Genomic DNA, 288358 nt, shown 5'->3' with positions numbered 1-288358 from the left:
TTAAGTATGCTACTGTGAATATCCTTCTGAATAGAAAACATTCTTTTTAAAAAAAAATTATTTGGCTGAGCCAGGTCTTAGTTGCAGCACATGTGCTCTTTAGTTGCAGCATGGGGGATCTAGTTCCCTGACCGGAACTGAACCCCAGGCCCCCTGCATTTGGAGTGTGGAGTCTTAGGCACTGGACTACCAGGGAAGTCCCTAGAAAATAGTCTCAATTTTGAATTTTACATTATTTATTTAGGCTTTCTTCTCAGAAGAGAAATCAGATTTAAAGATCTTTTATAAAAAGGCCCCCACCATCAGAAATCTACCAACACTGACTAGTACTGTACATATGTACATATGTACTGTATATATGTACTGTACATATGTACATATGTACTGTACATACTGTTAAGCATGGCAGAATAATCATTTATTTTTTCTTCTACTCAAGGCTTCCTTAAAGGGGCAGTAAAAGAATAAAATATATATTAAAACCCACAAGGTCAAAGAAAATGGGAATGAAAACATGAGATCTGGACAAGAGGAAGTTGTGAGTCCAGGAGTTGACTGGGAGAATAAAGTGAAAATATGCACACTCATTCCTGGGGGTTGAGGCAGTCAGATAAACACACCTCCTTGGCAGGAGACAGGAGAAATATTTCCTTGAATGATTTAAGATCAGGAGAAAAAACCACCAAACAATAATATTTGGAGTTCCCAGCATTCAGACAGAAAGTTGGAGAAGAGAATGAATAGAAAATATTTTTTAAAATATTAAAAATTCCTAATGAAAATATTAAGAATCATATGGGACACTGATAAGAAACAATATATATATATAATGGAAATTTACTTTTAACATATGTGAAATGAGAGATATTGACTAAGAATTATCAAAATCCAACAAGAGATATCAAGCCATTGAGCCAATAAACTCTAGACTTAGCATGATAAATACAAAGAAAATCACCTCTGGGACATTATAGCAAAACTAATGAAAACCGAAGACAAAGAGGGAAATCTTAAAAGCATTTACAGGGGAAAAAATGACTTTCCAAAGAATAACAATAAGAGTATCCCCACTAGTTCCAGGGCATTTTCACCAATTAAAAAGAAACCCTCAGTCATTCCCCATTCTCTCTTTTCCTTGTCCCCAGGAAACTACTAATGTAATTTCTATTTCTATGGCTTTGCCTATTTTGGACATTTCATATAAATGAAATTATGCAATATGTGGCTTTTTGTGCTTGACTTCTTTCACTTAGCATATTTTTCAGGCTCACCCATGTTGTAACATGTACTTCATTCTTTTTATGGTCGAATACTATTCCATTATACAGATACAATACAATAAAAAATTCATTAAGCAGTAGATGGACATTTGAGTGGTTTTCAACTTTTTGGAAAATAAATGCATGGGCTTATTTCTGGACTCTCAATTCTGTTTCACTCATTTATATGCCTGTCTATAAACCATTACCACACAGTTCTTTATTTTTCTTGAAAACAGTTATCTATCCTCGATATTTGAGTCTTGCTGGAAACTTCAGGGTTACAAACTGTTGTTTGTCTGGGTTTGTCAGGGTTACAAACTGTGTTGTCTGTTGTTTACTGATCTAACCTGAGATTCTATAATAATGCTTACGATATGGTAGCATAGCTCAATAAATACATGATAAAGTTGAATTTGGACTTAGTCTTCTGTTTGAAATAATTCTAAACAGAATTTTAGAAAACCTCTCAGAGGTTTTCTAAATATCCAGTTTTATTTCTTTCAATTATTCTTCGGCTAATTTTATTACTTAAAATTTTTTATTTTTGTTCTTTTCTTTATACATAATTTATTTATGTATGGCTGTGCTGGATCTTCACTGCTGCTTGGGCTTTTGTCTAGTTGCGCTGAGCGGTGGCTACTCTCTGTTGCAGCGCATGGGCTTCCCATTACAGTGGCTTCTGCTGTGCGGAGCACAGGCGCTAGGGCACACAGGCTTGGCAGTTACGGGGCATGGATGGGCTCAGCAGCTGTGGCTCCTGGGCTGTAGAGCCCAGGCTCAGCAGTTGTGGCGGTGGGGTTAGTTGCTCTGCAGCATGTGGGATCTTCCCAGACCAGGGATTGAACCTGTATCTTCTGCTTTGACAAGTGTATTCTTTACCACTGAGCCAACAGGGAAGCCCTACATTTGTTCTTAGTTCATCATTTTTCAATTTATTTTTCCCCAAATTTCTACCTAATTTTCCTAAGATAATTTATTCAATCATTCCTCACCTTTATATTGATTTGTACACAGGGCTGCAAAGAGTTGGACATGACTGAAGTGACTTAGCCCATATACATCACACATCATATGTGAGTAAATCCTCTTCTACAGGAAGGGCTTCCCTCATAGTTCAGTTGGTGAAGAATCCACCTGCAATTCGGGAGACCCTGGTTAGATTCCTAGGTTGGTAAGATTCCCTGGAGAAGGGATAGACTACCTACTCCATTATTCTTGGGCTTCCCTTGTGGCTCAACTGGGAAAGAATCCGCCTGCAATGCGGGAGACCTGGGTTCGATCCCTGGGTTGGGAAGATCCCCTGGAGAAGAGAAAGGCTACCCACTCCAGTATTGTGGCCTGGAGAATTCGAGGGACTGTATAGCCCATGGGGTTGCAAAGAGTCGGACACAACTGAGCAACTTTCACTTCACTTTTTCCTGGAGAAAGAAATGGTAGCCCACTCCAGTATCCTTGCCTACAGAATCCCATGGACAGAGGAGCCTGGCAGGCTACAGTCAATGGGGTCGCAAGAGTAGGACAGAACTTAGTGACTAAACCACTACCATAGAAGGGAGGCAAGGAGAAACTAACTATAAAGGAGATTCAGAATTTGAATTCAGATATTCTTATTTTTTGGACTCTATCATTCTGCTTTCTAGACTACTTTGTCCTTTGGGACTATATTATTGATTTTAAACTGGTACCATATATAGCTTTATATATGGTAAAATTAGACTTCTCTTTTAATTATTACTTCCCTCCCATAATTTTGTGACTATCTTTTACTGTTATTAAAAATAAATAATATTAAAAATCATTTCAACAATTAACAAAACAATAATAACATATCTCACTGATTGTAACTGTTAATTATAACTAACCTATATATTAACTTGGGATGAACTGAATCAGAAAAAATGTTTGTACACCTGGAACTAGCATGAAATTGTAAGAAGTCAACTATACTTCAATTTTAAAAATGTTTGTTTTCCTATATATAAATATTGCCTTTATATTTATTTAAGTCTTTCAATGAAGTTTTCTAAATTTCTTCTTGATATTAATACATTTTGTGACAAGCTACTTATTAGTATTTTTTAAAATAGGTTTTATAAAAGAAATTTTTTTAATATTTTCTAGTTTGTTATCTCTAGTAGATGTTATTTATCAAATGAGAAAATAATTCTCTTAGAAGTATTTACAAATATTTATCAAATAATATTTACTTTGCCTATTTAAAATATAGCTTTAAGTATGTGTCTTATTTAAAATATTTTAAGAGCCTCTGTATTTATGTACACAGTAAGTGTGGGAATTTTTCCCCCATCATGATTCCACATACACATTGGTAAATCAAGACCAACAGAAGTTTTGTTATTCATACTAACAATTTGATCAAAACATTTATTAAAATGCACTGAGTGCCTTATAATTTAATAAGAAGGAAAAGATGTCATTGCTTAGAATCTTAAACAGCCTGTTAAAATCTGATTATTTAAAAATTAAAAAAGAATATTGCAGAAAAGCTACTATGGCAACACAGTAAAGGAAATACTGGCTTCTAGAGAGGTTTTTAGCAAAACATGCTAATTCTATTTCATTTCATGAATAAAAATCATTATTGGAGATATAATTTACAATATCTGTTGTCTGATGAACACATACATATTGTACAGAAGGACACAGGGACATGTTTTATGCCATTCATGGCTGAAATGTGCATTTCTGTAATCCTGTTCTATTAGTTTGCTACTCTATGTACAGAGTCACATAAACCTAAACAAGTGTTTACAATACTAATATTAATTGTAAAAACCACTTTCTGGTAGAATTAAAATATGTACATGTTAAAATTAAAGCATTTTAACTAAGCTCAAGCTAACTCCTCAAAACAGGTAAGGCAAGGTCAAGCACTGGCCCCGACTATAATTTAAAAAAAAAAAAAAGTTGATCATACTATGCATTAGAAAAGTTAACTAGCAAAGCTACAGTAATCAGAACAGTACAGCACAGGGACAAAAACAGACACACAGAGCAATGTGACAGGACAGAAAGCCCAGGTGGAAACCCCACAGACTTACAGATAACCGACAACAAAGGAGGCAAGAATATACAGTGGGAAAAAACCAGTTTCTTCAGTCAGCTGTGCTGGGAAAACTGGACAGCTACATGGAAAAGAATGAGATTAGAACATTCTCTAACATCATATAGAAAAATAAAGTTAAAATGGATTAAGGACCTAAATGTAAGACAGGATATTAGAAAACTCCTAGAGAAAAACATAGGCAGAACACTCTTTGACATAAATTGCAGCAATATTTCTTTCGATCTGTCTCCTAGAGTAATGAAAATAAAAGCAAAAAGACACAAATGAGAGCTAAATAAATGTAAAAGCTTTTGCACAGCAAAAGAAACCATAAGCAAAACAAAAGACAACTTACGGACTGGGAGAAATTATTTGCAAACAATGAAACTTACAAGGGAGTAATTTCCAAAATATACAAGCAGCTCACAGAGCTCAGTTTCAGCAACAAACAAACAAATAACCCAATCAAAAAACGGGCAGAATACCTAAATAGACATTTTTCCTAAGAGAAAATTCAGATTGTCAACAAGCACATGAAAAGATGTTCAACATCTCTAAACATTAGGGAAATGGAAGTCAAAACCACAATGAGGGACTTCCCTGGTGGTCAAGTGGTTAAGAATTTGCCTGCCAATGCAGGGGACACTGGTTCTATCTCTGGCCTGGGAAGATTCCATATTCCGCAGAGCAACTAAGCCTGTGCATCACAGGCTCTGAGCTCTAGAGCCCATGCTTCCCAAAAAGAGAACCCACCACAATAAGAAGCCCATGCATCATAACTAAGAGTAGCCCCTATTCACTGCAACTAGAGAAAGCCTGCATGCAGCAATGAAGACCCAGTGCAGTTGAAAATAAATAAATAAGAAAAATTAAAAATACCCCACAATGCAGTATCACCTCACATCTGGCAGAATGGCCATCCATCATCAAAAAGTCTACAAATAATATGCTGGAGAGGGTCTGGACAAAAGGGAACGCTTCTATATAATTAATGGGATTGTACATTGGTGCAGCCACTAGGGAGAACAGTATGGAGGTTTCTTTAAAAAACTATAAGCAGATTTACCATATGGACCAGCAATCCCATTCCTGGCATAGATCCAAAAAAGATGAAAACTCTAATTTGAAAAGATACAAGCAACCCAGTGTTCAATAGTGGCACTATTTACAATTGTGAAGACATGGAAGCAACCTATAAATGTCCATCTACAGATGAAAGGATAAAGAAGATATGGCAAACATCACCCTCCCCAACACACAATGGAATACCATGCACCCATAAAAATAATGAAATAATGCCATTTGCTGCAACATGGATGGACTTACAGATTGTCATACTAAGTGAAGTAAGTCAGAGAAAGGCAAACAAATGATATCACTTATATGTGGAATCTAAAAAAGTGATACAAATGAACTTATTTACCAAACAGAAACAGACTCATAGACATAGAAACCAAACTTATGGTTATGAAAGTGGTGGGGAGAGGGGTAAACTAGAAGCTTGGAATGGACAGATATACATTACTACCTATAAAATAGATTTTAAAAAAGGACCTACTGTATAGCACATGGAACTATATTCAATACCTTGTAATAACTTATAATGAAAAAGAATAAATATATGTATATTTGAATAACTTTGCTGTGTACCTGAATTAATACAACATTGTAAATTAACTATTGTAGTTTTTGTTGTTGTTGTTTAGTCACTAAGCCATGTCCAACTCTTTTACAACCCCTGAGACTCATAAACTAGCCTCCTCTGTCCATGGGATTTCCCAGGCAAAAATACTGGAATGGGTTGCTATTTCCTTCTCCAGGGGGATCTTCCTGACCCAGGGATTGAACCTTCATCTCCTGCATCAGCAGGTGAATTCTTTACCACTCAGCCACCAGGGAGGCCCCCAGATCAACTACACTTCAAGTAAAAAGAAAATGTCATTACTGAGATGCTGATAAACAAAGGTGAATCCTAAGCTGCATTCACATGTGTATACTTCATTTCTTCATGTGTTTATTCTTCAGATATTGTGAAAGTCATAGTAATGATTGGTAGGATGCTAATCAAACTCATTTTCTCTTATGTTGAGGCTACAGATAAACTATGTTTTCCAGCATCCCTTGTATGTGTCTGGGAACTGATTTCTGGCCAGTGGAATGTGCTAGAGTGAACTACACCACTCCCGTGGTGACCTGTGAAATCTCGTGCATAGGGGAGTTCTCATGGCAGCCTATTCTCAGGTAAGGATTCCAAGGATCTAGGATGTGGTATACATAAAAGACTCATCTGGGATCTGAGATCAGATTGACTGAGAAAGCAGGGCTTCCCCGACTGATCTATAATTGACTCTGACATAGGGAGATATAAACTCTTGATTTTCTTAAGTCACTGAGTGTTTTGGGATTGTCTATTACAGCAGTTAGCCTTCCCTGACTAATGCTAATGCCACTCCTATACTGTGCCAGCCCCTATTCTGGGTACTAGGGATATAATAGCAAATAAACAAGAGAGACAAGGTTCCTGCTCTCACAGCATATGTCATATATAGAAGGGAGGCAGGCATAAGCAGTGATCATTTGCACTCATATGGCACTTTATGGTTTACAAAATGATTTCACAGGTACAAATTCATTTGATTTTCTTAACAACATTGTACAGATGAGGAGACAAAAGCTGAAAGATCTGAAGTGAGTTGCACAAGACAAAGGGTTTGGAACTAGACACATGGATCAGTTTTCTGACTCCCAAGCCGTTGTTTACACCATGATGCTTCTGAGCTATAAAAACATGACAGAGCAAGCAAAGTGTTAGTCCTTGTCATAAACTTCTGTTATTCCATTTCAATTAAAAGATATATTATGCAGAAGCAGAAGAATCTTTGTGGCAGCACTGCAGGAGAGGCAGCGGAGGGATGTGACTGGGGAGGGGTAACTGAGGACCTCAACTGTATTGGCCAGTATTTCAATTCTTAAGAAGCTTGGTGGTTGCTGTTGTCTAGTTGCTAAGTCATGTCTGACTGTTTTGCAATCTCTTCTCAATCTGGCCCTCTACCCTTTGAGGTGGACTTGTATGGTCCACTGTAGATGACAGGCTCCTTATTGTTGTAGTTTTAGAGGACTGAAGGGAAGGAAGAGAATGAGGTCCTAGATTCCTGACTTTGGGGTGGCTTTGGGCTGGGTATGTCTCTTAACCAAAAGTCGTAACTCCAGCTAGGAGGCCTTCTCCTCCCAGCTCACTCTGGATTTTGGCATTTGCATTTATTGCGTCGAGTACTGGAAATATCCAGTAAGTTAGCATGCAGGAATCTGCTGAATCCTGAACATCAGCTTCCATACTGTGGGCCCATAAAGGGGAGCAGACAGAAACAAAAAACTAAACTTTGGTGAATGTTAATAAACTTCTCAGTTTTGGCTACAAATATTTCTTCAGCAGACACAAAGCATTCTTTAGCATCCATCAATAAAAATGCTACTCTGGAAAGAGAAAACTCAATTGATCCATTTTACACTGCATCTGAATACCAAAACTCTGGCTTTGATTTTCTAGGACAGTTGCAACTTACTGCCCTGTCCTCTTACTCCTTCAGATTGAGAAACGTAAATATTTTCCCATTGTTAACTCTCAGTTATTGTACCATTTCTTTTGGTTTTCTAAGGCCCTGCCCAATCCTTAGTATATAGTCCTTTTTTTTTTTTTTTTTTGCCACAGTATGAGACATGTAGAACTTCCCTGAACAGGGATAGAACCTGTGCCCCCTGCAGTGGAAGCATGGAGACCTAACCACTGCACCACCAGGAAGTCCCTAGTCCTTTTGTCAAATTCTTTTCTTTCCTCAAATCACCCAGCTTGAGAGTATCATCTGCTTCTTTCTGGGTTATGATAAAACCAGTGTTCTCCCTTCCACCCCCAACTCTCTTTCAATCACCACACACACATACCTTTTTTCTCTTTTGAACATTTGAGATAATTCATAGTTACATTACATAAACTTAAGGAGGAAAAACACTGACTAAGCACTTATAATACATCAAGAATTGTGATAAGGTTAAGGGTTGGGAATAGAAAAAAAATAAGATATAAATCCTCTTGTCACAAGGAAGTTACAGACTAGTAGGAGAGGCAGGTGAAAGACTAAAGGTAATGGATACAGTGGTTAACAGCATGGGATTTGTAGTCAGACAGACTTGAACTCAAGGCCAGGCTCAGTCACCTACTGTTTATGTGAACTTGGGCAAAAAATGGGATTAGTACTAGGAACTGGACTTTCAAATCCCAAAGAAGGGCAATGCCAAAGAATGTTCAAACTACCACACAATTGAGCTCATTTCACATGCTAGAAAGGTAATGCTCAAAATCCTTTAAGCTAGGCTTCAATAGTACATGAACTAAGAATTTCCAGATGTACAAGCTGGATTTAGAAAAGGCAAAGGAACCAGAGATAAAATTGCCAACATTCATTGGATCATAGAAAAAGCAAGGGAATTCCAGCAAAATAATCTATTTCTGCTTCACTGACTAAGGTAAAGCCTTTGACTGTGTGGATCGCAATTCTTAAAGAGATGGGAATACCAGGTCTGTATCCTGAGAAACCTGCATGCAGGTCAAGAAGAAACAGTTACAACCAGATATGGAACAACAGACTGGTTCAAAACTGGGAAAGAAGAATGTCAAGCCTGTATATTGTCACCCTGCTGATTTAATTTATATGCAGAGTACATCATGTGAAATGATGAGCTGGATGAAGCACAAGCTAGAATCAAGACTGGCGGGAGAAACATTAATAACTTCAGATATGCAGATGACACCATCCCAATGGCAGGAAGTGAAGAGGAACTAAAGAGCCTCTTGATAAAGGTGAAAGAGGAGAATGAAAAAGCTGGCTTAAAACTTCATATTCCAAAAACTAATATTATGGCATCCGGTCCCATTACTTCATGGCATACAGATGGGGAAAAAATGGAAACCATGACAGACTTTATTTTCTTGGGCTTCAAAATCACTGCAGATGGTGACTGCAGCCATGAAATTAAAAGACACTTGCTCCTTGTAAGAAAAGCTATGACAAACTTAGCTTATTAAAAAGCAGAGACATTACTTTGCAGACAAAGGTCTGTATGGTCAAAGCTATGGTTTTTCCAGTAGTCATGTAAGAGTTGGACCATAAAGAAGGCTGAGTGCTGAAGAATTGATGCTTTTGAACTGTGGTGCTGGAGAAGACTCTTGAGAGTCCCTTGGACTGCAAGATCAAAACAGTCCATCCTAAAGGAAATCAACCCTGACTATTTTTGGAAGGACTGATGCTGAAGCTAAAGCTCCAATACTTTGGCCACCTGATGTGAAAGAGCCAACTCATTGGAAAAGACCCAGATGCTGAGAAAGATTGAGGGCAAGAGGAGAAGGGGGTGACAGAGAAGAAAACGGTTGGATGGCATCACTGACTCAATGGACATGAGTTTGAGCAAACTCTGGGAAATGGTGAAGGACAGAGAAGCCTGGTGTGCTACAGCCCACGGGGTGGCAGAGTGGCGCATGACCGAGCGACTGAACAACAACTAGGACCTACCTCACAGAGTCCTTGTGAGGATCAAAAGTAACTGCATTAGCATCTCACTTCTACTTACGTAGTAGTACTGACATACATATGACCATATCTTATCATATAGTATGTTCTTAATAAATGTTACCTGAAATTATTAATTGCAATAGTAACACCTTGTATCTGGTTGAGAGGTAGCACTATGGAAGGCACTGGTGAAGTAGAGCTGCACGTGTTTAACGCTCAGCCGGGTCCTCCTCTTTCCTATCCCATGGACTCTGGCCGGCCAGGTTCCTCTGTCCATGGGATTCCCCAGGCAAGAATACTAGAGGGGATTGCCATTCCCTTCCCCAGGGGATCTTCCTGACCCAGGAATCAAACCTGGGTCTCCTGTATTACAGGCAGATTCTTTACCATCTGAGCCACCAGGAAAGCCCATAGAATACTGGAGTGGGTTGACTTGCTCTCCTCCTGCGGATATTTTGGACCCAGGGATTGAACCTGTGTCTCTTACATCTACCTGCATTGGCAGGCAGGTTCTTTACCACCGGCGCCACCTGGGAAGCCCCAGAGCTGCAGGAAGTAAAAGTGAAAATATCAGTTGCTCAGTCATGTCCAACTCTTTTCAACCCCATGGACTGTAGCCTGCTAGGCTTCTCAGTCCCTAGGATTCTCCAGGCCAGAATACTGAGTAGGTAGCCATTCCCTTCTCTAGGGGATCTTTCCAACCTAGGGATCTAACCTGGGTCTCCTGCATTGCAGGCAGATTCTTTTTTTTTTTTTTAATTTATTTATATGTGCAGGCAGATTCTTTACTGTCTGAGCCACAGGGAAGTCAGAGTTGCAAGGGTCAACACAAATTTAATGGGTGAAGTGATACATGAATTGGATCTCGAAGAAATAGTAATTTCACCAAGAGATCAAATAGGGATCAAATACAACCAATTTCTATCATAGCAAAAACATTTTTTTTTTTCTTTTGGTCCAAGATACAATCCAGTTTCAAGTGTTGTATTTAATTGCTATATCTCTTTAGATCTGGAATAGTTCCTCAAATCTTTCCCTATTGGGACACTGGGATTTTGAAGAGTATAGGCTAACTATATTATAGACTGTCTTCTGTTTAGATTTGTCTGATGTTTCCTCATGATTAGAGTCAAGTATGCATTTTTGGCAGGGACACCACAAAAGATATACTGTGCTCTCGGTGTTTCATATTAGGAGATGCACAAAGTTGATTTGTCCTATTACTGGTGATTTTAACTTTGATAACATAGTTAGGAAAACATCTGCAAGGTTTCTCAGCTGTGAAGTTCCTATTTTGCCTTTTTAAATGGTATATATGTTGTAGGGAGTTACACTGAGGTTATGTAACTATTCTGTTCCTTAACAAATTTTCTCCCAATCATTTCAGCACTTGCCTGAGTAAAGTATTACTATGCGTGCACCTGTGCTAAGTCATTTTAGTCGTGTCCAACTCTTTGTGAGCCCACCAGGCTCCTCTGTCCTTGGGATTCTCCAGGCAAGAATACTGCAGTGGGTTGCTCTGCTCTCCTCCAGGGGATCTTTCTGACCCAGGTATCGAACCAGTGTCTCCTGCTTGTCGGCGGATTCTTTACCGTTGAGCCACTGGGAAGCCCAAGTATTACTATGAAAGTGAAAGTCCCTCAGTTGTGTTGGACTCTTTGGATTCCACAGACTATACAGTCCATGGAATTCTCCAGGCCAGAATACGGGAGTGGGGAGCCTTTCCCTTCTCCAGGGGATCTTCCCAACCCAGGGGTCGAATCCAGGTCTCCCTTATTGCAGGCGGATTCTTTACCAGCTGAGCCACAAGGGAAGCCCAAGTATTAGTATAATGGTCCACCAAAAGGTAATTTTCTAACAACTTCATTTCTTCCACAGTTATTATCTGACATTGTTATAAAGAAGTGCTTACCTTTGCTTCTCATTTGTGTGTTTTTATCAGTATGGGTTCATGGATGAACACTTTTTTAAAATGGCTTATAATCTGATACTATCATTATTTATTCTAATGCTCAGATTATCTCCAGTTTGGCCAGTGGGAGCTCCTTCAAATTGCCTACAATGTGCTTTTTATACTCTCCATCATTTTTGAGCTTTACTTTATATTTTGGTACAATGGGACTTTACAGACTTATCTTGTACTTCCCCTGCTCCTGTAATGCGCCAGTTCTCCAAGAAGCTCTGATTCCTTTTAGTGCGGAATAGTTTCAGAAACCAAGATCTGGAAATTAGGTGTGTTCATTGCTACTAGGTCCTCTTGGTGGGCTAAGTGTTATCCAAACATATACACATACAACTGTATTATTTATCTAAAGTTTGAGTTCACACTGATACTTCTATTTCCAGTATAATCCTACATGATTCATTCTAGCCTTCAGCCTTCCCATATTTTAAACTTTCTGCTTAGACAGTGAAAATGTGGCTCTCAATATCCTTAGTTACTTATTCTCTCATTTTCCTTTTACGTACCAAGCTCCTGATCCTTGATTATCTCCTTTGCTTTGGCCTGGTGTTCCCACAGATCCCCTTAGCTCTGACTGTTTCACTGGCCCCAATTCTTTGAGCTCTGGTTACCTCTTGGATCTTGGCTCCAGCTCCACAGGCCCCATATTAGCGAAGGATGTTAAGCACGGGAAAGACATGATCAGATTTGTCTCTTAGAACAATCAGTTTGATGGCAGGGATTAGATTCAATGGAATTAGAGGTCGTTAAGAGGCTACCGTAAAGTATAGGCTTAAAATGGCCTAAATTAAAAATGCAGCCAAAGAATAGAGAGAATACAGAAAACAAATATTTAGAAGATAAAACCTATAGGACTGAGTAATTGATTTGATGTTGGAGCATGGGGAAGAAGAGAGAGCCCAATTTCGTTTTTGGCTGCGCCACATGGCTTGCAAAATCTCAGTTCTCCAACCAAGGACTGAACTCAGGCCATGGCAGTCAAAGTGCTGAATCCTAAACACTGGACCACGAGCGAAGTCCTGAGAGAGTCTAATTTTTAACTCTGGAGATAACAGTAGAAAGGATGTCACTAAACAAAATAGTGAATTCAGGAAGAAAAGGGGGTGACAAAAGTGCCCAACAGAGGATAGTTGTTTCTTTTTGATCATATTGAATATAAACTGTCTGTGGACACTTGAAGCAGAGTAGCTAGTTGGAGATGGCTTCAGGCATGTGCTTAGACATTACCTGAAAAATGCTTTTCTGTGTGTAAAAGTTCAGAGAAACAAATCCCTCTAGGGCCAAAGGACTCTGAGAAACACCAAATTCTTATCTGAGATTCTGAAGTCCATTCTTTTGGCTATAAGTAGGCTACCTGAACTTTGCCCACAGGAATTAAAACAGAAATTGATGTCCAATAGGGACTTTGAGTTAAAAGTATCAGAAGGAAGAAAAGAATAAAGTAGACTATGTCTGGCATAATTTCATAAAAATCGGTTTTGTTACTTTTTCACAATTAAACAAAAGCATAAAATTGATTGTCTTAAGAACAGCCAGAATGGTGGTCAAGGAAGTTCATGTCACTCAATAGCTTGTCTTATGGGGGTGAAGGGGACCAAAGAGAAATTTATAGCAAGGCTAACTAATAGTGATGATAACTATAACTTATCTGTCTCTTAAGCACTTAAAAAGTTGATCCAAATTAATTATGACAGAACTCTAAAAAGTAGGTACTTTAATTTGCATTTTTCTGATATGCAGAGTAAATCATGAGAAACGCTAGGCTGGAGGAAGCACAAGTTGGAATCAAGATTGCCTGGAGAAATATCAATAACCTCAGATATGCAGATGACACCACCCTTATGGCAGAAAGTGAAGAAGAACTAAGGAGCCTCTTGATGAAAGTGAAAGAGGAGAGTTTAAAATTTGGCTTAAAACTCAAAATTTGGAAAACTAAGATCATGGCATCTGATCCCATCATTTCATGGCAAATAGATGGGGAAACACAGTGAGAGACTTTATTTTTAGGGCTCCAAAATCACTGCAGATAGTGACTGCAGCCATGAAATTAAAAGATGCTTGGTTCTTGGATGAAAAGCTATGACCAACCTAGGTAGCATATTAAAAAGCAGAGACATTACTTTGCTGACAAAGGCCCATCTAGTCAAAGCCATGGTTTTTCCAGTAGTCATGTATGGATGGGAGAGCTGGACTACAAAGAAAGCTGAGTGCAGAAGAATTGATGCTTCTGAACTGTGGTGTTAGAGAAGACTCTTGAGAGTCCCTTGAACTGCAAGGAGATTCAACCAGTTCATCCTAAAGGAAATCAGTCCTGGGTGTTCATTGGAAGGACTGATGCTGAAGCTGAAACTCCAATACTTTGGCCAGCTAATGCGAAGAACTGAGTCATTTGAAAAGACCCTGAGGCTGGAAAGATTGAATGTGGGAGGAGAAGGGGACGACAGAGGATGAGATGGTTGGATGGCGTCACCGACTCGATGGACATGAGTTTGAGTATGCTCCGGGAACTGGTGACGGACAGGAAAACCTGGCATGCTGCAGTCCATGGGGTCACAAAGAGCTGGACATGACTGAGCGACTGAACTGAACAGTGCCTATCTTAATGCAACGTCTGTGCTCTTTACTGGCCTACCGTACGGCTTTCATAAAGATCAAGGAAGCGGCAGCCTCCAGAGGAGATGGCCAACAGGAGTTTCCAGCCTCCCGGTGCCTGAGAAGAACCCTGAGGGTCTTTTTAACTAGAATTTTCAGAAATTCCTATTCCTCTATCTGATTCGCTCAATCCTGCACACAACCCATCAGAAGCCAGCAAACTGGAATTCCTCCAGAGTAGATGCACAAAGATGACAAGGGATCTAAACATATAATAAAATACAAGGGAATACGGTAAGAACTTACAAACCATAAGCACGATAGCACAAATACACAAAGAGTTATCATATAGAAAAGGAATGGGACTTCCGGTTTTCTATAAATCTAAGAATAATCCATGGCATAGTGCTATGTGAAAACGCGGAACAAAATATTCCATCAATAACAGCAAATGTGTAAACATTTAATACACATGTGGAAAAGGATTGAAGGTAACTAGGATAGATGAAACACTGATGAGTTTAGGTGATGGTGTCCTGGCCAATTCGTGTCTTGACTTTTTTTTAGCATTGTTCTTGAAAAAAGAAATTTTAACAAATAAAAGCAAACATATAAAAATAGAAATAAAAAAGGTATAATCAGAGAAAAATGTTCAGCCTTACTATAATCTGATAACAAATAGATTTATCTATTTATTCCAACGAAAAACATTAAAAATAGATAATACCTAGCACTAGTAAGGTCTTCGGAAATAAGATCTCTAATATAGTTCTGACCAGAGTGTAAATTTTATACACTTTCTGAGGAAAAAACTAGCAAACTATGTAAAAAAGAATAAACAGCAGTGATGATCCTTTAATGCAACAATTCTACTTTTAAGAATATATCCTAAATAAATAAGGACTTATGTGAAGTTAGAACTAAAAAGACACAGAACCTTTGTTTATAATCTGTAATTAAAAATAATCTAAATGTCTGTTATTAGTGAATTTGGCTCAGTAAATTATATAACAGAATATCATACAGACATCAAAATTATGTGGAGAAAGTACACATACATATTTATAAAATATACATGTATATGCATTATGTGTAAGTTGCTCAGTCATGTCTGACTCTCTGCGATCCCACAGATTATACAGTCCATGGAATTCTCCAGGCCAGAATACTGGAGTGGGTAGCCTTTCTCTTCTCCAGGGCATCTTCCCAACCCAGGGTTCCAACCCAGGTCTCTCACATTGCAGGTGGATTCTTTACCAGCTGAGCCACAAGGGAAGCTCAATATGCATTATATATATATATATATTTTTACTGCACCACACAGCATATGGGATCTTAGCTCACCAAGTAGAGATCAAACTTGTGCCCCCCTGCAGTGGAAGTGCAGAGTCCTAACCACTGGACCATAAGGGAATTTCCTTGGAAAAAGTATATTTGATGGCAATATAGTTCACAACTTGAACAAAACAGGTAACTAAATACTCTGCATAGTATGATCCAGTTTTTGTTTAAAAATACTCTATATACATGTGCTATATGTGCATATTGTTTTTACTGTTGTTTAGTCCCTGATTTGTGTCTGCCTCTTTTCGACCCCATGGACCCCACCAGGCTCCTCTGTCCATGGGATTTCCCAGGCAAGAATACTGGAGTGGGTTGCCATTTCCTTCTCCAGTGGATCTTTCTGACCCAGGGATTGAACCCACATCTCCTATATTGGCAGGTGGATTCTTTACCTCTGAGACACCAAGAAAGCCTATATGTGCATATACATGTACATCTATGTATATACATATATTTGGTGCTTGATTTCTTTTTATGTATATATAACATTTTACAATTTATTATTTGATTTTATTAACTATTTATATGTACTTACATAACAAAGCTATTAAAAATAAGTATGTGCTTTTCTCATCTATCAAATTTGGAAAGATTTTTAAAAATATTAATTAGGTAACAAAAAGTTCTCAGCACTTAGTTTGCAATGGAGCAGGATCCTTTGGGGCCTTCCATGTGGGCCTTTCCCTAAATCCTCTACTTCAGCTCCTCTCTGAAATACCCAGATAATAGTATTTAATGCACACTGCCTGAATTGTTTTACAGATGTGAAAACCCTTCACAGAATGGAAGATGTTACTTGATAACCCTGAGCACAGAGCCCCAGGCCTTCTGTCACCTAGGGCTACAGTTTAGCTCACTTTCAGCGAATCAGAAAATTGTAAACCAGCTGACTGCACACCTTGCAACTCCCTCCATCCTTCACTGGGCTTTAAAAAAATGTGCTGCCAAAACCCTTCAGGGATCCAGGGATGGGGCGGGGCGGGCGGTGCGGCTTACAGCAAGGAGTCATCCATCTCCTTTCATAGTCCTACAACAAACCTTTCTCTGCTCCAGACGCCAATGTTTTGGTTTCTTCGCCCTCACTGTGCAGTTGGGCACGCGGACTGGCACTACCAAGTTGATGATCAGTAAATATAGTCCCTCTCTCCTCGCTCGTGACAGAACCATACTCAAGAACAAATTAGAAAATGGCAGACCTGGGGCATAGCCGAAGAGACTTAGGTTTGCATTAGATGACCTCTAAAGCTTCTTTCAATTGTGACATTTCATGATCAACTCAATCCTCCCCTATTTACCTCTTAAACAATCAACTGGTATAATACAAAAAACTGTACTGAATACTCAGGAGTTGTGTCACTATCACTAGCCCGTACTTTGCCAATGGAGGGAGGAGTGGTGTGAAAAATAAGAGGGCGCGAGGGAAAGCTGACACAAAACCTAGCACACTTCTTCATTAACAGTTCCCAGGCTTCCTTTCTTTGTGAATGAGCGGCGGTCCTTAGGCCTCAAAGCAGACACTATCTGCGCGAATCAGAACTTTAAAATGGAGTTACTTTCCTTTTCCAAGGAGCTGCCGGGTGGACCAACACAGAGGAGTGGAGCGTCCTTTCCAACGGCCTGAGCGTATGGCAGACGTTCAAGACCCTGGGATCCAGTCAGTAGGCGACAACTGGGGATTTCTCGTTAGGCACCGAGAGGGCCTTTCCTAGTCGGCCGAACCTGGCCTTCTCTGGGCGCCGGCTCGCGGCAGGTAGAAGCGCGACCGCGCGGAGGGGCCGAGGCGCAGGCCAAGAACCCTTGCGGCTACCACGTGCGCACTAGCGGCCGAGAGGCTGGGGGCCTCGGGTGGGGGGCGGGGCCAAGGCCACGGGGCGGGGCCAGCTGCGCGCGCGGGGCGGGGGCGGGGCGCGCAACGTGCTCTGGGCAGGCCCCGCGCTCCTCCTCCTCCTCCGGCGCCCAGGCCCGGAGGTCCGAGCTCCTCCCCCGGCGCGGCCTCGCTCCCCTCCCCTACCCTCCCTCTGCCCAACCGTTCCTCCCTCCCTCCTCCCCTTCTTCCTCGGTGAGGCGCTCCTCCAGTGGCCAGGCAGCATGGCGGCGGTGGAGACGCGTGTGTGCGAGACGGACGGTTGCAGCAGCGAGGCCAAGCTCCAGTGCCCAACCTGCATCAAGCTGGGCATCCAGGGCTCGTACTTCTGCTCGCAGGTAGACTCCCGCTTCCCCCGCGGCCCCGCCGCCGCCTCCCTCCCCTCTCCGCTTTGCCCTCGCGGCCGGTCGGGACACGCTCCTCCTCTTCCCCGGGCGGGCTCGCCGGCCGCTCTTCCTCCTCCGCCTAGTCTGCCGCGCCGCCGGCCCCTCTCGCCTCCGGGGGATCTGGGGCCCCTCCGGCCGCTTGGGACGCCCGCGGGGGTGGGGGCGCTGGCTCGCTGCCTTGCGGGCTGGGGGCGGAAGCGGACTTGCCCCCGGTCTCCCGACCGCCCTAGGGCGCCGCGTTTGGGAGCCAGTTCTCAACGCGCATCTTCCGAGCGGGCGGGGGCCGCCAGGTGTGCGGGCTTCGCGGGACAGGTGGGATCGCTGGGGAAGGGGGCAGCCCTGGCCGGGCGAGTCGCCGCAGCTGCAGCTCCCGGCGGGGCTCTGGTCTTGGTCGGTGGGGGCTGCGGGGCCGGGTAGTCACTCCTACGGGATTGGGGGTCGGAAGAGACCCGCTGGGCTTGGAGAAGGGTTACCTGGGACGGTGGGGGCGCCGAGAGGGGCAGGGCTAGCTCCAGCCCCACCCACCCCTGTCCCTAGGTCTTACTGCCGCACGTTGACACTTAAGCAACTTTGGAGTTGCGGATGGAAAGGGATCTGTGTAATTCATTCTTTTCCTTTGGCACTCAGAATTATTGATTTACAAAACCGTAAGATAACAATATGAGTCACCTCAGATTAACTGAACTTCCCACTGAGCGAAAAAGACAGTTCCATTAAGGATTATGCTTTAAGGCCGTATTTTAACAAGTTTTGTGCAGTGGAGCAAAGCCAGCATTGAATGGTGTCCGGACTGAAACGTCTGCTGGTGTTTGTTTACTGAAGAGCCCTAGTGTTCCGGCTGCATTTAGACGCCCGGAGTTGTGGCCTGGCGGCATTTGTACGGCTTTTGGTTACAATCCAGTTTTGTTGGAGAGAGGCACGGGAGTGTTCCAGTACGAAGTTGGTAGTGTCCTGCGGGGAGGAGAGCATGCACAAAGAGTCTAAAGGTACCGACCGGGCCCTGTCCTTGCCATTGACTGTGAGATCTTGAGCTAGTCAAGTTTATCTTTCTGAGCTCCAGTCCCACCACTGTACAGAGGGGAAGATGAAGTTTTTACTCATGTATTTAACGAGGTTGTTCTGAGACCCAAATTATCCAATTAATGTGAAATCTTAATAAAACAAAGGCAGTTTTTTTTAAGTCTGGCAGTAGAGCGTAGCACATATATATGTATGTATATATACACAAATGAATAGAAGGAAAACATACATGAGCAATAAACACAAATAATATAACTTTCAAATATAAAATGTGTAAACATAAAGCTGTATGTGAAATGAAGATGAAAATAAAATTCCAGAGGTCCAACACTTGTAAGATAAGCCGTTGTAAAAGATCCTGGCAATGTTGTACAGGTCTTGTTTTCAGATAGGATATGATCCTTGACCTTGTTAGTATCATTTGGAAAAGTTACACTTGGAGAAGTGTTGCTCTTTCTAAAAATAGCACTGGGACTTCTCAACATGCTGAACCTGGTCGGAGTCCTTTTGTTTCTTTAAAATAATTTTCAGATTCTGTGATTTGTTGAGGCCTGTGTGGGACCTGGACTTAAAAAGAAAATCCAGTGGTTTGTTTTTGAAAATCATATACTCTCTGAATAGAACAATGTGGTGGATTACGTTTTGCTTAAATTTAGTTGTCGTTTTGTAATGTTAAATGAAATAATATGTACAGACACTTGTTGAGATTCTGAAAAGATGCTGTGAAACTATAGTCATCAAGGATAGGTGATACTCTCCTAGGCATGTATTATTTAGTAGAAAGGACATTGGCTCATTGGGGTTTTTGGGAACATGCCAACACATTTGTGAAAACACGCAGGGTATATTTAGTACGGTAGGTATTTCATGTTGGATTCTGCAGGTATATTTCTTGTTCCATTGTTATGCCTGTAGTTGAATGTATTTTGATGCTTGAAACTATCTCTCTTCATTCCTGTTGCTTCCTCCTTTAGTCAGTTTTTAAAATTTCTCATCAGTTTCTCTTAGTTCATTTCTCTACTGTAGTTTCCCACCTTGTAAGTAAACACTCACACACACACACACACAAATCAAAGGAGCAAAACCTTTCATGCAAAAGTTATTTTTCCCCTAGCATAGCAGTCTGACTGTGCTTCTCCCCAACCTATAACAAATAGAATTACCATTGCTTACAGGATTCTAGCCCCATAGTCAGGGCACCTCTTATGAGTCCAGCTTTATTCTCTTGGTTTAACCAGAGTCTGTATTTATACTTGTTCCTTTACACAGAATATCACCTGTCTTCTGAAATCACAGATGTTCTTTCAGTCCCATCTTGAGACCTTGTTCAATCACTAAGCCAATTTCCACATTTATTATGAAACTGGGGCTTCTCCTTGCCACTTCTCTGATCATCTTCACTAGCAGTGGTCTGTCTTTTCTCTTCTCCTTGCTTCTGTGGTCCCCAGGCTGATTGTCTGATCAGCTTGTCTTTGGGAATAAGCTGTGAACAAAACTACAAGAGAACAGAAGTAAGCCTTTTCCAGTTATCCTGTCACACCACCTTATTTCCTCTATAACATTTTATGCAGTCTGATCATTTGATTTTTGTTTATCTTTCAATCAGAAGGTGAGCATCATGAATAAACTCTCACTGCCCTCTCCTCATTTCTCAACACAATGCTCTGTATGTAATAGGTGGTCAATAAATGCTTGAGTCAAAAGGCAGAATAAAGAGGTGCATTCATGCATGCTCAGTTGTGTCCAATTCTGGGACCTCATAGACTGCAACCCCCCAGGCTCCTCTGTCCATGGAATTTTCCAGGCAAGAATACTGGAGAAGGTTGCCATTTCCTCCCCTGGGGGATCTTCCCAGCCCAGGGATGGAACCCTCATCTCAGGTATCGGCAGGCAGATTCTTTAACACTGAGCCACTAGGGAAGCCAGAATAGAGAGGTAAACTGCCACAACTGAATCACAGTTCTGTTACTAGCTGTCTGCTTTAGGCAGGTAACCTTTGTTGTGTGTTATAACCTTTCATTTTTTGACATGAATTATATTATTTTTGTTTGTGCTGAGTCTTTGTTGCTGCGCAACAGCTTTCTGTAGTTATGGCAAGTGGGCATCTCACTGCAGTGGCTTCTCTAGCTTCAGAGCACTGGGTTTAGGGCACTCAGGCGTTGGTGGTTGCAGCCTGCGGGCTCAGTAGTTGCGGCTCTCGGGCTCTAGAGCACAGACTCAGTAGTTGTGCACTGGGCTGAGCTGCTCTGTGGCTTGTGGAATCTTCTGGACCGTGGATCGAGCCCATTTCTCGTGCACTGGCAGGTGGGTTCTCATCCGCTGTACCACCAGGGAGGTCGTGTTACACCCTTTTAAAATGGGGCTTTGAATAGTACCAACCTCAGGGTTTGTATGTATTAATGAAACACTTAGCGTAGCAATACATTTAATCAGTGTTAGCTCTTTTTATCATTATACTGTATTCATGCTTAAGAAGATAGAAATATTTTTACTTAAGATGCTTAATTTTAAGACAAATTTTGGTCTTTTAATGAGTAAAACCTATTTCATTTGAAATCGAGCTTTACAGGAGTTTATGATGTTTGATGGTATTTCTTTATAGCTGTATCCGTCTTATTCGGTAGTAGTTGGCTAGGTTTAAAGCTTAGTAGTTTACTCATAGTCCCAAAGAGTTTGTAAGAGTTTTTTGAGGATGGAGGCTGTGCTGTATTCATTTTTGTGTTTCCCGTAAGTACTTTGTACACAGTAAGCACTCAGTGCTTTAAATGAAAGAAAAAAGGTCATTAGGCCTGAGAAGGAAAGGCAAAGAGTAGTCAAGCCGTTAGTGAACACCCCAGGGCAGATACTATCTTGACTGTAGTTAAAGGATCCGCAGAGAAGGACCTGAGTGATTTGCAGCCCTTCATAATGCCTTAGAACTTAAAGGGAAGAGGCCTGGGTTTGGAGTCTTACCTGAGTTTTCTGCGACCATGTCCTTGAGTAGGTTGTGTCCTGTTTTATAAGAGAGGGCTAATGATGCCCTCCTTATAGTTGAGGTGAAGGTGAATAAGAGCGTGCAAAGTGCCTCAACACTGTTCAGTAAATAGTGTTGTTGCACCTGCCTTATGTCTACTACCATTGTAGCTAGCCATAAGGAAGGTTTACAGTGTTTGAGGAGGAGCCTTATTTGTTATGAACATTTTGAACAAATTCTTGGAATTGGTTCTTTCAAAGAAGTAGTGGCCATGTAAAGTGACTGCCTGGGTCTTCAGTAAGAAAATGAGTGGGTGGGCATCTCGGATGTTGGAGTCGAAAAGTGAGGAAAGAATTGCACTTCCAATATGTAGGTCTTTGAAATGTAACCCTGTCCTCTAAAACACTTTCTCCTTTGATAAAGTTCCTGACATTTCTAGGGATTTTCTTAAAATTCTTTACATTACCTCACCCTGTTTCTAGATATTGTGGTAGGATAGCAATATCTAGTTGTGATTTTTTTTTTCTTAAATATAAAAATAACTTTTATTGTAGAAAAATTAGAAAATACAGGTGAAGGGTTGCTTGGTGATAATTTCTGTAAGTCTATTGATGGGTCAAACATTTATGTATTCCTACATACACTTATATGCATATACTTTTATCAAAATGGCTCAATCATATATATAATCTTAGGGAATTTGCTTTCTTTTATGTCTTAAGTAATATATTTGGAATGTGTGTAATGGCTCCATTTACATTATCGTTTGTAATGGCTGAATAATATTTTATGTGATAGATGTACTGTTCTGTATTTACTCATTTATGGTTGAATTTGCTTTCTTTTTAATTTTTTAGCTGCTGTTTAATTGCTTTTCGATAAACGTTCTTGTGAAATTTTAAATCATTTTGATTACTTGAGAGTATAGAGGAATGGTGGGGCTGGTATATAAACCAAGGACTGAACCCATCTTGAGGTGCTGGTAGTTCTCACAGTGTAATTAGTGGATTATTACTAGTTTGAGAACCTCCTGGTGGTGGATGGAGATCTCCTTTTATTGACATGCTTGTATTATAAATGCTTATGTTGGAGTTTTGGCATGAATTATACTTTTATTGTAGAACTTGTAAAAAGCAAACATCCTTTGGTTGGTAGATAATCAAAAGTTTAACCAATCTTTAACTCTGAGTTACTGTTTTAGAGATTGAAGGGCTATTGGAAGTAGATATGAGCTTATACTGTTCATATAGTTTGTGACAAAAGTGTTAGTCACTTCTTTCTTTCTTCTTTTTTCTTGGTGAGTCTTTTTCAGGTTTGGCATACTTGCACAATTTTTAGTTTGGTCTTAGTTAATTTGGTGGGAATGACAGACACATAAGCCTATGGCTAAACACATACCCAGCTCTAGACAGGAGGGAGGATCAGTAGCGTGGTGGCTTCTGTATAAATAAGTTGTCTCTGGTATTAGTAGGAAATCCATTTAGTAGATGTATCATGGGCAGGAATATGCTATAGAGCAACCGTTGAGATTCTCTCCATGTTAAAGTTCTAATGAAATAAAATATAGATATAACCATCCTCTCTGCTTGATCCTGAACTTTTCTTGACTCAGTTTTAACCTGAAGCATGTGTTTATTCATGCTTTGGCAGCTCAACAATTATAAATCTTTTTTTTTCCTTTGATTGGTATCAGCCTTGGGTCTGACTTTGAATAAAGAACAGTTTAACACACCCTGTTAGCTAGGCCCGCCTTTCTCAGTGTGTGTATTTAGCTGCAATAGTTCAATGTGGGAGAGGGACCTCTGAAACTTCCTCTCAACTATTCATTGCAAATGATTTTTCGTTTTGTGCACTGTTCACAGTAGCTAAGTTGTGGAAACAACCTCTATATATATCCATGGATAGATGAATGGGTAAACAAAATGTGGCATAAACGTATAATGGAATACTAGGCTGAAACTCCAGTACTTTGGCCACCTCATGAGAAGAGTTGACTCGTTGGAAAAGACCCTGATGTTGGGAACGATTGGGGGCAGGAGGAGAAGGGGACGACAGAGGATGAGATGGTGGGATGGCATCACCGACTCGATGGACATGGGTTTGGGTGGACTCTGGGAGTTGGTGGTGGACAGGGAGGCCTGGCGTGCTGCGATTCATGGGGTCGGGAAGAGTTGGACATGACTGAGCGACTGAGCTGAACTGAGGCAGTTTTAACAAAAAAGGGAAATTTGCAGTATGTCACAACATGAATGAGAGAAATCAGCCAATCATTGAAAGTGATTCCACTTAACATGAGGTACCTGAAATTGTTAAATTCCTAGGCTCAAAGAGTGGATTGGGTGAAGTGGAAAATGGGAAGTTAGTAATCACCAGGCATTTAAGTTCAGTCCTGCAGATGGATAAACTCTAGAGATCTGTTCTTTACCATTGTACGTACAACAGTGTGAATTATATTGACGCTTAAAATTATTAAGAGGATAGGTCTCACGTTAAGGTGTTCTATTTAAAAAAAAAGTTCTGTTTTTTTTTTCCCCAGTAACCTGTCTGTTTTATAGCCAGGTTCAGTGGGGACTTCTTTGTGATACCCCAGAGCTCTGTGGTGTCTGTTGGAAGGCATTCCTAAAATCACTGTCATGGGGTCTGCTGCTGTGGCCTTTGTCTAGGTCATAGGCTCAGGCCTCAAAAGAGTGGGTAGGGTATAAGTGAGATTTTATGACTTTAGCAATTTTCTTATCATAAAGTGGCAGGCAACAGAGATGTCTCCATCTCTGTTGAGAACTTGTATTAATTGATCCTGCCTTGATAAAAGGTACAAAAGGGCAGCCCTTTGCATCAGATTCTGAAGGTTGCCCTGCCTTATCAGTCAAGCCACGAGCTCAAATCATTCAGTAAAATAGGTAAATTGTAAGTGACATTAGGTTTTAGATGTGACATGACTCCCTGCACACACCCCCCCCCCCCCACTGGGCATTTATTGTCTTACTGATTATTTCATTAACTGGTACTAGTGATGGGCTTAACTATTTGAATACTGATAACCTTGCATAGTTCACTACTAAAATGTATAGGAAAATATAAATGGAGGTATTACGTGATTTAGTATTGCTTTTGAATTGAGGTTTTTAAGTACCTTAAAGTCAGGATCTGTACTTTTTTAAAAAAACTCATGTTTTTATTAGATGTTGAATAGAATAAAAAACTAACAGTAAGTCAACCATAGTATCTAGAGAAACATGGTACAGTAAATGCCGCTGTACTTAACCACCTGAATTATTAAAAAGAATATATTAATGAAGCAAGTAAAACCAGAAAGCACCTATGTGTCTCTCACCCTAGAGGTACTCTCTGTTCTGAGTTGCCTTTATCATTCATTTGCTTTTCCATGTATTTGATTCCTTAGATAATGCATTGTTTAGTTTTGATGTTTTTGAAGGTTTTATAGATCACTGCACATATTCTTCTGCAACTTGCTTTCTTTATATTCTGTTCTTGAGATTCACCCTTGTTGCATGTCGCTCTAGTTCTTTCATTATCATTGCTGTATAGTATTTGTGAATTAATGTATCAGTTTATTCATTCCTTTGTTGATGGAAATTTGGGTTGTTCTAGGTTTTTACTATTATAAACAGTACTACTGTAAACATTCTTGTACCTAGCTCCTGATGCCTATGTGCAAGAGTTTCTCTTGGGTGTACAACCAGGAGAAAAGTTCTTGGGTCATGGGATATGTATGCGTTCAGCTCTGTTTTGACTGAGCCAGATTTTTTTCCAGTGTGATTGTGCTTATTCTCCCATCAGGAGAAACTTTATATTGTTCCATGTCCTCGCTAGGACTTGACATTAATAGACATTTTGGCTTTTGCCTGTTGTGTTACTTATGAATAACAACGTTTGTTGGGTTATTTTTGCATTTGCAAACCTGCTAAAATTTACTGTCCTCAAGAGGCTTATGGTTACTTGTATGGACAGGAAGTACTTAAAAAAAAAAGTTAAATGACCTGGAGTGCTAAGTGAAAGTTACAGACAAGGAATTTTTTTCTTTTAATTATTTTATAACATTATTGAGTCTTCCTAGCTTTTTATTGTGATGATTTTCAAACATAGAAAAGTTGAAAGAAGAGTCTTGTAACTAATTGCAGTATACCGTCACCTACATATTTTGCTCTAATTGCTTTATTTATGAGTTCTTATGTGTATTACATTTGTATATGTATTGGTTGAAAAATTTTAAGTCACAGACAACATGACACCATACCTATTACATGGTTACATGTAAACATCTTCAGCATGTATCTTCTAATGACTGGGATATTCTTTCTTACTTATTAGTACAGTACCATGATTACATGTAAGAATATTGCCAAGAATTCCCTAATATCTTCTAATAGTCAGTCCTATTTGAATTGATCAGTTATCTCCTAAACATCTTCAGTAGTTGTGGTTTTGGTTAATTTTTGGAACCAAGATCCTTTCAAAGCTCATAAGTAGCATGTGATTGTTACATTTCTTAGTCTTAGTATAGAACAGTCCTTTCATCTTTATTTTCTTGATCCTGGCTTTTTGAAGAGACTAGTCAGTTGTCTTGCAGAGTGCACATGTTCTTGGTTATCTGATTATTTCTTCGTAGTGTCTTTAGGTTGTTCTTTTATCCCCTGTCTGTTCTGTCAGGATTCACTTGACAGGACTTGTGAGTGATTCTGTGTACTTCATATTCTATCACATCAGGAGGCGCTCCTAAATGTGATCACTTGATTAGGACGTGCTGCCAGCTCACTGTACATTTTTCACTTTGTAATTAACTACCTACCGTAGCACCTTTGAAGGATAGTGGATTCTATATCCTTTTGACCTTCCTCCAGTAGTCTCTGATTGTTCCCTAGCTTTCTGACCCAAGACAAATAAGGTTTACTTTGTAGTTTCCCTGTCCCAGATCTGGAATCCAGCCTGTCTCCAAGGAGCCCTTGTTTCTGGTAGGAATGTCTTTAGAAATCTAGTTCTGCCTGCTCAGTATGCTCCATACTGAGCCACTGGCTGGAGTCCCTGCCTGGAGAAGAAAGGTACTGACATCTTCAAGGAAGTTTGCTGATGGCTCTGGAGGACACAAATAAAACTGCTAATGGGCAGTTTTTCAAAGCAGCATAGTAGAAAGGTGAAAAATGGTATAGGGAAGGTCCTAGAAGGCCTCCTGAAGGAGGGGTTAAGAAATGGATTTGGGCACACTGGAAAAAATAAATAAAAAGGTAAGTAAAAAGGTGTCTGTTAGTGAGGAGGAGAGGACATTCTCTCCAGGGGAAGGGTGTTTATGGAAGCAGGAGCAAGCTGAGGCGTGTGTGTTACAGCAAGTAACCACAGCCTTGCAGTGGTGAAGAGTCTGAGTGCAGAAATATAAGGAAATAAAGTGATTGTTAGCAGGGCCAGAGACTTTGTGTTCCACTGAGGATATTTTTTTAAAATGTAAATACCTCCATTTGTTTTTTTGTTAAAAAAAGCAGTGCATGGCCTTTGCATAAATTTAAAACAGAAGTGTTTAAAGTGAAAGCTGTGTCATGATCGTATCCTAAGAGTATGTTACAGTTTGGTTTATTATATTATCAGACTTTTATATGTTTATTACATAGAGGTTAAGAGCATGGAAACTGTCTCAAGAGAGCCTGCATTTAAAACCTGGCTTTGCCATTATCTGTGGGTTTTTAATTTTTCTGTGCTTCAGTTTTCTCATTTGTTAAATGGGCAATAATAGAATTTACCCTGTAGAGTTGTGAGGATTAATGGTTGGTGCATGTAGTACTGCCTAAATCAGTGCTTGGCATATGGTCAGCATTCATGTGTTACTTGTTGTTTTTATGTTTTTCGAACAAAACCAGAATCATTGTTCTACAGCTTTGTAACTTAACTTTTTAAAAAATGAATTTCTTTTTTCTACAAGTAAAGAACACAGAGAGACATTACCATCCTAACTATTTTTACGAGTACTTTTCAGTGGTGTTTATTATATTTGCATTGTTGTAGAACATATCTCAAGAACTTCTTTAATCTTGCAGAACTGAAACAGCTCATTAAACAGCTCTCTTGCTTGCTCCACTCAGCCCTGATAACCACTGTTCTGCCTAACTTGTGGGCAACAGCATGAGTATTTTAAAAGAAACATTTTCCAGGTGATTCGAGGACCTATTCAGGACTGAGAACCATACTACCCCATATCAGCTCCTAAAACTTGGTAGACATCTCTTGGTGTTAAAGAAAAAGTGGGGTAAAAACTTAACCTTTCTAGTTTCAGTAGGTAGTCTATAGCCAGTGCTTCGGTGCAGTGAAACAGGTGGAAAGCAGGGTAGTGAGACAAGGCGCTGTCAGAGGAGTGCGGATGTGCCCTGTTGTCAGGCATGGGCTGGGATGGGTGTGGTGTGGACACGTTATGAAGGTAGCATTTGTAACAGACTGAAGGGACAGGTTAAAACTTGTGAGGACAAGGTGTAAATGTGAGTGTCAGGAACAGATAGACGAGGTCGTGCAAGGGAAAGGAAAGTGCAGTCTTCTCTGGGGGAACTCTCACCCTGGTTTAGTGAGGTTGTTGGTATATTTTTCAGAGATAAGGAAGGAAAGGTCGCTCAGGTAAGAGTCAGAGGTTGATTCTTCATGGTGTGGAGAATAAGTCCCTCAAGGGTTTTGAGTGGCCCTAGCCTGGTAAAGAAATGGGAGAAGAAGGAGATTGTGGTCTAAGGAAGGAATACTGTTCAGTCTTCAAGAGTTACTAGGAGGTGCAGAATGTACCTGATGCTGTCAGGGGTTTTGAAGACTCTGCCCTTGTTACTTGATGGCCTCAGCAAGTAAGAGGATGGCGGGTGTCTTGAGAGGTATTTATTATGAACACTTTGGTTCCTTCATTTCCTCAAATATTCATATATTTTGAAATACAAGTCTTTAGCTAGGTAAGCTGTTTTGTGAGACAGTTCTTCCGTTTATTTAATGAGAATAATCCTATTAGTCCTCCTATTAAAAAGGTGGGATTTGATGTAGGTCTCACAAACCAAGTACAAAACACTCTGAAATCCTCTGAGGAAAATACAGGGCTATTTATTTGAATGGCTGCTTTTCAGTGAATGTGATGAACTTCAGCATGTTTATTAATAGTTGATGATAGCTACATTGAAATTTTAATTGGGAGAGAAATGGGCATGGTATGGCATTGATCCAACGCACTGTAAAGTTCTTTAGAACACCAGGTAGTCTGAAAAAATGTAAAACATGTTTTGCTTTTTTAGGAATAAGTTGATAATCTTGTTGAAAGTTTTTTTTTTTTTTTCCCCTGAAATAGAATCAAGGGGGGTTATTTCTAAATCTTGGCAGTTTTTCCATAGCTATGACTTTGCAGAGTAGATATGAAAAGAAAATAGTTTACCATGAATACTTAAGGTGTACCAAAACTTAACCGTTGGTCTTTGCATATCATCTTGGGCTTTTTACTTTGCCCAGTATGAAGTGACAATCAAGAAGAAGCATTTTGAAATATGGTTCCTTTAAAAAACTTATATTGATTTTAGTTTGTTCACAGTTTACTAGAGGATCGAATTAAGAGAGATCACCATGAAATAGATGATTAATTGAATTGTAGAGGCAGTAAATGCTAAAGGGTTTAGAAGATATGTCATTTCTCACTGGGGGACAGGAGGAGTTTTACAGAAAACCTTGTATTTAAAATCACTTGTTGTTATCTTCTGAACTCTTGAAGGAAAGTATGGTTTGAATGAAGGGGAGGAGGGCATCTGATTATTGAAGCTTAATTGCTTTGAAAGATACGATATGTATGAAGCTGGGCATAGGTTAGTGGTACCACCTCCCTGCTCCTGTCCCAGTCAGAGCCCCTCTTTTTTCTGTTTAAATACTAAAGAGTTCTAGATTTCTTTTTACAAGAGTTCTGTGATCAGTAGGGGTAAAAAGAAAAACTTGGCACCTACTCTGATATACTCCAGATGGCATGCATTTGCAATTAAAATAAAAAATTCTTTGTTTATTTAAAATTCAAGATTTGATGATTGAATTTTTGGATGTTGTCATGTTGTAAATAACATTACCTTCTGAGTGGAGAAACTTGGAACAGTCAACAAATAATGGTGAATGTGTAGATGTGCCCACTGTAAAAGGTGAGTCACAGAGAACGACAGCGTTAGGAAGGATGTGAGATTGATGTGAAAAGAAAGAATAACGTGACTGTTTGCTGATGCCTGCCTGACAAGCCTTGTTCACCATAAGTTGACATCCCCCAGGAAGAGGTTAAAGAGGTGAGCTGTGTATTTTGGCCACTGGGGGGATACCCAGTTGTGGAGCAAAGAGTAGGCTGTCCAGTTGGTCACACTGTGAGCAGAAAGTATAAACACATTGCCTTAATGCTGTATTAATTGGTTTAAATCTACTTTAAGTGACAAAATGCCTTAACTCAGAAAACAACTTGTCTTTTAGATAGAATCTTCCTGCAGCTGGAAAACGGCATTCAACTTAAAATACTGGCTGTAGAAAAGGAACCTAAATATATGTGCACTGGACATCTTAGAGATCATGCCAGTTATTATGTTCAATATGGCTTTGATTCTTGAAAAGACATGCATGTGGCTTAGAGTCAAATATTCTAATACTGGGTATCTCTTAACCTGGCATTAGTTTTTCCAGTTTTATTGAGAAATAATCGACAGAACATTGAATAAGTTTAAGGTATTGTTGTATAGTCACTAAGTCATGTCCGACTCCTCGTGACCCCATGGACTGTAACCCGCCAGGCTCCTCTGTCCATGGAATTCTTACTAGAGTGGGTTGCCGTATCTTTCTCCAAGGGATCTTCCCAACCCAGGGATTGAATCCAGGCCTTCTGCATTGGCAGGTGGATTCTTTTTACTACTGAGCCACTGAGGGAGCCTATTAGGTATACAACATAATAATTAGATAATATATACTTTGTGAAACAGTTACCACCATAAGTTCAGTTATTATTCATCACCTCACAGTTTCAGTTTTTTTCCCTTGTGATGAGAACGTTTTAGACAACTTTCAAATATACAATATTGTTAACTACACTCATCATGTTGTACATTATATCCCCAGAATTTGGTTTTCTTTCCACCACTTTAAACTGATTATTTTGGCATTCAATTCCGTATCTCTAAAAAGCATGGTTGTATTTCTCTGTCTTGATCATTTGGTTTTAGGCCTTGTCACTAGCTTTCCTGGAATGAAGGAGAGGGTTTGGCAGTTACACTCCGCACCTGTCATGTGGCTGTCTTCTGATTTGTAAAGTGGTTTTGAGTCACGTAGTCTGCTTGTCCCTTAGTAGTTGTGTGACCTTGGGCAGGTCATTTAGTGTGGCTTAACTTTCTCATCAGTAAAATGGGTACTGTATAAGTAGTGTCTGCTTCATAGGACTGTCAGGACTTCACATATGTCAAGTAGTTGGAATAGTGACTAGCCCATAGTAGGTGCTATGTAAGTGTGATGTATTATTGTTACAGTAGAATTACTTTTCCTTCCTTGTACAGCTCCATTCACTTAGCTTTCTGTGTAGTAAGTGCCCTACATACGAACCCTTGAAAGTTGCAAACTTTCAAAGATGTGAAGGTGTGTTTGCATGTCCAGTTGTGTTTAAATTCACGTGTCTGGTGTACATTGTCACGTGCACCCTCTACGCGAGGCTGTGCTTTTGTCTGCTGTGAAGTACTGTTGCCGTGCAACACGAGGAGGTTACTGATGAAGACCTGGTGGAATCGGAGGCCCAGGGGAAGGACCAAGAGAGACAGGAGGAAGAAGTAACCGAAGAACCAGAGAGATTCACAACAAGGGAAATGGCAAGGGGATTTGGTTTATCTCAGGAGGCGCTGTTAGTTTTTGAGGCATAGGACCCAAACGAAGAAGGGTATGTGAAGGTTGCAGAGTGCCATCCAGTGCTACGGATTATCTGAGAAAAAAAAAGAGCTACTGCCTAGCCATTGCTGGATTTTGGTTTTAAGAGAGTAGATAGAATTGAAAACATCAGGGAATCAGAACCTGTGCCGTCCACGTCAAGCATGCGTGAAATTGCGGCTTCCCTGTGTGCTGTTGCGGACGATCCTGCAGCTCTGCCGTCTCCCAGCGCCTCTCCCTCCTCCAGTCCGTGACTCTGGCGGCCCGTTTACTCGGGGCCAGCCCCTGTATGTCAGCTGTTGTACTGTACTACTGTACTTTTCAAAATACTGTGCTGTAAGATTAAAAGTGATTTTTTATTTTTTGTGTTTGTTTTTTATGTATTATTTGTGTGAAAAGTATTATAATCCTATTACAGTACAGTACTGTATAGCCGATTGTGTTAGTGGGGTACTTAGGCTAACTATTGGACTTACAAACATGCTCTTGGAATGGAACTTGTTTGTAAATAGGGGACTTGCTGTAATCTGTACACGTTTTGTAGATAATCTTTAGCAAGCTGAGGAAATTCTCTTCCAGTTTACTGAGAGTTTTTATTATAAGTGGTTGTTGATTTTTGTTTCCAACTATATTGTGGATTTTTGTTTCATCTTTGCACTTAACGTTACTTTCTCCTTTATGTACATAATTTTGAAGCTCTATTGATACATACAATTTAAACTGTTATATCATCTCAGTTATTTGGCCTTTAAAAAAAATCATCATGTAATTTTCCTCTTTATCCTTAGTAGTTTTCTGTTTTTGTCATACTGGTCCTGAGGCTCTGTATTTTTTTTTTTTTAATCTTTTCTGTGTTCAAATGGGATAGTTTCTTTTGGTCTTCCAAGTTGACTGAATTTTTCTTTTGTCATCTGCTACTGGATGCTGCTGCTGTGCTTAATCAGTCGGATCTGATTCTTTCTTTGTAACCCCTTGGGCTGTAGCCAGCCAGGCTCCTCTATCCATGGAATTCTTCAGGCAAGAATACTGGAGTGGGTAGCCTTTCCCTGCTCCAGGGTATCTTCCCAACTCGGAACCCAGGTCTCCCGCATTGCAGGCAGATTCTTCATCAGCTGAGCCACTAGGGAAGCCTGTGCTACTGAATATATCCAGTTAATTTTTTATTTTGGCTATTGTATTTTTCGGTTTTAAAATTTCCATTTGGTGTTTCTGTATATCTTCGCGAATATTTTCTTTTTTTTCCCATTGATATAAGAGTGTTTTTTGGTTGATTGTTGGAACGTTTTAATAATAGCTGCTTTAAATTCTGTCAGTTAATGCCAGCATTGGTGTCAGCTTAGCACTGGTGTCTGTTGACTCACTTCCCTTATAAATTGAGATTGTCTTGGTTCTTTATATGCTGGATAATTTTAGATTGTATCCTGTGGAAAGTTTTGCATATTATGAAATCTTAAGTCTTGTTTAAATCTTGTGGAGAATGTTGATATTTTAAGTTTTAGCTTCCCTGGTGGCTCAGACGGTAAAGCGTCTGTCTCCAATGCTGGAGGCCTGGGTTCGATCCCTGGGTCTGGAAGATCCCCTGGAGAAGGAAATGGCAACCCACTCCAGGATTCTTGCCTGGAAAATTCCATGGACAGAGGAGCCTGGTAGGCTGCAGTCCATGGGGCCACAAAGAGTTGGACATGACTGAGCGACTTTACTTACTTACTTACTTAACTAACCTGGTTAGATTCAGCCTGCAAGTCCTAGCCTGCCTCTGTGGTTCCAGTGTCGGTTCAGTTTTCACAGCCTTTGCAGCGCCATTCACGTCTGTCCTGAGACCTGAGCGACGGTCTCTGTTAGTGCTCTTCTCACACACATCAGTAGTTTGCATTACGAACAACTTGATGGGGTCACTTTAGGGAGCGCCTTCCTTGGGAATTCTCGGTTTTGGTCCTCTGGCCGGAACAGTGGGGTTTTAGGTACCTCCCTTTGCTGTATGTCGTGACTGTGCCTTTGTCTGGGCCAAATGACAAGGAGGTCACAGACCGAAGAAAGTAAAGGGGTTTGGCCCCATCCTGTCCGGACTGCAGCTTTACTGATTAGAGAAGAGATATCTCCTGCTCAGCGCTTTGGCTCCTACACGCTCATGTTGTGGGTTGCCTCAGGATCACTTGGGGTTTGGGGTGTGAGAGGACAGGGACGAGAAGAGAAGGTGGACTGTACTCTGAGCACTTGGGCTCCCTTTTCTGTTCCTTGAGCCAGAACTGGAGGGCTTCTGGACCACTTCGTGTGCCCTGGTGCTCACCTCCGTGTTGCTCCTGGTGCTTTTGGTGGGGGAGGATGGTAAACTCGTCGCCAGCTCGGTGGTTCCTCAGATGGCCGTGCCACATGTTCTGATTGGGCTCCGGAGCTCCACGAAGCCCGTGAGTCTGACTTCTGTCTCCTTTGCAGTGTGGCCACTGGCTTCTCTGCTCAGAGCTTTTCTGTGGCCATGCCGCCTGGCTAGCAGGATCTTAGTTCCCTGGCCAGGAATGGAACCTGCCCCATGGCGGTGAAAGCACTGAGTCCTAACCCCTGGACCACCAGGGAGTTCCCAAGCTCAGTGTTTTTTAAATTAAAAAAACCCAAACCTGCCTTCCTATTTGCTTTTGTGTCTGCACGGCCTATGACCCTGCCAAAGGTTAGTCACAGGTTGTGCTCACACCCCTTGAACTGGCAGGCTGTTTGTTGTTCTCAGTGTTCTTTGCTGTTTTGGCCGGAAAGTCTGTGCAAACTCGAGGCTGTTCCCACGCTTGGATCCCCCTCCGTGATGCGCAGGTTCCCTGAACAGTGATGCTGGGCTGTGCCTGGTCGCTCAGTTGTTTCTGACTCTTTGCGACCCCAGGGACTGTAGCCCGTCAGGCTCCTCCTGGGATTCTCCAGGCAAGAATACTGGAGTGGGTTGCCATGCCCTCCTCCAGGGAATCTCCCCAACCCAGGGTCAAACCCAGGTCTCCTGCATTGTGGGCGGATTCCTTACCGACTGAGCCATGAGGGAAGCCGGGACGGTGATGCTCATTAGCTACAAAGCCCACAGTCATCGCTAGCTGCCTAATGGCCATAAGTTTTCATCAGCTAAGAATTCAGGGCAGGGTTGATGCACACATTGAAGGTATATAGGTGTACCATCTTTTCAAATTCCAAATTTAAATTGCTTTTAAAAATAATAAAATGGATAATAATTAGAATCGAACACTTGTTATTGACCACACATTTTTACACAGTTTTCCCTACATTACAGTTGAGGAAAGTGGGACTTAAGAGATATTAAGGTTTTTTTCCCCTGTATATTGTACTGCTTATAAGTGATCAAGCCAGGGTACAGGGCTGACCTCAAAAGCCCATGATTTTTGCCATTGCCTGAAACTTAGTATAGAAAAGCATGTGAGTTTTAAGTTGTTCCTACTTACAAGCCCTTTATGAAGTATGTATTATCCTTAGTAATAAGTAGGTGGTGAATTTTTGGTAACATTTTAAATGCTGCTTTTACCTCTCCTCTCTGATGTTCTTTCCCCCTCCCTTTCTTGATTTAAATTGGTATGTAAACTTCTGTGTTCTCTAAATTGAATCAGTTGGGACAGAGATGTTATTTTATTTAAGGAAATATGCGTCAGCTTCTGTGAGGGTAAAAAAAGATGCTGGGTGAGGCAAAAGTATTTTGTTCACATAACCTATTTAGAAAAGCTTTATAAATAGGTTGTATCAGGTTGACAATTATATAAAGGAAGATCTTATTTTGTAATTTTGATATGCATAAATTTAGTTAACTTCAGATTAGTTAAAACCAGTCTCCCAACCACATGGGTAATGACATGAAGTACATGAGACTTTACCGCTAGCTATTCATTCCTCAGATGACTTCGGAAATCACAGCCCTGCATCTTGATTAGTGAGCGACCGGCCCCTCTACTTTTTTCAAAGCCTGTCAGTGATTGGTCCCTGGGTGTCTGTTGCTTGGTTCTCTTGTAGACAGCAGAGCCTGTAGCTGCCTAGCTTTCTTGTTCTCCAGTGATAAACTTATATGACACTTTACAAAAGTGATTCATTGAAAGAAGGGATTGGCTAAGAAGAAAATGCAGCAAAGAAACACTTAGGTGTTAGTGGTGGATGTGAAACCTAAGTGGAACATAAATGGAATTGTAGAAGAAATAGCTGACTGTGGGGATGTTGACACTGCCCACCATTCTAGAGACTCTAGACAAGCAGTCAGAGGAACTCAGAAACAGGCTGGTTGTTACAAATGAGGAAAATGGTTGTGATGAAAAGAATCACTAGTGTCTTAGGGGCAGGGACATCAACAAGAGCTTTACGTTAAAGGAACTCTCAGAGGTATTCAAAGTGCAAAGGATAAAGTGTGGAAACGGTTGCAAACCTAGAAAGTGTACCAAGCACGAGAAAGATGCTCACTCCATCTGCTGAGTTACTCAGTGAGAAGGCGGCACACAGGTTCAGATTAGTCCTGATCAGGCTTTTTTCCCCAACATTTTAACTTATTTATTTTTGATTGAAAGATAATGCTTTACAGTATCGTGTTGGTTTCTGCTGTACATCTGATAAGTTTTTGAATAAAAAAGTAAAATACTCTAATTTTCAACATATCTAATGTTTTAAATTACAATATACTGAACAAATTTTCCAGGTTCCTATATATTTATAACCTAGAGTAAGAGAGTTTTTAATGTGTTGGCAAAAAGTTTTAAATGTCATGGAACAATTTAAATTTTTGCTGTTGATTTTGAAGATTGCTTTTTATGGTTACAGATTGTACAGTGGTTTTTAATGGTTCTACACTACTATGCATAGCAAGGATTGCCTGTATTAAAAGCCCGTGTTTTGGAGTTCTTCAGAACCATTCTGTGTACTAACGGAGTTTTAATTTTGGATTTGTTGATGGAGATCAGGGATGCATAACCAAGTTATCATCAGGTTGTTCCTTTGTTTAAAATCCTTTAATGGCTTTTGTTATCATTAGGGACTCTTCAACATGATCTGACCCCTGCCTCTATCTTTAGTTCTTGTGTTCTACCTCTTCTCATAGCACTGTGTATTTTACTTTTTAGCCCTTAGGACTTAAGAAAGTGAAAGTGTTAGTTGCTCAGTTGTGTCTGACTCTCTGTGACCCCATGGACTGTAGCCCACCAGGCTCCTCTGTCCATGGAATTGTCCAGACAAGAATACTGGAGTGGGTTGCCATTTCCTCCAGGAGATCTTCTGGACCCAAGGATCAAACCTGGGTTTCCTGTGTTGCAGACAGATTCTTTACCATCTGCGCCACCACGGAAGCCCATAGGCTTCCTTAGGATTAAACTATGTATTTAATTGTGTAATTAGCCATGTAATATTTGTCTCAAATGGACCTATATTGTTTACTACCGAGTGCCCAGCACCTATGTACATATAAACATATGCATACACATCCATTCATTCATATCAGTATACAGTGCATGTTATACCCGCAGGGCACTCTGTACATTATATGTATAGATATATGCATAGATATATTTCTTCCTGTGGAGGAGAATGGTTACTTTCCCAAGATTCTCAAAGGATTCAGTGGTCTGAAAAAGTGAAGTATTGCACTATAGGAATTGATACAGTGAAATGAATACTCAGCCTAGATGGTATCATTAAACATTAAAGATGTTCACTTTCTAGTCTCAAACTGCATTTGAATATTTGGACATATAAGATATTATATATAGCCCTGAACAAGCATTTAAAATTACTGCATTGTCTGTAGAACATAAAATTCATTTTGAAAATGGTTATCTGTGTTGGGATATACTAACATAGTAGTGATATATGATGAACTGGGAATCAAACTACTATATCATGAAGGAATCTGCAAATTTTTCCTTATTTTTTTTTTCCTCCTAGTGTATGATTGCTCCATTGGTTCAGGGTTCTTTTCAAATACTTCAAAATAATTTGATAACATAAAATTGAAATAGAACTATGACTGAAATGTTTCCAATTAAGGAAAGTGACGCTGATTTTCATGTTTGTTCTTTTTAGGAATGTTTTAAAGGAAGTTGGGCAACTCACAAGTTACTGCATAAGAAAGCAAGTAAGTAAAGTTACACATCTCTATACTGTTTTTCTTAGAAGTGACTTCTTGCAGAAGACAAGAATTCTTCCAGCTCTCTTACGTGTGTATTTGAGTGTTCTGGCAGTATAATCCCAGAAGCTAGAATTAGGACAGTTTTGTGCTTTGTGATATTCAATCCTGTAAGTAAAATATGACTGAGTAATACCTTTGTTAATCTTGTATTGCATATGTACCGTGAAAACACAAGATGCTTGCTATGATAGTTGGATTGGCTTGCGCAGCACCAGAGAGTGTCCTGACCTTGGCGTCTGGTGCCCTCCCTCTCCTGTACTTGAAGCATTTGCATGTTGCAGGCAGGGGCAAGGGAGCTCCATTTAATCAGATTGCTTTTGTTTTTGTCTAGTGTCAATTTCAATTGCTTTGTCTAACTCAGAATTGTATCACTTTGTTCTTTTGGTGTTTTAATGTTATTACTTGTAGCCTGATGTTTAATTTTCTTTTTTGAAGTTCCTCTGTGAAACACCACAAAGTGAAACTATTGGCTGCTTTTTTAGCTATTGCTGTCCTGCTTTGGCTACTGGTCCTATAAATTTAAGCCTTTAGGGTGGCTAGCTCAAGACAAGTCATCACAGTTACTTGGGAAATTGACAGGGACTTTTTGTTCTTTATAGCATTGCCATCCTGATGGATGAAGGACTGGCAGACAGTATATGGTTCTTGGTATAAGGTTTCTTTTTCAACTTAACTGATTTTGGTATTTTTAGTTCATCTACTTTGTATTTTTAAGGAATTTGCTGATTTAGTGAAGTTTGTTGGATTATTTTATATTTATATACCTTCCAAATCTTATTGAAATCAATTTAACCACCATTTGAAGGAAAAGGAAATAAAAATTTAAAAAGACATTCTGTGGTTATATAAAGTGAAGTCTGTATTTAGTGGAAGTGCTAAGGCTATTGTGGGAGGAAAAATGGTTAGAGATGAGGAAAAGTGATTGTGAGTAAATGAGTTTAAAAAAACATAAATGACAGGATTTGTTACCTCAAATTAAAGGATAGAAATAAGTTTAAATATGCCACTTTATTTTTTTGCCACTTTATTTTATTTACTCATACTTTAAATACTGTGCATCAGATGTGTTAGGTAATTTTAGAGCTCTTTGAGCCAATTATTAACATTTTATTACCCAGGAACTTCTGGAGGAAGGCATGCCAGCCCACTCCAGTATTCTTGCCTTGAGTATCCCATGGACAGAGAAGCCTGGTGGGCTGCAGTCCAAGGGGTCACAAAGAGTCAGACGTGAGTGAGCAACTTAGCATGCACGCAGACACCCAGGAACTTAAAGCATAGGGAACTGAAGGATTGAGGTGAAAGAGTATGCTACTAAAAGAACTTGATTTGAGTCTCTTCCCCAAGTGTTTGCCAGCTCGTTGAATTGTGCCTGTTTCTTCAGTATGGGGTTTCTGAAGGTAGAACTATTTCATTATGACTTATACTGCAAGACAGCTAAACAGTTGGTGTTCCTAGTAATTTTTACTGTATTGGACTGAAACTACTTGTGTTTTACGTATATCTCTGGAGTTTAGTATGATGCCATGTTGCAGATTGTGCCCTCTTGGATCTGATGGACTTAGGTTCACTGGGTGAGCCTAATATTCTTGATGCCTTTGGGTGGTGTTGGGTAGAGTCAGCCCTCAGGTCCTGTGTTTTTCATGCCCTAATAACCATAGTGGGTGACAGTCTTAGAGGTGGGGATGGTATGGGGAAAGATGGGTCTCCAGAGCTAAGATGAGTAATGAGAAAGGGAATAGGGGAAAAAAGAAATAAGAGATAGGGTTGGGCTGGGAAGCAACCAGGGTGTCTTAAAAGATAGCTCTGGTGGCTCAGAGGTTAAAGTGTCTGCCTGCAATGTGGGAGACCTGGGTTCGATCCCTGGGTCGGGAAGATCCCCTGGAGAAAGAAATGGCAACCCACTCCAGTACTGTTGCCTGGAGAATGCCGTGGACGGAGGAGCCTGGTAGTCTACACGGGGTCGCAAAGAGTCGGACACAACTGAGCGACTTCACTTTCACTTAGTCCGAGAAGTGATAGTGAGACAACATAACAAGTAGTTCTGTGTACTGATCTCTAATCGAAGATAACTGATTTCGTATTTATGTTCATGTGGGATATTGGTCTGTAATTTGTTTTTATATCTTTGACTGGATCTGGCATTAGAGTAATCCTGGACTCATAAAATGGGAAATGTCTCCTCCCTTTCTTTTTTCTGGAAGAGGTTGTGTAGTAGTGGTATTATTTCTTCTGAAAATGTTTGCTAGAGTTTGCTAATGAAATAGTTTGGACTTGGAGGAATTTTCTTGGTTGCAGAAGTTAATGAGGCCTCAGGAAACTTCCAAGTGTGAGTTAAAGAGCAACATTTATTTTTCATGTGTCCTAGGGAAGAAGACCACTTGGCTGTAACATCTTGAAAACCCTGCAATGCTGATGCTTGGGTGCATTTTTCCTATGCATACCTACTGCCAGAGTTTACGTAGTATTAGCATTTGCCTTTAGTCTGATCTGTGTAAGTTTTAGCACTTCACATCTCAATACTGTATTAGTCTACACTTTTACACTTAACACTAACACACTCAGTTTCTTTGTCGCCGTGTCGACGCGTTTGACAAGCGTCTTTTGAATAGCCAAAAATATGACATAAAAACCCACTTTAAAAAAGAGAACCTCTATGGGAATTCTCTGACGGTCCAGCTGGACACAGTGCTTTCGCTGCCGTGGCTGGGGTTCAGTCCCTGGCTGGAGAACCAAGATCCCCACAGGCCATGTGGCGCAGCCAGAACAAACCAGCCACCTCTAAATAATACTTTTTCTTCTCCTCTTCTGCCCTCCCAAGCTAGTGTGCTTGAGTTTTGGATTGTACAGGGAAGAGATAATATTTCAGAACTGGTTGCACCAAGCTTTGTGAGCACGGATTACTAAGCCTCACCTCCAAACTACCGAAATCATGGGTTCATTGTGAGGGTTAAATGGGCAGTAATTAGTAAGCGCTCTACAGTCGTTTATTGGGAGAACTGAGTCAGGATTGTGGTCAGAAAATTCTGCCCCAGGCAGAGCTTAGATACGGGCAGCTTTTTGTGGAAGCTGACTGGAGGAGGCCACGTGTTTTAGAGAAAGAAGAATGTGACGTGTAATACTTGAGATCTGACCTTGTACATATTGGGTGCTCTCTGACACCACCTGCAGCTTACCTGGCCCTGTTGCACGGTGATGTTCGAAAGACAGCTTACAGTGTTTGTTTCTGCTGTCCTATGCTTTCACGGTCTTTGTGAAAAGAGCAGTTAGTGTGCAATCTTGTTACCAACCCCCAGTCCAATTCCTGTTTATTGGATTTCTGTTATGTGTCTAGGACTTAGGGGCTTAGATCAAATTGATCCTTAAATAGTTTAAGTAAAATTTATTTTGGAAGAGTGACTTTCCCTAAGTAAATTATACCTAGAGATTAGAAAAGAACTTGCCATATTTTATTCTTGTGTAGCTAGCTTTTGGGTTATAATGCTTGTTTGAGGTCTGCTTTGAATTCTCTTGAAAATTGATTGCGGACAGTTCAGAATTCAGATCAGTAGGGAGCTTTGAAAGGTTTTTACAGCCATCCTTTTCCCTGCACTCTCCCTTGGAGTATGTTAAAGCAAAAAGCCTGCATCTTGATTGCTATTCTGTGCTATGTTTCTGGTGAAAATTATTCTTGAGTTTCATAATTCAGACAGAAGCACTTGGTGCTATTACAGCTAAAGTAGGTTATCAGTTGGCCTGTGTTTTAAACTATTTTCTGTAATGTTTGGGGGCTTCCCTGGTGGCTCAGACGGTAAAGTGTCTGTCTGCAATGCAGGAGACTTGGGTTCGATCCCTGGGTCAGGAAGACCCTCTGGAGAATGAAATGGCAACCCACTCTAGTACTCTTGCCTGGAAAATTCCATGGTTAGAGCCTGGGTGGGCTACAGTCCTTGGGGTCGCAAAGAGTCGGATGCGACTGAACGACTTCACTTTCACTTCACTGTAATGTTTGACCCCAGTGGCAATGAATAGAGTCCATTTTTGTCCTGGAATGAAAAACAGCTTTCCTATTGACATTAGCATTCACAGAGGCTTTCTTGAACTTCATAGGGGAGAAAAATACCTAAAATTTGGTAGCGTAGTAGAGTTTTTCTTTCTCTTTTCTTACTCTTTTCTATTCTTTTACTTCATAAGTACTATTATAATTATATTTTCTTCCAAAATAGTGTGAATGGATTGGTTGTATTTTTGCATTCTTGTCAATTGCACGTCAAGGGTCTTTCACTCCCAAGTTGACCACGTGCTTTGTGGAGAGAATACTGTACTAGAAAGCAGCATTTCCACATTTCTCTGCCCATGTGAACCAAACTTCCCCCATTCCCTCATCTGTAAAATGAGAAAGTGAGACTGGATTATCTTTCTCTGTTGTTGATAACTTTAGTCACCATGCTGTACATTATATCCCCAGGACTTATTTATCACATGACTGGATTTTTGTACCTTTTGACCACCTTTACTCATTTCACCATTCCTCTTTAGCTTAAAGTGATATCTATTCTCCCATTTTGTATTTTAAATAGATCACTTAAAGGGGAGTTTTTTCTCTAAAATCATTTGAAGCCTGACTTTTAAAACCTGTGATAGTGTAACAGTAATCAGGAAAAGATTGGTATGCATTGAGAAGTGTATAGGCTGTTACTTGGTGTGGGAGGGGTTTGAATTCCTGCTGTTTAAAGTCTCATGTTAGTAGTTCTATTTTAGTTTGTAGATAGAGCAATGTGCTCAGATACCACTGAGGGTATGTTCTGTGTGAAAAAGATTTAAAGTGCATTTCACATAATGCAGCATTATATATTATTAACTAACCTGGTAGTGGGGTCTTTGGTTCTTATGTTTCTAATGAATTTTCAGTTACTTTTGATTGATTATTCCCTCCCCCTATCTTTGCCTTTTCCTACTCCCTTCTGTTACCTCCTTCCTGAAAAAAAACAAACTATACTCATAAAATTTTCAAAGCAACTTAAAATGTTTACTTGACAGTCTGTCATCAGCTAAGTGAGAAGTTTTTTTTTAAACTTTAAATTTGCTTGGGAATTATTTAGAATCTGTTCTTTTAGTAAAAACGTGGAACCCATTCATAATGTCTGCCCTCAGCTGGGAAGTTTTGCCTAGGCTCACATCTTATATTTAAAAAAACAGGCTTCCTATAAATTGACATTGTAGAGAGAATGCATTTAGCATTTATTTGAGAAAAGGAGTTTGACCATGTGCTGTTCCTATTCAGCATTGTGTAAAAACTGACGGTATGTTTAGTTGGGGCTTTTTCTCCCAAGACACTTAGATCTTTCAGGAGTCAGAGGGTTGTGGATAGAGCAAGAACATAGTATTTTGGGGATTCAGGTTAAGGTGGAAGTTTGCTTGATTTTGTGCCTGGGCTCTTTGGCTTGGCTTTCAAGTATGTGATTGTTAAAAGTCTGCTGCTGCTTAGTAGCTTGAGCACTGAGGCATTTCTTTCTGTCATTCATCCATCCATATCCTAGAAGATGAAAAGGCCAAGCGAGAAGTGTCTTCCTGGACTGTAGAAGGGGATATCAACACTGATCCATGGGCAGGTTATCGATATACTGGAAAACTCAGACCCCATTATCCACTGGTGAGTAAATAAGGTAATAAAAATTTAATATTTTTTTAAACCAGTCTTCATAATTTTCAGTTTCCTAAAAATGGTTCTTATGATTTGTATTCCGATTATGAATCATGTGATCAGGATTAAGGTTACATTCTAACTTTTTAGCTTTTATGGTATGTTGTTTACAAGTTAGTAGGAGTAATTGCCAGTCATGGATGAAGCAGAAGAAATTTTAGATTAAGGATCAAGACTACTTTAATTTTTAAAAAAGAATGAGGTAGAATAGATATTTTTAGGCCAGCATAATGGGAGTATATATTACTACTTTTCTAAAATTTTTTACTGTGATATATTTCTACTTTAATTTAGATAAGACTTCTCTGCCACTCTTGCTCCTTCCTATGTTCTTGGCAGACTGACTTCAGAATCTTACCCTCGGAATTGAATGAAGTTGGAATTTGTCATTCTCAAATATTTAAATTCTTTTTACTGTTGTCTTTTTATTAAAGAAGTACATCTTTAATTTTTAAAATTTGGAAAAATATAAGAAAGTCTCTTTAATTGTAGTTTCCAGAGATAATGACCAGGAACATAATGGTGTACATTTAGTTCGAGACATCATTTCATTATCATTCTCGTTCACCAGTTTGTTTGGAGCAACACAGGCGCCTTCCTTGTCTGCGTGTAATCTCAGGTCTTCAGTGCCCTCCGTCACTCTATTACTTACGTATTCTGGGAAAGGGCATGACAATAGCACCAGGAAAGTGAAGCTCAATCTTCACGAAGCAGATATGTTGTGATATTTAAGATGTCATGTAAAGCTTTTTTTTTTTTTTTTCACTTAAATGAGATGAATGAACTTTTTTATTTGGTATTTATTTCCCCACTTTTATTTGCATTGTTAGTAGATTTTAATAATGAAAGTTACTTTCACATTTGAATCGGATCCAGCTAACCTCTTTGTTGTTTTTAGATGCCAACAAGGCCAGTGCCAAGTTATATTCAAAGACCAGATTATGCTGATCACCCTTTAGGTAAATTCTGCTATGCTATTTCTTCACATTTTCAGTTTATGCGCTTGATGACTACTACGAAGGAAAAGAGTACCTTTTTAGTAGAAAATTTTCATTGCTGCATTTCTGTTATTTTTTTTTTTTTCAAGATAAACTAGAATATTTGAATTAAAAATTCTTTCCTCACTCTAGAAATCTAATCAATTCTGAAGACATTGTTTATATAGCTGTTAAAGGCTACATCCAACATAATACTGTATTTTGTGTTGTTATATCAAATTCTAGCTTTTAAAAAAAGTTATTTTAACATTTCTCCTGCCTTAATTACATAATACCTGTTTAGATAAAAACAGATGGTTCAGGCCCTGAGTGCATGCCTAACTGAAGACTGTTCTGTAGCAGTAATAGAAATAGCAGTAATGGGATGACAGTAAGAGTGATGGTGCCGCTGATGACTCTGCGATTGACACTTATTGCTTCATGACTGTGTGTCAAGCACTGTGTCAACTTCCTTACGTGTATTACTCCAGTTTACACTTTCAGCACTCCCGAGGTGGGTTCTGTGGTCTATAGTGAGACACAGAGAAGATAGGTAATTTGCAGCATGGTGGTGGTTTAGTTGAGAAGTCATGTCCATCTCTTGCAACCCCATGGACTGTAGCCTACCAGGCTCCTCTCTCCATGGAACTTCTCCAGGCGAGAATACTGGAGTGGGTTGCCATTTCCTACTCCAGGGGATCTTCCCTCCCCAGGGATTGAACCCCAGTCTCTTGCATTGTAGGCAGATTCTTAACACTGAGTTGCCAGGGATGCCCAATTTACAGCATAGGTTCTGTGAAATTGCTGAGTTTGCATGTCAAAAATGGTTGAATATCAGCATTTTCATGTGGTTTAATCTACTAAAGTAAGCTACTGTTGCTTTTCTTCACTAAGGAAAAAAGGAACTGTATTAAGTTCTTTTGAATCTAATTTGAAAATGTAAGTAAACTCCATTGTTTCAGGTAAATTGAAGGGAAAGAGTCTGAGTGATAGAATACTGTTGAGGATGTATAGTTTTATTACAGTGTATTTAATATTCTAGAGTATAGTTTTAAATTGTATCTTTAAAAAGTACACAGATAGGGACTTCTCTGGTGGTCCAGTGGCTGAGACTCCGCGCTCCCAGTGTAGGGTGACAGGGTTCAATCCCTGGTCAGGGAACTAGATCCCACATGCTGCAACTAAAGATCCTGCATGCTCCCCCCGCCCCCCCCCCCCCCCCCCCCCAAAATACAGCAACAAGTACATAGATAAGGTAAATTCTGGTAGGATAAAATGTTATGAAGGGAAAAGTGAGTACGTTTCCTCAGAAGTAATCACTGTTAATGATTTCTTGCAGAACTTTTCAGCAGTCTTTGTTGTGCATACACACGTTAGCACCCTCTCCATCCAATTATACAAAAAACGAACAAGCATACACCTTTCATCTTGTATTACTGTATTTTATGTTGTAAATATTCCATATAAGTTCACATAAAGCCATTTCTTTTTAATGAGTGAAGTATTCCACTGTGTGTACATGTTATAATTTATTAAACCAGACTCCGATTAATTTATTTCTAGGTTTTTTCCAATTTATTTCTAGATTATTTCCAGGTTTTTATTTCTGCCAGTTTGACCACAGGAGCTGTTCTTGTAATTGAATCTTTGTGCACATGTCGAGAGTATTTCTATAATCGAATTGTCTGAAGTAAAACAGCTAGATCACAGGATACGTGCATTTAAAAAATTTTGAGAGATAATTACAAATCTCAGAGATTCTTCAGTTAAAAACATGTGAGAGTCTCTTTTCTTCTGTCTTCTTCAGCTTAGTATGTTACCAAGTTTTATGATCTGTGCTGATCTGAAAGATGAAAAATGATACTTTACAATTATTTTAATTTGCATTTTTAAGTTATGAGTAAGGTTGAGCATCTCTTTACTTTTATTATTTTTTATTTATTTAATTTATTTATTGGGCTATGCCAGGTCTTAGTTGCAGCATGTGGGATCTAGTTCCCTGACCAGGGATTGAACCAGGACCCCCTGTATTGGAAACTCAGAGTCTTAGCCACTGGACCAGAGGGAAGTCCCCATCTCTTTACTTTTAAAGATCATTTGTATTTTTCCTTTTGAACTGTCTATTCATATCCTTAGCCTTTTTTCCCCCTCTCAGATTACTTAGTTTTTTCCATACTGACTTACAAATGTTCTTTCTATATTGAGGAAAATAATCTCTTGATGTACTATAAAATGTTTTCTGCCAAGCAGATACTTACATTTTTGTTTTTGTTTATAATGCTATGTTTATTACAAACTTTCAACATTATTTTGTAGTGAAATTTGTCAGTGTATTCTTTTAAGGTGTTTATGGCTTTATGACCTAGAAAGACCTTTTTGGTTCAGAGATAATAAAAATATTTTCCTATGTTTTCTTCTACTGTTTCTGTGATTTTACTCTTTTTGTGTGTGTGAGATAAAATTTTGGGCCCATGTGAAACTTATTTATTATTAGGAGTGAAGTAGGGCTGCAATTTAATTTTTTCCCAGAAGAATATCTGGTTGTCACGTCACTGGTTGTTTTTAAAAATCAGTCTTTTTTGTACTGATTTAAAATGTAACCTATATCACTGTATTATATTTTCATATATCTTTGGGTCTATTTCTGGATTCTGTTCCGTTTCATTAACCCATTTGTCTAATCATATGCCAAACTCTTAATTATTATAGCTGTAGAGTGTTTTAATATTTGGTAGGCCTTGTTGCTCCCATCTTTCCTCTTTTTTAGAATTTTCCTGACATGTTTGTTTTTCCATGTGAAATTTAGGATCAGCTTGTCTGGTTTCTAAAAATGTCCTATTACCATTTTTTATGGGGATAGTATTAAATTTATAGGCTAACTTGGGAAGAATTGACACCTTTACCATATTGAGTCTTCCTATTCAAGAACAGGGTATGTTTTTCTATTTTATTTAAGTCTCCTTTATGTCTTTCAGTGGTATTTTAAAATTTTCTTCATTAGGTCTTTTAACATTAAGTTATTCCTGGATATTTTATCTTTTTAAGTTATTCTTGTGACTGTAGTGTTATCTGTATTTTTTGATTTGTTGTTTTCATAGCTCAGTTGGTAAAGAATCTGCCTGCAATGCAGGAGACCCCGGTTTGATTCCTGGGTTGGGAAGATCCGCTGGAGAAGGGATAGGCTACCCACTCCAGTATTCTTGGGCTTCCCTTGTGGCTCAGCTGGTAAAGAATCTGCCAGCGGTGGGGGAGACCTGGGTTGGATCCCTGGGTTGGGAAGATCCCCTGGAGAAAGGAACGGCTAGCCACTCCAGTGTTCTGGCCTGGAGAATTCCAGGGACTGTACAGTCCATGAGTCGCAAAGTCATTCATAGGTCGCATAGGACACGACTGAGCAACTTTCACTTTCACTTTGTATATGGCAAATTTATTAATTTTTATATATTATAATTTGCCAACTTGCTGAATTCTTATATCTAGTTATTTTCCAGGTATTCCCCTGTTCTAGGGATATATAATCATATCTGAAATTAATAAAGGTTTTGTCCTTTTCTAAGTTTATATGTATTATTTCTTTCTCCAGTTAAATACATCTGCAGTATTGTCAGAACAGTGCTAACAGTACTACTGCGGATAGTGGGCATTCCATGATGTTGGTTCTTGGCTTGAGATTTGTATTTATCATGTAAAGGTGGTAGCTGGCTGTGTTATCAGAGCTATCTTTTTAGATGATCATTTATTTTCCATTCTTTAATCTATGACTATGACGAGTTATATTGATAGTTAATGTTGAATTATCCCTGTCTTTCCAATATGAATTTCACTCAATTCATGATGTACTATGTGTTTTTTGGATTCTGCTAGATAATATTTTATCTGGGATTTTTATATCAGCATTTATAAAGAGTAGTTTATGGTTATAGTCTTTTTGTCAGATTTTGAAATTGTTATTATACTAGCTTAATGCTTTTCAGTATATGAATAAGCTGATTTTATTAGGGCAGTATTTTTCAAACTTTTTTTGATCGTGAACCAGAGTGAGAACTGTATTTTATAACATAATCTATATATATATGGGTGTGTATATAAATTAACAGCCAAACATTTCACAACAGCCTGTATATAGTCTATTTTCTATTCAGTTTATTTACTTTAAAAAAATGTAGAGTCATAGCCCTCTAATAGCCACTAAATGATCACAAGTTGCAGTTTGAAAAACACTGACTTAGGTTCCAGTTTTAAAAAATAAATGAGTGTAATTAATTCATCAGTTGTTGATATATGCTTGCTATATAAGGAGATGATCATGAAAACACATATATTAATTATATGGTGCTATTCAAATGTAAATCATTTATTGACCTTATTAACACACTGCCTGTCAAATAATAAATATGCCATCTTGACTGATTTCTAATAAATCTGAAAATTTGTTCTTTAGAGTTCTTCCTTCAGTTTGTTTAGCAAATTTCATGTTGAAAGTATTTTTTTCAGAAACCCTGACCTGGACCCTCCTATATTATGAAATACCATTGTGTGAAATAGACTTGACTATTATTTTATCATTGGGGAATAATTATGTTTTTATATACTACATCTTTTTGTTCATTTTGGTTTTACTTAGTGATTTTCTTTTCCAGGAATGTCTGAATCTGAGCAAGCTCTTAAAGGTACTTCTCAAATTAAGTTACTCTCATCTGAAGATATAGAAGGGATGCGGCTCGTATGTAGGGTAAGAATTTTCCCCTCCTCCTAGGATAGGACTTGTTTAAGTAGTTACAACACATGAAGTCAATGATTTGCTCATGTACAAAGGTGGCAAATGTTACACAGTAAGACTATGACTGGCCATACATATATATATATATTTTTTAATTTTTTTATTAAGGTATAGTTGATTTACAATGTTGTAAGTATTCATTTCTGCTGTACATCTAAGTGATTTAGTTATGTATACATTCTTTTTTATATTCTTTTCCATTATGTTTATTCCAGGATATTTAATATAGTTTCCTGTACTGTGCAGTAGGACCCTGTTCTCCATCCATTCTTTTTTTTTTCCTCCATCCATTCTTTATGTAATAGTTATTTGCTGTGGTTCTTTGATGAAAATCATTTATCTTATTGTTTTATTTCCCTCTCTTTCCTTCTCCATTGTAGAATTGTGAGAAGCCTCAAACTTCATCACTTGATTATTGTTTAGATTACTTAAGATGTACATTTTCACGTAGAAATCAGTCAGATGTACTAATTAAACTATTTGCTAGCTAGACCAATTTTATTTATATGTTTACACAGACATACATACACGTTTATTAATGGGTATTAGAAATATGTTAGAAATACATGTAAATGGTTATAAAATAAAAATTCAGGATTATAATTTTCAAGGTGAGATTCATTTTGTCAGTATCCCATAAAATCTAAGTTAGTACAGAGGGTACAGATTTCTAATGCTACTTCATTTCTTCTCGAATGTATGAAGTGTTTCTCTTTTACAGCTTGCTAGAGAAGTATTGGACATTGCCGCTGGGATGATTAAACCAGGTGTAACTACTGAAGAAATAGATCATGCTGTACACTTAGTAAGAATTTTACTTTTATGCTTTAAGAATTTTTTTTATACTGTTAGATGTCTCAGACTTGTAAATAAAGTAAACCTAAGTTCTGAATATCTACACTTGGCTAAAAACTTATTTGAAAGCAAATTTTTCACTTTGTTTCAAATATAAAAAGTATTCAACAGACATTATCCCATCTGTAAGTATCTGATATTGGGGTCTGAGGTAAGCCCGAAGTACCTTGTTTCCGAAACCTCACATTTCATAACATTTAGTTTAGCTTTTACAAGATGATTAATTTTGTTAGTGCTTTTAGGTAAATCATGCTACTGCGTGTGTCAAATATTCTGAAGTCAAAAAGAATATAACTTCTGAAACTAGTGGTAAAAAATGTTCCCAGTTTTTGTCTATTTACAATAACAAGGCTACAAAGAGACCAGACACATGTTTGTAGTCAATATAGTATAGGGATATTAAAAAAAATTTTTTTTTTATTTAGTTTCTTTGACTGTGCTGGGTCTTGGGTGCTGAGCACAGGCTTGCTCTGGCCCTGGCGAGCGGGAGGCTCCTCTGCCGCAGCGCACGGGCTCCCCGCCGCGGCGGCCTCCCTTGTGGCGCTCAGACTCGAGGCGTGCGGGCTCGGTGGTGGTGGTACCCCGCTTCACTCGTCTCATGGCGTGTGGGATCCTCCCGGAACAGTGATCGAACTCTTGTCCCCTGCTTTGGCAGGTAGATTCCTAACCACTAAACCACCAGGGAAGTCCCGGTATACTTTTTAAAAGAAAGATTGCTTATTCACCAAGGAGAGACCTTGAAGCCCTGTAGTAGATGAGTGCACACGTGATATGGTTAGGTTGTTCAGAAGAGCAGTAACTAGTTACTAAATCATGTGGGAGGCTAATTAACCCTGCTTTCCTAATCAAACAAATGCAAGTCATAAAACCTTCTAAATTAGGAAGTATTTTAAAGATATTTATGTCCATTACCTCTGTGAAGATGGTGAAACTGGTACTCTTCTACATGGTGATGGGATTTAAATCGGGACTATCCTTTTGGAAAGATATTTGATAATGTGTCTTGAGCTATAAAAATGTCTATAACTTTTTTTATTTGAAATTATAAATCCTAATTTTGGGGTATTCAATATGTTATAAAATATAGTTGACCCTTGAACAACATGGATTTGAGCTGCATGGGCCTTATATGTGAATTTTTTTCAGTAAATATATATATGTACTGTAAATATATTTTCTCTTATGATTTTTAAAATAATATTTTCTCTAGCTTTATTGTAAGAATGCAGTGTATAATACATATAACATACAAAGTATGTGTTAATTTCTGTTTTTGTTAAGCTCAGCCTTAGTGTATTAGTAAAATTTGGGGGGCAGTCAAGTTTTATGTGGATTTTGGACTAGGCAGGGAGGGGCTCATTGTGCCCACTCACTGCCCCCGCCCCCCACCCACCATGGCCCAGGGTTGTATGTGGTTATGCACCAGTAGCAGTTTGAATGCCTCCTATAGGCCAGGTACTGTTACATGCTTCTTTTACCAGCTCATCTCATCTCCCAACAACTCTGATGTAGGCACTACTGTCATCTCTATTTTACAGATTAGGAAACTAAGGCAGAGAGAGGTTAAGTTGCCCATGGTTATTCAGCTTGAAAGTACTGGAGCTGGCATTTTTAGCCAACGCAGTCTGTTCTGTGTGTTCTTAACTACTGTGTGTACTGCTGTGAGAATTATAGAAGCAGATTGTTAAAGGAAAAATGATAGGCATGTAGTTATTGGTTATAATATTTATAGTTGAATAAACTAAATTTTCAGTAATAGTAGAATTACCAATAAAATTATAGTGCATTTCACAAACTGTATTTTAGGCAGCTGTTAAAAATTACTAGTCTGAAGACTGCGGCAATATGGAAAGAGAAATTATGTATGCCGTGACTACCATTGGATCAAAACATCCAAGTAACATAAGGCTTGTTTATGGAGAACTAGATCGTTTTCTTAGTGATTGCTTTGTTGTTCCCGCATGAATGTTGTTCTGTATGAATGTCTCTGGAGATGCTTTGAAAGTGGAAGCATTAGTTGCTCTGTCAGGTCTGACTCTTTGTGACCCCCTGGGCTGCAGTACACCAGGAGTTCTAGTACACATGGAATTTGCCATCCATGGAATTTTCCAGGCAAGAATCCTGGAGTGGGTAGCTATTCCCCTTTCCATGGGATCTTCCTGAACCAGGAATTGAACCCTGGTCTCCCACATTGCAGGCAGAGTGGCAGATTCTTAATTATTACTAGTACTCATTTTTTTGTTCATAGGGATAGAGGCATTTATATAAGAAGTTAAAATTAACAGTGCACATTAATATTTACTTTAATGTATTTTCATAAGGAGTCAGTAATTCTAAAATAAATCTTCATATAATGACATTTGTATATGTTTGTAAATATTTGTCATGCGTGAATTGCTTTTGCAATTATCAGTAAACTGGTTTGCTGACTGTTAGAAGCCCTACTGTTTGATATTAAAGGTAGTATCTACTATTGTTTCTAAAATAAAATATTAAATAGGTTTTTCATTAGGAACATCTGTACAACAAATTTTTCCACATTTTTCAAATTTTAAAATCTGATTAATTGCGTGCATACTAGCTTTTTCCTTTGCACATTCCAAATTACCCTATTTTTAATTTATTATAGGCATGCATTGCAAGAAATTGCTATCCTTCACCCCTGAATTATTATAATTTCCCCAAGTCTTGTTGTACTTCAGTGAATGAAGTGATTTGCCATGGAATTCCAGACAGACGGCCCTTGCAAGAAGGTGATATTGTTAATGGTAAGAAATGTGTGACTTTTGTGGCTGTGAGCAAAGAAACAAGATTTTGGGAGTCTGATAGAGACTTGCATTTTGTTCACTTGTCTTTAACTTACTTTTTTTCATATTTAAAACTTAAATTTAAAATCTCTGGAAACCTATTTTGTGGTTTTCAGTTAAGTGCTTTTAAGATACTTCTAATATAATGTGTTTGTTACAAGTTCTTTAATGCAGAACTTTAATATGTGACTGGTAAATGGAGGTTGTCAATGAAATGTGGAACTAATAATTGATTCAAGTGGGATTGTTTTTCTTACTCCTTTTAGTCCACTATTACAGATAAAGAGAATTTATTAGTAATATATGAAGACCTTAAGAAAAAAGGCTCAAAATTCTGCAGAAGTACTGTCCTTGATGTTAAGAATTAAGAAGTTCAGAAAGTGGCTTTAGGGACCACTGTGTTAAGCTATTTTGGGAAACTGCGAGTGCAAAGAAAGAAGCTGCCAAGACAGTTCCGTCTGTAATTAAAAAATAAACTGATGAGTTAGGCTCCCCTCGATGATATTTTTAATATTGATGAACTTGGTTTCTTTAAGATACCTTCAAGAATCTATGTATCAAACAAGGGAGCATGAGCCCAAGTGTTAAAGGCTGCAGAGAATGGACCAGCTATGATGCTGGCTGTGAATGGTAGTGGAGACTTGACTGACAGTTTTTATCTGAATTGTTTTTGCTGCAGTTGGAGTATCAGTTTATAAAACTCCCTAGATTTTGAGAGGTCTGCCCAATGCTAATTTACATATAAGCTCTTTTTTTGCATGCATGCATATTATATGAGGTTTTTCAGGAATGTGTGTGTTGTGCTAGAGCCAGTACACCTGTACTGTGATATTATAACTTGATTGAAGATTTGTGGTTTAAAAATACTAATTCAATGTCCTCTCAAAGATACATTTATTTTAGTGTAGCTTAGTGGTGTAATGGTAACCTACATTTTTAAATATGAAGACAAAGAGAAGTATGAATAGTCACAAATAAGTGAGGCAAATGAGTTTTTGAAAAATAATTGTAGAACAGTGTAAATGTTTCTGTTTATTGATTGAATAGGATGAGGAAAAACTTGTTAAAGATAATGAGAGAAAGCAGTATTTTCTGTTTAATGTCACAGTGTGGCAGAGTCCTTCGTTTAATGTTATTAACTTGGGTTATTGATCTTGCTGGAATGTATCCTGGGGGATAGATTATTCTTTTGCCATAAACGAGCTAATCGCTTCTCTAAGAGCATTGAAGCCCACCATCGGGCTTGTGCTGCGTGACCACGGACCTGTCCTCTACAGTGAGTTTAGGTGTATTATAGACAAGAAATATCTATTGGGTGTTAAGTTATGTATTCATTGGTGTTGCTTAGAAGTTATCTTCTTCATTAACCTGCTTGATTCTGTCATGTCGGCAAAACTTGAATTTTGAGATAAAAATGAATGTGGTCTTTATGTTTGCACATTCTTTTGCAGTGGACATCACTCTTTATCGAAATGGTTATCATGGGGACCTGAATGAGACATTTTTTGTTGGAGACGTGGATGAGGGAGCTCGGAAACTGGTTCAGACCACGTATGAGTGCCTGATGCAAGCCATTGACGCAGGTGAGGCTCAGTGCTGGGCACCCGCTGAAGCTGCTGGGTAGCGTGGGCCTCGAGTGACCTGTCACTGCACCATGCATGCCTTGTCCCTTCCAGCTGTGCTTCTGCCCTACCCGACTTAGCTTTGGGTCTGGCAGCAGTAGGTTTAAAGGTGACTTGAGAATCCCTTGATGAAGATGGACTGGATTATTGCTTTGTCTCGTCTATGATTTATCCTCCTTTTCATTGGCTGATAAATGGGGAAGAATGTGTGGATAGTTCCAGACTGTAACTTTTCTCCTACTTTTTAATTCTTTCATAAGTGTTCTGTTCTCTTATTATAAAAAACTGTAAGACTGCATCAGATTATGAGAGAAAAATATGAGTGATTTTCCTTTATACTTGTCTCTCCTTTTTTTTTGTTTAATCTCTCTTTTCCAGAGGTGTCCATTTTAACATTTAGGTTTTTTTATCCACAGTACATTATTACACATAACTGTATGTATGTGTTGAGTTAGGTTAAATGGAATCATAATATTTGTAGTATTCTGTAATTTAGTACTTTTTCAACTAATAATATCTTAGAGATCTTTCCATATTAGAATATGTACATACCTGCATGCATAGATCTACCCATTCTTTAAATTGCTTTATATTTTATTCCACAGTATAAAAATGTCTACAACTATTCCCCTACTGGATTTTGGTGTTTTCCAGATGTCTTGCTATTATAGTGAATAATGTCTTTGGTGAGGTGTATTTCTGTGGGATTTTTCTCAGACTGTGTCTGTCTTTGTTCATACAAACAGTTCATCCATGGTTTTTAAAAATTTATGCACTATCTTGTGAGAAAAGAGAAAGAAAGGCTTGTTGCAAATGTAAACAGACTATTAGAAGGACAGTTTGAGGGCAAACAACTCTTCAGTTGAAATCCATAGCATTTCAGCATTATTGGTCAATGTATTATCCAGCTCTGCCCCCACTATTAAATAGATGTATCGTCTGCACTGTATAGGACAGGACAGGGTTCTTAGGCAAACAGAGGAGATGATGTAATTTTTACTAATTTAATAAAGTCAGAGGAATGAAAAATGAAAGCATGTGATTATATATCAGCATGTGAGATTTTCCTTTCCTTTTCATTCACTGTTGATTATACTTGAAAACTTTGATATTCACGGTGGTATTGTGAGATGAGAACTTTAGTATCTTATTTTGGAAGCTTTAGGTTTAAATAATTTTTAGAGTTTCTGTGTTCAATATTTATATCCCTTTTGCTTTTCTATGAGTTGATTGAAATAACCAGATAGCTGGAATGTTGTTTTACAAAGTCACAGGAATGAAACTTGCCAAGGAACCAAAATCTTTAGAACAATAGACAGCCAAGAGTAGAAGTTGGCTAATCTCTGGGAAGTGCTGTTAACTCCTGTGTATGGATCATTCCTGCCTGTTGTTTTCTGATAATTTGACTGCCCACCCTGGTTCAGAGCTCTGGAGAGTTGAACCAGCTGTGAAGTCAGCTTTCCAGAATAGGGCTCCTCGGCCTGCACGTCTGTGTGCTCTGAGTCTGCTGGTACGCCGTCGTGGGGGCCTGTCCTGTGTACCACAGGAGGCTCAGCAGCATGCCTGGTCTCTCCTCGCTGGAGGCCGGTTGCACCACCTCTCCAGGTTGTAACGGTCACAAAAACGTCTCCAGATTCTATGAAGTGCACCCCTGGGACCAGAATGGCCTCTGGCTTGAGAATTAGGGAGAAGTCTCCATTCTCACACTGCATCATTATTGTTGTACAGGTATTTCCTTTATTGTATGTGCAGCATGGGTTAAAATTTTGCTTTCCTCCCTGCTGACGGGCTGGTAAGAAGGCTTGGGTGGGAATGGAAGAAAATCATTATGCAAGTCAGCATGTTCCTCAGAAATCATTCATCTCCCCTGCCCCACCTCCCAATAAAAAAACAATCAAGCTGGTCCATATGGTTAAGAGCAAGTAAATGTTATGAAAATGATTCCTTAAGCCATTTGCCCAGAAATGTGATTGGCTGGAGAGGATATGGTGTGTCTGAACCTCAGGTTGGAAATGAACCGGCAGAGAAGGAGACTGTAGGGAGGGGGGACCCCCAGCACCATGGCTGGACCCCCCATGAGTCCAGCAGAGCCCAAATCCTGGGGTCCCAGTGCTAGGAGAGCTGTAGCAGCAATAAGAACCCCTTCTTCTGGTTTTTATTTAAACAGTGGTGAAAGTCATGAAAAGTAAACAGGGCAGGAAGTATATAGTGAGAAGTACCTTTCTACATCCTACTCCTAAGATTTTCTTGAGAGGCAAATGAACAATTTGAGAACCACTTATGTGGGGATAACGATGCCCAGGGGAAGCAATTCTTTGAAAAGTCGACGAGTCTGAAACTAAAGGGAAGTCAGTTTCCTTTATGAATGTTCCTTTTTCTCCTGATGCTCTTTATTCTCTTATCTCTCCTGCTCACTTTAATGGAAAGCCCACTGACCTTAGAGAAGGTGAGGAAGAGAAGTGTGTTTTCAGTCTCTTTGTTTGTTCAGAGAGCAGTGGTGCCTCTCCCGGCCGCTGACTCTGCACAGACCCTCCTCTTCTGCAGCAGAGGAGGAACCAGGTGCTGCTGGCTTGACTCTCAGCTTCACCGTTTCCCGGCAGTCTCGCCTCTCTGAGCTTCGGTTTCCTCATCTTGAAAGTCTTACGTGTAGGCGTGTAAAACCAGAATGGTTCCTGGCATAGACAGTGATTGCTTAGTAATTATCAGTTATTCTTTCTCTTTGCCACCAGTCTTCTCTTCTCCTTTCAGTAAAGCCTGGTGTTCGATACAGAGAATTGGGAAACATTATTCAGAAGCATGCACAAGCCAATGGATTTTCAGTTGTTCGAAGTTACTGTGGGCATGGAATCCACAAGCTTTTTCATACAGCCCCCAATGTACCCCACTACGCCAGTAAGTACTGTTCAAAGAGTTTGTATTGGCTAACTGTTTATTTAGCAGATCTTTTTTCCCAAACATTTAACAGGACCCACTGTTTTGCATCTATTAGAATAATCTATTAGCTGTTATAAATAGCTCCCCAAAATGTGTATACTCTGCACATATCTTGCTCTCAATAGTCCAAAGCCTGTGTGTTTGGTCACTGTTGGGGGTGGATGGAACAGTTATTCTTTGATGCAGGCTCTTGTCACTTTCAACACATAGCTTTCAGGTCACTTTGGGGGTTCCCTTTCTGATCTTACAGATATTGGGGAGGAGGGGAGAAGCATGGAAGGGTACGCTTGGGAAGTTTTAGTGGGCCAACATGGACTTGGCACAGATCACTTGCATTTACTTTTCATTGGCAGGAATTCAGTCATATGGCTACACTAACTGCAAGGGAGGTAGGGAAATGTGATCTAGCTGAGTACCCTGGAAGAAAAGGAAAATAGTAATTTTGGTGAACAGCCAACACTCCCTGCCACATGTATTCTGACTTCTTAGATGAAATTGATTCCGCTAAGTTTGATTTGAGTTCTTAATACATGTCAGATATTGTGTTCTTTGTTGGTATAAATAGAGGAGAATAGATAAAAGTATCCTTTCCTCAAATTGAGTGCTGTCTGATAGATTAACAAGGACGTGTTGGATGATTAGTCTTACAGAACCTTTTCTCTTGAAGAGATAAGACACACGGGAGTAAGTTTGTTATTTAGTACTGGGAATGAAAGCTGTCCACATTAGGTAACATAAGAAGGAATTTAATAAATATAGAGGAGCCACTGCTATGTAGAGACTTTCATATACCTTCTTGGGCTTAGGTTTGCTCATATATACAATATCAGGGAATGGTACCTACTCTAGAACTGTTACTAGAAATAAGGAAGATCTTGCTTGGAAAGCACTTAAAGTTAACTTTTAGAATGACGATGCTGATGATGGTGATGATTTATGTTATCTCGTTTGTGCATCACAACTCTATGAATAATTTCTTAGCTCTCTTTTTAAAAAGCGGAGTCTGTGCTTGGGGAACTGATTTACTTAAGTCCACACAAACTAGTGAATAAATGTCAGGAGTAGGATTGGTACCTGGGTTCTGTCTGCCTTTCGAGAATCAGTCTTTGCCTTGCTGCCTAGTAAGGATGTAAGCAGTTTGGCGCTGAGTCTTGGAGAAATAAAGAATGAGATTTTGGTTTGCCGGAGAAGATGCGGAAGAGCATTCCACATGGTGGGGAAGCATGAATAGGTGCTTCAGGTTGAGACAGACTGAACAGAGACAGGATAAGTTTGGGCTAAGAGTTACGTGTGAGCCAGAAATGGGCAGTGCCAGATGGAAGATGTCTGACTTCATTTTTAAGGAATTGCAGAACAATTTTTGGCAGAAGAATGGCAAGGTGAAGTTGCTGTTTTGAGAAGATAAATTTAGCAGTGGTGCATGGGATGTATTGCAAGTGTGAGCTAGCCAGGCTTGTCAGCCTAATGCACAGTTGTTTCCGTAAACCCAGGTGTGAGGTGGTAAAATCCAAGACATCAATAGTTGTGATGAGAAAGGGAAACGAGTGAGAAACCTCTGAACAGGAGAAGCTAGAGAAGTCACTTAAGCACAGCATTTGACATAAATCAATAAGGGTTTATTAGCAGACCACAGGGTCCTTTTTATTTCAGCTGGAATTGTGCGCAAAGTAAAAGCTAGCAATAGATAATAGGTAGCCGACTTTGTTCCTTCCTGCTAAGCCCTGTGGTCACCTATTGTGCGTTCCCTTTAACAGTGGAAGTAGCTATTCTGATGACAGTGCTGTGTGCCACACGTGTGCATGCCTGTGTTTTGCGTGTGGAAAAAGTGTGGGCAAGGGAGAATGAAAAAAGCACCCTTACTTGCAGAGTAACAGACTCAGGTTTAGGTATGGCCTGTATGAAGAGAGGCTTTACTTGCTTATTTGAATTTTGTTGGAACATAGTAGATCAGAGTGTTGTGCTAGTTTCCGGTGTGCAGCAGAGCGGCTCAGTTAATGTTGTTGTTTAGTCGCTCAGTCGTGTCTGACTCTCCTGTGACCCCGTGGACTGTAGCCCGCCAGGCTCCTCTGTCCATGGGATTTCCCAGGCAAGAATACTGGAGTGGGTTGCCATCTCCATCTCCAGGGGATCTTCCTGACCCAGGGATCAAACTGGCATCTCCTGCTTGGCAGGCGGATTCTTTACCATTGAGCCACCAAGAACACAGTAAAGTGAATCAGTTATACTTACATCCACTCATTTTTAAGATTCTTTCCCCATGTAGGTCATTGCAGGGTGTTGAGTAGAGTTCCCTATGCTGGGCAGTAGATTCTTACTAGTAATCTGTTTTATATGTAGTGGGTATATGTCATGAAGAGAGATTTTTTAAAGGAAATAAAATTAATGGGAGAAGGAGATACAGGTCAGTGATGATAGTGTCAGCACAGTATGGCTCCACTGGTAGACAAGATGTGCCTCTTGAATTTCATGTTAAGCTGCTTAATTAGAAATAAACAATTCTGAAAAAAGAAACAAGGACCCGTGTATTCTTCATTTCATCCACTTTGCTGTATTTATGAAAAGTCAAGTGTTAATCGGGTTAAAATAAAACATGTTGTGGTCTCTTTAGGGAAACATTAAAGGAAGCTACTGGAGTCTTTGTACAGCAGAGGCTTTTGAATGTAAATGATCCCTTCTTTAACTTGTAACTCCGTATTCCTAAGCAACTGAGTGTGAAACCAGGAAATTGTTGTGTCACTTCCCTGCACGTCCTGTATAAAAGAGGTCTTTGTTAAGATGAGTGCTTATGTGCTTCCTTATCATTGTGGTTTGGAAGTGAAGATGGTTCTGCCCTACCTGAGAATATATATCACGGTAGTTCTGTGAGGCAGATGGTAGAGCAGGTGCACACTTTTGTAGAAGTCCTCAGCAGTATTATCTGCTGTAGTGTAGACACTCAGATGATGTGTTTGTTGAGTGAGCTGTGTTGAGAAACTGAAACCATGAGTCAGAATGAGCTGGGAACTGTAACTTCCTGAAGAGTGAATCAGTGGCTGAAACAGGAGAACTTGGCTTCTCTTCATCAGCGCCGTCCAGTGGAATTATATATGGGGCACATAGGTAACACCAAGGACTTCTCTGGTAGCTGGGACGGGAAAGCATCTGTCGTGGTTACAGTCCAGGGGGTTGCAAAGAGTCAGACACGACTGAGCGACTTCATTTTCTTTTTTACGTCCATGTAATACTAAAACTTCTAGTTGTCATATTCAAAAGTAAGAAACAACTAGAGTTAATTTTATATTTTATTTAATCTATTACATTAAAAATATTATTAGCATTTCAACATTTAGTCAGTGTAAAACAATCATTGCAGTATAGTGCATGCTTTTTTTGTCTTTGAAATCAGCATATGTTTTACATGTACATTCTGACTTGCCACTTTCCAAGTGTTTAGCCTTATGCACCCAGGTGCTGGCTGTATCAGCCAGTACACTTCTCGATTCTTTTATCCATTTTTATTTCTGTGATACTGCACTGACTATTTTGATATCCCCAAGGGCATATGACCAAGTCTATATATGCAGTAAATTGCATGTCATTTGGAGGGAAAGTTCATGAAATTAGAGATAAAAAGTCAAAATTGTTTTTTGCCCCTCAGGTTTTTATAATAATTTAGAAACTCCTGATTTGGAATCTGTAGGTTGTTTATTTTGGCAACACCTAAGATAGTGGAAAGCAGCATGATTGCTGTTCACAAGGAAAGGTGTGCAGGGATGTAAACGTGAGGGTGAAGGTAGAACAAACCTAGGCAGAGCTGTTGAATAGAATCAGCCTGTTGAATAGACCCAGTGGACACGTTGGTCACCATCTGCAAGCTCAGCAATCTTATCAAGAAAGCCTGAAAGCCGATGCTCTCGCCACCTGGTGGTCAGGCAGGCAAAGTGCAGCCAGCCGTTTACTGATGCTCTTAGCAGCTCTTGATTTTTATTCTGAAAGTTAACTCGTTCTCCATTTTTGAGATTGTCTAAAAAGACCTGTACCTCTTTCAAATTTTTGGCCTATTTGGGGAGATGGCAAGTCTGGACACTAACAGTTGAGTTTCTCATGATGATCCTGAAGAATATGTTATTGGCAAACTTGGACAAAATAGGAGGGAGAAATGGAAATTTTGTTTCCAGTAAAAAAAGAAATAATCCTGCCAGCATTAAAAAAAAGTAGGTTAGTGTGCAGGGGTTTTTTTTTTTTCCCTTCCCAAGATAAGACAGTTTACAAAACTTAAAAAAAATGGTACAGTTGTTTCCATGGACTGTGCCCCTACCTCCACCCCCACATTCACACCCACTCCTGTCCCAACCAGGAGATTCGCAACTTCTGGCATAGTCTGAAATATCTTGTTCTCCTTTATACTGTCATACTTGGATAAGTGTGGAACTTTGTTGGTTACATTGCTTTTCTAATCCTGCTATAACATAAATGGAAGTACTTCTGCTTTCATAGAAGTACTAACTACATCTGAAATCCAGTCTAGGGCATCTCTGTATTTTCCTAGAGAAAACATAAGCAAAATGAAGTATGCCTAGGACAGTATCTGCCACAGAGTAGGTGGTTTTCAGAGCACCCCTGTTTGCTGAATGATCTACTTTAAGAAAGAGGAGTCAGGAGAGGAGAAATTCATTAATATAAGAATCACTCATGGGAATGTAAGTTGTGTACTTTTTCCAGGGAAGTGTTTAACAATATGCTGTAGGTTTTTTGCTGTGTTCTGAGATTTTTTTTTTCTTTAATTTCAGAAAATAAAGCAGTTGGAGTGATGAAGGCTGGTCATGTATTTACAATTGAGCCAATGATTTGTGAAGGTGAGGAAAAATGGATGCTGTAACAGTCTATAATTGAATTTTTATTTATGTTTGGTTACTCATGATCAGATTAGTAGCCTGCTCGGTTTTGCTTCATTTCCACTCCCTGTCCCCTCTTGAACTTGATTCAGTATCATGTAGAGAACTGAAAATTATAACTGTTGGCAAGAAAGCAGTACTTTCTCCATGGTAATTCGTCTGCTGTTAGTAGATGCTGAAGTACTTGAATCCTGGTCCCTTTTCATAAAGCTTCTGTCAAAGGGTGTATTGTAATAATTGGTTGCCTCCATCAATCAAAGCAGTGTGGAAATTGTTGCATGTCTTGGTGTGGGTGAGAAAGAGGGGCGAAAAGGAAATTAGAGCCATTTTTTTTTTTTTGAGGCAGATACAGTTATTTAATTCTCCACAACCTATGAGGTAGGTGCTGTCCCCATTATCCATGAGAACAAACTGATTTTTGAAGAGGTTAAGTGTTTAATAACTTGCCCAGAGTCACTTAGCTAGTTATGTAGCAGAATTTGTGGGACTCTAAAGTCATGCATGCGCTGTTCTGCCTCTTCGGGGTCTGGACTTTGGTCAGCAGGTGCCGTCATCACACAGCTGCTGTGGAGAAAGCCCAGCCCAGACATGCTTCGCGCTGGCAGTTTTATGTCCCTGCTGTTGTCGGCCGCTGTGGCAGGCACATGACAGCCATGATCGGGGTCTTGACTCGAGCCCTCACTGAAGCTGTCGGAGTAATAACCGGGGCCTCCTTCACCAGCTGTCTGTTGGGATTCGGGGATGCAGAGTGAGGCGGCAGTCGTTGAGCTCTTGCGTCCTGTCTCCTGTGTTAATGGGGTCCCCTCAGGATCCTTCCAGTCTTTTTTATAACCTAGTCTTCAGAGTGGTACCTCATGACTTCTACCAGATTTTCTTCCTTAGAAGTGAGTCACTAAACCCAGTCCACACTGAAGGGAAGCATTGGAGGTTGTTTTAGAGGCTGCCATCTTAACCTGATCCTTTGTTCCCTTTTCTGTAAAATGGAAGTTACAACTTTTATCTTTGATCTGAATGCCCAGGGCTATGGTAAGAATTAAGTGAGATGATTTGTATTAACACAAAGGTTACAAACACCTTTAAAGGTGTACAAACACCTTTAAAGGGCTCTACAAATGTAAGGTACTGTTTTTGTCACTCCCCAGAAGAACGGTGACCATGTATAAGCAACTGCAAGATAAGTAAGTATGATGGCAGAGAAAGGCAAGGACAGGGAGGGGAAAGTGTATTTTGGTTATGTACCTGTTTTCATGAATAGGCACTTGACTTCCCTGGTGGCTCGGGCGGTAAAGCGTCTGCCTACAATTCAGGAGACCTAGGTTCAATTCCTGGGTCGGGAAGATCTCCTGGAGAAGGCAATGGCAACCCACTCCAGTATTCTTGCCTGGAAAATCCCGTGGATGGAGGAACCTGGTAGGCTACAGTCCATGGGGTTGCAAAGGTTGGACATGACTGAGCAACTTCACTTCTTTACGTCAGAGTGGTGTTTCCTGGAGTAAGCAAGTGACACTGTGTTGAGCTGGTTCAGATAATCATCAAGTTATACCAGATATACTTCAGTGTAACTAAGCTAGGCTAAATCCCAGCTCCATAGTGGGAAGTGTCTAATTCAAAGAGGAATTTCCTCAGAATAGTAGTCAAATATATTTGACTTGACATTAGTAAAGAATCTGCTTCAGTAGATAACAGTAAAATTAAAGAAGTATTAATGTCTTAAATCCATTTGTGGAAAGATCATTCATTACATTGAAAACTATCTATTCATTCATCGTTAGATGGTTGACAGAGCATGAGTTAACTTTCTTTAACTGCCTCATATTTTCTTCTTAAACTGGGATTTAATGTTGCAGAAGTAGGTTACCTCACTACTTTATACTCTGGGATTTGTCTGAGGCAGTAAGATCTAATATTTGGTAAAGAGTATTCAAAATAAAGAATATTATTATTTTTTAACACCTAATTTGGAGACAGGAACATCTCTCTGCGCTAGTTTAGTAGTGTCTGGAATTGTAGAACCTTGTAATTCTGCTGCTGTCTTCCCTGCCCTACATCTCACGCCCATTTTCTCTTTTTCTCATTTTTCTTCATTGTCTCCCAGCTTCTTTCTGTCATTTCCTTTCTAACCCATTCTGCCTCATCATAATTTTTAAATTCTCTTGCCAAGAAACTCCTGTTTCTTTCTCTTTGCCCTCTTTCTGGTTACAGGGCTGTGGCCTACAATATAATCTATTCTCACCGTTTATGTGCCTGCCATTTAAAAGTTACAAGGAATTAAATGTTATAATAAAAGTATAAAAAGTTACCTTATTTCCTTCACAATATACGCTGGCTATGGTTTAGTCAGATGCCAAAGTTATATCAGGAGAGAGCTAAATTCTTTAATGTAGTCCTGGGATGAGTGGTAATCCGTATGTTTACAAAAAGGAAACTGAGTGCCTTTATTTTGGAAACAGCGTCTTCATTCAGTAGTTGAGAAGGATACAAAACGTGAAGTTGTCAAATTTAGACATTATTATTGCTTCATTGAACTGAAGACCAAAATGAAGTTGGAAAGGCTTTAGCTTAAACAGATGACGTGCACAGGAATCTTAATAATGAGTTGTAAAATTAGTTTTCTGAGCTATCCAGGGATAGAGGAGCACCGGCAAGTACAGTTCCCTAGAGTGTACTTCGAAAACGGACTGAGTGGTAGAATTAAGAGATGGTGTTTGTTCGTTTCAGGTGGATGGCAGGATGAAACCTGGCCGGATGGCTGGACGGCGGTGACGAGAGACGGGAAGCGATCAGCCCAGTTCGAGCACACTCTGCTGGTCACGGACACGGGCTGTGAGATCCTGACCCGGCGGCTTGATAGCGCACAGCCTCACTTCATGTCCCAGTTTTAATTTCTCCCGAGACGGCACATCTCACTTATACTTTCTGGCCGTACTCCACATTTTATTGAGAGTACAGAATGGAAGAGGAAATTTTTTTATTACTTGTTTTGTTTTGACTATCGATAAGGAAGGACTACAACATCTGACGTGTCCTCAAGAACTTGTCTTGGGTCTGAAAAGGCCAAGAAGAATAAAGGAAGCATTTCTCAACTCCCCCCACCGCCCCCGCCCCGCCCACAAATCTCTGCACCCCTGTTTTTCTTCCTTGTCCTTTGAGCACTTTTACTTAAACCTGCTTCTAGTTGCTTCTGTCACTGCCACCGCTGGGCCAGCACCGCCAGCTGCTTTCCAGGTGAGTGCTGGAGAGGAGAATCCTTGAGACTTCTGCAACATACGTTGCTCCCAATTTTTTTTTTTAATATTATGTATGTGTGGAAGTATATACGTATACATTTTAAATTCCGTGTATGTAATTACTAAATACTATGTGACCTGGGGTTTGTGCTCATTCTGCCCTGATGGGGTTCTGTGCTGTCATAAACGGACCCATCGTTTGCAGTGATTTAGTTCCCAGCTGGAAATTGGCTTCCCTCCTTCCCCTGCTAATTCTTTACGCTTATAATTGTGCATAAGAAAGCACTTGGTCAGTGAGACCCCAGTGTGGGCTCTGTGTGAGTGAATGTATGTGGCAAAATCCACTTTGGACAAACGTTATCAGGTTTTTAAAAGTCGAGTTTATGGCAGAAACAGCTGTGCTCCAAGCGGAAGCTGGCTGTTGCAGAGAATGACGTTTTTGTAATATGTTGCTATTTCAGACCTCTGTTTGGTAATTATGGGAGGAAAAATGCTCCCTTCCCCTCTCTGTCCTACTTCAAGGGCATACCTTGGAAAGATACTCAGAGAAGGCTGGAGGTTGCAATGTGGAAGTTGGGGAAGAGAGTTCTGAAGCCTCTCCAGCAGGGAGCAGAGTCTGGAAGTACTGACGTCTGGTACAGCTGGTGGTGGGGCGGAAGGACATCTCTGGAGGTTGGACAGTTCCCTTGGAGTAGGGATGCGCTGTCCTGGGTGTGCTGAAATCACACTTCTCTTTTACACAGTTGGGAACCTCAGTAGACATGACCTTCGTTGCCCAGCCTCTGTGCTCCTTTCAGTAGTTCAGTCCCAGGTGGGAGAGTATCCAGTGAAGACAGATCAAAGTCATTGTCACTGGAGAATACTCGATTCCTGGGTATCTGGAAACTGTATGCGAAGGTAATTTGATTCCACTGACATGTCACACTTGTAAGAGACATCTTTCCCAGAGTGCCTCGGACCTTTATTGCTTTAAAGGAATTACGATAATGTTTTCATTACTTTTTATTATTTTAATGATTTAGTAATGTGGCTGAATCTGGTATAGACTTTTGGGGGTATGTGTGTGAAGTTTTTTATCAAACTGTAATATTTGTGAATGGAATGCCTTGCAATATAAATGTTAATATAATGTGTAAAGGGAGATTAAAAAGTTTGAATGATTATTCTGCCACATGGTTGTTAACTTTGCCGCATTTTCTTTGGGATTTTAGAAAGAAGTGGTGGGAATGGGGTGGCTGATTTCACCATCTAAAATAAACACTTGACTATTTGAGTAAAAATACTTTTTAATGTTGAATGACTGTATAAAAATTCCACTCCTGTGTTTAGTTCAGCAGTCTACTAGTAGTATTTGAGATGTAACCATGTTTCTGAGAGTCATTTAAGACAAAGATTGCCACACAAGTAGGGCAGCATTTTCTGTACTGATCATAGAATTAGCGGTGTGGGCTTATTCAGTGTCTACTTTTAGAAAACAAGCTCAAGGAAAAAAATCTTGGTGGGATGGTTTTTTGTTGTTGTTAAAACACCACACTGGTGATGATGCTTTTCTCTGTTTGGGAGATGTAAAAACAGTATGGAGCTCTAGTCTAATTGTATGTGTCTAATTACAAATATTTATTAGGTTTAGATGAGAAAACACCTAGGGTAGTTTTATCATTCTGCCAACTTGTCAAAATGTCAGTGTGGTAACTTTTTATTTTTTGTATTAACTTTTAAAATATTTTTTTTTCCCCTGCCAGTCATTCAGCCCCCTTATAATTTAGAAGGGAAACATGTTTGCATTTTATCTTCCGTTTATGGCTTTTGGTGACAAAATGTGTAAAGGTGAATTAGAACCCACTCACCAACACTTTTGTATCACTTGTCACCCTCATGTCTAAATTGCTAGGAAGATGTTTAGGAGTTTGCCATCTTAGCTGACTTCTGTTTGTCCTGTCATCGCTCTGGCTTTTCACTGAGTTTGATTAAATTCGAGAGACGGATGCTGCACTTTGCTGAAGCCCCCAAATTGTGTCTGTAAGCTATTTCTGCCCCCTTCCCCCACCCCACGCTTTTTTAACTTCTAGCTTTTAATTTTGAAGGTTTTCGAATTTACAGGAAGCTGATAGTGCAGCGAAACACCCATATGCCCTTTCCTGTGTTCAGCAGTTGTTACTGTGCCTCGTCTCGATGTAATCAGCATTTTTCTTTTGAGAGGAATGGCATCGTACTTTATCTGCTGCTGTTGCAGCATCTCTTTTAAAACGTAAGGACGTTTCCTACACGGTCATTGTACAGTTGTCACACCCCAGGAACTGAATGTTCAGAGTTGTCCAAGGTATAGTACGCATTGACACCTGAGTCAGCTTTCTCTAAAGTGTTCTTTTTTTTAAATGCAGAGTGCAAACCCATGGCGTTCAGTTGTCATCTGTAGGTTTTTTTTTTTTTTTTTTTAAACTATAGAACAACCCTTTTCCACCTTTTTTTGATCTCTTATGTAGGCTCCCCCCCCACTCTGCCCACTTATTTTTGACTATCAGCGTTAGCTTATTGATTGTTTCCAAAAGTGTTGTCACTCCTCTGAATGTTCCATATTTGGCCAGTGGAAGCACCTTTAAGCTTATTTATGGGTCATTTTGCTCTACGCCTATCAGTCTTTGGGCATGTTCTTGCTTTTTGCCATATGTTCTAAGTTGGTCATATACTTTTCCTGCCCCAGACTGGGAACTGGCTACTTCTCCAAGGAGCCCTGGTTCTCTTCATGAGGAATGGTATTTGGAAATCAAGATCTGGGTGCTGCTGGGGTGTTAATTGCTCCTTGGCCCTTTCAGGGAACAGAGCCAGGCAATGCATTTTTTATAAATTCATGTTGATGTATGGCAAAAACCATCACAATATTGTAAAGTAATTATCCTCCAATTAAAAAATTAATTAAAAAATAAATCATGAATTCACTCTGTTACTTTGATTTCAAATTTAACACTAGTCTTCCTCACCCTTCCCTGTTTCATATTTGTATTTTCCTTCTCCCATGGTGAGAATTTTGGTTCTGAACAACACTAATATTTACTTATTTGCTTGACTCTACATGACATGTAAAATAATATCAGAATTACAACACCAAAATCACTACCCACAGTAAACCTAAGTGCAAAATTTGTGGTTGCTCCTATTCTTGGGACATATCTCACTAGGAGGGTACTGGTCTAAAAGTTACTTGAAGTAATTCGTTTTGATTCTGCTGTATTCTAAATTTCATAAATCACACGTGTGCTGCTTGTTGCTAAGTTGTGTCTAACTCTTTTGCAACCCCATGGACTGCAGCTCGCTAGGCTCCTCTGTCCATGGGCTTTCCCAGGCAAGATATTGGAGTGGGTAGCCATTTCCTTCTCCAGGGACTTTCCTCACCCAGGGATCGAACCTGCCATCTCCTGCTTGGCAGGCGTATTCTTTACCACTGCACCACCTGGGAAGCCCATAAGCCCATAAGCTATTTTTTAATAATAAATGCAGTGAATCTTGAGGGCAAAACATGCTATAGAGATGGAGGAGATATTTTAGTGGTCTCAGAGTTGGAAACACGAATTGATTGAGATAGTGTGATGCTATGATTTTGTCTACATCTGATGGTGTGTGTTCTCTAGCTACCAGAGGAGCAAAGTGTACCACTTGTAATGTGGATGTATAGCCCATTTTCTAATAGGCTGGGGGAAAAACATATGGATATGGTTTAAGGATATGGTTTTACAATACAGGCTGCATTATGCTGATATTCTAGAAGTTATTAACATGTTTTGCTTTATTTAGAAAAATGAACATCTAAAGAAAGGCAGCACAGGCTCCATGCATTGAAATTCTGTGGCCCCACTTAGTCTCAACTCAGAAGGGTAGGCAGCCTTCTCCTTACCTCTTTTTCCTTTTGGTGCCAAGTATTTAAAAAAAAAAAAGTTTGCATTTGGTTACCTTACAAAGGAGAGGCAGGAGTAAGGTGGCCTTGGCAACTTGCTTTTCATTCTGGGAACTTAAGTGAGCAACAGCAGAGCTGTCATACAGACAGCTCTGGTAATTCTGTGATTATATTAAACTATGTGTCAATATTGCCAAAGAATGTGCCAAAAGTCAGTTTACGTGGAGCACTCAAGAAGGGCTTCCAGGAAAGATTTTCACTTACCACTTATGTTAAGAGTTCAAAGTATTTTAAATAATTTTTCTTGTGCATGTCCAGCCTTTTTACTGTTGCAGAGCTTTTATAACTGTTTCTAACTCCTGGGTGCTTGGCCCTTTTACTAGTCCTCCAGCCTCCTCATCCCACTTCCAACAACAAACACATGGCGGTGTTTACTCCCACACACTTGTAGGCACATTTGCACTGTGGTGTCAGAAGATCCGGAGGAGGCAATGGCACCCCACTCCAGTACTCTTGCCTGGAAAATCCCATGGACGGAGGAGCCTGGTAGGCTGCAGTCCATGGGGTCGTGAAGAGTCAGACACGACTGAGCGACTTCACTTTCGCTTTTCACTTTCATGCATTGGGGAAGGAAATGGCAACCCACTCCATTGTTCTTGCCTGGAGAATCCCAGGGATGGGGGAGCCTGGTGGGCTGCCGCCTATGGGGTCACACAGAGTCGGACACGACTGAAACGACTTAGCAGCAGCGGTCAGAAGATCACAAGAGCAACAAGCAGGACACCAGGGCTGAGTTCTCGAATTTTTTAAACTATTTGCATGGCTAGGAAAAATTTCTGTCTCTAAGGAGGTATCCTATTTGTGCAATGACACAGAACTTAGCAACTGTTTCATTCTATATATAACCTGACTAAAGTCAAATTCACTTTATTTCAGTATTTGGGTCAGAGGTCAACAGAAAGAGTAGAATTTTTTCAAACGTACAGTACATCTGAGCCCTGGGTGGTTCTGAGGAAACAAAATAGACAAGGATAAGAACTGTTAATATTAAGATGTAGATTTGGAAAAAAGAGCAACAGGTATTTGAAAGCAAATTTCCACTGTTTCATCTAGATCTGATTCTTGGTCATCAGGACTATTTCAGCCCCTGTCTGGAGTCGGGGTAGTTTGGTGGTGAATCAGAACTCCTTTCCTGAAGGGAGCATGTGCCTCTTAGCTCATCTCAGTGAGTTCTGTTACAATGGCCGGCTTGGTAAAAACCTGTGTGCTTTAAAAGCCCATTCCCTGCCCACCCCTCCCCCTGCAAAGTAAAAAGCCCATCCCAGCCGCTTTGTTCTTATAAAGTTCCACCAAAAGAAATCTGTATAATGGAGGACTTTGTATGTACTGGTTGACTGTGCCAGTTCACTTCATAAATTGTTTCTTTAAAGATATGATTTTCTTGTTACAGTTCTATGCACTTCTTATTTGAGTAACTGTTTAAATATACTTAAATGTTTTCCAAATATGGCTTGTGGTGTATTTTTTCTAAAGGGTATTTGCTGACAAAGAATCTGACCTTGCATCTTAATTGAAACAAAATTGGTTGAGTAGGTCGTTTTTCCTGGGTCACACAGTATCTCTAGGGCCAAAGAACTGTCAGTTATTTGAAGGCTTTGATCATCAGCCTACTTGGGAAACTGGCAGCCAAGCAGAAGATGTTGTGAAGCATTCTGCACATGAAAATATGCTCCCTTTTCCCCAGGTCAACAAAACGTTTGAGAATCACCAGCTACATTTACTTTTGCTTTGAAATGAGAGAAATGGAAGTAGCATTATGTATAGCCATTTTTAACTTTTACACATTAACTGGCTCCACTGTTAGAAAATTTGGATATAATGCAACTTTGTCCCCTCACCTCAAAAACCTCATCATTCCACACATTCTACTTTATATTAGTCCCCTGTGCAGGTAATAAAGAACTTGTTCCAAGTCAGACATGCCTATATATTTTATGCCCTCTTTTTTACAGTGAACATGACTAGGTGGGTTAAATAGAAAGCAAAATAGCCCAACATGCTGAAAATGGAAAAGCTGGCAAGATTTGAAAAATGCCAAGTATGTGAAAATTTTCAATGAGAAACAAAAAGCTGTTAAAGGTTGGTAGTATTGTAAAATTTTAGATCCTTAAAAATATTTTTCACTTTCATAAAATACACAGTGGAGATGAGCCATTTGTGTTACACCTATATACCATTTATTCAATAAAGCAGTTTAAACATAACTTCAAAAAATTCCCAGTAATACTTCTAAGGTGGCAGAATTCTGTCCTGGTGAAGAGCCAGGACAGATCTGCTCACGTGCACAGTGAATGTTTTTTAGCCCTGTGTTGTCTATGTTCTTCCAAAAATTATTTGGTTCCACAATATACTTAACAGCCTAGGTGCCATCCAAGAGGATGTATTGAAAGGATCTTAAAAGAAATACTTTAAACCTATAGTCCCATGATCCAGGAATCTTCATGGTGATACTGGTTCCTTCAAAGAGGCAACTGTGCTTTCATTCAGGAAATGCTCATACCTGTTAAACTGAATTAGCTGGCTCAAGACTACGTACATGTCACTGTGACAGAAATGAAAAGTAACCTTCCTAATTGGCCAGCTGTTTTACTATCTTAAGATTGCTTTACCTTCTCATATTGGTGAACATAAAATGTCGCCATTCTCATTCATGTGTAACTCATGTATTACAGTGGAAGAATCTTTTAAAAGAATTAGTAGCGCTTCTCCATTATTACCCTCATATGTTCTTTGTTACTGCAATTGCTTAAGGCAGTAAAATATACTTTGTTCCTGGAAGGCTGAGCTAAAACAAACCAGATTAAAGTACGTATCTTACAGCTGGGGTAGGAGCTAGTTTTAATTTCCTCTTCTTCCAGTTTACACAGGACAATGGATTGGAGCCCTTTGGGCCCCTACTGAGTCTCTAGCCCTCTAGGTAAAATGAGAGAAGCTAGATTATACTGCCTTGTCCTTCAAATGCACCAAAGATCCAAAAAGAAGCCCTGACCATAACTGCCATTTTCTATTTTCATTTTGGGAGCAATTAAGCCACATCAATCAGAAGAATTAAAACAAGAAAAAGCACACGCTTTCAATTCAACCAAAGATGTGTATATCGATGTCCTGATATGAAAACAGTCTTAAGATATGTTATAATGTGGGGGAAAAAAAGAGGCACAGAACAGTGTTAATTAGTATTCATTTGTATAAATTTAAAGTATATGTATACATGTTATTTCATTCATAGAAACTTCTGGGAAGATACATAAACTTACCCGTGGTCACCAATTTTAGGGGAGAGAGGGAAATTTAACTTTTCTTTCTCATGTAATTTTCTCTACTATTTGAATGTTCTAACTCTTGCATGTGTTAATGGATTACCGGGATGTTAAGACTATGCACCATTTTTGTTTGCTTCTTTATTCTGCTCAGGGTAAAGAAGCCTAAATGCTACTTAACAACAGCACCAGGAAAACACTGATAGGTTTGACCGTACTAAAATAAAAATTTAAAAATACATTAAAAACATAAAACTTAGAAAGGATTGGCATCTACAATAAAGAAGTCTTAAAAATTAACTCAGAAAAAAATGAATTGATCCAATAGAAAAATGGGCAAAGGCTGTAAAGAGATAGCTTACAAAAAAGGAAATACAGGGGCTCTCACCTGAGATGGCCCACACCTTGTCTGGGGATGAGCTACTCTCTAGATAAACTCTTTTCTTATCTATCACTTTGTCTCTCAGTGTGTTCTTTCTGCAAAAAGACATCAAGCATCTGAACTTCACCTGAAACTCACAACGTTGTTAACCGGCTATACCACAATGCAAAATAAAAAAATGTTTAATCAGTTAAAAAAAGCAAAAAGAACCTGAGCTACATTAAGTCTTGAGACCTGGTGGGTGTGTGATCTCAACTAAATGACTGAAGTCAAGTCCCAGTCAGAGCTGCACAATTTCAGATATTTTTGCACAGCACAGGGAAATATAGCCATTAGTCTTGTAATAACTTTTAATGGAATATAATCTAAGGTAGTCAGAGAAAGACAAATACCTTCTCATGCTTGATGTATTTATTTCCTTCCAACCCCTTTCCTGGATTTTCCTTTCAGATGTGCCCTCTACAGAAACAGATCCATCCTCTACCTGGGTTTCTTCAGTTTGGCACCTCCACTCTTTATTCCCAAGCCTGGCAGGCAAGGAACAAGCAGAGAATCTTCAGGTTAGAGGGGAGGGGAGAAGAATGTTGTCAATACACTGAGATTTCTTTTTTCACTTTGACACACATAATCTTGTCTTTACCGAGACTTGATGAATAAAGGTACTGAAACCATTTACTTCAGATTGGGACTCGGACTCAACCAAAACCCTGCTTGGGACTCGAACAGGACTTGAACCTACATGTCTGGGACTCAAACCCAGTAAAAACCCACGGTACCTGGTTTCAGGACCTAATAAAGCTCAGAAGAAAAAAAAAAAAATGACCAGAAGAATGAAAGACTTCAGTAATTAAGGGAAATGCAAATTAAAGTAATTTCATACACAGGTGATTTATAAAAATTTCCAACCACTTTGAAGAGCAATTTGACAATTTCTAGTAAGGTTTAAAATGTTATCCTGTGATACGCATCCTACGTGACTGACACTGAGCACGATGTACAAGGATGTCCCACCAGTGTTGTTAGCAATACAGAAACAATTTGGGAAACAACTATATGCCATGAGTTGGGAGACAGATAAGTGATGGTCATTCACATAGCTGAATACTACTGCACAGTGCTAAATGAATGGGAGCATCACATACAGCAGGGATTAATCACACAGCAATGAGTGAAAAGGCTGCAGAGTCAGACAGCATCAGGTTTAAAGCGTGTGACAACACTGAAGACTGGAGTTTCCAGGTTGGTATAGTGAAAGGATGGCGACCCGGGTGACAGTGATCAACACCAGATTCTGGATGCTGACTATACCACAGGAGAGGAAAGGCAGTGTGGTCTGGAAGAGTAAAAATGTTAAGATTTGACAAAATAAGTGCTTCGGTTTGGATATTCAGTATGTAAGTGTTTTCCATATACTTGAAATAAATTCACAGAGTGATCAACAACAGAAAACTACCTACTTAAAAGTAGTTTCAGTGATGAATTCTAGTGCTCTCTATGGGCCAGATGCCATACTAGGAACTGGGAATCTAAGTTTGAACAATGCATGGTATCTGCCCTCAAGAAGATAATCTTCAACATCCCTGGTCGTCCAGTGGTTAAGAATCCACCTGCCAGTGCAGGGGACACAGGTTCTATCCCTGGTCCAGGAAGATTCCACATGCCTTGGGGCAACTAAGCCCGTACACTCTATACAGCCTACGTGTTGCAACTCCTGAGCCCACACACCCTCGAGCCTGTGCTCTGCAACAAGAGAAGCCACCACAATGAGATGTCCGTGCACCACCACTAGAGAGAGCTGGTGCAGTAATGAAGATCCAGTGCAGCCAAAAAAAGGTAATCTCACCGAAGCAGATTTTGGTTGACTGGAAAAATCTGTTCTTTAATAATGGGTCTGAGATCCTTAAAAGTTACAAGAAAGTTACCAATGACTGTGAAGACAGCGGCATACACTCACCACTGCCTTGCCTCCTTCATCTTTCCTTTAAAGAATGAAGATAACAGAGGAATCATGAGAATGAATTCAGCATAAAACAGCTGACAACTCCCACACATATACAGGCATTCCTTTTATTATGTTAGAAATATTCCTTAATGAGCTAGCAATCATTTACGTGAAGAAGAGACCAGAAAACAGATTTATGACAGTATTAGCCTTATCCTTGATTAGACATGTAGGAATTTACCCACAAAACATTATTGCTTAGAGTATGTTAGTGAAGATCTAAGAAGCTGTGAACTTGAAAGAGCTCCTTTCTGCTTGTGTGGCTGCTCCAATCACACCCCAAGACTTAGTTACAAGGATGGAAAAATTCTCCTCTTTTGAACTTAAAGCTTTACAACAGTTCGGATACTGTAAGAGAAGAAAACAATAAACAAAGGTTCAGAATCATTTAACACCACTAAAACTTTTTTTTTTTTTTTTAATATTTCTCCCTCCATAAGCCCCAAATCATTACCACAGTCTATACTACACAGCTAAAGAGAAAGCTTACCTCTTTCCTGCATGCATCAGATCAAAGGCTTCATTAATTTGGTCAAAAGGCAGACTGTGAGTCACAAACTCATCAACTTTTATCTTTTTGGACATATATTCAGACACCAACTTTGGGACACTTTCTACACTCTTCCATCCTAAAGGAAATCATACATTTATTCATTACTTTTTCCAACAAATCTCTATAGTATGCTTATTACTTAGTAGGTGACAAAGACATCTAAAAGAATGAATTTAAGAGGAAAAACTTAAAAACTTCAAAATCAGCCTAGAGAGGAGGAAGAATTTAATACACATCTTTAAGTTAAAAAAGCAGATGCCTTTTGAGCACTTTTTCTGTGTTAAGATTTACTAAAATCTCATTAAATCTTAATAGAGATTTTAAAACTATACAGGACAGAACTCTAGAAGTCTCAAAACACGCTTATTTAAGTCCACAAGAGTAAAATTTCTATAATCATGAAATTCAAGGAAGAAAAAAATTGATGTGATATAAGACTTTATTTCTATGCTTTGAATTTCAACAATAAGGATAACAACTCAGAATAAAAAAACTGTGAGCTGAAAAGCAAAGTAGAAGATCTTTATTTATATGTTAAGATTTTAAACAAAGCCAGATCCTCCAATTTTTCACTTGTATTAAAAGAAGCAGTAAATGTACAAATAAGCTTTCACATCTTTTAAAGTAGGGTTTCTTTGGACTATATTTCAAGCTTCCTTTGTGTGTGTGTGCTAAGTTGCTTCAGTTGTGTCCAACTCTGTGAACCCATGGACTGCTGCCTACCAGGCTCCTCTGTTCATGGGGTTCTCCAGGCAAGAATACTGGAGTGGGTTGCCATTTCCTTCTCCAGGGAATCCTTCTGACCCTTTTCCAAATCTCCCTCCTTACATCCTCGACAGATGACCTTTTCATTCCAAACTGATGCTTTCCACCCCTCCCGTCCCCCATTTAAACCTCCTGGTAACTGAGACAACTACAGCCAACGCTATCCCCTACATCAAAACTTCTATTTACATTGTGAGTCATGTGTTAGCAACACCCATGGGCCCCAAGGCTCCAGCTTATTTCCCAACAAGCATGTGCTTGGGTGAGGCTTCAGTTAGAAGTGACTTCCAATCCCCCTGGCTCAGTCTCCCAGACATTTTTAGAACGTTCTCAAATATAGCTCTGGACCCTCAGCGGATGCCCCTGAGCTGCATGTGTGGCTCTACAAGTCTGTTCTAACACACTCAGGTGGGGCATAATAGTGTCTAGGGCTTCGGAAAGGGTTTAGTCAGCTTGACATTTTCCTTGACAAACTGTGTAGTATAAAGAAGGAAAACTTTGGCCAAACCCCTCATTTTTCATACTTTCCCAATCTTCTGGCCTTGGAAAAAAAAAATGTGGCATGATATGAGGCAGGGGATAAGACACTTTGTTAGACACAGATTGTTTCATTTGAAAGTCATGCTATGTAATACTTTTTCCTTAGGAGAATGGTAAGGATATAAATATATTTTTAAAAATCTAATAAAAACTTAAGATTTACTTCATTCACAATAGTTGGGATATATAAACATGTTTTGATGTCTCTTCTCTTCCCTAGCTGAGCGACCCTAAGAAAGATAGAAACTGTTTCTTAGCACTCTCCTGGTAGTTGGCAACCCCAAGTAACCACATTCTCTGAGGATCACTCAAGGGAAAAATGATCAGTCTGGCAGCTTTTCCATTTTGTTATAAGGCTCTAACTTAATGTTTTACTCAGACTGGTTACTGCTGAAATCAGCACTGTTTAGAGAGAAGCATGATCACATCCAGGGATCACTGCACTCTCTGGGAAAATGAGTAAAAAAATGCCATTAACTTATATAAGTCTACCAGATGACACAAGGTGGCTGGCCTGGTTTATCCTGTATCCAGCTTCTGACCTAGTCCCAGCTATTTCATTAATGGAATATTAGTTTTTTTTTTTCAGTGTATAAAAAGTAGCCTTGTGTTTCAGAAGAAGCTGAGCACCTCCCCAGTCCCCAGGGTTAGTCCTCGTTGGGATTACAATTCTGCTGAAGAAAATAACAGAAGAAAATGTCCTCATCTATCAAATTACCTCCAAAGGCAGTGCCTTTCCACGTGCGGCCCGTGACTAGCTGGAATGGACGAGTGGCGATTTCTTCACCAGAGGCAGCTACTCCCACTACCACGCTGGTGCCCCAGCCTTTGTGGCAGGCCTCCAGCGCGGCTCTCTGCAGGCAAACCACAGAAGTCAGTGCATTTTGCTAAGAATATCTACTTCCCCAGAAACTTCTGGGGGACAGAGTAGTGGTACAGAGTTTCTTTAGAAAAATGGCAACAAAATGATCAAAGTGTTTATTAAGTCGTTTAATTTTATTGAACAATTTTAACAGGTACTTTTAAAAGAATTTGCTAACTTGGCTAAATATTAACACAAATTGAAAGAATTTAAAGCTTTTATTTGTTGTCGACTTTAAAAAGTTAAGTCTTAGCATGAAATTCTAAAGACCATAATAAAGGCAGCAGCAGAGAAGTGACAGTAATAATCCTGCTGAGTGTCTACTCTGTCAAGTACATGCCTACAATACCTATACCTGATTACTATCTGCATTTTACACTTGAGGAAACAGATTTAAAGAAGTTAACTAGTTGCTCAAGGTTACTGAGTTACTATGTAGATATATATCTAATTCCAAAACCCATGTTCTCTCTAACTGCATCATTTTGCCTTTTCATTTAATGAAATGCACTTTAAGATTTAGCATAGACTGAAAGGTAAAGAAACATTTTCCTTCATCTTTCCCTTGTATAGTTTAGTAGTTATTTTCCCCTTATTTCAGCAACCATTCTTATCCGAGAATTTAAGACTTCTCCTTTGCAAAAAAACTCAACTTTTTATCTTAATAGAGGAAATTACATTTAAAAAGGCAGTTATACACACACACAAGCACACGGAATGAAACCAGGCATACTCACCATGACTTTCACATTACCAATACACTCAAAGGAATAGTCGACTCCCCCATCAGTCATCTCAATGAGCACTTCCTGGATCGGTTTACTGAAGTCCTGGGGGTTAATACACTCAGAGGCCCCAAACTCCTTGGCTCTTGTGAATTTGTCCTTATTGATGTCCACACCAATGATCCGGGTTGCACCGGCCACCTTACAGCCCATGATAACTGCCAGTCCAACTCCTCCCAGGCCAAAGATAGCACACGTAGAGCCGGGCTCCACCTGACATTAAAGACAGCCTATAAGGTCCTCATTCACAAGAGTCAGCGAAATCATCAGGTTTCTTACAGGTTGGGCCAAGTTCACTATTTCAGCAAAGCTTTGCCGTATGAAGTGTGAAGGTGGAAGCTAAAACCCAGGCCAACACTTACCTTGGCAGCGTTCAAAGCAGCACCATAACCAGTTGAAACGCCACAACCCAGAAGGCATACTTTATCCAGAGGTGCTAAAGGATCAATTTTAGCAACAGAAATGTCAGCCACAACTGTGTATTCAGAAAACGTGCTGGTTCCCATGTAATGTAAAATTGTCTTTCCTTTACAAGTAAATCTGCTAGTGCCATCTGGCATTAATCCTTTTCCTTGAGTGACTCTAAAGAAAAAGAAATCAATGTTTTAAAATGATGACCAGTAAATAGAAGACTGTGCTAAGACCAAAACTCTTAATTTCTAATGTATTTATTAATCAATTTAGCACCTTTCACCAATGCCTGATTAGGAAAACTTTTAAAAGAATTATAATCTTACTAATCTTTTCCAACATTCAATATCCTTCCAGATTACCTGTCAAGAGTACTGAAATAATTTTAACAGGTACAACTTATGGATCACATGAAATGATTTTAAAAATTCCATCATGTGACCCTATATGCGAGACAGCAAAAGAGACACAGATAAGCGTGTGTCTTACACAGAGACACAGTAAAGAACAGTCTTTTGGACTCTGTGGGAGAAGGCGAGGGTGGGATGATTTGAGAGGGTAGCGTTGAAACGTGTATATTATCATATGTGAAGCGGATTGCCAGTCCAGGTTCCATGCATGAGACAGCGTGCTCAGGGCTGGTGCAATGGGATGACCCTAGGGGGTGGGATGGGGAGGAAGGTGGGAGGGGGTTTCTGAATGGGGAACACATGTGGCCTGTGGCTGACTCATGTCAATGTATGGCAAAAACCACTACAGTATTGTAAAGTAATTAACCTTCAACTAATAAAAATAAGTGGAAAAAAAAAAAAAAAGGCAGAGACATTACTTTGTCAACAAAGGTCCGTCTAGTCAAGGCTATGATTTTTCCAGTGGTCATGTATGGATGTGAGAGTTAGACTACAAAGAAAGCTGAGCACAGAAGAATTGATGCTTTTGAACTGTGGTGTTGGAGACTCTTGAGAGTCCCTTGAACTGCAAGGAGATCCAACCAGTCCATCCTAAAGGAGATCAGTCCTGGGTGTTCACTGGAAGGACTGATGTTGAAGCTGAAACTCCAATACTTTGGCCACCTGATGTGAAGAGCTGACTCACTGGAAAAGACCCTGATGCTGGGAAGGATTGAGGGCAGGAGGAGAAGGGGACGACAGAGGATAAGATGGTTGGATGGCATCACCAACTCAATGGACATGGGTTTGGGTGGACTCCGGGAGTTGGTGATGGACAGGGAGGCCTGGCGTGCTGTGGTTCATGGGGTCGCGAAGAGTTGGACACGACTGAGTGACTGAACTATATCAGCAGATAAAAGCAGATGTCCAAACTGGTTAATTCAGATTTCTTAGGAGGCCTATTTCAAAAGTGTAATAGTCTCCATGGATTCAAGTTATCTTCTCTCTTGCAACGGTTTCAAAATTATTTTTGATATTCTAAATGGTTGATGTAACATCTTGCTTAGGAATATGGGCCCTAAAGGCAGACACAGTCAATCAGTTCAGTCGCTCAGTCGTGTCCAACTCTTTGAGACCCCATGGACTGTAACACGCCAGGCCTCCCTGGCCATCAACAACTCCCGGAGATTACTCAAACTCATGTCCATTGAGTCGGTGATGCCATCCAACCATCTCATCCTCTGTCATCCCCTTCTTCTCCTGCTTTCAATCTTTCCCAGCATCAGGGTCTTTTCAAATGAGTCAGTTCTTCGCATCAGGTGGCCCAAATATTGGAGTTTCACCTTCAGCATCAGTCCTTCCAATGAATATTAGGACTGATTTCCTTTAGGATGGACTGGTTGGATCTTTTTGCAGTCCAAGGGACTCTCAACAGTCTTCTTCACCACCACAGTTCAAAACCATCAATTCTTCGGTGCTCACCTTTCTTCATAGTCCAACTCTCACATCCATACATCATTACTGGAAAAACCATAGCCTTGACTAGACGGACCTCTGTTGGCAAAGTAATGTCTCTGCTTCTTAATATGCTGTCTAGGTTGGTTATAACTTTTCTTTTAAGGAGCAAGCGTCTTTTAATTTCATGGCTGCAGTCACCATCTGCAGTGATTTTGGAGCCCAGCAAAATAAAGTCAGCCACTGTTTCCCCATCTATTTGCCATGAAGTAATGGGACCAGATGCCATGAGGTTAGTTTTCTGAATGTTGAGCTTTAAGCCAACTTTTTCACTCTCCTCTTTCACTTTCATCAAGAGGCTCTTTAGTTCTTCTTCACTTTCTGCCATAAGAATGGTGTCATCTGCATATCTGAGGTTATTGATATTTCTCCCGGCAATCTTGATTCCAGCTTGTGCTTCCTCCAGCCCAGCGTTTCTCATGATATACTCTGCATATAAGTTAAGTAAGCAGGGTGACAATATACAGCCTTGACGTACTCCTTTTCCTATTTGCAACCAGTCTGTTGTTCCATGGCCAGTTCTAACTGTTGCTTCTTGACCTGCATACAGATTTCTCAAGAGGCAGGTCAGGTGGTCTGGTATTCCCATCTCTTTCAGAATTGTCCACAGTTTGTTGTGATCCACACAGTCAAAGGCTTTGGCATAGTCAAAAAAGCAGAAGTAGATGTTTTTCTGGAACTCTCTTGCTTTTTTGATGATCTAGCAGATGTTGGCAATTTGATCTCTGGTTCCTCTGCCCTTTCTAAAACATCTGGAAGTTCATGGTTCAGAGACTGTTGAAGCCTGGCTTGGAGAATTTTGAATATTACTTTACTAGCATGTAAGATGACTGCAATTGTGTGGTAGTTTGAGCATTCTTTTGGATTGCCTTTCTTTGGGATTGGAATGAAAACTGACCTTTTCCAGTCCTGTGGCCACTGCTGAGTTTTCCAAATTTGCTGGCATATTGAGTGCAGCACTTTCACAGCATCATCTTTAGAATTTGAAACAGCTCAACTGGAATTCCATCATCTCCACTAGCTTTGTTCGTAGTGATGCTTCCCAAGGCCCACTTGACTTCACATTCCAGGATGTCTGGCTCTAGGTGAGTGATCACACCATCATGATTATCTGAGTTGTGAAGATCTGTTTTGTATAGTTCTTCTGTGTATTCTTGCCACCTCTTCTTAATGTCTTCTGCTTCTATTAGGTCCATACCATTTCTGTCCTTTACTGAGCCCATCTTTGCATGAAATGTTTCCTTGATATCTCTGATTTTCTTGAAGAGATCTCTAGTCTTTCCCATTCTATTGTTTTCTTGTATTTCTTTGCACTGATCACTGAGGAAGGCTTTGTTATTTCTCCTTGCTATTCCTTGGAACTCTGCATTCAAATAGTATATATATACCATATATATATATGGTATATATTTCTTTCCTTTTCTCCTTTGGTTTTCGCTTCTCTTCTATTCACAGCTATTTGTAAGGCCTCCTCAGACAACATTTTGCCTTTTTGCATTTCTTTTCCTTGGGGATGGTCTTGATCCCTGTCTCCTGTACAGTGTCACGAACCTATGTCTATAGTTTTTCAGGCACCCTATGAGATCTAATCCCTTGAATCTATTTCTCACTTGCCCTGTATAATCATAAAGGGATTTGATTTAGGTCATATCTGAATGGTCTAGTGGTTTTCTGTACTTTCTTCAATTTAAGCCTGAATTTGGCAATAAGGAGTTCATGGTCGGTGCCACAGTCAGCTCCCAATCTTGTTTTTGCTGACTGTTTCATGCTGTACTCCAAGGCCAAATTTGCCTGTTACTCCAGGTATTTCTTGATTCCCTACTTTTGCATCCCAGTCCCCTATAATGAAAAGGACATCTTTTTTTGGTGTTAGTTCTAGAGGGTCACACACATGTGTTCAAATCCCATGTGGCCCTTGTCAAGTGAATTAACTTCTATGCCTTCATTTTGTCATTAGAAAATCAGAGAAACCATCTTTCTTAGAAATTGCTAAAATCAAATGAGAGGTTATATAAGCATTAGCACTGTGCCTGGCACAGAGTGCTTAATATATGTTACTTTTAATAAAAATAAACACTAGAACTTGATGTACACTCTTGCATAAACCCTTTGGAATATATATGAATAAATAAAATATATATAGATGAAGAAAAAGTCAACTGCCTGTGGATTCAAGAACATTTCCTTTGAGAGAAACAGAAATACGACCAGAAACAAACATGTGACAAAGCTCTACACCAATAACCTTTATGTCTTTATGATAGCAAGTTAAATTTACTTTGTCAGAAACTGCTCTGCTCTCAGAAGAGGCTCATGAACAAAAGGTGATATGGATATATTCTAAGCTTTGAAAGAACTTGTCCTTCTAAAAGCTTGCAGCCACAAAAAAGCCTATAACCATTACTCTACTTGGTATTTCAGAAGTCTTTCAGATAGTGTTTGGAATTCCCTTTCATAATGATTATAGTTTTATTTTCTCGGTTCTAGTTTTATAACTGTGTTTATGTGATAAAATAAATGCAATTTTGTTTTCCAAAAAAAGAAACTAATTTTGTCAATGGCTTTAGAAAACAATGCAAAAACAAACAGATCTCCCAAATACTGCTGGGTGGGAGTATATCCCATGACTCAGCAACTTCAATCCTAGGGAAATACCCAAGAGAAAGTTGCATAAATGTCCATTAAGATATCCATCAAGAGACACAAATGGATGCTCCGAGTGGCACTAACCATAGCAGGGTCAAACTGGGGAGCAATGTAAATGTCCATGAACAGGAGAAAGGGTAAACAGAGACATTTGGAATGAAACAAAAGAGAATCAGAGGAATACAGCAGAGTGGCCACCTCAACAGACATTATGAATGAAAGAAACCAGGCAAAAGAGCACATACTGCATAATTCTGTCTATATGAAGTTTTACAGTGAAAAATAACAATAGTGGTTACCTTTGAGGGAGGGAGGTGTTGACTTGTAAGGGACATGAAGAACTTTGTGGGCAGCTGGAAGGGTTTTCTATCTTGATCTGAGTGAAGGTTATAACTATTAGGTGTGTATAGGCATAAAAATTCATGGAGCTGTACACTTAGTATTTGTACACTTTAATTACTTCATTATATGTATGTTCTACTTCAGTGACAAAAAAGGGGCAAAAGGGGAAAATAGATACAAGATCTTAAATGCCTCAAAGAAGTTCTTTAAATGTGTTACCTTGCTACAATAAAATAACCACCTTTTCTTTGTCAAAGGGTTATGTTATCTCTTGGAGTCTTCCCAAAACCTTATGAGCTAAGTTTTATTACTTTGGTTTCATGGACAATAAAATGGCTCATAAAAATGCCTTCATTCAATTTCATAGCCATGTCCCTCCTTACTACCTATTTTGGCAAATTTAGCCTAGTTTTATGGAAAGAGAATGGGTTCAAAAAATTGCTTTATCTCTCCTAACAGCTGATGATGCTGAGCACACCACTTAATTTCCAAGTCTAAATTTTCTCATCTATGAAAATACAGTGATACCAGTGATAATGACAGGTTGTCATAAAGACAGAATGAAATAATGCACGTAGAATGCTCTGTATAAATTGCCACATAATTACTTATCATGACTAATATTACCTCTTGTATTAAGAATAAAATAAAAAAATACTAACCTTATCTTCTGGCAAAGGTTTGTTTTAGGATTCAGACAAAATTTGCATTCTCCACACTGGGGGATGTAAAGTGGGATGACAGTATCACCTAGAAAACAAATGCAAGGACACTATCCTGAATTGGTAGCACCTGATTCTAAACAAATACCTCAGCCCCTACAAATTCCCATTCTTGTCAACTCACACAGCTTTGCAGGTGAACAACTTTAAGGCCTAAAACTTTACCTACATAACATCATTCAGACACTGCCCGACTGTGCAGGGGAAAAAAAAAAACAAGCTTCAAATTTTTATCTAAATGAAACTTTTAAAACAGTAAGTGGAGAACAAGGAGGTCATGTGCTTCATTAAACTGACCTGATGCATCTTCAAAAATATTTGCTTAATTGGGCAAAAACCATGTCAGATAAGTGGCAGTCTCATAATCAGAAAGGAAAAAGCTCTCAAATATTTGTGTTTTCCAGATGAGGAATAAAATCAATCTTGACAACTTAGGCAGTAACTTATTCACAAATAAACAATGTATAGTTTATTAGAAATATAATTTCCTATAAAAATAAGCCAAAACTGTAAAATAAGTGGTTCAAATACCCTCCTTACCTGCCTTCAGCTTAGTAACTCCTTCACCAACACTCTCCACAATTCCAGCACCTTCATGTCCCAAGATCACTGGATAATTCCCTTCAGGATCAGCCCCACTCAGTGTATAGGCATCAGTGTGGCAGACTGCAGTGGCAATAATCTAACAGGATATTAAATAGCGTCTAAGTGTATGCACATGCAATTCAGAGTGACACATAGGTCAAAGGAGAGACATTTTTACTTAACAGCATATTTTATTGATTAGAAGATACATTTCTTTCATATTTTAACCTAAAATCAGCACGTGCTTATCACCGATGGCATCTTAACAATTGGAATTGGCAGCATTTTCTTAGTGGTACATAAACATAATGGTACATTTATAGGCAATGAAACATAGTGTATCTATTCTCCTTTTCAATACATGTTAGCAGGAGAAGGTAAACCAGGGCATTTTATGGGTATGGTGCTTTCTGCGGGTGTGGAGAGGAACACCAGCTGTGTGCAAAAGCAGGTAGAGCCCATCTCACTACTGGCCTCCTCCTGACTGTTGGGGAATGAGGTTTCTAAAAAGACATATGCCAGCTTGCTTGGTCTGCGGCAAAACTCAAGAGCCTTTACTGGAACCAACTCCCTCTTTAGCAGCCACACAGAATTTCTGCTCAAATAAGCCCTTTATCCCAATTTTTCTGGCTTTCAAGTATCTCTTTTCTTTTCAAACTGCCAAAAGCACAGAAAGGAAAAGTCTTGAGAGTGTCCATTTTTCTGCTTCTCACATTTAAACCCGATTACAATGTAACATTCTTAGCTGTTTGTTAGCAGTTTGCCAGGGAAGACCAGTAGCCTTGTACAGTTCATATTAGCACATTCAGGATCAACTTTTTCTTTAGTAGCAAAATCACAATCAGGTTGATTTCTATAAAGATTTCAGATTCCTGGGCCTGGGTTAAAAGAATCTGAAAAAGTTATTTGGCCCTGGCTTCTAGACTTGTTAAATGTATCCCTGGAAGCATGAGAACTGGAGGTGGGATGGGGGAAGGATACTTCAATTCACAGCAAAAAATGGTTATTTTTTTCTAGAAGGTTCATTTTACTCAATGGTCATTACTTTAAAGCACTGATTTTACATCACAAGTACAGAGTAGAATGCCAGAGTATCCAGCTGGCTGCCTTGTGCAATATGCTTCTCTCCAGGGATAACTTCACTGTCTCTGACACAGCAGAGATTAAGAGGTGCTGGAATAATGAATCCCCTGAACCTTGGACTTGTCTGCAATGGTCAGCACATTTTAAAGCTCTCTAAGCAAGCCTGCTTCACTTGCTTGTTGATCCAGTCAGTTAGGAACCTGTTCCCAAATCTTATTTGAAGTTTCTTCCAATAATCCAAAGAATCTTAAAGAGTACATCTTAAGTTATGGGATCAGCAGAAAGGGAAACATCCTATAAAGTCACCCTAAACCCAGGCTACAGAAGATCAACTGCACTCATCCATTGATCCATGGAGGCTGTTCAGTGCAACACCAAAGCTAAAAAGAGGAGAGGAGCACTACAGAGGTGAGAGGGATGGACTGAAAGCTGGGATTCCAAGGCTGGATGACTCTCAGGCCCTCCTCCTTGACACTGTCCTTGGGGATTTCTCCTCTGAAGACCTCAGAGGACTCAGCTACCCAGAGACCTAATTGTAGGCCTTCTCTTCCAGTGCCTTAGATGTTTCATTACCTTAATTCGAACTTCATGAGCCTTTGGGGGTGCCACCTCTACCTCCTCAATAGAGAGAGGCTTCCCAGCCTCCCAGGCAACTGCAGCCTTGCACTTGATAACCTGCAATGGGAAAACAGAGCAAGATGTTTATCCTCCTGAACTAATCACAGCTACTTAATTCAGAAGATGATGAATGCTAATCTTAGAAAGTATATCACAGATTCACAATGACACAACTCCAAGTGATACTGAGAACTGCCTGGCATGTGTTTATACTTTATATAAATAGTACTCATTAAAAAACTTTCATTGAGATGATCACATGTGGAAGTTTCATTCGGGAATTCCCTGGTAGTCCAGTGGTTAGTTCAGCACTTTCACTGCTGGGGCCTGGGTTCCTGTTGGTGGGGGCGAGGGAGGGGAAAACTCAGATCCCTGCAAGCTGCATGGCCAAAAAAAGTTTCATTCATCAAATATTTAATGACCCTCTACAACGCATAAGCAGGAGAAGGTTAAAAATACGGTTCCAAGAGAATCTGATTCAGTAGTCTGGTATAGGGCCCAAGGGCGCTGAATGCTTAAGATGTGCCCTATGAAATTTTTTTGCTCAGGCTGGTGTAAGCAGCACTGGTTTACTGTAAAACTGCACAGTGGGAAGTGGTAAAAGGAAGAGAATCAGAATGGGGAATCTAAAAAAAAACCGCATCTATCCCTTTCAATTGTGCTCTGCAATGCAGTAGCCACCTGTCACATGTAGCTCTTGAGCACCTGAATGGCCAGTTTGAACTGAGATAAGCTGTACCTGTAAAATAATCCCAGGTTTTGAAGACTCATTATTTAAAAAATACTGATTACATGTTGAGATGGTATTTTGAATATACTGGGTTAAATTTTAATCCAACTTACTGCCATTTTAATGTGGCTAATAGAAAAATTCAAATTATATACATGACTCATATTGTATTTCTATAGTATAGTGCACTTTAGAGATTACAGTTGGTATACTTCTCCTTTACCAGAGAATCAAGTATAATGAGGAAGGTTTTGATTAGTTCACAGAATGATTATGAAACATGTTTATGGAATAAAGGTCGTGCTGAGTTTATAGTAGACTTGAAAGCCAATAATTACAAAATGTGTGACTTAAAGGGAGAGGCACAAAGTGCTATAGAATGCAAAATGTGGAGAAAGAGTGTAACAGTGTAACTTTGGTTGGTGGGTTTGGGGAAGTGTCACTTTTAACTGGGATGAAAGATGAGGAATAGTGACATAAAGATAAAGATAAAATATCTACATATAGAATGATTGTGAGCTGTGGATATGAAAATGAAGCCCCTGATACAGTCCTTGACAAGGTGCAGCTTTGCAGAAATAAGTTAGTAGCCATTAGTAGCAAGAGAACAAAGAGTGGAGGAAAAGAGCTGAACTATGCAGAAGAATGAGTGGCTTGCATAAACTTATGAGGCTGGAAAGAATCACTTTTAAAATTAAAATGTAGATATTAAATGCTGATAAAAATAAAAATTTATACGCTGCATTAGAAACTTTTTTCACCTCAATGTACCATAAATCCCAAACTCCAAAAGTAAAATTCAAAATACTAACAATGAAATCATATTCTAGAGATCTGAAGCAACAAGAATAAATAATTCATTCACAATCTAAGCTTTAAATCCCTCCTCCCCCCTTTTAAAGCATATCTGAAAGTTTAACGTTTTCCTTTCAATAACAATTCTAAACAAAACAAAGCCTCACTCTAAATCCGCAGGCGACTGCCCTGCTTCAACCTCTCAACTATCACAGGAAAAACAGCTGCCATCTAGTTAAATCTTAAAGATCGTTTGGACTTTATCATTTTTATTCAAGTTCAAATCTTTCAAGAACATTTATTAACTTTGTAAAGCATTAAAACAAACAGCGACGTTAGATTAATCCTGTTACTCGCATATTTCTGCCTTTACTGGCTAATGTGTATTTCAGGAACTTTTAATAGCCTGTTGCCAGGTTGCTTCTTTGTGTTCAGAGTTGCATGGCTGTCCTCTTATCCACCCTCAACCCTTGACACATGCCAGCAAGTTCTGACTACTGTGGCCAAAGGTTATGGCTGACTTCCATCCTCTTTTTGGCTATTATGGTTTTATATTTTGTAATTTTCCTCAAATGACCCTGTGATTACTTGTGAAGCTTAAAATGAAAGTTCCTTTTAAAGTGGAAATAAATTTGTGACAGAAATTTCAAATTATCAAACAGGTCATGAAAAAAATAACATAAGTCCATTTCCACATGCCCAGGGAAGATTGTCTATTCTAATTGGATCGTGTCCCCCTGTTATTGCCTAATTTGTAACCCCCTGTTCAATTTTCCCCAGAAAAAAAAAAAAAAAAAATAGCCTGTTGCACAGGGTGCAACCCCGGATCACTATCCTTAGAGTGACCACTAATCGCGACTAACCTGTAACTCTCAAGTTTTTTTTATCTAAAATGGGGTACTATCTTGCATAGGTGTTACAAAGGATTAAAGTAGGGTGTGTATAAAGCTCTGGTGCCCAGGTGCTCCAAAACGTTACGGAGCCTTCCAAAAGTACAGTCCTTGGAGGCAGAGTAATAGCTCAATTAGGAACCACTATGTTGAAACACAACCTAGGGGTCAGGAGCACGGGCTCCGGCTGCAGCTTTGCTACCTGTAAGTATAATCCACAGCAAGTGATGTACCTTTATGTACGCAAAGCGCGGGGGCTCTTAAACCACCTCCCAAACACCAGGATACCGATCCCACCCCGCCCCCACTCTTGGGTTCTCCCCACCCCCATCCCACTTCGGCTGCCCCCGAAGCAGCAGAACCCGCCCACGAAAGGAGCCGAAACAAAGTTTCCTGCCCCCCTCCCCGCTGAGCAGCTAGCTCTTCAAGGCCGCGTTTCGGCTCCACCAGCCAGAGTCAGGCTCCGGGCCAAGCCCCGCGCGCCCCCCACTCCCCTCAAGCCAGCGGCCAGATTCAGCTCCATGCTTTCCCTCCCTCCCTTCCTTCCTTGGACTCAGCCTGCGTAACAGGTGATTATACCTGGTTCGCCATTTCCTCAGGCTGCAGTCAGCGTGAAGCAGACGACTTGGAAACAGCCCTGCAGGGTCGCGGATGTGGGCGGGGCATGCGTCTGCCTGCGCCGGGGCGAGCGTGGAGGCGGGGGTTGCGGGGGCTGGAACGTGGCGGGTGGGGCTTGAGGCCTGGCAAGGCCGGAGCGCTAGTTGATACCAGGTGGTCTCGCGAGAAGTTGGGGTTTCCAGTAGGCTGGAAAGCGGCGGCGGACGCGCAGTGAGCAACGTAAAACAATCTGTAAAATATATCAGATGAGGGTTTCCCCGTGTAACTGTAGCCCAGGCAGCGTAGATAAAGCTTATAAAGGAGAGATGTAGACGGCGAGGAACCAGGAATTTCACTGGAAGTACGTGAGAAACCTTAAGAGGACTGCACCTTCTACACACCTTGAGGGCACGTCTTGAAAGGGCTCAAAATGAGTGAGATACAGCTCTGCAGGAGAGTCTCCATCAGCTGAGCTTTGAGAAGGATAAAGGGCACCCCCCAAACGGGGGCTTATTGGGAAAAGTCCCAGTGTCAACTTGGGGAAAAAAATAATAGCACAAAGGAAGACCTGTGAGTTGAGTTTCTTCAGTGCCTTACTGAGGACTGTGGCCTGGAGACAGCCTCTCAGATATCCCTGAAGAGCTATTCTGAAAAGGTGGGGGAAGTCTAGTATACGTGTGATTTTGGGGTGCGGAGTTGAAATCAAGTACATCTCCTGGAGGATTATTGCTAGTCCTGAGGAACAGATATATAAATGAGTTTTGTGTTTTTTCTAAATATGGGAGGATGTGAGAATCTAGGTTCTAAAAATGTTTCTCTTGAAATATTTCTAACTATCTAAGGGCCTGTTTCGCCTATTTTGCCAGAGCACAGAGTGCCTCTTGATCTTTTCCCGGAATTCCTCTCAGTGTGTACTGCGGGTCAGTGATTGCTGTGGCTAATAACGCAGGCCTTGTAGAACTGGATGGTGGGCAAAATTCTTCAGTTTACTCCAGGCTCCTCCTATTCCAGCTGCTGCTGAAGGGTGAGTAGGATTTATAGTGGTGGTTCATAGGACATGGAGAAGGGGCAGTGAAAAATCTCTGGGACATGGATGCAGTTGATGTGTTTTTAGATTGGAGCAGAGTATAGAGAGAGGGAGGATGGATTATTTCCTAGTTTACTTTTAAACTCTGTTAGGGATGCTGAATTTTATTAGAATGGCTTTATTGGACAGACCACTCTCTTCTCGCTGCTCTCTCTCTTTTTTTTAATGGCATTTTAATGGCTCCTTCTCAGTATGCACCTTAAGTGTTGGTGCTCTCACAATATGTCCAAAATGTTTCACGTCATCCACTTATCTTTACTGTGGCTTTAACTTTTATTTATATAGAGACAACTTCTAGATTGTGAATCAGGATGGCTTCTGGTAAACTCAAGACTTGAGAAGTTCCTCAAGTCAATGTTAAATACTGAACCACAGATTAAAGAAGCTCAGGGAACACCAGGGAGCCTAATGCCAAAAGACAAAACCAAACCAAACAAACAAAAATACACTTAGGCATAATATATTCAAACTACGGAAAATCAAAGGAAAAAAAATCTTGAAAGAAGCCAGAAGGAAAGAAAACATCTTATGAAAAGAGGAGCAAAGGAAAAATTACATCCAGTTTCCCCTCAGAAATCATCTAAGCAAAAATATAGTGGAATGAAACATATGTGTTGAGAAAAAAACCTTCCAATCTAAAATTCTGTGTTCTGTAACTTTATCCTTTAGAAGTGAATGAGAGATAAAGACTTTCTTATATAAACATTGATGAAATTTGTTACCAGAAGACATGCCTTGCAAGAAATGTTAAAAGAAATTCGTCAGAGAGAAGGAAAGTGAGTCAAGTCAGAAACTCATCCAAATAAAGAAGGGCAATAGGGAGTGAATAAGTGTTAGTAAAATAAAAACTTTTATTTTTCTTTATTGATTTAGCAGAGAATATAGCAGATAACAGTTTCATTCAAAATAAAAATATTCAAAACAGTATTATTAAAAATAATAGAAAAAATACTTCATGATTATAAGTATGTATAACTGAAATGGATGACCGCAATGACACAAGGGATTAGAGAGAGGATTATATTGTTTTTGTAAGGTGTTAGTACTGCCAGTGAGGCAGTATAGTGCTATTTGAAAGTGAACTTGGATTAACTGTAATAAATATATATTGCAAATTCTAGGGCAAACACTAATTTTTTTTTTAAAGTACAATTGATATACTAAGAAAGAAGGGAAAATGAAATCATGTATTGGGTTGACACCAAAAAGGAAGAGAAGGCAAAAATGGTAACAAAGAAGGGTGACCAATATTAATGGAAAACAGTAACAAATACAATAGATAGTAATCTCACTGTATCAATAATCATTTAAAATGTCCATGGTCTAAATGCACCAATTAAAAGATAGAAATTGTCATTGTGAATCTAAAAACAAGTATCAAATATATGTTGTATTTTAAAAGTCTGCTTTAGTTTTTTAAATAAAAAATTTCTTTTGGCCATGCTGCACAAAGTGTGGGATCTTAGTTCCCTGAACAAGAATTGAGCCTGGTCCCTCAGCAGTGAAAGCATGGAGTTGTAACCATTGGATTGCCAGTGAATTCCCCCAAAAACCCACTTTAAATAGAGAGGTACCTATAAATTAAAAGTAAAAGGATGGAGAAAGGTAAGCTAATACTACTGGAAATAAAGTTAGAATAGCTATATTAATTTCAGATGGCAGATTCAAAGCAATAAATATGGGGTATAAAGAGAGGTGTTGCATGATCAAGAGGTCAGTTGTCCAAGAAGGCATAATAATCCTTAATGTGTATGTATCTAACAACAGAGCTTCATAGTACATGAGGCAAAAACTGATAGAACTTTAAGGAGAAATATATAAATCCACTAGTACAGTTGGAGGCTTCAACATCCCTCTATCAGAAATGGATAGATCCAGCAGGTAGAAAATCAGGACATGGTTGAACTCAACAGCACCATCAATCACCTGGACATAATTGACATCAGTGGACTATTTCATTCAACAATAGCAGACAACATTTTCTTCTCACTATCACATGGAACATTCACTGAGATAAACTACCTTCTGGGCCATAAAACACATCTTAATAAGTTTAAAAGAATAAAAATCTTGCAAAGCATGTTCTCTGACCACAATGGGATTAAAAATAGCTAGAAAATCTACAAATACATGAGATTAAACCATACACTTCTAAATAACACGTGGGTCAAAGAAGAACTCTTAAGAGGAATTAAAAAATATTTTGAACTTAATGAAAATGAAAACACAACTTAAAATTTGTGGAATGTAGTGAAAGCAGTGCTTGTGGGAAAATTTGTGACATTGAATGCAGGTATTGGGAAAGAAGAAAGATCTAAAATTAATCATTTAACCTTCTATCTTAGGAAAGTAAAAAGATCACATTAAATCCAAAGTAAGCAGAAGAAAAGAAATAATAAAATTTAGAGTAGAGGGGAGTTCACTGGCAGTCCAGTGGTTAAAACTCAGCACTTTTCACTACTATGATTCCAGGTTCAATCCCTGGTTGGAGAACCAAGACCCTGCAAGCTGCATGGCACAGTCAAAACATTAAATTTATAAAAAGAATGAAAGGGAGGCACACGAATTACCAATTTCAGAAACAAAAAGGGACATCATGATCTCTATGGACATCCATAGGATAATAAATAATACTATGAATAACTCTATGCCCACAAATTTTGTAACCTAGATTAAATGGCCAATTCCTTGAAAGGCAATCTGTCCAAAACTCACACAAGAAGAAATAGAACATTTGGCTAGGCCTATATCTTAAAGAAATCAAATCAATAATTAATAACTTTCCCAAACAGCACCAGGCTCAGAGGGGTTCACTGGTGAATTCTACCAACTATTTAAGAAAGAAAGTATACCGGAGAGAGACACACGCAGAGGAAGATAGATACTTACTAATTCATTCTGTGAAGCTGACATTACCCTAATACCCAAACCAGGCATAGCCATTACAAGAAAAGAAAACTAGAGACCAATATCTCTCATGAACCTACATGTAAAAATCCTTAGCAAAATATTATCATACTGAATCCAGTAATTAATTTTAAAAAAAGCCTTAAATGGCACAATCAAGTGGGATTTATCTCTGGTATGCAGCTTTGTTCAACATTTGAAAATCAACTAATGTAATTCATTTCATTAACAGTTCAGTTCAGTCACTCAGTTGTGTCTGATTCTTTGCGACCCCATGAACCGCAGCACGCCAGGCCTCCCTGTCCATCACCAACTCCTGGAGTTTATCCAAACTCATGTCCATAGAGTTGGTGATGCCATCCAACCATCTCATCCTCTGTCGTCCCCTTCTCCTCTCGCCCTCACTATTTCCCAGCATCAGGGTCTTTTCAAATGAGTCAGCTCTTCGCATCAGGTGGCCAAAGTATTGGAGTTTCAGCTTCAGCATCAGTCCTCCCAATGAACACCCAGGACTGATCTCCTTCAGGATGGACTGGCTGGATCTCCTTGCAGTCCAAGGGACTCTCAAGAGTCTTCTCCGACACCACAGTTCAAAAGCATTAATTCTTCTGCGCTCAGCTTTCTTTATAGTCCAACTCTCACATACATACGTAACAAATAGAAAAACCATAGCCTTGACTAGATGGACCTTTGTTGACAAAGTAATGTCTCTGCTTCTTAATATGCTGTCTAGGTTGGGCATAACTTTTCTTCCAAGGAACAAGTGTCTTTTAATTTCATGGCTGCAGTCACCATCTGCAGTGATTTGGGAGCCCCCCAGAATAAAGTCTCTCACTGTTTCCCCATCTATTTGCCGTGAAGTGGTGGGACCAGATGCCATGATCTTAGTTTTCTGAATGTTGAGCTTTAAGCCAACTTTTTCACTCTCCTCTTGCACTTTCATCAAGAGGCTCTTCAGTTCTTCTTCACTTTCTGCCATAAGAGTGGTGTCATCTGCATATCTGAGGTTATTGATATTTCTCCCAGCAATCTTGATTCCAGCTTGTGCTTCTTCCAGCCCAGCATTTCTCATGATATACTCTGCATATAAGTTAAACAAGCAGGGTGACAGTATACAGTCTTGACTTACTCCTTTTCCTATCTGGAACCAGTCTGTTGTTCCATGTCCGGTTCTAACTGTTGCTTCTTGACCTGCATACAGATTTCTCAAGAGGCAGGTCAGGTGGTCTGGTATTCCCATCTCTTTCAGAATTTTCCACAGTTATTGTGATCCATAGTCATTAACAGGCTAAAGAAGAAAACTCCTGTGATCATATTAATAGATGCAGAAAAAGCATTTGACAAAATACAACACCCATTCATGATGACAACTCTAGGAGTAGAGGGGAACATTCTCAACTGGATAAAGAGTATCTACAGCAAATCTACAGCTAGCAACATACTTAATGATGAGAAAGTAGAAGCTTTCCTATTAAAATCAGGCACCAGGCAAGAATATCCTCTCTGACCACTCTTTCTCAATATTACACTGGAAATCCTCGTTAATGCAGTAAGACAAGACAGTAAAAGATATACTGATTGGCAAAGAAGAAATAAAGTTTTCTTTGTTCACAGATGATATGACTTTAAAGAAAATCTGTTGTTGTTGTTCAGTCACTAAGTTGTATCTGACTCTTCATGAACTCATTTGTAAGAATTCTCAAAAAACTTGTGGAACTAATTAATGACTATAGCAAAGTTGAAGGATACAGGTGGTACACAAGAGTCAATTGCTTTCCTATATACCAGACTTTCCTATATGCCAGCAATGAACAAGTGGAATTGGAAATTAAAAACAATACAATTTACATTAGTATGGGGAAAATGAAATACTTGGGTTTAAGTTTAGTAAGGTATGTATAAAACCTGTGAAGAAAAACTGCAAAAATCTGAAGAAAGAAGCAAGAATGAAATAAATGGAGAGATATTCCATGATCACAGATAGGAAGACTTGATACTGTCAAGATGCCATTTCTCCCTCTCTTGATTTATAGATTCAACAAACACAATTCCAACAAAAATCTCAGCAAGTTATTATTTTTTTAAATTAATTTTAATTGGAGGTTAATTACTTTACAACATAGTGGTGGTTTTGCCATACATTGACATGAATCAGCCATGGGTATATATGTGTCCCCCTGTCCCAAAACCCACTCCCACTTCCCTCCCCATCCCATCCCTCTGGGTTGTCCCAGTGCACTAGCTTTGAGTGACCTGTGTCATGCATCAAACTTGGACTGGTGATCTGTTTCACATATGGTAATATACATGTTTCAGTGCTATTCTCTCAAGTCACTCCACCCTCACCTTCTCCCTCAGAGTCCAGAAGTCTGTTCTTTACATCCGTGTCTCTTTTCCTGTCTTGCATATAGGGTTGTTGTTACCATCTTTCTAAATTCCATATATGTGCGTTAATATTCTGTTTTGGTGTTTTTCTTTCTGACTTCACTCTGTATAATAGGCTCCAGTTTCATCCACCTCATTAGAACTCACTCAAATGTGTTCTTATAGCTGAATAATATTTCATTGTATATATGTACCGCAACTTTCTTATCCATTTGTCTCCTGATGGACATCTAGGTTGCTTCCATGTTCTAGCTATTGTAAACTGCTGTAATGAACATTGAGGTACACCTGTCTCTCTCAGTTCTGGTTTCCTCCGTGTGTATGCCCAGCAGTGGGTCTTATGGCAGTTCTATTTCCAGTTTTTTAAGGAATCTCCACACTGTTTTCTATAGTGGCTGTACTAGTTTGCATTACCACCAACAGTGTAAGAGGGTTCCCTTTTCTCCACACCCTCTCCAGCTTTTATTGTTTGTAGACTTTTTGGTAGCAGCCATTCTGAACCCGCGTACCTTGTTGTGGTTTTTCTTTGCATTTCTCTGATAATGAGTGATGCTGAGCATCTTTTCATGTGTTTGTTAGCCATTTGTATGTCTTCTTTGGAGAAATGTCCGTTTAGTTCTTTGGCCCATTTTTTGATTGGGTCATTTATTTTTCTGGTATTGAGCTGCATGAGCTGCTTGTATATTTTGGAGATTAATTCTTTGTCAGTTGTTTCATTTGCTATTATTTTCTCCCACTCTAAAGGCTGTCTTTTCACCTTGCTTGTACTTTCCATCATTGTGCAAAAGGTTTTATGTTTAATTAAGTCCTATTTGTTTATTTTTGCTTTTATTTCCATTACTCTAGGAGGTGGGTCATAGAGGATCTTGCTGTGATTTGTGTCAGAGAGTGTTTTGCCTATGTTTTCCTCTAGGAATTGTATAGTTTCTGGTCTTACATTTAGATCTTTAAGCCATTTTGAGTTTATTTTGTGTATGGTGTTACAAAGTGACAGCAGTTATTTTTGTGCTGTTGACAGACTGACTCTGAAGTTTATATGAAGAGGCAAAAGACCCAGAATAGTCAACTCAATGTTGAAGAAAAAGAGGAAAGTTGGAGGACTGACACTACCCAACCTCAAGACCTACTATAAAGCTATAATAATCAAGACAGTGTGGTTATTGGCAAAAGAATAGACAAATAGATCAGTGGAACACAATAGAGAGCCCAGACACAGACCCACATAAATATAGTCAATGATGTTTGACAACATAACTAAGAAAATTCAATGGAGAAAATGTAGTCTTTTTGGTAAAATGTAGTCTTTTGGTAAAAAAGTGTTAGCTGTAACAACTGGCCATTCACATGCAAAAAAAAAAAAAAAAAATGAAACTAGATGCAAACTTCACAAAAAGTAAAACCCATAATGGATCATAGACCTGAATGTAAAATGCAAAACTGTAGAAGTCCTAGAAGATAACATAGGAGAAAATCTAGATGACCTTGGTTATTGTGATGACTTTTACAATACCAAAGGCATGATCCATAAAAAGAATAATTGATAAGCTGGACATCACTAAAAAAGAAAAAATTCTGCTCTGTGAAGTACATTGTCAAGAGAGTAGGACAAGCTACAGACAGAGATAATATTGGCAAGGCATATTGATAAAGAACCATTTCCCAAAATATACAAAGAACTCTTAATAAGAAAACTAAACTCAATTAAAAATTGGGCAAAAGATCTGAACAAATTGTTCGTTGAAGACACACCATATTGCAACTCAGCATATAAAAAGGTATTGAACATCATATGTCATTTGGGAATTGCAAATTAAAACAATAAGATACTACTGCTTACTTATTAGAATGGCCGAAATCCAAAACCACTGAATGCAACAGGAATTCTCATTCATTGTTGGCAGGAATGTGTAATGGTACAGCCACTTTGGAAGACAGTTTGTTGATTTCCTATAAAACTAAACATTTTCTTACTATACTCTCCAGCAGTCCTGTTCCTTGGTATTTACCAAAGGTTGAAAACTAATGCCCACAAAGATTTTATAGCAGCTTTACTCATAGTTGCCAAAACTTGGAAGCAACCAAGGTGTTCTTCAGCAGGTGAATGGATAAATTGTGGTTCATCTAGACAATGCAGTATTCAGTTCAGTTCAGTTGCTCAGTTATGTCCGACTCTTTGCAAACCCATGGACTGCAGCACGCCAGGCCTCCCTGTTCATCACCAACTCCTGGAGTTTACTCAAACTCATGTCCATTGACTTGGTGATGCCATCCAACCATCTCATCATCTGTCATCCCTTCTCCTCCCACCTTCATTCATTCCCAGAATCAGGGTCTTTTCCAATGATTCAGTTCTTCACACAGGTGGCCAAAGTATTGGAGTTTCAGCTTCAGCATTAGCCCTTCCAATGAGTATTCAGGACTGATCTCCTTTAGGATGGACTGGTTGGATCTCCTTGGAGTCCAAAGGACTCTCAAGAGTCTTTTCCAACACCACAGTTCAAAAGCATTAATTCTTCAGTGCTCACCTTTCTTCATAGTCCAATTCTCACATCCATACATGACTACTGGAAAAAACATAGCCTTGACTAGATGGACCTTTGTTGATAAAGTAATGTCTCTGCTTTTTAATATGCTGTCTAGGTTGGTCATAACTTTTCTTCCAAGGAACAAGTGTCTTTTAATTTCATGGCTGCAGTCACCATCTGCAGTGATTTTGGAGCCCCCTAAAAAAGTCTGTCACTGTTTCCACTGTTTCCCCATCTATTTGCCATGAAGTGATGGGACCAGATGCCATGATCTTAGTTTTCTGAATGTTGAGCTTTAAGCCAACTTTTTCACTCTCCTCTTGCACTTTCATCAAGAGGCTCTTTAGTTCTTCTTCACTTTCTACCATAAGGGTGGTGTCATCTGCATATCTGAGGTTATTGATATTTCTCCCAGCAATCTTGATTCTAGCTTGTGCTTCATCCAGCCCAGCGTTTCTCATGATGTACTCTGCATATAAGTTAAATAAGCAGGGTGACAATATACAGCCTTGACGTACTCCTTATCCTATTTGGAACCAGTCTGTTGTTCCATGGCCAGTTCTAACGGTTGCTTCTTGATCTGTGTACAGATTTCTGAAGAGGCAGGTCAGGTGGTCTGGTATTCCCATCTCTTTCAGAATTTTCCAGATTTTGTGGTGAGCCACACAGTCAAAGTCTTTGGCATTGTCAATAAAGCTGAATTAGATGTTTTCTGGAACTCTCTTGCTTTTTTGATGATCCAACAGATGTTGGCAATTTGATCTCTGGTTCCTCTGCCTTTTCTAAATCCAGCTTGGACATCTGGAAGTTCACAGTTCACGTATTGTTGAAGCCTGGCTTGGAGAATTTTGAGCATTACTTTACTAGTGTGTGAGATGAGTACAATTGTGTGATTGTTTGAGCATTCTTTGCCTTTCTTTAGGATTGGTATGAAAACTGACCTTTTCCAGTCCTGTGGCCACTGCTGAGTTTTCCAAATTTGCTGGCATATTGAGTGCAGCACTTTCACAGCATCATCTTTTAGGATTTGAAACAGCTCAGCTGGAATTCCATCACCTCCGCTAGCTTTGTTCATAGTGATGCTTCCTAAGGCCCACTTGACTTCACATTCCAGGATGTCTGGCTCTAGGTGAGTGATCAAACCACTGTGATTATCTGGGTCATGAAGATCTCTTTTGTACAGTTCTTCTGTGTATTCTTGCCACCTCTTATTAATATCTTCTGTTTCTGTTAGGTCCATATGATTTCTATCCTTTTTTGAGCTCTTCTTTGCATGAAATGTTCGCTTGATATCTCTAATTTTCTTAAAGAGATCTCTCGTCTTTCCCATTCTATTGTTTTCCTCTGTTTCTTTGCACTGATCACTGAGGAAGGCTTTCTTATCTCTCCCTGCTATTCTTTGAAACTCTGCATTCAATGGGTATATTCTAAAATTCTAAAAGTTCTAATGTTCTAAAAGGTCTTGTAGGTCTTCATAGAACCATTCAACTTCAGCTTCTTCCATGTTACTGGTCGGCACATAGACTTGGATTATCGTGATATTGAATGTCTTGCCTTGGAAACGAACAGAGATCATTCTGTTATTTTTGAGACTGCATCCAAGTACTGCATTTCAGACACTCTTGTTGACTACGATGGCTACTCCATTTCTTCTAAGGGATTTCTGCCCACAGTAGTAGATATAAAGGTCATCTGAGTTAAATTCACCCATTCCAGTCCATCTTAGTTCACTGATTCCTAAAATGTTGACGTTCACTCTTGCCATCTCCTGTTTAACTACTTTCAATTTGCCTTGATTCATGGACCTAACATTCCAGGTTTCTGTGCAATATTGCTCTTTACAGCATTGGGCCTTGCTTCTATCACCAATCACATCCACAACTGGGCGCTGTTTTTGCTTTGGCTCCATCCGTTTATTCTTTCTGGAGTTATTTCTCTACTGATCTCCAGTAGCATATTGGGCACCTACTGACCTGGGGAGTTCATCTTTCAGTGTCCTATCTTTTTGCCTTTTCATACTGTTCATGGGGTTCTCAAGGGAAGAAAACTGAAGTGGCTTGCCATTCCCTTCTCCTATGGACCACATTCTGTCAGACCTCTCCACCATGACCCGTCCGTCTTGGGTGCCCCACACAGCATGGCTCATAGTTTCATTGAGTTAGACAAGACTGTGGTCCATGTGATTAGATTGGTTAGTTTTCTGTGACTGTGGTTTTCAGTCTGTCTGCCCTCTAGAGAAGGATAAGAGGCTTTTGGATGCTTCCTGATGGTAGAGACTGACTGAGGGGGAAACTGGGTCTTGTTCTGATGGGTGAGGCCAAGCTCAGCAAATCTTTAATCCAATTTTCTGTTGATGGGTGGGGCTGTGTTCCCTCCCTGTTATTTACCTGGGGCCAAACTATGGTTGAGGTAATGAAGATAATGGTGACCTCCTTCAAAAGATTCCATGCCTGTACTGCTGCACTCAGTGCCCCCAACCCTGCAGCAGGCCACCACCATCCCACGCCTCCATTGGAGACTCCTGGACACTCACAGGCAAGTCTGGGTCTGTCTCTTGTGGGGTCATGCTCCTTTCTCCTGGGTCCTGGGGCACATAAGTTTCTGTTTATGCCTTCCAAGGGTCTATTTCCCAGTCCTGTGTAAATTCTGGCAGCTCTGTGTTGGGTTAATTGCGACCTCCTCTAAGAGGGCTTATGTCATACCCAAGTCTGCTGCACCCAGAGCCCCTGCCCCTGTGGCAGGCCACTGCTGACCTGTACCTCCACAGGAGACGCTCAAACACAGTTCTATCTCAATCTCTGTGGGCTCCCTGGGTCCTGGTGTGCACAAGGTTTGTTTGAGCCCTCTGAGCATCTCTGGCAGGAATGGGGTTTGATTTTAACCGTGAATTTGCCCCTTCTACCGTCTTGCTGTGTTCATTGGAAGGACTGATGCTGAAGCTGAAACTCCAGTGCTTTGGCCACCTCATGCGAAGAGTTGACTCATTGGAAAAGACCCTGATGCTGGGACGGATTGGGGGCAGGAGGCGAAGGGGACGACAGAGGATGAGATGGCTGGATGGCATCACCAACTCAATGGGCATGAGTTTGAGTAAACTCCGGGAGTTGGTGATCGACAGGGAGGCCTGGCGTGCTGCGAGTTATGGGGTCACAAAGAGTCGGACACGACTGAGCGACTGAACTGAACTGAACCGTCTTGCTGGGGCTTCTCCTTTACCCTTGTACATGGGGTATCACCTCATGGCCACTCCAGCGCCACGCAGCTACTGCTTGGTCCAGACAATGCAGTATTATTGAGCATTAATAAAGAATGAGCTATTAAACCCAGAAAAGTCATGAAAGAATCTTAGATGTGTATTATTAAGTGAAAGAAGACAATTTGAAGAGCCTACATAGTTACATACTGTATATAATATTCTGGTTAGTGGGGAGAGAGGGATGAATAGGTAGAACAGAGAGAGTTTTTGAGGCAATGAAACTATTCTGTATGATACTACACAGTGGGTATGTATCATTATACTTTTGTCAGAACCCATAGAGTGTACACCACCAGAGTGAACCTTAGCATAGAAGTGTAGACTTTGGGTGATAATGATATGTCAGTGTAGTTCATGTAGCAGAATACCAGTATTGTGGGGAATATTGAAAGTGGGAGAGGTTGTGTGTGTGGTAGGGAGCAAGAGGTATGTGGGAATGCTGTACTTTCTGCTCAGTTTTGCTGTGAACCCAAAACTGTTCTTAAAAAAAAAAAAGTGTATTAAAAAATAATAGGAGTCATAAGTAGATGTGTAAGTCACATCTACTTTCTCTGAGAAGGAAAACTTGATACAAGGTGAAATCAGAGGCCCTCAGTCTCGTTAGAGAATTTGCTAGGGTGGACTAAATTAGAAATAGCCTGACCAGGTAGGAGATAACAGGTGATATTTTCCAAATACAGATAACAAAATGGATGTAGCAGAAAAATACAGAAGTATTTGGGAACTTCACCATCCTGGTAGCATATGGAAGCAGGCTTCTTGTTAAATTCTTGACCTACTATGCTCTCCAGTTCATTTAGTAGAAGAGAGGAAACAGTGAGTGACACTGCTAACTTGTACTTAATTCTGACACTTAAGAAAATTATTCAGCTTATTTTAAAAGGAAGGGCTTATTAGATGAAAATGACCTGTCATTTTAGACTGTGACATGCAAGTAAGTGTTCACTAGACATGGTCAAACAACATTCAAAAAGTTGAAGCATATTTCATAGAGCTTATAAGAAAGAAAAGTACTGAATGAATTGAAGGAAGAGTTCATGAAGCCATAAATGTCTGCTACATTTTGAAGGGAACGTTTTTTGTTTTTCCAGCTTCAGTTGCCATTGCTTGGTACATATTCCATCACAGGGGTAGAGACAGCCCTTACTATAGCCCCTATGAATTGGAACAGGAAACTATCTGAACTGAAGGAAGCCACAGATGGGTTAAACATGAGGGAGCCAGAAATAGTTGGTAGTAAGTCTTTTAAATACTGAGGTCCAAAAGCAACCTACCAAACCCTTTCTCTTGGGAAAACACACATACACATAGCATACGTATGAGAAGATAGGCATCTATTAATAGTTTGCAAATCTGAAAATTGCGCAGTTTTTCCTGTTGGTTTTCAAGAAAAACATGTATCTCAGAGTTGGGAAGTCAGAGAATTCTTAGGGTGGCTCTCTGATCCCAAAGAAGTACCTTTTCTTTGTATTTTTTGTAGGAAATATATTGTAAGTTATTCATTGTTGTAAGTAGCATGAGCATATATTTTTCCTGACTAGAACTATAGAGACTATGGAAAACTTGACAAGCTGGAGAAGTACTGGCATACCTCATTTTATTGTGCTTCACTTTATTGCACTATACAGATATTGCATTTTTAAAAATTGAAGGTCTGTGGCAACCTTGTGTTGTCAGATGATAGTTATCACTTTTAAATGACAAAGTTAGCTATGTACATTTTTTAGCCATAATGCTATTGCACACCTAATAGGCTGCAGTATAGTGTAAACATAACTTTTGTATGCACTGGGAAACAAAAAGTTCATGTGACTGACTTTATTACTATATTCACTGTATACTGGTGGTCTGGAACCAAACCTGCCGTATCTCTGAGCTATGCCTGTACAAGGGATAGTTTCATGATTAAATATAACATGAAATTAAAATGAGACTTCTTCAGATTGTCTCAGTTTTGGCTAAGAACTTCCAAGGTTAGGCAATATAGGTGTCAAAATTACTCCCATATTTTAAGGCAGGGTCCTGGAGTAGCTTACGTATGACATGCTAAGAGACAGAAAATTTCTTCCATCAGCATTAGCTCATTTATTGTCTCTCAGCCATATAAGGAAGAGAAAAGAATTCATGTGAAAGGGCAAAAATGATTTGGAAGGAGAATTTCTTTGGAGTTGTCAGTGTGCTGTATATGCCTTTCGTACTTCCTGGTAAGAATGATGGAAACACTTAGCCCTCATCTGAAGTCAAGAGAAGAACAGTCAAAAAGCTTTAAATATTTTCTCTGGAACTTGGAAGACTCAAGGTCTGTTATCTGAAATAAATTAAAAAAAAATTGTGGCAAGAGGCTGGCTAGAACAGCCTGTCTGATGGCAGAATGAAATAGAGCAAAGTTTAGTGGCGAGAGGGATGCTAATGTGTTTCTATGGACCAAAGGTGGAGACTGCAAAGGGATACAGTTGTTGGTCATCTTCAAAGGAGTTTAACCAAAGAGATCCATCTGGAAAAGTAAGATGACCCTGGTGGAAGCCAAGGGCTGTCTTAATTGGTCAGTTGTAGAAAGAGTCATTCCTTTAAAGGAACTGCAGATAGGACATCCCTATTGGGTCAGAGGATTCTTTGTGAAATCCATAGAAATTCTCCACTCAAGAAGTAATTCAGATTCTAAAGGATGCTATACCCAAAGGACACTAGTGTTAGACATCAATTGCAACAGTTCTGGTTGTATAAAATGTAGTCTTTTCTTCCAAATGTCTCCTCTTTTCTAGGCTGGACAGTTGAAGGGACTTGAAATAGTAGCTAGTGTGCGATGAGAAGAGATGGAAGATGGAAGGGAGAAGAAGGAAGCCCCTCATTCCTTCCCTACTGCAGATTTAAATTCCTGTAGTAATAATGGCAGTCAAGCCAGTGGTGATGACCTCTGTCTAGGGTTGGGTTTGATGGTTTAGTCTGCAGCATCTTGAACCTGATATAAGGAAAATGGTGACCAGATCAGTTCTGCTGCATGGATTTGGACATAATGTCAAACCATAAATCTCTGAAAGTGTTTTCTAGTTTTCTTGATATTATTAGTTCTTTATATTAATAGTTTTCTGACCTAATATCCTTTTAATAAATTCCTTATCATTATAAATTAATCAGAATTGATTTATATGACTTGCAATGAAATCAGTCAATCTGTATCAGGAGTTTGCAAGAAAACAGACCATCAGGGAAGTGGGTCAATCTGGGGATGAAAAATCTGACCTAATGAGGCTGAAAGCAAATGAAAACCCAGTTGATTCTAAGGAGTAGATTAAGTATGCAAGGGTGGAACAGTTAATAAAAAATTAACTCTGATTTCTTGGATGTAAGTATTGAAGGCAAAGCCTTGGGGAATCACAAGATTTTTGCCATAGAAGAGTATTAAAATAGATGATCATTCAAAGCCTGTGGGCATAAATGATCTCTTCTGAAAGTTCTGGACAGTTTAATGAAAGAGAATGGTAAATTCTGCTACTCCGTGATGTTGAGTCTCTAGTTCAACTTCTCTGACATTCTCCTCTTTCTCTCAATGGTTGTGAGATGGCTACTGCAGCTCCAGCCTGTTGTGCCCTAACACAGTATCCAAAAGCAGGAAAGAAAGGATATTTTCTTTTTTGTTTTCCAATTGAAGTACAGTTGATTTGCAATGCTGTGTTAGTTTCTGGTATATAGCAAAGTGATTCAATTACTATATATATATATATATATATAATGTAGCTGTTGTTTAATTGCTCAGTCGTGTCCAACTCTTTGCGACCCCATGGACTGCAGCACACCAGGCTTCCCTGTCCTTCACCATCTTCCAGAGCTTGCTCAAACTCATGTCCATTGAGTCAGTGATGCCATCCAACCATATCATCCCCTGTCGTCCCCTTCTCCTGCCCTCAATCTTTTTCGGTGTCAGGGTCTTTTCAAATGAGTCAGCTCTTCACATCAGGTGGCCAAAGTATTGGAGCTTAAGCTTCAACATCAGTCCTTCCAAAGAATATTCAGGACTGATTTCCTTTAGGATTGACTAGTTTGATCTCCTTGCAGTCCAAGGGACTCTCAAGAGTCTTCTCCAACACCACGGTTCAAAAGTATCAGTTCTTCAGTGCTCAGCCTTCTTTATTGTCCAACTCTCACATCCATACATGACTACTGGAAAAACTCATAGCTTTAACTATACGAACCTTTGTCAGCAAAGAAATGTCTGCTTTTTAATACTCTGTCTAGTTTTGTCATAGCTTTTCTTCCAAGGAGCAAGCATCTTTTAATTTCATGGCTGTAGTCACCATCTGCATTGATTTTGGGGCCCAAGGAAAAAAAGGTCTGTCACTGTTTCTATTGTTTCCCCTTCTATTTTCCATAAAGTGATGGGACTGGATACCATGATCTTCATTTTTTTAGTGTTGAGTTTTAAGCCAGCTTTTTCACTCTCCTCTTTCATCTTCATCAAGAGGCTCTTCAGTTCCTCTTTGGTTTTCTGCCATTAAATTGGTGTCATCTGCATATCTGAGGTTATTGATATTTCTCCCGGCAATCTTGATTCCAGCTTGTGCTTCATCCAGCCCAGCGTTTCTCATGATGTACTCTGAATATAACTTAAATAAGCAGGGTGACAATGTACAGTCTTGATGTACTCCTTTCCCAGTTTGGAACCAGTCTGTTGTTCCGTGTCAAATTCTAACTATTGCTTCTTGACCTGCATACAGGTTTCTCAGGAGGCAGGTGAGGGGATCTGGTATTCCTATCTCTTTAAGAATTTTCCGTGGTTTGTTGTGATCCACACAGTCAAAGGCTTTAGCATAGTCAGTGAAACAGAAGTACGTGTTTTTCTGGAATTCTCTTGCTTTTTCTATGATCCAACAGATGTTGGCAATTTGATCTTCGGTTCCTCTGTCTTTCTAAATCCATCTTGAACATCTGGGAGTTCTCTGTTCATTTACTGTTGAAGCTTAGCTTGGAGAATTCTGAGCATTACTTTGCTAGCATGTGAAATGAGTGCAATTTTGCGGTAGTTTGAACATTCTTTGGCATTGCCTTTCTTTGGGACGTGTGTGTGTGGGTGTGTGTGCGTGCGCGCATGTGCGTGCGCACACTAAGTCGCCTCAGTCTTGTCCAACTCTTTGCAACTCTATGGACTGTAGCCCTCCAGGCTCCTCTCTCCATGGGGATTCTCCAGGCAGGAATATAAGAGCGGATTGCCATGCCCTCCTCCAGGGGATCTTCCCAACCCAGGAACTGAGCCCACGTCTCCTACATTTGCAGGAAGATTCTTTACTGCTAACACTACCCTGGAAGCCCCATATATATTATATACCAATATACCAATATATTTGCCAATGTGTACATATCCTTTTTCATTTTCTATTATAGTTTCTTACAGGATATTGAATATAACTCCCTGTGCTATACAGTAAGACCTTATTATCTATTTTATTTATTTATACAAAATTTTCTTTTATATTGGAGTATGGTTGATTAGCATTGTGTTAGTTTCAGGTATATAGCAAAGTGATTCAGTTATACAAGTATCTATTTCAAATTCTTTTCCCATTTTGGTTATTATGGAACATTGAGCAGAGATTCCTGTGCTATACGGTAGGACCTTGTTATTTATCTTTGTTATATAGTAGTGTGTATCTGCTAATTCCAAACTCCTACTTTATCTCTCTCCTACCCTCTTTCCTGTTTGGTAGCCATAAGTTTGTTTTCTATGTCTGAATGTATGTTTCATAAATAAGTTCATTTGTGCCATATTTTAGACTTCATATATAAGTGATATCAGATGGTATGTCTTTTTCTAACTTACTTCATTTAGTATGATAATTTCTAGTTGCATTCATGTTGCTGCAGATGACATTCTTTCATTCTTTTTTTTTTTGGCTGAGTAATATTCCATTGTGTATGTGTACTGCATTTAGGTTGTTTTTCTGTCTTGGCTATTGTGAATATTGCTGCTATTAACCTAAGGGTGCATGTATTGTTTTGAATTAATAGTTTTGTCAGGACATATGCCCAGGAGTGGAGTTGCTAGATCATATGGTGATTCTGATTTTCCTCTTCATGGATCACTGCCTTGTTGTGACGAAGGGGCTTGCATCACTCAATGCAGCCTTGAGCCATGCTGTGCAGGGCCACCCCAGACAGACAGGCCATAGTGAGGATGTCTGACACAGTGTGGGCCATTGGGGAAAGAAGTGGCATGCCACTCCAGTGTTCCTGCCTGGAGAACCCCATGGGCAGTATGAAAAATCAAAAAGTATGATACTGGAAGATGAGCCTCTCAGGTCAGAAGGCGTTTGGTATGCTACCAGGGAAGAGCTTCAGAAAGAATGAAATGACTGGGCCAAAGCAGAAATAGCTCTCGGTTGTGTATGTGTCTGGTGGTGAAAGTAAAGTCCAATGCTGTAAAGAACAGTATGCATAGGAACCTGGAATATTAGGTCCATGAACAAGGCAAATTGGAAGTGGTCAAGCAGGAGATTGCAAGATTGAACATCAACATCTTAGGAATCAGCGAACTAAAATGGACAAGAATGGGTGAGTTTAATTTGGATGACAATTACATCCACTACTGTGAGCAAGGATCCCTTAGAAGAAATGGGGTATCCCTCATAATCAACAAAAGAGTCTGAGATGCAGTATTTGGGTGCAGTGTCAAAAATGACAGAATGATGTTTGTTTGTTTCCAAGGTAAACCATTCAACATCATAGTACAACAATTTTTAGTTTTCTGAGGAACCCCCATACTGTTTTCCCCAGTGGCTGCACCAGCTTACATTCCCACCAACAGTGTAGGAGAGTTCTTTTGTCTCCACACATGCACTCTCTAGCATTTGTTATTTGTAGACTTAAAAAAAATTAATTATTTTAATTGGAGGCTAATTACTTTACAATATTGTGGTGGTTTTTGCCATACATTGACATGAATCAGCCATGGGTGTACATGTGTCCCCATCCTGAACCCCTGTCCCACCTCCCTCCCCATCCCATCCCACAGGGTTGTCCCAGTGCACCAGCTCTGAGTGCCCTGTTTCATGCATCGAACTTGGACTGGTCATCTAGTTCACATATGGTAATGTACATGTTGCAATGCTGTTCTCTCAAATCATCCCGCCCTTGCCTTCTCCCTCAGAGTCCAAAAGTCTGTTCTTTACATCTGTGTCTCTTTTGCTGTCTAGCATATAGGGTCATCATTACCATCTTTCTAAATTCCATATATATGCGTTCATATACTGTACAGGTGTTTTTTAATGATAGCCATTCTGAATGGTGTGAGGTGGTACCTTTTTGTAGTTTTGATTTGCATTTTCTAATAATTAGCAGTGTTGAGCATCTTTTCATGTGTCTATTGACCATCTGTATTTCTTCTTTGGAGAAATGTCTGTTTAGGTCATGAAGAATTTTATTTTTAAGGTCAGGTTCTGAAATTTTATTATAGTTTAAGCAGGCCTATAAAAAGAATTTTATTGATAGAAATGGAGAAAAGGATAAAAATGTTATTTAATAACAGTAAAATAATGAGGCTATTGTTTTCCTTCTTCTATTTTTATTTTTTGGCCACATTGTGTGGCCTGCAGGATCTTAATTCCCTGATCAGGGATAGAACTTGTGTCCTCCTGCAGTGGACGCATGAAGTCTTAACTACCACCAAGAAAGTCTCTCCTTTTTTATTATTAAATGCCTAATATACTTACAAATTCTTTCTAAAAAGACCTTGAAACTTCAGAGAAGAAAAATGGTCTATCCTTGGGTTTAAGTGATAGAATGAGTGCATTCTGGTTTAATAGCATTCCAGAGAGGAAATATTTAGGGCTTTTATTACACAGTTCAATATTTGTCAGCAATGGAGATGATTGACTAAAGAACATATAAATATAACCTGCATTTAATGGTATATTATTCAGAATAGGTGTTTCTCAGACTGCGTATGGAATATTGAGTTTAAGAATACTTAGCAATATGTTATTAGGAATAAAGAGGACATGGTGGTAAGGGAGAAAGAGGTGTGTCAGGCAGCTTCAGCTCGCAGAGGGACTGAATTTTGTGATGCTCTACAGAGAACAGAACCAGGGAGGCAAACTCTAGTTTTAGCCATAAGGAAAAATTTGACCCCTCTGCAAAGCATTTAAAGAATGTTAAAAATGGCCTTGCCTTCAAAATGCTGTGGTCCAGTGATAATTTTGAAGAATCAGATTAAATAATGCACATGAAAGTACTTTTAAAAATGTCAACTATGATATATGTGAAAGTTGCTATTGTCTCCCTGAATTCTTTTTCTCAAAGGAAGTGTGTGAAAGTGTTAGTTGCTCAGTCGTGTCTGACTCTGTGACTCTATGGACTGTAGCCTGCCAGGCTCCTCTGTCCACAGAATTCTCCAGGCAAGTACACTGGAGTGGGTTGCCATTTCCTACACCAGGGAATCTTACCAACCCAGGGACTGAATCCTGGTCTCCCACATTGCAGGCAGATTCTTTACCATCTAAGTCACCAGGGAAGCCCATTTTCTCAAAGAAAATAGATGGAAAAATATTAAAGAAACAAACACCAGAGGGCATTGTGGTAGCGTTTAGAAAACAATGACAGTCCAAGACGTTTGAAGACAGTTAATGTATCTTAAGAAATAATTTTTTTTCCTTCTAAGAAGTGATGGTATTGCTTTTATTCAGGTATTATTCACCCTGTTAACTGGCATTCTTAAAGATTTCTAATAATTACAGGTCACAATATCCTTAAAAAAACACACCTGTGTATCTTACTCTGTTAAAGAATGCAAACATTTATCTGGTGGATTTTTTGTTTCATATTTTTCTTCTGGAGGGGTTAAGTTCCATTTCAGTTTTGTTTCAGTGGCTTTGTGCCCTAGAAATACTATAACTTGTTTTGCCCCTAGTATTTAAAAAAGTAACATATTAGGGAATTTTCTGGTGGTTGGTTCAATGATTAGGACTTGGAGCTCTCACTGCTGGTTAGATCCCACAAGCCAAGAGGCACAGCCAAAAAAAAATCCGGTAACATTTTGGAGAGGGATGAATTGAGAGTTTGGGGCTAGCAGATGCAAACTATTATATGTAGAATGGATACACAACAAGGTCCTATTATATAGAACAGGTAAATATATTCAATATCCTATAATAAACCATAATGAAAAAGAAAAAAATTTAAAAGTAACATTTAAAAAGTAACAGATGACAATTAGAGCTGTCAAGAAAACCATACCGTTGACAGTAGTTTGCAGATTATTTTTTGTGTCTCTGAACTGCAGTTTTTAAATGGAAGTTTTCTGTATATTAGCAAATGAATTATTGTTGCATGATTTTTATTGTTTCTGGAGTATTCTGTAAAAACTCAGCGTTATTTCTTACTTTAAGAGAGAGCTATTTGGGTAACTTAGACATTAGATGTACATTTTGGAGAATTATACTATTTAAATTCACTAGGAATTTCTGGGAACCTGGATGAGAAAAAAGGCCTTTGCTGCTAAAGGAATGATAATGGTTAACTCTTAAACCCCATACATATCACCCTGAGTTTTCACTGATTTCATAAATATTCCCAGCAGCTTTGTTAAGAATAATGAGACTTTTTTTGTTTTTCAAATCAGAGAAGCAGTTGTGGAAAAATAGAAGACTGATAGAGGCAGGGATGGTGAGCAGGAGTATTTGGAGAGAGAGAGGGAAACTACTGCCTCACAGCTTAGTTAATTGTCATTAACCTAGTTATTAATTTTACTAATTAACTTTATTAGTTAATAGTTTTAACTAATTAATATTACTAATTAAAAATAATATTCATAATGGCTATTCTAAGTTATTAGGGTTAGATTTGCATTTCTTTACATAGGAAAAAAAGAGGGGTATAGAAATGTTTTGGAAAAATTTCATTCAAAATGTCTAATATGAACTATCCGGAGACTTGTTGAAGGAGGAAACAGACAAATTGGGCTCCATCTTGAAAGCAGGACTCCATCTTGGGACTGTGGACTTTGAGCTTTGTGCCCAGTATCTATGGAAACGACATATCAACTGGAAAACCAGACTGCCTGGGTAGAAGAGCCCAGGGCTCGTACCTAGACTCTCCATTGCCTAAAAAAATACCCTAATTATCTGTGTAACCAAATAGAATAATAAATTCTATTATGCTTATTGGGGTATGACCACAGGCCTATTGATAATTGTCCACTGTTAACTACCTAGGCTTAAGGCATCTGAACCATGGGTTAACTTTGATTGTATCTTTCTTTTCCTTTGTTCAGACTAGTTTCAGGGAATTTGGGGAGGTAGGTTTGGACGGGTACACTTAGGGTATATAAAGTTTTCACAAAAACTGGTCAGGGTCCTTGGCTAAGAGGAGACTCTGCCTTGGGCCCACCAGTGTAATAAACTGCACTCTGCTATCTGCATTGTCCTAAAACTTCTGAGTGAGTTTGTTTCCCGGAACTTGTGGCTACAACATTGTGAGGATAAATTTTGGTATCACACAACATGTATCCATTGAGCATTTCTAATAGAAGGGTAGATTCAAGGATTGTTCTACCTTTAAGGAGTTTACCAACATAGACTTGAAAATAACAATGGAAGAAGCTGTATGTGGTAAGATTTCATTAAAGATACTAAGAGCCAAAGGAGATCAGGGAATAAATACAGCTTTCGTGGCTTCCAAGATCTGAGAGGAGGTGGGTCTCAAGCTAAACCTAGGAAGGACTGAGGAAGCCAAGGAGAGGAGGGCAGGGCGTGATGAGCAAGAACAGAACTAGCGTAGGGAATGGCATGAGAAAGGCTAACCACACATGGGGTGCATCCTATCCCCCACAATGCCGACAAAGGGAGCCTTTATAGATGGATTAACTGGCTTCTATTTCTAATGAAAGAGAATTTAAATAGAAATATAAGTTTCTACTTTGAGATATTACTACCTTCCTCAGCCAAAACTTCAGAGAAGTTTATCTTCTCTCAGAGTTCAGTGTGGTAAACGTTAAAAAAAAACAAAACCCCAAACTGGTAGATTTCAGAAATTATGCTAAACTGAGAAATAGTCTTTGTTACTCTGATCTGAATTATCTATGTTATTCTTAAACTGTCCATTGTAAAATCTGTTAGTATAATAGTTTGAGAACTCTCATTTTGCTTTTCATATAAATCTTATTGTCTATTATGTCTTGCAACTATTAATAGCTTTATTTACATTTATATAAGTACATTGTTCTTTGTAATTTCTAGTTAAATATAGAAAATAGATTAATACAAATTATTAATAGATTATTTAGTACAAATTTAGTAAATAGATGTTCACATTGTACATTGTGATAGTTATGAAAGAAAAAAGGGGGACTTATTTAATAAAAATGGAAATTAGAGAGTATAAATATATTTTCTTTTAAAAAATCTTTACATATATGTATACACTCATTTATATAGTTTCTGATATCCCACTACTTGTGATTATAGTTCACAGTGGTGAAGTGGAGCTAAGAGAAATTAACAGGTATTAAAATTATTTAGCAACTAATTAAGGAAGAGTAGCTTGTTACTTATTGTAAATTGTGTTACATATATGATGTACGTTTTAATGATATATGTATCTTATTACAGTCTACATATACATAATGATTTTTTTCTGGTAAAAAGCTTTTTATTATGGAAAAACTTAAACATATACAACAGTAGAGAGAGCAGTATAATGAAACCCCATATATTTATCACCCCACCTAAAAAATTATAAACATATAGACAATCTAGTTTTATTTATGACCCCTTTATTCCCCACTTCCAGCTCTCCAGAACTAGTTTTAAACAATGCCCAAACATCATATGACTATTCATAAACATATCAACAATCATAGTTATTTAACATAGGAGATATTGATATATTTTATAGATGCAAATGCTATAATCTTTATAGCTATTTAATATTAGGTGTTAACTGCAAATATGTGTTTAAACTCATGGCTATCATTATTCATCATATCAGGAATGGATTAACCAGACAGATTCAGATTTAGTCAGCTAGTATTCCAAATTGTTCCTGGTGTTGTCAAAAGAGCAGGACTGTCCGAATGCTGTTAATAATAATAAAACAACAATCAGTATAATTTTCATGGTAAATTTCACCAAAACCTACAAATAATTTTTTTTGTTTGTTTCAAGATTCAGTTTAATATTTCTGTACAGATACCTACTTTGCAAAGCCTAATTTCTTTTATCTTGTCAACCACTTCCATTCATGACGTTATTAATATTTCATATGGTGTTAGTAAGCTGGGAGAAAATTGCGGATGCTCACTTAACTCCTGTTGCCCATTGGTGTTATAGAGAAGTAGAGCACTCCACTACAGTTGAGACTGTACTGTGATTTTCATCTTGGGCTAACTGTTCTTGGCTCTCCTGTAGCTTAGAGAAAATTGGGCATCAAGAAAGTGAGTGGTTGATGTGTTGGAATGTTGCTTTCAGAGAATTTAAAGACTTCTACTGTTTTAGAAATGTGGAAGCTTCTCCTGGACCTTACTGTTGGAGCTGTGAAATCCCTGGCATTAGCAGGTTGCCAGCATACATACTGTTTTCACCCAGGATCTGGAGCTACACTTTCTGATGGAAGAACTTCTGCGGCCTTTCTGCACCATAAGTCAGGGTCATTGCACCTTAAGAGGCCAACTGGGTGTTGTGTTCCCTCCACTTCCTTGCTACTATGCAGTTGGTATGGCAGGAGGGTCTAACCTCAATCGTACTTCCTGTTCCTGTATAGTCAGCGTCCCTGGGGAGACCCATCCTCTGCCTTCTCTTTTGCCACCTTTCTAGCTGTGTGGGCAGTCAGCTGGTTTTCTTGGTGAGCCAGGGGGAAGCAGGAGACCTCATTCAGGTGGTCTACCCCTCGGCCTCCATTTTACCGCTGATTATCAGGTCTACATGGTATAGTGTGGGAGTCTTGCCCAGGTATTGATAAAGTAGTGCAACATTTTCCGTTTGGCTGCTACTTAGTAGGCCTTGTGGATATATTCCATGACTCAGAAAAAGAGTGCTGGAGGAGCTATGAATGCCAGTAAGGCTCTAAAGTGAAAGTGAAAGTTGCTCAGTCATGTCCGACTCTTTGCAGCCCCATGGACTGTAGCCTTCCAGGCTCCTCTGTCCATGCAATTCTCCAGGCCACAATACTGGAGTGGATAACTGTTCTCTTCTCCAGGGGATCTTCCCAACCCAGGGATCAAAGGTCTTCCACATTGCAGGCAGATTCTTTACCGTCTGAGTCACTAGAGAAGCCCAGTAAGGCCCTAAGTCCTAATCCAACTCCTAATGTGATGAATACTACTTACAGGGTTATTGAGATTGTACAAGATATTGTGGGGCTTACACACTAAGTTACTCCATGTAGCTTAAAGAATAATGCTTATTTTTCCTTTTCTTTTTTTTTTTCTCTATAAAATCTTCACTTTGTAATAGCTAGGAAGTAAAGCAACTTTATATCTGTATGGATTAGTTTCAGGTTAGCTCCTAACCACTGTTAGGATCCCAGAAAAAGGCTGAGTGAAGTCAAGAGATTAGGAAAAGTGTGGACAGGGAGAGACCTTATGAAAAGGAAGGAAGGAGAGCCCAGGAAGAGCAGGGAGTGGGGAGGGACTCATGAGAAGGAGCAGAGTGCAGATAGTCATAAACAGAACTCAAGGATCGCTGGGGAGGTGGCTCAGACAGAGCCCACACATTCCACCCCTGTGCTTTTGTTATTCGCTGGACTTCTGCTCATGGATTTCTTTTGTAGAAAGAGCTCTGCAACTTTAAAATAGAGGTCTAAAAGCAAGGGCTATGACAGATAGTTATGGTCATTGTCAGTACCCCCAGATAATTAGAAACATTTGGAGAAAGAACTACCTCTACCTTAAAACACCACCTTGTGTGCGATGTTACAACTCCATTGTAGGCAGAGTCTACTGCCTCCTGGAAGAGCAGAGGCCTCTGCCAACCTGTAAAACTTGTCTGAACTTGATGTCTCTCTCATTGAACTTGCCGTTACTCTTGATACAGAAGATGTCTTATGTGGCCAATTCAGTATAGCTCATGGGTGTCCACGTCTCTGCCTTTGACGTAGTCTGATGTATTTCTTATAGGGTTCTGGATTCAGATCTTCATCCATAGGCTCCTTCTGTGAGTGTTTTAGGAGACAGCTGCATGTCCAACGTGAAGGCCTCAGGGTAGAAGTATATACACTTTCACCCACTTGATACTGAATGACATGCTTGGTAACTGAACTGTAGGGAACTCGGCCACCCAGGTGCTCAAGCTGCTCTGTGATCTTGGGAATTTCTTCTTGCCTCATTTCAGTCAGATAAGCACAGCTTGTGTAGACTTTTTACTTTTTCTCCATCAGCTGAGTTTTTGGAGGGAACTCAAATCTCTCATAGTCCTGATCATACCACTGCTTGTAGATATAGGTCTCCCTATCATCCTCTGCCATCAGGGCATCAGAATCCATGCCCCCACCAAGGCCTAGTTTTCTGACAGAACTTTCTAGACCTTTACTTTGCTGTGAATGTATGAAAAGCTACATGTCCTCACATTTGCCTACTAGGAACAGCTCCAAGAGGTCTGATGTGATGTCATCCAGGTACTGTCTGCATTGAGTGCACTTCAGAGGGTTGGTCTTGGAGGACACCACTGTTTTAGTTTGAGCTGTTTTTTCTTTTTCTCAGTTGGGTCTTTGGATGTAGTTTTGCATCTCTTCTCCTCTCTGCTGGCACTTTAATCTTGGACTTCCAGTTTCCAGAATTTTTTATCCTTATCTGTGTAATGAGAAACTTGTGATTTTACTCTTTCAGGTTATTTTTCTTCAGGTCTCTGGCAGCTAGAATCTTTGGGCTGTCTTCTGTGTTTCTTTCCATCTTTCTTATCTCCTTTATCCATTTCAGCCTGAACTTTTGGTTCTGTGTGGCTCCTCCCTAGATTTCTGTTTAGGTATTGGTTCTTTGCTTGACTTCTATATCTCTTCCTCTCTTTGTTCTTCCATTTCCAAGTGTGTTGTATGGATTTTACTCTTTCTGGTTCTTCTGCAGCAAGTGGTCTAGCAACTGGTTCTCTGGATGTGACTTTATGGTTTTTTTCCTCTTGGTTCTTTTCTTCTTCATTGATAAAATTGTCCAATTTTGATCTTTCAATTCCTTCCTCGGGTCTCCTTGCGGAACGAGATGTGATGGTGGTCTGCCCGGTAGTTTACCTTATAATCCTGGGTTGGCCTAAACTTTGTTTCTCATCAGACTGGCTTTTTCTAGGTATACAAAGTTTAGAAACAAGTTTGGGGGACTCGTTTTCCTTTGCTGTCCTCATTCTGCAGTCTTTACCACTTGTTTTCTAGACATCCATTCACTTCCCAACTGAAAGCCTGAACTCTGTTCTCCAAAGACAGATCTTTATATAAAAAGGATTTGATTTTAGCCAGGTAGCCCTCCACTGATAATTCTTCTTTATGTAATTTACATAGTCACATAACTGCTTCTTTATTTCTGTTTGCAGAAATCCATGCAAGAGATTCAGTTTCTTCTTCACACATTCCTTTTCTATTAAGCTATCTGAAAACACAGGGAGTCTGCTCTCAAACTGCAAAGAAAATCGTCTTCACCTCACTCAGCAGGGATGATTTCCTTTCTTTTTATTGAAGTTCCTTTTGATATGTTGCAGTGAACACATTTGCAAAGTAGGAAGTTCATGTAGTAGAGATATTTTCTCAGGTTTCTTCCCCAGGAAATATCCTGGGTCTTCACACTGTGGATCTATTTTCTTCTTTTGCAACATTTATTCTCTGCTTCATATTCCTGTCATTTAACTGTATGCTTTTCCCCTGCCTCTTTTGTGATATATTTTCTTTTTGTTGTCTTTTTGCATTTTCTCTATTTAATACTGTTCTTGGTGTTTTGTCCTTTGCTCCTGTTGACTAGTGCTGTGGTTATTTTAACCAAAATCATTGATCCTAGTCTTACTCCCCAGTTACTAGGGATCCTATAATTGGGACACTTTTATAAATCAGTTCTTAGGGTCTATGCCAAGAGAGCACAATGTAGCTGAAATTGTAGACTTGAATTACTTACAGGATACCCATGAAAAACCTAGAAAATGAGAGAGTTGGGACATCCTTGACATATTGGACATCTGCCCCCCATTGCTCACATTTTCATGGTTTTCATTTGAATCTGATAATGAAGGGCCTGGAGTGGGCCTTCTATGTCAATTGCAGACCACAATGATTCCAGATCCAGGGCAATAATGTACCAAAGGAACCTGACATTATAATCTAGAAATCACTCTCTCTCCAGAGTAGCCCCAACTGAGTTAAAAATTGTTTATGAAGGGGAAAATGTGTGTCAGTTTATACCATCACTCTATTTTGGAACAATGTATGGAAATCAACTCTGAATATTCATTGGAAGGACTGAAGCTGAAGCTCCAATACTTTGGCCATCTGATGTGAAGAGCTGACTCATTGGATAAGACCCTGATGCTGGGAAAGATTTAGGGCAGGAAGAGAAGTGGGTGACAGAGGATGAGATGGTTAGATGGCATCACTGACTCAGTGGACATAACTTTGAGCAAAGAGAGAGTGAGTTAGTGAAAGAGAGAGAAGGTAGTGAAAGACAGTGAAAGACTGTCTGGGAGATAGTGAAAGACAAGGGAAGCCTAGTGTGGTGCAGTCCATGGAGTCTCAAAGAACCAGACATGACTTAATATACTCCATGATATTATGGAGATAGAGTAGGAAGGTTTCTTTTTTCCAAATGGCCACTATTTAATCTTTTAAGGGTTTTGAGTACTTCTGATAATGTGGAAAGTGTCAGAAAAGACAAACTGATTAGTTTTCAACATCAAATGAAAATAGAATCTTTGTAAAGATTTTTCAGACTGCTCACTCATTTGGTAATTTACCTTTTTCCTCGGTACATTAGGTCAAATGCCTCATTGACTTTGTCAAAAGGTAGGGTATGGGATACCAATGCATCCAAATCCAATTTCTTATTCTTGTAGTCAGCAGCCAGCTTTGGAACAGAAGTGACACCTTTCCAACCTGTAATTGCCCAAAATGTCAAATAAACACATGGGTCTTGACGTGAAGGGATAGTTTAACCAGCGTTTGTCAAATGAGTGAAATTTTTAGGTCAGATATGGGTTATTTCAAATAGATTATCCCCCTGCCATCTTTAATTTTTTTTTTGGTATTTTTAATCTATTAAATTTTTTCTTCAAGAGTAAAATTCAAGATTATTTTCTATTTCTAGATAAGGAATTATTTGTTTGGTCTATTTTAATGTAAATTGGATTTCAATTTGCAAATTCCAGTTATCCTTCTATAAAAATTCTGTTTACTTTCAAGTAACCAATAGAATAAATAGCTTTCATGTAGTCTTCAGATATGTTCTAGGTACTCAATATTTAAAAAAATATTTTTTCTTTCAGCAACATTCATTTTGATAATTTGAGTACTACTAGGAGAAGGCAATGGCACCCCACTCCAGTACTCTTGCCTGGAAAATCCCATGGACGGAGGAACCTGGTAGGCTGCAGTCCATGAGGTCGCTAAGAGTTGGACACAACTGAGAGACTTCACTTTCACTTTTCACTTTCATGAGCTGGAGAAGGAAATGGCAACCCACTTTAGTGTTCTTGCCTGGAGAATCCCAGGGACGGGAGAGCCTGGTGGGCTGCTGTCTATGGGGTTGCACAGAGTCGGACACGACTGAAGTGACTTAGCAGCAGCATGAAGAAAAAAGAAAACAAAAACTGACCACCAAAGCTTGTTCCAGTTAGAGTACGGCCCATTAATAGCTCCACTGCAGAAACATTCAATCCATTGTCACCAACGTTTACTCCAATGATAGTGCATACTCCCCAGCCTACTGTTACACTGTCCAGGGCTGCTCTCTGGAAAGTCAAACAAAAAAAGATTAGCTGAGTAGGTAGAAAAGTAGAACATGAACTGCAATGTGAGTGTGGTCAATGCTTCAGGGAAAATTTACACAATTCTGCATTATGACCTTATGGTCATAATACATATTGAGACTTGAGTCACTTATGTTCTGTTTCAGATAGCACATCCAATAAAATTTTGAACATCATCAAAAATGATATTTAAGTAAATCTATGGCTGATTCATATCAATGTATGACAAAACCCACTGAAAAAATAAAAAAAAAAAAAAAAAAAAAAATGATATTTAAGTGTCTGGGTCCAGAGGGATTGGGTAGAGAGGGAGGTGGGAGGGGGGATCAGGATGGGGAATACATGTAAATTAAAAGAATAAATAAATAAAATGAATAATAAAAAATAAACTTATTTTGCTATAAATATAAAAAAATGGTATTTAAGTGAAACAAAACATATTTTACTCTGTTTAACACCACAGTTATGCTGAACCTATAGTGTATTTCATTGTATGTCAAGAAAAATACACATACATGAAGTTAAGGAAAGATGTATAGACGATATTGTAAACTCGAATCAACAAGTTTTTGACCATCTACAATGGAATATGCAAACATATTTGCAATTCCAGAGGCTTAGGATCCAAATTAAGTCATGAAGAGAGAGTGAATAAGTAAATATGAAGCATATACTATGAACTTAATAGATCTCAATGTAGAGATAAATTAAAAGAAATACTATTTAAAACAGAAGACAAAACAGTCAAACAGAAAATGACAGTGGCTGCTGCTCATTAAACATTTCATCTGCTTCCCTATAGTTTTTAGCTCTCCTGCAGTTATATAGAGTCACGTGACTAGTTCTGGGCTATAGGCCAGAGTGATGTGTGCCATTTCCCGGCCAAAATGGAAAAGCCAGTGAGCAACCTGCCAGCTATCCCTCTGCTCTAACAACCAAGAGAAACTCGTGTTGAGATTGTAAAGCCATAAATTAGAACTTCCTTCATTGCTAAGTCACCACATGGAAAACAGGGGCCCAGAGGATTTGCACTGATCTTTGCAGAAGAGAAGAAAAAATACCGTTATTTTAACCCACTGCAGGTTTGGAGTTAATATGAAATGCCAAGATTGAAAACATAAATAAGTTTAAGAAAAATATAAACTTGTGGATGGCCATTCCACATAGAAGCCGTGTGGTACAGTTGAACATTTTAAACTCTTTTGAGACTAATGTTATAGAAGAAGAGTATAATTTACCCCATATCCTTTGCCATGCATGCTCAGTCACTTCAGTCATGTCCAACTCTCTGCAACCCCATGGACCATGGCCCACCAGGCTCCTCTGTCCATGGGATTCTCCAGGCAAGAATACTGGAGTGGGTTGGCATTTCCTTCTCCAGTGATAAAGTGTGAAGTGAGTGAAGTGAAGTTGCTCAGTTGTGTCAGACTCTTTGCGACCCCATGGACTGTAGCCTACCAGGCTCCTCCATCTGTGGGATTTTCCAGGTAAGAGTATTGGAGTGGGTTGCCATTTTCTTCTCCTTTGCCATAGTACGTGGTCAACTTGATTCTCACTTGTCGAGGTGACTTTACAAAAGTTCCAATAGAAATACCGTTTTCATCACTGATCACTATATGAAAGAAGCAGTCTGAAGTACAGTATATTCTCTCCCTCTTCTCTTGCTGTTTCTGTCTGTCTTACTAGGGATGGAAAATGACTTAGAACTTGTAGAATGTGTTTTGAAATCTTTATTTGAATCTGTGTTTATTTATAGTTTTGAAAATTTCTAACATTTCTAAATAGCAACACTTTTACTTTCTACACTTCTTGTATGGCAGAAGCATTTTTGTTTAATGAATATTGTACAGAAGGACCCACAGAGAGAGGAAAACAACACTGGCACTGCTTGTTACCTTTAGGGAGCTACTTAGATTATTCCCATTTTGGGTTTGGCAGTGCCATGTGGCTTAGGGATCTTAGTTTGCCGGCCAGGGATTGAACCTGTGCCTTCTGCAGTGAAAGCATGGAGTCTTAACCACTGGACCGCCAAGGAACCCTCCTCTTTATTTTTAAATTTAATATCTTTCCTATTGCCTTTTTCTACATTTCTGAGCTTTTCTCCAAGCAGGGAATTGACCTCCATAAATATGACTTAGTTAAATAGGTATTATATGCAAATACACGGTTTTATTTAGTAGCCTCTGATAACTTTTGATGAGAATTATTTTTAATTCTCAAAATCTTATAAAACTGCCCATTATTGTAAATTTCTAATTGTTTTGTTGGGTTTCTTAGGCTGCTTTAGAGCATTAGAAGTCATCGGAATCAAGTTCATACCCATTACTGGAATCTCTTCCACAACCTAGAAATTTAGCTTTCCTTTCCCTTGGTGTAAGGGTAGGCAGTTCATTTTTTGTGGTTAAATAAACCCATCTTTTTAAATTTGGATTCTCTAGTGTGATTCTGTTCCATAATTTAAAATGCAGTTCTTGGTATAATAAATAAGATAATATTGGAACCTGAAAGATTTAGATCAGTGGTTCTCAGCTTGAGAAACTTATAAAAAATATTAGTACCTGGGTCCCCAGTGCATGAGAATATCCTAGGTATGGGTCTATTCATTGACACTGAAAAACAACTCCCCAGATACTTCTAAAGTATAACCAGTTTTGAGAATCTCTGTACTAGAAAAATAAGGTTAAATGGGCTGAATTTCAGTGTTTGTGAAGCATGTGAGCTGTGGGAAGTGGAGGAATGGATGTGGCACATTGCAGTCCTCAGGCTCCAAGGACAATTATAAAAGTAGGGCCTGAAGCGTTGGATGCGGAGGAGCAGTGCAGGACAAGGAACCCTCCCTGCATGAATTTCAGTAATAGCTAGCATTTATTGAGTCCTTCCCAGGTGGTGCAGTGGTAAAGAATCCATCTGCCGATGCAGAAGACACGGGTCGGGAAGATCTCCTAGAAGAGGAGATGGCAACCCACTCCAGTGTCCTTGCCTAGGAATCCCGTGGACAGAGGAGCCTGGTGGGCTACAGTCTGTGGAGTCACAAAGAGTCAGACAGAACTGAGCAACGAGCACATGCATGCATACGCTTATTACTGGCCAGATCCTCGCTTAAGCAGTCACGCTATTTGCAGTGAAACCATTCTGAGAGGAAAGGCCCAGGAAGGGCAGCCTGTTGCTCTCAGCAGCTCTTCCCAGTTTCCATTCTCTCCTGGGGAAGACATGTCAGGTGAGAACTGAGGAGAGGAATCAGCAAAGCCTGCTCCTGGGAGACTGAAGTACAGAACTGCATTCTTTACAGCCTCCCAGTGCCCAGTAGTGTCTGCCTCTCTGCGATCCCTGGTATTCAGATGGTAAAGAATCCGCCTGCAGTGTGGAAACCCAGGTTCCATCTCTGGGTTGGGAAGATCCCCTGGAGAAGGAAATGGCAACCCATTCCAGTATCCTTGCCTAGGAAATCTCATGGACAGAGGCGCCTGGTGGGCTACAGTCCATGGGGTCACAAAGAGTCGACACGACTGAGTGACTAGCATACACACACACTTTGCAGCCCTGTTGACTCTAGGCTAAGGCTACACACTCTGGAGGCTAACTAATCCCTTTGTTGGCTGTTGGCTCTTTATCCCATCTTTTGGAGCAGAACAGACAGGACTAGAGGTGTGGACCCTGCACTTAGAAGGGCCCTCCTTTCTTGTCCCAAGAGGAGAAGAAATCTGAATGAATCAAAATTGTAGTGTTTAGGAAAAATGGATTTAGATTTAATTTTGCAGCTTGTTGATTTTTTAATTGAAAATTTCACACATAATTTGGACCTAATTCTGCAGCCCATTTATTTAGATCTGATGGACACAACTGGCTTGTTTGCAGGGTGCTAACCTCTCCTGGCTGTACTTTTATGTGAGAGTGGATACCTTTGGCTGTTAGGAGGGACACCAGTCACCCTCTCTGTTCCCTCTTCTAGGACTGCCTTTCTTTTTCCCTCACTTCTCATAGGCACAATTCTTTTATAAAGTTTTAATTTCTAAGTTTTCTCTTAATGTTTTTTGCTGAATTTCATGTGAAAGAATAAACAAATGTTAATAACACATTAATATTAAGTAGTAATTAGCAATATAACAAATAAAAATTAATTATGTTATGTAACATATAATGGCATATAATTAATAAATATTGCTTATATAAACTTAACTTATATATACATAAGTATTATTATTAGATATAAACATATTTCAATGTTAATTATGTCAATAAGCAATGTTTATTATATCCTATTATAAAAAATACATACCATGATTTTAGCTCCTCCTACACACTCAAAGGCAAAATCCACACCTCCATTGGTCATTTCAACGATGACCTCTTGAATGGGTTTGTCTAGGTCTTTAGGATTGAGACAGTCAGTGGCTCCAAGGGCTTTCGCCTTTGTAAACTTCTCACTATTGATGTCAATAACTATGATTCGGGAAGCTCCTGATGCTTTACAACCCATTACAGCAGAGAGACCGACACCTCCTAGGCCAAAGATGGCACAGGTAGAACCAGGTGTGACCTGCAGGCAAGAACATTGTAAATTAACTTTTCAAGCAGCTGGTCCCATTTTTTGAAAAAGGGACAGAGTGAAGTGGGGACAGGAACAGAGATATAAAAGCCTGTCTGTTGTAAAGCCTAATGATATAGCTAAATGGGGGAAATTTGCCAATGTGAAAATGTATGAATCACTGGCTAGATTTGAAGAAACAGTTGAAGGCTATTAGAATTAGAATTACCAGCTCATATTTCTACAAACCCAAGAAAAAATCATTCTCTTGTCTTCCTTTTCCCTTTAGTGTTATGAGAACAAAAACTAAAGCCCACACATTTTAAAGGGCTTATTGGTTTCTTTTTAAAATAGATCTTCCTGGTGGCTCAGATGGTAAAGCATCTGCCTGCAATGTGGGAGACCTGGGTTCAATCCCTGGGTCAGGAAGATCTGGAGAAGGAAATGGCAACCCACTCCAGTATTCTTGCCTGGAAAATCCCATGGACAGAGGAGCCTGGAAGGCTACAGCCCATGGGATTGCAAAGAGTTAGATACAACTGAGCAACTTCACTTTAAATAGATCACAAGCCCCAGTGTTCACTGCAGCACTATTTACATATGGATATATGTATGACTGAATTATTTCGCTGTACACCTGAAATTAACACAACATTGTAAATCAACTATATTGCATTATAAAATAAAAGTTTAAATTTAAATAAGATATAGATCAAAAAAAGGTCACAAGTAATTTGACATCTGTATTTCTAATAGGTCTTTTTTGGTTTTTTGGTATTAATGTTGTGATTGGTTTTGAATGACCAATAATATGTCTCTAAATGTGAATTAACTTGATCATCCCAAACCATCACTTCATTCAAATGGAACAAAGAAGGTATGTCTTTGCGTGGCATTGAAGGGTTTTTATTATCTTGGTCTGATACCTTTCTACTTCTTCACCATAATAATCGCAGTACTACAACTACAGCCAAATGTTGCAGTTTTCTTTCCCCAGGTCTTAGTTCATGCTGTTCCCTCAGCTTGATGTGCTTTTCACCTTATTTCCTTTAATTAAAATATAACCTGTATGTCTAGGCCTAACTTGAATCACACTCTACCCTTGAAATGTTTCTTGATTCTACAATTAGAAATTAGTACCCACCTTTCTGCTTTTTCTATATCATATAATTTAAAATTAGTTTTGAATGATTTTGTGTGTGTGCATGTGGACTAAAATCTTTGAGGGCATATAATCTTTCATATTGCTATCAAGGAGTCTTCTGTATGTTTTAGCTTTAGTGAATGTTTGTTACATTAAATGCAACAGAAACATATGTGAAATGACAAGGAAAGCTGCTGTGGCTGGAATATGTTATTTTGTTGAGTGGTATAGTGGGAAAAATACTATACAGAGATATGTTCAATTAATATTTTCCAGTGGTGATAAGAAACTGTTAGAATTAAAAGCATAAACCCAAGAGAAAGAGAAAATGTGTCCAGGAAAAGTCCTTGATGTATTCTAATTTGAAAACAAAACCATTAAGGAAAGAGAGACTATTTTACTTTAGTTTATGTGTCATACTAGACATGCATACACTGGCTTTTGCCACTCAGGGAAAAAGAATATGTATATTTTGCAAATATTCAGAATATTTCCAAATATATTTCTCCAGAGACTGTTATAAAGCTCGCCAGTAAGTCTAATTGGAAGTAGACGTGCATTTTTCTCACTGAAGCAGTGTTGTACACAGTTGTGCATAGCTCACAACAGTGTATAAGCTGAATACACTGTACCAATTGTGTTATACAACTGGACACCTGTGTGTAAAAGTGTCTTTAATTGCAGTTCGAGGTGGGGGGTCATTATAAAGTATTGTTTGTTTTTTTGTTTGTGTTAGTTGCTTAGTCATGTCCGACTCTATTCAACCCCATCGACTGTAGCCCACTAGGCTTCTCTATCCATGGGATTCTCCAGGTAAGAATACTGGAGTGGATTGCCATGCCTTCCTCCCAGGGATCTTCCCGACCCAGGGCTTGAAGCCCAGTCTCCTGCATTGCAGGTGGACTCTTTACCATCTGAACCGCAAGGGAAGGTTATAAGGTATAACCCCATTTAAAAATAGAGCTTTAAATGGTGTATGATTATCGATATACAGACAAAATTCTTAGGACATTTTTATGCTTTCAAAGATCTCTATGAAATGTAATTAATTTGGCAATAAAGGATACAAACAGATTAAAAAGAACAAGGAGTTCTGGTGATGGTGGGGGAATGGTCCTTAATAATTAATCAGAGTTATTGCATCATTTTTCTTCTCAGAGGTATATTAAAAATTATTAAAGCTCTTGCCTTTTGTCTAGATTACTGACAATTCACTTCTTTTTACTTGTTCCTATCAAATTTATTTCTCTTTCTTGAGCATCTCATGAAGTGGATTAGCTGTTCTTCAACAGCAGGGAGGAGAGATTCTGGGAATTTAGGTAAGCTTTGACTAGATGATAGTGAAAGAGGAGAGTGAAAAAGTTGGCTTAAAGCTCAACATTCAGGAAACTAAGATCATGGCATCTGGTCCCACCACTTCATGGCAAATAGATGGGAAAACAGTGGAAACAGTGGCTGACTTTATTTTTCTGGGCTCCAAAATCACTGCAGATGGTGATTGCAGCCATGAAATTAAAAGACACTTACTCCTTGGAAGGAAAGCTATGGCCAACCTAGACAGCATATTAAAAAGCAGAGACATTACTTTGTCAATAAAGGTCCATCTAGTCAAGGCTATGGTTTTTCTAGTGGTCATGTATGGATGTGAGAGTTGGACTATAAAGAAAGCTGAGCACCAAAGAATTGCTGCTTTTGAACTGTGGTGTTGGAGAAGACTCCTGAGAGTCCCTTGGACTGCAAGGAGATCCAACCAGTCCATCCTAAAGGAGATCAGTCCTGGGTGTTCATTGGAAGGACTGATGCTGAAGCTGAAACTCCAATACTTTGGCCACCTGATGTGAAGAGCTGGCTCATTTTAAAAGACCCTGATGCTGGGAAAGATTGAGGGCGGGAGGAGAAGGGGACGACAGAGGATGTGATGGTGGGATGGCATCACTGACTCAATGCACATGGGTTTGGGTGGACTCTGGGAGCTGGTGATGGACAGGGAGGCCTGGTTCATGGGGTTGCAAAGAGTCGGACATGACTGAGCGACTGAACTGAACTGAACTGACTAGATTTAAAAGAAAATTATTGCTGAATCTCAAGTGTTAATATCCCTGAAGAAAGACTACAGTGATAGAAGGTGATAGTCAACTTGGAGTCCAGAAATGGGCAGGGTGAAAAGGTAGCTGTGGTGGTGGTGGTGGTGGTGATTGTAGCAAAGAGCTGTAATTCTTTCCTGTGTCTCCATGTTATCTAGAGGAAAATATGCCTTGACTGCTAGGGTCACATCAGCTCTTAACTCCACCCAACTAACAATACCCTTCCTGTAGGAGCCTTCAGATTATAGTTTGACTTCCCATATAGTCTTAAATTTTTGCTAATGAATAAATGAATGAATGAATTTTTGGAAGGAGATAATATACTGAGAGCCAAGAGTAGCATCCCTATCTGCTTGACTGATATAATTCTCAGTCATATCTTTTTATTTTGGCTACTAGATCAGCCTTTTATTTTGGTTAAGCTGACTTAATTTTCTTGACACTGAACAACTCTATGTAATCTTATAAAAAACAATAGTTGGATTGCAAAGCTGAGGACCAATCCTCACCAAGATGTTTTAGGGGTTACATATGAACCTGGCTTTATTCGTTCACTTGCTGAAAACTTTCCAAGCTCATGCTATGTGCCAGGCACAAGGCTAGGCTCCAGAGCCATCACAACTTGTCCTTATGGAGCAAATCATCTAATAGGAAGGAGAAAGAAGTGGGAAATTTCTCCATAGTGTGATGAGAAGGAAGAAAGGGTTAAATACAGATACTTTAGGGAAAACTGTGAGGGATGCCCGGTGCATGCCTGGGAGGATGGAGTAGGTTTCCAACAGGAAGTGACAAATAAATGGAGTCAGACAGTAGAAGTGGGGGAGCTTTCCAGGCAGTGTTGGTGGGAGCCAGGTGTGAAAAGTCTAGAGGCCACATTTAGAACCCAGAGACTGGGGGTCAGGCCCAGGGGAACAGTGAGCCATGAAAGGAAATGGAAAGAATGACTAGCATATTGAAGGAAAAGGGGAATGAAATCTCCAGATTTTGTTGTTTAGGAAGATCACTCGTTGAATTTTGCAGTTTAGAGATAAAGGATAAAGATTGATGTCGAGGAGGTTCAAATAAGAAGGTCACCAGTATTCTTGCCTGGGAAATCACACGGACAGAGGAGCCTTGTGGGCTACAATCCATGGGGTTGCAAAGAGTTGGATACAGTTTAGCAACTGAACACACAAAATCCCACAGAAGTGGTAGAGTGGGGTTTGAACCTACATGTGTCTGACTCTGGCAGCTCTATGCTTTCTCTCAGCCTCCCAAAGCTCAGAATGAGGCCCTTGAAATAGGCGAAGAGTGAGTGCTAGTGGACGGATGGAGAGAGGGTAACTAAGGACAGGAAGACAAGAAAGATGGATAGTGTGCTGGGATCTGCCCATGGGGGTGCACTTGGAGGTGAGGGGGTGGGTTCACTGATCTGGGGTGCTGCATGGGGACAGCGAGGGCAGCCTGGGGACCAGCTTCTCAGGTGGCACCAGAGGGAGGAGGAAGTGGGAGTGGATGGAAGGGGAGCCTTTGCTTGCAGGCAGGCAGTACAAATTAAAAAAAAAGGAAAAAAAAGGAAAAAAAAGGAGGTTGTTTGAAGCATCCAAGTGATAGTGACATCTCTCTAGTCTGTCAGTTGAAGAGCTTTGTAAAAGCTTCTAAATTCTAACATGGAATTTCAGGGACACATCTTGCCACCATCAGGGCTGCCATCTGAGACCCTCCCTTGAAGCCACAAAGGGGCAAAAGCGAGACGTAGAGATGAATTACTACATTTGAGAGAGAGGAATCTGCTGCATCAGGGAGAAACTAAGTGGCTATATGGGTGTAGTTTCTGTTTTCTCTTGACCGGGTCTGCTGTCTCAGGACAAGGGACAGATTTAGGGGACATGTTTAAGCAGACTGTACTTAAATCAGGGATAGTCAATAATCTAACATACTAGTAAAGGAAAGGAAATGAACATGAACTGGGTGCCAACTATATGCTAGCCTCTGGGCCAGATGTCTTACATATGTAATATGATTTAATTATCCCCACAACTATTTGTAGTAGATATTATAGTAGAGCGAGAGGAGTGGAGAGGTTAAATATCTTGCCTAGAATCACAAAGGTAATAAATGACAGAGCCAATATTTGAAGATAAATCTGGCTGCTTTATCATGCTGCCTCCCAGTAACATCTATTTTACACAGCCTGGTGATTAACCATTTTACCTTGGCATTGTTGATGACAGCTCCATAGCCAGTTGAAAATGCACATCCAAGCAGACAAACTCTCTCTAAATTGGCATCGTCATCTAGTTTGGCAAGGTTGACATCTGAGACCACAGTGTATTGACTGAAGGTACTGGTCCCCATGAAATGGTAAATTGGTCTTCCTTTGCAGGTAAACCTGCTAGTTCCATCTTCCATTAATTTTTGATCACCCAAAGGATTTTTAAAATGCCTAGGGAAAAAAAAGATACAAAGAAGGTAAAGTTGATGGACAACTGATTACTTTTTTCAGGAAAAAAGTACCTACCTGCTCCCTGACACAAGCACCTACCCTCCCCACTTTGGACTATTTTCAAGTTAATCTCAGACATCACTGTTTCATCTGTAAATATTTCAGTATATGTCTCTAAAAGATTCTTTTAATTCTACAGATTTCATTTGGTTGGTATGTCTCTTATGTCTCTTGATTTATAGGTTCTCACCCTACCCCTTGTTTGTTCCCCTACAGTTTTTTTGTTGAATAAATAGTTATTTGTCGTACAGAATTTTCTTCACTCTAGATTTTTCTGATAATGTTCCTGTAATCTGGTTTAACATATTTCTCCATCACTATATTTCCCCTAAACTAGTATTTTTGATCTAAATGCTTGATCTGATTCAAATTTTATGTTTTTGTAGGACTGTTGCTGAAATAGTGTTGTGTATTTTCACCTGGAGGCATGTAATAGCTATACTTTGTGACGCTGGAAAGAACTGACGGTCATTGTCAAAATCTGTTATTTTATTAGAGGTTTGCAAAAGGGTCTCTTCATTTTTTGAATATCTGCAACAACCCTGTGAAGTAGGTTTTATTATTGTCTCCTTTTTATAGATGAGTAAATTGAGGCACAGTATTGGCAGAAGAGCCTGGAGGGCTATGGTCCATTGAGTCACAAAGAGTCCAACATGGCAGTAGCGACTGAGCATGCATGCACGCACGCATAGATATGAGTAGTAAAATTTTTGCTTCTGAAATAACTAGTTTCAATTAGCATTAAAGATAAATATATCATTTCTATAGTCTAAGTAAAAAATAAGGCAGTTAAGAGTTTTGACTCCGGACCCAGACTGCCTAGGTTCAAAATCTAGCTTCAATCCGTGTGGCCTTGGAATAAATTACTATGACGCATTGCATTTCTCTCTCATCCTCTGTAGAAGTGAGAGGGTAACAGGCAGGTAAGGAACTAAAAAATCAATCTGGGATGCCATCAGGTCTACCCCCAGTACATCTACACCCCATCTCTGTGGTAGAACCGGGAGGGACAAGTATGGTGCCTGCGTCAGTAAGGGACAGACTAAGTCGAACCAGGGAAGGAAAGCTTCAGTGGAAAGTCTGTCTACACCCCCATCTAGAGCAGGGAGGGATGCCTCCAGTAGAAAGATAGCGCTGGTTGCTTTTTTTCTCTCTTACAGATGGGAGCTAACAATTCCAGCCTCACTCCTTTGAACTGTATCCTGAAAAACTGGGATAGATTTGATCCTTAGAGCTTAAAGACGATATGCCTGATCTTCCTATGCAATACTGCATGGCCACGGTATCCACTGGGGGAAGGTGAACCGTGGCCAGTTGGAGGGTCTCTTAATTATAATACTGTTTTACAACTAGACCAGTTCTGTAGAAAACAAGGGAAATGGGTAGAAGTAGCATACCAACAGACTGGTTCCAAATAGGAAAAGGAGTACGTCAAGGCTGTATATTGTCACCCTGCTTATTTAACTTATATGCAGAGTACATCATGAGAAACACTGGGCTGGAAGAAGCACAAGCTGGAATCAAGTTCACCGGGAAAAATATCAATAACTTCAGATATGCAGATGACACCACCCTTATGGCAGAAAGTGAAGAGGAACTAAAAAGCCTCTTGATGAAAGTGAAAGAGGAGAGTGAAAAAGTTGGCTTAAAGCTCAACATTCAGAAAACTCAGATCATGGCATCTGGTCCCATCACTTCATGGCAAACAGATGGGGAAACAGTGGAAGCAGTGGCTGACTTTATTTTTTGGGGCTCCAAAATCACTGCAGATGGTGATTGCAGCCATGAAATTGAGACACTTACTCCTTGGAAGGAAAGTTATGACCAACCTAGACAGCATATTAAAAAGCAGAGACATTACTTTGCCAACAAAGATCTGTCTAGTCAAGGCTATGGTTTTTCCAGTGGTCATGTATGGATGTGAGAGTTGGACTATAAAGAAAGCTGAGCACCAAAAAATTGATGCTTTTGAACTGTGGTGTTGGAGAAGACTATTGAGGGTCCCTTGGACTGCAAGGAGATCCAACCAGTCTATCCTAAAGGAGATCAGTCCTGGGTGTTCATTGGAAGGACTGATGCTGAAGCTGAAACTCCAATACTTTGGCCACCTGATGTGAAGAGCTGACTCATTGGAAAAGACCCTGATGCTGGGAGGGATTGGGGGCAGGAGGAGAAGGGGATGACAGAGGATGAGATGGCTGGATGGCATCACCAACTCGATGGACATGAGTTTGAGTAAACTCCAGGAGTTGGTGATGGACAGGGAGGCCTGGCGTGCTTCAATTCATGGGTTCGCAAAGAGTTGGACACGACTCTGAGCGACTCAACTGAACTGAACTGAACTGAGCATATGTGTTGACCTTTTTCTCTCTGCAAGACATGCCAGACTTATGTCCTAAGGGTGTAGATTGGGATATGAAACCTTCAGCTCCCTCCTGTCCTCCTACTTTGCCCCGTACCCGGGGCTCCAAACTGAAAGTCAGGGACACACCCCCACCCCCGCCCTGCCCCAGAAAGGTTGTCTCAGTCTCTGTAAAAACCCAAACTGAGATTCAAACTACCCAAGTAGAGGTCCAAATAACCCCTGTCTCATTATGACTTCAGACTACGCTGGTTTCAAAGAAACTCAGACAGTTGAAGTAAGAGAAGCTCAGACAGCTGTAAGGCAAGTGCAGAGAAAAAGAGAGTGAGCTGGGCAGTCAGGAAAGACAAAGGAAATATATTAGAGAGAAAAGAGAGGGTGACTGGCTCTTAAGGAGAACCAGTGTTCTCCCTTTCTGACGGAGTCCTTCTTGTACCCCACCAATGAAAAATTCTCTGAAGAGATGGTCACATAGCCAGAGACCTGGAATCTGGTGGTCTTGCAGCTTTGAGAAGATAAGTGCCAGTGAGATAACAGGATGCCATTTGGGCAATTTGGTCAGTCTCACAGATTACTGTGATTTTATTCTTCATTTGCAAGGTCGACATAATGAGCCATCTTATCAATTAGACCCCATGTGGGCCCTATCATTCCAGCCGTTTTGATTTAGGATAAGGGCCGAAGGTCAATCTTCTGTAACTTCTTCCTGAAGGACAGGGGTGTCCTGGGCGTAAGATAAGACATCGTGGGGGTAAGATAAGAAAAGGCTGGAATGCAGGTCAAGGGGATTTGTGTGGGGTCGAAGTTTTTGATAATCTGAGTGAGTTAGAAGCAGCTCGTGGATAGTTCAGTTGGTGAAGGCTTGTAAGCTGTCCTGCCGCTCTAAGAGTTACCCTGGGCTCTGTAGAGGTAATGGGAGTCGGGGCCTGGGGCCCTGGGCACCTTCAGTCTAAGGTGGCAAGTCTGAGGAGACTGGGCAAAGCTGGGTTGGAGGACTCCTGCTCGGAACCAGGAGGGGAATGTCCAGATCCCTGGAGGGGGATTTGGGCAGTCGACCTTCCAATGTCCCGTTATGCCACAGCTGGGACACGGACCTGGAGGGGGCCTTGGCTTTAGGCATGAGTGGGCCCAGCGACCTTCTTTGCTGCATTTGAAGCAGGGCCCAGGTGGCTTCCTTTCTCTGTTGGTTGATGGAGGCTTGGCGCCATGTAGGGCATGGGCTAAAAGGTGGCATTTGGCCTGATCTTGTTGGGCCTTCTCTAGCTTTGCCTATTCTTCCCGGTTATTGAAACTCTTAAAGGCTAAATTTAAAAGGTCTCATTGAGGGGCTTAAGGGCCTTCTGCCTTTTTTCATTTCTTTCGGATATCTGGGGATGACTGGGAGATAAAATGGGTATTAAGGACAATGGTGCCCTCTGCTGAAGTGGGGTCTAATTTTGTATATTATTGTAACACTTCTGTTAACCTGGCTAGAAATTGTGCTGGGTTTTCGTCTAGCCCTTGAGTTATTTCCTGGAGCTTATCAAGGTTGACGACTTTATGCCCTGCCTTTTGAAGGCCCACAGTGAGGCAAGCAACCATGTAATTACGGTCTGCTCACTCAGGTCTCCCTGCCTGATAATCCCAGTTGGGATCTTCTCAGGGGACAGCCGTGGCCCCTACGGGCTGGGTGTTGTCTGTCCTGTGTATCTCATCAGCATGCGCCTGAGAGTCTTGCCATATTCCTTCTCTTCTGGGAGAAGAGAGGAGGAAAGGATGATGTAAATATCATGCCAGGTTAAGTCATAAGATTGGATAAGATACTCGAATTCTTTTAGATAATTATCCGGGTATGAAGAGAAGGAGCCAAGATGCTTTTCAATCTGAGACAGATTGGTGAGGGAGAATGGGACATGAGCTCGAATAATGCCTTCTGCTCCAGCTACTTCCCCTAAAGGGAGGCGTGGGGCAGGGGAAGGAGCAGGGTCCTGCAGTGTTAAAGTTGTTCAGGACTGGCTACGGGGAGGGGATCTAGGGAGGTCTGGGTAAAGCTTTGGGACCCTCAGGGTAGAGGGTGGGGCTGAGATCTCAGAGCTTATTTCAGGCACAGGCTGGGTATGGGGGTTGGGAGCTGCCTTGAGAGGGAGGGAGAGAGGAGGGGATGTAAGGTGGAGGCTGTGGAACTGGATCTGGAGCAGCTGCAAGGGGACTGGGAGCGATAGAGGGTGGGCTGTGGTCGGACGGGTCAAAGGAAGAAGAAGAAAAGTCTGAACAGGAATTGGGAGACATTGTGTTAGGAGGATGTGGCCCAGAGTAGGCTAAGAGCATTTGAGAAGTAGAACAGGATTCACAGAAAGAGGGTCGAGAGTGGAGAGTGAAGAAAGCCTGAACATCGCAACGGATTTCTAACCACTTGTCATTGTGGCAGCAGATGTTATCGAGGTCCCATAGAGTATTATAATTGAGAGTTTTGTTTTCTGGCCATTGGGGCCTGTTATCAAGTCTGTATTGTGCCAGCCAGTGTTAGAATAGTAAATAAGCCTTTTTGGTCTTATCTCCCCTTGGAAGCCCAAGGCTTTTAGGTTTTGGAGAAGGCATCTTAGAGGAGTAGATTTTGAGGGCTGGGATTGAGAATTCCCCATTGTGCCTGAATAGGGAGGTTAGACAAAGGCAAGAGAAAGCGAGGAGAAAGGTCCAAGAGAAAAGGCCATTCTTAGTCCATTCTCAGGACTTTCTCAGAGAGTAATAATAGTCTGCTTTGAAATGGGCATCCCCTATTTCAAAGTCAGATGGGGCGCAAGGCCAAGGGCCGTGGGGATCCTCCTGTCTAGCGCTAGGACTTGGAAAAGAGGCGAGAGAGAGAGAGAGAGAGAGAGAGAGAGAGAGAGAGAGAGAGGGAAGATCGGAAGGAATGGGATTTCACTCACCCTTGTAACTGATGGATGAAATGTGGGCTGGTGTGTGGATGTCAGTCCAGCAAGGCAAGTGGAGAGTCCCATCCTGGAGCTCATCTCAGTTTCTTGGCAAGGTCCAAGGCGGGGGACCACCAGAGGTGGGCTTGTGAGAGGAGCCCACCCAGTTGTGGTGGATCTTCCCTCCCGGGTTTTCTGACAATGAGACCCCATGTGTGATAGGGCCCACATGGGCTCTCATTGATAAGATGGTTTGTTATGTCGACCTCGCAAACAAAGAATAAATCACGGTGATCTGTGAGACTGACCAAATTGCCCAAATGGCACCCTATTATCTCACTGGCGCCTAACTTCTCAAAGCTGTGAGACCACCAGATTCCAGACCTCCGGCTATGTGACCATCTCTTCAGAGAATTTTTCATTGGTGGGATATAAGAAGGACTCTGTCAGAAAGGGAGAACACTGGTTCTCCTTAAGAGCCAGTCACCTTCTCTTTTCCCTCTAATAATTTTCCTTTTTCTTTCCTGACTGCCTGGCTTGCTCTCTTTTTCTCTGCACTTGCCTTACAATGTGGGCCCTGTCAACAGCAAAATCTAAGGGTGACATATAGGATGAGGTGGAAGACAGGAGATAAAGAAAAGCAGGTTTCTCCAATCTATCCCTGGGATCATATGCGTAGAACAGGAAGAGAGACTGAGGAACAGCCACACAAGCTGTTGCCTCTTCATGAAGCACCCACTGGGAGAAATAATCAGTCTATGAGAGTTAATAAGCCCTTTTCTTATCAAGGAATACAAAGAATCAAGGAGGATCTAGGAGACTATTTAGAGCACCCAGAAAAATATATTAGAGCTTTTAAGGGTGTTACTTTGCTTTATGACCTTACTTGGAAGAATGTGATATATGTCTTGGGACAAACACTAACTCCCACCTCAAAAACTCGAGTTTTGGGGAAAGCGGTTGCTTATGGAGATGAATGGCTTGGTAACGAATCAGTAGGGAAGATGGAGGACAAGATAGCCGCCCTCCCCACTGAGAATCAGGCAGTCCCAACTATAGAATGAGATTGGGACTGTAACATAGCTAAAGGAAGATGGGATTGGAGTCATTTTGTCAGATGTGTTTTTGAAGGACTCAGGCAAACACGTGATAAGACTTTAAACTATGCCAAATTGGCAAACAGAAAACAGAACAGGAAGAGAAGGAAGCTCCTGATAAATTCCTAGATAGACTGAAGGAAGCCCTTTGCAGATTCACTGAGATTGATCCCAGAAATGAAGAGGGAAGAGTGATCTTAAAAGATAGATTTCTCACTCAATCGGCTCCAGATATCTGCTATAAGCTATTAAAACAGGCATATGGACCAAATCAGTCTTTAGATAATCTGTTACAATAGGCTCAGTCTATTATGGCAGGGAATATGAGGAAAAGAAAGGCAGAGAATGACAAAGAGCAGGTGGTAGTCCATGTAATGGCTGTCAGAACCATTCTTAAACAGCCTGAGAAAAATTCCCAGAGGGACCCAGGTGAAAAGAGATGGGCTTGCTATTACTGTGGAAAGGAGAGCACCTCAAACAGGATTGCCCTCAGGCATCTAAGCCACCCCTGGCTCCTTGTCTGGTCTGCAAAGGACCACACTGGAGGAAAGACTGCCCCCAGAGGTGTAGGTTTCAGGGGTTAGACTCTCAAGACAATCAGGACTGAAGGTGCCTGGGGGTCCACACACAAGGTCCCATCCTAATTACATCTGAGGAATCCCCAAGTATTGATAACTTGAGTGGGGGGGGGGGGAGTGGGCAATCCGTCGATTTCCTTTTGGACACTGGGGCAGCTTACTCTGTGCTTACTGAAGCCCCTGGCCCACTTTCTCCCAGTTCTGCTTCCATAATGGGACTGTCTGGATGAGCCAAATGTTATTATTTCAGTCTGCAACTGGGACTCTGTGGTATTTTCTGACTGTGCCAGAGTCTCCCTCACTCCTTTTGGGGAGGGATATACTGAGTAAGGTCCATGCCTCTGTTTTCATGAATATGGAGCCCTCCCTTTCTCTCCCTTTAATTGAACAAAATGTAAATCCTAGAGTGTTGGCTGATGGAAAATCTGTGGGTTGAGCACAAAACGCTATTCCTGTAGTTGTCAAGCTCAAAGACCTGCACTTACTTTCACATAAGAAGCAGTATCCACTGAAACTCGAGGTTAAGGAAGGGTTAAAACCCATCATTGAGAATTTAAAGGAGCTGGGGCTGTTAAATCCCCATAACAATCTGTGCAACACTCCTATTTTGGGTATAAAGAAGTCAAATGATAAATGGAGACTAGTTCAAGATTTACAAACAATAAATGAGGCTGCAGTTCCTTTACACCCCGTGGTGCCTAATCCTTATAGTCTGTTGTCTGAAATTCCTGAACAGCCAAATATTTTTTAGTATTTGAAGTTTGCTTTCTGACTTAAACCTATATTAAATCATCCTTTACCTATGACTTTAAGACAATTGAGAGTATTTTTTGGAATCATAGGGTACTGCTGCATTTGGATTCTTGGTTATGGGGAGCTTGCCCAGCCTTTGTATAAACTTATAACTGAAACTCAACAAGCCCAAACTGACAAACTGGTTTGGTCTCCAGATACTCAAAGGCTTTTAAGGCTCTTCAGACTGTTCTCTTGTAAGCTCCAGCTTTGAGCTTGCCCACAGGGTCAGAAATTAGTTTGTCACTGAAAAGAAAGGTATGGCCTTGGGATTTTTGACACAACCCCAAAGGCCTCACCAGCAGCCTATAGGAGTGTATTCTTAAACTCTAAGTTTAATATTTGGATGACAGACAGTTGCCTTCTTAAATATCAGTCACTGTTGTTAGAAGGACCAATAACTAAGCTTAAAGTTTGTGGAAACTTAAATCCTGCCACTTTCCTTCCTGAGAAGGAAAATGAAACACCTGATCATGATTGTTCCCAATTTCTAACTTTAAACTATGCAGCTCAGGAAGATCTGATGGGTACCCCATTAGACAATCCTGACATGGAAATATTTACAGATGGCAGTTCTTTTGTTCGGGATAGGAAGCGTAAAGCAGGTTACGCCGTGGTAATGGTTGAACAGGTTTTAGAAACAAAATCTCTCCCAGGGAACGAGTGCTCAGCTACCAGAGATTGTGGTTCTGGCTCTCGAGTTAAGAAAGGGCGACGAGTAAATATCTACACTGATTCTAAGTATGCTTATTTGACTTTACATGCTCATGCTGCAAATTGGAAAGAAAGACAATTTAAAACAGCAACAGGAGAACCTATTAATCAGAGAGATTGAGAGACTTTTAACTGCTATATATTGTCCTAAAGAAGTGGCTGTTATGCATTGCAAAGGGCACAGCAGGGACAGGGGTAAAGTAGCCAAGGATAATCAGCTGGCTGTCAAGCCAGAAAGGTGGCACTTAATGAAACCCCTTCACTACAGAGGCCTTTGATCTGGACAGGTTCTGTGGATAAGGAAAACCACAATATACTGAGGAGGAATTAGAAATATATGAGAAAAGAGGAGCAAAGTTTACTGATAAAGGATGGTTATAGTCTGAGGATGGCCAATCAGTAATTCCTGAAAATGCTCAATGGAAAAGTTTTCCTAAAGCCTTGGGATTAACTAATTATGTAACTCAGCTCTCAGCTTTTCAACAAGCATTAAAGGAACTCTGGGAGGTAACTCCTGACCCAGCCTCTGAGTCAAAAAAGCATCTGTTTGAGCCAGGAACCAAGGTACTGGTAAAAGCATTGGAATCTGGGGGCCAATCCCTTGAGCCCCTCTGGGAAGGCCCTTACCAGGTTATTCTTTCTTCTCCCACAGCTGTCAAAGTGCCAGGAATTGATTCATGGGTGCACCACACTTGAGTTAAGAAGTGGCACCCTGACCAGAGCTAAGTGATGTCATTTTATGCTTTTACTTTTTATGCTCTTACTTTGTACTTTTCAGATGGACCTGATAATCTATGTGAGCCTGCTTCTGCTGACTCCAAAATTCTTGAGTCTGCTGTTTGATCCTCAAGATAAATCCTTCCTGTCCTGGGCTTACTCCCACACTGCATTCCACAATCGGTCTTACTACTGGGTCTGTGGAGTGCTCCCCTCTTCATCAGTGGATGACTTCCCATGGTGGGAGTCCTTCCACTTCAGGGAAAGGACTTTCTTCAAATCTGTGACAACCTTCGATAGCAACAATCATATGTGATGCCTCATTAATCTGATGACATCTAACAATCCTAAAATCGACTGGTGCAACACTTTGTACCTTAACTATGGACATAATATGACTTTTTGCTTATTGCTGTTTTTGTTCTTTGCTCCCTGCATCTGTACCATGTAGCTGGATTTCTTTCTAGTTGCATGAAGGTTATTAAGTTACGAATGGTTGCTTAAACTCCTGTTGACTGTGGCAGCCTCCTCCAGCTTGAGACCCTTGGACCAGAGACCCTCAATATGAGGGTTAGGAGACTAACCCTCACAAATTTAGGGACAATGCTCCTTACCAGCTTGGAAGCAGTTACAGAATGAGAATGACTCCCCTTTCCCTAGGCAACATAATTCTCCTAAAAGAAAAGGCAGGAATGAGAGGGGAAAAGGCAGGAAGGCTAGGGGTCTCCAAACAGAGGAAACAGGGTGCAAGTGTCAGACATTTTTTCCTCTCTCTCTTAAGCGGCAGGAGGAAGCAAACTACAAGTTTCAGATTTTTTCCCCCTTCTCTATACAAACTTAAAAGGAGGTTTCTCTTAAAATTTTGTGTTGCTGAGATGACACCTGGCTCCACCTGAATTTAACTTTTCTCAAACCTTGAGCAAACCAATGCATTTTGCTTATGGAAAGTTTCTCTTAAGCTATGTTAATGAGCTATGTATTTACCCTAGTGTCTGTCTTCAAGTAGGTTCCACCTAAGACTCAGAACCCAATATGTTTTACTCATACAATTGTTCTCCTAATCTATGTTAATGAAACCATATACTTGCTTGGAAACCCGCCTTTCTTCAAGATTCATGGCAATCATTTTATGGCCGGGGATGATTCACCTTGTGCCAGTGTTATCTCAAAATACATGTTGTGGGTGAAGGGCCTGGTACCACTCTGAGTTTTGAGACATTTCCTTTCTGTAATTAGCAGCATGCTGCTAAGTCACTGCTAAGTCACTTCAGTCATGCCCAACTCTGTGCAACCCCATAGACGGCAGCCCACCAGGCTCCCCACGTCCCTGGGATTCTCCAGGCAAGAACACTGGAGTGGGTTGCCATTTCCTTCTCCAATGCATGGAAGTGAAAAGTGAAAGTGAAGTCGCTCAGTCGTGTCCGACTCTTAGCGACCCCATGGACTGCAGTCCACCAGGCTCCTCCGTCCATGGGATTTTCCAGGCAAGAGTACTAGAGTGGGGCGCCATTGCTTTCTCCTAGCAGCCTGCTAGAAACTATATAATATCCCGCTAAAGACTAGCAGGGAGGGCAGAGGGGAACTCTGTCTGCCCACTTCGGATATCTATGTCAGAAGCTTTCTCTCTTTTATATTTTAATAAAACTTTATTACACAAAAGCTCTGAGAGATCAAGCCTTATCTCTGGCCCCAGATTGAATTCCTCTCCTCTGGAGGCCAAGAATCCCAGCCTTTCATGGCTCAGCAGCAACCTTTCAGAAGTAGCTATTATTCTGAATTTGGCATTTATCATTTTCTTTACTGTATTCACATGAACCATAAGCAATACAGTATATGGTGTTGTTATTGTATATGACTAAATATATGTCATAAACTTGCTTCTTTCCCTTACCATTGTATCTGTGAGATTATTTTGGGTTGGAACATTTAGAGCAAGTTTAGCTATTCTTGTTTTTATATGGTAATTCCATTGTGTTACTACACAGTGATTGTTAATCTGTTCTCCTATTGATAGACATTTGCCCTATTTTCAATTTCTTGTTATTACAATGTGGCAGTGATCATAATAGTGCACGTCCATTTGGGTGATTTTGCAATGATTTCTTATACACACCAAGAATTGGTGGTTACAGAATATGAACATTTTCAACTCCATTTAGGTATGCCAATGTACTGCTCAAAATATTTGTACCAGTTATCCTGCTAATAGCTTATAGAGCTTACTTGAGTTTTCCACAAAAATTTGTGCGTGGACTCAGACAGAACTTGCATTTTCCACACTGAGGTGCGTAGAGTGGAATTACTTTGTCACCTAGAAAAAAAAGGCCATGTGTTGGATGATACCTAAGTTGTTACTTATAAATAGTTTTCAACAGGTGAATTGTGGAAAACACTATTCTTTATTTTATATATCTTATATTTGATAGGAAGTATAGGTAGCTACAATATTTTGTTAATCTACAAGATTGCTGATTCTCCCAAGTACTGAATATGTTATCTTTTGTTTTCTTTTTTCTCTGCTGGACAGGCAAGCAACACATCTATATTGATACCATCAGGTGCAGAGTCCTGTCTGACACTCTGTTGTCCTTGCAACACTCTGCATCATGACTATTATTTATTATGTCATGCCTATTATTTATGACATTTGTAAACAACCTGTAGGGAATAGAACACCTTAATTATAGGAGATATGGGCAATAGGCTTGATATGGAGAGTAAATTATATATCATCTTCATGTTTCACCATAGTTCACTCAAATTCTACAGTTTTCTACTTTTTATTCAATTTGAATTTAACAAAGACTTCTAGCCTCTGATGACTAAAGTTCAGTAATGATAATTAACATTTGTTCAACCTTTAGTATGTGTCAGTCACCATTCTAACTGCTTGCATATATTATCTCTTTAATTCTCAGAACAACTCTTTGAGATGGGTACTATTATTATCCCCATTTTAGAAAATGGAAATCTAAATTGAGTCACAGAAAAGTGACTTAGCTGACTAAGGTTACACAGCCAGTAAGTGGCAGAGCTGTGCCTTAATTGGCTGGACTTCTTTGTAGATTCCAAATTTTGAAGAGCAATTTGCTTCTATAATCTTGTTTGGAATAGAAATGTGACGAGACATTAAAGCCCTCGGCATGTCACAGCTCTCTGGTTTTGGACAGACCGTGTTATAGCTCTTAGACAAATCAGTGTTACAGCTCCGTGTTACAGCTCTATTTTATTTAGAAAATAGCAGGAAAATCCATCCTCTAGGTGTGAGGGCATGCCGATCCAAAGACGTGAAAAGAAGAGTGCCCCAGTGCGCGGGAGAGAGAGAGACCCCCAGCTCTTTGGCTCCTCTCTTTAATGTGTCTTTTCCTCCCCCCTGGGCCTGCCCTATGTAAGTTGGGCTAGCCAGGAGTGCTATTTGTTCTACCTGAAGTCCTCACTCCTGTCCTCGGACCTTCCTTTGTTCTATTTTCACGGGCTTTTCCTTTCCTTGTCTTTTAGCCACCACCATTTTGGACTCCTGTTTCCTCCTATTTCCTATTCTAACTACCTAATAGAAAGATACTAATAAACCTCTCAATTTGGCGCATCCTCATTAAAGGAGGAAAGAATGATATGGTTCATCCTAGATAAGTGACAATTGCATAGCTCATATTCCAGTATTTCGTGGATATGTTGCAACATGTAAAGTAAATAGTTTTGGCTATTGTCATGCTTTATATATATTTATCTTACAAGTTCCCAAGAAAACATTTCAGCTAACATTGACATATGCATAATATTTCCCACTTAAGCTATCCAAGGGTCTTCATTCTTTATATATTAAAATAGTTCTGTTTTATTTAGAAGAGGTTGCTATAAATTGTCATCTTTGTCCCCATGGAAGCTTCAGTGTAAGCTCACTTTGTAGCTTTGCTTCATAGGACAACTTTTCAGTGCTGGATGTAAATAAAGTAACTGTGTTTTCCAGATTTCATTAGGCAGTTCTGACTGCAGATATTCTGCCTTGTTGCTAGATTGTGATAGATTGTGTGTCTTAGTTTTGCTTTGGAAAAGATGGTCCCCTTATTTAAGTAGAGATCGATTATAGCATGCAAAGGCAAGACTGTAGCAGAAATTATCCCTGAAATACCCTGACATTTCTGTTTAGTTGGAATCAGAAATTAAAATACCTGGTTTGAAGTTGGTCACTCCTGGCCCAACACTTTCCACAATTCCTGCAGCCTCATGGCCAAGGATCACTGGGAAAAACCCCCCTTCAAATTGAGGATGGAGGATATGGGCATCAGAATGGCACAGGGCGGTGGCAATTATCTGCAAAGCAATCACAGACTTGAGGCCTGTTTCTGTAATCATATCATTACGGCTATTAGGAAAATTTTAGGCCCAATGACACCTTGAAACTTAACAACACTCATTGAGGTCAATAAAAGAACTGCATTTTGAAAAATGAACAGTTAAAAATATATTAGGATATATTCTTTCCTCTTAATGCATCTTTGTTTTCTTCCTTTCACTGTCCCTGAAAAATCACACAGGAGAATTGGCAGTCACTGTCTCTAGGAGAGGAGAAATCAAAGGTAATAATTTAAAGTCTATTAGAGGGAGTGCAGGGAACACAGGCTTCCAGGGCTTGTTCAGATTTTATTGAAACTAAATGAAATACAGTTGTGGTAATAAACTTTTATAGTTAAAAGAGCTGTATCGAATAAAGGATTATCTTAATTAATTAGAAAGTATCCCTGCATTATTCTTCAAGATTCTGTTCATGAGGATATCTCATTCATTCTCAGGCAAAAACTCTTACTCTGGTGATCCTGAGGAAAAATATAAGCCAGGTCAACTGTAGGGAAAATAGAGAAATTGACCCACCTTGTCACCTATGATCCCTCTCTGCTCAGTACTGTCTGTCTTTTCTCCCTGCCCTTTCGCTTCTGTTCCCTCCTCTGATCACCAAAGACCCTTAGCACTTCAGATCTTTTCTTATTTTGAACCAAACTCTCAGTCTTCCTTTTAAAACAGCTTTCAATAACTGGCAACCGGAAAACAAAAAGAAAACCTACCTAATTCTAATCTAATGTAAATTCCTATGTCTGATTCTTATAATTTATCCCTCCTGGGAATGAATACTTGTTTTTGATGTGAACCTAAAAACGTAATCCCCCACAGTGGGAAACTCCTGAAACTCTCAGTCAAAACCACATAGGTCTGACCTGACCAAAGCCAAGTCAGCATTTTATGTCTTGTTTATCCTGCCCTGGGAAAGTCCATACCCACCTGGATTCGAACTTCATGATCCTTGGGGGGAGCTACCTCAACCTCTTCAATGCTGAGGGGCTTGTTTGCTTCCCAGGCGATAGCTGCTTTGCATTTAATAATCTGAGAAAGAGGGGAAAGGGGGAGGGGGAAAGAACAAAAGGGAGGAAGAGAGAGAGAAAGAAAAATATTGTGAAAAAAAGTGAAAGATCATGTTGATACCATTATTTCATGACAGAGAGTTTTGGGGTTTGTGGCTGGATGTTATACATAATTATTGTAAAGACAAGGGACCTTAATTGACAATAGGAAGTCAAAGTCTACATTATAGTCATTGCACTTTTAATTTTTGAAAAGAACAGGTGTATTAAAGTTTAATTTAATGTAAAGGCTTGATTTTTTTCCCTCTTCAGAACAGAGAGGATAAATTTATAGGATTTGGAGAGAGTAGATGACCAATATGTATTTTATGATAGAGTGATTGATTTATCAGCTCTGCATTACCTGAATCCTTATTGCTAGAGAGGATGTGTTTTACAACTTTGCTACTCAAAATGTGAACCTCCTTGACACCAGCAGTTATTAATATCACCTGGGAATTTGCTAGAGCTATAAGCCCTGTCCAAAATCCACTGAATCAAAACCTGCTTTTGAACAAGATCCCCATGTGATTCATATGCACAAAAAAGTTTAAGAAATGAGGATTACATAATTATTAAACTTATCAGTGGAATACACATTAAAGATTTTGTCCCTTTGAAAAAAATCTGGATAAAAATATATGAAAAGAAATTAAACATTAAAGATTCTATAATCTATAATTTTAGCCCCATAAAATTTTATTTTTAATTTTAAATAGAAGTAATATTGAAGGAAAGTAGAAAGAAAGAAACCTATACTTCATTCTAATGCTACTATATTTACTTTTGGTGATATTCCTAGTCTGTTCACATGAACACGTATTTTTGATACTTGTTATGCAATTTGAACTGTATTTTAAATATCATTAGTCTTATTATAAATGAAACATAGAAATGCAAATAAGAAAAAAGAAACAAAACCCATCTGTAATTTTGTCTTCTACTTTATGATTTTGAGGTAGATCCTTTGAGCTTTTTCACTTGGGACAAAATTGTATGTAATATTTTATAATCTCCTTTTTTCTACTTATTAATATACAATGAATATTTTCCATATTCTTTCCTAACATTTTAACAAATACAAATTTTATGATTATGGCACAGTTACTGAAATTTCTCTTTTTTGGGCCACTATAAATAGTATTTAATTGAACAACCTTGTAGTAAGTATTTTGGCAAATTCAATTATTTTCTAGAGTAAATTCCTAGCATGGAGGTCACTGATATCCTTTTGATCATCTTTATTTTTTTCTTCAGATTTGTTGAAATATGATTGATATACAGCCCTGTGTAAGTTCAAGGGGTATATAGAATAATGATCTGACATACATATATGATGAAATGATTACTAGAGTGGGATTAGTGAACATCCATCATCTCATATAGACATACAATTAAAGAAAGAAAAAATTTTTTTCCTGTGATAACTCTTAGGATTTACTTTCTTAATAACTTTTAAGTATAACATACAGCAGTGTTGATTATATTTACCATGTTGTATGTTATATCTCTACTACTTATTTGTCTTATAACTGGAGGTTTGGAAGTTTGTACCTTTTGACTAACTTCATGCAATTCTTCCTCTCCATCCCCCATCCCCCAGCCCCCGCCCTGTTTCTGGTAACCACAAACCCGACCTCTTTTTCTATTTGTTTTTGAAGTATCATTGGTCTCTGCTTTTTTAATATGCTGTCTAGATTGGTCATAGTTTTTCTTCCAAGGAGCAAGCATCTTTTAATTTCTTGGCTGCAGTCACCATCTGCAGTAATTTTGGAGCCCAAGAAAATAAAGTCTCTCACTGTTTCCATTGTTTCCCCATCTATTTGCCATGAAATGATGGGATTGGATGCCATGAGCTTAGTTTTCTTTTTTGTGTGTGTATGTAATAAAGTTTATTAAAGTATAAAGGAGATAGAGAAAGCTTCTGACATAGGCATCAGAAGGGGGCAGAAAGAGTACCCCAATCTTAGTGTTCTGAATGTTGAGTTTTAAAATCATTGGAAGAACTGATGCTGAAGCTGAAACTGCAATACTTTGGCCACCTGATGCAAAGAACTGACTCACTGGAAAAGACCCTGATGCTGGGAAAGATTGAAGGTGGGAAGAGAAGGAGACGACAGAGGTTGAGATGGTTGGATGGCATTACCAACTCGATGGACATGAGTTTGAGTAAGCTCTGGGAGTTGGTGATGGACAGGGAAGCCTGGCGTGCTTCCATCCTTGGGGTCGCAAATAGTTGGACATGACTGAGCAACAGAACTGAACTGAATGTTCATTTTGTGTGTGTGTGTGTTCGTGTGTATATATCACATCTTCTTTATCCATACATCTCCTGATGGGGACTTAGCTTCTTTTTCTGGCTGGCCATGTGGCATGCAGAATCTTAGTTCCCTGACCAGGAATCGAACCCGTGCCCCCTGCAGTGGAAGTGCAGTCCTAACCACTGGACCTCCAGGGAATTCCCTGGGACTTAGCTTTTGATCAGCTTTAAATTGCTGCTTTCTGAGAGCAATACCCAAAGAAACTTCTTTTAGCAGATGTATAAAGACACACACACACACACACAAAATCCCAAAAGAATTGATCAAAGAAATGGTATATTTGCTTACTTTTCCCTTGGTGCCCATTTTCTTTGGGAAACTTGGAAGTTTCTCTCTGATTTAAGAAGCTCTTCTACTTCTATCCAGGGTGCTCCATATCCTGTAATGAATTGACTTTGAATAAATACCATTTCAGCTCTTGTGTTCTCCAATCATTTTCTCTCCTTTTTGTTTGCTGTAATCTGAAACTTTGCCCGTCTCTTCACGTCATCATTTGTGCTATCTTGTTTCAGCTGCAAACCCTCATTTCTTCCAAATGTTATTGGGGGATTTTTGTTTACTAGCTTTTTTCTTCCTTTATTGCAAAATATTGGAGAAGGCAATGGCAACCTACTCCAGTACTCTTGCCTGGAAAATCCCATGGACGGAGGAGCCTGGTAGGCTGCAGTCCATGGGGTCACTAACAGTCGGACACGACTGAGCGACTTCATTTTCATTTTTCACTTTCATGCATTGGAGAAGGAAATGGCAACCCACTTTAGTGTTCTTGCCTGGAGAATCCCAGGGACGGGGGAGCCTGGTGGGCTGCCATCTATGGGGTCGCAGAGAGTCGGAAACGACTGAAGTGACTTAGCAGCAGCAGCAGCAGCATTGCAAAATATAAGATAACATAGAAAAGGTCATTAAACTTATTGGATAAGTCAACAGATAATTATAAAGGTCATTAAAGCTATTAGATAAGTTATCAAATAATTATAAAATTAACAAACATCTCCAGTGCCTCAGAATCCCTCCTATATCCATCCTTCTCTTTCACAATCCTAGTAATAATTTCCTTGCATTTCTTTTATGATTTATGCTTCTCTATACAATATAGTTTAGTTTTACAGATTAGAAGTTATATGGATAGAGTCATAGGGCATGTGTTCTTTCATGGCTTTTTCCCCTCTCAACTATTTTTGTGAGATTTAGCCATATTGCCTGTAGCTATACTTTATTTTAATAACTGTAGAGTATTCCATTATATGAATTGACCACAATTTTTTTCATCCATTTTCTGTTTTATAGTGAATCAGGATTGCTTAAAAATTCCTCTCATGTGTTCTGTTGTGCTTGTGCTTGAGTTTCCTTAGGGAAAGTTCAGGGCTTTTATGCAACCAACATACCCTATTAAGGCAAAGCCAACTGTTAAAATATTGAAATACTTTTGATCCTGTTGGTAAAAAGCCATAGTATTCTACTATCTTCTCCAGAGAGATAGAACTATCTTTATATTAGTTAAATATCTTTATATTAGTTAAAACTTTAATATTTTATTATTGACTAAGTCTTTCTATTACAATTTTTAGAAGTATGATTTATACTCTTTGTTTCTACTTCCTCACTACTCATGGTTTCACTTCTCTACTTGTCTGGTTTCCATCTCTATATTTTAATTGAAAATTCTTTGGAAGATTCTAAGTGGCCTCATTTTTTAAAAAGTTACCTTTCAAAATTTCTTTCTAGTGTTTGATTTTTCTAGCATTTCTTATTTTATTTTTATGACTTCTTTCCCTTTATTTTGCCAGGAGTTTCTGTTTGCTCCTAGATGTTTCTTTCTTTCTTTCTTTCTTTCTTTTTAATATGTTTCTATTTTAATATGTTCACAAAATAATTTCATCTTCTTTCTTGACTCCAGGCTCCTTTCTCTAGCTTGCCTGTTTTGACACTAGCGTCTCCATTCTTTTTTTATTGTTCTGAAACCCTGCTTGACCTTGCTTTCTGCATTGTTTACAAGCTTTGTGTATTCTACCTCTTGTGTGCCTTTCATTTCCTTCTTTCTGTTTTTATTATTACACTGTAGATAAGACAGATAAGAGTAATCTTACTTATTGCTTATGTCATCACAATAGCCTTTTTTTAAAAACTGATTTTCCTATGCAGAGCTCCCTCTGCCAGTCTGTGTTTCAAAATGTTGTTAGATGAGTATTCTCAACAATTTTTATTATATCATTCTCTTGGTCTAAACAGAGAAGGCAATGGAAACCCACTCCAGTACTCTTGCCTGGAAAATCCCATGGACGGAGGAGCCTGGTAGGCTGCAGTCCATGGGGTCCCTACGAGTCGGACGTGACTGAACGACTTCACTTTCACTTTTCACTTTCATGCATTGGAGAAGGAAATGGCAGCCCACTCCAGTGTTCTTGCCTGGAGAATCCCAGGGAGGGGGGAGCCTGGTGGGCTGCCCTCTAGAGGGTTGCACAGAGTCGGACATGACTGAAGCTACTTACAGCAGCTTGGTCTAAAACCATCAAGAACTCTCTAAGCCCTGCTGAATTCTCATTCTGGCATTCAAGACCATTTATCTACAACCCAGTCTGTGTTCAAAGCTAATCTTCTGGGTTTCCTACAATGCACTGTGTGCATGCCTTCCTGCCTCCATGATTTTATTTAAACTGGTTCCCCTGATTAGAACACCTACTGCTGCCAGTTCTACCTACTAAACTAACATATATATATATTTTTTAAAGATTTAGTTTTGCTTGTACTGGGTCTTCCTTGCTGTGTGCCAGCTTTCTCTAGCTGTGGTGGACTTGGGGAGCTACTCTTTAGTTGCAGTGTGCGTGCTTCTCATTGTGGTGACTTCTCTTGTGAACCATGTGCTCTAGGGCACCTGGGCTCAGTAGTTGTGGCACATGCCCTTAGTTGCCCCGCGGCATGTGGGGCAAGTGGGGCATGATCCCTTTCCAGACCAGGGATCATTGAACCAGCGTCCCCTGCATTGGTAGGTGCATTCTTAACCTCTGGACCACCAGGGAAGCCCTGAACTTATTCAGGACCTTAAGAACATATTCTTAAGGTTCATTTTCTGATACCTATCTTGCCATTTTTAGCTCTTCTGTTCAGGATGATCTTTTTCCTCTTTGAATTCCTACAGCATTCATTGTGTTTCCATCCCCTTAGCACTCACAAATAGATAGCTACATAAAGCAAAACTTCTCTGTCTCCAGCCTCCAGTGTCCTTAACTATAATGATTGTATTTACTTACATTTTACATCCTTCAGAGAGTACTTCAGAGTCCTGAAAGATACTCGGTACTTAATAAATGCTGGGCAAATTGAGTATTTACCTTGGAAACCCAATATGCTTTAACGTATTTTCTGAATGTTAGGTATTTACCTTCTTTCTGCCTTTCTTTTTGTGCTGCACTTTGATGAGCTTCTTTGAAGATGGGGACTGTTTTTTATATTCTTTCATAAAGAACCTGCTAAGAAGTGTTTTGAGTGGAAACTAAATAAGAGATTTCAAAATGGTAGAACCCTGGGATTTTGAATGTGAAGGTGTCTTCTAATGCTAAAATTAATATTGTAGATTCTTTCCATGAGGATGACTTTACCTTTTCTGACAGTTGATTTTCAGACGTACAGTTGTTCTCAAAATTTCCAATGTTATGTATGTTTAAATATGTATAATTATATGTAATTATATCTATTTAAATATATTTATATAAATATATATAATTATATGTATAATCTCTCACCCACTGAATTAATATATATACATTATTTTAATAGTAATTCATTAATCTCAGTATAAATACCCAAACAACATATTTGGGATCCATGATGGTTCAAACTGAATTTGCTGTGTTTCTGCACAAACTAGCTCTTGCTTTTTACTGCATGTTTCCTCTATTTCCTATATCTAATTATGCTTCTTTGATTTTAGCTTTTTTTTACAAGTTAAAATCTCTGATATCAGTTCAGTTCAGTTGCTCAGTCATGTCTGACTCTTTGCGACCCCATGGACCACAGCACGTGAGGCCTCCCTGTCCATCAGCAACTCCTGGAGTTTATCCAAACTCATGTCCATTGAGTTGGTGATGATATCCAACCATCTCGTCCTCTGTTGTCCCCTTCTCCTCCTGCCTTCAATCTTTCCCAGCAACAGGGTCTTTTCAAATGAGTCAGCTCTTCACATCAGGTGGCCAAAGTACTGGAGTTTCAGTTTCAGCATCGGTCCTTCCAATGAACACTCAGGACTGATCTCCTTTAGGATGGACTGGTTGGATCTCCTTGCAGTCCAAGCGACCCTCAAGAGTCTTCTCCAACACCACAGTTCAAAAGCATTAATTATTCTGCGCTCAGCTTTCTTTATAGTCCAACTCCCACATCCATATATGACTACTGGAAAAACCATAGCCTTGACTAGACAGACCTTTATTGGCAACATAATGTCTCTGTTTTTTAATATGCTGTCTAGGTTGGTTATATCTTTCCTTCCAAGGAGTAAGTGTCTTTTAATTTCATGGCTGCAGTCACCATCTGCAGTGATTTTGGAGCTCCCCAAAATAAAATCAGCCACTGTTTCCACTGTTTCCCCATCTGTTTGCCATGAAGTGATGGGACCAGATGCCATGATGTTAGTTTTCTGAATGTTGAGCTTTAAGCCAACTTTTTCACTCTCCTCTTTCACTTTCATCAAGAGGCTCTTCAGTTCTTCTTCACTTTCTGCCATAAGTTTGGTGTCATCTGCATATCTGAGGTTATTGATATTTCTCCTGGCAATCTTGATTCCAGCTTGTGATTCTTCCAGCTCAGCATTTCTCATGATGTACTCTGCACAGAAGTTAAATAAGCAGGGTGACAATATACCACCTTGACATACTCCTTTTCCTATTTGGAACCAGTCTGCTTTTCCATGTCCAGTTCTAACTGTTGCTTCTTGACCTGCATATAGTTTTCTCAAGAGGCAGGTCAGGTGGTCTGGTATTCCCATCTCTTTCAGAATTTTCCACAGTTTATTGTGATCCACACAAAGGCTTTGGCCTAGTCAATAAAGCAGAAATAGATGTTTTTCTGGAACTCTCTTGCTTTTTTGATGATCCAGCGGATGTTGGCAATTTGATCTCTGGTTCCTCTGCCTTTTCTAAAAACAGCTTGAATTCTGGAAGTTCACGGTTCACGTATTGTTGAAGCCTGGCTTGGAGAATTTTGAGCATTACTTTACTAGCATGTGAGATGAGGGCAATTGTGCATTTTGAACATTATTTAGCATTGCCTTTCTTTGGAATTGGAATGAAAACTGACCTTTTCCAAACCTGTGGCCACTGCTGAGTTTTCCAAATTTTTTGGCATACTGAGTGTAGCACTTTTACAGCATCATCTTTTAGGATTTGAAAGAGCTCAACTGGAATTTCATCACCTCCACTAGGTTTGTTCATAGTGATGCTTCCTAAGGCCCACTTGACTTCACATTTCAGGATGTCCTGGCTCTAGGTGAGTGATCACACCATCATGATTATCTGGGTTGTAAAGATCTTTTTTGTACAGTTCTTCTGTGTATTCTTACCACTTCTTAATATCTTCTGCTGCTGTTAGGTCCACACCATTTCTGTCCTTTATTGAGCCCATCTTTGCATGAAATATTCCCTTGGTATCTCTAATTTTCTTGAAGAGATCTCTAGTCTTTCCCATTCTGTTGTTTTCCTCTATTTCTTTGCACTGATCTCTGAGGAAGGCTTTCTTATCTCTCCTTGCTATTCTTTGGAATTCTGCCTTCAAATGGGTATATCTTTCCTTTTCTCCTCTGCTTTTTGCTTCTTGTCTCAGTTACTACTTGCAATTGCTGGGATATCATAGTTTAATTGTTAGTATTTTTCTTTCTTGCTGCTGCTGCTGCTAAGTTGCTTCAATAGTGATGTATCTTAAAATCAATGGTGCCTTAGTTCTGATGAACTATGTTATTTGTAAAAACATGTAGATTGTTGGTAGATTGGTTTGACATATACACACTACTCTGTACAAATAGATAACTAATGAGAACCTACTGTATAGTACAGGGAACTCTACTCAATGCTCTGTGTGACCTAAATGGGAAGAAAATCCAAAAAAGAATGTATATGTGTGTGTGTATCTGATTCACTTTGCTGCACAGCAGAAACTAACATTGTGAAGCTACTGTACTCCAATAAAAATTAGTTATTAAAAAATTTGCTTCCAATCCAACAACTAGTTCTTTCAGATATCACCAATATCATACACTGTGACAGAATGTGCATGACAGATGGAAGCATGCCTTCCATTATTAAACTGAGAAGTGAGTATGCTGTGTAGTTGAAAATGTCTGTAGAAAAATAAAATTATGCTTCTATATCTCAGTAGAGTTCAAATTATGAAATTAATATTGTGCTTCATGGCAGCTTTCCTGTTAACATATTAATTTCAAAAATTATTGGGTGTGCTTAATATCAGCTTCTGACTTCTAATAAAGAAAGCCTAAATGTTAAAAAAAAATGTAGACTGTAATTTCTTAACATTTCCCTCATTTGTCTTTCTAGTCACATGCCTACCATTGTAGTTTATTTCTTCAGTGTTTCTTCTTTGTTTTTAAAAAATGAGATAAATTCATTTAGCATAAAACTCACCATTTTGACCATTTTAAAGTATACAGTTTAGTGATTGTTAAATATATTTACAATATTATGCAGCCATCATGAATACTAATTCAATAATATTTTCATCACCCCAAAGAGAAACCCCATGCTTAGTAGTTTATCCCTTTGCCTATCCTTATGGCAACCACTAACCCACTTTCTGTCTTTGTTGATTTGCCTGTCCTGGAAACTTTATTTAAATGGAATCTTACAGTGTATGGCCTTTTGCATTTTCATTTATCACAATGTTTTCAAGTTTCATGCATATTATAACATGCATCAGTATGTCCTTCCTTTTTATTGCCAAGTAATATTATATTATATGGATATACCACTATTTATTTATATTTTTTCAGTTGATGAATATATTTTTTCACTTCTTGGCTGTTATAAATAAATATTTTGCTAAAATATTCATGTGCAAGTTTTTGCATGCAGAAACTATATCTTTTCAATTCTTTTGAGTATATAGCTAGGAATGAAATTGCTAAGTGAACTCTGTGTGTAACTTTTGAGCAACTGCCAAAGTTTTCATCATGGTTGCACCTTTAACTTTTCCACTAGCAATGTATGAGCCTTCCGTTTCTCTACTCTTCATCAACACTTGCTATTTTCCCTTTTTTTTCTTTCATTGTAGCCATCCTAGCAGGTGTGAAATAGTATTCCTGAGTGTTTCTTAAGTGGTATTTCTCTCACAACTTCATTGACCTCCTGGTCTCTTCCTTCTTCAGAATAGATTTCCAAAGGGACATTAAAATAATTTAATTTCCTATTCAAAAATCTAAATGGGTGCATAAGAGATCTATCAAATTAGATATGAATTTGTTATCCTGGAGCTGAAGGATTTTTAATCTACTAATATGTATGAAGCTACACTTTGGTTGCTAGTGCATTAGTTTTCAACAAGGCTGAAAAATTCAGCTGTCACCTGACTATTTCTTATTCTGTCCTTTTACCGGCCTTTGTTAATTTTGTTTCCTGTACCTGCACTTCTGTAGGTGAAATTACTACTTTTCCTTCAAGGCTTATCTCAGAAATCATCTTCCAAATGAAACCTTTTATGACCCTTCCATTCTTTTCCTTCTTTTGAACATCCATAGTAATTGGTATGTTTTTTACATCATCTATCTTATTCTGCCTTATAATCTGAAACACTGAGTTCTTTCCTTGACCTTCCTCATTAGTACAAAGACTTACTCATCTTGTGTCCCTGCAGTGCCTTACACATATAAAATATTTAATAATGCTCAACTAATTTGAAATTGTTCAATGGTTTAACAGATATTTAGATGAACTTTTTGAGGTACAGCGTGCTGTGTGGTACTGAAATGGAGCAGAACCCTATGCTCCTTCTTCCTCATGTCCTCTGCCTACCTTTTGTCTGTGGAAAAACTTTAGCCAAAGGATAAATTTAATCAGAAGTGAGAAAAAGCAGAAGCAAAGAAAAACAATCTGACAAGACTAATCATGAAAATTTTGCACCTTGTTTTATGTCCTTGGATATGTTCCAGTGTCTCTTGGTTTATAGTCTGTGGGAACTTGGATAGAATTTGTACCCTGCTGTTGTGTGAAAATTGTATAAATCTTAAATTATGTTGTATTGGTTCATGGTGCTTTTCAGGTATACACTATCCTTCTACTTTTTTGTCTATTCATTCTATTAATTTTTGAGAGTTTGATACTGAAATGCCAACTAAAAATCTTAATTTAAAAAAAAAAGGGAGGGCGAACAAGATGTTGGAGGAGTAGGTGGACGTGGAGTACATCTCTCTCCACAGATACATCAGAAGTACACCTTCAGACACACAAGTGCATGCAGAACACGAGCTGAGAGCAGAGAGGAGTACCTGACCAGTGGAAAAGAATATATAGAGCCATGCAAAACTCAGTAGGATGAAGGAACTAGGGGGAAAAACAGGAGTGTTAGTAGGACTGGACCTTCCCTCAGCGGGTGGGGGAACTGAAGCAGGGGTCCAATCCCCACATTGGGGCAATTGTCTGAGTCAGAGGAGAGACATTTAAGGCTGAGAGTGAAACAGCTGACCTGTGGCAGCCTAAATGGAAGGAGAATAAGACAGTCCTTGCCGCAGCCATACATACCGCGGACAGGAAAGCTGGTTCCCTGGAAGGTGCAGTGGCTGGGAGCTGGAGTTTAGGGATTGTGGAGCAATCCCAGGGTGAGGGCTGCTGTTGATTGCAGAGAGACAGACTGAGGGGATGTGAGGGAGGAGATCATGGTGGGAAATGCTGGTGGAGGAAAGCCAGGCATCCATGGAAGCAAGGCAGTACTGCTGAATCACACACAGGGTGGAGCCATCACCATAACCTGTCTCTTCCCACACGCCAGCATCAGCAGGTGAACGAAAGAGAGACTGGCCCATCAAACACCTGATGCACTGAACTACAGACAAGGACCCCACCAGAGTGCCCCTTTAAGTGCTTGATGTGCCAATCTACAGAGTAGGACACCAGCCAGGGGGTCCTCCTCTATGTGCCTGATGTGCCGAACAACAGAGAAGGGAGCCTTCTAAGTACCTGAATGGGCAGAGCTATGGAGAAAGACTGGCCAAAGAGGCCTTCTGATCGCCAGCTACAAGAGGCTCAAAAAAAGACTCTGATAGGGACATAACTCCTGCAGCTGAGGCAGTCCATGTCCTTGCACACTAGACGCCGCCAGGGTCCCCTCAAGCCAAGCAGCTGTGCCACCCTCACGCTCAAATCTCACTGGGCAGAGCTGCCACAGGCAAGAAAAGTCTTGCATCTATGTGCACAGGGTCGCTCCAGTCATGTTGGACTCTTTGTGACCCTGTAGACCGTGGCCTGGCAGGCTTCTCTATCAGGGAGAGGGTATCTCCAGGTAAGAATACTGGAGCGTACTGGCCAATACTGGTTGCTATACCCTTCTAGAGCACTATATTTCCTGCTGCCCTAGCCGCCAGCCCCCTGAGTACCTGGTGCTGCCAGAACCCCTGCGACCCAAGCAGCTGCATCACCTCCACGCCTGGCCCTCAGGGGCAAACCCAAGTCCTCTAGGGCAGCCTCAGGAGCAAACCCCATGACCCACATGTAGAGGTGGAAATAAATCCACAGTTGAAAACCAGGGGCAGTGTGGCTAAGGAAGAAGACCCCAAACCTTCCCACCAGCTGTACAAGCTGCAGATTAAATCCACGTAATCAACTAGGCAGACTCTGTCTATGGAGTACATAAAAGGCCACTGAGAGCTCCCACAATAGAAAACGCACTAGTTCTGATAGCTGTGGACATTGGGGGCAAGAACACACAGGAGTAGGACCAGGTCAGACTCTGAGCTGCCCCCACAGCAGGTCTAGAGATCAGCACAGTGTTGGAGGGCATCCTCGGGAGGTGAGGTGGACTCTGACTCCCAGCGAGGGAAAGGACTCTGACAGCACTGGCTTAAAAAAAACACTTATTATTCTTATGTTTTGACTTGTTCTGCAGATTCTTTTGGATTTTTTTTTTTTCCTCCCCTCTGTTGTAGTTGTCGATTTTATTGACCATATGGAATCCAATTAAGCTTCTCAGCTATTTTTTTTTCTCAGCCACATTTTTTATTGTTGTTATAAACCTCTGCCTCTATGTTGGGCTTTTGTAGTTCTGTGGAGTTTTTCTCTCTTTTTTTTAATTTTAATTTTCAATTTATAAAAATCTATTATTATTTTTTCTACATTTATTCCTTTGTTTGCTTTTCCTACTGTTCTTTTCCCTTGCAGTTAATCTTTAATGTATATAAATATTCTTTACCTCTATTTAACTTTCATATCCATTCTTTCTTTCTTTCTTTTCTTTCTCTCCTTTCCTCTCAACATATTTGTTAGTTTTATTTTCATTGCTTTATTCCCCAATTGGCACCTTGCTTTAATTTTATTTTCTAGTTTGTGCTTTAGTTAGTTTTGTTCTAGTAGATATAATTTTTGGTTTCCTTCTGGGTAAATCTATTGTACCTTATTTTTGTTGAACTGTTTTGATTTTGCTTATGGGTGTATATATATGTGTGTATATTCACTCACACTTTTTTTGTTGTTATAAACCTCTACCTCTACTTTGGGCTTTTGCAATTCTGTGATGTTTTCTTTCTTTCTTTCTTTCTTTTTTTCCTTTTTTCTTTCTTCTTCCATTTTAAAATTTTCTATTTTTTATAATTTTAATTTTAATTCTTTTAAACCTATATTTTTTCTACATTTATTCCTTTGTTTGCCTTTCCTACTGTTCTTTTCCCCTTGCAGTTAATCTTGTAGTTAATCTTCATCTACCTCTGTTTAACTTTGCTTATCTATTCTTTCTTTCTTTCCTCTCAACATATATGTTAGCTTTGTTTTCATTGCTCTATTCCCCCTTGGCACCTTGCTTTAGTTTTGTTTTCCAGTTTGTACTTTAGTTAGTTTTGTTCTTAACTGGTGAATATATTTTTTTATTTCCTTTGTTCATCAGATCAGTCTACTGTACTTTATTTTTGTTGGGCTGTTTTTACTTTGCTCATGGGTGTATATGTATATGTGTATATTCCATTATTTTAATTATTATTTCATTATTTTGTAACTGCCATTTGTCTGGAGTTCATCTTTAGTTTCTCATTTTTGGATTTTGGTTTAATCTCAATGCCATAACAAACCACTTGTGGAATCTTTGTTCCTGACCAGAGATCAAGCCCTGAGTCTTTGGAGTGGGAGCACTGACTCAAAGACCTTAGACTACCAGAGAACTAACCCTAATCTAAGTCACTTCAGTCCTGTCCGACTCTGTGGGACCCCATAGACAGCAGCCCACCAGGCTCCCCCGTGCCTGGGATTCTCCAGGCAAGAACACTGGAGTAGGTTGCCATTTCCTTCTCCAATGCATGAAAGTGAAAAGTGAAAGTGAAGTTGCTCAGCGTGTCCGACTCCTAGCGACCCATTGGACTGCAGCGTACCAGGCTCCTCCGTCCATGGGATTTCCCAGGCAAGAGTACTGGAGTGGGTTGCCATTGCCTTCTCCACAGAACTAACCCTAGGGTGTATCAAGTAGTGAGAACTCACACAAAGGAAACCTCTTGAATACAAGACCCAATATCACCCAACCACCAGTAGCACCCTGTGCAGGAAGTCTCATCTACACAACAAACAAAACAAAAATACAAACCCAATCATCAGTAGACAGGATTACCACCTTACTCAGCCTTGCCCATCAGAGGCAAAACAAAAAAAAACAAACAAAAACTCAGCACAAATCTCATATGTGAAGCTTACACAAACCACTGAACCAATCTTAGGAGGGCAGAAACCAAAAGGAGGAAAGAATTCAACCTTCTTCAAGGAAAGAATTCAACTTTCCTTGAAGCCTGGGAAAAGGAGACCTCAAGAACAATAAGTTAAAAAAAAATGAAAAGGCAGAGAAATACTACACAAATGAAGGAATAAACTAAAAACACAGAAGTCCAAGTAAATGAAGAGGAAATAGGCAAACTACCTGAAAAAAAATTTCAGAATAATGATAGTAAAGATGATAAAAAAACCTTGAAAATAAAATGGAGAAAATGCAAGAATTAAATAACAATGACCTAGAAGAATTCAAGAATAAACATACAGAGACAAACAACACAATTACTGAAATTAAAAATACTCTAGAAGGAGTCAATAGCAGAATATCTGAGGCAGAAGAATGAATAAGTGAGCTGGAAGATAAAATGGTGGAAATAACTTCTGAAGAGCAGAATAAAGTAAAAAAAATGAAAAGAATGGAGGATAGTCTCAGAGACCTCTGGGACAATATAAAATACACCAACATTCTAATTACAGGTGTCCCAGAAGAAGAAGAGAAAAAGAAAGGGTATGAGAAAATTTTTGAAGAGGTTATAGTTGAAAATTTCCCCAACATGGAAAAGGAAATAGTCAAGTCCAAGAGTCCCATACAGGATAAATGCAAGGAGAAACATGCCAAGACACACAGTAATCAAACTAACAAAGTCTAAACACAATGAAAGGATATTAAATGCAGCCAGGGAGAAGCAACAAGTAACATACAAGGGAAATCCCATATGCTTAACAGCTGATCTTTCAGCAGAAACTCTACAGGCCAGAAGAGAATGGCAGGATATACTTAAAGTACTGAAAGAGGAAAATCTACAACCAAGATTACTGTGCCTGGAAAGGATTTCATTCAAAATTGATGGAGAAGTCAAAAGCTCTTAAGACAACCAAAAGTTAAAAGAATTCAGTACCACAAAATCAGCTTTACAACCAATGTTAAAGGGACTTATATAGTCAAGAAATACAAGAGAAGAAAAGATCTACAAAATCAACCCCAAACAATTAAGAAAATGGCAATAGGAACATATATATCAATAATTACTTTAAATGTAAATGGATTAAATGCTCCGACCAAAGACACAGACTAGCTGAATGGATACAAAAACAAGACCCATATATATGCTGTCTACAAGAAACCCACTTCAGACCTAAAGATGCATATAGACTGAAACTGAGAGGATGGAAAAATATATTCTATGCAAATGGGAAGCGAAATAAAGCTGGAGTAGCAATCCTCATATCAGACAAAATAGACCTTAAAATAAAGAATATTACAAGAGATAAGGAAGGACACTACATAATGATCAAGGAATCAATCCAAGAGGAAGACATAACAATTGTAAATATTTATGCACCCAGTATAGGAGCACCTCAATACATAAGGCAAACACTAACAGACATAAAAGGGGAAGTTGACAGTAACACAATAGTAGTAGGAGATTTTAACACCTCACTCACACCAATGGACAGATCATCAAAAGAGAAAATTAATAAGGAAACACAAGTCTTAAATTATACATTAGATGAGATGGATCTCATTGATATCTTCTGGACATTCCATCCAAATGCAGAAGAATACACCTTCTTCTCAAGTGTACATGGAACATTCTGCAGGATAGACCGCATCTTGGGTCACAAATCAAACCTCAGTAAATTTAAGAAAATTGAAATCAAATCAAGCATCTCCTCTGACCACAATGCTGTGAGACTAGAGATCAATTATAAGAAGAAAACTAAGAAACACAGACACATGGAGATTAAACAACATGTTTCTAAATAACCAACAGGTTACTGAAGAAATCAAAAGGGAAATAAAAAAATTTCTAGAAACAGATGACAGTGAAAACACGACAACTCAAAACCTATGGGATACGGCAAAAGCAATTTTAAGAGTGAAGATTATAGCAATCCAATCCAATCTCAAGAAATAAGAAAACCATTGAATAGACAACCTAACTTTACACCTAAAACAACAGGAAAAAGAAGAACAGAAAAACCCCAATATTAGTAAAAGGAAAGAAATCATGAAGATCCAAGCAGAAATAAATGAAAAAGAAATAAAAAGACAATAGTAAAGATTAATAAAACTAAAAGCTGGTTCTTTTAGAAGATAAACAAAATTGACAAACTTTTAGCCAGACTCATCAAGAAAAAAAGAGAGAAGAATCAAATCAACAAAATTAGAAATGAAAAAGGAGAGGTCACAGCAGACAATGGAGAAATACAAAGGATTATAAGAGACTATTATGAAAAACTATATGGCAATAAAATAGATAACCTGGAAGAAATGGACAGATTCTTGGAAAAGTTCAATCTTCCAAGACTGAACCAGGAAGAAATAGAAATCATGAACAACCCAGATATAAGCACTGAAGTTGAAGCTGTGATCAACAGTTTCCCAAAAAACAAAAGCCCAAGACCAGATGGCTTCACAGGAGAATTCTCTAATCTAGAGAAGAGCTAATGCCTATCCTTCTAAAGCTCTTTCAAAAAATTGCAGAGGAAGAAACACTTCCAAACTCATTGTATGAGGCCACCATCACCCTGATATCAAAACTAGACAAAGACAACACACAAAAAGAAAACTACAGGCCAATATCACTGATGAACATAGATGCAAAAATTCTCAAAAAAATTTTAGCAAACAGAATTCAGCAACACATCAAAAAGCTCATACACCATGATCAAGTTGGGTTTATTCCAGAGATGCAAGGATTCTTCAATATACACAAATCAATCAGTGTGATACACCATATTAACAAATTGAAAGATAAAAACCATATGATACTCTCAATAGATGCAGAAAAAGCCTTTGGCAAAATTCAGAACCCATTTATGATTAAAACTCTTCAAAAATGGGCATAGAAGGAACCTATCTCAACATAGTGAAGGCATATATGATAGCCTAGGGCAAACATTCTCAATGGTGAAAAACTGAAAGCATTCCCCCTAAGATCAGGAACAAGACAAGGGTGTCCACTTTCACCACTATTATTCAACATAGTTCTGGAAGTCCTAGCTACAGCAATCAGAGAAGAAAAACAAATAAAAGGAATCAAGATTGGAAAAGAAGTAAAGCTCTCACTGCAGATGACATGATACTGTACACAGAAAACCCTAAAGATAGTATCAGAAAATTACCAGAGCTAATCAGTGAGTTTAGCAAAGTTGCAGGATACAAAATCAATACACAGAAATCACTTGCATTTCTATATACTAACAATGAAAAATCAGAGAAAGTAAAGAATAAATCCCCTTCACAATTGCAACAAAAAGAATTAAACATCTAGGAATAAACTTACCTAAGGAGACAAAAGAATGGTATCCAGAAAATTATAAGACACTAATGAAAGAAATCAATGATGACATAAACAGATGGAGAGATATTCCATGTTCCTGGGTAGGAAGAATCAATACTGTGGAAATGGTTCTACTACCAAACACAGTCTACAGATTCAATGTGATCCCTATCAAATTACCAATGGCATTTTTCACAGAATTAGAACAAAAAATCTCACAATTCATATGGAAACACAAAGACCCTGAATAGCCAAAGCAGTCTTGAGAAAGAAGAATGGAGGTGGAGGAATCAACCTTCCTGACTTCAGATTATACTACAAAGCTACAGTCATCAAGATAGTATGGTACTGGCACAGAAACAGAAATACAGACCAACGGAATAAGATAGAAAGCCCAGAAATAAACCCATGCACCTATGGGTACCTTATTTTTGACAAGAGAGGCAAGAGTATACAATGGGGGCAAAGACAACCTCTTCAATAAATGGTGCTGGGAAAACTGGACAGGTACATATAAAAGAATGAAATTAGAACACTTCCTAACACCATACACAGAGATAAACTCAGAATGGATTAAAGACATACTTGTAAGAACAGAAACTATAAAACTCTTAGAGGAAAACATAGGCGGAACTCTTGATATAAATCAAAACAAGATCCTCTATGACCTACCTCCTAGAGTAATGGAAATAAAAACAAAAGTAAACAAGTGAGACCTGGTTAAACTTAAAAGCTTTTGCACAGCAAAGGGAACTATAAGTAAGGGAAAAAACAACCCTCAGAATGGGAGAAGATAATAGCAAATGAAACTACTGACAAAGGATTAATTTCCAAAATATACAAGCAGCTCATACAACTCAATACCAGAAAAACAAACAACCCAATCAAAAAGTGGGGAAAAGACCTAAACAGACATTCTCCAAAGAAGACATACAGATGGCTAACAAACACATGAAAAGATGCTCAACATCGTTCATTATTAGAGAAATGCAAATAAAAACTACAATGAGATATCACCTCATACTGGTCAGAATGGCCATCATTAAAGTCTGCAAACAGTAAATACTGGAGAGGGTGTGGAGAAAAGGGAACGCTTTTACACTTTTGGAGGGAATGTAAATTGGTACAGCCACTATGAAAGATGGTATTGAGATTCCTTAAAAAACGAGGAACAAAACCACCTTATGACCCAGCAACCCCACTCCCTATGCATATACCTTGAGGAAACCAAAGTTGAAAAAGGCACATGTATTCCATTGTTCATTGTAACACTATTTACAATAGCTAAAACATGGAAGCAACCTAGATGTCCATCAACAAAGAAGAATGGATAAAGAAGTGTGGTACATGTACACAATGGAATATTCAGTCAGTTCAGTCGCTCAGTCGTGTCCGATTCTTTGCGACCCCATGAATCGCAGCATGCCAGGCCTCCCTGTCCATCACCAACTCCCAGAGTTTACTCAGACTCATGTCCATCGAATTGGTGATGCCATCCAGCCGTCTCATCCTCTGTCGTCCCCTTCTCCTCCTGCCCCCACTCCCTCCCAGCATCAGGGTTTTTCCAGTGAGTCAACTCTTCACATCAGGTGGCCAAAGTATTGTAGTTTCAGCTTCAACATCAGTCCTTCCAATGAACACCCAGGACTGATCTCCTTTAGGATGGACTGGTTGGATCTCCTTGCATTCCGAGCGACCCTCAATAGTCTTCTCCAACACCACAGTTCAAAAGCATCAATTTTTCGGCACTCAGCTTTCTTCACAGTCCAACTCTCACATCCATACATGACCACTGGAAAAACCATAGCCTTGACTAGACAGACCTTTGTTGGCAAAGTAATGTCTCTGCTTTTTAGTATGCTATCTATGTTGGTCAAAACTATCCTTCCAAGGAGTAAGCATCTTTTAATTTCATAGCTGCAATCACCATCTGCAGTGATTTTGGAGCCCCCCAAAATAAAATCAGCCACTGTTTCCACTATTTCCCCATCTATTTGCCATGAAGTGATGGGACCAGATGCCATGATGTTAGTTGTCTGAATGTTGAACCTTAAGCCATCTTTTTCACTCTCCTCTTTCACTTTCATCAAGAGGCTTTTTAGTTCCTTTTCACTTTCTGCCGTTAGGGTGGTGTTATCTGCATATCTGAGGTTGTTGATATTTCTCCCAGCAATCTTGATTCCAGCTTGTGCTTCCTCCAGCCCAGCGTTTCTCATGATGTACTCTGCATATAAGTTAAGTAAGCAGGGTGACAATATACAGCCTTGACGTGCTCCTTTTTCTATTTGGAACCAGTCTGTTGTTCCATGTCCAGTTCTAACTGTTGCTTCCTGACCTGCATATAGTTTTCTCAAAAGGCAGGTCAGGTGGTCTGGTATTCCCATCTCTTTCAGAATTTTCCACAGTTTATTGTGATCCAAACAGTCAAAGGCTTTGGCATAGTCAATAAAGCAGAAGTAGATGTTTTTCTGGAACTCTCTTGCTTTTTCAATGATCCAGCAGATGTTGGCAATTTGATCTCTGGTTCCTCTGCCTTTTCTAAAACCATCTTGAACATCTGGAAGTTCACAGTTCGAATTTTGCTGAAGTGTGGCTTGGAGAATTTTGAGCATTCCTTTACTAGCGTGTGAGATGAGTGCAATTGTGCAGTAGTTGGAGCATTCTTTGGGATTGCCTTTCTTTGGGATAGGAATGAAAACTGACCTTTTCCAGTCCTGTGGCCACTGCTGAGTTTTCCAAATTTGCTGGCATATTGAGTGCAGCACTTTTATAGCATCATCTTTCAGGATTTGAAAGAGCTCAACTGGAATTCCATCACCTCCACTACCTTTGTTTGTAGTGATGCTTTCTAAGACCCACTTGACTTCACATTCCAGCATGTCTGGCTCTAGGTGAGTGATCACACCATTGTGATTATCTGGGTCATGAAGATCTTTTTTGTACAGTTCTTCTGTGTATTCTTGCCACCTCTTCTTAATATCTTCTGCTTCTGTTAGGTCCATACCATTTCTGTCCTTTATTGTGCCCATCTTTGCATGAAATGTTCACTTGGTATCTCTAATTTTCTTGAAGAGATCTCTAGTCTTTCCCATTCTGTTGTTTTCCTCTATTTCTTTGCACTGATTGCTGAGGAAGGCTTTCTTATCTCTCCTTGCTATTCTTTGGAATTCTGCATTCAAATGGGAATATCTTTCCTTTTCTCCTTTGCTTTTCATTTCTCTTCTTTTCACAGCTATATGTAAGGCCTCCTCAGACAGCGATTTTGCATTTTTGCATTTCTTTTCCATGGCGATGGTCTTAATCCCTGTCTCCTGTACAGTGTCACGAACCTCCGTCCATAGTTCATCAGGTGCTCTGTCTATGAAACTAGCCCCGTAAATGTATTTCTCACTTCCACTGTATAGTCATAAGGGATTTGATTTAGGTCACACCTGAATGGTCTAGTGTTTTTCCCTACTTTCTTCAATTTAAGTCTAAATTTGGCAATAAGAAGTTCATGATCTGAGCCACAGTCAGCTCCCGGTCTTGTTTTTGCTGACTGTATAGAACTTCTCCTTCTTTGGCTGCAAAGAATATAATCAATCTGATTTCAGTGCTGACCATCTGGTGATGTCCGTGTGTACAGTCTTCTCTTATGTTGTTGGAAGAGGGTGTTTGCTATGACCAGTGTGTTCTCTTGGCAAAACTCTATTAGCCTTTGCCCTGCTTCATTCCATACTCCAAGGCCAAATTTGCCTGTTTCTTCTGGTGTTTCTTGACTTCCTACTTTTGCATTCCAGTCTCATATAATGAAAAGGAAGGACATCCTTTTTGGGTGTTAGTTCTAAAAGGTCTTGTAGGTCTTCATAGAGCCGTTCAACTTCAGCTTCTTCAGCATGACTGGTTGGGGCATAGGCTTGGATTGCCGTGATATTGAATGGTTTGCCTTGGAAACAAACAGAGATCATTCTGTCGTTTTTGAGATTGCATCCAAGTACTGCATTTCCAACTCTTTTGTTGACCATGATGGCTACACCATTTCTTCTAAGGGATTCCTGCCCACAGTAGTAGATATAATGGTCATCTGAGTTAAATTCACCCATTCCAGTCCATTTTAGTTCGCTGATTCCTAGAATGTCAACATTCACTCTTGCCATCTCCTGTTTGATCACTTCTAATTTGCCTTGATTCATGGACCTAACATTTCAGGTTCCTATGCAATATTGCTCTTTATAGCATTGGACCTTGCTTCTATCACCAGTCACATCCACAACTGGGTATTGTTTTTGTTTTGGCTCCATCCCTTCATTCTTTCTGGAGTTATTTCTCCACTGATCTCCAGTAGCATATTGGGCACCTACCGACCTGGGGAGTTCATCTTTCAGTGCCTATCATTTTGCCTTCTCATACTGTTCATGGGGTTCTCAAGGCAAGAATACTGAAGTGGTTTGCCATTCCCTTCTCCAGTGGACCACATTCTCTCAGACCTGTCCACCATGACCTGTCCCTCTTGGGTGACCCCACACGGCATGGCTTAGTTTCATTGAGTTAGACAAGACTGTGGTCCTGTGATCAGATTGGCTAGTTTTCTGTGATGATGGTTTCAGTGTGTCTGCCCTCTGATGCCCTCTCGCAACACCTACCGTCTTACTTGGGTTTCTCTTACTTTGGACATGAGGTATCTCTTCATGGCTGCTCCAGCAAAGCGCAGCTGCTGCTCCTTTCCTTGGATGAGGGGTATCTTCTCACTGCCGCCCCTTCTGACCTTGAACATGGAGTAGCTCCTCTCGGCCCTCCTGCACCCATGCAGCCGTGGCTCCTTGGACATGGGGTTGCTCCTCTCAGCCACCGCCCCAGATCTCGGGCGTGGGGTAGCTCCTCTCGGCCGCTCCTGTGCCATTGCAGCCTGGCGCTCTAGGTCACTGCCCCTGATTTGAGTCAGTTCCAATGAGGTGGATGAATCTACAACCTATTATACAGAGTGAAGTGAGTCAGAAAGAGAAAGATAAATATCATATTCTAACACATATGTACACAATCTAGAAAAATGGTACTGAAGAATTTATTTCCAGGGCAACAGTGGAGAAATACACAGAGAATAGACTTATGGACATGGGGAGAGGGGAGGAGAGGGTGAGATGTATGGAAAGAGTAACATGGAAACTTACAGTACCATATGTAAAATAGAGAGCCAATGGGAATGTGCTGTGAGGCTCAGGAAACTCAAACAGGGGCTCTGTATCAATCTAGAGGGGCGGGGTGGGGAGGGAGATGGGAGGGTGGTTCAAAAGGGAGGGGTTATATGCATACCTATGGCTGATTAAGACTGAGGTTTGACAGAAAACAAAATTCTGTAAAGCAATTATCTTTCAATAAAAAATAAATTAATTTTTAAAAAGTTAATAAAGAAATGAAAAAAAGAGGTTTAAAAGACGAAATGATAATAGCTGTCATTAACCATAGTTAAGGATCTTTAGTTCCTCCTCAAGGGCTACAGATAATATTCTGAGCCATATCCTGTGAGCTGTTTTACAGATACTGAAACCCCCATCAGGTAGAAGTTAACTACTAATGACAGACTGTGGCCATGACCTAAGCTGTCACAATTCCAAGAACTGGCCTCAAGGAAATGGGAACAAACCAACCTGGAACTGAAGATTAGCTATACTTAAGATAACCAAGGTGACACTGGTCAGACCACTTCTGACCAATTTCAAGATGATTGTTGGAGATCTAGACCCACGAGTATGACCTAAGGCTAAATTTCAAAATCACTTTAAGAAAATTTTATTTTGTACTTTTATGCAGTAAAATTTTTCAATCCTTCCTTTTATGGTGTTTTACAATCTCCTTTTATGGTGTTTTACAATCTGATATTAAATTCTTCCATATGTTAAAAGAAAAAGATGAATGTCAGAGTTGACAGTGCTGTTTCTGCATATAGTTCCTTCCCTTCATCTATAAAAGCTCTTGCCAACTGATTGTCAGTGACCTGGGTTGGGGGAAGTTGGCCTTTGGACAGGAGTTCCCAGCCCTCCCCACCCCACCACCAGTTGCCAGCATCCAAAATAAGGCAAACTTTCCTTTCCACTAACCTTACCTGTTTGTTGGCTTTAGAGCAGCAAGCAGCCAGATTTCACTTTTGCTATAGTACTGTGTACTTGGCTTATTTATTAGGTAAAAGGAAAACACCCTGTCTTCAATCTAATCAGAGAAACAGGACTGACATATGAAACCTACAGAAATATGTATCCATAAATATAATAACTTTAAACCTGTCTTGAAGGGGAGGAATCATGCTGATGAATTGGAAAAGTGGTGGGTGAAATAAGACAGATTGCTGGAAGTTGACTTGAAACCATAAAAGACAGTATTATTTGGGAGAGCTGGAGCACAGTAGAAAAAAGGCATAGTTTGTTCAGTAAACCTAGTAACTTAAGTTTCAGGTTTAACAATATCGTGTTTGTTGATTTTAATTATTTTCACCTGTGTTCCTAATGTCATCTGTTAAGTGGCTTAGAAGTTCAATGACCCATGTTGTTAAGAGACCCATGTTGTTAACATGTTTTGTTTTCCTATAAAGGTTTTATAGAGCAAACAGGTCTGAGGTCATGGGTCGTGATTTTATAGTTTAATTTATGCCAGTGAGAAGATACTAAAGTAGTAATAACCAAACGACAGAGCATTTGCTGGTGGTGAAAGCAGTTTTGAGTGAAATGGTGATTTTATCTTTGGGCAGTAAATCTGGCAAGCAAGATGCAGGTGTGTGGCTGTTTGTTTCTGATTCTTTTCCCAAGAGGAGATTAGGACACTCCTCAGCAGGAGTAGTGGCACTCTACCAGTCCCAGACCACTGTTGCTCTGCACTGCTGCATTTTTTTTTTTTTTTTTCATAATTTTGCAGTCAAGGCTGTTTAATAAAAAGAAAGATATTTCTAATCTGAGATGGTTTGGGCTAAGACAGAACAGTTACTTTTGGAGGTATTTTTTAAATGCATATTAACTGTTGCATTTTTTTCTTGATTGATGGGAGGGGTAGTGGTGGGATGGAATAATTGGAAGTCAGTAAAAATTACAGAGAAAATTAGCTATTTATGTATTTTTGGAGATGATTACTCTTACACTTTAAATAAGTTTATGTGATTCATCTTTTTAAAGTACATTTTTGAATACAGATTAATATATTCACATTTCATTAAGTAAACATCTGGCCCATGATTATCCTACTAATTTTAAAGTCTTAAAAAAACAGGATGTTTTTTCATCTAGGGATAAGGTAGTTCTGAGAAAAGAGGCATAAAATTAAACTCATAGGTGGGGCTTCTCTGGTAGTCCAGTGGTTAAATCTCTGTACTCCCAATACAGGGGACACAGTCAGGGAACTAAGATCCTGAATGCTGCAGAGTGCGACCAAGAAAACCCACAAAAACCTCATAGGTGACTGCACACTGTGATGCCGGTTAGTCCTAATTTATAATCGGAGATATACAGGGCCTGTCAGAAATGCATTGCTGATCTCGGCAAAGGCCATATCCTTGCTGATCAGTACATACATTTATGAAACTCAAATTAGAATTCAGAATTCAGACAAGTCAGTTGGCTTTTGAGATATCAAAAGAAAGTTGGGTTATTTTGTTTAGAGTAAGCAGGGCTTAAATTATTCAAGATATTTTGTGCAAAAAAATGATAGAAATCTCTGACTCAAACTAGCTTCCTAAGATCATTATGACTTTAATTAGATTTCCAGGGGCAGGACTGGCTCTGGAGTTGGTTGATTTAGTGGTTCGGTGATGTCAGTAAGAACCCCGACTTTGTCTTTTTCTCTGCTTTACTGTCACTGTGGAATTCACCAAAAGCTGTTTTTCCTTTTGATTACAATCCTTGATTGGTACTACATGCTTCCTTGTTTGTGTGAAATTGAAAGATGGGGAGAGGGAAGACAGAAGGAGAGAGAAGAAACTGGTTTGAATTTGATGACTAGATTTGCAGTTCCAGAAAAGAAAAAAAACATCAAGGACTTCCCTGGAGATCCAGTGGTTGAGACTTCACTTTCCTCTGCAGGGGGTGAAGGTTTGATCCCTGGCCACGGAGCTAAGATTCCATGTGCCAAAAAAACCAAAACGTAAAACAGAAGCAATATTGTAACAAATTCAATAAAAACTTTAAAAATGGTCCACATTAAAAAAAATCTTAAAAAAAAAAAAAAAAGGAAAAAAGTTATATCACCCAGGATGAGGGGTTCTGAAAAACAAAGAAATAAAGCCAGGTATAACCCAGTTAAACTCATGGGAGATTGTAAACTAATTAGGCCAACTCAAATCACATGCTCTTCTCTAGGCAATAATAATAATAATTGCAACAAAATATATTAAAAAGTGCTGTTTGGCTTAATTTCATCATCTGGGAGAAGAATTATATTGGGGAATCAAACAGTATCACAATAAACCTGGATAAATGCTCTTTACTGTCTACTCTAGACATATGTTTACTTAAAGAAAATTAATGGCTCAAAGTCAGAACAATACCTCCCATGAAGTGACATGGAAAAATATTGACACCTACTTTTATGATTTCCCTGTTCCATTTGTGTGTGTTTCATGCGTGTATCAGTCACCACATGCTTCTCTCTGTCAGCCAGTAGGTTAAGTGTGCTATGTCAGTGTCATTGGTTTAACTCTTATGAGTTAAATTTTCTCTGTTCCAGGATTTTAGATCAAATTGTTAAATTGCTAATGTTTGTGTTGAAGCATTACAAAGAGGATTGTGTGAGGAAATATTAATGGATCAGTATAAATATATTATGGCTAACGAGAAAAAAAAAGATGTGCCATTTTGGTGAATATCACCTTACACAAATAAAGGACTGCTTGAAAAGTACTTAGTTTTGTATTGCAAAGTTTATAAAATTACTTGGGATTGTTTGGTTGCAGCATCTCACTTGACCTGGCTTTTGGCCAGATATTTATTTATAAATATATGGGGATGTATCATGGAATCCCAAAGCAGAGTCAAATCAGCCTCAGGCAGGAACTGGAACTAGGCAGTAGACCTCCATGGGAACGTCTCCATTTCTCTTTGTGCATCTTCATTCCTCTTGCTGCAGATGGGCTTTCTTTTGATCTCTGTTCGTTTGATTGAAATTGTGATTACTATTTCCCCAGGTCACATATTCCTAAGCCAGATTCTTAGGAAGAGGTTGAATCAACACACTTTATTTGGTCTAGATTCTAAATTTCCAGGGAGTTTAATGAACCTACCTGATCCCATCAACAAAGATGACTCCTAGCTTCTCATAAATTTAAAGAAGAGGCAGAATCTATGAAGAGATGAGCTAGATAGATTACCTTATAGGTTTTCAAACTTTTACATTCATCTGTGGTAAATTGCTCAGGAAATTGTCATTCCTATAGTTACATGTGGATAGGATCTCCCTATCCTTCACAAAATCAATGACTTTTTCTATGTAGGGGTAAAGTACTGGACTAAGAATCAGGAGACCTTGAATCAAGAGCTGACTTGGCCATTTAATCTTGAGAGTGAATGGTCATCCATGTGCCTAGATTTCATCATCTTAAAAGTGAAAGACTTGAACTAGATCTTGTCTTTTATAAATTCCTTCCAGTTCTAAAGTCGTGAAATTTAAGAAATTATGTTGGAAGAAGAAATGTTTCATTTGGTAGGACCAACAAAGTGAAATCCCAAATTCTTGGGTTGCTACTATAAGAATCCCTACTTCCTGATCTTTTGTTATTTCAACCATTTGAAGCTGGAAAGAGCATTTACATACTCTAATATAGTTAACATATCCAACTATGGAGGTTTTTTTCATTTTAATTTTTCTGCTCTTGGCATATTTTTGATATTTGTATTTCATTCCTTTTATAATTTTGCTTTGAAATCCCCAAGTGTGTACCACTAGTGTCCCTAATTAGAAATCTTATTTTTATTATCCTTGGGTTTTCTTCATTGTTGTCTATTACGGAGTTAGTCTCATTTGTGTCTTAGCTGTAGCATATAAATTGATTTCTTAGGACTGGTTTCTGAACCCCAAGCCTGCATGGAGCTCATAAACCAGTCCTAAGTAATCACTTTAGAAATCCCAGAATGGAGATTACATCTAATAGGGACCACCTATGCAAGATCCGGGTTAATCAGTAAGGGTCACTATAAAACAAAAATTTCACACCTAATCTACTTTTTATAGATTATTATAGAACTCTCAGTGGTTCCAAGAACACTATGATTACATGGTAATTACTGCTTTAGCAATATTCTCTCAATCTTGAGACTTGCTTGGAAGCTTGAAAACACATACAACACATTGTGGTGTGTGCCCTGTAGCTCAGTCATGTCCAACTCTTTGTGACTTCATGGACTGTAGCCTGCCAGGCTCCTCTGTCTGTGGGATTCTCTAGGAAAGAATACTGGAGTGGGTTGCCATTGCCTTCTCCAGGATCTTCCTGACCAGGGGTTGAACCTGTGTCTCTTGTGTCTCCTGTATTGGCAAGTGGATTCTTTACCACTGTGTTACCTGGGAAGCCCAACTTATACATACATAAATATTAATATTAAGTAATAGAGTCACAAAATTTCTAGTAATGCCATTGATTCTTTTTTAAAAAAAGAAAACCTCTTTATTTAAACGACATTTTTTTAAGGTAACAGAAAAGTACCAAGGCCATAAAGGCTTCCCAGGTGATACTAGTGGTAAAGAACATGCCTGCCAATGCAGGAGACATGAGAGACACACGTTTGACCTCTGGGTCTGGAAGATCCCCTGGAAGAGTGCTTGGCAACTGACTCCAGTATTCTTGCCTGGAGAATCTTCATGGACAGAGGAGCCTGGTGGTCTACAGTCCATGGGGTCGCAAAGAGTCAGACATGACTGAAATGACTTAGAATGCATGCATTCTAAGAGTCATCTCTTGTGTTGTTGGAAGAGGGTGTTTGCTGTGACCAGTGTGCTCTCTTGGCAAAACAGTGTTAGCTTTTGCCCTGCTTCATTTTGTACTCCAAGGCCAAATTTGCATGTTGCTCCAGGTATCTCTTTACTTCCTACTTTTGCATTTCAGTCCCCTATGATGAAAAGCACAACCTTTTTTTGGTATTAGTTCTAGAAGGTCTTGTAGGTCATCATCGAACCATTCAACTTCAGCTTCTTCAGCATTGCTGGTTGGGTCATAGATTTGGATTACTGTGATACTGAATGGTTTGCCTTGGAAACAAACAGAAATCACTCTGTCATTTTTGAAACTGCATCCAAGTACTGCATTTTGGAATTCTGTTGACTATGAGGGCTACTCCATTTCTTATAAGGGATTCTTGCCCACAGTAGTAGATATAATGGTCATCAGAATAAAATTGCCCATTCCAGTACATTTTAGTTCACTGATTCCTAAAATGTCATTGTTCACTCTTGCCATCTTCTATTTGACCACTTCCAATTTGCCTTTATTCATGGACTTAACATTCCAGGTTCCTATGCAATATTGTTCTTTAAAGCATCGGACTTTGCTTCCATCACTCATTGCAACCACAACTTGGCATTGTTTTTGCTTTGGCTCCATCTCTTCATTCTTTCTGGAGTTATTTCTCTGCTGATCTCCAGTAGCATATTGGGCACCTACTGACCTGGGGAGTTCATCTTTCAGTGTCCTATCTTTTTGCCATTTTACACTGTTCATGGGGTTCTAAAGGCAAGAATACTGAAGTGGTTTGCCATTCCCTTCTCCAGTGGACCACGTTTTGTCAGAACTCTCCACCATGACCTGTCCATCTTGGGTGGCCCTACATGGCATGGCTCATAGTTTCATTGAGTTAGACAAGACTGTGGTCCATGTGATCAGCTTGATTAGTTTTCTGTGATTGTGGTTTTCATTCTTTCTACCCTCTGATGAATAAGGATAAGAGGCTTCTGAAACCTTCTTGATGGGATATACTGAGTGTGGGGGAAACTGGGTCTTATCTGATGGGTGGGTCAAGCTCAGTAAATCTTTAATTCAATTTTCTGTTGATGGGTGTTTGTTCACTCCCTGTTGTTTGGCCTGAGGCCAAACCTCCACCAGAGACTCTGGACACTTACAGGCAAGTGTGACTCAGTCTCTTGTGGGGACACTGCTCTTTCTCCTGGCTCCTAGTGCACACAGGGTTTTGTTTGTGCCCTCCAAGAGTCTGTTTCCCCAGTTCTGTGGAAGTTCTGTGATCAAATCCCACTGGCCTCCAAAGTCAAATTAGGTGGTGTATCTCAGTCCCTTTGCTGGATCCCCAGGTTGGGAAATCTGTTGTGGGTCCTAGAACTTTCTTAACAGTGTGAGAATTTCTTTGGTATAATTGTTCTGCAGTTTGTGGGTTGTCTGCTCGACAGCTCTATGGTGGGGCTAATGGCAACCTCCTCCAAGAGGGCTTATGCCACACTCTTTGTGATCCAGTTCTGCTACAGCCAGAGCCCCTGGCCCCCTGGCAGGCCCCTGCTGACCTGTGCCTCCACAGGAGTCACTCAAACACTCAAAGGCAGGTCTGGCTCAGTCTCTGTGGGGCCTCTGGGTCCTGGTGCACACAAGGTTTTGTTTGAGCCCTCCCAGTGTCTCTATTTTGCCCCTCCTACCATCTTCTTGGGGCTTCATCTTTGTCTTTGGATGTGGGGTATCTTTTTTTTGGTGGTATCCAGCATTTTCCTGTTGATGGCTGTTTGGCAATAGGTTGTGATTTTGGAGTCCTCACAGGAGAAGACGAGCGCACGTCTTTCTACTCCACTATCTTGCATTAAGTCCTTCTTAACCCTGCCGTCTGTGTTACTACAGTCACTTCCACCAGTCTCCCTACTTGCCCTGTTACTCTTCTGTGGACTGTTACAACTTGCTTTGGATCCTGTCATTCCTCAACTGATAACCGTATGGGGGTTCTCTTGTATATGATTGTTTTTCTCTTGCTACCTTTAGAACTCTCTCATTACTGAACTTTTTCCATTTTGAGTGTGATATGTCTTAGTGTGGGTCTGTTTGGGTTCGTCTTGCTTGGGACTCTCTGTACCTGGATATCTGTTTCCTTCTTCAGGTGTGTGTTGGGGTCTTTTCCTTTGATCAGTGTCCAGCAGGACCCTATTGGGAGCAGGGTCAGGTCCCTAGTTGCTGGAGAAAAAGCCCTGAGGGTTGGGTCTGAGCTGGTTCTAATTCCTCTAAGTGTGTGCTCTCCATCTTCCCAGCAACTACCTGCTCCCTCCACCCAGAGGGAAGTGGTGCTTGAGCAAGAGAGGCTGGTGTAGGTTTTAAGCCAGAGGCAGGGCATGGGCTGTGGCAGTCCTGGTCCCAATCAGAGCTCTGGATCTGTTGACTCCATGGGCACTAGCAGTGGCTACCCTCACCCTGTTAAGATGCCATGTAGGGTCTGAGTTGGCTCCATCCTGCACAACTGCTCACTCACCCTGGCTGCATCTTCCCTTGCCCTAGTGTGGAGCTGTGCCATGGAACAAGAGGGCCAGGGCAGACACTTGGTTCAGGCTGGGGCACAGGCTGGGACATACACTGAGGCAACTGCAGAAAACTGCTCAGAGTCCCAGAAGATTTCATTTTGCTTCCTCTACCTTGTTTTGGGAGAGAGCAAGGTGTGTGCACACATTCTTTGTGAGTGGAGTCTAGGTTTCTCACGGTCCTGCCGTCAGTCCCACTGGTTTTCAAACCAGCTAAGTGGACTTGCCTTCCCAGTGTTGGACCCCAGGACTGAGGTGCTCAATATATAGTTCAGACTGCTCACTCCACAAGGAGGATATCTGAGCCCATGTAATCCCCCTCCTCTCTGTGTCCCCTTCTAGAGGCACAGGTCCCAACCTGATCACTTCCCTTCCCTTCTTAGCTGACTGTGTGTGGGTCTTTCTTACAGCCTTGGCAGGATAAGAGTCTTTCTGTCAGTCTCCAGTTTGTTTTCAGTGAGAATTGCTACATATGTAGATGTATTTTTGGTGTGTTTGATGTGTTTGTCCATGTCCTCCTACTCTGCCATGTTGACCCATCTCCTGAAAAAGTGTTATTTTTGAATCTGGCTATAGTTTATGACAATCGACCAAGGAAAAGCAAATGGTTCAGATTGGTTTGGGAAAACCTTAATGGTTGTGGTGGTAATGTAGGGCAAGGTTTCTGGTCAGAACTTAGGTGGAAGAGGTATAGACAAATAAGAATTATGTTCGTGTAAGTAATAAAATCAGAGGAATTTTTCATCTTTCGCTTGTGGGTGGTTACAATAGAAGTGCTGGTTTTTGGAGACAGAGTAGAGAGAAGGGCAAGAATAGGCCTGAATGTGAGAAAAGAGACACCTCATGTAAAATTCCATGAGTGGGGACATGAAGGCAGCAGAGTGGCATAAAATTTAATGTTGTCTGTTCTCGTCACACTGTACTGTAATCTGTCTTCCCCAGATCATCAGCCAAGCCTGCTATCCACCAGATCTTTGTGTTGGTGGTGCTTTGGGAACTACAGGAAGAGGCAAAGTGCAGCATATAGTGAAGTACCCCAGATAGCGGTAGCTCCGGGAGGACAATTGACCAGTGGGATGATTAAAAAATAACTCAGCAAGAGCAGGAATTCAGACCACATGAATGTTAGCCCCTGGAGATGCTCAGAAAGCTTGAAGGAAGTATGTACTTTAGTAATTGTCATGGGGACCACAACCATTTTTTTTTTTTTTTTTTGGAGTGGGGAATGAAAGGTGGGGGAACACATGCACAACAAATATGTGAATTACACAACTAAAATCTGAGGTTTCTTTTTCTAGCAAAGAAGTTTATTTTTAAGTTAAATCTTGTCATGATTTTAAGCAATATAAAGAAGGCAGTGCTCCATGGGTTCTGCTGTTTGCTAGAGTTCTCTTTTTGCTTTGTTAACATAGAATCATTGTTGGGCTTCCCTGATGGCTCAGATAGCAAAGAATGTGCCTCCAATGCAGGAGATGCAGGTTCAATCCCTGGTTTGGGAAGATCCCCTAGAGAAAGGAATGGCTACCTACTCCAGTATTCTTGCCTGGAGAATTCTGTGGATAGAGGAAACTGGTGGGCTACAGTCCATGGAGTCGCAAAGAGTCGGACATGACTGAGTGACTGAACATGCACAAATCCATGTCACTTGGTTTAGAGTTATGGAGAAATTCCCAAAGCTCCAGCTGAAATAGCTTCAGGACTGAGGGAGTAGAGTCTGATATCAATTTGTGTTTAATTTGTGAAGTTGTTGTTGTTTAGTTGCTAAGTTGTATCTGACTGCAGCCCACCAGGCTCCTGTGTTTGTGGGATTTCCCAGGCAAGGATACGGGAGTGGATTGCCATTTCCTGATCCAGGGGATCTTCCCAACTCAAGAATCAAACCTGTGTCTCCTGCATTGGCAGGTGGATTCTTTACCACTGATCCACCAGGGAAGCCCTAATTTGAGAATTAGTAGCAGACAATTTTGGGCTAGTAGCTTTGGGGTTCAAGATCCGGGATAGGACTGGGTCCTTGGCAAACTCCAGTGGAAGTTCTTTGATTTCCAGAAAAGAAACTTTGAAATGTCCATGCTGGTAAATCACTGACCAAAAGTCCTTTGATCCCCACAATCTCTATCTTGGGAAGGGTAAAGAGAAGGCTTATTTTCACTGAGAGATGGATTTCTATAATAGGAGTTTGTCCTGTTACAATTCTTGTTTGCAATTCATATTATTAACCAAGATAAAACTGCTGTTTGGTTTTATTTAGTGGAAACAAACTAAAGTGCCTAGTTAGAAATCAGGCACCTTTATGCACATTATTGATTTAACCGTTATTACAGTCTGTGAGGTTGATATTCTGTTTCTTATTAACAGATAAAACAGCATAGCCACCTTGTTTGATGCCAGTCAGTTGTTAGTTAGAGGAGTGGGGATATGATTTGAAATGTTTGCTTACAAAGTTCATGTTTTTTTCCAGTTAAGCTGCTGGTCTAGAAAGTTGTAAAATTTGAACTTTGTAATTTCCCTACTCGTGACATTACCTGTAGGTAGAATTTTGAATTCTTGGATCTTGCTCATCTTACTTTTACTGTAAAATGTTTTTATAAATTTAAATTAAATTTGCATTTACTTTTATTTTTGTTGTTAATAAAACTGTAATGAATTGCTTCTCTAAGTCCTAGTTAGAAAAGAAGGTTATTTTTTCCCCCCCATCTTTAGATGAGTGTCTGTAAAGTGATAATTCATATTAAGGTAGTTGTTTTAGCATTAGGATGTCAGACAAATATAACTTACTTTTCAGATTTTAGCATAAACCTCACCTATTCAAGGTAGGCCTCCTCAAATCTCTCAAACCAGGTCAGGGCCCCTATGTTACTCTCTCAATGCCACCCCCCCCCACCCATACTTTTTATTCATAGCACTTTTAGCATTCACTTTCAAATTTGGTGTTACTCAGTTGTATCTCTAGGGTGAATAGTACACAGGATTTAAATGGATTTATAGTAATTCTTTATCATTGGCTTAGAATGCAAACTCTAGGTACATCACAGGCTATAGTGGGGGATCTTTCTTGGGATGAACATAAGCTGCTCTGAAACAGAGTCAACATAATGTTTTTCCTCAGGAGAAAACAAAGGTGGGGGGACTATGGGAAAAGATACTGAGTTATTATTATTATTATTATTTTGGCTCCACTGGCTCTTTGCTGCTGGGCGGGTTTTTCTCCAGTTGTAGCAAGCTGGGGCTACTCTTCATTGCAGTGTGCGGGTTTCTCATTGCGGTGGCTTCTCCTGATGAGGAGCATGGGCTCTAGGGCACACGGGCGTTAGTAGTTGCAGTACCTCAGCTCTAGAGCACAGGCTCAATGGTTGTGCAGGGGCTGAGTTGCTCTGCGGCAGGTGGGATCTTCCCGGATCTTGAATCAAACCTGTGTCCCCTGCATTGGCAGGTGAATTCTTTGCCAGAGCTTCCAGGGAAGCCCATTAGTGAGTTATTAAGCATCACACATGTTTTATTAAATATTACAGAACACCAAAATATGTAATTACAGTTCAAACATTTTCACATCCTCCTAATATTAGAAGCAAAGCATGCCTGTCAAACAAATAATGAAAACCTAAAAATCAGAGAACAGATCCCAAAAGACAGTAAAAACACTCAGTGCAAATACAAACCTTTTATCTAGGTCTATTAAACACACATTGCTGTATTAGTACGTACAGGTTCCCTCAGTATTTAAAACCTGACTTTCATCTAAAATAGGCCCATCTTTTCATTCTGATTCATAGCAGCCAATTACCTTCTTTTTCTGATATTTGTCACAGTTTATAATTTTCTATTTATTTGTGTGTTTACATTGTTTAATGTCTGTCTTTCCTTATGTCTTTCCTATAGTCTCATGACTACAAACTCTAGAAAGGCAAGACTACATCTCTCTTGTTCAAACCACGCACATGGTGGCTGCCAACCAAGCCTGGCAGACAGTTGTTACACACACGATTTGTTTATTGAATGATGAATAACTAAGATCAGCGATTTTTGCATACAGGGCTGCTGCTGCCAGCTCTGCGGGTAGGGATCGAAAGTGGTCAACATACAGTTTGGGAAAAAGAAACTAGAGACAGAATTAAAGTTTTAGAGATGGGACTGGGGGACTCAAGACTTCTTGGATCAAGAGCCCTGTTCCATGGAGCCACATCACTCTTATTTAGTGTCTTGGTAACCAGAAAATATCTGTGTGCTGTGATAAAATCAGACTCCTGTGTCCCTGGTCACATCTCTCATTTTATTGATCACTTTGAGCTACCTTTGCTATTTTCTTGTATAAGGGGTATCACCCAGTTGGAGGTCATACCCCCACATATGACTTGGGAAAACATCTTGGTGTGTGCACAAGCAGTGTTGTAAACTTGTGCTGACCCAGCTTTCCAAGGTCCACACTATGTTTTTCCTTAGCTTAGCAGAGCATGACAATCCCAACTAATAACCCGATATACTTTTGTTTAGATTATACTGTATTGCTATATTTTGCTTTTATTCTTTGCCCATGGTGTTTTTCTCATGGCTTAGCCAGAGCAACAGGCAGCTGATTATTAACCCTGTCCTGGGCCATCTTTAAATAAGAAAGTGTCACATTTGACATCTCTATGAATATTAACGTTGTTAAAAAGATATCTTGTTAAAAATTCTTTCTTGTTAAATTAATCTTGGTCATTATGCATTTTACAGATTCATGGGAAATTATGGGTATAAATGTAATTTGTGAGGTTGCAAGAAACTCCCAAAGGCTGGGTCCATGCATTAAGCGCGGTTATTGAGGGAATGCCTACTGGATTGCTGACGACAGCTGCTGCTGAAAGCATCGTACTCACTGAGGGGTGCTTTGGTTCAGGGGATTTGAATTCTGTCTGGAAAACACCACGGAGGTACCTCAAGACTTGTTCTTGTTCAGTTGCTAAGTCGTTTCTGACTCGTTGTGAGCTCATGAACGGCAGCATGGCCAGGCTTCCCTGTCCTTCACTATCTCCCTGAGTTTTCTCAAACTCATATTCATTTAGTCACTCATGCCATCCGACCACCTCATCCTCTGTTGCCCCCTTCTCCTCTTGCCCTCAATCTTTCCCAACATCAGGGTCTTTTTCAAAGAGTCAGCTCTTCCCATCAGGTGGCCAAAGTACTGGAGCTTCAGCTTCAAGATTAGTCCTTCCAATGAATACCCAGGATTGATGTCCTTTAGGATTGACCCGTTTGATCTCCTCGCTGTTCAAGAGACTCTCAAGATCTCCAGCACCACAGTTCAAAAACATTAATTTTTTGGCACTCAGCCTTCTTTATGGCCCAACTCTTACATCTGTACATGACTACTGGAATTAGTTAAGAAGAGCATGTTGTTATAGAGTTTTAAAGATCTACATTTTAAATTGTTTAAAAAAATTACCAAATCACACATGTTTTTTGTAGACTTAAGTTGGGGTTGTTTTAATCCATCTTTCACCAATAATTTGCTATGTATGATTTACCTTTTAACAATGACCAGAAGGCCTTTACATTCTTTGAATCTTCTTTTTCTGATATGTATATTGTCTCTTGGTTTATATTTGCTACTCTAGCCATCAAAATATGAAAAATATCTAAGATACTGGAAAGGGAACACTTTACAGAAACAAATATTGCTGGTTTTTGAGGTCACCAGGTTGTTCATGGCAAATTATGGCCAAACACTTGAAAATGCTACTTGGGATAATACTACAAAGTATTGTAATCAAAGCAGCATGGTATTGGCACAAAAACAGACATACTGTGATCACTGGAACAGAACGGGGAGCCCAGACACCTACAGCCAATCTACAATGAAGGAGACAAGAATATACAATGGAGAAAAGACAGTCTTCAGCAAGAGGTGTTAGAAAAGCTAGACAGCTACATATAGATCAGTGAAATTAGAACATTCATTCACCCATATACAAAAATAAGTTCAAAATGGTCTAAACACCTAAGTGTAAGACATGACATCATAAAACTCCTAGAAGAGAACATAGGCAAAACATTCTCTGACATAAATTGTAGCAATATTTTCCTAGATTAGTCTTCCAAGGCACAAGAAATAAAAGCAAGAACAAACAATCCGGCCACTCTGTATCTTTTGATTAATGAATTCAATCATTTTACATTTAGGGTGATTATTAATAAATGGGGACTTGGTACTGCCATTTTATCTTTTGTTTTCTAGCTGTTCTATATCTCTATTTCCTTGTGTTTCTGTCTTGATCTTTTAGTTTGGTGCTTTCCTATGATATTTTTCTTGGTTTCCTCTTTTTTTAAATGTTTCATGTCTCTGTTGTAGATTTACGTTTTGTGGTTACCATGAGGTTTGTACAAAACATCTCACAGAGAAAATAGTCCTTTTTCTGCTGATAACATCTTATCTTCACTTGTCTATACAGGCTCCATCCTTTCCTTCTTTCCCTTTTATGTTTAGGTTGTCTCAAATTATCCTTTTTTATAGTATGAGTTGGTTACCAGATTGAAGTAGTTACAGTTATCTTTACGGCTTTCCCCCCTTTAACATTTATACTGTAATTGTTTAACAACTTATTCTGATATAGAGTTGCAATTTTCTGTTTCCTTTTGTCTATTTAGCACCTTACACAAAGTTTGCTATACTTGCCTTTTCATTTCAGGCACAACATTTCCTATAAGGCAGTTTTAGTGGTAATGAAATCCCTCAGCTTTTGTCTATCTGAGGAAGTCTTTATTTCTCTTTCATATGTTGAAGGTGACTTTGCTGAATAGAGTGTTCTTGGCTGATATTTTATCTATCAATATTTTGAGTGTCTCATTCTACTCTCTGCTGGCCTATAGAGTTGCTGTGGAGACATCTGTTGTAGCCTACAGAGGTTTCTTTATAAGTCACTGTCCTTTTCTCCTTGACTGCCTTTAAACTTCTTTCCTGTCATTAAATTTTGACAGTTTTAATATATTGTGTTTTGGAGAATTTCTTTTTGCATTGGGGTAATGCGGTGTTCTCTTAGCTCTGTGGATTTGTTTACCTAGTTCCTTGCTCAGGAACTTTGGGAAGTTACAACTACTGTTTCTTTAAATAAACTCTCCCTCTCTTTTCCTCCTTGGATGCCCATTATTATTACATTGCCCTTCCTAATGGAGCCAGATAGCTCTCATATTATTTTTTCATTTTGAAAAGATGTTTGTTCCCGCTCCTCTTTTACCTGAATCACTTCTAGGTTTCTGTCTTCATGGCCGCTGATTCTCTCTTTAGTTTAGTGCTTTCTAATGCAGACTTCATCTCATTTATTGAGTTCTTTGGTTCCAGAATTTATTTGATTCTTTATTTGACAGCTCGAATCTCTTTGGAAAAGTATTCCTTCTGTTTATTAATTTTATTCCTGAGATTACTGAACTTCCTTTCTGAGTTTTCTTATAGCTAATTGAGTTTTTTCATGACAGCTATTTTGAAATTTCTCTCAGTAAGATCACAGTATTTGCTGACTCTAAGTTTGATTTTTGGAGACTTATTAATTTCTTTCTGTGATTTCATGTTATCATGGTTTTTCATGGTGCTTGATGGGATGTCCCTCCGTGGGTGCATATGAAGTAGCAAACATCTTTAAGCATTTTAATTTTTTTAACTTGAATCTAATAATTTGATAAATTGTAATTAAAGGCCTTTTTTTTTAACCAACAAAACAGGTTTATGTTTATGAAATATAACTCTATGGGTGGCAATATAGTCCAACTTTTTGATTTTTCTTACATAAGCTGCCTCTGGCTATATTTGAGAGATTCCCACTCTGCATTGTCCCTGCCAGAGGTGTTGCCCAGTACCCTTGTTGATACTGCTTATGCCTTTGGGGTTGCTGGTGTCACTGGCATCACTGCCTGGGGCACTGGATTGTTTGGGGCCTCCACCACATCTGGGATCACCTGAGTCGCCACCATAGGGAGAGAAGGAGGGTGGGAGGAAGAGCTAAGGTTTGAGGTCCCTCTGCTGCATCTGTGCTTTTGGAGTTCCCAGGAGCTGCCATCGTGGATGATGGTGAGCTGGAGTCACGGGTGCTTTCAGGGACAGAGTCGCGGGCCCCACTGATGCATAGCCAGAAGACTGGGGACGTCTGTGTCACCTCTCCTGCTGCTATCAGGTTCCCTGCGGCTGCAGGCTGAGCCGCCACAGCTGGTGAGCTGGGGTCACAGGGACTGCCTCCACAGTTTCTTCAGTTCCGCCTCCTCTGTGTGTTCCAGTCTACTGACTTTTAGATGTACAGATGTGGAAATCTCTGACATCCTCGTGAGTTGGGCAGAGGGACTTTTGTTGAGTTATGGATGTTTTACTGGTTGTAGACTGAAGGGGAGAGACAAAGGGATGCTCACGTGATGCTGACATCACTCCTTTCTAAACCTGTTGGCTTCTTCCAAAGCGTTTATGGTATCTTCATTTCATTTATTGTAAGGCTTTATTTTTCCTCCAAGCTTTGAGGAGCCATTCCACTAGCACAGAACTGACTCCAGATGTCCTTCTCAGGGATTAAATCATGAGTTATAAGAGACTGCTCCTATTCCAACAATCTCTCCCTTATAGTCTCTGGTTTAGAATGCTTATGATTGATTTAAACATGTTTTTCTAATTCTTGCTAGTACACGTGAGCCAGATTTTGCAGTTTTTTAAAAAAAATAAACTATTTCCCTAGTCAAACTGAGATTTGAATGCATTTATTGGCCTAGAAATCTTGAGGAGAAGTAAAGGTATACCTTTAAGGAGGCAAGCATCATTTTACGAGGCATTCACCTTAGTAAGGCTCCTTGTGGTCTCCAGGCAAGGAGAGGCTACTACCTGTGGCAAGGGGGAGTGGCACCCTTCTTTAGGCCTATAGCATTTATGAGAATCTGCAGTTCAAAGTTAAGATAGTCCCATTCAGTTTTAAGATATCATCCCTTTCCTATCATTGCCCTGGTTTTAGTGACAGATTTATAGATGAAAACTTCTCTGCAATTTTGCTAATATCATAATTAAATCATTGGCCTGATTTTTCAGCCCAATTTGTCTTCTAGTTGTAGGAGATAAGGGGACATTTAAATGCTGCTATAGAAGTCTTGTGGTTGTTAGTCATACTCTTGGTTGATTGTTGTCTGACTCAAGCCTATCATTTTTTTCCTTCAATGTATTGATGACACTTAATAACCAGATCCACAGTCCTCATAATTACCATTACCATCTTATCTCTCAAGTGCTAATCATACTGCACAAGGCAGCACATATCCTATAATCTGTATCCCATCCAAATTAATCATAGGAGACTCACAGTAATTTTATCCCAAGAGCATGCCAAGAGACTCTATCTCACTTGCTGCTGCTGCTAAGTCGCTTCCGTCATGTCCGACTCTATGCGACCCCATAGATGGCAGCCCACCAGGCTCCCCCATCCCTGGGATTCTCCAGGCAAGAACAGTGGAGTGGGTTGCCATTTCCTTCTCCAATGCATGAAAGTGAAAAGTGAAAGTGAAGTCGCTCAGTCGTGTCTGACGCTTCGTGACCCCATGGACCACAGCCTACCAGGCTCCTCCATTCATGGGATTTTCCAGGCAAGAGTACTGGAGTGGGGTGCCATTGCCTTCTCCATCTGTCTCACTTACTACCAGTATATTAGTTATCTGTTGCTTAGTGCTTTAAAACAAGTATTTGTGTTCTCAAAGTGTCTATTAGTCAGGAATCAGGGAACAGCTGAGCTGAGTGGTTTGGTTCAGGGTTTCTCACAAAGCTGTAATTGAGGTATTGGCCAGGGCTGGTCATCTATCTCAAAGCTTGGCTCAGAAAGAATGTTCTTCCAGTTTCACTTACATAGTTGTTCACAGGCCTCAGAAGATCCATTTCTAAGCTCAGGCCCTCTCCTCAGGCTGCTTCTTGATGTACCTGCTGACTTCTCCCAGAACAAGCAATCGAAGAGAGACACTCCCCAGATGGAATAGAACTCCATTTCAGAAATGATATCTCATCATTTCTGCTGTGAAAATTGAGTCATTAAGTCCAACCCACATTTAAGGAGAGGGGATCACACAGGGGCATGAATACCAGAAGGTGGGGATCATTGGGGTCCATCTTACAATGGGGTCCAGCTCACAATTGTACTTGCATAACTGATTTTTTTTCACTTAGCATAATGTCTTTTATCCATGTTATCACCCATGTGTCAGAGTTTCCTTCCTTTTAGGGGTGAATATAATTCCATTATGTGTATGTGCACAATTTTTTTTTATCCATCATCTGTTGATGGACACTTGGATTGCCTCCACTTTTTGGCTATTATGAATAATACTGCTATGCATATGGATGTAAGAGTGTGTTTTTAAAACCGACTATCAAAGTGGACAATTGGAGTTTAATCTTACAGGGATACTCTGTGGACTGTGTGTTTTCTAGCAACTTTTCTTCATTTCTTCCTTCTCTAATTGCTTTAGGTGTAGAGTTAGGTTATTTATTTGGCGCTAGCAACTTTTGTCAGTCATTGGCTGAGGGCTTCTTGGGAGGTACAGATTTCCTGGAACTTGTGGCTTATTGAATGTACAATAAACTCATGAATGGTGAGTTTTGTTTCTTTGGTGTGAAATGAGGCAGAACTCGATGTGGAAGAAAGACAGCGTGCAAGGAAACATGGGCTCAGACATAGAGAAAACTATGAAATGGGAGTATCCTGGGTGAGTCTTGTTTATTTGAAGGGTCTGGGATTGGGTGATTCAAATCAACCTTAATCTAGCTCTAAAAGCGAGGATGTTCCTGGGTGACTCTTGGTCACATAAGAACAATGGTGATGAAGCAGTGACAGCAGAAGCTGTATATGAGCCCATTGCTAAACGAGTCAGAGGCAAGCAGGTAGAAACAACGTTGTGTGGATAATTCTTCCACATTGTGAAATTCTGCAAATGGTATTTAGTTGGTGAGCATCATACTTAAAGTAACAGGACACAGCGGACACTGAAAAGAAAGGAAAGGAAAAAAAAAGTTGAAATGTTTCTAAAGCAACATTTGTGATTTGAATTTCAAATTTTCACTTTGTATACCAATGAATAAATTGGATTCCCTTTCCTTAAGTTTAGGTGAAAATAGGCAGATTAAATCAGTTATGAGATTTTTCAAAATGATGTGACACCCCGAGTAAGGAATATCTAAGTAGGCTTATACTCTCTTGGGGAATACTAATGCCCAGTTTTTGGCTAGTGTCTAGTTTGTGGGCCAAAGATAGGTGCTAGAATTTAGAATTCCAGAGATAATTTCTCCTTTGAAATAGAACAACAAAAATAATAATTGTCTTTTTATAAATTATGAACTTAAATTTGGGCTAGAATTTTATGAGCTAACTTCAGTAAGTTAATGTGCATTTAAAGCAATACCAAATTGGAAATAAAATTCTAGTGGTAAGGGTAGGTGATCATTTAAGTATTTTAAGAATTATGTATTTTATAAAGTGGTAATAAAACAAAATACATAAAGGAAGGAGATTATTTGCAAATTCCTGAAACCTCCTTCAGTTGCCTGTATGTGACTTCTCCAGCCATGACGTCCCTCCCCTTGCCTCCTCCACCTCCACACACCCTTTCTCTTGGCCCCAAATACTCAGACATAAAAATTATGTGAGTCACTTGCCATTTTCCAGTTTTCATTAATTCAACTGCTTCATTGATTTTGTCAAAATTCAGAGTATGGGTAATTAGTGCATCTAGGTTAATCTTCTTTGCCATATAATCAGAAACCAGTTTAGAGGCACCATCTCTGCCTTTCCAGCCTGGAAATACACAGATTAACAATAGATTTTATACATGTGAGCCAGTATACAAGAAAGGCCCTACAATTTGTTGCTGGAGGTGTTAGCTTTGAGGAAATACAAAGATTTCCTGCTAACTTGTCTGGACCATCAGGAGAATGAATGTCTGTCCCAGCCATAAACTTTGTGTGGAAGGCTATTATTCTGGAGGAGACCTCTGGGCCTGCAGAAGAGTATTTGTTTACAGCAGCTAGAACGTGGACCTCTTCTTAGAGACGCTTTGTGTGTGTGTGTGTGTGTGTGTGTGTGCGTGTGTGTGTGTGTGTGTGTGTGTGTGTGCGTGTGTGTTGATCTGCAGCTTCATGAAAGAGCCAAATATTTTAAGGGAAGAGAAGAACTTTCACCATGGCAGTGCTCAGTGACAGCTTTTGGAAAATGAATGTTTATAAAGCGAGATAAGAATAAAATGTGCCTTCAGGAAGTAACATTGCACAGGAAAAGATGGGATCAGTTAATATAAAACTTAGCATTGTATTTTCTCTGTTCTTGTGATTCTTTTTTTTTAAATTAATTAATTTATTTATTTTATTTGTGATTCTCAAGAAACGTTGTCTTCATGTTTAGCACTGTGCTGAGCGACATGCCCAGTGAGCCACCGCACAGAATTTGGTGGTCTGCTCATTTCTGCAAAGGGTGAGTGTGTGATTTTGCAAGGAGGCAATAGTGTCCTAAGCAGCTGGTTCTGTGACAGGGTCTTGGCAGTTACTTGCTTTTCTTGGTTCCAGCCCCAGCCAGTTTCTCCAGCCTTCCCAAAACTATTCTCAGCACAATCTAAAACACTTCCAATACATTTATTTTCTGTTTAATTTGGTTTTAATTATTTGTAATCAAGAATTCTAACTGATGCTCTGTGTTATGACATGAGGCATGGTGTGTTTTTCTATTTGTCTTTATCATTTAAAAAGTTGAAGTGTAATTAATATGTAACATATTTGTTTTATATGTATAATATAATGATTATGAAATGATTACTATTAAACTAAGTTTAGTTAACATCCATCACCACACAGTTACCATTTTTTCTTGTGATAACTTTTGATGTCTGTTCTACCTGTTGATTGGTGATCTGATAAAGCATTTTTATATCTATGTAAAGAACACTTTCACTTGTTCTTTGTTTCTTCTTTTAACCAAAAAAACAAACAAACAAAAAAGATGGGTCCAGGAACATAGAACTAGGCTAGATAGTGTTTCTGAACAAGGCCACTAATTTTAGGGAGGTGAATTTTTTCACTGTGTATGTTATAGAAGGTTTAGCAGTCCTGTCATTAGAGGCTATCCTTTAACTGAAAATCTCTGAAACCAGTGGATTATACTATCTATATAAGGAATTAACTTATGTTCATGACCATTATATGAATGCATAGGTATTGAGCAAAATAGTTTCCTTGTGAGTTTTGTTTGAAATATTAGTGATCCTATTTTACAAGAGTTAACTGAGTATGTGTATTTGGAATCAACAATTATTGTCTCTGAGGGAAATATTGTCTCTAGAGGAAAATAGCAATGGGTATGTCTAATTATCCCAAATGGGGGAACTGATAATTAAACTGATTTATTTCTTTTTTTTTGACTGGCCATGCCATTTATCTACTCTACGCCCATGAATTTGGTAAGATTCCTGATATCTATAGTACACTGCCATAAGTAGTTGGGAGAACACAAGTGGATCACCAGTCCCCAAAATTCAGGTAGCTCCTGGTTCTCATCTCTTTTGCCCAAGAATTCAAATTTCTCCCAAATCTCTGGATAAGCATATTTCTCTTAAGTATCAGTTTTCTTGCTTATGAGCCTACAATCCTACACAGATTTATTTTAGTTTGTTTTCTACTTCCTCAGTAAGAAAACTCTTCTAAAGTCTTTAAAATATATAAGTTCTAAGACAGGTTTAAAGAATGGAAAACCAAGGGATTCTATGAAAATTTTTTTTTCACTTTTATTGGTCATTTCTCTTTTCAATCATGAGTTCATTATGTTTAATGTCTTTGAATTGTACAATGCCAACTCAATTGTTTTGGGTAAGATTCAACATTAGTTGAACCATTTACTAATAATTCAGTATATTCTCCAAAGAATTCCAGTTGGCCGTCATATAACTGAATTGAATACAGTTATTGATCACAGTATTGCCTTTCCTTTTTGATTTAGAATTTGCATTAAACTTTGGACACTAATCAATTAAAAAAAACTCTTCCTTTGCATGAGAAAAAAATTACTAAGAAGCAACTGCATACATCAATATTCATCCCCTTATCTTAGATACTTGTGTGTCAAAACAAAAACTATAATCTAAAGCTCTCATTCAAGCATTCATTACACATTTCTCTACTTCCCTCCTCTATAATCCCACACATTTCCATTCTTCCCTGAATCATTCATACCTCCATAAACAGATCCCTTTAAAGTACGTCCTGAGAAGAACAAGTGGCCACTGATGTTGAGTTGGACACCAATGACCAACCCGATAATCACGCAGACCCCATGGCTCTCATGGCAGGATGCCAGGGCAGCTGCCTGTTGTAAAGCAATGTAAACAACGAGGAGGTTAAAAGGGGTACTGGAGAGCTGGACCTAAGTCTGAATCTCAGCTTGACTGTTCTCTGTGGTCTGTGACTTGCTTTTCTGATGCTCCTTGTCCTCATTTGAAATAACATTTATCTTTTAAGAATGCGCTGAAACATAAATAAGACATATCTGGTGTAATAGATGAAAATCAAAAAATGAAAATAAAGGCACCCATGGTAGTAGTAATAATAATAATGATAGTAATAATTTTTATAAGAACCATTACTGACACTGGTGGTTAGTTAGAGCTGACATATTCATAGGGCTTCCCAGGTAGTCCTAGTGATAAAGAACCCTTCTGCCAATGCAGGAGATGTTAGAGATGAGGGTTCAATCCCTGGGTTGGGAAGATCCCCTGGAGAAGGGAATGGCAACCCACCCCAGTATTTTTGCCTGGAGAATTCCATGCACAGAGGAGCCTGGCAGGCTATAGTCTGTGGGGTTGCAAAGAGTCAGACATGAGTGAAGTGACTTAGCATATTCTTTCAGATACTGAAAAATATAGTTGGCTATTTGTATAGCATCATATATTAGCAAAGTCATATATAAACATGTTCCCATTATTTATTTTCAAATGCTATTTTTTGGAGCAAGACTATCTGCAGGAAAACCTGTGACAAAGATTTTGTTATATCATTTTACAGAAGAGGGGATTTATGTGTAGTGAGGAATGGAAGCATTTTGTAAGCTGAGGAAAGGGCCTCAGTTGGAAGAGACAGATCTAGGGTTTTCATGGAGCTGATTAGAAGATGGAGACATGCAACCCAATAGTATGCTATTTCTACAGTCCCAAAGAAATACAGTCTCAAATTGTGAAATAATTTCCTACCCATTTATATTCTTACATAAACCGTATTCAGCCAGAAAAATTACCAGTTTTTTCCTTCATTCTTGAAATGAACTCTTTTAATCAAGGTTGGCAAATAATGTTTCTTGGACGATTATCTCAGATCCAACATGAAAGACTGCTGAAAGTGTAGAGCTTTGCAGGGTCATTAATTATTCTTATCACACTTAGATCTTCTGGCTTGGAAGTTATAGTTACTAAGCAGCTCCTTATTATGAAATAATTCAGTTACAATTCCTTACAAAGCTTTTTTTCCCCTGTCTATTGTAGGCTGTCTGCTTATTTGCAGGAATAGTATTGATATAATGGAACAGAGGGAGAAGAAAACTCAGTATGGGAGTTCAGTGCTTGGGATAGTGAATAGATTTATGAGTAGGCAGAAGGGACCAGGTGGGATGTCAGGGGCACAAAGAGAATTAAACAGAAGATTGTGGAGGGAATTTTAGAATTTTCACTCAGTTAAAAATCTAAAATAAACACTGGGGGCTTCCCTCATGGTCCAATCGATAAGAATCTGCCTTCCAATGCAGGGAGCACAGATTCGATACCTGGGCAGGGAAGATCCCACATGCTGTGGCACGACTAAGCCCATGTGCCACAATTTCAGCCCATGTACTGCAACTACTGAAGCCCGGGAGCCTAGAGCCTGTGTTCCACAAGAAAAAATCCATGGAAATGAGAAGCCCATGCACCACAATAAAGAGTAGCCCTCACTCACCACAACTAGAGGAAGCCCTATGTGCAGCCATGAAGACCCACCACAGCCAATAAATAAATAAAGTCTAAAAAAAAAAGACTGGTAGAAATATTGGTAATTTTCACAATTGGGAATCACATACCACAGTTTCTGGATTTCCAATGACCTCAAAGCTAAAGTCCACACCATCACCTGTCAGGTCAAATAAAACCTCTTGGATGGGTTTCTCATAGTCCTGTGGGTTGATGCACTCCGTGGCACCCACTTCTTTTGCCTTCTCAAATTTGTCTTTGTTGATGTCCACTGCGATGATCCTGGCTGCTCCGGCTGCTTTGCAGCCCATGATAACAGACAGGCCAACCCCTCCCAGGCCAAACACTGCACAGGTGGAGCCTGGGGTCACCTGCAAACCCAAAGGCAGAAAAAAGAGCAAAGGGAACTTATATTGTTACTTAGTTGGACAGACAAGATCTGAATGTACTTTTTCATGAGACATAAACTAAGGCCATTTTCAAATAAAACATGTGACAAAAGAGTTTTAGCTTCTCAACATATTTCTAGATATGGGATACTTTTTCACAGAGGAGCAAAAACTAACCTGTAAAAAGAATTTTAAGTCTCAGGAATTAGGGTAAGTAGAAGAAGTTTAATGAACTTTCATGGACTCTTAAGACTTATTTAACAGAGTATTTAATTTCATATATTTTTTAGTTTTCCACCTTCTTGCAACATTTCCTTTCTCTTTTCTTTTGGATATCCATAAACTTTGCTTCACTTACAGTGTCAGTGTCACACAAAGGTAAAGGCTTATTTTTTATTGCATCTAAAATGAGACTAATTTAAATTGAACCCCATCCTAAGTCTCTGGATAGTATGGGGACTAATGGAGATTGGAAAAAATAAAGAACTAAGATTCACTTGGTGCTTCAGCCTGGATGGGAGAGGGCCTTGGGGAGAGTGGATACATGGCCGAGGGCCTTTGCTGTTCACCTAAAACTATCACAACATTGTCAACCGGCTATACTCCAATACAAAATAAGAAATACCAAAAGAAAAAAAAATTAAACAGGAAATTTATTAGCCACTTAAATAAAGAAGCTAGGCAGGTTTGGGTGATATTCCAGAGACTGTCATTTAACAGTAACCTACTCTAGAGTTCTCCAGTGGACTAGTGGTTAGGAGTCCAGGCTTTCCCTGCTATGGCTTGTATTCAGTCCCTTGCTCGGAAACTGAGATCCTGCAAGTCAACGTGGCACCACCAAAAAGAAAAAAAAAAAAAAAAAATCAAACAAAGCAGTAACCCACTCAACCAGAGTGGGATTACGTGACTAGTCTGTTTTATATACCAACATCTTTCTCCATCAATTGGTCTTTTTACTTCCCTTTTGTTTTTATAGGAACTTATCACCATCTGTTATTTGATGCAACAGAATAGAAGCTCAATGGGCACTTTTAGCTGTTGAATCCCAGCACCTGGAGCAGTGAATGGCCCCATAAATGTATGTTGAAAGAAAAAAAGAATTAACTGGAATGTGGAAGGATACATAGTCATTTTTAAACAGTATTATGTTTAACTCCCAGGAATTCCTGATGTCTCCACTTGTGAATGGCATCTAGACTTAATTTACCACATACTACTGACCAAGAGGGAATGGAAAATATGTGCAAGGGAGTATAGGTGACTAAACAATAATAAAGAACTCAAGGATGTTTTGAGGCAGGTTTGCGAGTCTCTCCCAGGCTATATGATCAGACATGGCCCAGATACCTAAGGCCTTCCAACTCCATGTGTCAACAATTACATTCATAATGGATATAAATGCTTCTCACCTTGGCAGTATTGATTGCACCACCATAACCAGTAGAAAAACCACAGCTAACTAGGAATACTTTCTCCAGGGGTGCAGCTGCATCAATCTTGGTGACTGAGATTTCATTCATTACAGTGTATTCAGAGAAAGTGCTTGTATTCGCAAAGTGGTATACTGGTTTTCCCTTGCAGGTAAACCTACTGGTACCATCAGACATCAGGTGGGTTTCTCCCTGTCTTTTATAGACAAAAGCAAGCAAGAAACATTTATTTGGAATTAGAAAGTTTAGATTCCTCTTAAGGAAATTGAGTTAATTTTTCAAAAAACTGTTTGTAAAAACTTACTTGAATTTTATACAAAAATTGCCTGCAGAATTAAGGCAAGAGGTGCATTCTCCACACTGTGGTAGAAAGAGTGCGATAACTTTATCTCCTAAAAGAGCAAAATCGTTTATGAAGGCATTATTTTTAAAGTAAAGAGATAGCTGTATCTCAGGAACTCAACAACAAGGCACTCAAGAAAATATAACTAAGAATTAGTTCAACATTTAATTGTGCTTGCTATTGTGGAGAATACTTAACAAAAAAGGGGATATCTTTGGCATGTGTGTCTAGCCCTGGGCTCAATGTCTGACTCCCAAGGAGCTGGCCTCAGATTTGCCTCCTTTCCAAGTTCCTCTTGAGGCACCAGAAGACTTTGTCATGTAGCCACCGAGCCAGGTCTTTTCTTACATTTTCTATATAACTTCTGCAGTCAGGAATTGGATTTAAAATTGTATGGATACCACAAACTCACAGAATAAGCTTCTGGATCAGGGAGAAAGGATCGTCTCCATGCTACTTTCTGTGTTTTACATCAATCCTTTCTCCAGAGGTAGGCAGTTTTCTCTACTAATGTTCAAAGTATAAGAAGAATGTTAGAATAACCTGTCTGTAAGGGACTTACTGACTGCCCCATTGTCTATCCTTGTAAACCAGAGCAATTTCATATTTTCTGTAAAAGTAATTTGTAGAATTTCATTTATTTTCAGGTTTTTAAAAAAGTAATACATACTCATGGTAAAATTTAAACAGCACAAGTGAAAATTGACATCCAAGTCTCCAGGCTTCCTTATCCCACCCTAAAGACAATTATGTTTATCAATATCCAAGGTATTTTTCAGAGACATAATCCCTTTAGAAATACAAAAACTAGCTGATTCATGTCAATGTATGGCAAAAACCACTACAATATTGTAAAGTATTTAGCCTCCAACTAATAAAAATAAATGGAAAAAAAAAAACCAAACTAGCATACTATGTTCCCTATCATAGGCCTTGCTTTTTTACTTAACAGTTGATCTTGGAGATTTCTTATCTTAGTATATACAGCATTCTATCATTTATTTAATATTTACATAGTATTCTGTTATATAAATATATCATAATTTATTTAAGCAGCCCCCTGTCTGTATACTGACAGACATTTAGGTTGTTTTCTATTTTTATTATTTCTTCCTCCCTGACATGAAAGAGAATAATGCAATAAATATTTTGGGCACACATGGTCTGTGGTAGGCAGAATTTCTAAAATGGCTCACCAAAGATGTCTTATCCTAATTCCCAGAAACTAAACATGTCAAGTTATCATGCCTGTGAATGTTACATGGAAAGAAGAGAGGCTTTGCAGATGTAATTAAGATTACTAAGCAATTGACATTAAAATGGGAGATTATCCTGGGTTATTTAGGTGGACGAAAGATCCATGAAAGGAGACAAGAGGAAAGCAGAAGAGGAAGAAAAAGTGATTCAAAGCATGAGGACTTGATGTGACATTGCTGCTTTGAGGCTAGAAGTGGGTGAAGGGGCCCCATGAGAAGGAATGTGAGCGGCTTCAAGGAGCTGAGGTCTGTAGCCCCAGCTGACAGCCCATCAACTGAGGCTGAGAACTTTGGTCTTAGAACCTTAGAGGTTGTCAGCCCTAAATATTACACTTTCAAGTCTGCTAATTTTTTAGATAAACAGTGTTTTTCTGTTGTTTTTAAAATTTTAATTTATTTAGGGTTTGAGAATAGACATCTTCTCACATGCTTAAAAAGCATTTGTGTGTATATGTGTATATATCTATATCTCTCTATATATTTCCCTCCAAACTAGATGTATATTTCCTTTGCCAATTTTCATAAGTTAGTGTTAAAGAATTCTTTATAAATTAAAGAAATTTGCCGACTGTCATATTGGCTTGTTGATTTGGGGGGAGGGTATTTTTTTTAACACAGAATTTTAAACTTTATTTTCAAATTTATCGATATGTTATTTTACATCTGAATTTTTTGTGTTGGTTAAAATTTCCTTCCCTTCTCTGAGGTATTTCAAAATGTTCTGTTATAATAATTTATAGTACTTCTATTGTTTTTTCACATTTAATTCTTGGATTCATATAACAGGTTTCTTTCTATAAAGAATGTAATAGCAACTCAAGTTACTTTTATTCTCCAGAAAACTATCCAGTTGTTTCAGTATCATATATTGAAATCCATGTGTCCCCCTCAAATGTGAAAGGCAAACTTAATCCTATATTAAATTCCTATATATATTTGATCCAGTTCTGAACTTCTTCCCTGTTTTGTTCACTAATGTGTTCAACTGTTTATCATGGTTGAACTATTTATCATATCCTTCATTTAAACAGTTGTTCAACGGTTTCTCTCAGTTGATTTTTTTGGGGAAATTTTTTGTCTCATTTGCACCTTCTTTCAGGTTCAATTTCAGTGCATTCTATTTTTTATTTTTATTAATATCAAAATATAAGTATAAAGAATACATTTAGTATTTTTTTGTAATTTATACTTAACCCTCCTTTTCTAAGAAATGAGCAGTATTTTACCGTTTATTTTGCTTAATCTTAACAAAATTTAAGGGATGCTTTTTATTCTTGAGGTGGGTTCCAAGTTGCTGCTATTTTTTCCAGGTACCAGTTCATACCTGCTTTCACTGTGCTCACTCCTTCTCCCACACTCTCGACTATTCCAGCTCCTTCATGGCCCATAATGATAGGGTAGTGTTGATGCTGAAGATTTTTAGTCTTCAACATTTTCATCTCGGTCCCACAGAGCGCCGTGGCCACCATCTGTATGGAAGGCAAAGAGTAATATAGTTTTCTCTGTCTCAGAGATGTTCTAGAATTATTAACGTTGTAAACTGATTTGGTAGTTTGATATGCTGCATTAATATTAATGCATTCATTTCTTAGTTTTAATTCTGGACAAGGGCCAGTAATGTGTTTCAATCGATGCAATGTTTTTCACTAGCTAGTTTTGGAATCAAATGATGATTTTAAAACTTACTGCAGAGGGTAGGGTGGGTTCAGAAGAGATCGTTGTAAAACCACATGTGCTTCACTGGAGCTTGTAGGTGGGAGTGTGGAGGAGCAAGACCAATTATAGAAATGAAGGAATTGGAATACAGGAAGGAGAGGGATAATGCCTCCTATTATAATTGAGGCTTTAATTTATTTCACAGGAGGGCCTTACAGTTGTGTTGTTGGTACAAGTTGTAATTCCACTTTTTGTTGTAAATCAGCCAGATAAAGTGGAGGCACTCAGAGCAGTGGTTACTAAAGAGTTCAGAGCTGAAATCTTGGCTCTGCACCCCTGTTTAACTGTGTGATCAGGGGATAAATTGTCCTTCTGAGTCTCAGTTTCTTCACCTCTAAAATGGGTATGGGGTTGGACTGTATGTGCACACGCACACACACATACACACACATGGCTAACTCAAGAATTGAAATCTATTGAAATTTGACCATGCAAAAGGGGGATAATTTGAAGGCTATAATAAAATTGCTTGTAACCTTACTGTAAGCAGTGCAGTTAGAACTAATGGATCTAGAAATCCATCAAGCAGCCTTTGTCTTCATCTGTCTACTTTGACTCAGTGTGTGTATGGCTGCATTTTCCTATCATTCTATGCAGACAGGCTTTTTCTTATTTATCATGATCACCTGGTTAAAAATGACTGCCAGCCCTGAGCCCCTCCAGCCTCTCTAGGTCTGTCCATCGCCTGTCTTGCTCAGACTCTGTATCTTGTTCAAATTCTTGAGTGAGAGATTCAGATTTGTAGCTTATCAGATAATGGCTGGATGTCCTTGAGGTCATATCCGTTCACATCTCTCTGTATGAGTTGTGATCCTGTGGGTGGAGAGTGACTAGAGATAGCCAAATGACCTTCTGTGCACTCCATGGATCATATAGGCCAGAGAAAACTTTTTGAAAAGAGGGCATGGATTGCACAGGCAAGGTAACTTAGAAAATGATGATCACTCTGTGATCCATTAATAAACAATACCTATTCATCATTATTAACATTAAATGGTGAAAATTCAAAAGAAATTGAACTAGACGTCAGGTGAACTACCTTCTGGCCTGGTAGCCTCTTATTAGAATCACCTAGCGGAGATTTAAAAACTCTCATGATCAGACTGCATGCATGCTAAGCTGCTTCAGTCGTGTCCGATACTTTGCAACCCTATAGACTGTAGCCTGCCAAACTCCTCTGTCCAGGGGATTCTCCAGGCAAGAATACTGAGTGGATTGCCATGCCCTCCTCCAGGGAATCTTCCCAACCCAGGGATCAAACCCAGGTCTCCTGCTTGGCAGGAGGGATCTTTACCACTAGTGCCCCTTGGGAAGCCTGATCAGACTGCACTCCACACCAGATAAATCACAAATTCAAAATGTGTAAGGGTGGGATTCAGTTTTCAGCATTTTTCAGAGCTCCCAAATGATTCCAGACATATAAGCAAGGTTGAGAAAAGCAGCTGAAGTCTCTGTTCTTATTTAACTGCTTGAACAGTCCTGTACATTATTGATTTCAATCTTATTTTTAAAATAACAGGTATCCGTAAGCCCCTTCCAGCTCTAACCTGAATTCCAAAGACTGACTCTTGATTTATCTATAATCAAACAAGATTACATAAAACATACAGTCAGTCCTTCTTTTCCATGGGTTTTTCATCCATGGATTCAACCAATAAGGGATTGAAATTATTTTAAAAAATCCAGAAAGTCTCCCAAACAAAACTTGAATTTGCTGCATGCTGGCAACTATTTACATGTCATTTACATTGTATTTACAACAATTTGTATAGCATTTATCATGTATTAGGTATTTTAAGTAACCTAGGTGCTAGCGGTAAAGAACACTTCTGCCAATGCAGGAGATGTAAGAGACGTGGGTTCGACCCCTGGGTGAGGAAGATCCCCTGGAGGAGGGCACAACAACCTATTCCAGTATTCTTGCCCAGAGAATCCTCTGGACAGAGGAGACTGGTGGACTACAGTCCATAGGGTCGCAAAGAGTCAGACACAACTGAAGTGACTTAGCAGAGATGATTTAAAGTATACAGGAGAATGTGTGTAAGTTATATGCAAATACCACACCATTTTATATAAGGAACTTGAGCCTCCTAGGATTTGCTATGGAGTGGGGGAGTCTTAGTACCAAACCCCTGCAGATATAGGGGGAGGACTGTATTTCAAGGTAACTTAAATATCATGAAGAATATCATAAAGAAAATCGAAAGTACGGATTAAAGTATGGTTTGTGGGTAGAAACTTCTTTTAATTAGTAATAGTTAAAAATAAGTGTCCATTGGGTATGTAGTCTATGCTATACCTTCCTAACTGTTTCTCTGGCTGGATTTGAAGACTAATGGAAATGTTTAATAAAAAAGAAATAGGAGAGTGTGCAGTTTTCTTTCTGAATTGAACATTGTGAAAAGAATCTATAACCTACAGTGAACAGCTCTGAGTTTTGGTGTGGAAATATCGTGGATTTTTTTTTTTTTTTTACCTTTATGCGAACTTCTTTTGCCTTTGGTGGAGCCACTTCTACCTCCTCAATGGAAAATGATCCACCAGGCTTCCAGACTATGGCTGCTCTGCACCTGATAACCTGGGAAGAAGAATGTGGAGGCAGAAAGGGAGACTCCTTAAGCTTGGGAGTTAGAGAATTCCTATATTAATGATTATTAGAAGGTTGAAGCCAATTCTTTCACACTCAAGCCTAGATTAAAAAAAAAAAAAGGAAGAAATCTTTGCTTAAATATACTCAGAATGTAGCCTCTTGACCTCAATTCAACTTTTCTTGTACTATCAGTGTCTGTATTTACAACAGTCTTGCAATTCTAACTGTATTTACATACTGCTACACAACCGAGAGGATAGATGTCATACTTTTGATCTTATGATGAATGAGGTTGTTCAGTTTCAGGGTAGAAATGACTTTGCAACATGAGAGTTATTTGTGGTCCTAGGTATGGGAGAGAATCAGTTTTGGGGTGCAGGCAGGAATGGAGACCATCTAGTTGTGGCATTTCATCCAATGGTGGTGGTCACTGGCAGACTGAGATTGGAAAGGTTGTTGGTGGTAAGGTAGTCCTTCAAGGGTTCTGATTTCAGCCCATCATTGTTCTCACTATAAATTATTATCCTATGTGATTTCACCTAGCTTTTATAAAATCAACTATTACTTTTATGTAGATGATCTTAATAACAGACTTGTTACTAAACTTTAGATTCTATTCATTGGCTATTCAAATGTACTGTGTTTATTTTCTCAGTTATGTCCAACTGTTTGTGATCCTTTGGACTGTCCTACAGGTATCTCAAATTCAACATGATAAAACATGAAGACACTGTTATTTCTTTCTTCCACCCCCCTCACCCTGCCCCCCACCACTTCCTTTGACCGGTGGTGGACACAGCACACAATTTGTTCTTTGCTTTCTCTGTTTCAATGAGTTGCCATGGAATCTATTCAATAATACAAGAAAGAAACCTGGAAAGAACCTTGATTTGTCTCTTTCCCTCAACCTCCACAATGTGAAAATTTCTGTGATCTGACCCCTCTTCTCCATTTCTGCTGCCACTGTGTGGTCCAGTCCTCGTTGTCTTTCACCTGGCTTGGTTCATCACCTTGAAGTCCATCTTTTATAGCATGGCTGTGCTTAGCTGCTCAGCTGTGTCTGACTCTTTGTGACCCCATGGACTGTAGCCCGCTAGGCTCCTCTGTCCATGGGGATTCTCCAGACAAGAATACTGGAGTGGGTTACCATGCCCCCCTCTAGGGGATCTTCCTAACCCAGACCTGAATTGAACCCAGGTCTCCCAATTGCAGGCAGTTTCTTTACTGTCTGAGCCACAGGGAAGCCCTGAACTATAATCCTTTTCATGCTAATTCCCTACCTAAAAATGATATTGTCACCAATTGTTTGTCAGGATCTGTTGACATGGTCTACAAAGATTTCCATGATCTTCCTGTCAGTCTTTCCAACATTATTTCTCATCATTTCCTGCCCTCAGGAGCAACAGAAAAATTCTGGATAATTTTCTCCTGTTTTTCCTCATATTTTGTCTACCTGCACAACTGTCTCCTCCTTTCCCTGGTAAATTCTTACATCTGTAAATTTTCTTAGATGTCACTTTCTCTGGGAAGCCAGGCAAGATTGGGGGCGATGCCTCTCTCTCTTTTTTACTACCCTTGGACTCTCTTCATAGTTACTATGTCTCTCTATGAGATCCTTTAAGGAGGGGATCTATCTTTAACTTTGGAAAGTTTGATATATGGCTTGATATATTGCCTATTAAAGGACTGAAAAAAAAAACTGAAGAAAGGCAAGGCACATAAAAGGAAAAAAAGAAAAGGGGAAGGAGGAAAGATATTAAGATTAAGATTGTCTTCCACCTTTAGGAGTATAGAGAGTAGCTGAGTGATGAGGTATTGGTAAATAGACAAGCACCCAGGTTGACACATTTATGATATGACATAAAAAAGAATGCTATACTTACTTTCCCTGTAGTACTCATGCTGATTTTCTCTGTGTTCTTCTGGCCACAGATGAATATACTGAGAAAAGGAGATTCTGGTTACAACTTTCAAAGTCCAAGAGAGTAGAGGTTACTGTTTGATCAAGAGGCTGAGTCCTGTCCTATGTGTATTAATCAGGTAATTAATAGACCTCATAGCTGTAAACAGATTTTCCTGTTCCTTGACTGAATTTCCTAATTATAATATGAAAAAGATTTAGCTCAGTGCAAAAGCACAAAAGGTGAAATTGTGCAAAGCTTTTTTTCTCTTAGTCATGAGGTTCCCCTCTTAGTATCTATTCTGTTGAATTTTAAATTTGGTCTTCTAAATGTCCAAGTTTAAAATTTCTAATAACATGTATAAAATTGTGTCTGTGTTGTTTTTCTAATGCAGATATGGTATCTATGAGTCTAAATTTGAGTAATCTATTGGTTTTCCAAGCTTGTGTCCCATTGTTGAGGAGTTAGGATGTTACTAGCTAGTTTTATCTGGTAGTTTAGCATAAACTCATCTCTTGGTGTGCTGAGCTGGTTACTCAGAGAAATTGAAACCAATTTGGGTAAGAAGCCTAGCAATCAGGATTTGAAGTTGAGCAAATCTCTGTATGTGGATTAAGAGACTTGACCAGGACCCTGATGAACATGAGGAAAAGGAAATACATTCCCAATGAAAGACAACACCAGTAGGCAGGTTTTAGCTAGAAGGCAAGAAAAGATTAAATGCTCTTTCTGTGTCATGATATGAGCATATGATTTCCTTCCTTAGCCTGTGAGATTACAGTGGATTATATTGATTGGTTTTCAAATATTGAACCAGCTTTACATATCTGGAACAAATTCTACTTGGTGTATTAGTTTTCTTTCTTTGCACTGTCTGTCTGATTTTGGTTTCATAGTAAAAATAATTTCATAAAATTATTTCCTCCTCTTCTATTTTCTGGGAGAGATTGTGTAGAATTGATATTAATTCCTTAAATGTTTGGTTGAATTCTTTAATGAAACCATCTGGGTCTAGAGATTTCTATTTTGGGCTGTTTAAAATTGTGAATTCAATTACCTTTGTATTTGTTGGTTGGTTGGTTTGGTTTAGTCTCTAAGTCGTGTCCGACTTTTGCAACTCCATGGACTCTAGCCCACCAGGTTCCTCTGTCCATAGGATTTTCCAGGCAAGAATGTATAAACAGCTGAGCCACAGAACTGTTAATAGTATTCCCTTATTACTCTTTTGATGTTTGCAGTGTCTGTAATAATATACTCTGTTTGATTCCTTATTATTGATAATTTGTGTCTTTTTTCTCTTTTCCTTTGTCGGAAGCCACTCTTATATTTCAGGCATTCATCTGATGCTGGGCTAATGATGATGAACGTGGTATTCAGAGTCCACAGTCTCATAGTGTGAACAATAATCAGACAGTTACAATACAATGTTTGACATGGTATAATGGGGGGAGTAGAGGGTGCAATAGAAACAGAGAGGAAGTATATGTAACCTATATTTCTGGGAGCCCAAGAGTCTTGCTATAATGTGATTTGGACAATGGCTGGGAGTTAGGAACATAGAGTTTGGTGGGGATGGGGTTTGGGCATGGATGAGTTCCAGAACAGAGAACTACATGTGTGAAGGCTCACAGACAAGGACTCTGGTATCTTTTGAAGGACAGGAACTAGGGGAAGACTGAAAGAAGTTCAATGTAATTGAGGCACAAAGAATGAAATGAAAGATGTGAGGATATCATGGAAGATTCATGTAGAGAAAGGAGTGGTGAGAATGCCAAATTTACTCAGCTGATAATTGGCTATGGGATTCTGGTAAGTCTCTACACTGAGCTTCCCTTGGTCTTGATTTTCTTCCCCATAAAATGAAGGTGACTGCCAAATAATCTCAGAAATTACCTCTGCCCACACCCCAACAAAGCTAAGTCCAATAGGTCCCTTTGCAGAAAGGTTCTACAAATGGCTTCCAACAACACAAGAGATGACTCTATAAATGGACATCCTAGATGGTCAGTACCGAAATCAGACTGATTCTGTTCTTTTCAGCTAAAGGTAGAGAAACTCTATACAGTCAGCAAAAATAAGACCAGGAAGCTGACTGTGGCTCAGATCATGAACTCGTCTTTGCAAAATTCAGGCTTAAACTGAAGAAATGAGGGAAAACCTCTAGGTAGTTCAGTATAACCTAAATCAAATCCCTTATAATTATACAGTAAAAGTGACAAATAGATTCAAGGGGTTAGATCTGTTAGACAGACTACCTTAAGATCTATGGATGGAGGTTCATAACATTGTATAGGAGGCAAGGATCAAAACCACCCCAAAGAAAAAGAAATGCAAGAAGACAAAATGGTTGTCTGAGGAGGCCTTACAAATAGCTGACAAAAGAAGAGAAGTGAAAGGCAAAAGAGAAAAGGAAAGATATATCCATCTGAATGCAGAGTTCCAAAGAATAGTAAGGAGAGATAAGAAAGTCTTCTTAAGTCAACAGTTCAAAGAAAAAGAGGAAAACAATAGAATGGGAATGACTAGAGACCTCTTCAAGAAAATTAGACATATCAAGGGAACATTTCATGCAAAGATGGGCACAATAAAGGAGAGAAATGGTAAGGACCTAACAGAAGCAGAAGAGATAAAGAAAAGGTGGCAAGAATACACAGAAGAACTATATAAAAAAGTCTTAATGACCTGATAACCATGATGATGGGATCACTCACCTAGAGCTAGACATTATGGAATGTGAAGTCAAGTGGGCCTTAGGAAGCCTTACTACAAGCAAAGCTAGTGGAGGTGACAAAATTCCATTTGAGCTATTTCAAATCCTAAAAGATAATGCTGTGAAAGTGCTGCACTCAATATACCAGCAAATATGGAAAATTCAGCAATGGCCACAGGACTGGAAAAGGTCAGCCTTCATTCCAATTGCAAAGAAGAGCAATGACAAAGAATGTTCAAACGACCAGACAATTGCACTCATTTCATATGCTAGGAGGAGAAGGCAATGGCAAGCCACTCCAGTACTCTTGTCTGGAGAATCCCGTGGATGGAGGAGCCTGGTAGGCTGCAGTCAGTGGGGTCACTTAGAGTCGGACACGACAGAGCGACTTCATTTTCACTTTTTACTTTCATGCATTGGAGAAGGAAATGGCAACCCACTTCACTGTTCTTGCCTGGAGAATCCCAGGGAAGGGGAAGCCTGGTGGGCTGCCGTCTATGGGGTTGCACAGAGTCGGACACGGTTGAAGTGACTTAGCAGCAGCAACAGCATATGCTAGGAAGATAATGCTCAAAATCTTTCAAGTTAGGCTTCAACAGTACATGAACCAAGAACTGCCAGACATACAAGCTTGATTTAGAGAAGGCAGAAGAACCAGAGATCAAATTGCCAACATCTGTTGGATCATAGAAAAAACAATATAATTCCAGAAAAACATCTACTTCTGCTTCATTGTCTGCTCTAAACCCTTTGACTGTGTGGATCACAACAGGCTGTGGAAAATTCTTCAAGAGATGGGAATAACAGGCCACCTTACCTGCCTCCTGAGAAACCTGGATGCAGGTCAAGAAGCAACAGTTAGAACTGAACATGGAACAGTGGAATGGTTCCAAATTGGGAAAAGAGTTCATCATGGTTGTATATTGTTACCCTGTTTATTTATCTTATATGTGGAGTAGATAATGCAAAACGCCAGGCTGGATGAATTACAAGCTGGAACCAAGAGGCCAGGAGAAATAGCAACCACCTCAGATATGCAGATGATACCACACTAATGGCAGAAAGGGAAGAGAAACTAAAGACCTCTTGGTGAAGGTGAAAGAGGAGAATGAAAAAGATGGCTTAAAACTCAACATTCAAAAAAAGAAGATCATGGCACTTGGTCCTATCTCTTCATGGCAAATAGATGGGGAAAAAATGGACACAATGGTAAATTTTATTTTCTTGGGCTCCAAAATCACTGTGGATGGTGACTGCAGCCACAAAATTAAAGGACACTTGCTCCTTGAAAGAAAAGCTATGACAAAACTCAGTTCTGTTCAGTTGAGATGTTCAGTCGTGTCTGACTCTTTGCGATCCCATCAACAGGCATGCCAGGCTTCCCTGTCCATCATCAAATCCCAGAGCTTTCTCAAACTCATGTCCATTGAGTCGGTGATGCAATCCAACCATCTCATCCTCTATCATCCCCTTTTCCTTATGCCTTCAGTCTTTCCCAGCATCAGAGTCTTCTCTAATGAGTCAGTTGTTTACATCAGGGGGCCAAAATATTGGATCTTCAGCTTCAGCATCAGTCTTTCCAGTGGATGTTCAGGACTGATTTCCTTTAGGATTGTCTGGTTTAATCTCCTTGAGGTCCAAGAGACTCTCAAGAGTCTTCCCCAACACCATAGTTCAAAAGCATCAATTCTTCAGCACTTAGCTTTCCTTATGGTCCAACCCTCACATCCATACATGACTACTAGAAAAACCATAGCTTTGACTAGATGGACTTTTGTCAGGAAAGTAATGCCTCTGCTTCTTAATATGCTGTCTGGGTTTGTCATAGTTTTTCTTCCAAGGAATAAGCATCTTTTAATTTCATGGCTGTGGTCACCACTTGCAGTGATTTTGGAGCTCAAGAAAATAAAATTTGTCACTGTTTCCATTCCCCCCCAACTATTTGCCATGAAGTGATGGGACTGAATGCCATGGTCTTCTGCTGGGAGCCAGCACACAAGATCCCACCCATGACAAGGTCATGAGGAGAAAACCTGACGAGCAAGGCAGATCAGGATCCCAGGGATTTCGAAAAGCTGCCCCCAGCCCTCACCTTAAAGATGACATCTGTCTTTCTGATGTTTGCTTTAATAGACTACTTAATAGATTGGGGAAGAAGGCCTTCCTGATCATAAAACAGCATAAAGAACCTGATCATATAAAGGCTCTAATAGACATAGAGCCCTTTGGGGGGATGAGGAAGCCCTATTAGAAAACACAAGAAAAATTATTCTAAAAGTGGTTATTGGGTTAACGTTGCAGTCTCACAGGGCAACAGATCTGTTAAGATCACCACAGAAACGGAAAATAGGTTTACATTCACCTGACTTGCATAAAATGTTAATAGGCCCCAAGGTCAGAAGATACTGTGCAAAAATTTATTATAGAAATAGAATGCAGAAAACAACCTGGTTTCATGACAGACAAGCTGATGTAATGTTAAACTATCTTCCCCTCAGAAATGTACTAACTTAGGGTATAAAAGCTACAGTAAAGAATAAAGCATTGCCAGACTCTGCTGCACACCCCCAGTCTGGTCTCTCTCTCTTTCTCTCTTTCTCTCTCTCTCTCGCTGATGCCATTCATCCTGAGGGTACCCCTGGATCCTGCCGAGGCTGGACCTCGGCAGTCTTCATTTCTTGAATGTTGCATTTTAATACAGGTTTTCACTCTCCTTTTTCACCTGCATCAAGAGGTCTATAGTTCTTCTTCACTTTCTGCCTAATGGTGGTGTCATCTGCATATCTGAGTTTATTGGTATTTCTCCCAGCAGTCTTGATTCCAGTTGTGTTTCATCAAGCCCAGCATTTCTCAAGATGTACTAAGCATATAAGTTAAATAAGCAGGGTGACAATATACAGACTTGATGTACTCCTTTTCCGATTTGGAACCAGTCTGTTTTTCCATGTCCAGTTCTAACTTTTGCTTCTTGACCTGCATACAGATTTCTCAGGAGGCAGATCAGTTGGTCTGGTATTCCCAACTCTTGAAGAATTTTCCACAGTTTGTTGTGATCCACACAGTTAAAGGCTTTAGCATAGTCAATGAAGCAGAAGAAGATATTTTTCTGGAACTCTTTTGCTGTTTCAATGATCCAATGGATGTTGGCAATTTGATCTCTGGTTTCTCTGCCTTTTCTAAATCCAACTTGAACATCTGGCAGTTCTTGGTTCATGTACTGTTGAAGCCTAGCTTAGAGAATTTTCAATATTACTTTGCTAATGTGTGAGATGAGTGCAGTTGTGGGGTAGTTTGAACATTCTTTGACATTGCCTGTCTTTGGGATTGGAATGAAAACTGACCTTTTCCAGTCCCGTGGCCATTGCTGAGTTTTCCAAATTTGCTGGCATATTGAGTGCAGCACTTCCACAGCATTATCTTTTAGGATTTGAAATAGTTCAAATGGAATTTCGTCACCTCCACTAGCTTTGTTCATAGTGATGCTTCCTAAGGCCTACTTGACTTCACTCTCCATGATGTCTGGCTATAGGTGAGTGATCACACCATTGTGGTTATCTGGATCATTAAGATCTTTTTTGTACAGTTCTTTTGTGTATTCTTGCCACCTTTTCTTAATATTTTCTACTTCTGTTTGGTCCTTGCCATTTGTATCTTTAATTGTGCCCATCTTTGCATGAAATGTTCTCTTGATAGCTCTAATTTTCCTGAAGAAATTTTTAGTCTTTCCCATTTCACATTTAATATGATGACAAACCTAGACATCATATTAGGTTTAAAACTTACATTCTTCTCCATTTGAGGCATGAGGCTAATGCAATGTTTCATACAATGGTGTATGCAAGAAAATATAAACTGAAAGTTAAATAACAAAGATTTTCAAGCATTGTAAATTTAGTGTTCTCAAAAAATTTAAAGGCCAACATCTTCATATTGTGGGTAAAAATGCAAAAGGTGAATCTAATTTCTTGTCCTTGTTGTTGCTGTTCAGTCGCTAAGTTGTGTCTGACTTTTGCAACCCCAAGGACTGCAGCATGCCAGGCTTAAGACATTGTATTAAAAAGCAGACATCACTTTGCCAATGAAGGTCCACGTTGTCAAAGCTATGGTTTTCCCAGTAGTCATGAACAGATGTGAAATTTGTACCATAAAGAATGCTGAGTAACAATGAATTGATGCTTTCAAACTGTTGTGCTGCAGAAGACTCTTGAGAGTCCCTTGGACAGCAAGGAGACCAAACTAGTTAATCTTAAAGGAAATCAACCCTGAATATTCACTGGAAAGACATACAAAGCTGAAGCTCCAGTTTTTTGCCATCAGATGCTGACTTATAGAAAAGATCCTTATACTGGGAAAGACTGAGGGCAGGAGAAGGGGACAACAGAGGATTTGATTATTGGATAGCATCACCGACTCAGTTGACATGAGCTTGAGCAAACTCAGGGAGATGGACAGGGAAACCTGGCATGCTGCAGTCCTTGGGGTAGCAAAAGTCAGACACAACTTACCGACTAAACAGCAACAACAAGAAATTAAACTTTTGCATTTTCACCCACAATATGGTGATGTTGGTCTTTAAATTTTTTGAGAACACTAAATTTAAAATGCTTGAAAATCTATGTGTTATTTAATTTTCAGATTATATTTTCTTGCATGCACCATTGTATATAACATTGCATTAGCCTTATGCTTCAAATGGAGAAGAATGTAAGTTTTAAATTCTCAGCATGCTTATCTTTTCTTATCAATGTGAAGCTTCAGTCCACCGTCAATAATGTAGGCACTATTGTTTTTCTAGGCTAATGATGAGTGAATTTTGGTACTCTCTTACTACTAATAACCAATAGGATACTTTTATTTGAATACTGCCTGTGGATAGGAGTGAGCTATTCATTAAAGAATTTTAAAGGGGACCTATTTAAGGGTCAGTTTCAGAATTCTATAAAAATTATTTGGGTCACGTTGTTTCAGAACCCATAACCCTAGTCCCATCAGCTCTGCACTCATTGTACAGAGATGCACGGATGGACTCATAGAGCTAGAAAGTGACTTCAAGGTCAAACACTACAATACTGTTTTTCAAATGCTTTGTAACTGACTGATTTTAGTCAGTCTACCAATCGCGCTTTAATAATTTCAACCAAACTTATTTTAGTTTATATCAATCACCACTATTGCTATGCAATATCATATAGTCAGTCTCAGGAAAGGGAATACAGTATCCTAGGAAAACCCAGTTCTCTTTAAACGTAAACATTCTTGCACTCTTACTTGTTTACATGGAAAATATTTTGCAGTCAAGACCTTTAAACTCACTCATTACTCTATACAAACACAATCTGGCCCTTGCAAAATAAATTTTTTCCTGCTTACTATATGGAAGGTTTTTTTCTCTGTTTTATGGGTTCTTATGCACGGTTCCAATTCCTACAATGTCTTTTACCCCGTTGTTCATGTTGTAGTTAAACAGTCTCCCAAGGCCCAACTTGGGAGTGACCTGCTCTCAGAGGGCTGCCCCAGTCTTCCAGTCAGAAGTGAGGTCTCTCTGCCTTGGATCTATAGTCTTTTGGATTGTCTGACCAGACGTTACATCCAGTCCTATTTGTAGTTCTTTTTGTACGAGTATCTTATAGTGCTGAACCATCAGTGACCTGAAGGCAGTGGTTACTTTTATCTCTTTTTCCACTTTGTCTACCACAGTGTTGTTATTAAATGTTTAGTAAATGTATGCTGAAGAGAAATACTACTGAAGTATCAAATCGTAAGCTATTGATTAAAAATAAACCCATAAAAGCAGCACAAATTGTACTTTGTAAATAAATAAATAACTCTCTGGAGGAATTTAGATCATTTCAAAATTGTGTTAGTTATAAGTAGGTTGTTAATTAAGTTGTACTGTAATTTAATTTAACTTATGACATGACTGAATGACTAACCCTTGACTTTGACTTCAGGGTCACACAATGACTGCTTAAAGGGTTCATCACAACTGATTTAAAGCTCTTGTATCTACATGGTTTCCTACAACCACTCTCTTTTATACTTGATTGGAGACCTCTCATTTTTCATAAAATTTTGGATGTAAGAGTCATATGTATAAGATTTCACACAGAGCTACATTACACAAACATACACACATACACACAAACACCAGTTTTCATCTTGGAGCAATTCAAATGCCTTATTCATTTCTTGCAAAAGGCAAGTTATAGGTTATAAGTAGATCTATGTTATTTATTTTTTTTCTGCAAGTAGTCAGTTACCAGTTTTGGAGAAGGAAATGGCAACCTACTCCAGTATTCTTGCTTGGAGGATCATATGGATGGAGGAGACTGGTAGGCTACAGTCCATGGGGTCGCTAAGAGACGGACATGACTGAGCAACTTCACTTTCACTTTTCACTTCCTTGCATTGGAGAAGGAAATGGCAACCCACTCCAGTATTCTTGCCTGGAGAATCCCAGGGACAGAGGAGCCTGGTGGGCTGCTGTCTATGGTGTCGCACAGATTTGGACATGACTGAAGCGACTTAGCAGCAGCAGCAGTTGCCAGTTTAGGAATAGAATCTCTGGTTTTAAATTCTCTAGAAGGAAACGTCAATAATAAAATGGCTTAAATTAAAAAAAAAATCTAATCAAAGAATCAAATGAACTGTTTATGTATAAAATTGGAAAAAGCATTCATGGGGATAGCAAACCATTTACTTTTTGACTCTTTTCCTCCTCATCAAAAGCAAGGTTATTTAATTCATCGTGGAGTGCAGTTACACTCATAGTTCCTAGATTACCAATATGGTAGATGAGCCCTACATGGGCCATAGGGGACTGTTGGAATGGATTCAGTACAGCCATGATCACAGACCATTGGCCTGCAGCTCTCCTTTGTGCCTAGGGCACCCATAATTTCCTGTAGCAGCTTACCCTCCAGCTAGTATGATTTGAGCTACCACATACCTACTCCCTCCCTCTCAGGCTCTAGATATGTCTCCTTCACAAACCTAATGTCTCAACCTCAAAAATAAATTTCTGCACTTTAGTTATATTTTGAGAGAAATGTAGTCAAGTAGTTGCAGAATATGCTAGTGGCACCCTGCCTAGACCCTATTTAATATGTGATCACTGTGAGTAGGGCAAAAACAGACATTATTTTCCCCATTTTTATAACTTTGAGAGAACTGAGGTTTCAGGAAGTTAAGTATTTGTCACTGATTGTATTTATTATGTTTTTCATTTTTTAATACTTTACACTTCGATATCTTGGGACCTTGCAGACCCAGGGAGAGACTGCCTCTCCCAGGATTACTTAATTTCTAGAGATAGCAAATAGCTTGCTTTGGTATCTCTTTGATATGCAAGCCAACCAACCTCAGGTTCGTATCCCCCAACCACCTCCTTTTATTGTTGCCAACTGTCTGGCAACAATATCCTCCTGCCCTAAATCACTCTAAGGCCAGTTACCAGATAACTGGAGACCACCCTTATGGCTCAGAATCCACTGAAGCTCACTTAGCCTTGCCTATCCCACCTTGCCTACTCCTTTTCCTGAAATCCACAATAAAGGCTCTGGTCCATGCTTTTCCCTACCTCTTTCTGTCTTCTTGACTGACCCTGCATAGCATGGCATACTCCTTCCTTTGGGGGGAACTGTGAGTAATAAATTCTTTTAAGGCAGTTGTCTATATGTCTGTCACCATCCATATCTGATTAAGTTAAATCCTGGGTATATTTTAAGACACTAATGCATACCTATAAATTTGCAGAGCTGAACCTAGAACCTAGGTCTTTATAATCCTAGCAAGGTTTTGTTTCTACAACATTAGGTTCTTTGTAAGTGTCATGTTAAATTGCATTTAAGGCTTTTTTGAAAAGTTAGGATATGGTTACAGGCATTATTTTAGGAAAAAGGTTGTGTTCTCTTTATAAAAGATGGCTAATACTCTTTATCAGATCCTTGACCTCAAATATTTTGTTGCTTAACAGGACAAGTTTCACTAAAATATTTGAGTATTAGGTAATTGTTAGGCAAGATTTTGAGTGACTTAGAAACTTGTCAGCATGGAATTGAATGATAGGAAAAGCCCATCACAGATTTTTTTCCATCCAGAACAAGAATCTTCTTAAGGGTGATTTCCTCAGTGTGCTTGCGGCACATAGTGAGGGAGGAAGAAAACGTGGCGGGTAGAGAAGCAGTGTTAGAAAATATGAGTAGATTCCTTCAATGAAGCCAAGGACTAGAATTGAGAGAAAATGTCAGTGTTGATTATGCTTAGTGATTCCAAGTACCAGCCTAATCACTTTTGAAACAGTTTTATTTTTAAAGTGTGTTTTTATTCAAATTGGAAGTTCAGACATCTAGAGTCCCTGGAAAAAGAAACTTTCAGAATGGGAGGTTGGTAAATGGTAAAGTTTTCTCTAATATTTTGCATTGAAATACTAATACAGTCTTATTTACATCTAATCAACTCATGCAAAACCACACCAATGAAAAAATAAAAGAGCTCCCAGATATTTAAAAGGGCAAAAAAATCCTTCAGTTTTCTTTTGCAACATTTATCTTTTGTAACATTTATCTTTTGTATAGTTATAAATGCCTTCCTTCTCATCTTTTGTTAGGGCCATTAAGCTACTATTATTGCTGTCATTGTTGTTTCTGCTACAATTAAACATTAATTTTAGGGTTTTAATGACTAATATGTGTCAGCACTTGTTTGCCAAGTGCTTTCCCTGCATTTTCTCATTTAGTTTTCACTACTCTGGGTAATAAAGAATCTATTGTTCACCCCATTTTTCAGATGCTGGGACTGGCAATTAAGGGCTTTAAATTACTTGCTAAGGTCACTAATGTCTAGTAAGTGATCTGAAAGCAAAGCTCATGTGTTTAAGTTCTACACCATAGTTTCCTCAAGCATCCTAGCAAAAGCCAGAGAACAAAATAATCTCAACTATGCTCCTGGCCACATGTGGCTATTTAAATTTAAATTAATTGAAATTAAATATAATTAAAAAGTGAGTTTTCTGGTTGCAGTAGCATACTTCACATGTTCAGTAGCTATGTATGGCTTGTGGCTAATGAGTTGGGCAATAAACCAAAGAAAAATTTCATCATTGAAGAAAATTTTCTTGAACACAGCTAGTCTGGAATCATACTGGGTGTGTGTGTGAGGGCTGGTGAGGGTGGGAAGGGGAGATATTGTCTGGAGAAGAGAGATTTAAATAACACAACACATTAGAACTGTCTGCTTTGTTCTTAAATGGCAAATTAAAGTGACAGTTAAGGCGAGAATTTAGGGTCAAAACAGTGAGATTTTCTTCTGGTCTTATCCTTTGCTGGGCAGTGGCCCAGAGATGTAAGATGACTTCCCAATTATGAAATGTTTGGGTGCCAATGAGTGCATTGAAGTGTGACTATTCTATATCATTGATAATGTCAGGAAATTAATCTATTTTTGTTCATATAGGACAGGTAAGAGATACCTATGGGGAAGGTAAAGGTGTGCTGTTTGATTTTAACATATTATTTTCTATTTTCTTTCATAGAGGAATATCTTTCCTCTATGAAACTTTTTGATACCTCCATTTCTTGCAAAGAAGAATTCAAGGTATCCAGATTTCTGGAAAAGACAATGTGATGTCAAAGACCTACCTCCTATGACATCACGTCTATGGTTCTCCTAGAGGTAATCAGCCTTGGGTCAAAGGAAGGCTGTGCATTTGACAGATCACATGTACTCCATAGCTCAGAGGGTGTGACTCCAGAGCCATGACCTAATTTCAGAGACAGACTGATTAGCTTCTCAGTGACCCCAAATCACACCTCTTCTGACTTAGTCTAAAATATATTTTCTAGGTAGCTATATGAGAGACCTAATATAGAATAGAGCATATGGTACATCCCTGTGAGATATTAGGCAATTAATTACAATTAAGTTTTTCAGTCTTTAAAATGAGGATGTTAGTACTTAATTCATAAAATGACATTAAGATTAAATGGGATAAATTCTGTAGATATCTCAGCATAGTGCAAGACAATAAATTCAGTTTACAGAGTCTAAATTTCTGCATTACAAGTTCTAATATTAAGATTTTATTTAGAATAGAGAAAATTATAATTTATCATGTGAAGAATGCAGAGTTCCAAAGAATAGCAAGAAGAGAAAATAAAGTCTTCCTCAGTGATCAATGCAGAGAAATAGAGGAAAACAATAGAATGGAAAAGACTAGAGATCTCTTCAAGAAAATTAGAGATACCAAGGAAACATTTCATGTGAAGATAGACACAATAAAGGACAGAAACGGTATGGACCTAACAGAAGCAGAAGATATTAAGAAGAGGTGGCAAGAACACACAGAAGAACTATACAAAAAACATCTTCATGACCCAGAAAATCACAATGGTGTGATCATTGACGTAGAGCCAGACATCCTGGAATGCAAAGTCAAGTGAGCCTTAGGAACCATCACAGGAACAAAGCTAGCGGGGGTGATGGAATTCCAGAGGAATGACTTCAAATCCTAAAAGATGATGCTGCTGTGAAAGTGCTGCACTGAATATGCCAGCAAATTTGGAAAACTCGGCAGTGGCCACAGGACTGGAAAAGGTCAGTTTTAATTCCAATCCCAAAGAAAGGCAATGCCAAAGGATGCTTAAACTACCACACAGTTGCACTCATTTCACACGCTAGCAAAGTAATGCTCAAAATTCTCCAAGCCAAGCTTCAGCAATATGTGAACCATGAACTTCCAGATGTTTAAGCTGGATTTAAAAAAGGCAGAGGAACCAGAGATCAAATTGCCAACATCCGTTGGATCATTGAAAGAGCAAGAGAGTTCCAGAAAAACATCTATTTCTGCTTTATTGACTATGCTAAAGCCTTTGTGGATCACAATAAACTGTGGGGAATTCTTAGAGAGATGGGAATACCAGACCACCTGACCTGCCTCCTGAGAAATCTGTATGCATGTCAAGAAGCAACAGTTAGAACTGGACATGGAACAACAGACTGGTTCCAAATTGGGAAAGGAGTACATCAAGGCTGTATATTGTCACCCTGCTTATTTAACTTATATGCAGAGTATATCATGAGAAATATCAATAACCTCAGATATGCAGATGACAGCACCTTTATGGCAGAAAGTGAAGAACTAAAGAGCCTCTTGATGAAAGTGAAAGAGGAGAGTGAAAAAGTTGGCTTAAAGCTCAACACTCGGAAAACTAAGATCATGGCATCCAGTCCCATCACTTCATGGCAAACAGATGAGGAAACAGTGGAAACAGTGACAGACTTAATTTTTTGAGGCTCCAAAATCACTGCAGATGGTGATTGCAGCCATGAAATTAAAAGACACTTGCTCCTTGGAAGAAAAGTTATGACCAACCTAGACAGGTTACTAAAAAGCAGAGACATTACTTTGCCAACAAAGGTCCATCTAGTCAAAGCTATGGTTTTTCCAGTAGTCATGTATGGATGTGAGAGTTGGCCTATAAAGAAAGGTGAGCCCCGAAGAATTGCTGCTTTTGAACTGTGGTGTTGGAGAAGACTCTTGAGAGTCCCTTGGACTATAAAGAGATCCAACCAGTCCATCCTAAAGGAGATCAGTCCTGGGTGTTCATTGGAAGGACTGATGCTGAAGCTGAAACTCCAATACTTTGGCCACCTGATGCCAAGAACTGACTCATTTGAAAAGAACCTGCTGCTGGGAAAGATTGAAGGTGGGAGGAGAAGGGGATGACAGAGGATGAGATGATTGGATGGCATCACTGACTCAAAGGACATGAGTTTGAGTAAACTCCAGGAGTTGGTGATGGACAGGGAGGCCTGGCATGCTGCAGTCCATGGGATCACAAAGAGTCAGACATGACTAAGCAACTGAACTGAACTGATGTGAAGAAAATGATAAGAAAAGTGGGATGTTATTTTGATTGCTGGACAAAAGAAACTATTAATTTTTCTTCTTTAGTCAAATTCATGCTTATAAAACATCATGCAGAGCATTTTTTTTTATCTTGGTATCTAATTCTTATGTCTTACAACTCATATTCATTTAGTGCATTTTTATCTTCAAATACCTATACAGCTCAAGCTTAGATATTATACTGATTTTTTTCCTGTGTTAGTAGATGACTGCAGTTGGAGGTTGATTTTAGCTTTATAAAAGAATTTTTTACTTTACAGAATGATTGATTAAGATATTTCTTTAAATAATAATTATTCTTTTATCATAATTATGATCTTATTTCTTAAAACTTGACTTAAAAATTACCAGGAATACTTCATTGTGTAAAACATGGTTCATGGGGATTCCCATGGCAACTTCAACACAGCCTTAAATAACAAAGTTCCACCCACTAGGAAGATCATACACGGACTACATTTCAACAGCAAACCATGCGTTTCTTTGCTAGCTGTTTCTGTGGAGAGTCCAGCTTTCTCCATCATTCCTTTTGTGTGGTGCAAGAGTGAGAGTTTTTCTGTCTCTTCCTCTCACCAGTCTAGATTGAGAATTACCGTGTTCTTAGACCTGAGTGATTCATAGCCCCTACACACAAGTCAGGGATGGAGGGGTGAAGGGCGGGGAGAAATTAAAACTGAGGGAGATGAGGAGAAGGAAAATGGAAGATAGGAAATGGGGAGATGAAGGATGAGGATGAGAAAACTTTAAGAGGAAGGGGGATATTTGAAAGGAAAAAAGGAAAGTAAATGAGGGGTTTAGAAGGAAAAGAGATAATAAACTCTTCTACAATGTATGTAGTGCTTTCTGGTTTGGAAATGTGGTATCCATAATCTCATTTTATTCTTACGCCAATGTCCAAACTAACTGTTCATATAGTCTCTTTATTAATAAGGAGACTGAATTTCACGAAGACTAATTTTAGCTCAAATGAAATGTCTGATTTAAAATTCCATGATTTGGCTCTTGTGTGCATTCTCAGTCATGTCTGACTCTTTTGCAACTCCATGGACTGCCCCGTCAGGCTCCTCTGTCCATGGGATTTTCCAGGCAAGAAAACTGGAGTGAGTTGCCATACCCTCCTCCAGGAGAATCTTCCCAACCCAAGGATTGAACCCAGGTCTCTTGCATTGCAGGTGATTCTTTACTGTCTGAGCCACCTGGTAATTGGAAGTTACCTCAGCAATTCTAGGGAAATATATCCTTTTTGTTGATTTATCCACATTGACAGACAACCTCGAATTAAATATCTGACTGTATGATGGATTGTATGAGGCCTCCAAATGTGGACAGAAGAAAAATCAAAGTCCTATTCTCTGGAAACCATACACATACTGCTTACACTGAACCAAGAGCAATAGAAATGACCCAGTGAGCATTCGTCTCTGCTCTCCAAGATTATTTAAAGTCTACCTCAAACATCGTCTCCTCTACCAAGCTTCCTGAACCCTCTACTCAGAAAGAATACATTTGAATCAGTTCTAATGAGGTGGATGAAACGAGAGCCTATTATACAGAGGGAAGTAAGCCAGAAAGAAAAATACCAATAGAGTATACTAACACATATATATGGAATTTAGAAAGATGGTAACAATAACCCTATAGGTGAGACAGCAAAAGAGACACAGATGTATAGAACTGTCTTTCGGACTCTGTGGGAGAAGGCGAGGGTGGGATGATCTGAGAGAATAGCATTGAAACATGTATATTATCATATGTGAAACAGATTGCCAGTCCAGGTTAGATGCATGAGACAGGGCACTCAGGGCTGGTGCACTGGGATGACCCAGAGGGATGCAATGGGGAGGGAAGCGGGAGGGGGGTTCAGGATGGGGAACACATGTATACCCATGGCGGATTCATGTCAACGTATGGCAAAAACCACTACAATATTGTAAAGTAATTAGCCTCCAACTAAAAAAAAAAAAAAAAGAACGTCACCTCCTTCTCTGCTTCCAAAGCACTAGTTTATACCCATAACACAGCACTTCCGAGACAGCCTGATACATACAAGACTTGATTATCTGTCTGTCTTCCCTCCCATAGATTATAAGCTTGTTTTTATGGATAATCACTGTAGCTAATGTTTATTGAGGTTTGTCCTATCTGTCAGCCTCCCTGATAAGTGCTTTAAAAGGATTACCTCATTTGTTCACCCCTCTTTTTGTAGATTAAAAATGGACAAAGATAGTTAATACTTCCAAGTTCACATAGATAGTAAGGATAGGATCTCCCCAAGTCTATATCCGTGTTACAACCACTGCCCCATACTGACTCCTGGCATAGGTAGAGGTCAACTGTTATCCATCATTGTCACTCTGCTGAACTCACCTGAGTGCCTGGAATGAGGAGGTGCTTTGTCAATGATGACTGGTATTGAGTGGAGGAGAAATGCCAGGGATGGTGGGACCTCCCTGGTGGTTCAGTGGTTAAGAACACAGCTTGCAATGCAGAGGACATGGGTTCAATCCCTGGTCTAAGATCCCACATGTTCCAGAGCAACTACGAAGCCCAGGTACCACAACTAGGGAGTGCATGCTGCAACAAAAGATCTCGCATAACACAGTAAAGATCCCCAGTGCCACAACTAAGACCCGATGCAGCCTAATTAATTAATTAATATTTTAAAAAATGAATGAAATACTGGGGAAGGTGAGCATCTTTGCTGACTGATTGGTGTCTGACTGTTGTGCTGTGAAGAGGAGGAGAGTGCTGGAACAACGCCAGTCTCTCTACAGAAATGTTTTGACAGATAGCAGCTCTACAAGATGAAATAGAGATTGATATGAAAGAAAGATTGATAATGATAGAATTGGATAGAAATCAACTTAATTCAATACTGATGTTCAAGACTAAAAATAACAAGCAAATTTAACCACTATAAAATAACCATCATTGAACTGCCCTTGATAGAGAGTCAAACCCAGTTCTCCTATACAGAAGAGGAAAGGAGGAAGAAAAGGGGAAGAAGAAGAAGAAGAAGAAGAAGAAAAGTTTTACTCTACAGTTTTGACTTCTGGATTTGTTGACTCAAATCTAATCCAAAGAGTAGTCTCCACCCATAAAAGAGACAACAAAAAAGAGTGTATGTGCTAAGTTCCAATTGAATTATACAAACAAAAATCCTTTTTAGTCATGTGGATATAAAGGGAAACAAGGATGAAGTACAAATGGTGACCTCCCTGGTGGTCCAGTAGTTAAGAATCTTCCTGCCAATACATGGAATTCAATTCCTGGTGCTGAAAGATTCCACATGGTGAGGGGCAACTAAGTATGCACCACAAGTACTGAAGCCCACACACTCTAGAGTCCTTGCTCTGAAATAAGAGAAGCCACCACAATGAGAAGCCTGAGCACTGCAACTAGAGAGTAGTTCCCCTCATCCCAACTAGAGAAATTGTAGAAGAAATATAATTATGGATGAAACACAATAAAGCCACTAAAAGCTATGCTTTAGAAGAATAGTTAAAAACACGGGAAATTGTCAAAATGTAATTTTAGACTTTTAAGATGCAAAATACAATATATATATGTATATATTTATGGGCTACCCTGATGATTCAGACAGTAAAGAATTCACCTGCAATGCAAGAGACCTGGGTTTGATCACTGGGTCAGGAAGATCCCCTGGAGAAGGGAATGGCAACCTACTCCAGTGTTCTTGCCTGGAGAATCTCATGGACAGAGGAGACTGGCAGGTTACAATCCATGGCGTTGCAAAGAGTCAGACATGACTGAAGCAATGTAGCACATAGTCAACTATATATATATAAGATAGTCAACTTTGAAAAAATAAAATTTATATATGTGTAGAAAAAGTTCCAAAACATTTATAGGATTAATAAGTGATGAGATTATAAGAATGTTATTTTTTCCTTTGTGCTTCCTATATTTTATAAATATTATAAAGTGAACATATATCACTTATAAGGAAAAGTATTACTTTAATAAATAGAAATAATAAGCATCTTGTTTAAAAGTTATTTATATACACAGAAGATAATGGTTTAGAAAGAGAAAGAACAATCCCAAGGGAAACATTTCATTTCTAATCTCCTTAAGTTGGAGGGCAGACCATAGCTGAGATTCAGGTCTAGGACTTAGTAACAGAGGTACTGCAGCTCCACAGAAGGATGAATTCTCAAGTTTAGCAAGGCTGCTCTGCCAAGTCAGGAATCTTGATGGGAACACTTAATGGTCAAGAAGAGAAGGATGAAACATTAAAGAAAAAAAAAGTCAGAAAAGGACAAATACGATAGAAAAATTTCAGGAGAGTGTTGAGGCAAGAGTTTAAAGGAAGAGTTTCAAGGAGTGATCAGTCATACTGAACTGTCAGGATGACTGCTGAAAATGTTCCTTGGTTTTAGTAAAATAGACAGCACTAATAAGAGTAAATAATGGCTCTTTCAGGGGAGTGTTAGGGATATAAAACACAAAGCCATGTTTGAAGGACTGAGAGGAAGGTGAGGAAAAGAAGACAATGAATGTAAAGGGTCTTTTTCTTAAATTGTGTCTTTTCTTAGACAATATGACCCTGGTATATTCCTGGCCATAAAGTAACTGCCTGACACCACTATAGAAACTCGCCAAAGCTGCAAAGTCCAAATTACAAAGTCAAGTTATACATGGGCATCCTTTTATAAATCAAATTCAAGTTATTCAAATTTAAAAGTCAATACACTATTTAGTCAGATTGAGAAGTTCCAATTGCTACAATTGTACTTTCTCAAGGCCAGTCAACAGAAGCCCAGAGTAGTAGTGCTTGGCCTAGAATTCTTCACCCTCACTTCAGAGAGCCACATACACGTCCATCTTGATTCCCAGTGGCAGCTGGAAAGAAATTCGGGGCAATGGAAAGTTTGTTTCTGCTTTGCTTTTCAGTGGTAGAGTGTGTTAAAAAGCTGACAAGCCACACTGAGACAAGACATGGATAACATCACGCTTCATAAGTGGAGACAGGAGACGAGGGAGGAGAATGGGATGGGTGGAGATGCAGACACATGACTAGTAACTAGTAACACTAGTTACATGACTAGTTACATGACTAGTAACTCTCCCTACAAGGGAGGTCCCCTCTGATAACATCCACTTTAATTCATTTAATCAATACTTATGTATCAGGCACCATTCCAGATACTTGGGGTAGAGAAAAATAACAAGAGATTCAAAGTCTCTGTTCTTCTAGGAACTGTAGGGATATAGACGTTAGACACTCACAAATGAGGGAAATACATCAGAGACAGAGCTGGCAGAGCTTTTAGTAGATTGGGTATAAGGAGGGAAAGGTTTTTGCCTGAAGCAACTGGGTGACTTTTCAGGATATTGTAAGCTTTCTCACTAGAGAAATGGGGATGGAGGAAAATGGGCAGGGATGTGGGGGGTGATGGTCAGATGTTTGGTACAAGTATTGAAAGAGAGGCAGTTATCTCAGGAAACTGGACAACAAATTGGTTAGGGAAAAAGCTGGATTGCCCAGCAATGCTGACATCTCATTTGTCTTGGTGATCATACTTCACAATGGAACTAATCTGCCCTGTGATTTTCCCTGGTGATCTTATCTGTTCACCCTCAGCTGCTCAGGAATGTCAGCATGGCTGTGGTCATAGCTACCAAATTCTTTTCCAACCTACAACTCTGGCTAGTTTTCCTAGGTCTAGGAGTGAATACCTGACCCAAGCTAAGTGAAAAGAACCTTTCTTTCATTTTTGGACTTAAGAGAGAAATCTGAGCTCTCTCATTGCAGTTGTTAGATTTCATAATCATATGTGCATTTTTTGTAGCATATTCCGCAAAAGCAAGGCAGTGGTGAGAAAATGAAATAATATCCTGGGAGACACTATAATAATAATGGATAGCACTTACAGGAAGGCAGTACTGTGTGCCCACCACAGTTGTAAACATTTGTCACATGTTGCCTCTCTTAATGTTTAAAGCAAACCTATGAAGTAGGAGCTACTATGATCATTTTCATTTTATTTATGGGGAAACTGAAGGACAGAGAAGTTGGATTTCTTACTGACATAAGGCAGGTAAGACATGGAACTAAGATTGGAATGTAAGTCTGTTAGTGCTAGCATCCATGCTTTTAACCACTGCACTATACTGCCTCATGTAACAGAGAGGGAAAATCCTACTGAAGTTGAATTGATCCGAGTTTCTGCTCCCAGTTGCAGTCCTATCCTTGACCTTGTTTGGCTGTTTGCTTAGGGCTCAGAAAGATCTAGGCCCAATAAAGGTCTAGATTTAGGTAACAGGGTAGGAGAAAATGACTATTGTTTTGATCTTTAGCAAGATTGCTATGGGAAAGACAAGCCTAAACTGGACCTTCTGCTTGTTCATGCCAGACTTCATTTCACATCTGTCAGCCCAAGCATTGCTGAATAAGAATAATGTATACATTCTAACAGTAGATGCATTGGTGCACAAAGCTTGGAGATCAGCATATTATTTAAAAAGAGAGAAGTGAACAAGACTAAGTCCCTTCAATCCCGTTCAAACACCTCCACTCCCATACCTTCTTGCCTATATGGGTGATAGCTCCCTAAATACAGCATAGGCACCTGGAATTCCTCCTAAGAGCATTCTCCTGAGTGTATAACAGCCTTCTCTGCCCTAGCCCAGTTTCTCACCCAAGTCTTGAGATAAAAGCCTCAATAATTCCTAGGGAGAACAAGAGAGAAGCATTATTCGGACAAGACCCTTAGAAAATTAAATGGCAGTTATGAAACTTTTATGAAAGACAACAAAAAGTTATGAACAAGTGGTTAGGGAGTTAAGAGAGTTCTTTTGCTAGAAACACTCCAAGCCTAGAGACATGTAATTACTGAATCTAGTTTCAAACTATATTCTCACACCTACTGCTACCTAAATTACTCACACCTCATGGTTTCTGTGAACTATAAAGGTTTTCATCAAAGAAGCTGTTTCACTGACTTGCTCGAGGGAAGCTTTGAAGGACAGTGAATAAACCATGTCTAAGCGATGTGAATCAGGGCCGCCAGAGTGACCAGCCAAGAACTCACATTCTTACACTGCAAGTTAATAAACAGTGCGCTTAGTGCTTTCTGATCTAATATTTGCCTCTATCAGAAGCCATATATCAAGGGGATAGGGTCCAGAATTATAAATTTTAAACAATCTTTCTCAAGAGATTCTTATGTGGTCTGACTTGGAGAAACACTGCATTAGGCAAATAATAAAAGGTAAATATGATGATGGTCATCATCCTTATTAACAGGAGCAGCAGCTTTGCCATCATCATCTTTACCCCAAGCCCACATTACAGAGTTTTACTTTACCTTGATTGAGTTAACCCCTATTTGGACTATGTTACCCACTCTTTTATTTTATATAAATTCCTTCTTCAAAATGTAGCTGAAGTGAAAAAATATTAGTGGCTCAGTCATATACAATTCTATGTGATCCCAGCAGGCTCCTCTGTTCATGGAATTCTCTAGGCAAGAATACTGGAGTGGATTACCATGCCCTCCTCCAGGGGATCTTCCCAACCCAAGTATTGAACCCAGGTTTCCTGCATTGCATGTGGACTCTTTACCATCTGAGCCATCAGGGAAGCCCAAAAGAGCCTGTTGCCTTCCCACCAGGGAACCTCAGTCTCCCAAGTGACAGGCAGGGATACTCACCACGATAGTAACAAGGACGGCAAGTCTCATCTGAATCTCATCTCTCATCATTCATAATGACCTCACATTGTCTTTGTCATCTATCATCTTTATCACTTATCTCTCTCAGCTTTTTAATAGTACTTTGTATTATACTTGTGCTTTTCCATCTCTTCGTCTCTTGGAGACCCAGTGTTATACTGTATCACCTGCAATATACCAGGTATCACCTGGTATCTAGCAATACCTGGCATTAATTGATACTCCAGAAATTCTTAACTAATTATGAGCTGATCTTCCGCTTAGTTTATTCACTTTTTTATAATCACTTCATTGCCTTTTCACCTATTGCTTCTCTTCAAACTGCTTCTCCCCTAATAGAGCATCTTTGTTGTTGACACCCTCCTGAATCATTCTCTCATATTCCTTTCTGTCCTTCACTTTCAGATATTTGCCAACCATTCACCTCTCTGGTTTCCCCATGTTGATGTGTGATTACTGATTATTTCTAATTACTCTCAGCACATAGGCAGTCTAGTTCCCCCAGGAGCAGAGTCAAAGAATTGATATTCTTTTGGGCATTATAAGACACCGAGGAAAACAGAAAACTCATCATGGACACTTTGGGCAAGAAAAGTGCTACTTTTGAAATAGGTCTACATCATCTTTATTAAAATGTGCAAAATCACTGCAGATGGTGACTGCAGCCATGAAATTAAAAGAAGCTAGCTCCTTGGAAGGAAAGGTATGATCAATCTAAACAGCATATTAAACAGTAGTTCAGTTCAGTTCAGTTCAGTTCAGTCACTCAGTCGCGTCCAACTATTTGCGACCCCATGAACCGCAGCACGCCAGGCCTCCAGGTCCATCACCAACTCCTGGAGTTCACCCAAACCCATGTCCATTGAGTCGGTGATGCCATCCAACCATCTCATCTTCTGTTGTCCCCGTCTCCTCCTGCCCCCAATCCCTCCCAGCCTCAGGGTCTTTTCCAATGAGTCAGCTCTTCGCATCAGGTGGACAAAGTATTGGAGTTTCAGCTTCAACATCAGTCCTTCCAATGAACACTCAGGACTGATCTCCTTTAGGATGAACTGGTTGGATCTCCTTGCAGTCCAAGGGACTCTCAAGATTCTTCTTCAACACCACAGTTCAAAAGCATCAACTCTTTGGTGCTCAGCTTTCTTTATAGTCCAACTCTCACATCCATACATGACCACTGGAAAAACCATAGCCTTGACTAGACAGAGCTTTGTTGGCAAAGTAATGTCTCTGCTTTTTAATATGCTATCTAGGTTGGTCATAACTTTCCTTCCAAGGAGCAAGTGTCTTTTAATTCCATGGCTGCAATCACCACCTGCAGTGATTTTGAAGCCCAAAAAATAAAGTCAGCCACTGTTTCCACTGTCTCCCCATCTGTTTGCCATGAAGTGATGGGACCAGATGCCATGATCTTAGTTTTCTGAATGTTGAGCTTTAAGCCAACTTTTTCACTCTCCTCTTTCACTTTCATCAAGAGGCTCTTTAGTTCCTCTTCACTTTCTGCCGTAAGGGTGGTATCATCTGCATATCTGAGGTTATTGATATTTTTCCTGGATATCTTGATTCCAGCTTGTGCTTCGTGCAGCCCAGTGTTTCTCATGATGTACTCTGCATATAAGTTAAATAAGCAGTAGATACATTGCTTTGCCAACAAAGGTCTGTCTAGTTAAAGTTATGGTTTTTCCAGTGGTCATGAATGGATGTGAGAGTTGAACTATAAAGAAAACTGAGCACCAAAGAATTGATGCTTTTGAACTGTGGTGTTGGGGAAGTCTCTTGAGAGTCCTTTGGACTGCAAGGAGATCCAACCAGTCCATCCTAAAGGAAATCAGTCCTGAATATTCATTGGAAGGGCTGATGCTGAAGCTGAATATTCAATAGTTTGGCCACCTGATGGGAAGAACTGAGTCTCTCATGAGAAGGCTCTGATGCTGGGAAAGATTCAATGTGGGAGGAGAAGGGGACTGCAGAGGGTGAGATGGTTGGATGTCATCACCAACTCAATGGGCATGAGTTTGAGCAAGAAAATAGTTGATGACATAGGGTGTACAGAGTAGATTTGAAAAGGCCTAGTTTTTTTCCAGGTCTGAACATGCACCATGAGAGTGAGTGAGTCAGTTTAAGTCTTTGAGTCTCCCTTTCCACATCTTTAAATCACTGTTGGTGATGGATGGAGAGGCCTGGTGTGCTGCAGGCCATGGGGTTGCAAAGAGTAGGACATGACTGACTGCCTGAACTGAACCGAAATGAAAAAGTACACATTGGAACTAAATTAAGACACTTTCTCCAAGCAGGTTATCAAAGATTTCTATGTTTTCCCACCCATGGAAACTCATGCACCACTGTTAGGAAAGTAAACTGATAGAAACTTGCTGGGTGATAGTTTGATAATGTTGTATTAAATGCCTTAAAAATGTGCCTATCATTTAACAAAGCAATTCATTCCAAGGAGATAATTATGCTGCTTTTATTTATTTATTTAGTCGGTTTCCTAGTATTAGATGTTATGTTCCTTCCAGTGTCATACTCTTAAAAACAATGCTTCATTTTCTCCACATCCCCAACAGCACTTACTGTTTTTGGTTCCTTGTCACGGCCGTCCTGACCGTACGAGGTGGGGTGGGAGACGCGCGGGGAGTCCCACAGGGAGGGACGCGTGTGTACTTGAGGCTGAGTCCTGCTGGTGTTCGACAGAAGCCAGCAAATGTTGTAAAGCAATTATTCTCCAGCAAAATTTTTTAAAAAATGCTTCAGTTAATCTGTTTATAAAATCTTAAAAATGCTGATAGTTGGGTACTGGGCTTGAAGTTTCCCCTCCTTTACACTTATCTGAGTTTTCCAAGTTTTTGCCTTGAGTGTGTATCGCTTCTGAAATAGGAGAAGTTTTCCATAAAGTATATAATTTTACTTGCTTTTATTTGAACTTCTTTTGTGGCATTTTCCCCTTTTCTTTGTGTTACAAGACATGTATTATCTCCTCGATTGATTTCTAAGTTTCTTGAAGACGTAATTTACTCAGCTCATAATGTCTTACAGTTACTAGTGCAGTAAACTTGCAAATGAAACACCAATAAAATTATGAAGGACTCTAGTACCACCAGATATTAAAAAATATCAAAAAGTTATTCACTGAGGTGTCAGTGCAAGAACAGACAGTAAGATAGATTTATGTTTCCAAAAAGAAACTTGTAAAGTGAAGAACTTATATAGTAAAGGTGCTAATTTAAGTATAAATGAAAGAAAAATTCATCAGGAGTTCATGCTGAGACAATTCATTTAGATTCTATAAATTTATATTGCCCAAAATAATTTGAGGTAGATTTAAGAGTTAAATATTTAAAAATCAAACTATAAAAATCTAGAAAGAGGGTGACAAATGTTTATTTGGTCTCTATATGGAGAGAAAGTGAAGGACAGGGAAGCCTGGCGTGCTGCCGTCCACAGGGTCGCAAAGAACCAACACGACTGAGTGACTGAACGACAACAAGAATGGAGAGAATTCTCAAAGCACAGAAATGGACCAAATAATAAAGGAAAACATATTTTTATGAATCAAAATTTTAATATGTATGTTATGCATGTATATATGAACATATAGCTTCATAAAAAATAAAGGTCAAAAATCAAGAAGGAAAAATCATATATGACAAGTTGGTAGACTGCCAGTCACTCCTTTTATGTGTAAACAGATCAAATGATTAGTAAAAAAAATACCAAGATGCAAGTGGATACTTATGCAAAATATAGGAACCAAACATTCCACACACACAAAAAATATGTATGACTAACATACACATAAAAAATTTCAACATTCTTAATATTGAAAAATACTAATAAAAATAAATAGCTAGCTTTTTCTGACAGTCACTTTGTTTTTAATGACTACAGTCAATGCTAATGAGAGTAGGAAAAATGATGACATAGATTTTGCTTTATAGTCCTAAGAGTTGTGCCAAATCATTCAAACTTTCTGGAGAGTTAGTTAGAAATCAGTTTCACTCTAATCATGTCTCTATTCTTTCCCCTAGTAATTCTTACTTAAGGAAACCAGGCAAGTCAAAGTTATAAACAATATACATTATAATATTCAGAACAATGGAAACAATTGTTTTGATTAAGGTAGTTGCTGATTAAGGATATTTGGACATATTCAAATGATGAAATATAAAACAACTATTTAAAATTATAAAGCATTTTGAAATCATGAGAAAACATTTTAGAACAAGCAAACAGTAAATGTTCAGTATACGGTGGCTTTCACTGGCAAAAAACACAACCCTAAAATGTGAAACTGCTTATATGACATGATCTCTACCATATAAAAATTATTTTAAGAGACTCAAAAGAAATATGCTAAAATTTTACCAGCTTATGTCTGAAATTGCAATGATCTTTTTTCTTTTTTGTGTGATTTTCTTATTGGCACAAATTACAGCAAGTTAGTGTCATTTGTATGATCAGAAGTTAAATGTTATCGCTAAATGATGTCATCTTATTGTCCTTGTGTCAACAGACAATCACATGCCTGGCAGCCATTGCCTGGAAAAAGAACTCTCTTTCACTTGAGAAAGTGGAGGTTGAGCCACCAAAGGCTGGGGAAGTTCGTATTAAGGTAAATTTAAATCTTTGAACTTGTACTTGTGAAGGCAAGTGTAAGGAAATCTTATTTCATGTATCAAAGTTGTTCCCAGTGTTCCAGCACTCCTACTACTGATACTGAAACAGCTAGTCAGTATCCCTGCCTGTATGCTTTCTGGCTGAATTCCAGGCAGAGCAGTAATACAGTGGCTATGCTACAGGAAATGTTTCATTTCTATGATCAATATAAGTAGATTGAGTCTATCCACAAACAAGAAAACTTAGGCCATTAACTGAGAAGTTTTCAAACTTCTCAATGCCAATTAAACCTTGCAGCAGTTAAACTCATTTTTACATTACTAACTTAATGTTTTCAATATGCTAGTTTAAAATCAATTTTTCCCAGAGGACTGGGAAAACATTCCACAATACTGGTTTGGAATTTGGTTTCTCAATGGTGGTGCTATGGATACATGGTCAAAAATCCTACATTGGATAGAATAGACTCTAATATTGCAAACTAGTTGATGACATAGGGTGTACAGAGTAGATTTCAAAAGACCTAGTTTATTTCCAGATCTGAACGTGCACCATGAGAGTGGGTGAGTCATTTTAGTCTTTGAGTCTCCCTTTCCACATCTCAAATTAGGGGTAATTAGACCTGCCCTGTGTTTCTCTGAGTACTATTATCAATAATCAAATGAGATTATTCATGTAAAAAAATTATTCATAATAAGTCTCAGACAAAAGAAAAATTCCAAACTAATTTATCCTTGGCCACTTAATTCCTACCCAGATGATATCTACAGGGATCTGTGGTTCTGATGATCATGCTATAAAAGGAATAATCCCAGTGAAGTGTCCCTTCACCCCAGGCCATGAAGGAGCTGGAATTGTGGAAAGTGTTGGTGAAGGAGTGAGCTCAGTGAAACCAGGTGGAAATGGGCCACAAAAATCTCTGCACAAACAGCCCACCACCAAAATGCATTAGCATATTTACAGGAGAAATAAGTTGGTTTGCTTCTAAATTGTTTTACCTAATTACATATCTTGGTAGTAAATGTATCCAGTGATTCCAAGAGTCACACAGTTTCTCCACTGTCAGCGCTAGCAATCCAGAGTGGCAGTGCCTGAGACAAGTAACTAGTTGAGATAGGACCAGTGTACTTCTAAATAGATCATAATCTCCTTAGGAACAGGGTCTGCTTCTTTTTTTTCTTCCAAAAAACAATAAAACTATATTATAAACATTAAACTTGCCAAGTGACTAGATTTTGTTACTGAAACTAAAAGAAATTATAGTTACATGACACAATAGAAGGGTTAGCTAATATGAAAATCACAATCATATGCAATATAAATGTATCAAAGCAATATAAACTTACACATAGTTTTGTTGATCAAACATATGTCAGTAAAAACTTTTTTCTAATGAATTATTTGTCAGCAGGAAGGGAAATTTTATAATCTGGCAAGTTAATTTATTCTGACATAGCTGCAGAAGAATTTACTGTTTCCTTTTTTATTGAAATACAGTTGACACACACACAATACTACACTACAAGAATTCCCTAGCAGTCCAGTGGTTAGGACTCCATGCTGTCCTGTCAACAGCTTGGGTTCAAAGCCTGACTGGGGAACAAAGATCTTACAAGCTGCATAGTGTGGCCTATAAAAATATGTGTGTGTGTGTGTGTGTGTGTGTGTGTGTGTGAGTTCAGTTCAGTCGTTCAGTTGTGTCCAACTTTTTGGGACCCCATGGACTGCAGCATGCCAGGCTTCCCTGTCCATCACCAACTCCTGGAGTTTACTCAAACTCATGTCCATTGAGTTGGAGATGTCATCCAACCATAACATTCTCTGTCATCCTCTTCTCCTCCTGCCTTCAAACTTTCCAGCATCAGGGTCTTTTCCAATCAGTCACTTTTTTGCATCAGGTGGCCAAAGTATTGGAATTTTGGCTTCAGCATCAGTCTTCCAATGAATATTCAGGACTGATTTCCTTTAGGATTAACTGGTTTGATCTCCTAGCAGTCCAGGAACTCTCAAGAGTCTTCTCCAACACAACAGTTCAAAAGCATCAATTCTTCAGCACTCAGCTTTCTTTATATTCCAACTCTCACATCCATATGTGACTACTGAAAGAACCATAGCTTTGACTAGATGGACCTTTGTTGGCAAAGTAATGTCTCTGCTTTTTAGTATGCTGAATAGCGTGGTCATAGTTTTTCATCCAAGGAACAAGCGTCTTTTAATTTCATGACTGTGGTCACCATCTGCATTGATTTTGGAGCCCAAGAAAATAAAGTCTGTCACTGTTTTAATCATTTCTCCATCTCTTTGCCATGGAGTGATGGGACCAGATGCCATGATCTGGTTCACATAATGAACAATAATGTAAGATATGCTGAGGCAAGAGAAAAGTTTAGAAAGAATGGCAAAGATTGGTGAAAGGTAGCTGGAAAGAACATAAAAGAAGGAACAAAAATTTAGAAAAGAATTGTGTTAGGACAGAAACCTAAGTCAAACTGCAAAATGGGTATTCAGTGGCTCAGGTTGCCAAATAATACATGTCATCTGGTTTTAGAAACAGAAGTATCTAGAGCAAGCTTTCCCAACCTTGCCAGTCAGTCTGTAATAGGTATTTACTGATTGCCTGCTGTTCCTCAGTATTTCCTGTGTTGATGGAAACAATGATGAGTAAAAATGGTAGAAATAAAACAGTGCCTCTCCATCTCTGATGGAGACCTGCCTTTATTTTAAAACTCATTTATCTTATCTTGTTTTTTAATTTACCATTTTGTCTTTCTGCCTCCATACTTTCATTTAATATTTTCAATCTGTTCTTTTTGTTTAAGCTTACTCTTTTCAGGGAAGAATTTTAAAAATTAAATATTACATCATTGGTTTTTGGAAAATTATGTATAATTATTGCTTAAAAACATTACATAATCATATAATTATGAGGTAAGAATTAGTTGAAACTTCACAATGATAGCATAGACACTATTAACTTTTGAGTAAACATCCTTTCAGAACACGTTCTTTTCTATTCTTTTCCACTCCATTCCATTATCTGTCTGTGGAATCTATCTACACATTATTTATAAAAAAGGTATATAGCCTTATGCAAATGAGATTATACTTAAATCAGTGTTTTTCAAAATGTAGTTTGGCAAGATCACCAGCATCAAACCACCCAGAGTTACTGGGATCTGCCTCTGAGTGAATGAATAGAACCCCCATGTCTGGGGTTTTAGACAGTTTGACTTCCCATTTTTACCTTATTTTCCATTTTTGATTAAGTAATGTAAATGCTTATAAGAACCTATAATGAGAAAACAATTTATCGTTCCCAACTTCATTAAACAGAGGTGTACACACTTAAAATTTCCTGTTTTTAGATCTTTTGGTAGTTACTCCATGGGATGAGGTTATATGCCTATGCCTTATTTATCAATTTTAAACAAAATATATTAATACATTGCATAAGTAACAGCCAACTCTACCTTTCTTCCTCTTCCTTAAAACTTATTATTATTTGTAGTTCTATTGGTTACATTTATAATTTTAAATTGAAATGATGGAAGTAAGATAATTAGTATTTAGTTCTCTCATATTAAAATTCATATTCTAAGATAAGATGTCATATTTTTCAAGAAAAAGCAATAATAAGAATGAAAAATGAAAAGACATGATAGAAAATAGGAAAAGATTCGGGAAGTAATAGGTAGATCAGGTACGAGAAGAAGGGACCAAAAGGGTCAGGAGTGGTTTCTGCCTTGCTCTGGCCACTTAGCATGATCCTGTCTTCAGATATGGAAGTGTGAAATCCTACCAATAAGGACAGTACAGTTTATATTTATTACTTCTATCACACTTCTTGAGTACAATCTCAAAAATGACAAAATGATATTGGTTCATTTCCAAAGCAAAGCATTCAGTGTCACGATAATCCAAGTCTGTGCCCCAACCATTAATGCTGAAGAAGCTGAACGGTTCTATGAAGACCTACAAGACCTTCAAGAACTAATACCAAAAAAAAGATGTCCTTTTCATCATAGAGGACTGGAATGAAAAAGTAGGAAGTCAAGAGATACCTGGAGTAACAGGCAAGTTTGGCCTTGGAGTACAAAATGAATAGGGTAAAGGCTAACAGAGTTTTGCCAAGAGAACACGGGTCATAGCAAGCAGTCTCTTCCAACAACACAAGAGACAACTCCACACATGGACATCCCAGATGGTCAATACTGAAATCCGATTGATTATAGTCTTTGCAGCTGAAGATGGAGAAGCTCTATACAGTCAGCAAAAACAAGACCCGGAGCTGACTGTGGCTTAGATCATGAACCCCTTATTGCAAAATTCAGACTTAAATTGAAAAAAGCAGGGAAAACTCCTAGACCATTCAGGTATGACCTAAATCAAATCCCTTATGATTATACAGTAAAAGTGGCAAATAGATTGAAGGGATTAGTTCTGATAGACAGAGTGCCTGAAGAACTATGGAAGGAGGTTCAAAACATGATACAGGAGGCGGTGATCAAAACCATACCCAAGAAAAATAAAGACAAAATGGTTATCTGAGGAGGTCTTACAAAGAGCAGAGAAGAGAAGAGAAGTGAAAGGCAAAGGAGAAAAGGAAAGTTATACCCATCTGAATGCAGAGTTCCAAAGAGTAGCAAGGAGAGAGAGATAAGAAAGACTTCCTCAGTGATCAATGCAAAGAAATAGAGGAAAACAATAGAATGGGAAAGACTAGGGATCTCTTCAAGAAAATTGAGATACCAAGGGAACATTTCATGCAAAGATGGGCACAATAAAGGACAGAAATGGTATGGACCTAATAGAAGCAGAAGATATTAGGAAGAGGTGGCAAGAATACAAGAACTATACAAAAAGGTCTTAATGATCGAGATAACCACGATGGTGTGGTCACTTATCTAGAGTCACATTTCCTGGAGTGTGAAATTCAGTGGGACTTAGGAAGGATCACTACAAACAAGGCTAGTGGAGATGATGGAATTCAAGGTGAGCTATTCCAAATCCTAAAAGATGATGCTGTGAAAGTGCTGCACTCAATATGCCAGCAGATGTGAAAAACTCAGCAGTGGCCACAGGACTGGAAAAGGTCAGTTTTCATTCCAATTCCAAAGAAGAGCAATGACAAAGAATGTTCAAACTACCTCACAATTGCACTCATTTCACATGCTAGGAAGATAATGCTCAAAATCCTTCAAACTAGGCTTCAACAGTATATGAACTAAGAACTTCCAAATGTACAAGCTAGATTTAGAAAAGGCAGAGGAACCAAAGATCAAACTACTAATATCTGTTGTATCATAGAAAAAGCAAGGGAATTCCAGAAAAATATCTACTTCTGCTTCATTGATTACTCTAAAGCCTTTGGCTATGTGGATCACAACATATAACTTGTGAATTATATTTCATGGAAAGAAAGAAAGAAGGAAGGAAGGAAGGAAGAAAAAGAAAGAAAGAAAAAGCCACTCAGTCGTGTCTGACTCTTTGCAATCCCGTGGACTGTAGCCTGCCAGGCTCCTCTGTCCATGGAATTTTCCAGGTAAGGATACTGAAGTGGATTGCCATTTCATTCTCCAGGAGATCTTGACCCAGGTTTTGAACCTGGGTCTCCTGCACTGCAGGCAGCCTCTTTACCATCTGAGCCAGTCTTAGATAATTAAGATAGTTGAAATCATAGGATCAGGGACTTAGACACAGAAAGGAATGGTGTAAAAAAATACTATAAATTATTTGTATATCATTAGCAGTCCACAGTCAAATCTGACCAAGTTTTATTCTCTAGATGTTTTAATAATGTTACAAAAAGTGTTGAGACAAATGAGATCACAGGGCAGAGAGTTACCATCTCTATTTACTGACCATAGGCGTTTAATAGGCATACCACACTCTAAAGAAAAATCCTCTAGGCCTGAACAGAGAGTTTCTATCCCTAGGGTTGTTAATAGTGATGCCTTTTACTCTAGTTTTATTTTTTAATCTGTTTAAAGATGCTTGAGTCAGCTTTCAATTATATTAGATCCTTGAAGAGTAGGATCTTGCTTTCTATCAAAGCAAGAGCATATTAATTAGCAGCAAGGGAAATTATTTAGTCATGGAATTGATAGTGAAACTTTATTTTATGAAAATTCCCAGTTGATTCTCCAAATTGACTTTGCCACATTGATAGGATAGTCCTCTCACAACTGACTGCCACAGCTGAGAAGTGAAGACTTTTTCCCAGGTAGCTTTCCTTGTCAGCTTTAATTTTAACATTGGAAACTTCAGGAGAGATAATTAGAAAATTAATTAACATTGGAAGTAAAAAGCACATTTTAACAAATTGAAGCTATTTGGGGAATTAAGAAGATGGGACCAGAACAGATATGTATTTTATTTTTTCCCAGTAAGATAGCAGACATTTTGTTTATACTGCCATGTAGCCTTTCACTTATTAACCTATTCATTTTCTATTTCTTTTCTTTTCTGTTTTTTCTTCTTTTTAGTCAGGGAGGCTCAGTACCTTAGTGTCACTTCAAACTCCTCCCTTTCTGCTGCTTTTCATGTAATTTCATTTGTTTCCTGCTTGTTCTACTTTTTCAATGATTTCTGCTTCCATCCTCTTGTCTCCACTCCAGTACAGGTACTCTATTTAATTATTTATCCCTCAGACTACTATAATAGATTAACAATGTGTCTTGTGTTATTGGCCACTTCTCATTCCAATCATCTTTCTCTCTGTTGCCAGTTTAATTTTCTCAAGACATACATTCAATTATATCCTTCTACCACGAGCCTTGTAAGCCCAGCTTCCAACAACATTCTGACATAAAAAGGGGGAAAAGTCCTTCAAGTGATTCCCACTGAATGCATTTATTTATTCATTCTGTTTTTTCTCTTGCTCTTTTAAAAGATGCAATATCCAGTAAATCCCAAGGGTATACATAAAGACTAATGCAATGAACTGAACCATCATATATCTGTTAGTTGGACTAAGAAATGAACTGAAGTTATGACAAATCTAGACAGTGTTTTAGAAAGCAGAGACATCACTTTGCTGACAAAGGTCCATACAGTCAAAGCTATGATCTTTCCAGTAGTCAAGTAGGGATGAGAGAGTTGGACCATAAAGAAGAATGAGGGCTGCAGAACTGATGCTTTCAAATTGTGGTACTGGAGAAGATCTGAGAGTCACTTCAGCTTCAAGGAGATCAAACCAGTCAATCCTAAAGGAAATCAACCTGGAATATTCATTGGAAGTTCTGATGCTGAAGCTGAAGTGCCAATATTTTGGCCACATGATGTGAAGAGCCAATTCATTGGAAAAGACCCTGGTGCTGGGAAGAATTGAAGGCAAAAGGAGAAGAGGGCAGCAGAGGATGAGATGTTTAGATAGCATCACTGACTAAATGGACATGAGTTTGAGCAAACGCTGGCAGACAGTGAAGGACAGGGAAGCCTGGCGTGCTGCCGTCCATGGGGTTGCAAAAAGTCAGACACAACTTAATTACTGAACAACAGGAACAACATACCTCATTTCATTGCACTTTGCTTTATTGAGCTTTGCAGATATTGCGTTTTTCACAGATTGAAGGTTTGTGGCAATCTTGTAGCTGAGCTAGATTATAAGTGATATTTTTCCAGCAGCATTTGCTTACTTTATATCTCTGTCACATTTTGGTAATTCTTGCAATATGTCAAAGTTTTTCATTATTATTACAATTGTTATGATAATCTGTGATCAATGATCTTTGATGTTATTATTGCAAAAATGTTAAGACTTGCTGAAGGCTCAGATGATGATTTCCATTTTTTAGCAATAAAGTATTTTTTAAAAAAGGTATTGTACATTTTTTAGCCATATGCTATTATATACTTAATAGACTAAAATATAATGTAAACATAACTTTTATATGTACTTGGAAACCAAAAAATTTCTGTGATTTACTTTATTAGTATTCTCTGGGACCAGACCTGCAATATCTCTGAAGTATGCTTGTAATTTATTTTTTCTCAGTAAATCATTAATCAGCAAGTGTTTCAAACATGTTTTCATAAAAAATTTACTTTGCGTTTTCTTGTAATGGAAAGAAAATGTCTTTCTTTGGTTAGTTTTCTTTCTTACTCCTAATCCTGTATGGGTGTAATTTTGTTTTCTCTCTTTTTCTTGATTATGCTTTGCTCAAGGTCACTGAGGGTGGTATAGGCCCTGGTGAAAACTGCTTTTCAGACAATCTAGAAAGAGCAAACTGGCTTGAAATCTTTACATGGGATCTCTGTGGATATTCTATATAGTCAGGCCTGAGGCTCTGGCCTGGTAATTTGTGTAAGTGCCCTTTCCTTATCTCAACCTAGATCTTGCCAGTTTCTTCTATGTTATTATGTAGTCTAATTGTATACCACGCAGGTAGGGAGGAGTATGTGTGGCACTCCTGTGATCCACTTGAGTATCTCCCAATATTCCATTGCCCAGTTGTAACTGTGAAAAGACACATGCAGCAACCATAGCTCAGGAATGCTATGATTCCTCAAGCCATTTATGAACCTGCTTGAAAGCATGTGTGCTTTCTTTAGAAAGCCTCATGATGTTAGTAATTAACCTTTTCATACCCTCTTGGCCTCATCGGTGACATGTGACGTGATCAGTGACATATGTGACATCATCAGTGCACATTTGAAGAGATTTTAAGTGAGAGATCCACATTTCTAAAACCAGATTGTTCACTAGGACTTGTAGGACTTTACAAAGAACTTTGCTCTTGCTGCTGCCTATGGCTCTGTCACCAACAAAGATCCTGTTTCTCACTTTTAGGGGAAAATACCTATGGCACATTAAGCCAGGGGTTAGCGCTACAGAGCCAGCATTGCTGTAGAGGAGGCCCTAAACCCTGGCAATGCTGATAGGAGAATCTCTGGTGGAAGAAACTAAATACAAATAGAGTAGAGAGGATTTCCTCCAAGTGTGGCTAGTAACTACCCTAAAAATACAACTATTTGACCCAGCTATAAATACAAAACTACTGAAACCTTTATAAAATAGAAAAACAAACAAAAGAAGTTTTTGTGTTTCTATAATGTAGGTTATAAATTAATATCTGCTGAGATACAACAATTGACAAATTTTCATGAACTTAATATTAGGACTCAGGGTATAGCTATAATTGGGGATCCTACTACAAAAAAGCAAGAGAGTTCCAGAAAAACATCTATTTCTGCTTTATTGACTACGCCAAAGCCTTCGACTGCATGGATCACAATAAACTGTGGAAAATTCTGAAAGAGATGGGAATACCAGACCACCTGACCTGCCTCTTGAGAAACTTATATGCAAGTCAGGGAGCAACAGTTAGAACTGGACATGGAACAACAGACTGGTTCCAAATAGGAAAAGGAGTATGTCAAGGCTGCATATTGTCACCCTGCTTATTTAACTTGTATGCAGAGTACATCATGAGAAACGCTGGACTGGATGAAACACAAACTGGAATCAAGATTGCTGGGAGAAATATCAATAACCTCAGATATGCAGACAATACCACCCTTATGGCAGAAAGTGAAGAGGAACTAAAAAGCCTCTTGATGAAAGTGAAAGAGGAGAGTGAAAAAGTTGGCTTAAAGCTCAACATTCAGAAAACTAGGAACATGGCAACCGGTCCCATCACCTCATGGGAAATAGATGGGGAGACATGGAAACAGTGTCAGACTTTATTTTGGGGGGGCTCCAAAATCACTGCAGATGGTGAATGCAGCCATGAAATTAAAAGATGCTTACTCCTTGGAAGGAAAGTTATGACCAACCTAGATAGTGTATTAAAAAGCAGAGACATTACTTTGTCAACAAAGGTCCATCTGGTCAAGGTTATGGTTTTTCTAGTGGTCATGTATGGATGTGAGAGTTGGACTGTGAAGAAAGCTGAGCGCCGAAGAATTGATGCTTTTGAACTGTGGTGTTGGAGAAGACTCTTGAGAGTCCCTTGGACTGCAAGGAGATCCACCCAATCCATCCTAAAGGAGATCAGTCCTGGGTATACATTGGAAGGACTGATGCTGAAGCTGAAACTCCAATACTTTGTCCACCTCATGCGAAGAGTTGACTTATTGGAAAAGACCCTGATGCTGGGAGGGATTGGGGGCAGGAGGAGAAGGGGACGACAGAGGATGAGATGGCTGGATGGCATCATCGACTCAATGGGCATGAGTTTGAGTAAACTCTGGGAGTTGGTGATGGACAGGGAGGCCTGGCGTGCTGCGATTCATGGGGTCGCAAAGAGTCAGACACGACTGAGCAACTGAACTGAACTATGTTTAAACCAGGAGATTTGACTAAATTTAAGTAAAAGGCTCTCTATACTCTTAGGGGAGTGACCAAATATGAAACAAAGGAAAATTAGGTATTCCTTATCTTAATGATCAGAACTATTGCCTTGCTTAAATTTCCCATGGTCATATAGCATCCTTGTCCTAAAATATCTCCTAGTGGTTATGCACACTCTGGCCCAACAAGTAATAAGATAAATCTCTGGCACTTAAAATTGGCTTTCAAAAATAACCCCTCACCCCCAGTTAAAATAGTTGATACAGCATAATATAAATTAAAATAGGACTTTTAAGGATTGAAACCCATTATTCACTACCTAATTAAAGAAGGGATGGTTATCTCCACTCTCTCTCCATTTAACAACCCAATTTGGCCTGTTCTCAAATCTGGGAAGAATGATTGGCTCCTTATGATGGCCCACCACAACTTTAATGTTGTGGGTATACTGTTAAGGACCCTGAAAGTGAAAGTATTAGCCACTCAGTCATGTCCAACTCTTTGGGACCCCATGGACTGTAGCCTGCCAGGCTTCTCTTTCCATGGAATTCTCCAGGCAAGAATATTGGAATGGCGTCCCTGACCCAGGGATCAGACCTGAGTCTCAGGCACTGCCGGCAGCTTCCTTACCATTTGAGCCATTAGAGAATCCCCACTGAGGTCCCTATACCAATATTATTGAAATGAATTATTATTTTCTGCAAACAGTTTTTGTAGTTACAGCTCTTATATTTAGGTCCTTGATCCATTTTGATTCAGAATGGATCATATGGGGTGAGATAGGGAACCAACTTTATTTTTTTGCATGTGAGTATCATCATGTCAGCATTATTTGTTGAAAACAAATTCTTTACCAACTGAATGGTCCTGGCACCCTTGTCAAAAATCAATTCATCACAAATGTATGGATCATAGACAATAAACTAGGGCAATTAATTGTAGGGCTCAATTCTTCTGTTTCCTTTCACTCCAAATACCCTTTCATTGCCTAATGTTCTGTGTCTTAAAACCATTGTCATATACAGATGTGAAAGATATATACATTATATACATAATACATGTATATGTATATATTATACACATTTATATTTTATATACAAATATCATACATGCATTTTTTTTCAGTTTTTTTCAGATGGGAGGGTAAATCTCATTTTAGTTACTCATTCTTGACTAGAAGTGGAAGTCTAGGATTAATTCATACTTTTTCCAAATGATTATTTTTTTAATATATGGAAAAAATGACATAAGATCTGTCCTCTTAGTAACTGTTGAAGTGTACCACACATTGTTGTTAACAGGCACAATATTGTACAGACTTCTAGATCCTTTTCATCTTTCTTAATTGAAACTTTATACCCATTGAACAGCAACTCCCTGTTTCCCCTTTCCATAGTCCCTGGCAACTGCTATTCCATTTTCTGCTTCTATGAGTTTGACTACCTTAGATACCTCATAAAAGGGGAATCATGCAGTTGTCTGTGACTGACTTATTTCCACTTAGAATAATGTCCTTCAGGTTTATCCAAGTTATCACATATGACAAGATTTCCTTCCTTTATAAGATTTCTTAGTATTCCATTGAATGCATATACCAGATTTCTTTATTTCAAACATTCTAGTGTAACAATGAGGAGGGGATTAATGTTATTTTCCCTTATATTTTATATGATTGATTGTTGTTGTTTAGCCACTAAGTCACATCTGGCTGTTCTGCAAACCCATGGACTGTAGCCTACCAGGATCCTCTGTCTATGGGCAAGAATACTGGAGTGGGTTGTCATTTCCTCATGCAGGAGATCTTCCTGACCAGAGACTGAACCTGCATCTCCAGTATTGGCAGGTAGATTCTTTACCACTGAGCCACCAGCGAAGACCCATATGACTGATTACTGATGATAAAAAGAAAAATGCTACTCTTAAGTGAAATTTCAGATCTTGTATAGTAGAGGGGAAAATGTAATAAAGGAGAAATAAAAGTTTTGCATTAAAAAACCCATTGGTTGTTAAGGAGTGTGTTTCTAATTTCCATAGATTTGTGCTTTTTCCAGCTTTCCTTGTGTTATTGATTTCTAGTTTCAATACTGTTGTGATTACAAAAGATACTATATATGATTTCAGAAATCTTTTAAAATTTGTTAATATTTGTTTTGTGACCGAGAATATGATATATCCTGGAGAACTTCCATGTGCACTTGACTTGAGAGAAGTGTATATTCTGCTGCCATTTGATGGAAAATTCTGTGTATGTCTACTTGGTCTAAGTTGTTCAAGACCATTATTTCCATATTGATTTTTTATCTGGTTGGTCTGTCTATGGTTCAATGTGAAGTATTGAAATTCCCTATATTGCATTGCTGCCTATTTCTGCTCAGCTCTGTTAAAATTTGCTTAATATATTTAGCATCCTTTGATGTTCAGTTCAGTTCAGTTCAGTCACTCAGTTGTGTCCGACTCTTTGCGACCCCATGAATTGCAGCATGCCAGGCCTCCCTGTCCAACACCAACTCCCGGAGTTTACTCAAACCCATGCCCATCGAGTCGGTGATGCCATCCAGCCCATCTCATCCTCTGTCGTCCCCTTCTCCTCCTGCCTGCAATCCCTCCCAGCATCAGGGTCTTTTCCAATGAGTCAACTCTTCACATGAGGTGGCCAAAGTTTTGGAGTTTCAGCTTCAGCATTAGTCCTTTGATGTTAGGTTCATGTGTATTTACAATTGTTATATCCTCTTGATGAATTGACCCCTTCATAATTATATAATGATCTTCTTTTTCTCCTGTCACATTTGTTGACTTAAAGTCTATTTCGTCTAATATAGATAGCTACTTTTCTTCTCTTTTGCTTTCTATTTTCATGGAATATCTTTCCCCACACCTGTACTTTCAGCCTCTGTGTGTCCTTGGAGCTAAAGTGAGTCTCTTGTAGACAGCATATAGTTGGGTCTTGCCCTTCTTTTTTTCCTTTTAAAATCCATTGTCAAGTCTATATCTTTTTGTTGGAGAATATAATCCATTTATATTTAATTATTGATAGGTGAGGATTTACTATAGTCATTGTTTTCTGGCTGTTTTGTAACTCCTAGTTCCTTTCTTTCTTTCTTTTCTTCCTTTCTTATTTGATAATTTTCTGCAGTTATGTGCTTTGATTGTTTTCTCTTGTGTACTTATTATAGGTTTTTGCTTTGTGGTTACCATGAATATTACATAAAATACATTTTGTTTTAAATAAAAGACAACATTTCTACCTCTTTCTTTCCCCTACTGCCACGTTTCATTTTCAATGTCTCTTTTTATATTGCACATTCATTAATAAATTATTATAGCTAGATTCATTTTTAGTGCTTTTTTTTTTAATCTTTATATTAAAGTGATTTACACACCACTTTTATGGTATTAGAATATTCTCAATTTGACTATATACTTACCTTTATGAATTTGTTTTCTATTTTCAAAAGTTTTTATGTTATTAATTAGCATCATTTCATTTCAGCTTGAAGAACTTTAGTTTTTCTTGTAAGCCTGGTCTAGTGATGATTAAACTCCCTCAGATCTTTTATGTCTTTATCTCTTTATTTCTTCTTCATTTCAGAAGGACAGTTTTTCTAGGCAAAGTATTCTTGGTTGGCCAATTTTTCAGAATTGAGCACTATGAATATACCATTCTATTCTCTCTTGACCTGCAAGGTTTCTGTTGATAGCCTTATAAGGATTTCACATATGAGATGAATTTTTTCTCTCTTTTTTTTAAATTTCAAAATTCTTTGATTTTTGATGTTTTATTATAGTGTGTCTCAATGAAATCTTCTTTTTAAAAATTATTTTTTAATTAAAAAATTTTGTTTATATATTTTGGCCACATTGCAAAACATGTGGGATCTTTGTTCTCTGACCAAGCATTGAATCCATGCTCCCTGCTTTGGAAGCACAGAGTCTTAACCACTGGACTTCCAGGGACGTCCAAATGAAATCCTCTTTTGATTGAATTTGTTTGGGGACCTTCAGGTATACGGATGTCCATATCTCTCTTCAGATTTGGGAATTTTTTAGCCATTATTTCTTTAATTATACTTTCTTCCTCTTTCTTTCTCTGTTCTCTTTATGATATTATCATAATGAAATACTATTTTGCCTGATGGTGTCCCATAATTCACATGAGCTTTCTTCACTCTTTTGAGTTGGATTGAATTATCTCTAACTGTGTTCCCTTATAACTCGCTGAGCTTCCTTCAAATAATAAGTTTTTTGTTAGGCAATTTGTGTATCTCCATTTCTTTGAGGTTCTCTACTAAAATATTATTGTGTTCCTTTGGTAATGTCATGTTTTCTTGGTTTTTCATGTTCTTCAAAGTCTTGTATTGTTGTTTTCACATTTGAAGAAGCAGTAACCTCCTCCACTCTTTACAAGCAGGTTTTGGATTCACCTGTTAGTCCAGCTAGGGATTCTGAGGCTTTCTCAGACCTCTCTATAGATGCACCTGCTACGCACTTCTTGTTCCCTATTGGGAGAGGGGCATTCTTAAGATTGTATCCCTTCTCTCAATCCTGCAAAACCAGACCAGGTGTGAAGGGCCCCTCATTTGTTTCCCAAGGACAGTGCCCCAAACTGCTCATGTTTCTGAGCCTCAATCCATCTTGCAGAGTTAGGGCGGCTTTCTGCACTTGCTCATTAGCTGTCTGCAGAGGCTTGCTCTTTCTGGCCATGGGTGGACGGAGCGGGGAAAGGGCCTCAGTGAGGAATTTGGAGTGTTGGGGATGACAGTGGGTCAGCTGGGGTTCATAGATGAGGCATCCCGTGGCTCATCAGTAGAATTCCTGACGGAGTCCATGAAACGGTTAGTAGAAAGAACAGTGAAGTGTTAAGTAGAGTTTCTTTGATGACCTCAGCCCTGGCTGCTGTGTTCCATCCTCTCCCAGTCCTTCCACTTTGCAGACTACTTCAGTAATCTGGGTTAGGTGAGAGAGAACTGGGCCTCTTGGGAACTGTCTCACATGTTGGGGAAACTGGACAGACACTCACTCCCACGCTCTCACTTTCCCCTTTAAGAGAAGTTGTCTGTCACAGGGTCTCTCCTAGCAGCAAACCATGCTGCCTCAAGGGAAGAGTAATGCAGACAAAGTGAAATGTTCTATTTCCCCTCTTCAACGTGTCTGTTCTTAGGACTTTTTTGCTCCAAAAATGTGCTGGAACTTCTTTGCTGGACTCAGACTACCACAAAGGTAGTCTCAACCCTGAGTGGCCACCAAAATCAGTGTTCTGTGGGAGGATGATGGTTAAAATGTTCTATTCTAACTGATGTCATCTAACTGATGTCACTCCCAGACAAATCTCTTTTCTGAGCTTAACAGTCCTACTTATTTTTTTAGTAGTTGCCCTGGTGTTCGCAATATACATTTACAGCTAATACAAATCCATTTAAAAATGACATTATACTGATTCATGGGTAGTGAGTACCTTGTAATAACCAAATGATCCTAATTCTTCCCTCGTTTCCCTTGTATCATTGCTGTCATGTATTTCTCTTATACATAAGCATACAATGTATACATACAAACACACATAATTGAATACATTTTTTCTACTATTGTTTTGAACAAACTATTATCTGCTATTTCATTTTAGAAAAAGTAAAATGAAAGCTTTTACTTTTCCTTTACTTCTTCATTCTCTTTTGCTGTTTTCTTTATACAGATCTGAGCTAGACCTATATAATTTTCCTTCTTTCAGAAGAATTTCTTTTAGCATGTCCTGCAAGGCAGGTGTCCTGGCAATAAATTCCATCAGTTTTTTGTTTATCTGAGAAAGTTTTTATTTTCCTTCAAGCCTTTTCTGTGGATGTGTTTTCTTTGAACTTGTGTATGTAAAGTGCTAATTAGATGGATTTTCCAGTTTCTTTTTTCAGGAGCTTGTTGTATCTTGTTTCCTCTGTTGTCTGTGTAGCTCTGCAGGTTCTCTGATTCTGCAGTAGCAAGCCACTGTGTTCTCCCTGGTCCACCAGGCAGCTCCCCTCTCAGGGCCCTGAATCAGGCCAGAGAGATTACAGTCGTGGACCCTCCTCTGAAATGCCTACTCCTGGATGCACACTCTGTTCCTCACCTTCTCTCTCACTCTGAGTGAGAAGAGACAAAAATTGGTCCATCTGGCAGGCTACTCTCAGAAAAGTTGGTATGAGGGTGGCACGCTCCACTCCTTTCCCTTCCTCCTGAGGGAGAAGTTTCTGGTTGTGCAGCTTCTCTCCATTGAGCAAAGTTATGAAATCAAAGTGTTAGTCACTCAATTGTGTCTGACCCTTTGTGACCCTATGGACTGTAGCCCGCCAAGCTCTTCTGTCCATTGAATTCTCCACACATGAATACTGGAGTGGGTTGTCATTCCCTTCTCCAGGGGATCTTCCCAACCCAGGGACTGAACCTGGGTCTCCTGCATTGCAGGCAGATTCTTTACGATCTAAGCCACCAGGGAAGCCTGAGCAAAGTTATACTGATGCTTTAAGCTGCCTGCCACCCAGACCCCCAGATCGACACATTGTGCTGATTCATCTGCCCCCTGATTGAGAGGTGAGGAGAGACAGAAATTAGTCCTTCAGGCAGCTCTCAGAAAATCGAAAATGTAGGAGGCATGTTCCACTCATCTCTTTCCCTCCCTCCCAGAGAAGTCTCAGGGTGAGATGTTTATCCCAGATAGGCAAAACTGTACCAACTAGGCCTTCCAATTTTCTATATTGTGCTCAGCTGCCTCTGGGCCTCCAACCTATGGTGGTTCTGCCTACAGCTCTGCCAACAGTGAAAAGTGGGGCAAGACAGAAACCAGGGCTCTGAAAATGTGGTGTTGACTCTGAAAAGAAGGGTTCACTCTCTCTTTTCTACCAAAACAAAAGTTGCAGGTTGGGGCCTTTCTCCCTTGATACTGAGCTATGTTAGCTTGGGGGTGGAGCTGATACAGGTAAAGTGATGTTACTTTTCTTACCATTTTCAGTGCGGCTGTTCTTGGTTTTGTGTTTGCTTGTGGTACTGCAACTTCTTAACTGGAAACTTGAATTCACATAAAGATGTTTGGGTTTATGTGAAAGTGCAAGTGTTAGTTGTGTCCGACCCCAGGGACTATAGCCCAACAGGCTCTTCTGTCCATGGAATTCTCCAGGAAAGAATACTGGAGTGGGTTGCCATTTCCTTCTTCAGGGTATCTTCCCAACCCACGAATTGAACCCAGGTCTCCTGCATTGCAAGCAGATTCTTTACCATCTCAGCTACCAGGTTATATCATTACTAAATTGGTGTTTCTGCAGGGAAAGGAGGACTAAGACTTCCTATTCAGCCATCTTGCTGGTCTTACTCTCTGGGATTAGTTTTTCATTGGTAATCCCAGGGTTTATTTTCAGTTTTATGTTGCAGGTAATATGTAATTAGGTAGAATGATCTTCAGATTTTGCCTTGGTGTCTAATAAGATACTTTTACACAGCTAATATCTGAGATGTTATAGAAAATGTGTTAGTGATTTAAAATACTAGTTTTTAATGTATAAAACTCAATTTTTGCTGTTTGGATGGTTACATAGGAGACATTATAAGAAGCACTTGGTAAAGTTCTTATAAATAGTGTTCAAAAAGAGCATTCATATTTTAAAAATATATAGCTACATAAGACTAATTCAATGTGTAGTCACACTTGATATCTGGTACCCTTCCTCTGTTTCTAAAACCAACAGTCAGTAGCATTGACTAGTTTGGTTGCCTGAAATGCAAAACCAGTGCCCAAACTAATCTTCTCCACCAGCCTCTGATGAATGAGAATTTGAAGTTCAGAGGCTTGAGCCAATCCTTCTCCTGGGAAATTTTCTCCTCATTGATTTCAGGTGCTGATGAGCCCAGTGGAAGCACGAGGTGCTCTGAACTTGAAGATGTTGGCTGGGCACATCCCCCCATGTTCACTGGTGTACACGTGGAACATGTGACCCGAGCACTCAGAAGTTACGTTGTCCAAATTGTTTTGCTGGATGAACCTGTATCATCGGCAAAACCACGACCACTTGGACTGACCTGGCATTGTCAGTTCATTGTATAGAAAATGAAACACTGAAACACTCAGGCATGCGCAACAATAGCTCTGCAGTGTGCGGACAATTCACCATTTTTATGCCTGTACTTTCCTGTCAGGGAATACATACTGTGAACATTCTTGTGCCTCAAAAATGTTAAAAGTCTTCCTCTGAAAATAAATCAACTACTTCCATCCAATCTATCTACCAAAAGGGAATTTGTTTTTCTGCAATAATGTGTAAGCATACAGTAACATACCTGAAAAGAAGGTATACTCTCTCTACCATCAAAGAGGAAGCATGAGAATATTGTTAGTTGAGCAAGAAGAGGAAATGAAAGGTGGTTATAAGTTTGAATTGATTCATAAGATTAATAAAATTATTTAAATACCACAATTCCATATAGTCAATCCATCCATTAGCTTTTTTTTTTTTTTTCTCTTTTATTTTCCTTTAAAATTCCCTATTATTCCCCCATTACTCCTTAACTTTCATTTTCTTTTTTTTTTTTTTTTTCATTTTTTCATATGTAGTTACAGTTTATTTTATTTTATTTTTTTATTTTTATTATTATTATATATATATATTTTTTTCCAGTGGGTTTTGTCATACATTGATATGAATCAGCCATGGATTTACATGTATTCCCAATCCCGATCCCCCCCTCCCACCTCCCTCTCCACCCGATTCCTCTGTGTCTTCCCAGTGCACCAGGCCGGAGCACTTGTCTCGTGCATCCCACCTGGGCTGGTGATCTGTTTCACCATAGATAATATACATGCTGTTCTTTTGAAATATCCCACCCTCACATTCTCCCACAAAGTTCAAAAGTCTGTTCTGTATTTCTGTGTCTCTTTCTCTGTTCTGCACATAGGGTCATCGTCATCACCCTTCTAAATTCCATATACATGTGTCAGTATGCTATAATGTTCTTTATCTTTCTGGCTTACTTCACTCTGTATAATGGGCTCCAGCTTCATCCATCTCATTAGGACTGGTTCAAATGAATTCTTATTCATGGCTGAGTAATATTCCATGGTGTATATGTACCACAGCTTCCTTATCCATTCATCTGCTGATGGGCATCTAGGTTGCTTCCATGTCCTGGCTATTATAAACAGTGCTGCGATGAACATTGGGGTGCATGTGTCTCTTTCAGATCTGGTTTCCTCAGTGTGTATGCCCAGAAGTGGGATTGCTGGGTCATATGGCAGTTCTATTTCCAGTTTTTTAAGAAATCTCCACACTGTTTTCCATAGCGGCTGTACTAGTTTGCATTCCCACCAACAGTGTAAGAGGGTTCCCTTTTCTCCACACCCTCTCCAGCATTTATTGCTTGTAGACTTTTGGATAGCAGCCATCCTGACTGGCGTGTAATGGTACCTCATTGTGGTTTTGATTTGCATTTCTCTAATAATGAGTGATGTTGAGCATCTTTTCATGTGTTTGTTAGCCATCTGTATGTCTTCTTTGGAGAAATGTCTGTTTAGTTCTTTGGCCCATCTTTTGATTGGGTCATTTATTTTTCTGGAATTGAGCTTCAGGAGTTGCTTGTATATTTTTGAGATTAATCCTTTGTCTGTTTCTTCATTTGCTATTATTTTCTCCCAATCTGAGGGCTGTCTTTTCACCTTACTTATAGTTTCCTTTGTAGTGCAAAAGCTTTTAAGTTTCATTAGGTCCCATTTGTTTAGTTTTGCTTTTATTTCCAACATTCTGGGAGGTGGGTCATAGAGGATCTTGCTGTGATTTATGTCGGAGAGTGTTTTTCCTATGTTCTCCTCTAGGAGTTTTATAGTTTCTGGTCTTACATTTAGATCTTTAATCCATTTTGAGTTTATTTTTGTGTATGGTGTTAGAAAGTGTTCTAGTTTCATTCTTTTACAAGTGGTTGACCAGTTTTCCCAGCACCACTTGTTAAAGAGGTTGTCTTTTTTCCATTGTATATCCTTGCCTCCTTTGTCGAAGATAAGGTGTCCATAGGTTTGTGGATTTATCTCTGGGCTTTCTATTCTGTTCCATTGATCTATATTTCTGTCTTTGTGCCAGTACCATACTGTCTTGATGACTGTGGCTTTGTAGTAGAGTCTGAAGTCAGGCAGGTTGATTCCTCCAGTTCCATTCTTCTTTCTCAAGATTACTTTGGCTATTCGAGGTTTTTTGTATTTCCATACAAATTGTGAAATTCTTTGGTCTAGCTCTGTGAAAAATACCGTTGGTAGCTTGATAGGGATTGCATTGAATCTATAGATTGCTTTGGGTAGAATAGCCATTTTGACAATATTAATTCTTCCAATCCATGAACACGGTATGTTTCTCCATCTGTTTGTGTCCTCTTTGATTTCTTTCATCAGTGTTTTATAGTTTTCTATGTATAGGTCCTTTGTTTCTTTAGGTAGATATACTCCTAAGTATTTTATTCTTTTTGTTGCAATGGTGAATGGTATTGTTTCCTTAATTTCTCTGTCTGTTTTTTCATTGTTAGTATATAGGAATGCAAGGGATTTCTGTGTGTTAATTTTATATCCTGCAACTTTACTATATTCATTGATTAGCTCTAGTAATTTTCTGGTAGAGTCTTTAGGGTTTTCTATGTAGAGGATCATGTCATCTGCAAACAGTGAGAGTTTAACTTCTTCTTTTCCTATCTGGATTCCTTTTACTTCTTTTTCTGCTCTGATTGCTGTGGCCAGAACTTCCAACACTATGTTGAATAGTAGTGGTGAGAGTGGGCACCCTTGTCTTGTTCCTGATTTCAGGGGAAATGCCTTCAATTTTTCGCCATTGAGGGTGATGCTTGCTGTGGGTTTGTCATATATAGCTTTTATTATGTTGAGGTATGTTCCTTCTATTCCTGCTTTTTGGAGAGTTTTAATCATAAATGAGTGTTGAATTTTGTCAAAGGCTTTCTCTGCATCTATTGAGATAATCATATGGTTTTTATCTTTCAATTTGTTAATGTGGTGTATTACATTGATTGATTTGCGGATATTAAAGAATCCTTGCATTCCTGGGATAAAGCCCACTTGGTCATGGTGTATGATTTTTTCAATATGTTGTTGGATTCTGTTTGCTAGAATTTTGTTAAGGATTTTTGCATCTATGTTCATCAGTGATATTGGCCTGTAGTTTTCTTTTTTTGTGGCATCTTTGTCTGGTTTTGGAATTAGGGTGATGGTGGCCTCATAGAATGAGTTTGGAAGCTTACCTTCTTCTGCAATTTTCTGGAAGAGTTTGAGTAAGATAGGTGTTAGCTCTTCTCTAAATTTTTGGTAGAATTCAGCTGTGAAGCCATCTGATCCTGGGCTTTTGTTTGCTGGAAGATTTTTGATGACAGTTTCGATTTCCTTGCTTGTGATGGGTCTGTTAAGATCTTCTATTTCTTCCTGGTTCAGTTTTGGAAAGTTATACTTTTCTAAGAATTTGTCCATTTCATCCAAGTTGTCCATTTTATTGGCATAGAGCTGCTGGTAGTAGTCTCTTATGATCCTTTGTATTTCAGTGTTGTCTGTTGTGATCTCTCCATTTTCATTTCTAACATCCATTAGCTTTTAAGGTTATAGTGGCACATGATCGCACAGCCATCTCTGCTATTTTAAAGTTAATCTTGGCAAATAGATTTCAGTAGAAATAAAATTTGTAATTATTAAAAAGTTGATCTTTATTTAAATTTTCTTCTTGAAGATCATGGAAAACTATACCCAAGAGTGACACCAGTATCCAAGGCATGGGATAGGCATCACATATGTTTTGTTTGCTCTATCCTCTATATCTACTTGAGTGTGTGTATACACACACACACACATAACACCTATGTGAGCACAGGTGCGTGCATGCTCAGTTGCTCAGTCATGTCCAACTCTTTGTGACCCTGTGGACTGGCGCCCACCAGGCTTCTCTGTCCATGGTATTTTCCAGACAAGAGTACTGGAGTAGGTATTTAGCACATAGAAGGTGCTACATTCATATGCTGAATAAATGAATGTATGCTGTAGTGATGTTTTCTATTGGTAATCTAGTTTAATGCTAGAGGCACAGGCTTGGGAAGCGGAAAGACCTGAGTTTGCAACCCATTTCTGCTGTTAACTAATTGCTGACCTTGAACAGTATTTAATTTTCCAGAGCTTCTGTTTGTTCACATGTAGAAAAAGGAAAACTTACATAATAAGGCTTTTGTCAGGATAACTGGAGGGGCCTATAAAGCACTTAGCATACTGTCTGAAACCTCAAAGCATCCAATACATGGAAGCTACTATAAATATTGAATGAAGCTCTTCTGTAGATAGTACATGCTTCTAGCGACTTAGAAATTTATTAAATTTTTTTGTAGAGAAAAGACTTCCTAATCATACAGGTTGGAGATGGGGAAGTAGGATGGTTTGAGTTACTGTTATAAGTTCCCTCTATTTTTCAGAGAATAGTAAAGGTAGTTTATAAGTACTTACATTAAAATGTTTAGTATAACTTCTAAACTAGTAGACAAAAGGAAATGGTGTGAGGTATTCAAAAAGAAGAAAGGGAATAGCATAGAGAACACAACAAAGAAAGAAAGCATAAAAATGAGGAAGAAATAAAATCAGGTATATCAGTAATTATGGTAAGTGTAAATAGATTTAATTGTCAGTAATTCAGTCAGACCTTTCTTGTAGCTTGCTGTACCAGGCATGTGCGAGGCCCAGTGTGTAGAATGGTAAGTAAAAGCAATGTGATGAGGATGCAACCTCTCTGCATCTCTTGTATTGCCTTTCCTGTGTATTCATTTCATTCTTAGCTCAGTTGTTTTTGCTTCCTGGAGCTGCTCAGAAGTGTTCTACCAACTTAGCAACCCTGGCAGAAATAGCTGAGCTCTCTCTCAGAGCTCCAGTGGAATTCCTCCAACAGAGTCTCAGGAGCCTGGCTAATGCCAGAAATCAGACTGGCATGAAAAAGAATCTAAAAGAGTGGAAAAGAATCTGAAAGAGTGGGTATATGCATATGTATATCTGATTCATCAGATATAGAGAGGGGCATGTTACTTCAGATGTCCACTGACGGATGAATGGATAGAGAAGATGTGGCACATATAGACAATGGGTTGTTACCCAGCCAGAAGAAAGAATGAAATAATGGCATTTGCAGTGACATGGATGGACCTAGAGACTATCATACGGAGTGAAGCGAGTCAGACAGAAACAAATATTGTATGATATCCCTTATATGGAGAATCTAAAAAAATGGTACAAATGAGTTTATTTACAAAACAGAAAAAGAGTCACATATGTAGAAAACAAGCTAGTGGTTACCAAGGAGGAAAGGGGGAGAGGGATAAACAGACACACTGCTATACAGAGGGGCTTCCCTGGTGGCTCAGAGGGTAAAGCATCTGCCTGCAATGCGGGAGACTCAGGTTCAATCCCTGGGTCAGGAAGACCCCCTGGAGAAGGAAATGGCAACCCACTCCAGTACTCTTGCCTGAAAAATTCCATGGACAGAGGAGCCTGGTAGGCAACAGTCCATGGGGTTGCAAAGAGTTGGACACAACTGAGCAACTTCACTTTCACTATATATAAAATAGATAACAAGAACCTACTGTGTAGCAGAGGGAACTACTCAATACTCAGTGATGACTCATATGGGAAAAGAATCTGAAACAGTGGGTATACATATATATCCGATTCAATCTAAAAGAGTGGATATATGTATATGTATACCTGCTTAACTTTTCTGTATAGTAGAAGCTAGCACAACATTGTAAAAACTATACTCCGATAAAGATTAATTAAAAAATAAAGACCAACTGGTGCTTTTGCCAATTTGAATGGCAAGTATATTCCAGATTGGCTCAAACTTCAAACATCTGCAACACTTGCATTCTAATTAATATCTGCTAATATGATAAGTAGTGAAGTAAAATTTGATAATTTCTGTGGTTGTTGCTGTTGTTCAGTCAGTAACTCATGTCTGACTCTTTGTGACCCCATAGACTGTGGCGTGCCAGGCTTCCCTGATAATTTCTAAATTTAATTTCAAAAGAAAAAAAGAGAAGTTAAACATTAGGTATGTGCTGTGGACATCTGTAGTGCCTGAATCCTCAGTAATAGGTTCTTTAGCACAGGATCCACTTTCTGGATCTCTAGACCTCTTCCAGACTTCTATACTCTCTCCAATCTTGATATAGCTGGATTTATTTTTTTATTTTTATTTTTTTTTGGGTACCAAATTACTTTATTTGAAGGAATGGTACTAAAGAAAGAACTTAAGTAGATGTTTTGTTACAACTTATAGAAAAGGTGAAGGTAACCCAAATATGCATGCACTGCCTTGGTGACCAGAGGAGTCACCCCTGTGGCTGTGGGAAGCCAGCCGGAGGCTTAGCTCTCACTGTGTCCCAGGGTGTGCTTGTCAAAGAGGTACTCTGCCATGCCAGATCCAGGGGCCCCCATCTTGCGCAGGTTGGTTACGTGGTCACCCAATTCTTTGATGGCTTCCACCTGCTCATTCAGGTAATGAGTCTCAATGAAATCACACAGATGGGGATCATTTTTTTCAGTGGCCAGTTTGTGCAGTTCCAGTAGTGATTGATTCACACTTCTTTCCAAGCACAGCGCACATTCCATTGCATTCAGCCCATTCTCCCAGTCATCACGGTCTGGTTTCTTGATATCCTGAAGGAAGATTCGGCCACCTCGCTGGTTCTGCAGCTTCATTAGTCTCTCAGCATGTTCCCTCTCCTCATGAGATTGGTGAAGAAAGTACTTGGCAAAGTTCTTCAAAGCCACATCATCGCGGTCAAAATAGTAGGACATGGACAGGTACACATAGGAGGCGTAGAGCTCCAGGCTGATCTGGCGGTTGATGGCGGCCTCCGAGTCCTGGTGGTGGTTCTGGCGCTCCTGCGAGGGGGATGCGCTCGTCATGGCGGGCGGATGAGAAGGGGCGGTGGCGGCGACGGCGACGGCTGCGCTGCGCTGGAGCGGCGGCGGGGACCTTGGGCCGGTCGGAGGGTGTCGTCAAGTGGTGACGAGGGCTGGCTCTGAGTAGCCTGCCGGGCTGGGGGGGTGGACGAGCAGCCGGTTCCGTTCAAGCACTGTTGAAGCAGGAGACCGCGGCGACTCTCCGCGAAGACTGATATAGCTGGATTTAGAAAATAGGTTCAGAATAGTTTCCATTATAATTTTGAAGTCATTGTTAATATTTTCATATCACTAATGAAGCTGATAAGAGGTATGAAGTCATTCTGATTTAAAATTTTTATTTATTTACTTATGAATTTATTGTCATAATGTGCTTTTTTCTGAAATATTTTTTAAGAAAATCTTTCTGCTTTGATGTTCTGAAATGTCACAATAATTCATTTGTGAGTATTTTTTCATTAATTGTTTTTGGTACTTGATGAGGGATTTTTTTTAGTGTGCAAAGAGAAGTATTCTATATTTCCAGATCTTGGAAATTTTCTATTACTTTCGTAATTTCCTATTTGCTTCATCCCTGTTTAAATTTCAAGTAGTCATATGTTTGATATTATGTTTTTCTCCTCTTAGCTTTTTTTCCTGTTATCATTTCTGTGGGGTGTTTTTGTCTTTTCTTTTTTTTTGAAAGGTTTTCTTCTTAATGCCTTAATTATTTTTATTAAAAAAAATTTTTTTATCTTTGTTATCTTCTAATTACGATAAACCTGTTGACTTTCAATAATACTGGATTTTTTTTAAATTTTAAATTTAATACTTAAAAGGAAGTGATAAAAAAGAACACAAATTAGGCTTCTAGACATCCAAATGAGATACGTTTGTTGCTGTTTAGTTGCTCAGTCTTGCCCAACTCTTTTGTGACCCCATGGGCTGTAGCCCACCAGTCTTCTCTGGCCTTGTAATTTCCCAGGCAAGAAAACTGGAGTGGGTTGCCACTTCTTTCCTCAGGGGAATTTTCCTGACCCAGGGATCAAATCTACGTCTCCTGAAATGTCAGGCAAATTCTTTACCACTGAGCGAAATGAAACACGTAGAGTTTGTAAAATGTCTAATTTTTACCAATCTATGCATTAGAAAAATTAGTTAGAATAACTGGTTTTCTAGTTTAAAACATTGTCAAGTTGTTCTGAGGGCTAACTACCTACGTACTCAACATGACATATCTTCTTTGCAAAAAGAGTCAAACTATGTGTGACCTTGGGCAAGTCACCTGATGTCCCTGTGTCTCTTATTTTTCTCATTTGAAAAAGGGGGCTAGGAACACCCTCCTCTTTATGTCCTTATTGTGGTTTAAATATGACCAATTAAGTTGACAGCTGCATCTTTTTGTGTGTGTATGTAACAAAATAAAGAGAAAACCTCACAGATGCAGTGGCTTAAAACAACACCCACTTATTAGTTGACAGCAATGTGGGTCAGAAGTCTAGGCAGGCTCAACTGGGTCCTCGAAGGCCAGCATCAAGGTGATTGGCTGGGCTGGGCTCTTAATCTTTAGACTCTGGGAAAGAATCTTCTTCTAAGCTCATTCTGTTTATTGGCAGAATTCATTTCCTTGTAAATGTAGGACTAAGGCCTCATTTCCTTGATGGCTGCCACCCAGGGTTCACTCTTGGTTCTCAGAGGTTAGCTACAGCCCTTGCACATGGCACCTCCATCTTCAAGCCAGCATCAGTGCACTGAATCCTTATGTTTCAAATCTCTCAGATTTCTCCCTCTGTTTTTAAGTGCTCTTGTAATTAGATCAAGCCAATTTAGATAGTCTCCTTTGGCCAGGTTAACATAAAGAAAGAAAGTGAAGTTTCTCAGTCGTGTCCAACTCTTTGCGACCCCATGGACTGTGTAGCCCACCAGGTTCCTCTGTCCTTGGAATTTTCCAGGCAAGAATACTGGAGTAAGCTTCCATTTTCTTCTCCAGGGGATCTCCCTGACCCAGGGATAGAACCCGGGACTCCCGCATTAAAGGCAGATGCTTTACCATCTGAGCCACTAGGGAAGCCCCTGGTTATTCATGTAACATAATCATGGAGATAATAGTCATCTAATTCACAGGAAATCTTTGGTTGAGTATGGAAGATGTTTTGGAATTCTGCCTGCCACAACTCCATTTACCAGTGTGCCTGGATATATATTACAAATAACTGCTTTCTCCTTACCCCTTCTCCATCCTTGCATTCACAGCATGTCTACCTGATTGACAGTTAAAGCAGCTATATCAAGTCATTTATTGTAGGTAATACAGTGTGGTTCATCTCACTTTTTCTGTGCCTGTTTTGTGCTAAGTACTTCAAAACCACCAAAAGGAAACTGACAAAAGTAAATTCTTTTTAGGAAGCAGTTCTACAAATGATTTGATTTTTTTCTTTTTTAATATTTGAAAATTTTATTTTTCATCTATAGTGTAACTTTATTTATCTTTTCACCTTATTTTCATTTTATAGTGAAGTAGATTTACAATGTTGTGTTAGTTTTAGGTGTACAGCAAAGTGATTCAGTTACACATACACACATATCCATTCTTCTTCAGATTCTTTTCTCATATAGGTTATTACAGAATATTGAGTAGAGTTCTCTGTGCTGTGCACTAGGTCTTTGTTAATTATCTATTTTATGTGTAGTGGTGTGTGTATGTTAACTCCAAACTCCTAATTTATCCCTCCCCTAGTCTTTCTCCTTTTGTAACCATTATAAATGCTTCAATTTTAATAAAGAGAATATATTTCTGAACTGGAAGTAAAAAGGTCTGAACTGTGTTGTACAGACTCACTTTGAATTAAATTTTCCTGTTATAAAGGGTTCTTAACTTTCCAGACTTCAGTTTTCTTGTCCTTGAAATGAGGACATTGGACTGTAGTATCTCCTTTAACTTCCAGTTCTAAAAATTCTATGCTTCTATGTGGTTTTTTGGTACAAGATTTTCAGTTATTAGACCCAGAATCCTGAATGTGTTCGTATTCATTCTTCCCACACATACACTGATCACCCAATCAAGAATATTTTTCTCAGATATTCTCTGGTACATCACCCTCTTTTATTTTCTTTATAACTCCCTTCATAACCTGTTCATTTATTTATTCACTTGTTCATTCTGTCACTCCCTATATACCTGGAAAATAAAACTTGGGATCTTATTTTCCTTGTTGATCACCATGTCTCCAGTTCAAGAACAATGTGGCATATGTATTTATTAGGCATATGGCAGATAAAAAAACAGAATAAAAGATAGATTTGGGAAATATCTGAGTTACTAGTATTGGTTTATTGTTTAAAAACCACTTTTTTCTATGAAAATTTATGTTCTGTTTTAATAATTGAAAACATGGTAATAGTTCAGCTATGACCGGACTTCAGATATTGTCCCTCCACTTCAGAAAAAGTGTAAATCCATGGCTGATTCATATCAATGTATGACAAAACCCAAAAAAAAAAAAAAAAAAAGTGGCCTCCTCATGTCCATGGATTCATTAATTCATTATTGTAAATAACAGTTGATCCTCTACTGTGAACAAGATTCTGAGAGAGTCACTCAGATAACAGATATCTCAGATAACTGAGATAGTTATTTAAAAGGTAAACAAGATAAGCAAGTTTCCTATTCATTACAGGCACATCCCCAGGTTTTTTAAAATTGGGAACTTGAGCCAATATTAGTATAACATGTTGAACATTGGCTTTAGTTACTTGTATCATTTAAAGCTATGCTTTGTGGGGTATATGAGCTCCACTGGCTAATGAAATCAACGCATGTTCAGGTCCCTTCCATTTAGAATATTTCAGAATTTTTATTTTTTAACAAAACTACATTTGACTATTCAATTTTCTTTTGTTTTATGTCTGAAACTTTCAAAAGTCAATGTTATATTTAGCAGAGCCTCATAACCTAAAGATATTATTTAGCTGTGATTCAAGGCCAGTTCATGTACTGTTGAAGCCTGGCTTGGAGAATTTTGAGCTTTACTTTGCTAGCATGTGAGATGAGTGCAATTGTGAGGTAGTTTGAGCATTCTTTGGCATTGTCTTTCTTTGGGATTGAAATGAAAACTGACTTTTCCAGTCCTGTGGCCACTGTGGAGTTTTCCAAATTTGCTGGCATATTCAGCGCAGCACTTTCACAGCATCATCTTTTAGGATTTAGATTTCAAGGCCATATATATTTTGAAAATCCATGTACTCAGCTTTTGTTTTTACCTCACTTCTGTATATTTCAGTTATGCATGCTTATACTAAAAATTCATATTAGTACATAAGAAGTAAAGTGAAAGGTAAAATATCTTCATCGTTCTTACAACCCAGATTAGAGGAATGAAAAGTAGTTTTGTGAGATATTAGCTAGCTGGGGGCTTCCCAAGAGGTGCTGGTGGTAAAGAATCTGCCTGCCAGTGCAGGAAACTCAGGAGACATGGGTTTGATCCCCATATTGGAAAGATCCCTGGAGAAGAAAATGGCAACCCACCCAATATTCTTACCTAGGAAATCCCGTGGACAGAGGAACTTGGTGGGCTACAGTCCATGGAGTTGCAAAGAGTTGGACACAACTGAGCACACACATAGAGATATTAGACAGCCAGTTTATGGTGCAGCTGAAAACACCAGGAATTAACAGTACTTCACAGGTTTACTATAGTCATAGAATATATTGACAAGGAGAGAGGAGGCAAATCTGATTAAAGTCATATATGCTGTTTTCTCTCCACCTCTATTCAATCTCTATATCAATTGTGAGAAGTAAGAAATGAAAGTTAGCTAGCTGGGTCTCACTTATGGTTTTCTGTCCTGTGAGCTTGGGAAGAACGCCTGGACAGTCAGGAGTCCCATATCCATATACATATCTGTATCTATGTCCATATCCATATGTACTTAGGTTGCATTTTAAAAGCAGAGCTGCTGAAACATCAAGCCTCAGTTCTTTCCTTTTTTTAAACTCACAGCATGAAAAAGAATCCCTGACTGCCTGTTCCTTCCATTCTCTACTGTCCCATTTCCTTCACAATCTGAAATGAATTCAGTCTATCTTTTCACTGTCTACTCAGTTTTTGGAGCTTTTGTGTCACAAGATCATATCCATTGTGCTTTTCTCATAGCAATTTATTTATACCACAAATATAGGAATAATAATAATAATAATTGGGCTTCCCTGGTGGCTCAGATGGTAAAGAATCTGCTTGCAATGCAGGACACCGGATTCCAACCTTGGGTCAGGAAGATCTCCTGGAGAAGGAAATGGCAACCCACTCCAGCATTCTTGCCTGAAAAATCCCATGGACAGAGGACCTGGTGGGCTACAGTCCATGGGGTCACAAACAGATGGACACAACTGAGTGACAAACACTTACTTTCACAATAATAAATATTAAGTAGCCTTATTATTTATGAACTCCTTGCTAAATGGTAATAAAGAAAAATGACTTAGAGCACAGCCTTTATATTGCTTAGACTTCAGTCTTTGTTTTGTCACATAACTATTTCATAGTGAGCAAATTAATCAGTCTCTCTGTATCTTAGTTATTTCATCTGTGAAATGGAGATAATATTCCCGAACACATAGAGTCAAGATGAAGATTATATGATGATCGTGAAGTACTTAGCACAGTGGCTGGTATTTAGTAAGTACTCAGTTATACTCTGGTGGCTTATTTAGGAAGTTTATGTAACTCTCTGACCTTCTAGCATCCATTGTATATAGTGGATAAAAATTGAAATAATCAGAAAGACAGCGGTTAATCTTTACTTTTAAACGTAACAGTGGACACAAATTCTCATCCATTTTAGCTTTGTTCTATCATCTCTTCTTCCTACATCTTCATTATTCTGAGGCTTTCTGAATTGGAGGTTCTCAGAGAATTATTCTCCTTTCCTTCTGCTTCTCTGCCTTCTTTATTTCTGAAAATAATCTTTGTTTTAGCCTAAAGCATTGAGCAAAACTTCTTAACTTTTCATGGATTTTTTGTGATTTATTCTTCCAAAAAAATTCATTGAGCACTTACTTTGTACCAGATACAGGGAATACAGATATGATTTGCCCTAAACAGTAAACCAGGAGATACTCTTAATAAAGTGTGATGGTGCTATTGTGATCTCACAAGAGAAGTAATGACCCCCTAGCACTCTGACTTCTTGAAATCTGAGAAAGATGCCATGAAATTAGTAATTCTTTGTCCATTTTATTTCAAAAGCAAACAAAATATAAAACCTACTCAACTGTCCTGGGGGGATAGAGCATGAGACAACTGGCTACAAAAAAAGCGGAAGTGAGTATGTGAAATAATGTTTTCACAAATAAATAACTGGAGACATTTTGAAGACAGTGTCAGAAATAGAAGGAAACACCCTAAAAGCTAGGAGGTAGAAAAGAGATATTATGAAAGCTACAGAAATATGCCTAACTAGGACTCCTTTTATAGAATTGTCCAAAGATCAATCACAGAGGAAAAGATTGGTAAGAGGCAACAAGGACTTTCCTAGTGGTCAGGTGGTTAAGACCTCATGCTCCCAATGCAGAGGACAAGGGTTCCATCCCTGGTTAGGGAACTAAGATCCTGAATGTTGCACCATGCTCCCAACAAAAAGAAACAAAAAAAGAGGCAGCAACAATTTTGATGCAATAGAAGCAACATAAGTGTCTCTCTAATAGTGTCTGGGGACAGTGAGGTTCAGGAAAAAGCCTTCCATCTAAGTGCATCTTTCTCCTGGCCCTGCTGTGTGTTTCATGGGGTTTTTGTTTTTGTTTTTCTTTCCAAGCTTCTGTTCAAGTGTAGAAGTCTTCCAGCTTGGGGGACAGTTCTTGGTAGCTGGGTATTTCCAACCCCAAGCTTCTGATACAATTCTGGTATCAGCTCTTTTATTTTTCCAGTTGTATTTTGTTAAGAATACATTCTGTTACTAATTTTTTTCCTCATGATTTTAGGTCACATTGATAGCTTTTATCTATGTAACAAAGTAGTTATTTTATTCTTTTGAAACTCAATTTCTCCTAGCCTTGTCTTTCTGTTCTTTAGAATGTTTGAATTCTATAATTTTTATTCTTAAATTCTTGGTTTAAAATTTCTTAATTTCTTTGCCTTATCTTTTCCCTTTCCTTAGATCCCAATTATTCTATTCTTTAAAATTTTATACATGTTTTCATTTTATTTCTTCATTTATACATGTGATCTCCAGTTTTAAAAATCATCTTATAACATTACTCTTCTTTTCCCACTTGACAATGTGGCAGCTGATATTCAGAGAGGGAAGGGTTTGTTAAGGTGACAGAGATAGACTGGCAGGATTATATTTGAAGTATTCACTTAAGAAAAATCTTCATGTATTTTTTTTAAAATTCTTGGACCTTCTCTCATTAAGTCAGCTGGACATTTTGAGCTCAAATCTCAGAAAGCGATATTACAAATGAAACAAGATTATAAAAGAAATTTTCCTTGTGATTTCTTTGTTTCAACAGTTCAAAAGTTTAAGGAGAATGTAAATGACTGAGGAAATAATTATATTTGTTTAGTGAAGAGAAAAAGACTTGAAAAGGAAGTTATGAGGTCCTAGGTGAGTTTCTCTTAAAGAGTCCTACACATGCTTCCTCGGGGTGCAGGTGGCAAGATTTCCCAGATATGCTTGTATGTTTGAAAGTAGATGGGAACTGTGCCTCAGTGTGTCATGGGTATTGTAGGCATAGGATGGTATGAAGACCCCAGGATAGAAAATGGCTCACTGTGTCCCGAGAGAGCCTTCCAAGAATTTATGAGACCCCATGTGTTGTAGAAACAGCAAAATCATGTAAACCCTGGAGTGGTGTGAAAGATACAGAGAAATCTGTATATTGAGAATAGGAATAAGGGATAACTCAGGGACAGCTTTCGTGGACTAATGACAGAGATCAGTTGGGTTGATGGACATATCACTATTATTATAAATCAAATCCCACCATCCCTTTTTTTAATGTCATAAAATGAATTATATAACATCTGTTCTCTAAAAGGTTATTTTATTATAATTAAATTCAAGGTGCACTTGTTTCATTTTTACAATCAGACTGCATTTCCATATTTTTGCTGCTCTTTTCACTGCACTGGAACAATCAGGGAGGTGAAACAGGAAAGGAATAAATTCCCAAGGATATCCTTGCACCTTTCATTATTTGGGATCTCAGAACAGCAGAACACAGCGGATCCTGAAACATAAAAGTGTAATAATAAAGCAACTGAATTCCTTGAGAAACAGTGATATCAGCAAAGCAATTATGTACTGTATTGAAAGACTTAGTTGCCTATCCCCACCCCACTCCACCTTCATCTAGTTTACCTATAAGAAATATAGGATGGGGTGAAAGCAGAATCCCAAATCAGCTATAACAGGAAGACCCCAACTTTGAGCACCATTCCTTCTGGCTACTTAATCACAAAGACATCCAAACCCTTTGCTACAGCTTCTGATCAGCTCCCATCAATCTTAAAATCTAATACCATGTCTAATTAGGGAAGAATAAATGAGTTCCCTTAGTTCCTTTCTGTTTGTAGTGTGTCTACTACCTGCTAGATCCATTCCCCTCCTCTATTATTTGTTTCTAAAATTTTAGATGAGTTTTCTTGGCTCTTCATTCTTGATTTAAATGGGCTGACATGCTAGGTCTAAACCAACAAGGTATATAGCAGGCTAAAATTTAAATTCCTATCTTAAAATAAAAAGAAATCATAAAACAAACAAATGATATAGGTAGAGAAGTGGGGAGAGAATAGGAAAGAGAGATGTTCTTAAGAACCAGAATTAGAAAGTCAAAGAATTCATCACAGAAGTAATTTCTCATTTACTCCTTGTTACTTGCTCCCCACTGTCCCCAGAACTCAGGACAGTCCTGGCAAAGAGTGTACCATCACTCAACATGCATTGAGTGTATACATGAACACAGTGAGTAAACACTTCATCCCTAAAAGTATGCTAGCTGGAGCAGACTGACATTTGTCAGGAAATTATGTAGAAAGGCTTTGTGCCCTGGGTAGAGTCTGAACCTTTGCCTTGAAGGTCCTTGTAAGATTTTATGATGCCAGTAACATCAACTTATTTATTCTAGATTATTTCTCTAATCAGAAAAATAATGCATAATTGACTGATGTGGAGTAGAATGCCTCCTCAAACATTTCTTTGAGATAAGTTAATACAGGTCTTTCCCGAAGAGGAACTTGCAGATAAAACCTTTTCTTATCCTTGTGACAACAGGAAATAGGATAGAGTATATGAAAGATATTGAAGGTCTTCAGGTAGTCATCTTTTTTTCACAAAACCACTTAGGAATGTTTGAGAAGTCATTTTTTCTGTGAGTTCAGGGTACAGAAATTCATCAAAGAAAACACTCACGTTTTTCCAGCATTATACACCTCGAAAGCTTTGTGGAGTTGGTCAAAAGGCAACTGATGGGTTATTAATGGATCTATATTAATTTTATTTTGTAGGTAAGCAGTCACTAGTTGGGGAAAACAGTCTTTGGTTTTATAATCTGCAAAATAAAAATAAGTAATAAGATTTGAGAAATATCAAACTAACCAAAAGAAAAATCAGTAAGTTGTGGAGATGGGTAAACTATTCTGAAAATTTGCCATTGATGAGTTCATTTGTACATCAGAAGTTGTTGGCTTTTGTTGCTAAGTGTGGCTGCTACAGACAGTTCTGTTACCTAGAACACCTTTGGAAAAAAATTGGGTCATTATTCACATGTTATTGGGTTAAAAACTAATTAAAAATAAAGTAGCAGTCTCCAGCCTACCTCCTGGGTTTAACATTATACAACTATTTCCTCATCTCTCTATTCACACACATTGAGATGGCATGGGAACTTTTGATCAGAGCAATGGATGGAGATAGAAATATTAATTTAGTAAAGCTATTGGTCAGTACTGCTCAGAAATAAGGGCTCCTATGGGAAGACAAATATCAGTGCCAAATACCAAGTTGGTACATGTAATTATTCAGAAAGCCTCGCTGTTAGAATAGCACAACAAACTTTGAGTCCACCAGTGCAGAACTGAACTTAGCTGAATTATTCCAAACACTGGGAAAACCCAGAAACTATTTTGTAGGAGATAAAAAATTTTATTTAAATGTAAAAAAAAAAAAAAACCTATTTAATTAAATTGGCTAAAATTGATCTGCAAAATATACCAATTCATTGGAGAAGTCTTTGAAAACTTATACCATTATAGGTCTGTTTCCCCAAGGAGGAAAATTTTGAATTACATGTTTCTACAAAGTTGAAAGTCAAAGAGGAGAGTGAAAAAGTTGGCTTAAAGCTCAACATTCAGAAAACTAAGACCATGGCATCTGGTCCCATCACCTCATGGGAAATAGATAGGGAGACAGTGGAAACCGTGTCAGACTTTATTTTTTGGGGCTCCAAAATCACTGCAGATGGTGACTGTAGCCATGAAATTAAAAGACGCTTACTCCTTGGAAGGAAAGTTATGACCAACCTAGATAGCATATTAAAGAGCAGAGACATTACTTTGCCAACAAAGGTCCATCTGGTCAAGGCTATGGTTTTTCCAGTGGTCATGTATAGATGTGAGAGTTGGACTGTGAAGAAAGCTGAGCACCAAAAAATTGATGCTTTTGAACTGTGGTGTTGGAGACGACTCTTGAGGGTCGCTTGGACTGCAGGGAGATCCAACCAGTCCATCCTAAAGGAGATCAGTCCTGGGTGTTCATTGGAAGGACTGATGCTGAAGCTGAAACTCCAATACTTTGTCCACCTCATGTGAAGAGTTGACTCATTGGAAAAGTCCTTGATGCTGGGAAGGATTGGGGGCAGGAGGAGAAGGGGACGACAGAGGATGAGATGGCTGGATGGCATCACCGACTCGATGGGCATGAGTTTGAGTAAAGTCCGGGAGTTGGTGATGGACAGGGAGGCCTGGTGTGCTGCGATTCATGGGATCGCAAAGAGTTGGACACGACTGAGTGACTGAACTGAGCTGAACTGACAAAGTTGAAAGAGGTTTCGTGAAAGCAAAAGCAACTGACTTACCTCCTAAACACGCACCCTTCAGTGTCCGTCCAGTGAAAACTGTTTGACCAGAAAGGGAAAACTTTAAATTTGGTGCAGACACCCCAGTGATTATACAGACACCATGGCTCAGGTTGCAGGAGTCCCAAGCAGCAACCTGATAATGAGAATAATGACCGTAAGTAGATGCCCATATGTAAGTAGCAACTATCTGCAGTGTTGGAAGGAATTGTGGATTCCTAGATTTCAGACCTTTTCCTGGGCAGATGCTACTTATTTTGAGCCCAGCTTTCAACACTGCCAGTGATGGAATCTCATTAGAGAACCAGTAGAGTTTAGTGGTAAAGAGTTTAGAGTAAAGTGATAAAGACCCTGCTGCCGTATGACTTTAGGCAAGTTACTTAACCTCCCTATGTCTATTTGTAAAAAGAAGAATAATACCACCTATGTCATAGATTTGTTATAAGGCTTAAGTGATTAAAACATTTACAATGTTATCTGGCACAGTAAGTACTGTGTGTTTATTTAATAAAATTACCTGCCACTTCAAAGACCACACACACTATTATTCTTTGCCTGACCTTCTCACTTGTATGACACTGTTTAGTTCATTTATACTTAAACAAAACAAATATATACATATGTGTGTGTGAAGCTTCATTAAAAAAAAAACCAGTTTTTTAAGGGTGTAGAGTATACTTCAGGTCACTCTATTTTACTTCTTTTCTGGTTCTTAATCTTCTCTCTCTCCCCTTCCTGCATTTTGCCTATGTCTCTTTCCTGTTACATCACTGCGTCTACTTCCTTCACCCTTTGACCATGTACGTTAGATACATGCTGAAATGAATCGAATGCCAAATTCTTTCCTCTATGCTGTCAGTTCCAAGAGTGTAGGGTCTACTTTATTCTCCCTGAACTTAACATACTGGTGCATAGGTTCATTTTTCAAATGATGAATGGTTCTGAAACAGAACACACATGAATATCATATGTGAATTACAAATGTTGATACTTAAATATAAAAACATGTTCGTGGATAAAGAGCTAGGACTACAGGAAAGGAAATAGTGCTTATTTAAACTTCATATATTATAGTATCATATCTTTAAAGTATATATTGCTTTTATTTTTAAGATGGATATTTTAGAGTGACTATACATTCCATTTTTAGGTTTGGGGTCCACAGGTCCAAAACATGTATTCAGGGGAGTTTTATACATAGTGTGTTCCCACCCACTAAGCAAGCATCTATAGACAAAATTCATTTTACTGTGTTTTCCATTTTGCAGATATGCATTTTTTACAGATTGAAGGTTTGTGGCAACCCTGTGTTGAGTAAGTCTATCAGCACATTTTTTCCAATAGCATTTGCTTCTTTTTTGTCTGTGTCACATTTGGTAATTCTCACAGTATTTCAAACATTTTCACTATTATTATATTTCTTATTATGATATGTAATCAGTGATCTTTGTTACTATTACAAAAAGATACTGACTCTCACTGAAGGCTCAGATGATTAGCATATTTTAGCAATAAAGTGTTTTAAAATTAAGGTGTGTACATTGTTTTTTCTTAGACAAAATGCTATTGTATACTAATAGACTACAGTATAGTATAAATGTAATTTTTATGTGTGGTGGAAAACCAGAAAATTACTTGACTCATTTTATTACAATGTTCACTTAATTGTGCTGATCTGGAACCAAACCTACAGATCTGCTTCTACTCACTGTGACCCGAACCCACACACCATGGTTTCTGTGAGTCCGATGGCCTCAAAGGCAAAGTCAACACCGGTGCCTGTCATCTCCTTGACCACCTCCTGGACGGGCTTCTTGAGATTCGAAGGGTTGAGAAAATCTGTGACCCCTAATGCTTTTGCCCGAGGAAATTTTTCCTCGTTGATATCAACTCCAATGATTCTAGAAGCACCAGAGGCTTTACAGCCCATGACAATAGCTGAGCCGATTCCTCCAAGTCCAAAGACCACACAGGTAGAACCAGGAGTGACCTACAAATTCACAAGTCATGTTTGTGTTAGGAATCACATCTGGACACTTGTATAATTAAGAAAACAAACAAAAACAACCATTGAGGCTTTTGGAACTATAGACCCCAGTTGAAACATTTGGACTGTTTTGGTCTTGTTTTTATGTTTTCTCGGCAGATCACTGTAACATACTAACACACAGCTGTTTTCCTCACCTGGGCAGAGTGAACAGCAGCCCCATATCCTGTAGGCACCTCACAGCTTATGATACAAATTTTATCCATGGGAGCAGCAGCATCAATTTTTACCACCGAAATCTCAGGCACAACAGTATATTCGGTGAATGTACTTGCGCGGAAACAGTGGTAGATCTTTTCTCCTTTGCAGGTAAACCTGCTTGTGCCATCGAGCATTAATCCAGAAGAGGGCAGAAGGCTGTTCAGCCGTGACACGGACGGGCACAGCAGCAACCCAGAAACACAGAGTTGTAAGGAGAGAAATGAACACCTTTAGCTCCAGGTCAGTGCTTGCACAATATAAGCGATTTAATAAAAAGTGACAAGATAAACAAAGATGGGCAAATCTACTAACTCTTGCTTCTCACAGAAGTTTCCCTTGGGATGCAAGCAGGCGCTGCATTCTCTACACTGTGGAAGAGGAAGTGTGAGGACTTTATCTCCTATATATAGGAAAAAAAAATCATTAGTTTAAAATATTATTGAAACACAATAGTGCGGTGATAAAAACTTCATTGAATGATTTGATAACTTGCTGTGGACAGATTATGACAAGTATAACATATCCCATGGCTATTTTGGAGGAAAAATCCTATAACCTGGTTTCAGAAATCCCATTATTATTTTGGACAAATGATGGAAATATGGGGATATTCCTTGCTGGATAGATAATTGTAGGTCTGCTTTTACTCTGGAAATAAACTAATAAAACTGGGAATGACCCTTAGAGATGTCATCTACTCTAACCTTTTGGTTTTCCTTTGAGAGATTTAAGTCCGCAGAGGTCGTTACCTGCCTGAAGCTGGATAACAGCAGAGACCTTTCTATTGAGCCTACCTGCCCCATGATGGCACATAGACCCACAGCAGGTCTATGACATGTTTTCCTTAGGGGGCTGTGGTTCAAGATATTCTCAGTTCAGAGAGTAAAAGGAATAGCTTTCTTTCTGCAGAGAGAGGCTGCTCCTGGAGTGCTTACTACAGAGGGTGGTTTTTTAGGTTGCACAGTTCTAAGAGCATACTGATTATGTGTAGGTCCAATAATTAACCCTCCTGGGACCCAGGGTTATAGGCTGGGAAGGTGAAGAGAATTAATGAACACAGTCTGAGGAACCAGAGATCAAAATACCAACATTCGTTGGATCATAGAAAAAGCAAGAGAATGCCAGAAAAACATCTACTTCTGCTTTATTGATTATGCTAAAACTTTTGACTGTGTAGATCACAACAAACTGTGGGAAATTCTTAAAGAGATGGGAATACCAGACTACTTTACCTGCCTCCTGAGAAATATGTATGCAGGTCAGGAAGCAACAGTTAGAACTGGACATGGAACAACAGACTGGTTCCAAATCGGGAAAGAAGTACATCAAGGCTGTATATTGTCACCCTGCTTATTTAATTTAAATGCAGAGTACATCATGTGAAATGCCAGCTTGGATGAAGCACAAGCTGGAATCAAGATTGCTGGGAGAAATATCAATAACCTCAGATATGCAGATGATACCACCCTTATGGCAGAAAGTGAAGAGGAACTAAAGAGCCTCTTGATGACAGAGAAAGAGAAAAGTGAAAAAAGCTGGCTTAAAGCTCAGCATTCAAAAATTCAGATCATGGCATCTGGTCCCATCATTTCATGGCAAATAGGTGGAGAAACAATGGAAATAGTGACAGACTTTATTTTCTTGGGCTCCAAAATCACTGCAGATGGTGACTGCAGCCATGAAATTAAAAGATGCCTGCTCCTTGGAAGAAAAGCTATGACCCATCTAGACAGAATATTAAAAAGTAGAGACATTACTTTGTCAACAGAGGTCCATCTAGTCAAAGCTATGGTTTTTCCAGTAGTCACGTATGGATGTGATAGTTGGGCTATAAGGAAAGTTGAGTGCCGAAGAATTGATGGTTTTGAACTGTAGTGTTGGAGAAGACTCTTGAGAGTTCCTTGGACTTCAAGGAGATCAAACCAGTCCATCCTAAAGGAAATCAGTCCTGAATATTCATTGGAAGACTGATGCTGAAGCTGTGGCCAATACTTTTGCCACCTGATGCAAAGAACTGACTCATTGGATAAGACCCTGATGATGGGAAAGATTGAAGGCAGGAGGAGAAGGGGACAACAGAAGATGACATGGTTGGATGGCAGAGGATGAGATGGTTGGATGGCATGAATTTGATGGGCTTGAATTTGAGCAAGCTCTGGGAGCTGGAGATGGACAGGGAAGCCTGGCATGCTGTAGTCCATGGGGTCCCAAAATATTGGACACAACTGAGTGACTGAATTGAACTGAACTGATACACACATACTTATATGTATTTGTATAGGCTTATAGGATCTTAATTCCCCAATCAGGCATTGAACCCAGGCTGTTGACAGGACAGCATGGAGTCCTAACCACTGGATTGCTAAGAAATTCCTGTAGCATAGTATTGTGTGTGTGTCAACTGTATTTCAATAAAAAAGGAAACAGTGAATTCTTCTGCAGTTATGTCAGAATAAATTAACTTGCCAGATTATAAAATTTCCCTTTCTGCTGACAAATAATTCATTAGAAAAAAGTTTTTACTGACATATATTTGATAAACAAAATTGTGTGTAAGTTTATATTGATTTGATACATTTATATTGCAATGATTGCCATTTTCATATTAGCTAACACTTCTTTTATTTTTTATTTTTTAGCTAACACTTCTATTGTGTCAAGTAATTATAATTTCTTTTAGTTTCAGTAACAATTAAAATCTAGTGACTTAGCAAGCTTAATGTTTATAATATAGTTTTATTGTTTGTTTGGAAATAAAACAAGCAGCCCCTGCTCCTAGGAGATTATAATCTATTTAGAAGTACACTGGTCCTATCTCAACTAGTTACTTGGCTCAGGCACTGACACTCTGGATTGCTAGCGCTGACAGTGGAGAAACTGTGTGACCCTTGGAATCACTGGATACATTTACTACCACGATATGTGATTAGGTAAAACAATTTAGAGGCAAACCAACTTATTTCTCCTGTAAATATGCTAATGCATTTTGGTGGTGGGTTGTTTGTGCAGAGGTTTTTGTGGCCCATTTCCTACCTGGTTTCACTGAGCTCACTCCTTCGCCAATACTCTCCACAATTCCAGCTCCTTCATGGCCTGGGATGAAGGGATACTTCACTGTGATTATTCCTTTTATAGTATGATCATCAGAACCACAGATCCCTGTAGATGTCATCTGGGTAGGAATTAAGTGGCCAAGGATAAATTAGTTTGGAATTTTCCTTTTGTCTGAGACTTATTATGAATAATTTTTTACATGAATGACCTCATTTGATCCCTATAATAATATTCAGAGAAACACAGGGCAGGTCTAATTACCCTGGTGGCTCAGAGGTTAAAGCGTCTGCCTACAATGAGGGAGACCCGGGTTTGATCCCTGGGTCAGGAGGTTCGATCCCTGAGTCGGGAAGATCCCCTGGAGAAGGAAATGGTAACCCACTCCAGTATTCTTGCCTGGAGAATCCCATGGATGGGGGAGCCTGGTAGGCTACAGTCCACGGGGTCACAAAGAGTCGGAAACGACTGAGCGACTTCACTCACTTAAAGATGTGGAAAGGGAAGATTCGAAGATTTAAAATAACTCACCCACTCTCATGGTGCACGTTCAGATCTGGAAATAAACTAGGTCTTTTGAAATCGACTCTGTACACCCTATGTCATCAACTAGTTTGCAATATTAGAGTCTATTCTATCCAATGAAGGATTTTTGACCACGTATCCATAGCACCACCATTGAGAAACCAAAAATTTTAGCCCAGTATTGTGGAATGTTTTCCCAATCCTCTGGGAAAATTGATTTTAAACTAGCATATTGAAAACATTAAGTTAGTAATGTAAAATGAGTTGAACTGCTGCAAGGTTTAATTGGCATTGAGAAGTTTTAAAACTTCTCAGTTAATAGCCTAAGTTTTCTTTTCTGTGGATAGACTCAATCCACTCATATTGATCATAGAAATGAAACATTTCCTGTAGCATAGCCACTGTATTACTGCTCTGCCTGGAATTCAGCCAGAAAGCATACAGGCAGGGATACTGACTAGCTGTTTCAGTATCAGTAGTGGGAGTGCTGGAACACTGGGAACAACTTTGATACATGAAATAAGATTTCCTTACACTTGCCTTCACAAGTACAAGTTCAAAGATTTAAATTTACCTTAATACGAACTTCCCCAGCCTTTGGTGGCTCAACCTCCACTTTCTCAAGTGAAAGAGAGTTCTTTTTCCAGGCAATGGCTGCCAGGCATGTGATTGTCTGTTGACACAAGGACAATAAGATGACATCATTTAGCGATAACATTTAACTTCTGATCATACAAATGACACTAACTTGCTGTAATTTGTACCAATAAGAAAATCACACAAAAAAGAAAAAAGATCATTGCAATTTCAGACATCAGCTGGTAAAATTTTAGCATATTTCTTTTGAGTCTCTTAAAATAATTTTTATATGGTAGAGATCATGTCTTATGAGCAGTTTCACATTTTAGGCTTCATTTTTTTGCCAGTGAAAGCCACTATATATTGAACATTTACTGTTTGCTTGTTCTAAAATGTTTTCTCATGATTTCAAAATGCTTTATAATTTTAAATAGTTGTTTTATATTTCATCATTTGAATATATCCAAATATTCTTAATCAGCAACTAGCTTAATCAAAACAATCATTTCCTTTGTTTTGACCATTATAATGTATATTGTTTATAATTTTGACTTGCCTGGTTTCCTTAAGTAAGAATTACTAGGGGAAGGATAGAGACATGGTTAGAGTGAAACTGATTTCTAACTAACTCTCCAGAAAGTTTGAATGATTTGGCACAACTCCTTGAACCATAAAGCAATATCTATGTCATCATTTTTCCTACTCTCATTAGCATTGACTGTGGTCATTAAAAACAAAGTGACTGTCAGAAAAAGCTAGCTATTTATTTTTATTAGTATTTTTCAATATTAAGAATGTTGAAATTTTTTATGTGTATGTTAGTCATACATATTTTTTGTGTGTGTGGAATGTTTGGTTCCTATATTTTGCATAAGTATCCACTTGCATCTTGGTATTTTTTTTGCTAATCATTTGATCTGTTTACACATAAAAGGAGTGACTGGCAGTCTACTAACTTGTCATATATGATTTTTCCTTCTTGATTTTTGACCTTTATTTTTTATGAAGCTATATGTTCATATATACATGCATAACACACACATTTTAAAATTTTGACTCATAAAAATATGTTTTCCTTTATTATTTAATCCATTTCTGTGCTTTGAGAATTCTCTCCATTCTTGTTGTTGTTCAGTCACTCAGTCGTGTTGGTTCTTTGCGACCCTGTGAACGGCAGCACGCCAGGCTTCCCTGTCCTTCACTTTCTCTCCATATAGAGACCATTTGTCACCCTCTTTCTAGATTTTTATAGTTTGATTTTTAAATATTTAACTCTTAAATCTACCTCAAATTATTTTGGGTAATATAAATTTATAGAATCTAAATGAATTGTCTCAGCATGAACTCCTGATGAATTTTTCTTTCATTTATACTTAAATTAGCATCTTTACTATATAAGTTCTTCACTTTACAAGTTTCTTTTTGGAAACATAAATGTATCTTACTGTCTGTTCTTGCACTGACACCTCAGTGAATAACTTTTTGATATTTTTTAATATCTGGTGGTACTAGAGTCCTTCATAATTTTATTGGTGTTTCATTTGCAAGTTTACTGCACTAGTAACTGTAAGACATTATGAGCTGAGTAAATTACGTCTTCAAGAAACTTAGAAATCAATCGAGGAGATAATACATGTCTTGTAACACAAAGAAAAGGGGAAAATGCCACAAAAGAAGTTCAAATAAAAGCAAGTAAAATTATATACTTTATGGAAAACTTCTCCTATTTCAGAAGCGATACACACTCAAGGCAAAAACTTGGAAAACTCAGATAAGTGTAAAGGAGGGGAAACTTCAAGCCCAGTACCCAACTATCAGCATTTTTAAGATTTTATAAACAGATTAACTGAAGCATTTTTAAAAAAAATTTTGCTGGAGAATAATTGCTTTACAACATTTGCTGGCTTCTGTCGAACACCAGCAGGACTCAGCCTCAAGTACACACGCGTCCCTCCCTGTGGGACTCCCCGCGCGTCTCCCACCCCACCTCGTACGGTCAGGACGGCCGTGACAAGGAACCAAAAACAGTAAGTGCTGTTGGGGATGTGGAGAAAATGAAGCATTGTTTTTAAGAGTATGACACTGGAAGGAACATAACATCTAATACTAGGAAACCGACTAAATAAATAAATAAAAGCAGCATAATTATCTCCTTGGAATGAATTGCTTTGTTAAATGATAGGCACATTTTTAAGGCATTTAATACAACATTATCAAACTATCACCCAGCAAGTTTCTATCAGTTTACTTTCCTAACAGTGGTGCATGAGTTTCCATAGATAGGAAAACATTGAGTAGTATCCACGAAAATCTTTGACAACCTGTTTGGAGAAAATGTCTTAATTTTGTTTCAGTGTACTTTTTAGATAAGTAATAAAGATGATATAGACCTATTTGAAAAGTAGCACTTACCTTTCCTAAGGTGTCCATGATGAGTTTTCTGTTTTCCTCGGTGTCCTATAATGTGCCAAAGAATATCAGCTCTTTGACTCTGCTCCTGGGGAAACTGGACTATTTATGAGCTGAGAGTAATTAAAAATAATGACATAATGACACAACAACATGGGGAAACCAGAGAGGTAAGTGGTTGGCAAATATGTGAAAGTGTAGGACAGCAAGGAATATGAGAATGATTCAGGAGGGCGTCAACAAGGATGCTCTACTGGGGAGAAGCAGTTTGAAGAGAAGCTTTAGGTGAAAAGGCAATGCAGTGATTATAAAAAAGTGAATAAACTAAGAGAACGATCAGCTCATAATTAGTTAATAAGAATTTCTGGAGTATCAATTAATACCAGGTATTGCTAGACACAGGTGATACCAGTATAACATTGGGTCTCCAAGAGTCAAAGAGATGGAAAAGCACAGGTAATAATACAATATATGTTTAAAAGTTGAGAGATAAGTGATGACAAAGACATGACAAAGACAAAGAGATGACAAAAAAAAGTTGACAAAGGCAATGTGAGGTCATCATGAATGATGAGATTCAGATGAGACTTGCTGTCCTTCTTACCATCATGGTGAGTATCCCTGCCTGTCACTTGGGAGACTGAGGTTCCCTGGTGGGAAGGCAACAGGCTCTTTTGGGCTCCCCTGATGGCTCAGATGGAAAGAGTCTACATGCAATGCAGGAGACCTGGGTTCGATACTTGGGTTGGGAAGACCCCCTGGGGAGGGCATGGTAACACACTCCAGTATTCTTGCCTAGAGAATTCCATGAACAGAGGAACGTGGTGGGGTTGCATTGAGTTGGACATAGCTGAGCCTCAAATACTTTTTCATTTTAGCTGCATTTTGAAGAAGAAATTTTTGTAAAATAAAAGAATAGGTAACATATTCCAAATAGGGGGTAGAGCTCAATCAAGGTAAAATGAAACTCTATAATGTGGGCTTGGAGTGATGCTGATGATGATGGCAAAGCTGCTGCTCCTGTTAATAAGGATGATAATTGGCTTGATATTTGGCTTCTGCTAGATCTGATAGACAGACTGCCTGATGAACTATGGACGGAGGTTCGTGACACTGTACAGGAGACAGGGATTAAGACCATCCCCATGAAAAGAAATGCAAAAAGGCGAAATGGTTGTCTGAGAAGGCCTTACAAATAGCTGTGAAATGAAGAGAAGTAAAAAGCAAGGGAGAAAAGGAAAGATATTCCCATTTGAATGCAGAGTTCCAAAGAATAGCAAGGAGAGATAAGAAAGTCTTCCTTAGCGATCAATGCAAAGAAATAGAGGAAAACAACAGAATGGGAAAGATTAGAGATCTCTTCAAGAAAATTAGAGATGCCAAGGGAATATTTCATGCAAAGATGAGCTCGAAAAAGGACAGAAATGGTATGGACCTAGTAGAAGCAGAAGATATTAAGAAGAGGTGGCAAGAATACACAGAAGAATTGTACAAAAAAGATCTTCATGACCCAAATAATCACGATAGTGTGATCACTCACCTAGAGCCAGACATCCTGGAATGTGAAGTCAAGTGTGCTTTCGAAAGCATCACTAAGAACAAAGCTAGTGGAGGTGATGGAATTCCAGTTGAGCTCTTTCAAATCCTGAAAGATGATGCTGTAAAAGTGCTACACTCAATATGCCAGCAAATTTGGAAAACTCAGCAGTGGCCACAGGACTGGAAAAGGTCCGTTTTCATTCCAGTCCCAAAGAAAGGCAATGCCAAAGAATGCTCAAACTACCACACAGTTGCACTTGTCTCACACACTAGTAAAGTAATGCTCAAAATTCTCCACGCCAGGCTTCAGCAATATGTGAACTGAGAACTTCCAGATGTTCAAGCTGGTTTTAAAAAAGGCAGAGAAACCAGAGATCAAATTGCCAACATCCGCTGGATCATGGAAAAAGCAAGAGAGTTCCAGAAAAACATCTATTTCTGCTTTACTGACTATGCCAAAGCCTTTGACTGTATGGATCACAATATCTGTGGGAAATTCTGAAAGAGATGGGAATACCAGACCACTTGACCTGCCTCTTGAGAAACCTGTATGTAGGTCAGGAAGCAACAGTTAGAACTGGACATGGAACAACAGACTGGTTCCAAATAGGAAAAGAAGTACACCAAGGCTGTATATTGTCACCCTGCTTATTTAACTTATATGCAGAGTACATCATGAGAAACGCTGGGCTGGAGGAAGCACAAGCTGGAATCAGGATTGCCGGGAGGAATATCAATAACCTCAGATATGCAGATGACACCACCCTTATGGCAGAAAGTGAAGAGGAGCTAAAAAGCCTCTTGATGAAAGTGAAAGAGGAGACTGAAAAAGTTGGCTTAAAACTCAACATTCAGAAAACTAAGATCATGGCATCTGGTCCCATCACTTCATGGCAAACAGATGGGGAATCAGTGGAAACAGTAGCTGACTTTATTTTTCTGGGGTCCAAAATCAGTGTAGATGGTGATTGCAGCCATGAAATTAAAAGACACTTACTCCTTGGAAGGAAAGTTGTGACCAACCTAGAGAGCATATTAAAAAGCAGAGACATTACTTTGTCAACAAAGGTCCGTCTAGTCAAGACTATGGTTTTTCCAGTTGTCATGTATGGATGTGAGAGTTGGACTGTGAAGAAAGATGAGCACCGAAGAATTGATGGTTTTGAACTGTGGTGTTGGAGAAGACTCTTGAGAGTCCCTCGAACTGCAAAGAGATCCAACCAGTCCATCCTGAAGGAAATCAGTCCTGGGTGTTCATTGGAAGGACTGATGCTGAAGCTGAAACTCCAATACTTTGGCCACCTCATGCGAAGAGTTGACTCATTGGAAAGGACCCTGATGCTGGGAGGGATTGGGGGCAGGAGGAAAATGGGACGACAGAGGATGAGATGGCTGGATGGCATCACCGACTCAATGGGCATGAGTTTGAGTAAACTCCGGGAGTTGGTGGTGGACAGGGAGACCTGGCGTGCTGCGATTTATGGGGTCGCAAAGAGTCGGACATGACTGAGTGACTGAACTGAACTGAACTGAGAGATAGATAATAAGGCAAATATTAGATATGAAAACACCAAGGGCACTATTTATTAACTTGCAGAGTAAGAATGCGAGTTCTTGGCTGATCACTCTGGCGGCCCTGATTCACATCCCTTAGACATGATTTATTCACTGTCCTTCAAAGCTTCCCTCGAGGAAGTCAGTGAAACAGCTTCTTTGATGAAAACCTTTATAGTTCGCAGGTGCCATGAGCTGTGAGTAATTTAGGTATCAGTAGGTGTGAGAGAATAGTTTGAAACTAGATTGAGTAATTGCATGTCTCTAGGCTTGGAGCGTTTCTAGCTAAAGAACTATCTTAACCCCCTAATCACTTGTTCATAACTTTTTGTTTTCTTTCATAAAAGTTTTGTAACTGCCCTTTAATTATCTCAGGGTCTTGCCCTAACAATGCTTCTCTCTTGTCATAAAACCTAGGGACCTGCATTCTCCTAGGAATTATTGAAGCTCTTATCTCAAGACTTGGGTGAGAAACTGGGCTAGGGCAGAGAGGGCTGGCTTATAAGCTCAGGAGAATGCTCTTGGGAGACATTCCAGGTGACCATGCTTTATTTAGGGAGTTATCACCCATATAGGCAAGAAGGTATGAGAGTGGAGGTGTCTGAACAGGATTGAAGGGACTTAGTCTTGTTCATTTCTCTCTTTTTATATAATACCCTGATCTCTAAGCTTTCTGCACCCATGCATCTACTCTTAGAATGTATACATTATTCCTATTCTGCAATGCTTGGGCTGACAGACATGAAATGAAGTCTGGCATGAACGATCAGAAGGTCCAGTTTGGGCTTGTCTCTCAAATAGAATCTTGCTAAAGACCAAAACCATAGTCATTTGTTTCCTACCCTGTTGCCTAAATCTAGACCTTTATTGGGTGTATATTCTGAGCCCCAAGCAATCAGCCAACGAAGGTCAAGTGTAGGACTGCAGCTGGGAGCAGAAACTCGGATCAATTCAACTTCAGTAGGATTTTCCCTCTCTGTTACATGGGGCAGTAAAGTGCAGTGGTTAGAAGCGTGGATACTAACACTAACAGACTTGCATTCCAATCTTATTTCCATGTCTTTTTCCATGCTTTATGTAAGTAAGAAATCCAACTTCTCTGTCCTTCAGTTTCCCCATAAATAAAATGAAAATGATCATAGTAGCTCCTTCATAGGTTTCCTTTAAAGATTAAGAGAGTTAACATGCAAGAAATGTTTAGAACTGTGGTGGGCTCACAGCACTGCCTTTCTGTAAGTGTTATCCATTATTTTGCATTCCAGTCCCCTATAATGAAAAGGACATCTTTTTTGGGTGTTAGTTCTAAAAGGTCTTGTAGGTCTTCATAGAAACATTCAACTTCAGCTTCTTCAGTGTTACTGGTTGGGGCATAGGCTTGGATCAGTGTGAGATTGAATAGTTTGCCTTGGAAATGAACAGAGATCATTCTGTTGTTTTTGAGATTGCATCCAAGCACTGCATTTCGGACTCTTGTTGACCATGATTGCTGGGGTACAGCCTTGGCAGGATCCAGGGGTTACCCTCAGGATGAACGGCGTCAGCAAGAGAGAGAGAGAGAGAAGACACATGAAACCAGCCTTGATAGGGCCAAGTCTGTGTTTTACTTTTTGACAACCGGTTTTATACACTTTCACAGAACGTTTTCAAGGTACAAGGTGCTTACTTATGATTACACAGGATTAGTATTACATAATTTTGTTTTTTAGGAAAAGCAGGATGTTTTTTGCTTTCTAATTTTATAGTAATTCTTAGCACATGATCTTCTGGCCTTGGGGCTATTAACATTTTATGCAGGTCAGGTGAATGTAAACCTATTTTCCGTTTTTATGGTGACCTTAACTGAAAGGTAACAGTCTCATAGGGAAATAGTACAGAGTAGAATTATGTTCTTGTTAATACAAAAATTAATCCTTCTGCAAAAGTTGTCAGTTGCATTTATCTAAGAAGTTTACCCCATACTGACTCTGCGACTTTGGTGAGGCAGCTTCTGCCTAGCACTCCTGGCTGACAATTAACAACCATCTCATTGTTACCACACTAGGGCTAAGTCCTTATTTCTCTAGATCTTTAACTATATTAACAATGGTTTCTATAACACAACCTTAGCACATTAAAAGCAAAAACACGAGGGGGAGGAGCCAAGATGGCGGAGGAGTAGGACGGGGAGACCACTTTCTCTCCTACAAATTCATCAAAAGAATATCTGAACGCAGAGCAAACTTCACAAAACAACTTCTCATCGCTAGCTGAGGTCATCAGGCACCCAGAAAAGCAGCCCATTGTCTTCAAAAGGAGGTAGGACAAAATATAAAAGATAAAAAGTGAGACAAAAGAGCTAAGGACGGAGATCCGTCCCGGGAAGCGAGTCTTTAGAGGACGTTTCCAGACTCTGGGAAACCCTCGCACTGGCGGGCCTGGGGGAAGTGTTTGAATCTAGGAGGGCAACCTGACTGGGAGGGAAACAATAAATAAAACCCACAGATTACGTGCCTAAAAGCAACTCTCAGCAGAAAAGTGCCCCAGACACCCGCATCCGCCACCAGCAAGTGGGGGCGGCACGGAGAGGAGCGGGCGGCATTGCTTGGGGTAGGGTCCGGGCCTGAGTGCCCTGAGGACAATCGGAGGGAGCTTTTGTGAGTTGCCAACTTGAACTGTGGGAGAGCAGGGAAGAGAGAGAAAATTGACCGGCCCGAACACGCTGCCGGCCGTTCGCGGAACGGGGGTACTGAGAGTCCGGAGAGGGGCTCGCAGACTGCGGACCGGCCCGGACCCGCCAGAGGCGGGAGCAGGTCGCGGTGAGACACAGCGTGCAGGCACCCGACCAGTGCGGGCGGGGACTGGGGCTGGGGGCAGAGGGCAGAAGGCGCACGCACCCGACTGGCGCCGGCAGAAACCGAGATTGGGACCGTGGAAGGGAGTGGGCACGCCGCGCCGCACCCGGGGAGAGTGCGCCTGTCAAGCTCCTGGCTGCCTGGACCGCTCTGACGCGGAAGGCACAAGAGCGGACGCAGCCTTTTGTTCCGCGCTTTTGTGGAACACCCGAGGGCTGGAGCTGCGCACAGTGCACGGCGCACTCCATATAGAGCAGCCGGGATCCTGAGCAGCAGACCGAGAAAGCAGCGCCAGCCTCTCCCCGCAGCGCCAGCCCATCCCAGCAGCGTCAGCCCCTCCCAGCAGCGTGACAGAACTAGCTACCTGAATAAGAGTCCACCTCCGCCCGCCTGTGTCAGGGTGGAAATGAGGCGCTGAAGAAACCAGCAAACAGAAGCCAAATAAACAAAGGGAACCGCTTCAGGAGAGAGCGGTGCAACAGATTAAAATCCCTGTAGAAAACACCGATTACACCGGAAGAGGCCTGTAGATATCGAGAAGTGTAAGTTGGAACGAGGAGATATCTGAAACTGAGCTGAACCGACACTGACCGCAACAGCTCCAGAGAAATTCCTAGATATATTTTTACTTTTTTTTTTAAATAAAATTTTTTTTAATTTTTTCTTTTTTATTTTTTCTCTTTTATTTTCCTTTAAAATTCCTTATTACTCCCCCATCACTCCTTAACTTTCATTTGCATAGATTTTTACGGTTTTTTTAATTAGGGAAAATTCTTTTTTTTTTTTTTTCTGTTCTTCTCCTTTTTCTCTTCTATTTTCTATTTTTCTTTTTCTCTTATTTCTTTTAGAGTCCTCTAGTACTCCTCTACTACTCCTTAATTTTAATTTTCAATACACTATAACCTTACCAAAAAAAAAAAAAAAAAAAAAGAGAGAAGCCCTATTTTTTAAACTGAACTTCATATATATTTAAAAAAATTTTTTTGATGTGTGTTTTGGTTTTTGTTTTTAATATAGTATTTTTAAGAGTCTAATCTCTACTCTAGATTTTTAATTTTTGTTTTTCAATATATGATATAAATTGTGAACATTTAAGAATCCAATATTCAGTTCCCATTTTTATTCAGGAGTGTGTTGATTATTCTCTCCCAATCTTGACTCTGTTTTCTACCTCAGAATACCTCTATTTCCTCCTTTCCCCTTTTCTTCCCAATCCAATTCTGTGAATCTTGGTGGGTGTCTGGGCTATGGAGAACACTCTGGGAACAGACAACTGCGTAGATCTGTCTCTCTCCTCTTGAGTCCCCCTTTGTCTCCTCCTGCTCAACACTATCTCCCTCCTCCCTCTCCTCTTCTTCATGTAACTCTGTGAACCTCTCTGGGTGTCCCTAACGGGGGAGAATCTTTTCGCCATTAACCTAGAAGTTTTATTATCAGTGCTGTGTAGTTGGAGAAGTCCTGAGACTACAGGAAGAATAAAACTGAAATCCAGAGGCAGGAGACTTAAGCCCCAAACCTGAGAACACCAGGAAACTCCTGACTACATGGAACTTTAAGTAATAACTGACCGTCCAAAAGCCTCCATACCTACACTGAAACCAACCACCACCCAAGAGCCAATAAGTTTTAGAGCAAGACATACCAAGCAAATTCTCCAGCAACGCAGGAACATAGCCCTGAACATCAACATACAGGCTGCCCAAGGTGACACCTAACACATAGACCCATCTCAAAACTCATTACTGAGCACTCCATTGCTCTCCAGAGAGAAGAAATCAAGTTCCATGCACCAGAACACTGACGCAAACTTTCCTAACCAGGAAACCTTGACAAGCCAATCGTCTAACCCCACCCACTGGGAAAAACCTCGACAATAAAAAGGAACCACAGACCTCCAGAATACAAAAAGCCCAGTCCAGACACAGCAATCTAAACAAGATGAAAAGGCAGAGAAATACCCAACAGGTAAAGGAACATGAAAAATGCCCACCAAGTCAAACAAAAGAGGAGGAGATAGGGAATCTACCTGAAAAAAATTTAGAATAATGATAATAAAAATGATCCAAAATCTTGAAAACAAAATGGAGTTACAGATAAATAGCCTGGAGACAAAGATTGAAAAGATGCAAGAAATGTTTAATAAAGACCTAGAATAAATAAAAAAGAGTCAATTAAAAATGAATAATGCAATAAATGAGATCAAAAACACTCTGGAGGGAACCAAGAGTAGAATAACAGAGACAGAAGATAGGATAAGTGAGGTAGAAGATAAAATAGTGGAAATAAATGAAACAGAGAGGAAAAAAGAAAAAAGGATCAAAAGAAATGAGGACAACCTCAGGGACCTCTGAGACAATGTGAAACGCCCCAACATTAGAATCATAGGAATCCCAGAAGAAGAAGACAAAAAAAAAAAAAAGGCCATGAGAAAATACTCGAGGAGATAATAGCTGAAAATTTCCCTAAAATGGGGACGGAAATAGCCACCCAAGTCCAAGAAACCTAGAGAGTCCCAAACAGGATAAACCCAAGGCGAAACACCCCAAGACACATATTAGTCAAATGAACAAAGATCAAACACAAAGAATGAATATTAAAAGCAGCAAGGGAGAAACGACAAATAACACACAAAGGGATTCCCATAAGGATAACAGCTGATCTATCAATAGAAACCATCCAGGCCAGAAGGGAATGGCAAGACATACTGAAAGTAATGAAAGAGAATAGCCTACAACCTAGATTACTGTACCCAGCAAGGATCTCATTCAGATATGAAGGAGAATTCAAAAGCTTTACAGACAAGCAAAAGCTGAGAGAATTCAGCACCACCAAACCAGCTCTTCAACAAATGCTAAAGGATCTTCTCTAGATAGGAAATGCAGAAAGGTTGTATAAACGCGAACCCGAAACAACAAAGTAAATGGCAACGGGACCATAACTATCAATAATTACCTTAAATGTAAATGAGTTGAATGCCCCAACCAAAAGACAAAGACTGGCTGAATGGATACAAAAACAAGACCCCTATATATGCTGTCTACAAGAGACCCACCTCAAAACAAGAGACACATACAGACTAAAAGTGAAGGGCTGGAAAAAAAATATTTCACGCAAACGGAGACCAGAAGAAAGCAGGAGTCGCAATACTCATATCAGATAAAATAGACTTTCAAATAAAGGATGTGAAAAGAGACAAAGAAGGACACTACATGATGATCAAAGGATTAATGCAAGAAGAAGATATAACAATTATAAATTTATATGCACCCAACATAGGAACACCACAATATGTACGGCAAACGCTAACGAGTATGAAAGAGGAAATTAATAGTAACACAATAATAGTGGGAGACTTTAATACCCCACTCACAACTATGGATAGATCAACTAAACAGAAAATTAACAAGGAAACACAAACCTTGAGTGACACAATGGACCAGCTAGACCTAATTGATACCTATAGGACATGTCACCCCAAAACAATCAACTTCATCTTTTTCTCAAGTGCACACGGAACCTTCTCCAGAATAGATCACATCCTGGGCCATAAATCTGGTCTTGGAAAATTCAAAAAAATTGAAATCATTCCAGTCATCTTTTCTGACCACAGTGCAGTAAGATTAGATCTCAATTACAGGGAAAAAATTGTTAAAAATTCAGACATATGGAGGCTAAATAACACACTTCTGAATAACCAACAAATCATAGAAGAAATCAAAAAAGAAATCAAAATATGCATAGAAATGTATGAAAATGAAAACACAACAACCCAAAACCTATGGGATACTGTAAAAGCAGTGCTAAGGGGAAGGTTAATAGCATTACAGGCTCACATCAAGAAACAAGAAAACAGCCAAATAAATAACCTAACTCTACACCTAAAGCAATTAGAGAAGGAAGAAATGAAGAACCCCAGGGTTAGCAGAAGGAAAGAAATCTTAAAAATTAGGGCAGAAATAAATGCAAAAGAAACTAAAGAGACCATAGCAAAAATCAACAAAGCTAAAAGCTGGTTTTTTGAAAAAATAAACAAAATTGACAAACCATTAGCAAGACTCATTAAGAAACAAAGAGAGAAGAACCAAATTAACAAAATTAGAAATGAAAATGGAGAGATCACAACAGACAACACTGAAATACAAAGGATCATAAGAGACTACTACCAGCAGCTCTATGCCAATAAAATGGACAACATGGATGAAATGGACAAATTCTTAGAAAAGTATAACCTTCCAAAACTGAACCAGGAAGAAATAGAAGATCTTAACAGACCCATCACAAGCAAGGAAATCGAAACTGTCATCAAAAATCTTCCAGCAAACAAAAGCCCAGGATCAGATGGCTTCACAGCTGAATTCTACCAAAAATTTAGAGAAGAGCTAACACCTATCTTACTCAAACTCTTCCAGAAAATTGCAGAGGAAAGTAAACTTCCAAACTCATTCTATGAGGCCACCATCACCCTAATTCCAAAACCAGACAAAGATGCCACAAAAAAAGAAAACTACAGGCCAATATCACTGATGAACATAGATGCAAAAATCCTTAACAAAATTCTAGCAAACAGAATCCAACAACATATTAAAAAAATCATTCACCATGACCAAGTGGGCTTTATCCCAGGAATGCAAGGATTCTTTAATATTCACAAATCAATCAATGTAATACACCACATTAACAAATTGAAAGATAAAAACCATATGATTATCTCAATAGATGCAGAGAAAGCCTTTGACAAAATTCAACACCCATTCATGATTAAAACTCTCCAGAAAGCAGGAATAGAAAGAACATACCTCAACATAATAAAATCTATATATGACAAACCCACAGCAAGTATCACCCTCAATGGTGAAAAATTGAAAGCATTTCCCCTGAAATCAGGAACAAGACAAGGGTGCCCACTCTCACCACTACTATTCAATATAGTGTTGGAAGTTTTGGCCACAGCAATCAGAGCAGAAAAAGAAGTAAAAGGAATCCAGATAGGAAAAGAAGAAGTGAATCTCTCGCTGTTTGCAGATGACATGATCCTCTACATAGAAAACCCTAAAGACTCTTCCAGAAAATTACTAGAGCTAATCAACGAATATAGTAAAGTTGCAGGATATAAAATTAACACACAAAAATCCCTTGCATTCCTATATACTAACAATGAAAAAACAGAAAGAGAAATTAAGGAAACAATACCATTCACCATTGCCACAAAAAGAATAAAATACTTAGGAATATATCTACCTGAAGAAACAAAAGACCTATACATAGAAAACTATAAAACACTGATGAAAGAAATCAAATAGTACACAAACAGATGGAGAAACATGCCATGCTCATGGATTGGAAGAATCAATATTGTCAAAATGGCTATTCTACCCAAAGCAATCTATAGATTCAATGCACTCCCTATCAAGCTACCAACGGTATTTTTCACAGAACTAGAACAAATAATTTCACAATTTGTATGGAAATACAAAAAACCTCGAATAGCCAAAGTAATCTTGAGAAAGAAGAATGGAACTGGAGGAATCAACCTGCCTGACTTCAGACTCTACTATAAAGCCACAGTCATCAAGACAGTATGGTACTGGCACAAAGACAGAAATATAGATCAATGGAACAGAATAGAAAGCGCAGAGATAAATCCACGAACCTATGGACACCTTATCTTTGACAAAGGAGGCAAGGATATACAATGGAAAAAAGACAACCTCTTTAACAAGTGGTGCTGGGAAAACTGGTCAACCACTTGTAAAAGAATGAAACTAGAACACTTTCTAACACCATACACAAAACTAAACTCAAAATGGATTAAAGATCTAAATGTAAGACCAGAAACTATAAAACTCCTAGAGGAGAACATAGGCAAAACACTCTCCGACATAATTCACAGCAAGATCCTCTATGACCCACCTCCCTGAATATTGGAAATAAAAGCAAAACTAAACAAATGGGACCTAATGAAACTTAAAAGCTTTTGCACAACAAAGGAAACTATAAGTAAGGTGAAAAGACAGCCCTCAGATTGGGAGACAATAATAGCAAATGAAGCAACAGACAAAGGATTAATCTCAAAAATATACAAGCAACTCTTGCAGCTCAATTCCAGAAAAATAAATGACCCAATCAAAAAATGGGCCAAAGAACTAAACAGACATTTCTCCAAAGAAGACATACAGATGGCTAACAAACACATGAAAAGATGCTCAACATCACTCATTATCAGAGAAATGCAAATCAAAACCACAATGAGGTACCATTACACGCCAGTCAGGATGGCTGCTATCCAAAAGTCTACAAGCAATAAATGCTGGAGAGGGTGTGGAGAAAAGGGAACCCTCTTACACTGTTGGTGGGAATGCAAACTAGTACAGCCGCTATGGAAAACAGTGTGGAGATTTCTTAAAAAACTGGAAATAGAACTGCCATATGACCCAGCAATCCCACTTCTGGGCATACACACTGAGGAAACCAGATCTGAAAGAGACACGTGCACCCCAATGTTCATGGCAGCGCTGTTTATAATAGCCAGGACATGGAAGCAACCTAGATGCCCATCAGCAGATGAATGGATAAGGAAGCAGTGGTACATATACACCATGGAATATTACTCAGCCGTTAAAAAGAATTCATTTGAACCAGTTCTAATGAGATGGATGAAACTGGAGCCCATTATACAGAGTGAAGTAAGTCAGAAAGATAAAGAACATTACAGCATACTAACACATATATATGGAATTTAGAAAGATGGTAACGACAACCCTATATGCAAAACAGAAAAAGAGACACAGAAGTACAGAACAGACTCTTGGACTCTGTGGGAGAAGGTGAGGGTGGGATGTTTTGAAAGAACAGCATGTATATTATCTATGGTGAAACAGGTCACCAGCCCAGGTGGGATACATGAGACTAGTGCTCGAGCCTGGTGCACTGGGAAGACCCAGAGGAATCGGGTGGAGAGGGAGGTGGGAGGGGGGATCAGGATGGGGAATATGTGTAAATCTATTGCTGATTCATGTCAATGTATGACAAAACCCACTGAAAAAATAAATTAATTAAATTAAAAAAAATAAATAAAAGCAAAAACACAGCAAGCAAATCTCAAGCCAATAACCACCTATAGAATAATTTTTCTTATGTTTTCTAATAGGACTCCTTTACCCCTTAAAAAGGCTCTATGTCTATTAGGGCTTTTATATAATCAGGTTCTTTATGCTATTTTATGATTAAGATAGTATAAGCAATCGTGCATATTAGTACCAAGGGCATAAATGCATTTGGCTAACAAACTACCAGCAAAGGAGTTTAAATTAAAACACTCCTTTCACCCTGAATAATCTCATAAAATACCACCACTTGGGAAACTTATTGATTAATGTTCTAAATTGATTCTTATTTGGGAAGAGATCGGGGAAGGCCTTCTGCCTGTGTCACAGAAATTAGGTAATAGTCCATTGAGGCAGGCATCAGAAAGACAGATACCATCTTTAAGGTGAGTGCCAGGGGCAGCTTTTCAAAATCCCTGAAAACCTGATCTGCCTTGCCTGTCAGGCTTCCTCCTCGTGACCTTGTCATGGGTGGGATCTCATGAGCTGGCTTTTTCGAAACCCCTGAAAACCTGATCCGCTTTGCCCGTCAGGTTTTCTCCCTTATGGCCTTGTCATGGGTAGGGTCTTGTGTGTTGGCTCCCAGCACATGACGGCTACTCCATTTCTTCTAAGGGATTCCTGCCCACAGTAGTAGATATAATGGTCGTCTGAGTTAAATTCACCCATTCCAGTCCATTTTAGTTCGCTGATTCCTAGAATGTCGACATTCACTCTTGTCATCTCCTGTTTGACCACTTCCAATTTGCCTTGATTCATGGACCTAACATTCCAGATTCCTTTGCAATATTGCTCTTTACAGCATCGGACCTTGCTTCTATCACCAGTCACAACCACCACTGGGTATTGTTTTTACTTTGTCTCCATCCCTTCATTTTTTCTGGAGTTATTTCTCTATTGATCTCTAGTAGCATATTGGGCAACTGCTGACCTGGGGAGTTCCCAGTATGAAAAGGCAAAATGATAGGATACCAAAAGAGGAACTGTCTAGTCAAGGCTGTGGTTTTTCCAGTGGTCATGTGTGGATGTGAGAGTTGGACTGTGAAGAAAGATGAGCACCAAAAAAATTGATGCTTTTGAACTGTGGTGTTGGAGAAGACTCTTGAGAGTCCCTTGGACTACAAGGAGGTCCAACCAGTCCATCCTAAAGGAGATCAGTCCTGGGTGTTCATTGGAAGGACTGATGTTGAAGCTGAAACTCCTATACTTTGGCCACCTCATGCAAAGAGTTGACTCATTGGAAAAGACCCTGATGCTGGGAGGGATTGGGGGCAGGAGGAGAAGGGGACGACAGAGGATGAGATGGCTGGATGGCATCACTGGCTCGATGGACATGAGTTTGAGTAAACTCAGGGAGTTGGTGGTGGACAGGGAGGCCTGATGTGCTGTGCTTCATGGGGTTGCAAAGAGTTGGACATGAATGAGTGACTGAACTGAACTGAACTATCCATTATTATTACAGTATTTAGGATATTATTTCATTTTCTCACCACTGCCTTGCTTTTGGATAATATGCCACAAAAAAGCCACACATGATTGTGAAATCTAACAACTGCAATGAGAGAGTTCATATTTCTCTCCTAAGTCCAAAAATGAATGAAAGGTTGTTTTTTCTTAGCTTGGGTCAGGTGTTCACTCCTAGACCAAAGAAAACTGGCCAGAGTTG

At 39.3% G+C, this 288358-nt stretch overlaps 6 protein-coding genes, 1 long non-coding RNA gene and 1 pseudogene across 10 annotated transcripts; 2 read left to right on the top strand and 6 right to left on the bottom strand.

The window, feature by feature from the left end:
* Positions 1 to 17812: 17812 nt before the first annotated feature.
* On the top strand, positions 17813 to 66966 carry METAP1 (methionyl aminopeptidase 1). Of its 2 annotated transcripts, XM_061164358.1 has the most exons (11): positions 17817 to 17994; positions 37934 to 37985; positions 43556 to 43668; positions 44618 to 44678; positions 49337 to 49428; positions 50198 to 50281; positions 52961 to 53099; positions 54590 to 54721; positions 57509 to 57652; positions 62464 to 62529; positions 65287 to 66966. In XM_061164358.1, exons 1-11 carry the CDS (start codon positions 17881 to 17883, stop codon positions 65448 to 65450), a joined length of 1161 nt encoding a protein of 386 aa, XP_061020341.1. In that variant the 5' UTR covers positions 17817 to 17880; the 3' UTR covers positions 65451 to 66966. The 2 variants fall into 2 exon arrangements, with proteins under 2 accessions (XP_061020343.1, XP_061020341.1); XM_061164360.1 differs by lacking the exon at positions 57509 to 57652 and having other exon boundaries at positions 17813 to 17994.
* An 8473-nt stretch (positions 66967 to 75439) lies between these two features.
* Positions 75440 to 90354, bottom strand: LOC133071700 (alcohol dehydrogenase class-3). Its single transcript, XM_061164355.1, has 9 exons — positions 90199 to 90354; positions 87160 to 87261; positions 85459 to 85600; positions 84859 to 84946; positions 79256 to 79475; positions 78846 to 79106; positions 77965 to 78100; positions 75879 to 76017; positions 75440 to 75736 (listed from the first exon to the last, which is right to left on the bottom strand). Exons 1-9 carry the CDS (start codon positions 90208 to 90210, stop codon positions 75712 to 75714), a joined length of 1125 nt encoding a protein of 374 aa, XP_061020338.1. The 5' UTR covers positions 90211 to 90354; the 3' UTR covers positions 75440 to 75711.
* Positions 90355 to 90441: 87 nt separating this feature from the next.
* LOC133071703 (uncharacterized) lies at positions 90442 to 268444 on the top strand. 3 transcript variants are annotated; one of them, XR_009696505.1, is made up of 6 exons: positions 90442 to 90577; positions 91083 to 91240; positions 228480 to 228578; positions 266122 to 266167; positions 267210 to 267341; positions 268279 to 268444. It is a non-coding gene; the product is annotated as an uncharacterized LOC133071703 (long non-coding RNA). The 3 variants fall into 3 exon arrangements; XR_009696506.1 differs by having other exon boundaries at positions 90472 to 90871; XR_009696507.1 differs by lacking the exon at positions 266122 to 266167.
* Positions 113986 to 147790, bottom strand: ADH4 (alcohol dehydrogenase 4 (class II), pi polypeptide). The gene is made up of 9 exons (XM_061164354.1): positions 147680 to 147790; positions 144952 to 145053; positions 143847 to 143988; positions 141901 to 141988; positions 130235 to 130466; positions 124565 to 124825; positions 120135 to 120270; positions 119278 to 119416; positions 113986 to 114437 (listed from the first exon to the last, which is right to left on the bottom strand). Exons 1-9 carry the CDS (start codon positions 147695 to 147697, stop codon positions 114413 to 114415), a joined length of 1143 nt encoding a protein of 380 aa, XP_061020337.1. The 5' UTR covers positions 147698 to 147790; the 3' UTR covers positions 113986 to 114412.
* Positions 116613 to 119089, bottom strand: LOC133071562 (DNA (cytosine-5)-methyltransferase 1-like; annotated as a pseudogene).
* On the bottom strand, positions 187011 to 201648 carry LOC133071701 (alcohol dehydrogenase 6-like). Its single transcript, XM_061164356.1, has 9 exons — positions 201631 to 201648; positions 199634 to 199735; positions 196766 to 196910; positions 194147 to 194234; positions 193822 to 194038; positions 192134 to 192394; positions 190264 to 190396; positions 187705 to 187843; positions 187011 to 187035 (listed from the first exon to the last, which is right to left on the bottom strand). The coding sequence occupies exons 1-9, from the start codon at positions 201646 to 201648 to the stop codon at positions 187011 to 187013; spliced, it is 1128 nt and encodes a 375-aa protein (XP_061020339.1).
* Positions 253103 to 253898, bottom strand: LOC133071698 (ferritin heavy chain-like). Its single transcript, XM_061164352.1, is given in 2 exon segments — positions 253103 to 253323; positions 253326 to 253898. Coding segments are annotated over 2 exon segments (513 nt in total). The 5' UTR covers positions 253807 to 253898; the 3' UTR covers positions 253103 to 253291.
* Positions 261291 to 273686, bottom strand: LOC133071702 (alcohol dehydrogenase 1-like). Its single transcript, XM_061164357.1, has 9 exons — positions 273669 to 273686; positions 271252 to 271350; positions 270135 to 270273; positions 267414 to 267501; positions 267038 to 267257; positions 266583 to 266843; positions 264854 to 264989; positions 263191 to 263329; positions 261291 to 262009 (listed from the first exon to the last, which is right to left on the bottom strand). Exons 1-9 carry the CDS (start codon positions 273684 to 273686, stop codon positions 261985 to 261987), a joined length of 1125 nt encoding a protein of 374 aa, XP_061020340.1. The 3' UTR covers positions 261291 to 261984.
* Between the last annotated feature and the right edge of the window lie 14672 nt (positions 273687 to 288358).

Source organism: Dama dama, chromosome 17 (assembly GCF_033118175.1).
Source record: "Dama dama isolate Ldn47 chromosome 17, ASM3311817v1, whole genome shotgun sequence".
Taxonomy (NCBI): Eukaryota; Metazoa; Chordata; class Mammalia; order Artiodactyla; family Cervidae; genus Dama; species Dama dama.
This window is presented reverse-complemented; position numbering and strand designations above follow the sequence as displayed.

Excerpts from the sequence above, each read along its gene's own strand:
- METAP1 (XM_061164358.1), top strand. The coding sequence starts at position 17,881 with ATGGCGGCGGTGGAGACGCGTGTGTGCGAGACGGACGGTTGCAGCAGC. Across the intron at positions 43,669-44,617 it reads TCAGACCCCATTATCCACTG|ATGCCAACAAGGCCAGTGCC; the intron begins GTGAGTAAATAA and ends TGTTGTTTTTAG. Across the intron at positions 57,653-62,463 it reads CAATGTACCCCACTACGCCA|AAAATAAAGCAGTTGGAGTG; the intron begins GTAAGTACTGTT and ends CTTTAATTTCAG.
- LOC133071700 (XM_061164355.1), bottom strand. Across the intron at positions 78,101-78,845 it reads TTGGTAATGTGAAAGTCATG|AGAGCCGCGCTGGAGGCCTG; the intron begins GTGAGTATGCCT and ends GTTTGCCTGCAG. Across the intron at positions 75,737-75,878 it reads CTGATGCATGCAGGAAAGAG|TATCCGAACTGTTGTAAAGC; the intron begins GTAAGCTTTCTC and ends CTTCTCTTACAG.
- ADH4 (XM_061164354.1), bottom strand. Across the intron at positions 141,989-143,846 it reads AGTGACCAACTTCAAACCAG|GTGACAAAGTAATTCCACTC; the intron begins GTATTTTAATTT and ends TTTTTTTTCTAG. Across the intron at positions 114,438-119,277 it reads CTAATGTACCGAGGAAAAAG|CATTCGGACAGTCCTGCTCT; the intron begins GTAAATTACCAA and ends TATTATTAACAG.
- LOC133071701 (XM_061164356.1), bottom strand. Across the intron at positions 190,397-192,133 it reads TTGGAAATCCAGAAACTGTG|GCAGCTGCCCTGGCATCCTG; the intron begins GTATGTGATTCC and ends GCTTTACAACAG. Across the intron at positions 187,844-190,263 it reads AAAGGGATCTGTTTATGGAG|GCTGGAAAGGCAGAGATGGT; the intron begins GTATGAATGATT and ends GTGTATTTCCAG.
- LOC133071702 (XM_061164357.1), bottom strand. Across the intron at positions 266,844-267,037 it reads CTGCTGTTCACTCTGCCCAG|GTCACTCCTGGTTCTACCTG; the intron begins GTGAGGAAAACA and ends GTGAATTTGTAG. Across the intron at positions 264,990-266,582 it reads TCGGACTCACAGAAACCATG|GTTGCTGCTTGGGACTCCTG; the intron begins GTGTGTGGGTTC and ends TCTCATTATCAG.